Source organism: Pinus tabuliformis, chromosome 2_1, assembly GCF_031772625.1.
Source record: "Pinus tabuliformis cultivar Carrire ecotype Pingquan chromosome 2_1, CPIR1, whole genome shotgun sequence".
Taxonomy (NCBI): domain Eukaryota; kingdom Viridiplantae; phylum Streptophyta; class Pinopsida; order Pinales; family Pinaceae; genus Pinus; species Pinus tabuliformis.
The window spans coordinates 570,314,895-570,603,252 of record NC_142299.1 but is presented as its reverse complement, the minus strand read 5'-3'; the positions used below and the strand labels follow the sequence as shown (position 1 = coordinate 570,603,252).

At 38.7% G+C, this 288,358-nt stretch overlaps 1 protein-coding gene across 3 annotated transcripts; it reads left to right on the top strand.

The window, feature by feature from the left end:
- The first annotated feature begins 63,378 nt into the window (after positions 1-63,378).
- Positions 63,379-232,975, top strand: LOC149201725 (uncharacterized). 3 transcript variants are annotated; one of them, XM_089402993.1, is made up of 7 exons: positions 63,379-63,636; positions 63,769-63,892; positions 77,648-77,789; positions 121,821-121,875; positions 122,257-122,367; positions 232,061-232,296; positions 232,427-232,975. In XM_089402993.1, exons 2-7 carry the CDS (start codon positions 63,829-63,831, stop codon positions 232,542-232,544), a joined length of 726 nt encoding a protein of 241 aa, XP_089259119.1. In that variant the 5' UTR covers positions 63,379-63,636; positions 63,769-63,828; the 3' UTR covers positions 232,545-232,975. The 3 variants fall into 3 exon arrangements, with proteins under 3 accessions (XP_089259119.1, XP_089259117.1, XP_089259118.1); XM_089402991.1 differs by having other exon boundaries at positions 63,384-63,636; positions 121,821-122,367; XM_089402992.1 differs by having other exon boundaries at positions 63,386-63,636; positions 121,821-122,367; positions 232,430-232,975.
- Positions 232,976-288,358: the final 55,383 nt, after the last annotated feature.

The following is a 288,358-nucleotide window of genomic DNA, read 5'->3' as shown; positions in this document are numbered from 1 at the left end:
ATAAGAATAATATCATGCTAAGATAATTGAAAAAGTGCATCACAAATTGTTATCAAGTAGTGAAGAATCCTAACAAAGACCATTGACCTTGATTCTTCAACATTATGTCTAGAACTCATCTTGTTCGCCCCTTTCCTTATCATTGAGACTTAGACATATTTCGGTTGCAAAACAAGCTCATTAAGGCTAAGAGTGCATGAGCGCACTTTGAAGCCCTGATGGGAGACCCTTCGTTGTTCGGAAGTGTGCCCTATTCCCTCATTGATATATGAGTACACTCCCAAAGCATGAATCCACTTCCTTGTTCTGAAATGTGCCCTCCTTGGGAGCACTCCTTCAACCCAAAGGAAAGCACCCTCCTTGGGAGCACTCCTTTGACTCAAAGGAATGCACCCTCCTTGAGCTCATGAGCTCACCTCGAAGGCCTTAAGCTCCACTCTTCAACCTTCCACAATGCGGCATGCATCCTCTTGACCCTTTGAGAGCATGAGCACATTTCGAAGGAACAAAGACTCATCCTTCAACCTTCGAACTTGTGCCATACGCTCTCTTTGGTCTCTTGAGTAAACTTAGAAGGCATGAAGCTTCATCCTTCAGCGTTCGAACTTGTGCCATGTGCACTTGTTGTTTTCTCTGAGCGCACTTCTTCGACCTAAATCGATGCGCCCTCCTGTTTTTTTGAGCTTATTATGAACGCACGAAGCCTCATCATTCAGCCTTCAAGAGTGCGCCCTGCACCCTCTTTCTCTCCCTTAAGTGCACAGTGCACTTGGGAAGCCCGAAGCCTTCCCATTTGTCCTTTGGACTCATTCCATATGCCCTACCTTAACTGTCTCTCTCTCTTTGGTGAATGAGCGCATGCTGAAGCCATGAAGCCTAACCATTTCATTCCTTTAGCCTTTCAAACTGTGCCCATGCATCTAGAAGCACCTTTGACCCTTTTGAGCGCACCAAAAAGGCATAAACAGAAAATATGCGTAAGACATGGTAGAATAGGATATTTTCATGTTGATCGTTGCTTGTCAAGAGTGATTACAGACACAGGTATTCCAGGGACCTCATGCAAGCACACACAAGGAAGATCGGGCAAAGAGGATAAACAAAGGAAGCATGAAAAGAACCAATAACACACTTGGAACTTGATGATAAAAGCACCCAAAAGACTCAAAGATTGAAGACCCTTTGGAGAGTGAAAGCACCATGATAGGAATATAAACAAAGAGGAAAGACAGTGTGGCAACCGTGTCACCACTGGAGAAAGTCCATGTCATCAGTCACTATCAGTCATAGTCATCAAAGATAGTGACATGTTAAGTCTCATCATATGATGATGTGGAAGTCATGATGTAGTATTATAATCATTGTAAAAGGAAAAATGTAATGTGTGGAAGTCCAAGAGGCATATGTGGAATGTGGAAAGTCACCTAGTTATATATGGACAAAATGTCTTTAGGAGAAGTGAAAAAGTCATAAAGAGAAGTCCAAAAGACATTGGAAGTTCAAGAGTTGTTTAGAAGTCCAAAGGACACAATAGAATTCCAAGAGTCATGAGTGTAATTCAAGAGTCATGGGGATATGAAAGGTCATTCCCCTTATTATAAAAGCAACCTCATAACTCAAGCAAAGGGATTTTGGAGGCTTAAGCTTTAGAGAGCTAGTCTTGGCTTCTCTACTTGGCATAGGAGAGAAAATTATTCTTTGGAGAAGAAAAGAGTGACTTAATGTTCCAATATTGGAACTAGTGTTTGCCATTGTAATTGATGTACTTGATCTTTCACCTTATAATTGAAGCTCTATGAGCCAAAACATTTTCATGCATGTATCACAAATGGTTTAGGACTATTCTTAGGATGTTTATGATATATGTTGTGTTCATATGTACTGGAGAAATTGAACTATTTCGGTGGCTTTGGTACTCATCTTGTTAAATCTTTGTTGTATCTGCTTTAATATCGTTGTGTGAACTATTTCGCTAATGAATCTTTCCATGCTATCATGTGCCTCTTCTAGGATAATATTATTACTTTCCTCTTAGAGACTCACTTCTTGTCTCCCATCGTGAAGGTTTCCTTTTACATCCTGCAACTCGGGCTTCACAATTTCAACTTACTTGCTTATTCAAGGTTTACGTATATAATCTCTTATATTATCTGTTGAAACCAAGATGAGCCTTTGTGTTATGGTGGTCATCCTGACACTCTGGATGAGGCTCATACTGCAAACGGTGTGAGGTATAATTGGGAATTCACATCGGGCAGACCCCTTGCATATTGGTGGTATCCAACACCGTCAACAAGGACCCACTAAGGTTAATTGGTACATCAATTTCCTAAGGTTAGAACTTTTGCATACAATATTAATTTGACACACTTGTTAGCTCAGTGGAAAGGTTTAATTGAAAACTACACATTTCGACCAACCCAAGGCACACTTGTAGTCACAATGTGGGTCATTTCCATATCGAAAAAACATAATTTAGGGCCTCAAAATGACCTTGAAAGTTTAGGACCTAAAAAAACTGTAGAAAAACTGCCAAGATGGAGAAATGTGCTTTGAGCCAATGGAGTAGGTGGATGGCCACCAATATCCACCTAGATCACATGTCAAATGATGCTCTTAGGGTTGTCACAACCAAGCGGATGGAAAGCATATCAGACATGGTGACATATCTGACATAACAAAGTGTTTGGTTACGTCACAAAAACTATCAAATAGGTGTTGGCATTATCATGTAGATTCTTAGTCATTGTTGGGAAAACATGACAAGGTATTCAGGGACATTCCATTAAGGAGACCTTTTGATAGGGGCTCTGAGCATGCCACTGAGTTAGAAGAGGGGCCGAAACTAGTAATAATTTCTCCATGCAAGGACCCGAAGGAGTTCAAGGATGAAATAGAAAATGCGGTCGAGGAGTTATTAGAGATGGGGCATATCAAACATAGTTCTAGTCCATTCATTTCTTTAGTTGTGTTAGTTAGCAAGAAGGGTGGAATTATGAGGATGTGCATTTACTAATGAGCTATAAATAAGAAGAGAACTAAAAACATGTATTTGATTCCTAGGATCAATGAATTGTTGGATGATTTGCATGGGGTTGTCTACTTTTTGAAGATTGATATTTTATCAAGATATAATCAAATGAGGGTCAGTGAATAGGATGCACATGAGACTACCTTCCAGTGTCACTATGGGTAGTATGGGTTCTTATTCATGCAACTTGGGTTAATCAACGCACTTGCTGCTTTCCATTCTTGTATGAATCACATTTTCAACAAGGAGTTATATAAATTTCTATAGGTGTTCTTTGATGATCTTGCTATATACAGTTGGACATGGGTGGATCACTTGAGACATTTGGATGAGATATTATGTTTCATGGAGAGGTATTTGCTATATGCCAGTGAGTCAAAATGTGAATTTGGCATGAAAAATATATATATTGGCCCACGTGTTTAGTGTGCAGGGTGTACATTTGAATCAAGAAAAATCTAAGCTATAGTATATTGGCCAACATTGAAGACCCTTCTAGGTTTATGGGGATTTATGATTTTATGCAAAATGCTACAGGCACTTCATTAAGGGGTTTTCATGATTGGTGCACCCTTAACAAATTTAACAAAGAAAGGGGCTTTTAGGTGGATAAAGGGAGCTCAACAAGCATTTGACAAGCTCAAGGAGGTGAGGAGCACTTGTCTATTTTTGGCACTTCCTGATTTCGCTCGTCCCTTTGTGCTTGAGTGTGTTGCTCACAGGGGCTTCACTTGGGGAGCAATACCATACCAAGTGGGTTCATATTGGGGGATATTTATTGAAGAAAAAATGACATAATATATTGGGGGATATATAGAGGGGAGAGGGTTTTTATATTAGCAAGTATAAAAAATCGAGTCCAAAGTTAATGAAAAAATATAAACGGGTATAAATAATGTTAATGAAAAAATATAAATGGGTATAAACAATGTTAATGAAAAAATGGATACCTACAATATCTAGTGAAAGTAGGGGTTTTTAAACTGGGAAGGTGTATTGGGTTTGTATTGGTAGGGGGTTTAATAATGTAATGTTTAGAGGTATTTTCCAATATGTAGTCAAATTAAGGGTATTGTTTAATATGCCACGAACGCACGTGATACGTCAGAGGTTCATTGAGTGAAGCCCCCATGGTGTTTCTTCAAGAGAAGGTATAAGGGTTGTTTCGATGAAAACGAAACATCCAATATAATTTGAGAGTTGGAATCTCTACTCCATCCATGACAAGGAGATGTTCACCATTATGCATGCCTAGATGAAGTTTAGGCAGTATTTGGTAGGTGGCATATTTATGGATAGGATTGACCACAACAATTTATGGTATTTCTTGGAGTACAATGACTTAAACAAGAGGCAACAAAGGTGGATAAGCAAGACAAGTTTATGATTTTGACATTAATTATATGAAGGGAAAGAAGAATATCGTTGTAGATGCCCTTTCCAAGAGGCCAGAAGCATGCTCTATTATGGAGATTTTAGCTTATTGGGAATCACACTTGTTGGTGGAATATTCCAAAAGTAAGTTTTCTTGTGGGTTGATTGATGGGAACATAATCTACCTAGACCCTTATTCGACACTCAAGGAGAGAATTATGAGAGCTATTCAAGACTCACCATTTGCAAGGCAACCTAGGTATTTCAAAACTTACAAACATATTAGAGAGAGGTTATCTTGGAAGGGTCTTGAGGATGATGTATTGAGATATGTAAGGAAGTGTATGACCAGTTAGAAGTCAGAGCATACTCATCCCACATGTTTGTTGCAACCTTTTCCCATTCTAGAGCAGAAGTGAGAGAGTGTGTCTATGGACTTCATCACAGGTCTTTAAAGGTGTAGGGAAGAGATTAGATCTACAGAATTGTTGATCAATTGACCAAGTTCATGCATTTATGTACAATTTCATTAGATTACAAGGCAACACAAGTGACAAAGTTATTTTTCAGGATGGTATTTTGACCCTGTGGGTTGCCTAAATACATTATCAGTTATTGGGACAACAACTTTCTAAGTGAATTTCGAGAAGATTTGTTTAGGTTAATTGGTGCAGTTGATTCCTAACAGAAGCTATCACCCTCAGACAAATGGAAAAATAGAGACTGTGAACAAATGGGTTGAAGTGTATCTGCATAACTATGTGTCAAGGCAACATAAGGCTTGCATTAAGTGGTTGCATTTAAGAGAACATTGCTATAACACCACTTATCATATGTCCATTGGTGTGACCTTATTTCAAGCATTGTATGGCTATGATGCTCCTTCATTTGTGTAGTTGGATTTTGGCAGCAATAGAGATTCAAGGGCCAAAGATTGGAAACATGAGAGCCAAGATGTCCTCAAGACTCTTAAGTAAAACTTACAAGTTGCCCAAAATTAGTAGAATAAATATGTAGAGAAACACAGGGTTGAGTGCAACTTATAGGTAGAAGACTTGGTTTTTCTAAGGTTATGGGCATACAAATAATCTTCACTAAAGAAAAGTAGTGCAGAAAAATTGAATATGCATATTTTTGGTCCCTACAAGGTAATAAGGAGAGTTGGGGAAGTGGCTTTTGAGCTTGAGCTTCTTGAGGGGGGCAAGATGCATAATGTTTTCCATGTATCCAGCCTCAAGAAGGCATTGGGATAACAAGCAGTTATTTCACAGAGCCACCCCCATTGGATGGGGGGGCAGTTGGTTTTCATCTCGAAAGAGGTTTTAGACATCAAGGAAAGGAAGCTAAGAAGCATGATGATTGGAGAATATCTTATCAGGTTGGAAGACTTGCTAGTAGAGGATGCCACATGGGAGGGAGATCAAATTTGGCAGCATCCTAGTTTGTCGTTGCTTGAAGGAAAGCAATATTGGGAAGGGAGGATTGTCGTGTCCCTTTCAAAGTAATGACTATAGGACGTCGAATTAATGGCTTATTCAATTTTTGTAGGCTATAGTCGAAATAATCTGATAAATTATTTTAATTATTTAATGTCATTTAGGTGAAAAGCAACATTTCTAAGGTGTTTTTGAGTAATTTTTGTTCTTAAGAAGACATTATTAAGTGACTATCGGGAGAAAAGGAAGAAACTTTATAATTCACTTTAAATTATTTAATTGAGAGGGAAATAGCTATGAAAAGAGAGTTGGAGCTCACTTTTGGGTATGCATTTATTATTTTTTAAATTGATTTTCGTGAGCTCTTGGACCTTTGAGAAAGGGGTGAAAATCGTAGTGAGGATTGGTTTTAGTGGTGAGACACATCCACCCTAGTTGGTCAAGGAGGAATAATCCATGTTCTTCACAAGTGCTCATATTGAAGGAGAAGTTACATTTTAATTGAGATTGTGGGAGGTTGAAGAATAATTGATTCATCTATTTTGTAACAACTCAAGTTTCTTTTCAGGCCAAATTTTAGTGAGGGCACTCAGTTCATCTTGGAAACCCGATTTTTATTAAAGAAATTGTATTGTTTTTGGGGATGCCCGATTGCTTGGAGAGCCACATTTATTTTGTGAGGAGTGAATTTATTGTGAAGGTCAACTTTAATCTTGAGAGGCCGAGTTTATTCACTACAACTCACTTGTTTTTGTGGAGGCCAATTTAATTGCATTGACCAAGTTCATATTTGTGTAGAACACATTTTTCGCTTAGGAGTTTGAATTTAATTAAAGAGGTCATATTAATTTTGTTGAGGTCAAAATTCCTTAACAAGGTAGCGTTCGTTCTATGGAAGCCAAGTTCTTTTCTGAAGGCCAAACTAATTGCTGAGGTCGACTCATTTGGAGAAGCCCATACCATTTTGTGAGAGCTATTCACATGTTCCAAAAATTTAACTTTGCATGTGATTTCATGATCAAATATAAAAAAAATTGGCTAGGTTATTGCTAATCATTTGGGAATTTTGTTGAGTAAGGTTTTCATATGCACTTGCATGCAAAATGTTTGAATAAATGTCTCTAGTATAAATGCTTCATGTTATTCACATACGAGTTGCTTGAAGAAATCTTTACATGCAAAATGTTTATCAAAATGAATGAATTACAAAATTAAATTTGTTTGCAAGTCAATTTGGAATATTTGAGCATGGGACATTAAAAAGTCTTTGTGGTTAGCCTCTAGGGGACTTGATACCCATGCAAAATATTTTGTAGCATTATAAAAACTACTAAAACTACTATCCCTTACTTTGTAAATTTTTTTTGTTACATTATTTGACTATATTGGTCAAGAATCATAAGACTTTGTTCTAGGCCATGGTTAAGAAAAATGAAATGTGTCTTGGTGGAAAATTAAAATTGACGCAAAATGAAACTAAGTGGTGAAATCAAGGAGCGTTCGTGTAGAATTGTGATCCACAAGTAGGGATGTGTCACACAATTTCTTATTCAATGCTAATCTTTAAATAGTAGTAGAATTAAATTCTTCCTAAGGTTGCATTTTTTAAATATTATTAGAAGCTTCCATGTGAAAGGGGCCCCATTAAAACTATTAGTAGTGGTTGCACTCTTTGGAAAAAGAAATCACATGAAGAAGGAAACTTAAGATCAACATCTAAAGGGATGCCCTAGGAGCTAAACCTAGAAAGCACATCAAGGATTACATAAACCAAGTCAAATTTTACTTCCAAGGCATACTCTTAGCCTGTTTGTAGGAACCACTATTGTAAAAGTCTGCTATCTTCATAGGAGCAACTTCCAAGATTACAAACATTAAATACCAAGCATATACATGTTGTAATTCATACTTCACATGTAATAATGGCCTTTGCACAAATTCCAATAAAAGGTTCAACATATCATACGTCAAAAGAAGAGGTTGAGAGTTCCATGCGAGTAATTTATTGCTAGCCATAAGCAATCCTTAAAACAATAATAGATGAGTCAAGTTTAAGATCTATGGTGCCCCCATGCACACTCTCACTTCTATGATTGCCGTCCCTTATGCATTGATCAGTGTGCAGTCATGAATGTAATCTAACCCAAAAATGGAACCATTATGCCAAGGTGGAGTGAGATCCCAAATTTCAAACTTATATATATATATATATATATATATATATATATATATATATATATATATATATGTATATATGTATATATGTATGTATGTATGTATGTATGTATGTATGTATGTATGTCTGTATGTATGTATGTATGTGTATGTGTCTGTGCGTGTGGTGTAATCCAGGTACATAAGACAATTTGTTATTAGACTATAGACATGTGTTTGAGTTTATAATTGCCATGGCAAATTCCTCTTCATGTTCAATATTTGCGATGCAACCTTAGGATCGTGATTCTCATCCTCGTCCTTTTTCTTCAAAGGACACTGAAATGCATAGTGGCCCATCTCGCCACATATGAAGCACTTCACCTTGGAAATATCCTTATTTCATCTCTGTTGCCCTTGTTGTCCCTTCGATGCAAGGGTTGCGTTATCCTCCTCCTCTACTTTGGGCTTCGACCCACTGCTACTGCTACTCCCATCAAGTTTGACCTTGAGTAGGTCTCTCCTCAACTCTTCTTGTTTCAGAGCTGCCCACATCTCATCCCAATTTGGCAATGATGCTCTACCCAGGATACTCTAGACAAAGATTTGCCAATCATTCGAGACAGAATTTAGAGCCAGTCTCACTAAGTCCCGCAGGTGATATCTCATCACAGGTTTCCTTCAATTTCATGAGGAACGGATCCACATGTTCTCCCTTCTGCATCTGAGTAGATCTCAGCTTCTACTCTAAGTACATCTTCCACTGCTCGGAAAATCCCTGATAAATGTGTCCAAGGCATCCCACATCTCGTTATCAGTCCCTTTGCTAGCAACGTGGCACACCAGGTGATCCTTGACTCCATCCAAGATCATCCTCTTCACCTTAGCCATCTCAGCTTTGTACTTCTTCAATGGATTTGCATCCGACAGGACAACTACCACATTATCAACATAAGTCTTGAGGGCATGCTCATCTAGAAGGAAGGTAATTCTAGCTTTCCGGGTAACATAGTTGGAAGCCCCGTCCAACCTGTCCTAATCCCGTAGGCCACCGGTTGCCATATCCTCCAAAGAATGTCAAACAACTCCCTCTTTCTCCCTACTATGTAGCTCCTAGGCTAACTTACGCACTCCCTGATGGAGCCGGTACGTTGTTTCTCCTCAACTGCTCAACAAATGAGAAATATTGATACCTTCGGCAATAAATCACTGACCAAGTTTTCCTTCACTAGGCGATCTACTTCTTTCCTCTAATGAATTTTCTACCTAGCACTCAGCTTGCAGAAAATTGCGTCCCTCTAGCTCTATGTGTGGCTCTGCGTAGCTCCCTTTGCCTTGGAAGGATTTCAATCTGGCAGTCTTACCTCTCTGCCGGCTCACTCAGAGAGAGACACCCACAAAAATATAGCCCTCTTAGCTAGAACTACGTAGTCCCTTAGGGGATTCGAACTACTGCTTACTGCAGCAAGTTAGCCCTTGCTTCAGTGCTAGATCTTCTCTTCACATCAACAACTCTGATACCATGTGAAAATTCCTAGATCTAACAGTCTCAGGAATCCTACTGCAACCAGCTGAATCTACTTCACCTAGATTGTAAATTTGATTACGAGCTTATTTCATATTTCTTCATGAAACATTGAAGTAAATTACTGAAGAAACCTACATCAATTAAATATGATTTTGAACCATAGAAATTGAGCAAGGAAAATAGAAGCATAGGACACAGTTATTTTTTGACAAAATTCCTTGGAAAAACCCAATGTCAGAAAACTGGTGAAGCAGCTCTGAGGGTTTATTATATTAAGTAGTAGAAAAATCTGAATACATCACTGAATACCTCACAGGGTTATTCAGTTACAAAGAGAAATATTGGCAGAAGATTTGTGAGTTTACCTCACATAATCATGAGAAAAAGTCCCAATTGTTTCGATTGTTGGATGAGGTGCCCCTGGTAGGCACTGGACTGCCTCTACGTTGTCCCAGCATCAACCCTTTCAGGCACTACGTCACCCAACTGGGGAATCGGTTAGTAGCCCAAAGTCACTACTCTTAGCCTTTCGGTCTCACACCCCAGTTTTCGGCGGCTGAAACTGACCCTATGCTCTAACTTTCGACTTTCTCTCTCTCCTTCAACGTCACTTCTGCGTGGCCCTTCTAGCCTCTACGTCAAGGCTTCTAGATCACTTATTGCCTCTCTCTGCTGATGTATCTCTGGCTGAGAATCTCTCTCTTCAGAAGCTACTATCCCTGCCTCTCAACTGCAAGAGATTTCCTTAATCGATTTTTCTTCCTCAAAACTTCTCACTTCATAAAATCGATTTTCTCTATCTTTCTATGTGTTTTCCAAATGACCCTCAAGCCCCTTCTTATATCTTCTTGTTGGACAACCAACGACCTAAATTAAAACATAATCAAAGGCTTAGATCATTTTGACTTGAGCCATGACTTTCTAAAAGTTTCATCCCTGATTAGATTAATACCCATTAATATTTTAATTTTCCTAAGCTTATACTTAGGAACCCCATTAAAAATATTAATTATTTTAATAAAATCACTTCTAGGTGGAATTTCCCAAAACGCTTTCTAGGTTCTTTGGAATACCTGTGCCCAATCCTCCCTGCAAAATTTGAGGCTTAGAGCACATCCGATGCTACCCCAAATCAACATAAACATCTCCCACAAAATGGTTAGGGTTCTAACATAGGTCACGTGGGAAACACAAAATTGTGCTAGAATAACTCACATAACAAGTTCATTTCTTCATTAGTGCATGCAGAATAGGCTCCCGGGAATGTGCTTGGGGGGATGATCTCATATGGTTTGCAAGTCATGATGGATTTCCTTGAAACATGAAGTATTTATCCTATGAGTACATGTTGTGCATAAGGGAAGGAGCCTTACAGTTAGATGCAAATTCTACCAACAACCCAAGTCAAATATTTTTTATTTCTACCTTGTCCACTTGTTTCTAGAGTTTGATGGTTTTCTTGATCTCCTCGTTCATTGCCTCCTAAATTGATCCCATTTGGGTCAGTGGGCTTCTAAGTATTCCTCCTATCTATCCATGAGGTTTCTAACAATTTGTTGATGCTCCTTGATATGAATTATTCATGCTTTATAGGCAATCACTCCTTTCCACCTCTCTTCCTTGCGCTTCTCATATTTATCTTGAAGGTTTACATGAATAACTTGTTCCTTCAGTAAAATAGGATATGTTAGAGTGGCAGTTTCTAAGAATTTAGGTTCTTCATACTCCATTTGAACAACCCTCTCTTAGGTTTCTCTTCTCTGTGTTTATGTTTGCATTGTGTCCCCTATTTTAGGAAGAGATTCCTCCTTATCGTCTATGTCAAGGAAGCTTGCTACCTAATTAAGGCAACCTAGTCCCTCAAAGGATTGATTTTCTCTAAGTTTATCTTCTAAAAAGTTGATTTTATTTTGCAATTCTATATTATTTCTCTCCAAAGTTCTGTTTTTCCCAATAATAGATGAATACAAGGGTGTGAGAGAAAATACACCTACCAATTTCTCCTTCATGGGCTTATAAACTTTCTTTAGTCTCTGAGTGGAAACCCTAATCTACTAACTTACAACATTTTCTTGCACTTGTGTTTCAACATATTCTTTGTTGAAAATAACAACAATAAATGTTAAAAAATAGCATCAAGAAATATCCTAATTTAATTTGTCCTTGAATTAAATTGTAATTATAATTCACATAGTAACTTGTAACAGTTAACCAAGTTAAGTTGACTTACTTGGCTAAGTTAATTCGAGTTGGAAGTATATCTAAAGTCATGTAGAGTGGTTCATAAATTTTAGGGGGCCAAGTTAAGTTCTTTTGAGTTGTAATTATTTAATTCAGTTTCACTGAGTTAAATTCAGTTAAACTAGTTCCAACTAATGGAGGAGTTAGTGGGAGATCCAGTAGTGGGGTGTAACTAGCACTGCTCAACTAGTAAACTGAAGATTCACTCATAATTAACTCATGCATGTCAGATCAGAGAAAGACCCAGTTGATATTGGAGTTTAGGGACAATGTACTATCAGTTGTAAAATCATATAAATTAAACAAATGGTACATGCAATCAAAAGAAGGTTTATCAATGGATTGTGCAATTATGAGTGAGGAATTTCCCAATTAAATATGGGCTAATTCCCAAGGGAATAACGCAAGGAAGTAGGAGCTTGGCAAAAAGAAAATTTCGCTAAGTATTGACTTGAGCTGGTTTGTGAAGCAAGGAGTGAGATTGTACTTGTGCAGAGATTGTTCGAGTTGAACAAGCATTGTATTTTCTTCTCAGATCTTTTGTTTAATGCAATATACAAATAACAGGGGTTTTTAGCTTAGGCTTTCCCCAATAAAAATATTGTATTATGTGTGATTGAAAATCTTCCTTTTTTTTCTTTGTGATTTCATCGATCAAATTTGGTTTCCGCTAATGAGTACAGTAGATTCAAGTCAATTGTTTTAGCATATCACAATCTACAGTTTGAATCTACAAGGAGTTCCTACATGGTATCAAAGCTGAAATGATAATATAAGAGAATAATTTGAAGTTGTCCTTGTAGATTGATGGAGCTCGAGTTCAGGGTAGATCTAGAAGATCCTATGTGCAAACTTCTTAATGGAGCTAGAAGGTTACTATTGGGCGGATCAATGAGCCAATGTTTAGTCACACAAAAGGGAGTTGTAATCATTGATATTGGTAGATTAAGGAGCATAGAGATTTCCCACAAGGAGATCGAGACTTAGAGGGAGCAGCCCTGTGGAAGCTAGTACTTCAGGATCTGGGGAGATCAGACTCATTATTGCAGTAGTTACAGCAGCAATGCGGAAGCAGAAATAGAGCAGTAGCAACAACAATATGAGTAGATCAAATTTAGCTCATGCATGCAAAGCCTCGAGGAGAAAGGAAAAGGTTAGAGACTCGGTGGTTGAGAGGGAGCATGGATTACCTATCAACATGCAGCCTCATAAGCAACCTCAACAAGTTGTGGAGTAGCCACAATTGGAGAATCATAAAGGAGACCGGATGGAGACATCCACTCAAGCAGAGACCTCCACTAAGGGGGAATTTCGATCCAAGTGGGAAAAGGGAGCAGATGCAGCCATACCTCTAGGTGTGAGGTGGGGTGATATGAAACCTTAGTCTAAGAGTTTCAGAAATTGGGCAGGATCTGTTCAGGTGTTTTTTGTCTCATGGATCATTACCTTGCTACGAGGGCCCATAATATTCAGTAGAAGGAGGATCAATGTCAGTCAAATACTAAGGAGTGCATAGTAGTGTTGACGGCATAGCAGGATGCTTAGTAGCAGAGTCAACGACAACACAGTTTTTCCAATAGACAGTTGTTGACACAGTTGATTTAGTTTATTTTGTTTGGATGTTTTTTTTGGGTTGTAGATGTTGCAGTAGCAACAACAACAATGACAAGTGTTGCATGCAGAACATTCCAAAGGTACGAGATCGAGATAGATTTGAATTCCTTTCTTGTTGAGAGGGAGTGTTGAAAATAACAACAAGAATTATTAAAAAATAACATCAAGAAAAATCCTAATTTAATTTGTCCTTGAATTAAATTAGGAATTAAATTGTAATTGTAATTTTCGTAGCAACTTGTAAGAGTTAAATAAGTTAGGTTGACTTAGTTGGCTTAGTTAATTCGAGTTGGGAGTTTATCTAGATTCATGTAGAGTGGTTCCTAAATTTTAGGTGCCTAGGTTAAGTTATTTTGAGTTATAATTATTTACTTTAGTTTAACCGAGTTAAATTCAGTTAAACTAGTTCCAGTTGATGGAGGAATTAGTGGGAGATCCAGTAGTGGGGTGTAACTAGCACTGATCAACCAGTAAATTGAAGATTCACTCATAATTAACTCATGCATGTTAGATTAGATAAAGACACAATTGAGATTGGACTTCAAGGACAAAGTATTATTAGTGGTAAACTCATCTAAATTAAATAGATGGTGCATGCAATAAGAAGAAGGCCTATGGATAGATTGCGCAGTTATGATTGAGGAATTTCCCAATTAAATATGGGCTAATTCCCAAGGCAATAATGTAAGGAAGTAGGAGCTTAGTAAGCAACAGATTTGGCTAAGTATTGGCTTGAGCTGGTTTGTGAAGTAGGGAGTGAGATTTTACTTGTGCAGAGATTGTTCGAGTTGAACAAGCATTGTATTTTATTCTCAGATCTTTTGTTTATATATATATATATATATAACATGGGTTTTTAGTTGAGGCTTTCCCCATAAGATTATTGTGTTATGTGTGATTGAAATTCTTCCTTTTCTGCTTCGTGATTTCATTGATCAATTTTTGTTTCTGCTGATGAGTAGAGTAGATTCAAGTCAATTGTTTTAGCATATCATAATCTACGGTTTGAATCTATAATACAAATCTACATTCTTCATCTATTGGTTCCTCCTTAGTTGCAACACAACAATTTCTCAAGTTTTCCCTTGCTAGTTCTTGTGGTTCAACTAATTCCTATTCTTCCTCAATTATGCTTGTTGGTTCTTGTGGTTCAAAAGGTCCCTATTCTTCCTTATTACCCTTGTTGGTTTTTGTGTGGCAACGGGATATCTCACCTTTTCTTCACTTTGTGCTACAATATACGCCTCCTCTACAATTAGAGTTGTAGAAGGTGTTTCAATTTCAATCTCCACCCCTATTGGTTTCTATGTTGTAGGATGGATTTTAATTTCCTCTTCAATCTCCACCCTGCTAGTTTCCATGTCGCAGGAGGGGTTGCATTTTCCTCTTCAATATGTGTTGTAGCATGAGAAATTTTCCCTTTCCTTGAAGGTCTATTGCTTGTAATTTCTAATTTGATGTCATGGCTTCCTCCTTCCTTTGTCTCCTATGGTTGCATGTCAATCTTTGCCCCTACTTCATGCCCTCTGGGAGTTGAACAAAGGATTCTCTTGATGTTGCAGTAACAACAATAACTTGTGGAGTTGCAAAAGGTGGTTCTCCAACTAGTAATACAACTAGTATCTCTATTCCAACCCTTGGTGCTCTCACTACTCCATCTCAGGTGCAAGCCTCTTGCTGGACGACATGCTCTATTTAAACTTTGATCAAGTTGTGGTGTGATAGGGAATCCTTGGGCCTACTAGAATTTCACACATTGATTGTCACCTATTGAAGTGCCCTCCACAAAAAAACATGGAATATTAATTAAACTCTGATGCCTTAGGTAATAAAATATCCTTAGATGATGCTAATACACTACTCCATAGTGCCTCTCATAGGTGAAGTACCTCTAGACAATAAGAGTTACGTTTATCCATGGTGTTGACAAAGATTTTTTGTCAAAATCACTTCCATTTCTCATCAGAGCCTCCCCTAGTTCAAGGAATTGTTTCATTAGTCTTTGCTTGGGTTTCCTCCTGAAATACCATCTTCCCCAATTTGCTATAGTCTAGACACTGTTGCAAATGCATCTTCATCCACTTATACCACTATCCCTCTTACCACATTCTGATCATCTTAACAGTTGAGTACAAATTATAATGCCACATCATCATCATAATCTTGTAGTAACTCAACATAGTTGATCCAACCTTTGGCTTCAAAATATGCCCATATGCTCTCATAATCCTGCAACATAAGGGTTTATGTGGTGTCTTTGTGATTTAGTGAACCTCTTATTTTCTCTGCTCAATGTTTAGGCAAACTATCAATTTCACAATTCACACACATGGTTCATTGGGTGTCAGTTTTTATTAAAGGAAAGGTAATGATGGGGTAATGGCATAAGTCATTTTCATTGGTTATGGCAGGGAGGTGGAATGCAATCTTTTTTATGTAAATCTGGTAAGTTTATTTAATGATATTCATTACATAAATGGAAACACGTACCTTTATGCTTACTGTGAGTTATCCTCCAAGATGACAGCGGTAGGTTGTCACATCCAACGTTCCCTGATGATGTCACCTCATACACAAACACAATTGTCATCCTCACTAGTAGGCATGTTGCAACACTTGTGCTAGGTTGGTTCTCCAACAATGATCATCACATTGATCTAGAGGGTTTTGTCAATTTGTTGGGAAATCTACTCATTTGAGGGTGTTGCAACATCCTCATTGGTTGTATCTCAAGGTGTTGTAACACTTCATTGCATGGGTGTTGCAGTGACCAATAATTGGAGTTGCAACAAACAATGTTCTAGCCATACCCTACTAGTGTTGCAACAAGGGTGTCATACATTTCCTTGCAAAACAATATTTTATAATGTTTTATTGGCAACTCAATAGATATAAAAAATCTACATGTTTCATGAGCAGGAGCTTCCTACCATAACCATCACAAAACCATGAGGTACCCTTCTATTCATGAAGCATTTAGGTTATTATTTTTAACATCTCATGTGCCATATGACCTAGTTTTCACATGGCATGTGCCCAAGTGTGCCCTTTTAGGGGTCTTCACGAGTAGTTTTATTTATTTATTTATTTATTTATTATTATTATTATTATTATTTTACTTTTATTTTTTTTAATATAGAAATGGGATTTAGGAATGATTCATTTGGCAAGGATTCCACCCATCTGGATAATCTCCATGTTACTATTTGAGCATCAATCACTAACCTTCTTGGAGAAGGCTTCCTTTGAAAAGGGTTTGTGGTATAACTGAAGCCTATGTTCATTCACCATTAGTGGAGTTATTTATTTTTTGATGGTGCGAAGCTTGATGGACCCATTGTCATACACAATATTAATCTCATAATATCCAAGCCATTGGGTACACAATTCTCCTATGAAATCTTTGAACTTTGAATCAAACAACAAGGCCCAATCTCTAGCTTTGAGATTCTTCTCTTTTGTGAATTTGTCAAGCCACTAAGTTCTTTAATACTATATCATCATTTTCTGGTGTAGGGAATATTGACAAACTTCATCTAATTCATTAATCTAGAGGAGTATTTGTTTCTATGCTCCAAACAAGTCCATCCTAAGTTATAATATTGTTCTTGGGGTTTGTATCTATGTCTCTATCAATAAAAGTACTCTCCTTTCATATACCAATTCATATGGAGTAGAGCCATAAGTTTCTCTCCATCTTTTCTGGTAGCCCAATAAAGCTTCAGGAAGTAAGTTTGTCCAGTCCTTGAGGTGCAATCTAACAGTCTTCATTATTATTGCCTCAAAGATCTTGTTTGTCCTTTCTACCTATCCTTTGGCCTATGAATGGTATGATGTTGTAACAGTGTGCTTGATCTTATATGTGTCCATTAAGTCCCCGATTAGGATTGAAGTAAGTTGTGTTCCTCTTTCGGTGACGACTTTCTGTTGTATCATGATCTCAGTGAAGATCTATTTGTGGAGAAAATTGCTATTGCTTACTCAATTGCAGCCAAGAATGCGTTGGTTTTCATTCATTTTGTGACACAATCTATACATATTAAGATGTAAGAGTTACAATGAGGAGGATTAGTTAATCCAACAAATTCAAGGGTGCATTTGTTGAAGGGTTATAGTACTACTTGTGGTTGCAATGGCATTTCATTTTATAGTACCAGTCTTCCCATGCACTAACAATTGTTGCATCTCTTTGCATACTCCTTGGCATTACGAAAGATGGCAGACTAGTATTACCATTGATGGATTATTTTGTATGTTGTCCTCCTATCTACAAAGTGGCCTTCACAAACGATATCATGGCAAGCTTTCAATATGTCATAGATCTCATCCTCTTATACACATCATTGAATGATAAGATTCAACCTTATGTAGAAGAGACATCAGTCAATCCACGAGAATCTCTAGCTTTGCCTAATGATCTTTTGTCGTTTCTTTGGAGATAGGTGATGGGGATTTTTTTTTGTAACCAATTATTTAACAATATCCATAAACCAAGGTCAGTTAGTAAATACTACAAAAAGATGCTCATCTGGAAAAAGATCTTCTATAGGTGACTCATTATCATTCGTTGTAAGTATAGAAAGAAAGTTTGCCACTACATTATCTTTCCCTAGTTTGTTTAAGATGGTTTTGTCAAATTCCTATAGGAATAACAACGATCTAGTTACCCTACAATTTTTTATTGATGTATTCATTAAGTATTTAATGGCAACATGGTTAGTGTGTAAAATCACGAAATAACCTACTATGTAATGCTGAAATTTATTGATAATATGTATAATAGAAAGAAACTACTTTTATGTCAGTGTATAGATTAGTTTTACGGAAGATATATTTGTACTGATAAAGTATATTGTTTATGGGTTATTTTCTTCTTTTTGCCCCAAGACAACTCTAATGGCAATTTCAATGAATTCGTAGATATGTGAAATGGGAGGGGCCAATTGGGCCCTGTCATAATAGAAGCCTTGGATACTTTGGATTTCAAAGCTTCAAAGGCATGTTTACAACCTGTGGGAATTGTAGTAGCATAGGGGTGTTGTAGCTCTTTGCATTGTAGTGATATGAAGTTGTCGTTGCAACAACACTATAAGTATCGCAACAATTGTGCTTGCACAACTTGTCTAAAGTATTTTCTTATAAGTTTCCACAACTTAACACAAGGAGGCAAATTCTTCCCTAAATAGACAATAATATACATTAAAATGGCATAATCAAAAGGTAACTATACCTTAATCAATAATTCATTCTTGCAGGCAAAAATGGTGATGAAATGGCATGGAACTGGAAAAGGGTGTGCTCAAAGGTATTGGATGGGTGCTAAAAATATGCTAATTTGGATACCCATCACATGAAAAGCAAGAGGTGGGGAAATCATCGAGGGATTGTAAAACAAGGAAGCGCTTTCGTTATTTGCTTTGCTAACTATATAGGAGGCATCTAGAGATCGTGGAGTCCTAGGTTAAGTTGGGAAAGGAGATACTTAACTTTATCATATGTGTGAAGGTGTGTTGCTTTCACCTAGCCCAATACTAGTGAGTTATTAGATTACCCCTCCTTGTACCATGGCCTACATAGGGGGTGGCTTGTTGTAGAGAGCATGGGTTCAACAGAGCCTACGTTTGGGTGGAAAAGACTCCTTCTTAGATTAAGTTCCGGCTTGAAATTTCCAACAAGTGTTGCTTCCGATTCTCATCATTAATGTTCTTTTTCTCTTCGAATTTTATTGGCAAAATTAGAGATGAAAAATGTATGCATTTTCTTGTATGGGATTTAGAATGTGGCACATATGTTAAATTGTCACATATCTCTTGTTGTGGCGTTTGTTGTTAGTTCTCAAGAGGATTCTCCTGTTGAATATTGTTATATGAGGTTGCATAATTAATGCAATGGACATGTGTCCTATGATCTAAAGATCATTGTAATAGTGACTTCAATGGTTGTATGCAATTCTCCTAAGTGGGAGCTAAGCTTAAAACTCCTTTACTCAGAGCCATAGTTCTTACCTTGATTGAATCCTTGAACTTACGAGAAATATGAAATATTTTGCGTTTTCATAAGGCATTGGAAGAAAATATATTATAATCCTCGTTAATGACTGGTTGTTTTTTAAATGTTAGTATGTGTAGGTCAACTTTTAACCCTTGGTTAGCCTCATTGTTAAGCAAGATTTTGAGGCCTTCTTGTTGTAAATGTAGAGTTGTTGGATACTAATATAATCAAATCCAATTGGTTTCTAAATATTGCTATAGTTTGAAGGCATTGTAAGTCTGTCTCTTGTAAAAGATTTGGGCCAAGACTTAAGACAATGGCAATCGGTGGACTTGCCAGAACTCCCTCAGGAACGCCTTATCTTAAATGCCTGGAACATGGAATTTTCCACTCCGGTCCAAATCAACCCCTGTTCCCCGTCCAGCTCTGCCTCTCCTCTATTCTGGTCTCCCCCTGCTCCCAATTCGTTCAAATTAAACTTTGATGGCGCGGCTAAGGGAAACCCAGGACCCGCTGGTTACGGAGGAGTCTTCAGAGATGAAATAGGCACAATTAGACACATTTATCACGGCAATATCGGCATCGACACCAACAATGCAGCGGAGCTGGAAGGAATCTGGAAAGGTATCTGCATAGCAGAGCAAGAAAACATGTATCCTCTTGAGGTTGAAGGAGACTCCCTCATAATAATAGAAGCGGTCATCAGAATCCAGGCAGGCTCCTCAGCTTCCAAAACAGCCACAAGTTGGAGATTACTCAGCAGATTGGAACAGATGGAGGAAAGACTGAGGATGCCCCGAAGCATCATTTTCAGGCACGTAAGACGCACAGCCAACAAAGTGGCAGACAGAATGGCCAACCAGGGGGTCAGTCAGCAGACTCACAACTTCTCAGGCCCTCTCAGTGATATAAATGATGAACAGCTCCAGAAGGAATGCATCGCTCTGGCGCAACAGGACTTTTCAATCCAGGCACAGAGGCGCTGATCGGAAAGCTTGCAGGATATGGTCGAAAATGTCAGGCAATGGGTTACATACAGGGGCCATGGCAATGGCTAGGAACGGGCCACGCAAGTCAATGAAGGCGGTCCTCTTCTGTTCACTCAGGCCCACCTCTGAGCTGGAGAACGCCCTTTGCTGGCAGCGTAATGTTGGTAAGGAGGACAGACTGAAACACTTCCTTTCACCGAATGGACAGTGCAAGCGTCAGGCGCATACAGGTTTTAGCCACGACATGCGCAAACCGGATTGTCATTTCCAAACGCATCCTGATCTAATGCATCCTGATCCAACGCATCTCTGTCATGATGATCTAACGCATCTCTGTCATATGCGTATGCGTATTGACTTGATCTTTCCAGGCTGCGGCCTGTTGTAAAATACTCTGTTTTTTTTTCTTTTTAATATAGATTTAGTCCAATTTAGAAAAGAAAAAAAGATTTGGGCCAAGACTTGGCTTTTGAGGCAAATTTGTAATGGTCTTTTGAAAAGCCTTGTGTTATCCTGTTTGAGCTAGAGTGATGATTCTCAACTTATGATGTGTTAACTAAGGATAGAATTGACCTTATGCCTTACCTAAATTCACTCGTTACAAATCTGGCATGGTCATTTGTAGGTGGACAAGTCCTTCACCTAATGTCTCCTTTATTTCCACAATTACACAGGTAATATCGGGGTCTAGTGTAATCTGAAACATTGAGCTTGTATGAGGAGTAAACCTCACTTCTCATAAATCTCAATAAAACCCATATAAATGTAAGTACATAGCTAGAGTGAAGAAATATTAATACATGACCCAAATATCTACTTATATACCAAGGGCTAGAATAATTAATGGAGGCACAGTGAATTTGGTTATTAAGAAAGAGTGTAAATTTGTAGCGTTTAATTTTTTGATAATGAAAATTTGTTTATATGTTATGGCATATATACATATTCATGCAAACATCTAAAGCTATGTTTGAGTTTAATATATCTTATCAAGAATGTATATCAATCCAAGTTATAAAAAAAAAAAAAAAAGGAGCTTTTTGAGAGTAGTTTGATGTCTGAAGTGGACAAATTAATTACATAATCCTCTTCCCCATTCACTTTTAAGGATTTGCATAAAATTTGGAGAGTATTAATCTTTGGTAAATCTGTATATTTACATGTTTATTCATACCTAAAATTGAGTAGAAAATTGCATAAATTAATGTGGGTAGTAACTCTTGGTAAATTTGTTTATTTACATGCATAACAAAATATGTCTTGATTTTTGTTATTCCCGTAGTTGAATTTGGAACTTTAAATATATAAGTTCATATATATGTCAAGCAAGACTTATATAAATACTCATAAGAATTTTTGTTTACTTAATTGAGCGTGACAAATTCTAGTAATAATCCATTCCATGAGTGAAATTTTCCTAGATACATCATGTATAAAAGAATATTCCTATAAATATAATCATTTGCATTTATTGATTTATTATACATGGAGAAGATGAAAATTTAGGGCAAGAATTTTTACCCAAACCATGGTTATTTGGAGCTCGATGCCAAGAACGTTCTTCGTAAATTTGACTATCCCTCAATAGAGATTATACTATCTAATGTTTAATGCAAATTCTCTTAACTTTTATGTAGCTTGTGAAAGCTTTACTATTGACAATTCAATGGAATGTCCAAAGTTTTCAAAGGTAAAATCCTTGATTTTACTGACCATTGGCAAGTGATAAGATTTATGGAATTCACTAATTGTATTGACAATTAAGAAATGGCTTAAGGATAAAAAATGTAAAGATATCAAATTTTACCGATGGTTGATAGGATCATTGACACCTTGGAAATTTGCACATGGGTTTTTACTCACATGTGGGAAATGCTTTGTAATTCATTAGCCTCAAGCTGTTTGGAATTAATTGACCATCAATGATCGACGATTAGCTCAAAGGTTTCACAATTGGGTAACTCCATGAATTTCATTAATGATCGATGGGAACCGTCAGTGATCAATGTAAGGGACAAAAGTTTTCAAATGTTAATCATTTTGATTTTCACTGATTGTCAACAGTTTTGAATTATGTGTATGAATTATTTGTGCATATGGGTAGATTTTAATTTAATCTTGGTTTGTTAATTGACTATATTTATATTATTAAATACATTAAGTTAACAATTAAATATTTATTTAATTAAACATAAGGTAATTAACCTTGGGTCAATTAATGAGATGGAAGGCTTAAATGACCCTACTGCTATTATGGCATCACCTCCAAGGTGACATGTGGACCTGGTGTGCCATGTCATCAACCACATGGCAGTTGCATAGTAACACCGACATGAAGCTAAGAGTGAGAATATTCAAATTATCACCTCTTGATGATTTGGACTCAAATTTTTAATCTTGGTTTTACCACTGAAATCCTTTGACGAGCATAAGGCGATGATGATATCAGAAAATAGTTTTACTTTGGATAAGAACAATTAAAATTTGGTAAGCTGTATCCATAATTTGGAATCAAGGGAATAGGCAATGTTAAAATCAAGATTGAAAAAAGACCATAGTTGGATCCCGTGTCCACATTTCACTAGGATGGATGGATGCTTCTAATATTAGTTTACTACATTGCTTAGTAGGTAATATTACATGGTTTTTCTATGTTTCAAGGATGAAACATGACAAGGGGGTGGAAGGTAATGTATCTAAGGAGGACAATACAAAACACCCTGAGGAGATAATGAATATAATGTGGCCATAATAGGAATATAATAACATGAGACATTTGACATAGACCCCCAAGAATATTAAGGAGAGAGTATAAATACACATAAATATCATTATATTGGATAAATGTTGGATGTATTGTTTTCTAATGAGCATGGTTTGTGTAGTGATTACTTCCATAACGAGTAATTGATGGTGTTACCCTAACTTAAGGGTTCTCTTTTGTAATACCCTCGTCCCACTTTTACCCAAGTTAATTGGTCCGCTGGGGTAAACATGTGATGAGAGGCTACTATGACATGATTCAAATCCCCATGTATAGTTAAGGAAGTGGAACCGATAAAACAAAACCATTATGACCTTCCACACATGCTACAGAACCTTCAGGAGCCAACCAACCCTTCCAGGTGACCAACCCCTGAGACAACTTGACATTTCACTGATCTGGACCCCCAACTACTCCCATGACAAGCCATGCATGTGACAGAGGCCTTCTAGTCACTCCCACAACAAAGCATGCTAGTGATTGTGGACTTTTTTAGCTAGTTCTGAGCTAACGACCCCAGATTATGTGCCACTTTTTCAGGGCCAAGACTTAGGCCACTACCCAAAACTTCATGAAAGCTTCATAAATAATAAATAACATTGAAACAATATTACTAATGCAAACATTTGATTAATGAATTGACTGGACCCCTACTAGCCATGATAAACATTTCGTCAAACATATCACAAATATGTAATCTACAGGTCATAACAACATATCTGAGCATAAGGGTCTCATACTTATCTGAGATTCATAAGGAAGCATTGATGCCTTATCACAATAGTTACATTGTCATCTATTAAGTCGTATTTTCATTGTTCATTCATTTGCTAATCAAAACATGATGAGAGCTATACATCAAGATTATCATAAAACATCCTCTTAACCAACATATAGTCATTAGAAATAACAAAGATATAACTTCCATAAAAACCACACTTGAACAAGTATATTTACCCATCAAATACAAGAGGAAAGGAACTCTTATTAACATATGAAAACGCGACCAGATTTGTGGCTTCCACGTACCACTCAATCATAGGTCGACTTAACCAAATCTTTCTTTCAAACAATCAACCTCATGCCATATTCCAAGCATGAATGTGGGATCTCATGGAACAAATCAAACAAAACCAAACCAGGGCTTCTAGAAGCCAAACCACCTCGGCCCTTAACTAGTGATTCCACCTCACAGTCAAACATTACTAACCATTACCAAATTGGTCTCTACCTAAGTTGTCTAGGGCTCCAGAGCATTTGTTCCAACGAGGGCTTCTAGGACTAGTAACTCAACCTACAACTGTTGTCGGGTTTCTAGAGCGTTTGCCCAACTAGGGCTTCTAGTACTAGTAACTCAACTGATCCACGTGGATCTTTAGACACCATGGCATGAATGCTTGAAAATCAAAGTGATCATAATGATGTTGAATCAAGACCAAATCGAAGAGCTCATCTTCCTGATTAGGGAGGTGCAAATGGTTTGTCAATCCGAGTCTGGATGACGAAGTTATCACAAAAAGAAGGTCAGCTGAATCCTTAAGAAAATAAGATTTTTCCATAAAAATTGGACTTTAAGCCTTAAGAGGAAAATCACAATCGACATAGTCCAAAGGGCGGACTTAAGGCGGGCCTTTAGGAGCCCCGATCGGTGATCTCCAATATCGGAGTCGGAGGCAGACAATCGACGATGTCGGAGAGTTTTCTATGCGATCAGCAATCGACGTCGGTGAAACCCAAAGGCCGAGGATTGGGACCCCTGCGATTAGCGGTTGCTGATATCGGTGATCGGAGCGATCGACGTTAACACATGCCAATATATCGGTGAAGGACCCCGGGCCGATGCGATAGTGATATGTGATTTAATCTCAGCCATCAGATCAGGAAGTCAATCAACGACCATGATTAAATTGGTGATCAGAACGATCAACGTCAGCAATTGGTGATCCCGACTTGCGATTAGGCACAAACTCGATGGAATAATAGATCTGGTTTTATAAAATTTGAGATCCAGGAATTCATACTTTTTAGTGTATTCCCGGTTTCGGCCAAATCAGTTATGCGATGCAATAAGCGATTAAAGCGGACCCGATAAGGTTTGTAGGGCCGATTTCAATTGTTTTGAAGTCCAGCTTTAAAGGGATTTGTCTAATTTGTCAGTTTTTTGTGTATTTATATTTTAAAATAGAAAGAAGGCTATTTTCAAAGTTTTGTTGCAATGGTCGATGCTTCTAAGCAAATGACTTCTATTCTGAACAGAAATGACTATGATTTAAATGCGGCCTTGCCCCAAACGTGTATAAAACACGATGGGTGATACAAAGACAAAGGGAGAGCACAGAAGGTTATGTAGCAATGGTATGACAGAAAGCCCGAGGGCGACGTGCCAGAGGAAGATAGTTTGTACCAGAGAGCCCGAGAGCCTGTGTTAGGGAATGCTAGAGAGGCTGAGTGCTAGAGACCTTAATGAGGAGGTTGCACCGATGGAGAGCCGCAAAACAAGAGGGCCAGGCATTGCACAGAGATAGCTAGAGTGCTGCAGAGAGCTACAACGAAGCATGATAGCCCGAGAGTGCTTGAAATTCTGGCATATTCGCAAAGCGGGAGACAAACCCGAGCGTTATATGGCCAAATAGCCATAGAGCTACTGAGCGAGAAGACCCGAATGATTCTTCTCTTTATGATTGGTTATATTTCTTTGTGATCGATTCTTCTTGTATGATCAATGCTTCTTTGAGATCGATTATTTTTCTTCAATCGCTTATTATTCTTGCATATTGATGCTGTGAGATCAGTGTTTCAGCAAGCTTCAACACTTTGACAGTTGCTTCATAGCAGTGCTTCTTCATATGGCCATTCATAGTGATGTCGTGATAGATTGGGAGCGGACTGTGCCTGCGCATTGATGATGTGAACAAATGTTCACTGTGGATCGTTTTATCCACTTCTTCATTCATATCTTCAGATGGCCTGTGGTTGGTGTGAGGTATATGATTTATTCATATATTTCTTCTTTTACATTATGCTGCAAATCCTTGATTGATATTGATGCAGGATCTTCTTTATTTTCATGTTGTCATGATTCCTTGCTTCGTGTTATGCGGAATCTTCATATGATGTACTTTATGCTTTGAGATCCCTTATTGTATGTTGCTGGGATACTCTTGTTGTCATTGTGCATGTGTTTTTCTTTGACATCCCTTTTGTGCCTTGTTGGCGGGATGCACACCATGCATGTTTTGTGTCATAGTGATAGGAGTTTTGATTGAGAGCTCTAGTTGGGGAATATCTCTTAGAGCCACTCCTGCATGAGGGCCTTCTTCCTTACATGATCGTGACAACAAAATCTTGTGTATGTGACTTTTACTGATAGCACCTAATGCAGCGGCCTACACCACCTTGATTGGGTCCTGGAGACGTAGTCCCTCCTTGACGAACTCCGTTAAGAATGGCTTGTGATTTCATGTGCTAATGATTGTTATGTTCCTCTTCCTTACAGTCTACAGCTGTATTTGTTAATGTTCTTGTAAGATGCAATTTTAACACATCGTGAAAGTAAAAGGTCTTGGAAAGGTCCTTCTTCACTCCCGGACCTGGATCAAGTGGTATTAGAGCAGGTCTTAATGTTGATGTGAATTGTAGTGCGAACAATGACAAAGGACGAAAGAGAAATGTACGACACCATGCTTAACATTTCCAAGAAAGTGGAAATTATGTATGAAACTTTACATAAAGAAACAGAGGAAAAGGAGAGGTTACAGCTTCAGTTGAAAGCCACATATGAGGCCATGAAAGAACTGAAGCAAAACAAACATAATGTTCAAATAGAGAATGATGAATTGAAGATGCACCTACATGAAGAGAAAGAGGAGACACAAAATTTTCTACTGCAGCTGCAAGCAAAGGACGAGGCATTGGAAAAGCTGCAGCATAACCCATGTGAGGTAAAAATTAGTTCTCCATCTTCATGTATATCTCCTGATGATGATTTCGTTGTGTTTGAAAATCATACCACAGGAATTGGCTCCAAATTGTTGAAGAGAATGGGATATGAAGGAAAAGGCTTGGGCATTAATGGCCAAGGCATTGTCAATTCCATCCAAGTAGAGCAATTACCGTGTCGAGCAGGACTTGGGTATGTCAGGAAAGAAGTTGGGGAATGCGATCCACCAACAACAAATGATGAGCAACCCTCATCAATTCTTTCCAAATCGAAAGAGAAGGTAAAAGATGTTGATTTCCTTTCGATTTCATCTTCTGATAGTATGATCTGTATTGGAGATTTGGGGATCCCGATTACAAGGACAAACATGAGGCTCCTTATAAAGACAGGGCACAAGGATAAATAACTTGGTTCTATTAACCAAGGCATCACTCAACCTTTGGAGGTTATGCATGAACCTCTATTTGCAAGCTCGAGGTACACCAAAGGAGAGTGCTCAAAGGTGTCAGAGTTGTCTGAGACTTCATCGAGGAAAGAGAATGATGGGAAAACATCCCCATCATCACATGGCAGTTTCCATTGCAGGGAGAGAGCTGAGGCAAGCTCTCATCGCCATACTGACATCAAAGATAGCAAAAGGAGGTATAACCACTTTCGATCTTCGAATTTTCATTATGATCATATTTTTAATAATGAACGAAGACAAGGGCATCGAAAAACATGCACTTTTTGTGGTTTACCTAACCATACCTTTTCCAACTGTTAGAAAAGAATGCGAGCACTCATGAGGCATGAAAGACCCTCTCAACTGCATAAAAAGAAACAGGTTAAGCAGGTATGGAGGAAGAAAACATATTGCAATCATTGCGACAGAAATGGCCATCAGAGAGCCACTTGCTGGAAGCTCCATCCAAAGCAGTACCTTAAAGACAAAGCGTCAGTGCGTGAACCATGAAGAGCAGTTGTGCGACAAGCAAAACCACCTCAAGGAGGTGATCCATTCACATTGATAAGTTAAAAATGGTTCTTTTGACTTGTTGTCTTTTCATGGTAATTCTTTGTAAAACATTTCTTGCATTTTTTAAGTGTAAAAGTGATGATGTGTTTCCATCACTTGGTCAGCAAAAATGATGTCTGGTCATGTTTTGAGTCGTCTTTTGAGTCGCATGTTAAAACTTTGAAAGTGATGTCGTGTTTCCATCATGTGTCGAAACAATAGTGTTGGCCCTATGTATGTAAATCATGCGTTGCAATGATGATGTGTTTCCCATCACTTTTTGAAGCAACCATGATGAGTTGGCCTTATTGTCATATCTGGAGTGTTACATCCATCTTATTGTAAAGTTGACCACCGAGTATGAGTTATAAAATTGTGGCAAGTATGGGACGTTTGGGTCTTTTGTTTGGTCATGTTATTCAAAGCATGTGATTTGCAAATAGTGTACTACAAGTTGTAGAAGTTGCATGTGTCGATTCGTCGCTTAAGGATCCAAAGAACAAAGGTGAAGGAGATGGAAGCGAGACCTTTCGGGACATTTGTGATGCAGATAGGTACAGAGAAAGATGCAGATTACTTTTTATGCTTTTGGAGGGCCAAAAGCTCCTTAGAGGGGAGGATAGATCCAGGTGGATCTTCAGACACCATGGCATGAACACTTGAAAATAAAAGTGATCAGAATGATATCAAATTGGGACCAGATCGAATAGCTCATCTTCCTGATCATGGAGGTGCAAACGGTGTGTCAATCCGAGTCCGGATGATGAAGTTATTGCGAAAAGAAGGTCAGCTTGATCCTTAAGAAAATAAGGTTTTTCCATAAAAATTGGACTTTAAGCCTTAAGAGGCAAATCACAATTGGCATAGTCCAAAGGGCAGACTTAAGGCGGGCCTTTAGGACCCCCAATCAGCGATCTCCGATATCGGAGTCGGGGGCAGGAAATCGGCGATGTCGGAGAGTTGTCTATGCAATCGACGATCGGCGTAGGCAAAACCCAAAGGCCAAGGATCGGGACCCCTGCGATTAGCGATCACCGATATTGGCGATTGGAGTGATCAGCAATCGGCGTCGGCACATGCCAATATATCGGCGAAGGACCCCGGGTCGATGCGATAGTGATATGCGATTTAATCTCAGCCGTCGGATCAGGAAGCCGATCAATAGTCACAATTAAATCAAGGATTGGAACGATCGGCATCGGCGACCCCAACTTGTGATTAGGCACAGACCCGATGGAATAATAGATCTGGTTTTATAAAATTTGAGATCCGGGAATTCAATCTTTTTAGTGTATTCCCTATTTCAGCCAAATCAGTTATGTGATGCAATTAGCAATTAAAGCGGACCCAATAAGGTTTTTAGGGCCGATTTCAACTGTTTTGAAGTCCAGCTTTAAAGGGATTTGTTGGATTTGTTAGTTTTCAATGTATTTTTGTTTTAAAACAGAAAGAAGGCTTTTTTCAAAGTTTTGTTGCAACGGTCAATGATTCTAAGCAAACAGCTTCTATTTTGAACAGAAACGACTCCGATTTAGATGTGGCCTTGTCCCAAACGTGTATAAAACACGATGGGTGATACAGAGCCGAAGGGAGAGCGTCTATTCTGAACAGAAAGCCCGAGGGCAGCATGCCAGAGGAAGAGAGTCTGTACCAGAGAGCCCAAGAGCCTGTGTTGGGGAATGCTAGAAAGCCTGAGTGCCAGAGACCTCAATGAGGAGGTTGCGTCGATGGAGAGTTGCAGAACGAGAGGGTCAAGCATTGCACAGAGATAGCTAGAGCACTGTAGAGAGCTACAATGAAGCATGATAGCCCGAGAGTGCTTGAAATTCTAGCAGATTCGCAGAGCAGGAGACAAACCCGAGCGCTATATGGCCAAATAGCCATAGAGCTACTGAGCGAGAAGACCCGAATGATTCTTCTCTTTATGATTGGTTATATTTCTTTGTGATCGATTCTTCTTGTATGATCAATGCTTCTTTGAGATCGATTCTTTTTCTTCGATCGCTTATTCTTCTTGCATATTGATGTTGTGAGATTAGTGTTTCAGCAAGCTTCAACACTTTGACAGTTGCTTCAGAGCAACGCTTCTTCATATGGCCATTCATAGTGATGTCATGACCGATTGGGAGCGGACTGTGCCTGTGCATTGATGATGTGAACAGATGTTCACTGTGGATCATTTTATCCACTTCTTCTTTCATATCTTCAGATGGCCCGTGGTTGGTGTGAGGTATATGAGTTATTCATATATTTCTTCTTTTACATTATGCTGAAGATCCTTGATTGATATTGATGCAGGATCTTCTTTATTTTCATGTTGTCATGGTTCCTTGTTTCATGTTATGCAGAATATTCATATGATGTACTTTATGCTTTGAGATCCCTTATTGTATGTTGCTGGTATACTCTTGTTGTCGTTGTGCGTGTGTTTTGCTTTAACATCCCTTTTGTGCCTTGTTGGTGGGATGCGCACCATGCATGTTTTGTGTCATACTGATAGGAGTTTTGATTGAGAGTTCTAGTTGGGGAATATCTCTTAGAGCCACTCCTACGTGAGGGCCTTCTTCCTTGTATGATCAAGACAACAAAATCTTGTGTACGTCACTTTTATTGACAACACCTAATGCAACGGCCTACACCACCTTGATTGGGGCCCAGAGACGTAGTCCCTCTTGGACGAACTCCGTTAACAACGGCTTGTGTTTTCATGTGCTGATGATTGTTATGTTCCTCTTCCTTACAATCTGCAACTGTATTTGTTAATGTTCTTTTAAGATACAATTTTAACACATCACGAAAGTAAAAGGTCTTGGAAAGGTCCTTCTTCACACCTGGACCTAGATCATCAACCCACCAAGGGCATCTAGGACTAGTAATTCAACCCAAGTTGCTATAGGGCTTCCAGAGCGTTTGTCCAACCAAGGCTTCCAGGAACTAGTAACTCAACCCACAACCATAAGGAACATGAGAAACAACCAGAAAACAAAAGGAAAGACACCTAAAACACCATGGCTATCTAGGAAATGCCAAGGCTAGGCAAATCCACCGTCAATCTAGGTAATCATCCATGCCAATGACAGATCATAACCAAGAAACCACATGCATGCCAAAAATAGCAAGGAAATCATACATGCAACTCGATACCTGCAAGAAAAAGTCGTTATAACTATTGATCTTGATGTCCTTTTGCGCTTTCTTGCTCTTCCTTTTCCTTCTTGCTCCAAATCCCAAGTATGCCACACTCCTCCAAGAGTGCTCCAAGAAGTGTCCAAGAGTATGAGAGAGAGTAGAAAATGAGAGCTCCAAAATTGAACTGACAAAAAGCTACAAAATGATCCTCATAAGCCTTTTTATTAATGAGGCCTCTATTTTCTTAATTTTCCATTATTTTCCTTTATTTTCCTCCTTGCATGCAACCTGTGACTTTTCACCTCCCTTTTCTCCTAGTTTCCATTACTTTCATAAATAAAATGCCAATTAATGCCACTTTGCCTTTCCAAAACCTTTGTCATTTCGTTTGTCAATTTCCATAGCCATTAATTAATCACAAGTGATCCATCACTATGTTTTTTCCCAACATTCAACTTGGAATACGTGTCCCATGACCATGGTTATTATTTTTTCCTTTATCAATTTTATTACACAGATTTTTTACTAGGGTTGTCACTGTAAGAACACATGGTTAAAAGTTCATGTAATAAAAGTTAATAAAGTCAAAATAAGACCATGGGTAAGGGACACTTATTCCAAGCTAAATGTTGGGAAAATATATCCTAGTGGGCATCACTAAATGTGTTTATGGCTAAGGGGAATTGACAAAGGCAATGGCTAAGACATTAAAAAGGAAAAAAGGTATTTTTGGCACATTTATTTATGAAAATAAAGGAAAATAGGAGAAAAGGGATGTGAAAGGTCATAGGTTGCATGTGAGGAAGAAATTGAAGGAAAATAATGGAAAATGAATAGAATAGAGGCCTCATTGATAAAAGGCCTTTTGAGGATCACTGTGTAACCTTTTGGTCAATTTATTTTGGAGCTCTCTCATTATTTTCTCCCTCTCTTACACTCTTGGACACTTACAGTTTTCTTGGAGCATTTTAGCTTTGGAGCAAGGAAAGGAAAATCAAGCAAAGGAAAAGAAGGAAGCCAAAGATCAAGCAAGGAAGAGAAGGATCAAGCAACTTCAGTAGGAATACTTGTAGGTAACATATTGCATGTGTGATTTCCTAGCTGGTTTTGACATGCATGGCTTTGCATGTTGGTATATGGTTCTCTTGTTGTTGATGGCATGGTTTTGTCGGGTTATGACAATGGTTTTCAGCATAGCCTTGCATTTTTCCAGATTGCCATAGTGTGATGGGATTGTTTTTTTGGTTTTGAGCTTTTGAATTGCCGAATGGTTTCAAAATTCCGGGCGGAGGTGGTCTTAAGAAAAATCCAAAGGCCTAGGAATCCCTTGACCGATTTTGGCAATATACACAGTAAAGCTTGAGGGTGGATTCTCGGTTTAGGGGCTAGTGACTCGGTGTGGATTGCGATAAATCTTGAGAGATGAGGAGCGGGAAAATTCCTCAAGGATAGTGATGGAGTCCAGAGGCATTCCTAGCTCGGTTTGGTTTTTTGATCTTCGTGTCAGTTTTGGTGAGATCACGGTTTGGTGAGGGTGGAGGTGGTTTAACCTGTGGATTCCCTTGGTTTTTTTTTGGATTGGTTTATCCATAAGATCCCACATTCATGCTTGGAATATGGCACGAGGATGATCGGCTGAAAGAAATATTTGGTTTAGCCATGTCTACGGTTTGGTGGTACGTAGAAGTCCCAAACCTGGTCGGCTTTATCTATGTTTAATAAAAGTTAATTTCTCTTACTTTTGTACTTGTTAATATGTGGCTTTAATAATTGTTATCTCATTGTTATTTACATGGTTTAACGCTGGTTATAGGCATGGTTATACGACTGGTTATTTCATGTATTTACTTATAACTGAAAGGATAATGGATGCAAGACCTAATTGATGTCAAAACAATTAAGGAAAGATGGTGGCGATCCTTCTTGTCAAGTCTCATATGAGTTATCAGTCTTTTATGCTATGTCTTGGATTCAATTCCTAAACATTGCATTAATGCCAAGTGTTTGACAGAATGTCAGTCCCGCTTGGAGATGGTCAGGCCTAGTCCTAGAGTCAATTTTTTATTTGAAATACTTGTGGTCATGTAATTTATGAATTTTGAAAGTGGCATTGAGTTCTAGGAAGTGACCTGGGCTCTCGGCCTGAAAAAAGTGGCTCAAATATCCGAGATGCAAGCACAACATAGGGCAAAAAAGTCCCTAGACGCAAGCATACCCATGTTGTGGGAGCGTTTGGAGCCTTTTGGACACATGTTTTTCCATATCAAGGGAGCGTCCGGGGGTTTAATGGTAAAAAAACTCAATGGGACCCAGGGGTTGGTTACTTGAGTGGTGGGATGGTTCCTGGGAGTCCTATTGCTGATGTGGAAGGTCTGTATGGTGTGTTTCAATTGGTTCCACTTCCTTAAGGTGACTTAGGAGGTTGTTAGGTCCTTATAATACTAGTGATTTCCCCATTACTATTATTGTTGTATCCCTTATTGTTATTGTTGTGCCCCTATTGTCTCCATATTGTTATTATTGTGCCCCATAGAATCCCTCTATTGTTATTTTTGTGTCTTTATATTATTATTGTTAGGTCGACTTGGTTATATTGTGACCCCTTAGACTCCTATATATAGAAAGGAGGTTTTTTCATTTGAATCATCGAAGAATTGTTCATTTGTGTAATGTAAAGGAGGTTGCCCCCTCAAAGAGGATAAATTCTAAGACATCGATCTATATTTTCTATCTTTTTGTGAGCTAGTTTCATAACATTTGGTATCAGAGCTTTGGATTCTAGGGTTTTGCTGCTCCAAGCAGGTCATCATGGAATTGTTGCTATAATTTATTTTATTTATTATTTATTTTTTTTTCGACATTTCAAAAGCTAAAAAAAACCCATTTGAGATAAATATCGCTGAACCTACGGTCCAAATTTCAGATTTTGTCTCGCTACTTTATCGGAGATATGATATGAGGAAGTTAGGGTTTTTGCAAGCTCCAGAATTTCATCTAAAACATGTCATCGTGGAATTTTCGCTATCTCTTTCGCTACAAATTTCAGAAGCTAAAAAAAAACCTTTTGAGAAGAAATTGGTCTGAACCTCGACTCCAAATTTCAGATCCTGTCTCGCTATTTTTTCGGAGATATAATCTGAGGCAGTTAGGTTTTTGCAGACCCCCGAATTACATTTTGAACAGGTCACCTTGGGAAAATCGTCATAACTTTCCCTCTGAGCATCAAATTCAATTTTCGTAAGAAGTTACAGAAAGAGGACGGACTGTAGTTGTTTTGGGTTTAATTTTCATAACCTAAGGTTGAAATAGTGACCCGCGGCATGTCGTACAAATTCGCACTACTGAACCAGTCTATACTCAATTTATCATGGGAGATTTGGCATAACTACTTCATTGGAGAATCCAATCTTGATCAGACTTGTGGGGTTAAAAATATTACTCAGAGGGTTATCGTAGGAAGAAATTTCAGACCTGGGAGATCCAAAGTTACAGAGATACATAAGATTCAATATCGAGCTCCTACAAAGTGAAAAAAGGTGTGTAGTTTTTATTTTTTATTTTTGCATAAGCTTGGTTTGAAAAATTAGTTTGAAGGAATTCAAAGGGCATAGTGAAGCATTATTATCGGTAATTGATGCCCCGAAGAAAGAAAATGGAAACACCTAGTAAGCAACTTGAAAGCTCTAGCATGACTCATGAAGAAGAGGAAGAAATGCAACATGATATATCAAAATTACGAGACCAAGTGCAACAAATTTCACTCACACAAAATGTAATAGAAAATAAGATGGATGGTTTAAAGAAAGGCGTGGAAGCTAAGATGGATGGTTTAAAGAAAGGCGTAGAAGCTAAGATGAATGACGTGGAAGCTAGGATGGATGACGTGGAAGCTAAGATGGACGGCATGGAAGCTAAAATGGATGATTTATAGAAAAGCATGGAAGATTTGAAGACAAAATTGACAAAGTTTCTACAAGAAATGCTTACTAGTGGCGAAAGGGTAGTAAAGGAAACCACCATAGATTCTAACTTTGGATCGAAGAACCACCATGCTCCAAAGATCGATATGAGGAAGTTTGATCTCAAGGATCACAAAACATGGATACTACAGATGGAGCAATTTTTCGATCTCCATAATGTGCAAAACACACAAAAGGTACGCATTGCAACTTTATATTTGGAACCAAATCAGTTTGTATGGTATCGATGGCTTTGTTCTCGTAAACAAATTGTCACTTGGGCCATTTTTACATATGAAATGATAGCACATTATGAGGATACAAAAAGCAACACTTTTTTTAGCCAATTGATAAATCTCAAACAAAAGGGTTCAATAATGGAACACATTGAGGACTTCCAAAAATTGAATATAAGGGTAAAAGATATTTGAGAGGAGCATAGGATTGATGTGTTCATATGTACTTTAAAAGATAACATCCAACATGAGGTTCGCCCTGGGGAACCAGATTCATTGGAGAAGGCATTCAGGTTGGCAAGAAAAATGGAAAGCAAAATTATGGCAACAAGGAAGCCTAACACTCACAATCATAAAGATGGAAGTGTTACTGCCCCTAGCCATCCACAACCTACAAGGTTGACACCACAACAATTAGAAGAAAAAAGAGCAAAAGGGCTTTGTTACAGTTGTGATAACAAATACACTAAAGGTCATAAGTGTGCAGAGAAGAAATCATTTTACATATATTGTGAAGAGGAGTTAGAAAAGGAACAAGAAACGTCAAAAGAAGAGGATATACACCAGTAACAAACCTTAGAAAAAGAAGAAATGAATACGACCATATCTTGTAATGCATTGGCTGGAATTACCATTCCTCAAACTATCAGGATAGAATGGCATATCAAGGAGAAAAAGGTAATAATGTTGATTGATTCGAGAAGTACCCATAATTTTATTCATTGTAAGATAGCCAAGGAATTGAATTGCTTCCTATATCCAACACTAGAATGTCAAGTGATGGTTGCAAGTGGAGGAACCATAAATTGCTCAGGAAAGTGCCAAAATATCAAGCTATCCATGGGAGAATATGCATTGAATAGCCCAATGCTTTCCATTCCAATGGGTGGTGCTGATGTTGTACTAGGAGTCCAATGGCTACAATCCTTAGGTACAATAGCTTTTAATTTTCAAGAAATTTTCATGAAATTCTCTTCAGAAGGAAAGGAAGTTGAATTAAGGGGTATCGTAGGGAAACCGAGAAAGATAATCAGCTCTAACAGAATGACAAAGCTTCTAAATAAAGAACAACGAGGCATAATTGCACAATTATGTTCACTAGAGATTCCCACATTGAAATCATCCATTTCTCCAGATCTCCAAAAAGTCTTGGACAATCATTCCAAGGTATTTGAGACTCCCAAAGGACTCCCACCTATTCATGATCATGATCATGTTATTAATTTGATTCCAGGAAGTGTTCCTCCAAACATCAGGCCTTACAGATATCCCTATGTCCAAAAGAGTGAAATTGAACATATGGTTGCAGAAATGCTAGAGGCTGGTATAATTCAACTTAGTCAAAGTTCTTTCTCTACTCCAATAGTATTGGTTCACAAGAAGGATGGATCATGGCGCATGTGTCCAGATTATAGGGAGCTCAACAAGCTCACTATTAAAGATAAATTTCCCATTCCTGTCATTGATGAATTATTGGATGAATTACATGGATCAATTTACTTCATCAAGTTGGATCTTCGTTCAGGATATCATCAAATCAGAATGAAGACAGAAGGCATTCCAAAAACAACATTTAGAACTCGTGAGGGTCATTATGAATTTCTGGTCATGCCTTTTGGCCTTACTAATGCACCTTCTACATTTCAAGGTTTGATGAATTCCATTTTCAAACCCTTCCTTAGAAAATTTGTGTTAGTATTTTTTGATGATATACTAATATACAACAAGTCTTGTAAGGATCATGTCCAACATCTTGACATAGTGCTCAAACTATTGGAGGAGAAACAATTATATGCAAAAATCTCCAGAAGTTTCTTTGGAGTACAAGAGGTGGAATATCTGGGTCATTGTATCTCATGAAGGTGTTAAGGTAGACCCTAGCAAAATTAAAACCATTAAGGAATGGAAAATCCCCACATCCATAAAGCATCTACGAGGATTTCTCAGGTTGACATGGTATTATCACAAGTTTGTTAAGAATTATGAGAGAATAACAACACCTCTAACAACATTATTGAAGAAAGATGCATTTTCATGGACTCCAGAAGCAACGAAGGCCTTTGAAAATCTTAAAGAGGCAATGTGCCAAGCACCAGTCTTAGCTACACCAGACTTCACAAAAATCTTTATTGTGGAATGTGATGCCTCACGAAATGGAATTGATGTTGTTTTAATGCAAGATGAAAGACCCATTGCTTTCGAAAGTCGTCCAATCAAAGGAAAGTATTTACACAAAGCTATTTATGAGAAGGAAATGTTGGCAATACTACATGCACTTAAGAAATGACGACCTTACCTAATGGAAGACACTTCAAGGTAAAAACAAATCATGATAGTCTTAAATACTTTTTAGAACAAATATTATCTTCATAAGAACAACAAAAATGGGTCACAAAGATGTTGGGTTGTGATTTTGAAATCATCTACAAAAAAGGGAAGCAAAATGTTGTGGCAGATGCACTCTCAAGAAAGGATGAGGATGTGGAAGCATTTCTTTGCGCCATTTCTATTTTCTAACCAGATTGGATAAACGAAGCAAGGGATGAATGGAAGAATGACGAGGAAGTGTGGGAACTCATTCAAAAGATACAACAAGATCCCAATACATCTGATACATTTAGCTGGAAAAACGATTCGTTATGGTACAAGGATCGGCTATACCTATGTAAGAATTCCCAACTCAAACAAAAGATTCATAGGGAATTCCACACCTCTCCCTTAGGAGGGCACTCAGGATTTCTAAAAACCTACCACAGGGTTAAGAAGGATTCTTTTTGGGATGGCCTTAAATCGGATATTCAAAAGTTTGTGGCAGAATGTTTGGTTTGCTAACAAAATAAATTTGAAACAATTAAGACCCCATCACTATTACAACCTTTATCCATTCCAAGCCAACGTTGGGAGGAGGTTTCAATGGATTTTATCACAGGTTTACCCAAGTCCGAAGGAAAGAGTGTTATCATGGTGGTTACCAAGTATGCACATTTTTGTGCATTATCTCATCCATTTGAAGCAAGTACAATTTCTACCGCATTTATGGAAACAATTCAAAAGCTACATGGAAACCCAAAGATTATTGTAAGTGACAGAGATCCCATTTTCACTGGAAATTTTTTGACAAAATTATTTTATTGTCTTAATACTCAGTTAGCTCATAGCTCATTTTATCATCCTTGATCTGATGGGAAAACTGAGATAGTAAACACATGTTTAAAAGGATATCTTCGTTGCTTTGTATCTGATAAACAAACATAATGGGTCAAATGGTTGCCTCTGGCTGAATGGTGGTATAATACTTCCTTCCACACTACAACAAAAAGGACTCCATTTATGACACTTTATGGATATCATCCACCATCCATCACATCATATTTAAGAGAAAATTCTAAGGTTCAAGCAGTGGAAGATCACATCGAGCATCAGCAACAAGTTCTCCAACTCTTAAAGGATAACCTCACCTTGGCGCATAATAGAATGAAACAGCAGGCGGATCAACATCGCAGTGAAAGAAGTTTTGATGTAGGTGATTGGGTACTCCTACGGCTACAACCATATAAACAAATGTCCCTCAAGCAAACTAAGAAGAATAATAAATTATCACCAAAGTATTATGGTCCGTACAAGGTGTTGCAAAAGATAAGTACTATGGCATACAAATTGGAGCTTCTTGCAGCTTCCCGAGTGCACCCAGTTTTCCATGTTTCATGCTTAAAGAAGGTTATAGGTGACAAGCTTCCAGTTCAAACAATATTTCCAGAACTTGATGAGGAAGGAAAAATATATTGGAACCTGAAGTAGTCAAAGAAACAAGAACCCGACAGCTACGAAATCGATCAATTTCAGATTATCTCATCAAGTGGAAGAACTTACCCGTTGAAGATTCCACATGGGAGGATGACCATTTTATACCGAAGCATCCATAACTACTCAAGCATTGAGGACAATTTTTTTTTGAAGGAGAGGGGCATGTTAGGTCCCTATAATAATTGTGATTCCCCCATTACTATTGTCGTTGTATCCCTTATTGTTATTGTTGTGCCCCTATTTTACCCATATTGTTATTATTGTGCCCCATAGAATCCCTCTATTGTTATTTTTGTGCCTTTATATTATTATTGTTAGGTCGGATTGGTTATATTGTGACCCCTTAGACTCCTATATATAGAAAGGAGGTTTTGTCATTTGAATCATCGAAGAATTGTTCATTTGTGTAATGTAAAGGAGGTTGCCCCCTCGAAGAGGCTGAATTCTAAGGCATTGATCTATCTTTTCTATATTTTTGTGAGCTGGTTTCATAACAAAGGTCGAATCGTCTCACAGTAACTTCTCATCACATGTTTACCCGAGTTGGCCGGTTACTTAGGTAGATGTGGGAGGAGGGAGTTAAAGAGTGGTATCATAGCATGGTTCACTCAAACTGGATGGGTTATGTGTTGGTCATGCATTCATGTTGGTTGCACGTGTGTTAATCATCCTTGTGGTCTATATGCCTTTTGCATATGCCTAGTGTTGGTCATGGTTCTAGTGATGTCGCCATGTGAAGGAGGATGTTGTTGTTGTGAAGTTTGTCATCATGAGAGTATGATTGTTTACATGTTTTTTATGCATGTTAGTGTTCACATGTGGTGAAGTGTACAGTGATGTGGTGGTTGTTGTTAGGCATGAGGTCATAGTATGTGTAGTTGATATGGGCATGCATTGATGACTGGACTCTAGTTAGAATGATGGATATATGGTTACATGCTTATGTTGTATATTTGTATATGATGTCATGATTATGTTATACATGTATCATGTTGATTTGTTGATCTTGCAAACAAGGTATCCTCCCTGAATTATGCTAAAGTGCGTTGGTTTATTGTGATTTGGCTTAGCTAACATGATATACCTTACAAGAAGAATATCAAAGACGACTAAAAAGATGGTAGACTACAATTCCCGAGACTCTCCCTATGGATCAGATGAGTAGCTTGGTGTTGGGCACTCTTATGATTTGGTAGAGACACTAAGAAGCTTAAAGGAAAAAATAAGGAGTTGTAAGGCAGACAATGACAGAATCATGCAGGCAAAGGAGAAACAAGAAGAGGTAAATGCTGCAATACTTTAGAGTTTGTCAAAATTGCAGCGACAGGGACCACTTCAGATCAACCATGAGCAGGAGGACAAAACTAATGGGGCATATGGCAGCAGGTCTCATGGTGAGTATAGGTTGGATGGAGAGGACACGATCAGAGATGGTAGGTCCTTGGATACTCCAGATAGGAGGGGTGATAGACACAGGTATTATTCTAGTTCTAGTTCTGACAGGCATTATGATCGTCATCGTTATCATCCTTACAGGAGGAGTGATAAGGGGTATTTTCTGGATGAGTTTAAGAAAGAAAAGCCACCTACATTCGATGGAGATATGAAGAAATCACAGGATGCAGAGGCATGGTTGCTTGGTATGAGGAAGTTCTTTAGATTGCATAATTATTCAGAGAACATGAAAGTAAGGATAACCACTTTGAGTCTCAAAGGTAAAGCAGATATTTGGTTGGTAGATGTGAAGAATTTTAAAGGTATTCACAGAGACAACTTGACTTGGAACGAGTTTGAGAGGCTCTTCAAGAAGAAATATTTGTCAAAAAGGTATTATGATGACAAAGTTATGGAGTTTTACGAGTTACAGATGGGTTCCATGACAAATTATGAATATACTAGTAGGTTCTTGGAGTTGTTGAGATATGTGCCTTACCTTAAGGAGGAGAAGGCCAAGGTTCAAAGATTCATCAGTGGACTAATAGTAGCATACAAAGATCAGATTGAGTTCGATGAGCCTAGATCGTTGGAGGAGGCCATCCGAAAGCTGAAACATTTTTATGAGTAGTCGAAGCATGAAGTTGAGCATAAACGTGACTTGAAAGGAAACGAGAAAGTTAAAGGAAAATGGCCACCAAAGTGAGGAAGACCTCAAGATGCAGGCGAGAAAGAAAATGTAGTCCCCTACAAGAAGTTCAGTACAGTTGAGAAGGGACATTGAGAGCAACAAATTAGAGGCGATGGTAGATCACTGTTGCAGTGTTGGATATGTGGCAAGGATCATCGTAAGAGGGATTGTCCGCAGCACTGACCGGAGCTTCCCATAACTGGAGCTTATTTCTATAAATGACAAGAGTTCTAGCAATGACTACAGACAAGAGCTTATGTCTACGACTGACTAGCTACGGCTATGCCCCTGGCTATTTTTCTGTATGGATGCCTTTGGCTAAGACTGGTTGCTCGGCGGATCTTCAAATAGTGAATCAACGTATGTAAACCCCAAATCTATAGTGCTCATGAGGCACATACAGTTGGGGATGTTGGTCATAACATTCCTCATATTTATGTAGTTGTGGACAATAAGCAGGCATATCACAAGGCATCTGTCATTGAGATGGATGCTAAGCTTTGTGATCAAGTTGTTTATATTTTGATTGATCCTGGATCTAATTATAATTATATTAATCTTGACTTGGTGGATAAGTGTGGTTTGAGAAAATAAGTGCATGCAGAACATTGGTTGGTACAGTTGGCTATAGATACAAAGAAGAGAGTTCACCATCGGGTAAGATCTTGTGCATTTGAGTTAAATGGTATGCCTACAACAACACATTCGAATGTACTTCCATTGGGATTGTATAACATGATTTTGGGTATGGATTGTTTGTACCTTCACAGGACCAACGTGGATTGCTTCAACAAGGCCGTTGAGTGTATGGATGATAATGGGGAAAATAAAATTTTGCAGGGAAAGAAGAAGCCTACATCAGTGACGATGGTTACCACTATGCAGGTTAAGCATAGTTGCAGAAAAGGTTGTGTGATGTTTGCAGTGCATATATCTAGTGACAAGGGCAAGGATGTTGAGGATGCAAAAATATTCAAGAGGTACCCTATATTGCAGCAGTATCAAAATGTGTTTCCAGCAAAGATTCCAGAGTTACCTCCTCATAAGGAATAGATTTCTCTATTGTGTTGGTTCTAGGGGCAGCACCAACATCGAAGGCACCTTACAGGATGAGTACTCCAAATCTAGTAGAGTTGAAATTGCAGTTAAAGGAGATGCTTGACAAGGGATACATTACGCCAAGTGTATCACCTTGGCGTGCAATGGTGTTTTACATAAAGAAGAAAGATGGTACTCTGAGAATGTACATTGATTACAGACAGTTGAACAAGGTAACGATCAAGAACAGGTACCCATTGTCGAGGATTGATGGTTTGGTTGATCATTTAAAGGGAGCAACAATATTCTCTAAGATCGATTTGAGATCTGGATACCATCAGGTACGTATCAAGGAAGAGGATATCTGCAAGACTGCGTTCAGGACCAGGTATGGGTATTATGAGTTTGTTGTAGTTCGATTTGGTTTGACTAATGCCCCAACTACATTTACGTGTTTGATGAATAGTGTGTTGTGTCCTTATCTGGACAAGTTTGTTATTGTATTCATTGATGAAATCTTGATATACTCCAAGAATGAAAAAGAGCATGGTGAACATTTAACAACACTGTTGAGATTACTAAGAGAGCATCAGTTGTATGCCAAGCTTAACAAGCGCAACTTCTTTCAGACATAGGTGAATTACTTGAGACATGTTGTTTCCAAGGAAGGCATAACAATATATCCAAAAAAATTAAGGGCCATCATGGAGTGGGCAGCTCCTGAGAATGTGGATGAAGTGACATCATTCATGGGATTGGCAGGTTACTACAAAAGGTTCATCAAAAACTTCTCACACATTGCATATCCTATGATATCTTTGCAGAGGAAAGGTAAGAAATTCGAATGGAGAGAAGAATGTGCAACTAGTTTTGAGCATTTGAAGCAATTGTTGACCAATTCTCCAGTGTTAAAGATTGCAGATCAGGACAAAGAGTTTGTAGTATGTATAGATGCTAGTAAAAGAAGACTTGGTGGAGTCCTTATGCAGGAGGGACAGGTAGTGTGATATGAGTTTGGGAAGTTGAATGAGCATGAGCATAACTACGTGACTCATGATCTTGAGTTGGAAACTATTATTCACGCCTTAAAGATGTGGAGGCATTATCTTATGGGTAGGAGATTTGTATTGATGAGCGATCACAGTGGGTTGAGATACTTGTTGACCAACCGAATCTAAATGCCAGACAAGCTAGATGGTTGGCTACCTTTAGTGATTATGACTTCAAAATCAAATGCATTAAATGAAAGAAGAACCGGGTTGTAGATGCTCTTAGCAGGAAGGTACATGTGAATCATATAGCAACTACGAGCTCTTATGGGACAGAGTTACAGGATAGGATCTTGGAGGCAAGACAACGAGATGACATGTATATGGAGATTATGCATAGGTTACAACAGAGTATAGGTACAGGTGATGAAGATATAGACTATCGTCTCATGGAAGATGGTTTGGTGAGATTCAGGGACAAGATATATGTGTCAGATTGCAATGAGCTCAAGAAGCTTATCTTGAGGGAGTTTCATGTAAATCCATACTAGGGTCCACTAGGATATCAAAAGATGTTGATGACGGTGAAGAAGTTCTACTATTGGCTGAATCTGAAGAAGAAAGTGGCAGAGTTCGTGGCTAGGTGGTTAGATTGTCGGCAGGTAAAGGCAGAATGTAAGCATCCAGGTGGTCTACTACAACCTATTCTGATTCTGGAATGGAAATGGGAGGTAATTTCCATGGATTTCATTACAGGTATTCCGAGGATAGTGAGACAACATGATTCTATTATGGTCGTGGTCGAAAAGTTGAGAAAGGTAGCTCACTTCATTCCAGTGAAGACTACATATTCAACTAGTGAGGTGGAACAAGTTTTTATCAGGGAGATCATAATATTACATGGTGTTCCAAGGAAGATTGTGTCAGACAGGGATGCGAAGTTCACTTCCAAGTTTTGGAAGGAGCTGTTTGTAGGTTTTGGTACAGAGTTGGCCTTCAATACAACTTATCATCCATTGATAAATTGAAAAACAAGAATGTCAACATGATCTTGGAGGATATGTTGAGGATGTATGTGATGCACCAACAGAGAGGATGGGAGCAATATATTCCATTGGTTGAGTTTGCATACAACAACGATTATCAGGAGTCACTGAGGATGAATCCTTTCGAGACACTGTATGGGCGGAGTTGTGATACTCCCATGAGCTGGAGTGATCCAGTGAACATGGTACTTATTGGACGGGATATGTTGGCAGACCTGGAACATGAAATGTAGGTTATAAAGAAGAATTTAAAGGCAACACAGGATAGATAGAAGAGTTATGCGGACCAACACAGGGAATTCAAGGAGTTTTAGGTTGGGGAGCATGTGTATTTGCTCATCAAGCGTAAGAAGAGCTCATTGAGGATTGGATCATGTGCCAAGTTGGAACCATAGTATTGCAGGCCTTTTAAGATCCTTGAGAGGATTGGACCGGTGGCCTATTGACTTGCACTGCCTCCAATAGTGAAAGTCCATGATGTTTTCCATGTTTCATTGCTTAAAAGGTATATAAAGGATCTTGATCATGTTATTGATTGTTCTGTATTGCAGGTGGAGCAAGAAGGAGAATTCTAGTCGGAGCCTCGGTGCGTATTGCAGCCGAAGCAACTCATGCTCAGGATTAGAACCGTAGAGCAAGTTAAAGTGCACTTGAAGCACTTTGGGCCCAAAGAAGCTACATGGGAGATGGTAGATCAAATGTGAGCCATGTATCCTTCTTTGTTTGCTTGATGGAGGTAAAGCAATTTTGGTATGATGTTTGGTATATGTTTGGCATATGTTTTGCTGATGTTTTGGTATATGTACATATGCATATGGATGTAAATACCGCCATGAGCTAAGTAATAAAGCTCCAATAAGCGGCATGTCTGTTATCTTGTCATGTTGCCATGATGTTTTGCTTTTGAGTAGGTCATTCATTGTAAATAATGCAATGAACTAAGTTATAACGCTCCATGGGCAGTATGTTTGCTTTTCAACGGTTTTGCTGAAGTCTTGGTGTGGTTTAACATTGAGGACAGTGTTCCCCAAGGGGGAGGGGTCCATAACATCCCCTAGTTAAAAGTTCATGTAATAAAAGTTAATAAAGGCAAAATATAGCCACAGTTAAGGGACGCTTATTCCAAGCTGAATGTTGGGCAAATATATCCTAGCGGGCATCACTGGATGTGTTTATGGCTAAGGGAAATTGGCAAAGGCAAGGGCTAAGGCATTAAAAAGGGAAAAAAAAGAAAGTATTTTTGGTACATTTATCTATGAAAATAAAGGAAAATAGGAGAAAAGGGAGGTGAAAGGTCATAGGTTGCATGTGAGGAGGAAATTGAAGGAAAATAATGGAAAATGAAGAAAATAGAGGCCTCATTGATAAAAAGGATTATGAGGATCAATGTGTAACCTTTTGCTCAGTCCAGTTTGGAGCTCTCTCATTATTCTCTCTCTCACTCTTGGACACATAGTTTTCTTGGAACATTTTAGCTTTGGAGTAAGGAGAGGAATATAAAGCAAAGGAAAGGAAAATAAAGCAAAGGAAAGGAAGGAAATAAAAGATCAAGCAAGGAAGAGCAGGATCAAGCAACTTTAGCATGAATACTTGCAAGTAACATATTGCATGTGTGATTTCCTAGCTAGTTTTGACATGCAGGGCTTTGCATGTTGGTATATGGTTCTCTTGCTCTCGGTGGCATGGTTTTGTTGGGTTATGAAAGTGGTTTTTAGCCTAGCCTTGCCTTTTTTCAGATAGCCATGGTGTGATGGGATTGTTTTTGGAATTATTGGCTGGTTTCGAAATCTGGGTGGAGGTGGTCTCAAGTAAAACCCAAAGGCCTAGGAATCCCTTGAACGGTTTTTGCGGGATACACGATAAAGCTCAAGGGTGGAGTCTCGGTTTAGGGCCTAGTGATCCGGTGTGGATTGCGGCAAAGCCTAAGAGATAGGTGTCTAGATTTAGGGCCTGGTGATTCGGTGTGGATTGCGGTAAAGTCTAAGAGACATTCCTCAAGGATAGTGATGGAGTCCGGAGGCATTCCTAGCTCGGTTTGGTTTTGTGATCTCGGTGCCGGTTTTGGTGATATCATGGTTTGGTGAGGGTGGAGGTGGTTTAACCTCTAGATTCCCACATTCATGCTTGGAATATGGCACGAGGGTGACTGGTTGAAAGAAAGATTTGGTTCAGCCATGTCTACGATTGGGTGGTACGTGGAAGTCTCGAACCTGTTCGACTTTGCCTATGTTTAATAAAAGTTAAGTTCTCTTGCTTTTGTACTTGTTAATATGTGGCTTTAATAACTGTTATCTCATTGTTATTTACATGGTTTAATGCTGGTTATAAGCATGGCTATATGCCTGGTTATTGTCATGGTTATTTCATGCATTTACTTGTAACTGAAAGGATAATGGATGCAATACCTAATTGAAGTAAAAAAAGTTAAAGGGAAGAGGGTGGTGATCCTTCTTGCCAAGTCTCATATGAGTTATCAATCTTTTGTGCTCTATCTTGTATTCATTTCCTGTACATTTCATTGATGCCAAGTGTTTGGCAGAATATCAATCCCGGTTGGGGATGGTCAGGCCTAGTCCTGGAGTTAATTTTTGACTTTAAATTCTTATGGTCATGTAATTTATGAATTCTGAAAGTGTCATTGAGTTCTAGGCAATGACCTAGGCTCTGGGGCTGAAAAAGTGGCACAAATCTTGGAGACGCAGGCACAAAACTAGGCAGAATAGTCCCTGGACGCATGCATACCCATGTTGTGGGAGCATCTGGATCCTTCTAGACGCATGCTTATCCATATCAAGGGAGCGTCCAAGGGTTTAATGGTCAAAAAACTCAGTGGGACCCAGGGGCTGGTTACTTGAGTGGTTGGGCTTGTTCTTGGGAGTTCAGTTGCTGATGTGGAAGTTTTGTATGGTGTGTTTCCATTGGTTCCACTTCCTCAAGGTGACTTAGGGGGTCGAATCATATCATAGTAACTTCTCATCACATGTTTACTCCGATTGATCGGTTACTTGGGTAGATGCAGGAGGAGGGAGTTACAATTACATCTTTATATTTTTTAATGTTTTTTTTTGACAGAAACGGGTAGGTTGATGTATTAATTCTTGGCTGGAAAGCCATAATTCAAATTACAAAGAGGTGCACAGAGATCAGATTTCTCTTCTATCAGGATCCAATTGACTTCCCCTCCACTAAGCCTGCGATTTTTACTAGCTGTAGTTCTTGTAACTTTATCTATCTTTCCTAAATTGCTGATACAAACAAACTGCTTCATTAAAAGGCAGTAAAACATTTTAAACAGGCTATTTAAGGGATGGGGTCCCAGCTTTCGTCTCCATCTCTTAGGAGCGCTCCAGGGGGGAGAAGCACCGCTTTGTTGGCTTCAGCATCGGCTTCTTTATTGTTTTCTCTCTTAACATGAAGGAACTCCAAACTCTGGAAAGTGTTTGTCAGGACTCTAATTCTGCTTAGGAGTCTTGATAATCTTAAATCTGAGGGAGAGGATTTATCCACCATGTCCTTAATTATGGACTGGGAGTCCCCAAAAATAATTGCATCTTTGATGCCCAGAGAGATGAGCATCTTGAGTCCCTGGAGGAGAGCCAAGGCTTCAGCTTGAATGCTGGAGTTGAAGCCCACTCCCCAAGCATATCTAGATTCGATTCTGCCATCTGCATTTTTAATGACACCACCTGCTCCAGAACTGTCGGGATTGCCCTTTGCGGCTCCGTTAAAGAAAAGAGTTTTTCTTACCTTCTTTTTGCATAACTCAACGAGTTCTTCAGTCTTGAGACGGGTTTGACAATGCTTTAGGGGAGGAGGAAGCCTGACTTTGTCAACGAACTGGAGGCCCAGAGAATCTCCCCAATCTGCGTCTTGATCGCTAAGATCTTACCTGTCCAACTGATCTCCCACACAGTCCTTCAGGTGACTTTTAATTTTAATCCAGATTATTTTAGGATCGCTCTTTTTATCATTAAAAATCCTTTTGTTTCGTTCCAACCAAATGTGCCAGCAGGTAATTTTAGGTAGGGCGAGCCAGGCGGTTTTGATATGAAGGTTCTGAGTGCCACCAGGATACATGCGCATCCAATTTGCAAACAGGTCTGAGCAATGATTAGGAGTAGTGAAGTCAGTGTTCAGGGGACTTAACGCCTCCTTCCAAAGAGCAGCTGCGAATTTGCAGGAGAGCATCAAATGAGCAGTTGTTTCTTCATGGTCTTCGCACAGCGAGCAGCGTGAGGGACCGTTAACGCCTCTTTTGCGAAGTCTGTCTTCAGTCAATATCCTGTGATGGCAAAGAAGCCAACAAAAGATATCTATCTTGGGGATCGTTGAATGGGACCAGATCCCCTGCCAAGGCCTTGGATCAGGCGGCACGTTCAGATGTTGAGTGAGTTGTTTGTAGCCCTGCGAGACTGTGTACTTACCCGGGATCGATCCCCATCCTTGTGCATCTGCTTTGCTGATGTTTAATGGAGCTTTCCCTTTTAAGTGGATGAGGAGGTTGGAGTATTCTTTGGACAGATGCGATGGCACCTCCGGATTTCCCCAGCTCTGCCAATTGTTGTTTTCCCATTGAGATAAGTCCCACAACATTTTGACGCCAGCTCTATCCATCCATTCTTTTAACAGGATCAGAGAACGATCATCAACGATGGGGTCGCTGCCCATAATGCGGTCCTCCCAAATGTTAATACGCTTCCCATTTCCATGGATCCAGTTCATGTGTTGTTTGATTAAGGCAGAGGCTCTGTCACACAACTTATGAATCATAGTTCCAGGGGTGGTGATAGGATTGTCAAGGCAGCGGGCTCTCTGCCCACGGAAGTACTTTTTCCATAACACAAGCTAAGCCCAGCCCGGATTTGGAGCAATTATCCTCCATAACAGCTTTGCGCCCAAAGCAATATTTTGCTTGTTGATATTCTTGAATTGCAGTCCCCCTTCCATTCTGGGCAAGGAGATTGTGTCCCAGCTTACTAATGGAATTCTCTTCTCATTAGCTTTCCCACCTTTCCAAAAAAAATTCCTGATATACTCCTCAATTTTCCTTATGATGCCAAGAGGAGCCATAACCATTGCAGCCTGATAGATGGGAAGGCTATTTAGAATAGCTTTTATTAGCACAGTCTTACCTGCTAGGTTGAGCTAGTTGTATCCCCAGGAACAGATTTTAGACTTGATTTTTTCCAGCAGAGGCAACCAGTCTTTACTGAGGGCTCTTTTTTGGAAGACAGGGAGACCCAGATATTTGAAGGATGACCAAGCAGAGGAGGCTGCAAAACCAAAGCAGTTAGAAATGGCTTGGATCATTCTGGCCTTTATATTCCAGCAGAAAATGTGACATTTGCCTTTATTGAGGTTACTTCCTGAGTCCTCACAATAGACATCCAACACTTCCTTGAATTTTTTAGCCGAAGGAAGGGAGGCAGCGCCCAGGAGAAGAGTGTCATCCACGAACAGTGCATGGTTTATGCTTTTGACGCCTCTTACGATGCTTATTCCCATTATTTCTTGATCAGCCTGCTTTTTATTCAAAAGGAAACTAAGGACGGAGGCTTGGAGGACGAAGAGCAAGGGTGATAGAGGGCACCCTTGCCTCAGCCCTCTAGAGGCTTTGAAAAAGTCTGTGGCCCTCCCGTTCACCAAAGGGGCGATCCAAGGCTCACTGATACATGCCTTGATCCAGGTGGTGAATTTGGGGCCAAACCCAAATTTGTGCAAGACATCCAGCAGAAATCTGTGCCTTACCCTATCAAAGGCGCTTTCAAGATCCAGTTTGACAACCATACCTTTCTCTTTCCGGGTCAAGCTTGAGTGGATCGCCTCTTGGACCAGGATAAAGTTGTCCACTATCTGTCTTCCTTGAATGAAACCTCCCCGATTCTCTGGAATAATGGAAAGAAGAATCGATTTCAACTTGTTGGCAGTCATTTTTGTTATCAGTTTGTAACCTATGTTACAAAGGGAGATAGGGCGAAATCTGGAGAAAGTGTTGGCTCCTTTTTCCTTAGGGATAAGGGCTAAGAAAGCCGAGTTGGTACTTCCTCCTATTTTCTCACAAGCTTGAGATTTTCGAATCATTCTGCCTAAATCTTTTTCCACAATCTGCCAGCAAGTCTGCAAGAATCTAGTAGTGAAGCCATCAGGGCCCGGAGCCTTGTCAGGCACCATGGCGAATAGAGCGGATTTAATTCATCATTAGTGACATCTGCTTCCAAGAATTGGTTCTTTATGGCTGAGATCAGAGTGGGTACCTCATTCACTAAGGATGAGGTCTGCCCCTGGCCCTCTTTTTCACTATACAGACTTTTGAAATGAAGGAACGCAGCATCTTTTATGCTTTGGATATCTCTGTGGGTGTTGTTCTCTTCCTTGATTTCAGAGATGGAGTTGAATTTTTTTCGAGCTTGGGATTGCTTGTGAAGAAAGCAGAGTTCCTATCTCCTCCCTTGAGCCAAAGCCTACGAGATTTGACCCTCCAATACTCTTCCTCAGCCAAGCTTGCTTTTAGAAGCTTTTGCTGGAGCTCAGCCTCCTTATCAAGGACTTCTTTTGTGAACACTTCATTTTCCGCATTCAAATGGTGGTTCTCGAGGCATTCTTGAATCTTTTTCTTTCCATTGCTGGATTAGGAAGGGATTTAGCCCAAGTTTTCAATGCAGCCTTCACTCTCCTAAATTTTTCTTCCCAAACGAAGAAGGCAGAGCCGTTGACAGGCTGCTTCCATGTGTTTTTTACTAGATGCATAAAGGTCTGCTCCTTGACCCATAGGGGGCTGAATTTAAAAGGAATAGGGCCTTGATCCATATGGGCCACGAGATCAAGTTTGATGGGTATGTGATTAGATACACTACAAGGGAGAATATGCATTCTAGATTCTAAACCAAGAAGAAGAAAAGAACTTTGAACAAGAAATCTGTCTAACCTTGTAGCAATGTGACCCGGGCCGAGCCTTCTGTTGGACCAGGTGTATTTGCCCGATGAGGGTTTGATGTCGATCATATCCCAATCCTGAAGCAGATCCTCCACCCATTCGCGCGCCGGGTCCCTTACTATGCTTCCTCCGCGTTTTTCAGCCAAGGATAAGGTGAGGTTTAGATCCCCGGCAATGATGATGTTTGCCAGGTCTTCAGAATCTGCCAATCCTCTAATGGATTCCCAGCAGATCTTTTTCTCTCCAGCGCTAACTGGAGCATACACATTAATAAGGCAAAGGGTCTCATCTGAGTCCACATGTTTCAGCTTTGTGAACAGCCAGTGAGAGTTGGCAACCTCTAGAACCTTTGAGAATTTGTTTGTGTTCCATAGAGTGCCCAGGCCTCCTGAGGCACCCCGGGCTGAGACTGCTTGTCCTTCACTTCTTTTCCATAAATTTTTGCCTATGTGGAGGAAGGCCTTATCCTCCATTTTAGTCTCCTGGATGAGGAGTATGTCAGGAGAATCAGATCTTATCAGACTTTTGATGGCTTCTTCTTTTATTTTGCTCCCCATACCCCTACAGTTCCAGGAGACGATCTATGTCAGGAGAATCAGATCTTATCAGACTTTTGATGGCTTCTTCTTTTATTTTGCTCCCCATACCCCTACAGTTCCAGGAGACGATCTTCATCACTTGCTTTTGGAGTGGGGAGCTCCTTTGGAGCTTTGGATCTGATTTCTCGTCATCTTCGGTGTTTTAGCCAAGAGTTTCTCGAGGGTAGGCTGGCTACCTTGCACTTTGTCTTGGTATGTCTCCTGCTCTCTCTTTTCTCGGGCAGATTTTCGGCCTCTCATTTATACTCTGGTCGAAGATTGTGCACCTGCTATTTCTCTTTCTTCTTCTGAATCCTCCAAACTTTGCACATGCTCAGCCTCTTCTGAGGGTATCTCTTCCATTATGACTGCATTGTTCTCGACTTGCTTTGGCTCCGGCGGGGGCTCATTGTGAGATGGTCCTTCATTATGTATCTCTACTCCTTGAGAATCCTCTATTGCTGAACTTAATTGAATAAATTTATTTCCTTGTTCTTCCATGTGAGGGGTTTGGAGCCCAGAGCCAGTCTGTGGGACTTTGGCATTGTTATTTCCAGATCTTGGTACTTTGTTTTTGGATCTTTTAACCTGAGTCCATCCTTCCTCCTTACCCTTCTCTGCTTCACTGTTTTTTGGACAGCCTCTAGCAAAATGGCCGTAGACATGGAATTTCCTGCACTTAAACGGGAGCTGCTCATAATCCAGTTTTTGAACATGCGACCAGCTTCCCACCTTAATCTTTATTGCCTCAGGTAGACCGACCTCTAGGTCAACTTCAACACAGATTCTAGCGCAATCAAATTGATCTTTGTTGTTGGCACGATCGATGAATTTACCTAAGGTATTTCCGATGTGCATGAGGGATTCCCAGTTCCAGCAATGCATTGGCAGATTGGGCAAACGAACCCACACAGGGACGGCTGAGGGGACGTCAACTGCTGGATCGAAATCAGGCGTCCATTTGTTAAGATACAACCCTTGAGGGCCCATGAAATAGGGGCCATTGCGGAATATCAGCTCCTTGTCTTCTTTTTCAGCAAATTCAAACAGGAAGAAACCCTTCCCCAGAAAATACGAAGTAACTCTACTTTTAATGAGCGGTGCCCAGTTCCTTGCGACCCAGCTCTCTGTAGATTTGGGGGAGGGCCAGAGCCCAGTGAACTGCCCAACCAAAGCACGCTCAGCAAGAGAGAGGGCGACCTGGATCGGCTTCTCGGGAGGAAGCGAGATCTCAGGGATGTCATCCAAGCGTTTTACAAATTTCGCAGCCTCGGACGTTTTCTTTTTAGGAAGAGATCTCAGCAGGTTAACAAAAGCCTCGGCTTCAGAAGGGGCCGAAGGAGGCTCCATTGGAGCAACTTTAGCTCGATCCAGTCGATCTCACCCTAGAACAGTGGGCATAGCCCCCAAATCAGCTCAGGGTAGAACGATCAGGGGAACATAGTCCGGATCGCCAAGGAGGAAGGAGCAGCGTCGCGCGGAGGGCCAAGGCGGCGGCTTCAGGCGCAGGAGCAGTTGCTCTTACCCTAAATTACTTTTAAAAAATCTTTATATTTTTTAATGTTATTCACGATAAATATTATGAATATTTTTAATATTGAAGAGTTTTTCCAAAGGAAATCATCCTCTCTCTCAGTTGGAGGGCAAGAGTGAGGCTCAATACAACAATCTTCATAGGCACATAGCCATTACAACAATATTTCTCTTCATCATGTCACTCATAGGGAATTTAACTTGGGTAAGGGAGATAACAATAATCCTACCCAACCACCTATGATAATCCCAATTGATAAATTAATATTGCAAACTATCTCTCTCTCTCTCTCTCTCATATATATATACTTGGAATGAAAGCATTGGAAGGGAATCAAAGGGAGTCGAACTCATGATCATCAGACTAACAACAATACAAAAAACTCCACTTTAGACCACCTGAACTAACCCTTGAAACTATTATTTCTCTCTCTCTCTCACACACACACATGTTTATTCCTTTCTACTCATTTTTCAAAAGGTAAAAATGAGGATAAACACATACACCTACACTTTCATTTCAAAAAAGATGAGCACAAGTAAAAATAAAAATGAGTACATCATTGTTACTGAACCTGGCAAGTATCATCAATTTTGGTGGGAAGGTGGTACCGGTTCCAATAACAGGGGGGAAATCATCGCATTATGGGGGTTGTTATTTACTGCTCGCTCTCTCAACATCAACACTCTGCAATTTTTTGGGGATTCTAAAGGTTGCATAGATTGGATCAAGGGACTGTCATGCTTTCAACCTCCTCTTTTGGCATATTGGATGAAGCGCATCCGCATCTTGATAAGATCATTCCAGCACATTGATTTTAATCATATCTATAGGGAGCATAATATCATCGTTGATTTACGCTAAAAAATAGGCATTTCATTGACTCCTGGGGTCATTCACTATGCTGCATTCAACCAAGATTTCAGATCTGCTGTTAGGGTCCCACCCTAACCCCCTTATTTATGTCATGGGATCATGTCATAGTCAAGAGTCAATAAAGCCCATATTAATATTTGTAAGTGGTTAACCCGCAATTAATGACGGGACCACAGTTAGTTGCAAATGGGTGGTAGTATTAGATAGATGGTATTAATAAAACCCACGGTATTGGCCCGTGGTATTGCATGTATGAGTCATATATAAAGGATAGAGACTCCCTGCGAGGAGTATCGTGTCTTGTTTTTGTAATCGAGCTCTGCTCTATTGGAGGTTGCCCCCTCGAAGAGGCTTGTGAACATTTCTCTCTGAATAATAAAATCATTGCTATTCTGTGTTCTGGGTATCTTTTCTTCGCATATTCTATGTTCTGGGTATCTTTTCTTCGCATATTCTGTGTTTGGGTATTACTTTGCAGGTTAAGAGCATAACAAGTGGTATCAGAGCACTTTCCAGGGCTCAGTGGGATCTCCAATTTTTAGCAATTTTTTTTTTTGGCTAGAGACGTGTTCCGGCGTCTTTAAACCACGGGATCTGTCGTTAAGCGCATAAACCTGCGGATTTGGGGAGGCATGCACACAGGAAATACAAGAGGTGGTCACGTCTGTTGGACTCCCTTGTAACCCCTGTGGGTACCCCTTCGAGTAGTAGTGCATTAGACAGAACCGCGCACGGACTGTCTTCCACGTACCCTCTGGGTATGTAGGAAGCCCCCTAGCTCCCTTGAAACCTCGCTATAGATAAACCTTCGGCCGTCTTGTGGCTACAGTACACCGAGAACAACACTCGGAGAGATTACTCGCCTGTACGATAGGGTAGTCGGGTTGTACGGCTAAGGGTACGGTCGATCCTCCTTAGTTAGAACCCTGAAACATTGGGCCGAGTACTACTGTCAGACCCTTATGTATATTGCGATCTGTAGCACCTGACACTCCTCAAGACCATAGTTCCCTTTCTATCGGGGATCACACATCATCTATTCCAGATCAGCAAGTGCAGCAGCAACAAACATCAGTCCCGCAGCTCCATCAGATCAGCAACAACAGTTGTCCCACCATTCAGATCTCTTAGATCCACCAGATCGGAGTAGTTGTGAAGGGTTCCTGTACCTAGATATAATTTTCGCAAGACTTTTGGCGGCATTGACATTTTGAGGATTTGGCGACTGCAGTATTGATCAGGAAGGAGTAAAACTCCGTTAGGAGTTTTCCAAAAAAAAAAAAAAAAGAGTCTGAGATCTTCTGGGGCGCTTATTGGTGACCTAGCCCATCAGAATCAGGACGACGAGCTGAGCAAGGTGGTACCATTCAATTTCTTAGTAAAAAAATTTTGGCGGTCCCAAATTTTCATCAGGTTGGTGTATGGTAGAAACTCGCGCTCAAGCGATGGCCAATGAAAGGATGGACAAAATTGAAAACCAGGTGAACTCCATCCAATTTTCGGTGAACGAAATACAACATGAGATTAAAGGAATAAGTATCCAGATACAGAACGCACTGAAGGGCAAGGAGCCAGCCCACGAGGAGGAGAATAATGGCCATGAATACCATGAGGGTGAGTCTAGCCACTCTCCCCACGTTTGGCACACCCACCCACCACCCAGTCAGCGACCTCCCAAGTTGGATATGCATAAATTTGACGGTTCTCACACGTCCGCATGGCTAGCACAAATGGAGCAGTATTTCCAATTGAATCATATCATAGATGAGGGGACTAAGCTTATGGTGGGCACCATGTACTTGGACAATGAACGATGGCAATGGAAGGAATGGCATCAGCGTTGCAATGGACATTTTCAAAATTGGGCCCAATTTGCCAAAGCTCTACGAAATCGCTTTGAACAGGAAGACTCTTTTTTGGGGCGTCTCACTAAGCTCCGACAGACAGGTACAGTGGATGAATATATTACCGCTTTTGAAGCCTTAGCCTTCTGCACTAAGGGTCTCACAGATGAGTTCTACATGGAATGCTTTATCGGCGGTCTGAAAGAAGCCATCAAAGCTCAGGTTCTACTCCACCACCCTCCCACGTGGACAGAGGCTTGCCAGGTAGCTCGTAAGGTGGAACGTGCATTAACAACCCAATCCAACCGCCTCAATTTCCCCGCTAAAGGTCGTCCCCCACAGGCTCCCAACACGACTCAGACACTTAAGATTCAAAAGGTGTCACCCGCGGAAATGGCCGAAAGAAGGAAGCAAGGACTATGTTACTACTGTGATGAAAAATATTCCCCGGGTCATAAATGCAAGGAGCCCAAGTTTTTTCAAATAGATGCCACTGACTACAGCTCCACCGAGGAAGATCCACCACTTGAGGAACCAGAGGCGATCGAAGAAGATAACCAAAAGGAGATTGTATGTGACGACCCAATTATTTCGCTAAATGCATTGGCAGGAATTTCTTCCCCTCAAACTCTCAAAATCAGGGGTTTTCTTAAACATCGCCCAGTAGTAGTCTTGATTGATAGTGGAAGTACCCATAATTTCATCCATCAAAAGATCGCTGAAGCAACGCATTGTTTTGTCCGGGCAGTTTCTAACTTCCAAGTCCAAATTGCAGATGGGGGCACAATGAAATGAGAAGGCCGCTGTGAAAATGTCAAACTTCAAATGGGGGATTATCAGTTCAAAACCCACATGTTTGCAATACACATGGGGGGTTGCAACATTGTCCTAGGCGCGGAATGGCTCCGCACTCTGGGGCCAATCACAATGGATTTCCAGGAGTTATATATGAGTTTTAAGCAGAACCACTCCACACATACCCTCCGTGGACTATAGGCGGGAGCCCCCTCTATCATCAGCTCGCATAGGATGGAAAAATTGTTAAAAAAGGGCCATCATGGCGTGGTAGCTCAATTTAATGCCATCCAAGTAGTCGAAACCATGTCTCTGCCAATTCATCCTGAGATGCAACAGATTTTAAATAAACATCAGACCGTCTTTGATAAGCCTCATGAGCTTCCACCCTCGCGAGGGGAACATGATCATAGCATCACATTGGTTCCAGGGGCCCAACCCCCAAATGTGCGGCCATACAGATATCCATTCACCCAAAAGAATGAAATAGAAAAAATCATCAAGGAATTGTTGGAAGCAGGTGTCATTCGTCTCAGCATTAGTCCTTATTCATCCCCAGTGGTCATGGTCCTCAAGAAAGATGGGGAGTGGCGGATGTGTCCCGACTTCAGGGCCCTCAATAAGTTGACAGTCAAAGATAAATTTCCCATCCCAGTGGTTGACGATTTGCTGGACGAACTCAATGGGGCTCAATTCTTCACTAAGTTGGATCTTCGCTCAGGCTACCACCAAATTCGCATGAAGGAAGTCGACATTCCCAAGACGGCTTTCAGAACTCATGAAGGCCATTATGAGTTCCTGGTCATGCCATTTGGTCTCTGTAATGCCCCCTCTACTTTTCAGAGCCTTATGAATCACCTCCTCAAACCATATCTCAGAAAATTTGTCCTTGTCTTCTTCGATGACATCCTCATCTATAGTGGCACTTGGGCGGCACATCTTCAGCATGTAGATCTACTCTTGCAACTGCTCCGCCAGCATAAATTATTTGTCAAGATGTCTAAGTGTTCGTTTGGCATGGAAGAAGTTGAGTATTTGGGCCACATTGTGGGGCGTGAAGGTGTCAAGGTGGACCCCAAAAAGATCCAGGCAATGCAAGAATGGCCTCAACCTAAGACCTTGAAGAGCTTGAGAGGATTTTTGGGTCTAACAGGCTATTATCGTAAATTTGTCCGCAATTATGGCCGCATAGCAAAGCCCCTCACTCAACTCCTAAAGAAAAATTCCTTCTTCTGGAACGAGGAAGCACAACAGGCATTTACCGCTCTCAAAAACGCCATGTGTTCCACTCCCATCTTAGCACTACCTGACTTCACCAAATCCTTTGTCATTGAATGTGATGCTTCGGGTACAGGTATTGGAGCGGTCTTAATGCAGGAAGGGCGACCATTGGCCTTCACCAGCCAACAACTCAGTGGGAGGAATCTGGGCCAATCTACCTACGAGAAGGAAATGATGGCCATCTTACATGCAGTCGAGACCTGGCGACCTTACTTATTGGGGCGACGTTTCCAAATCCGCACAGATCATCACAGTCTTAAATATTTTTTGGAGCAACGCCTATCCTCCCCACAACAAAATAAATGGTTAGCCAAAATGCTGGGATATGATTATGAGATCATTTACAAGAAAGGGAAAGACAACAGTGTAGCAGATGCATTGTCGCGCCAATTTGAGGAGGAAAGTACTCTGCTCGCAATTTCCCTCCCCATTCCAGACTGGATTGAAGAGGCTCGCAGGGAATGGTTTTCACACACAGGGCTCTCCCAACTCATTTCTCAATTGCAGGAAGATCCTAATTCCCGCAAGGGCTACTCGTGGCAGAATGATATTCTTCGCTACAAGGACAGAGTCGTAATATCACCAACATCTACCCTCAAAAGTCGCCTTTTGGCAGAATTGCACTCATCTCCCATTGCAGGACATTCAGGTTTTCAGAAGACGTATGCTCGCACCAGAAGATCATTCTTTTGGACAGGCATGAAAAAGGATGTCCTTACTTTCGTAGCCGAATGTGATGTCTGTCAACGCCACAAAGGGGAAACTGTCAACACACCAGGCACCTTACAACCATTGCCCATTCCGGCCTCAATTTGGACGGAGGTTTCTATGGATTTCATTACAGGTCTTCCAAAGTCAGGGAACAAGTCAGTCGTCATGGTGGTTGTGGATCAACTGTCGAAGTATGCTCATTTCTACGCCCTACCCCACCCGTTTACACCTACCTTGGTTGCTCAAACTTTCATGGATCAGATCTTCAAATTACATGGCATGCCCACTTCTATAGTGTCCGACCGTGACCTGATCTTCACCAGCAATTTTTGGCAGGAACTCTTCAAAATACAAGGCACTCAACTCAAACTCAGTACTTCATATCATCCGCAAACAGATGGTCAAACCGAAGCCGTCAACAAATGTCTAGAAACCTACCTTAGGTGTTTCACTTCAGAAAAGCAACACCTTTGGGCACAGTGGTTACCTCTGGCTGAATGGTGGTATAACACCAACTATCATGCCACCACCAAAATGACTCCCTATGAAGCAGTCTATGGTCAATGTCTGCCTTCCCCTACTTCTTATCTCAAGGGATGCTCCAAAGTACAAGCAGTGGATCAACTCCTACAACACCGCGCAACCATGCTCGTCCATCTTCGCGAGAATCTTCATCAAGCTCAGAACCACATGAAGCAACAGGCCGACCAATATCGCTCAGAGCGCCAATTTCAAGAAGGGGATCAGGTCTTTTTGAGGCTGCAACCATATAAGCAAACATCACTCAAAGATAAGGGTTGTCAAAAGCTCGCTCCAAAATTCTATGGACCATACCAAGTACTTCAGCGCATTGGAGAAGTGGCTTACAAGTTGGCTTTGCCCCCTACGGCAAAAATCCATCCAGTTTTCCATGTATCGTGCCTCAAGAAAGTGATTGGGAACAATTGCCGAGTTCAAACCAGTCTACCTGAATTAGACGAAGAAGGGTCAATCTGGCTTCAACCCGAACAGGTTCTAGACACACGAGACAAGCACCTGCGCGGCTGCATGACTAAGGAGGTCCTCGTCAAATGGAAAGACACCTCTCCAGAAGATGCAACTTGGGAACCGGCCACTATTCTTGAGCAGTTTCCGCAGCTTCAGCCTTGAGGACAAGGCTAGTCTTAAGGGGGAGGGCATGTTAGGGTCCCACCCTAACCCCCTTATTTATGTCATGGGATCACGTCATAGTCAAGAGTCAATAAAGCCCATATTAATATTTGTAAGTGGTTAACCCGCAATTAATGACGGGACCACAGTTAGTTGCAAATGGGCGGTAGTATTAGATAGATGGTATTAATAAAACCCACGGTATTGGCCCGTGGTATTGCATGTATGAGTCATATATAAAGGATAGAGACTCCCTGCGAGGAGTATCGTGTCTTGTTTTTGTAATCGAGCTCTGCTCTATTGGAGGTTGCCCCCTCGAAGAGGCCTGTGAACATTTCTCTCTGAATAATAAAATCATTGCTATTCTGTGTTCTGGGTATCTTTTCTTCGCATATTCTATGTTCTGGGTATCTTTTCTTCGCATATTCTGTGATTGGGTATTACTTTGCAGGTTAAGAGCATAACATCTGCTACTAGCACTATTCCTACATCACAGATATATCTATAATATGATATTTTGCTATATTTTTATTTTATCTTTTGTATTTGAGCATATGCTGAACAGTAGGTGGTCGTACAAGGGATGATAGTATTTCAGTTGTAGACCTTAGTCAATTTCTGTTTGGGTTTTTTTTGTAAAGAATGGATGAATATATTGTGAGAGAACTATGTAAATGTACTTTCTTTTCTTAATATAAAAGAAGACGTTTTTTTCGACTGAAAAAGAAGAAGAAAAGAGAGTAAAAATAAAAATAAACACATACACATATACTTTCAATCTTCTTTGTCTTTACTCCATAATACACACACACACACACACACAAACTAGCACACACTAGCATAACCACATTAGTAATTGTGGTTGATATACGCCAAAGGCGTCATTTTCTATCTAGCACAACAAAACCACAATATAGATATACCTTACGAGGGAAAACAATACTCTTAATGAATGCAAACTTTAATGGTTTTGAAATCTTCTATTGTCTTGCTGCAATGCGCCTGAGTCCACTACATTTTAATTCCAACATGAACATGTTACACTTTATGTTATGCAACGAGCTCACAAAATAAAATAAAAGATAGATCAATGACTTCAAAATCAGTCTCTTCGAGGGGGCAACCTCCTCTACATTACACAAATGAACAATTCTTTGATGATACAGATGACAAGACCTCCTTTCTATATAAAAGAGTCTAAAGGGTCACAACATAATCAGAGCCGACATAACAATGATAATGTAAGGGCACAACAATAACAATAGCGGCCTTCTATGGGGCATAATAATAACAATGAGGGACAACATGGGCACAACAATAAAAATAAGGGGTTACAATGACAATAATAATAAGGGAATACATTAGTAATATAGGGACCTAACACTTTAATTTTAACATGAACATATTAGGGTTTTAAATATTCAATAATCATTTGTCCCAACTATACTGTAGGGTCTTAAATATTAAATCAACCCATCCATAACAGTGTCAACCATCTTCCAAGCATAACATACTCATGAGATTAAAACACTGCAAACAAGCGGAAAGTTCATGCTCTTGAATTTAACTCCCATTAAAAAAAACCGCAGTTATGGAGCATACCCATATATGTGTATTCTAGTTTCGGGAGGGGAGCAACTTCGCTTTGAGGTCTGAAATATCGATCTCGCCAAAGTGGTTGTCGATAGTGCTGTTTCAACCTCTTTAACATTCCCTTCCCTGGAGCAGAATAATCATTGCTAGAATTATTTTAAGATATTATCATGGTGATCTACCACCACACTGACTGTAATGCCAATCAAGCAGAAGAGAATGGAAGCATGATGAAAATCACGGAGCCAAAAGAGAATTGAAGTGACGACTCCAATCTGAGTGACAACTATGAATACATTATATACATTTTTAATAAAGTATAACACCACGTTTCATTAATTATTTTTAATAAATTAAAGATAGTAGCCGAACAAAGAAACATAAAATTATTCACATACTTTTTATATTATCCATTGGATCATGTATTAGATGAAGGATATTCCTAGATTATCAAATCTTAACCATTCATAATTTAAAAATTTAAAATTCCTCAAACTCAATTCCAATATAGACCACGCCTTTGACATAATAACACAAATTTTAATTTATAAAATCATTGTATAAATAAAATTCATGATTTAAATTAAAACAAAACAAAATAAATAAATTATGTATATATAGTCTAACTTATAGATGAAATGATATTTTCATGATGTTTTTTCCTGGTTACTTTTCATCAAAATTTGACAGAGAATTTTTAAAGCTTCAGTTTAAATTGTTTAATCTGCATAATTTGAGTTCTCTAGGAGTTTTTTCAGGGTGGTGAATCTATTTATGCATTCAAAAATGTATTTTAAACAACAAAAAATCTTGCAATTGTATTGCCGACTTTTGGTGAATTATGATGAAAACAACTATTTTGTCATAAGCTTTTTAAAAAAAATTGAGCAAATGGAAGATGGTAGATGGCCTACGGTTGTCTTTAATGATAGATTGTGCAAGAGCAAAAAAACTTGGATGCAACAAAATAACAAATGGTTTAGTAAATGAGGTATTTGCTTGAACGCGTGTCCCATAAACAACAAAGAGATAAAAGCTTTTGTTATGGAAAAGTTCCACAAGTGTACTTGGGATAAGGAGCTAGGAAGAAAGAAAAGATATTATATTGAAGTGTTTAATCCCACTCATATTCATCAACCAAAAGCACACATAGAGACCAATATCTCTTGGAGAGCCAAAATTCTTATTGCTCACTAATTCTCATCAACTCTGTTGTGAAACAGGGCGTTGGAAAAGGCCAAAGGAAGTGTGGGATGAAAGAGTATGCTTTTTTTGTTCTTCCGGAAAAGTGAAAATAGAAAAACATTTCATTTTAGAATGTGAGGCCTTCAAAGACAACAAGGAAAGTTATGCAGATACGCTGGCAGCGAGCTCTTGGGATAATCTATTTAACGAGGGGTTTGTCGAGAAACTGTGAGCATTTATTTTGATGCTTCACAGAAAAAGGGCCGAATACATCAAGTAGATGAAGAAACAATCTGTACCATAAGCTATCTTTAACCTCGTGGACATTAAAATATTTTCTTCATTTCCTTCTAAATTAAACTACGTCTATATATATATAAATAAAATTTACTCATAAAAATGAAAATCATCCCAAAAATTAAATTAAGACAATTGCGTATAAATTTATATAAGAAATAAGATTATCACATCTCCATATAAATTTGGAAAAGGAAGGAATTTGAATTTTAGAGGAATAGGGTGTTTACAAGGGAGTCTCTATCATATGGATAATAAATTCGAAATCAAAACGACTCTATGTTGCTAGGGTACTAATCGAACCCAATGTTGAATGCTGGATGGACCTCGAAAATTGTCATTATGCCGTGTGTGCAAATGGATCAATGCCAGTTTCGACGGATTAATTCCAGTTGCTTGAGGGGTTATACAACATGCATTTCGTTCACCATTCATAAATCTTGAAACTGCTTTCTCCATACAACAGTCGGTGAGGTAAGTTTCCCGCTGACCCAGCGGTTCAAGTGTACGGGAAATATATACTAATTTGGTTTGCGTTTTGTGAGATTAATAAACCTCTAAATGATCAGTTTTCTATGAAAATCACATCGTATGAATAATGTACAGGGTCCCATTGTCCATCACCTGCCTTTATATGAAGAATCTGGACATTTGATCGCCTTCAGAATGCAGGTCGGAAGAAGCACTGTACGTTTCAGAGGCTCGATCAGCTGCTTTGCTCTTGAAAAAGGTACGCTTCCAACACACCATCGTCTGCTTACCTTTAGACTAATGGTAAGCCATATGATATCATATAGTTAATCATGTAAAAGCTCAACATTAATGTTGATTCTAGCTCTTCTACTTCTATGAATGGTCTGCGTTCAAACCTGGATTTATATTTTTATTACCCAAGTACTCATGTGGGACCAGGTTCCTGCAATCAGCCCTGCGCTTCAACTGTTTTGTAACCTAGAAGTTTTAAAATGCGCCCTATGGGTTTTGAACTATTTGCAGCTCGGTTGAAGCCACCAGTCTTTATCAATTTTGCATTTTCTACTTAAATTTCGCCCATGCTCTAATTTTCTATGTGATAAAATGATTTACCCATTTCTATACTTTAAAAGCTGTCAAAATTTCATAAAACTGATATAAAATATTTAGAAATTTAAATATTTTTATAAAAATGTGGTGAAACATTTTACAACTTGGATACTGTAAAATTCAGCAAGGTTATAAATTCTAATCCTTAAAATTATCCTTGCTCCATGCATATTCTTCCCATTTATTCTTTTAGGTTTATGGTGCTTATTCTTGCATTCCCTCTTGTGGGTTTATGGTGCTTTTGGTCTTTCCTAGTATAGAGGTAAAAGAAGAATAACACATCTGGATTGTGGTGAGATAGTCATTAGTGTGGAGCTAAATCCTCAACCTGGGACATGGCACCTCGTCTTTTTAGTAATCTTGCTATGAAGAAGGCATTATAGTATAATAACAAGGAAAGGGACCTACAAAGCACAAAGACATCTCTAAATAATATTGGTAGTAGTACCAGAGTGAAGGAGGATGTTGTTGGCTGCTTGCATTTCAAAGCCAGCTTGATAATTGGCAGGTTTTTGGCCAATGAGTGAGCAACTCCTCGATTCATAGTCTAGCAGCAAATTTTTCCTTTTTGAATGCATGCAGTGACCTAGACGAAGAGAAAGAACTACAGTCAAAATCACGAAATCTGAAAGACAATGTTTATGTTTGACGAACAAAGAAAAGTTGTTTGAGAAGTTTCATCACTGCAGAAAAACATTCTGTGCACTTTATTTTGCTTTTGAGCTTGCGTAGCTCGCGGCTTAAATATAACTCTGCTTAGTAGGTACCCATGTTTTCACTGTGTCTTGGGAAGTCCACACTGTCTGCTTACAATTTTTCAATGATCATCATTTGTTGGCTATCTATTTACTGAAAAGGACATTGCATGTATAAACTCGTGATTGTTTTGGAAAAGGAACTAAATATGAACTAGAGCCAACCCAGTACAATTTTGAGTATTGCAGAGTCTTGCATGAGCCTTTGGGTCTGTCTTTTGACATTTCTTCATTTTTTAGAGCAGTAAGAGAGCTATAGGCGAGGTCTGCTTAAAAGCTGTGTTTTTAAACCTGGCCGGCTCGGAACCGACTTGGCCAAAAAAATTTCAACTCGGTGGTTGAACCGGTTTGGCTGGCCGAGTTAATACCGAGCCGGCCGAGTCATGCAAACCGGCCGAGTTAATACCAAGCCGGCATGACTCGGCCGGCTTGGTTGAGTCCGTATCAACCCGGCCGGGTCAAGGAAAGCGGCTAGTGAACCCCCAAAAACGCAATTTTTTTGATTTTTTTATGTTTTTTCTGAGTGTGGGGGACTCCAAATGGTTTTATTAATTGGTTTTTTGGTCTCTGGTGTCCATTCCCCTCTCCTAGTATTGATATGCTATTCAAATTTCACTGTAATGTTAAATTCTTAAAGTAACAAGGAGAATGTCACTTAAAACTTTTACTTAAATTTTTAACATTTCCATGAAATGACTCAGGATGTTTGAGAGTGGTTCCGGCCTCATTGAATTTCATATGGAGAAAGTAGAATTTTAGATTTCATTCAAAATCCAGCAGGCTTATTAGTTTTTCAGGATTCAGGATTGGGGGATTGCAATGTTTCCATTGAATTTTGTCATGTATTAGGGTATGGAACTCGTATTTAATCAAGAGCACCAATCCCTCTATGTACCTTGATGTTAGTGACATTGGTTGTCAAACTCCTCTGGGATTCACTCCCAAATCGGGAGCTTCTGAAAATGTCGCTCCCGCTCCCGTTTTCGCTCTCGCTCCCTGCTTTCGCTCCCGCTCCCAAGTAACACTGAGCCAGATGATGTTGGCAACTCTAGCAGTAGCCAGTATTACTGGTCACAGAGTTTTGTGGTAGAGGCCATTTATAGCCTCCTTGGTTATGTGTTTTTGTTTTGATCTCTATATCATCATCGTGTATGTATTGGACAGTGCACTAGGTGCCATTTTAATATAATGAATATATTCATGAGCCTACTTTGATCATATGTTGTCTTCTATCTATATTCTAATGCTGTGTGTTTGGAAACATGAATGAAAATCTTTAAAATTATGTGTTTTTATAAAAAATAAATATTTAATGTATTTTTTACGACGACTGAGTCATTGAAATCGAGCTGGCCGAGTCGATACCGAGTCGGAGTCGGGGTCGGAGTCGACCCTCGGCCGAGTCGGAGTTTTAAAACATTGCTTAAAAGTAGGAAGACCAGATCATCAATGCACTTTACACTGCTAAACTGATTTGAAAGGGCACGCTACTTGTATTATCCCTTTGGGAAAATTACCCGTAGGGCACAATTCTGATCTAAGGTTTATAATGAATATAAGAAATAACTGTATTTCATCACAGCATTACAATACACATTAATCTATGAAATAGTGATGCTCTTTAATGGGATATACAGCAGCACAATAAAGAGTTTAGCAGCCAGACGATTCCACAAACAATTATTTATAATCTAACGCAGATTCAACAAATGATTACAGACTTACTCCTCATAACAGAGTTTACATCACCAATCAGAGGCCTATCTCAGTCCCACTAGCCAATCTCGCTGGTTGCTCCACTCTGTTGATAACACTAGCTGACCCAGACTTGAATCAGCTGGTACCTTTAAACTCTTGCAGCCTTCTGTCTGTTCCCCTTTCTGCTGTCCGTGCCCCAAGAATTAGTTTCCTGCTGTCATAGGGACTTGACTCTACCTCAGACAGGCTCTAGATGCACCCTACCTCCGCAGCTCTAGATGCACCCTCTGCTGTCTCAGAACGGGGGTTCCGAACCTCACTGCCACAGAGAGGGGATCCCTCACTTCCTTACTGCCTCTTCAGAAGGGTAATTCCAGCCCTGCTGCCACAATAAATTCAACAACAGCCTCATTAGAAATAGTTTGCTGCCACAACCATGCCTCAGAGATGCCCTAGATATTATTCGCTACCGCAGTCAAGGCCTCAGAGATGATTTGCTGCCACAAACAGTACGTTGGAGATGACCCACTGCCACAGACAAGGCCTCAGAAATGATCTGCTGCCACAGACAAGACCTCAGAATTGATCCGCTTGCACAGACAAGGCCTTAGTAGTCTGCTGCCATAGAGTGATCCACTCAACCCATGCTACCTCAGAAAAGGCGATTGATTTGCTGCCACAAACAGTACCTTGGAGATGACCCACTGCCACAGACAAGGCCTTAGTAGTCTGCTGTCATAGAGTGATCCACTCAACCCATGCTACCTCAGAAAAGGAGATTCCAAACTTGGTTTTGTTGAAAATGTAGTGAGTAAAGGTTTTCTAGCTTGTGCCTTAGCTAGTGAAGACCTTGATTTGTCTTTCTCTCAGTATGAGTGCGAGCTCATGAGTTAGACTTCAGTTAGGATGAGTTTATTTCCAGTTTACTGGAATAATCATCAAGATGGCATGCGTAGAGTTGGAGCTTCAGTTAAGTGGAGTCTTCATCAGTTTGACTACAGAACGAGGTGGTAGTTACAAGTTCAGTTAGAGTGAGTTAGTCTTTAGTCTTGATTGAAGGGAGAACGAGTTAATACTCCAAGTGTTGATTGGAGAGAGAATCAGTTGGACTCTCAGTTAACTCGTCAATCAGAACTCGAGTTTCTAAATTGAGCTAGGCCCTTGCATGCTCAAATTGGGTCTATAAAGAGGAGGACGAAGGCACAAGAAATCATAAGTTTTGTACACAAGGTTTGTGAGACAAGACAATTCACGAGTTTGTGAGATCATCCTTGATTGTGGAGAGTGCAGAGAGCTTGTTCCTAAGAAATAAGAGATCACAAGTGTGCAAAGATTTAGGAGATTGATTATGTGCAGATTTGAGGAAGCTTGTGTCCTAAGAAATAGGAGCTACAAGTGCGCTAAGAAATAAGAGACTTGTGGAGATTTGTGCGATAGAATAAGAGCCACAAGTGCACTAGGAAATAGGGACTTGTGCTCTAGAAAATAGGAGCTCCTTGTGTGCAAGGAAATAGGAGAAGTGCACAAGGAAATAGGGACTCCAACATGTAAGGAAGGAGGAGCAAGATCAAGCAAGAGGCAGCACAAGTCAAGGAGGCGGCAGGATAACAATTGCGTGCTAGAGGGCCGAGATCAAGCAATGATCAAGGCAAGCTGAGATCAATTGTATCAACTGAGATTAGTGAGAAGAAGCATAATGCTTTCTTAGAGACAGATTGCTTTGTAATAGATCCAATTGCTCAAGAACAATCAATAAAATACCACAACAAAAATAACAGGTTTTCCCTTTTGGGTTTCTTAGGTAAACAAACATGTCAATTTGTGTGATTGTGTGTTTATCTCTAGTGTTTGTTCCGTTGCTTATAAGTTGTTAAGAAACTCTGTATCTTGGTGAAAGTAAATTTGGTTTCAGTATTTAGTTTCTTTGTTTTTAGTTATTCATCTAAGTAGTTGTAGAGTTTCAAGGAAATTTAACATGGTATCAGAGCAAAGATCAACATAAAGAACAACACCAAATTGATCAGTTAGGGAGGAGCGCAAATTAGGCAGAAGCCTTGCACTGTAGTTTTAAAGAGCAATATCTTTGGATAATAGTATGGCATTCCAAAGACTAAGGGCAAATCATAGTTTGGAGGGAGCCTTGAACTTCTGCTTATGAAAGAAGGCATCTCAGTGGTGTTGGAAGATAACGGGGTGCTAGAGTTTGTGTTGAATCAAATAAATCCACCTCAAGATGTCCAACAGTTAATCCAACATAACAAGAATGCCACCAAGGCGAGGAAGATCGTTTTTGAGGGGGTTAGAGATCATTTTATCCCTCATCTCCATGGAAAGAAGACAACATATGAGATGTGGAAAGCCATCTTAGATTTGTATCAGGGTTCCGGTGATGTCAAGAAGCTTGCCTTAAAGGAGAAGCTAAGAAGTATTTGGATGAGCAAGGGACAACCCATCATTACATATCTTTCCAAGTTCACCCAGGTTTGGGACTGTTGAGAAATCTAGGGGCAACAAGTGTAGGTGATTTCTCTTACTTTGATAACTGCTTGTGATATATTTTTACTTAATTTGATAAGCTTCTTCTTTCACTTGATTATTATTAGTGTTCTTCTATCATCAAACAACTACCAAACAATAAAATCAATGAGACAATAGGACACAAGATGTAGGCGATTAGCTAGGGCCAAAACCTCTCCAACTTGAGAGGAAAACCCACCAGAATTCTTTCTCTTCTTATAGACCTTCAATTGACAAATTCCAAGACCTTTGACCCTTGACCAAGACCCTCCAAGACCAAGTCACACCTTACCTTCAACAACTTCTGCAAATTTGACTTTTAGGAGCTTTTTCTGCAACTTCGACCTGCCCAACAACTACATTTGTTATTTCGACTTGTCCAGCTGATTCTTGTGTAGAAACCCTAGCCCTTGCACATGTGAGAAACAATGGTAGATTCCTGCTCCTCTCTTCTTTGTTTGGATATATTCTCTCTCCTAGAGAATTCGATTCGTAGAATAGCTCTTCTCTATGACCTATCTTCACTTTTGCAACTCGGCTTTATTGTTAGTTTTTGTAGCATCAGATGTTCTAGCCTTGAAATTTTGTGGAGAGGCTAGAATGCATGGGATCTCCAAAACCTAGAAATTGCTTCTGGAAATTCCGGCTAGAAATGACTTAATTAGATGATTAATCAATTTTTAAATATTTCCCAAGTCTAAACTTAGGGAATATGGTTAATTAATCAGAATTACTTAAGTCAAGGTGTGAATGTTCTAGAAACTCACACAAATCGACTTCAAGTTAATCCTAGCCATTGATTAAGATCTAATCTTGGCAGTTGGAATCCCAACAGAGGACTATAAGAAGAAGTCAATGGGCACTTGGAGAATATACATGAGAAGTTCGATTTCATGAGCAAATATATTTCTAGAGTAGCAGCAGTCAGTTGCAAGAGAGAGAGCCAGTGAGATCGAAGTAGTGAGAGAGGGGCAGGGACAGTGAAGCTGGAGGAAGGATTCCAGTTTTGGTGAGTACATTTGTAGAGAGGCAAGTGAGCCACAGTGAGGCTGACGCAGAGTAGTGCAGTAGCCTCTAGAGGCAATTTTAAATATGCTGGGGAAAAGCAGAGTTTCAGTGCCAAAAGCTAGGTAGAAGTTCTAGAGGCCAGGAGAGACATTTTCCTAAACAATAGTAGACCAGGCGGCTTGAGGAGAAGCTGGTTCGAACTAAGTGCAGAAGTGATTGTGCTAGGGTGATGCAGCTGCTGCGCAGAGCCAGTTTGGACAACCCAATTTGAATTAAGGTCGGAGCCTGGATTTGCTTGTGGAGTGAGGAAATTTCCTCACTAGATTTTTCTCGCCAGTTTTTCTCCGTAGGATTGCCAGTTTCGGCATCCAATTGTACTCAGATTATTTCATTGTTGCTTAATATTAAAACCCTTAGCTGCTGCACCGATTTTCCCAAGTTGGGATTTTTTGGGGACATTTGTCCAAAAATAACAATGTTATTTTATATGTGCGTGCTAGCTTTTCTTCTAGCGTTTATTCTTCCTTAATTTTATTTGTGTAGGTTACAGTGTGAGTTATTTAGTATTTGCTGTAGGAAACAATAAATAAATTGTTAAATTAAATTAACAATTAGGAGAAGAATTTGCAATTGCTGCAATAGGATTCGAGTTTCCGAATTTTCACATTTATCGCAACAATATGTGCCCTAATTCCTTCGCACATGTGGAGAGAAGTAGCCCAAAACAAATCCAAAACAACTCAACTTTTCTTCCTTCCTTCTTCTTCCTCTTCGTTGCACGTTTTCTTCTCCTTGTGATCGAACTTGAGTGAGTGAAGTGTGTGTCTCCAAGTGAGGTCAAAGTCTCCTTTATATAGGCTTCTCATAGGGTCGAGTTGCTTCTTTTAGGCTGACTTATCTCTTCATGTAGGCCGACTTGATCATTTATTCATTTAACAAATATATAATTATTAACCTTTATGAATTTCAACTATTTGTCATTTCTATATCGAATATTGTTGTGGATATGAACTATTGTTCATTACAATGTCCAATGTTAGATAATTTTTGATGGTCAAACAATAAGTCCATCAATAACTTGTAAGTACCAAGAAATGCTTTGCAAACAAGGCTAGATCAGGGCTAAGAGGTTGAAAGGAAGAAACCAAGTAACTTGGATGTACTGATACTAGGTGTCTTCCTTGAGCATGCTATTAACCTCTCCTTCTATAGAGAGAAGGTGAAGAGGAGCATCCAAAGAGTACTTGAAGTCGGGAAGACAATCAATATGGATACATAATACAAGGTTGGAAAACCCCTAGAAGAAGACACATGAGACAATCTTGTCAGAAAATAAAGAACTTTGTAGGGACATCTTTTTTGTCTTGAGATGGAGGCTCTGGGAGAATGAATTTTGTGTAGCTAAGAAATAATGCTGAAAGATGCTCTAGATCCAAAATGGGTGGTCTCCAAGCTTGGCTTGGACAACATTTTGAAGAAAAACAATTTCACATTGAATATGCCAAAGGATAAGGCTGAAACTCTCTTTACATGTACTCTATCAATAGGTGTCAGCCTGGGCTCCCAAATATTTAGGATTCTAGGCATAGATAACAATGGATTTATTAAAGATGTTATAATGATGCATCTTTGAATGGTTCACTTTAAAATGAATTTGGAAGCACTAGTGCTCAACCACAAAGAACAATCACAATTTATAGCCATTTGGAATACAAGATACTAGATTATGTTGCTTGGACATCATAAAAGAAAACTAAGAAATTAGTTTGTTCCATCAACTTTATATGCTACCTATGAGAAGTCATCTCATTCATGATTCAACAGTTATTGATTTGGTGCAAGAAAACATCTTACTGCGTCAAAAAGCACATGGTTGTTGAAAATATTTGGCAAGAGCATTCACCATGGTGGTTTCTTTGAAATTTGAAGTGTACATTTACAAAATTTAACAAATTAATTTTGGCATGAGAATGCTTTCCATTCTATTTTGATCCAAAAACTAGCTCTAGAGTTGCTTTTTTAAAGCTTGGTCCAAATTAATTCTTGATCGCTTTAGCTTCAATAATGTTCTTCCAAATCTTCGTTTTATTGTTTCTGAAATGCTATTTGTGCAGTCTCCAACTATTGCTGAGAGAATTTAAATTGTAGGTCCTGTTCCGTATAGTTGCAGTATTTTAGATAATAAAAATGTTTGATGAGGCATAGGTCATGACATGGCTATAATATGAAATGTCTGAAAATGAAAAAGATTTGATGCGAACGTTGGTGGTAATGAGCTACCATTCAAGCATATGAGTGCTAATATGGAGACGGTGGTCAAAGGAGGAATCTTGAAAGTTTAGTTGTAAAGACAAGTGGACAGATACATTGCCATGCACTGTTGAAATAGGGCAATGAAAAGAGAGGAGACAGAGTAGCCAATCCATGCAAGGATTTTTATGGAATATTATGATCAGTTGAGTCATCCTATCCCTTTGGAGGTAGAGTTCAACGTTTCATTAATTGCCCCTAACCTTCTTCATTTGTGTTTAGTTTACTGACTATGAAAAATGTTGGCTAGGAGGAGCAATTGAGAATTGTAGTATCATTGTTTTTATTCGTTCAATTTTGATGGACCTATATCTGGAAAAACGCTTGATTACATGGCCCCTTAGCAGTATCTATCTGTCTTCTACCTCAGTAGATTAATACATTTGACTGCAACTGTAACTGTTAAATTATGGTATGTTCTATGCTTAAGAGCAATTTACTTCAAATCTTCTTATTAGCCCAATGTCAATTTCCAATATTGCGATTACATCAACATGATAGTAAAATGCAGATAGAACATAAATGTAAACAACAGAAGACAAAGCCAAGACAAGAGACACAAGATGTGGCACCAGAGAGGGACAAACCCCAATGCTGGGAAACCCTTTGATCAATTCTTCTATATTCTTCAATAATTCAGCAGAGAGAGAGAGAGATAGTACAATATCATGAATCTGTGATTTACAACAGCAGCAATGTAATTCTGATCAATAAGGTCAAAGCTGGTCAAACAGCTCCCAAAAGACCTCAAGACAACCTAGGAGAACTCGACCTCCAACAGCAATAGATGCAGCCCAAAACAGTCAATGCAAGGAGGTCAAAACAGCAGTCAATGCTACAACAATACTGCAGTCAGCCCTAACCAGTCAATGCTGTCCCAAACATGTCCTCCAACAGGTCAATGCAGGCTGTCCAGCAATGCGGCTAGCCTAGGAGAGGCTGCCCAACCCAAGAACGCAGTCAACTTCCTCTTAGCTGGTCAAACGCATGCATAATATACCCCTGCTGCTCCACAGTCAGCCCTAGGTCAACGCTGTCCCAAAACTGGCCTGCGTCCTTCCTTCTCCCATGTGAGAGTGTCTTCCTCCTCCTACACATACCCAAGAGACTAGGAGAGAGAGGAATGAGATGGTGAGATGAGTGTGCTAATGCCTCAAGGTCTCCTCTTCTTATATGCCACGTTGAGGTTTAGCTGGGGGTGTGAAACACAATTTTACTTGCTGGCCAACCTTGACAAATTGTCAAGAAATACAAATAAATTCATATCTCCATGAATACATGTCGGAATTGGATGATCGTTAGATCAGTCCTACACCTCTCGACGAGAGGAATCCAAGAAAAATATCAGCTGCCATAAATGAGGTGGCCCACATGGAGTTTGGCCCTAGTTGCCAATTTTAACAGTAATGCTATGTTAGTGTTAGATTCATTTATTGGTTTTAACAATTGCTTTCGAACGTTCAGCACATTGGGAAAGAGCTGTAAGCTATATTCGTTGAAGAACTACAATAATACTTTTGCTGTCACATTGAAGACTAAATCTACTAGCACACTTAATTTCTTAAATGACGTCTAGTAGACAATGCTAGAATTTTATAACACATCCAATACTGCATTTATTTTTAAGAAAAATGGTGAGCTTTTCCGCCTTGTTTGGCTACATATAGCAGACTTTTATTTGTGCCAAATTGGCTACCTATGCAATATAGTGGGATTTAAGCAAGGGGGGGTGTTGGATTTTCCTTACACCCTATGTCAGGTCTATGACTTACCAAGCACACAAGCACACTAGGATTGTACAGCCAAAACTCACTAGGATTGTAGCAGCCGGTGCATTTGATGGAGGCTCCGTAATTCTACCCCTCACATGGTCCAACACTTCCCGCTCTTCCAATGTCAGATCAAGGGACATCTTCCATCCATGATAGTCAGACTTCTCACGGAGCTTGTCTTCGGTGGGGAAGTGTGATGAGGAACCCATGAAGCCTTTTGAATTTTTCCAACTGTCTTTCGGTGATTGCTCTTGCTCTTGTTTGGGCTTTGTCTTCACCTTAGCTTTGATACCATGTTAAATTATGGTATGTTCTATGCTAAAGAGCAATTTACTTCAAATCTTCTTATTAGCCCAATGCCAATTTCCAATATTGCAATCACATCAACATAGATAGGACATAAATGTAAACAACAGAAGACAAGCCAAGACAAGAGACACAAGATGTGGCACCAGCCAGGGACAAACCCCAATGCGGGGAAACCCTTTGATCAATTCTTCTATATTCTTCAATAATTCAGCAGAGAGAGAGAGAGATAGTACAATATCACAAATCTGTGATTTACAACAGCAGCAATGTAATTCTGATCAATAAGGTCAAAGCTGGTCAAACAGCTCCCAAAAGACCTCAAGACAACCTAGGAGAACTCGACCTCCAACAGCAATAGATGGCAAAGCCCAAAACAGTCAATGCAAGGAGGTCAAAACAGCAGTCAATGCTATAACAATACTGCAGTCAGCCCCAACCAGTCAATGCTGTCCCAAACATGTCCTCCAACAGGTCAATGCAGGCTGTCCAGCAATGCGGCTAGCCTAGGAGAGGCTGCCCAACCCAAGAACGCAGTCAACTTCCTCTTTACTGGTCAAACGCATGCATAATATACCCCTGCTGCTCCACAGTCAGCCCTAGGTCAACGCTGTCCCAAAACTGGCCCACGTCCTTCTCCCATGTGAGAGTGTCTTCCTCCTCCTACACATACCCAAGAGACTAGGAGAGAGAGGAATGAGATGGTGAGATGAGTGTGCTAATGCCTCAAGGTCACCTCTTCGTATATGCCACGTTGAGGTTTAGCTGGGGGTGTGAAACACACTTTTACTTGCTGGCCAACCTTGAGAAATTGTCAAGAAATACAAATAAATTCATATCTCCATGAATACATGTCGGAATTGGATGATCGTTAGATCAGTCCTACACCTCTCGACGAGAGGAATCCAAGAAAAATATCAGCTGCCATAAATGAGGTGGCCCACATGGAGTTTGGCCCTAGTTGCCAATTTTAACAGTAATGCTATGTTAGTGTTAGATTCATTTATTGGTTTTAACAATTGCTTTCGAACGTTCAGCACATTGGGAAAGAGCTGTAAGCTATATTCGTTGAAGAACTACAATAATACTTTTGCTGTCACATTGAAGACTAAATCTACTAGCACACTTAATTTCTTAAATGACATCTAGTAGACAATGCTAGAATTATATAACACATCCAATACTGCATTTATTTTTAAGAAAAATGGTGAGCTTTTCCACCTTGTTTGGCTACATATAGCAGACTTTAATTTGTGCCAAATTGGCTACCTATGCAATATAGTGGGATTGAAGCAAGGGGGGATGTCGGATTTTCCTTACACCCTATGTCAGGTCTATGACTTACCAAGCACACAAGCACACTAGGATTGTACAGCAGTGAATCAATGAAAGTACACGAGACAAATAGATATGGCCCAAAACTTGTTTTTATTAGTCCATCAATAAAACATAGGGCTCCCGTACCAGGGATCATGGCCCTTACAAAACCCTGATACTGGACTACTAGGGTTTTAGGTCAACACCCTTTGACCTTCAATCTTCCCAAAAGAACAATGATGAAAATAGGCAACTTAATCACTGATTTTTACAACAGTCCTTTCAGTCCTCTTTTGTCACTGACACCTGGCTGTCCTTTGCCTCCTCTTGCAGAGAAATGGCTTCTTTAATGTCTCTGACAAGTCAGCTGCTCACAGTGGCTTTTATCCTTCAAGGTTACTGTATAACTCAGCCCCAAATCAACAGCTACACACAGTCAACTTTGTCCCTCAAGATCACTGCATTCTAGCCCTCAAATCCTGCTGTTCATGCTGTCCTTCGATGAACAGACTTCACAAAAACTAGTCAGCAATCTCTCTTCCACAGAATAACAGTCTCACTGGCCTTTTTGCTCAACCTGAGGTAGCTCGGCCCCTTCTCCTAGGGCTCCTGAGGCCTCTCGGCCTGCTCTGTGACAGACTGAGGCCCTCTGCAGCCTCTGTGGCTCTCTGCGGTTGGCTCTGCGGCCTTTGCAGTTGCCTCTGCGGCCTGACTGAGTCCCTCTCAGCCCAGTCTGAGACGGACAGAATTCTCAGCCTGCTCTTGAACCTTCTTCTTGAACAGAAAGCCACTTGTCCTCTTCCTTTAGATATCTGCGGCCCCTCTTTGATTGCTATGCTTCACAAGAGATGAATTGCTATGTGGTGAAATGTCCTCGCATTTGCCTCCAAGGCTCCAATATATAGGTGTTCATGGGGTGTCTAATTAGCCGCAAGGGTCATGTCCATAGCACCCAGCCAACCTGAGCCTACATGCTCAAACACAAATATTTTGACAAATAAAATTCATTTTCTTGTCTTAAACTCACTCCTTTGGGTTCAAAACCCACTGCTTGGGTACTTTTTCCAACCAAGTCCTTTTGGTGGGTCAAATTTTCACAAGTCAAGTAGCCTAGACTTGTGGCCCGTGGGAGTACCTCCCAAGCTACATTTTTCAACAGAAGATACTGGAGTTACATTTCTCACAAGGGATTTGAGTTGGTCAATTGCAAGTAATTTGATGTCAGAATAGCTTGAAATAGTGTGCATCTATCTTGTTTGTCTTTTTTGTTCTATTGGGATTTAAGAATATCTTTATTTTGTCATATAGGTATTTTGAATATCAAAGTAGTTTTAATTTGGGCATGCTATGTGAGTTGTGCTTGATATCTTTTTACCTGGTCATGATGATTATACATCTCTTTACTAAAATACTGTTTTTCCATTTAATGATTCGACATATTGGATCGCTTCCTTGAACAATTTTGATATCTTTTTACCAGGTCATGATGATTATACATCTCTTTACTAAAATACATTTTTTTTGCATTTAATGATTCTACATATTGGATCGCTTCCTTGAACAATTTTGATTGGACATTAAATGAGGCGGTCAGGAAACTGGAAAAGATGTCTTCTTATAATATTATTTTTATTTTTAAACAGTGTTTCTTGTAAATATTCTTTACATCTTACTGTTTTAATTAATGTGCCCATTTTTCTTCGTTTGTTGGCCTATCAGAAAGTATGCAAGGCATAAAGATTGGGTGGATAGGAAGGTCCTTTGCAATGGCAATGCCAGTGGATGGGACTGGAAGTCAAAAGGATGGCAAGAAAAGAAGGAAGGAGGAGCGGCGCATTATGGTTGAGTCTTTTGTACAAAAGTAATTTCTTCTCTGGCATCTATCTTCTTTTCTTAGCTAGATGAGTTCTAAGTTTGCAGTCAATCTCAGTTTGGATCTTCTGTGGAGTTCATGAATGAGCAAAAGAGACAGTATTTGGAATTTTTTAAGTATATGTTTACATGTTTAACTTCAAATGTATGAAAGTATTATAATCTGAATTGAACTTTTATATACTTGTGTTCAGCAATTTCTTTTTGGGCTGTCTACTGGGTATTTTACTCATTATAATAAACTACCTAAGGTGAATGCAAACTGAATTATATCAAAGTAATAAGGAGACATGCTTTTTGGAAGAGAAAAGTCATATATATACTGGAATTGAATTGTAACATTATTGCAATCAACAAGTTCCTTGTTGGTGTGTTTGAATTGCATTCAATGTCCACAAGATACTAAATGCAATTTGAAGCATGACTATACTGGGAGTGCAATATGCCTTTAAGTTGAAGTCGCATTTCAAAAATGGTTTTAGGATCTTCTTTGGGATCTTTGCTTCTAATCCTACCTAGCATAAGAGAGCAACAATAGAAGATCCTGGTGTTGCTTCAAGCAACTCACAGTTAGTCTGCTAGCCTCAAACTATGTTCATTAAGGAGCAAAGGCTGACACATTTTCATTGTCATCCGAGAAATTCCTTCATGTTTGGGTTTGGGAGCATTATGTTGTTTTACATGTACAGAAATGATGAAGGTATAGTTCTTCTGTAAGTCACTACAACCTGAAAGATTTGGTAAATGCCAATAGCTTCCAAGTTCCAACACATGCAATGTAAAGTGAAATTAAGCCACTGATAACGTTTAGGCCACATGCCTTTCTAGACAGTACCATTGTTTTGTGGATTATAAAATTGCTTTAATTTATTTCAATCTTATTCAGTGAAATGAATTTGGGATTAGTTAAATTGTGTTTCTTATCATTGAACTCATGTTTTTGTTGAATGTGAATTTCTTTTCTTTCAACTATCTTTCTGGCTTACTTACTGACTAAACTTTTGTGGCAAGTATACTTCTACTGCAAAATATTATACTGAAAAGAGGTAACTCTCACAACTGGAGGTCTTGAAGTAATAAAGCCTTGGGTATCTTGTTCTGGGTACACTCAGACATGGGGTATTCACTATTGTGTTACTCCAAAAAAAATATATGATCTCTATTAGGAAAACACCACTGAATCTCAATTTTTCACATTTCAAATGCTTAAAAGATTTGAGATGGGATGACATTTGTTTTTTGTGTATGTTTCTCATTTTCTGTAAGGTGGGGAATTTAAAGAAAAGAGAACTTTATCTTTCTATTTGTTATCGCCTTTTTTACCCTGATTTTTGTTGTTGTTCAGATGGAGGGTGTCCATGTGCAATGAATTTGAAATTTGATGTTAATGGGTGTGATTCTTTCGTTGATCTCAACTTTGGAGTGTGTTTGAAGCCTAATGTTGGCAATTAATTTCTTAAAATAATTTTGGCTCTCATTTCTTCCTGATGGCTTCTTTCTTTCCTTTCTTATTTCTCAATAGGAATAAAGCACTTTATTGAAGGAGTGGGCTAGACCTTCACTAAGGAACTCTATTGAAGGAGTCGGCTCCACCTTCACTTTCGTATCATTGTTCAGTATATTGCTTTCTTAAGATGTCACAACTGACGACTATCTATTCTGCTCTCAATACCCAGGATTTGCACAAGACCTGGTTCACTTAATCATGTTAACAAAGGAAGCATACTTGCCAGAACTTAAAGTTGGGCCACCTTTGTTGTAAGCACTTGAACTTGATAGATTGCGACCCATTGAGCTAAATTTTTCAAAGGAGAACATTCCATTATACCACACCTTTAGGTCTTACAGAGCCAACTTGTTGGGATGATCTAGTCACTTTCCTTGCATGGACATGGTTTTTTGGAGGATGTTGAGCTTTCTTCAACACTTGATTGAGGTTTTTCCACCTTGCTTGGACAGTGGTGGACTATTTGATGACTCACCCTTTTTGAAACGTCCTACCACTCATGGGAGTTGAGATGCTGCATCTTGGAGCAATGTTATCAGAAGCAGACTGGTTATCGAATCGGTTGATCAGAAATACACAAATTATTAAAGATTTGTAAAAAAACATATACATTCATGTCCATCCATATGAATCCAAACCATTATGGACATATGCAAAGTTTCTAGTGTATATAGCAAGTAAAGGTGCATATAATCAAAATAGCACTGAGTGCAATCCATCTCTAGACCAAAAATACAGCAACAAAGAGGCTCTAAAATTTAAATAGCCTCTAGAGTCCAAAAAAATCGTGCTACAACAAGTAACTATATATCATCAAAATCTTGCCTATGTTGGGATCCTCATGATCAGTATCACATGCTAAGCATTAAAATATGTAATGTCCCCTCTCAAATGATTGGAAAAGGGATGAAGTTAAGTTGAGACCTTTGATGAATCATTTTGACAAATCAGACGTAAAGACATTTCATTTCCCTCAGTCAAAATCTGAGCCAACCCCTGGCCCTTAACAAGCTTAGTGGGTCTGATCTCCAAATCATACACTTGAATCGTAGTGACCCATCTAGCTCTAGTACCTAAGCAATCAATCTGAGTTAATATATCATTGACTACGGAATGTGGGACAAAAGCAATCACTTTAGAATATCCCACACAAGTCCTAAAATGCTTAAGAGATTTTATCAAGGCATATGCTTGCTTCTCGATGGTACTATACTTCAATTTGGAAACTTGAAACAAACTACTCATAAAAGCAATCGGCTGCTCATATCCTTCCTTTTTTTTTGATTGTTTGTTTTCTGGAGCAACACACGCGCAATAGTATTCTTCGAAGCGAAAGAAAAGATCATAAACTCCTTCGAATAATCCGGGTTAACAAGAACATAAGCCTTCACAAAAGGACTCTTAATTTCTTGAAAAGCCTTCCTACCCTCATCTCCCCTATCAAATTTAGCATCTTTCTTCAAAAGACTTTGGATAGGCTTGACAATCTCCGCATAGTTTGGAATAAACCTCCTAAGAAAACTTATCTTTCCTAGGAAGGACTAGAGGGACTTAATATTACGAGGCAATGGAATCTTTTAGATTGCCTCAACTCTTTCAAGATCAATCTTGATCCCATCCTTAGAAATGATGTGACCATGTAACTTGCCCTCAGTTACTCCAAACACAAATTTAGCAGGATCCAAAGAAATCCCATACTCTCTGCACTTGCCAAAAATTTGCCGTAGATGATCAATATGAGAAATTCCATTCTTAAAAAACACCATAAGATCATCCTGATATATCTCCATAATTTTTCCAATTAAGCCCTTAAAGGCATAATCCATAGCCCTTTGAAAAGTTGCTCCAACATTGGTCAACTCAAAACATAGCCTTATATACTCAAAAGTTCACCATGGTTTGGTGAAAGTTGTCCATTGTTTGTCTTCTTGCCTAACCTAGACTAGGTTGTAAATAGAGAAACCATCTAATAATGACATCATGCCTGTTCCAGTTACACTTTGTAACAAAGTTTCCATATTAGGCGAAGGATAGTTATCTTTCTTGCAGGCTAAGTTAAGGTTTCTAAAGTGAACACAAAGTTTAATTGATCCATTCTTTTTCCTAACAATCACCAAATTCAAACACCATGTGGAATGATGAGTATGCGCAATAATCCTAGTTGCGAGCATCTTTTGAAACTCTTTTTGAACCAATGGGGCCAACTTAGGATTAATTTGCTTAAGTTTCTAACGAAAAGGTTTAGCATTTTCATCCTTCAAAGGGATAATATGATCCATAACATCCTCCCTATATCCTTTTAACTCATCATATGAAAATGCTAACACATCTTTATATTCACGAAGTAAATTAACTAATCTCTTTCTTTCTTCTTCAGTAGTACCTTTACCAATCTTTGGATCATTAGAGGTACCATTATTTACTTCTATGAATTCCCTTGGATCAATCTTCTTTTCTTCTTTCCTCTTTGTGACATCATGCCTAGCAAAGAGTTGCTCCAAGTCTACAAGACCCTTGGGAGTGGGATTTGTCACATCTTCCTACTTTGTATAATTAGATCCTTCTTCTTTGTAGCCAATTTTAAAATCCTTGAATTCCTCCATATTATTCAAGAAATGGATCACCTGACTTTCATTGCTAAAAAATTCCCAATGCTCTACATTATCAACAACTGAAGGCCTAAAGATGACTTCCATTTTAACTTTATCTTCCACGAAGTTCTTTGCAAGGTGTAAGGTAGATGCTACTACTGTAAGCTCATCAACTTGACTATTCTTCTCTCTAGGGACAATCTCAATATTAAGTGCATCAAAAATTTCCATATTGTCGCAAACTGCATTTCGATATTTCCTAAGCCTGTCATTCTTACAAGCAAATTTGTTTTGACTTGTAGAATGACAAGATCAGAATCCCCCTTGATATTAAGCAACTTAACACTCAAATTCTTTGCCAACTCAAGACCCAACAGAAGGGCTTCATACTCCACCACATTGTTGGTTGCTTCATATTCCAATCTATGGGAAAATATAAAAATATGACCACAGGGAGACTTAAGCACAACCCCAACACCCTTACCATGCCTAGACTATGCACCATTGAAATACATTGCCATATTCCATTCATCAAACCATCAACCTTTTCATCTATAGGAATTACAAAATTAGACAAGATAGAATAGTTCTCAATAATTTCATATATAATTTCATTGTTGGGCATCTTGGGGTCCTCCACATGAAATCTCCCCTCAAGCTTTCTATCAGGTCTAACAAAACCACTATTTCTAGGTGAGGGAATTGTAGCATAAGGCAGATCCATTTGAATACTCCCTCCTAGGGATGCAACCCATTTTCTTGATAACAACATTCCCCAAGCATCAGGTACATCAATCACAATAGTGTCCATAACAATCATAAAGTTTGGGTAAGCAGATAAATGAACTTATAAATTCTTAATCAAGCCACGAACCTTTGTTCTCTTGGAATCCATGGCACAAATGTTGTGATATGGCCTAGATATTCTAAAGTTAGGTTGTTCCATGACCCTCTTGGTCATGACAGTAGCTAATGCACTTGAATCCAACATGCAATTATATATGCAAAAACCATTGACAAGCAGGGTAATGAAAAATAGCTGATGATATTTATTTCTTTTACCTCGATCCAGACTTTGAAGATTCACCAGAGCATCTTGATGAGGATCTTAAGGATTCCTTCCTATAGGAGCATCAATAGCCTTCAATAACTTCGAAGCATTATCATATTTGGAGCTAGTTTCTAGGGATAGAAGGGTACCCAAAGCCAAGGATTGGATTTAGGAGAATCAAGATATCCTAAGAAGTCTCAAAGAGAATTTACAAGTGGCTCAAAATCACTAGAAGAAATTTACAGACAAGCATAGGAAAAAATGCAACTTTGAAGGGGAACACCTAGTATTCTTGAGATTACATCCATATCGACAGTACTCGCTTAAGAAGAGTGGAGCCAAAAAATTGAAGCCTTGTTACTTTGGTTCATACTAGATATGTAGGAGAGTGGGGTATATGGCATATGAGCTAGAGTTACTAGATGGGAGCAAAATTGATAACATATTTCATGTCTCATGCCTCAAGAAAGCTTTGGGACAATAAGTTAGCTCTTCCACAGAGCTTCTTCCATTGGACGAGGAAGGGTAGTTGATTTTGGATCCTGAGGAGATTGTGGAAGTAAAAGAGAGAAAAATGAGGAACAAGACTATTTGGGAGTATCTCATCAGGTGGAGAGGATTCCCCTTAGGAGATGCTACAAGGGAAGGAGAAGACGTTTTGCATCACCCCAACCTAAAGTTGCTTGAGGACAAGCAAATTCGGGAAGGGAGGACTGTAATGTCCCCTCTCGAATGATTGACAAAGGGACGAATCACTAGCTCATTTTTTACGCTCGTGGGCTAGAGTCACAATGGGTAATTAATAAAAGGGGTCACTTAATAAATAAACGTCAACTTTATAAAGTGACGTTATAAAGTGACAATAATAAAAGTGGTGGGAGAAGACATTAGAAAAGAAAATAAAGATTAAAATGAGAGGGAATAAATGCAAATTTGAGGGAAGAAGGGAAATTGAGTACAAAGGAAATTAAAAGAGGAAAAGGGGATTTTCCTCTCATCATTATGCATTTGTCTTTTTGGAGATTGGATTGGAGAATGTAGCATCTCATCACTTCCTCAGACGAAAACCCTTGGAGGAAAATCTAATTTCGGTGGATGATCATCCAACCTAGCTGGATTGGAGGAGAGATCACTTAGATCTCTTTATATGCATTTACATTGAAGGAGATTATAATTTGTCAAGAAATAGGGGGCTGTTTTTTGCTTGCTGAAGGCACTTGTCTCCTTCGTGCGGGTTTGTTAGGTTGCTGCTCTTGGAGAATCTCAAGCTGCTCGTTGTGGTTCGATTGAGTTCCCAGGAGACAAATCGTTCACTGTTTATAATTTCCCATGGCTTTTGGAGGAGCAATGACCCACTATACGGTCGATCCATTGGTGTCATGATTGCCAGCGAGTTGAAGAGAGCTACATTAGTTGTCAGTGAAGGAAGGAAAAACGATCTACATCTTGAGGCTACCTGTGAGTATTGAAGGAAGCACGTATTGATATTGTGGATGACTTTGCAACTTCTTTGGATTTTTAATGGTTAGAGTTTATGGATGCAAATGGTTTCTTGAGGAAGTGGCATCTCTAAATCTTTTTGGTTTTGTTTGAATGGTTATTAAGTCTTATGTGCTTTTCTAGCAGTGAGGTTACATCATCTTCTAATTTTTCTTGGATAGATCCTTTCTCCTAAACCCTAGGAGAATTTCTAGTGGAGAATCTTCCCTATAATTTATCTTGAAGCTTGTAGGGGGTCTTGAGACCTATCCACTGTTGTTTGATGGATATTTTATGTGTTTTTGCCTTATCTCAAAGGTTTCTAAGAGGTAAATGCCTTACTTTATTTTTTAGGGCTTCTATTGGATGAGGAAATGCTAGATCTCTCATAAAAATAAAAACAACACTCTATGTAAATCTTTGTTACCTGTGGAGATATATCACTACTTGTTTACCTTTACATACTTCTTGGCTATGGATGGATAACTAATATGCCTCATTGGGGAGATGATCTTGTGGATGACTTTGCAACTTGTATGGATTTTTCATGGCTGGGGTTTATGGATGCAAATGATTTCTTGAGTTAGTGGGTTCTCTAAATCTTGTTAGATTTGTTTATTAGTGATTATTAAGTGTAATGTGCTTTTCTAGCAGTGAGGGTACATTCTCTTCTTATTTTTCTTGGATAGATCCTTTCTCTTAAACCATAGGCGGATTTCTAGTGGAGAATCTTCCATTGAATTAATCTTGAAGCTTGTATGGTGTCTTGAGACTTATCGACTCTTGTGTCATGGATAATTTATGTGTTTATAACAAACATAATAATAAATAATAATTAATGAAGAGGTGCAAAGGTGTGTCTTATCAAAGAGACAAATCTCTTCATATGAAAGGGGACGACGCCTAGTATTTATAATGGGGCTCCTCATTTGTAACATCATTATTCTATCAATATATATTTTTAGAATACATTTTGCTACTGCAATTTAAATGCAAATAGGGACTGTTTGTTTACTATAGTGGTATCAGAGATGTGCTTTTTGATCACCCGGTTAGAGTCACGTTTTTTGATCACTTGGACCAAAATCATGGAAACATATTTCAAAGCAATATTGGAATACCATAAAGTTGAACGAAAATTATTATTGGAAATAAATGAAATAATTATAAAATCGCCGAAGGATTTTGAAACACTAGATTTAACACCTACAGTAGAAGTTGACATTGACATGAAAGAAACTAGCAATGATGAATGTTCTAACTAGGAAAAGGATGCACAAAGGATGCAATTTGAACCAATGCATGCAAAAACTGCATAGAAAAATAGAGAGTTGAAGGAAAACCACAAGGGATCGTTGAACTAGAAAGAAGAAATTGTCCCCTTCTCTACTTTGGTAGAAAAACATCATGATATAGCTACCATAGAAATTGCCATCGAAGAAAAGGAAAAAATATTGGAAGGAGAATTTGGTATAAAAGAAAATGAAGATCAAAAGATTGAATTCATCAATGACCCAATAGAGGTTTTTGTTATCTAGAGCCTCACTGGAAGAAACGACGAAACAAAGTGGCAGTGTCAATGGCAATGTCAACTGGATGTGACTCAACAAGCGCACATGTATTTGAGTCATGTATTTGAGACAGAGGAGGATTATGAAATAAGCTTATACAAGGTTCAATTGTGTAATGATAATAGTACATGGATTGATTCATTTGAGGAATTTTGTCGTCCTTGGATACCTTTTATTAACCCACACATAGAAAGTACCGTGGTAAATTTTTTATCAACAAGACTTTCGCAATGGAACAAAAGGTCATTCACTTTTTCTGAGATAGTGGATGTGAATACCATCAACCTGGTGCTGAAGGGCGTGCTCTACGTGTTTCCTCTTACGACGATTGTGAATTAAGGAATGTTGGATGTGAATTTGGCTGACAATGAGGGCCCCGAAATTTCACAGTTGAGTGATAAGTGGTTGTAGAATTTAGGGAATGGACAGTTAAAGTGGTTGAAATTTTAGGATCTCTTGCCATTCATAGGATCACATGAGAAGAAATATATACTTTTAAAGTGTTGCGGTAAATGCAAGTTAGAGATTTCGATCAAGAAAGATCCTTGTGTTTTGGTGGTTCCACGGATGGCTTAGGTAAGAGTAAATTGTGGCCAACTATGTTAAAATTGGAAGGTAGGGAAGAATTTCCCTAGCCCTCCTTCTTATGTTGATGTTGTAAAGGAAATAGTATGAAGGATTTTGCTGATGATGCTTTGAGGACAAGGCATTCCTTAAGAGGGTGTTGGAAAATGTAACTAGGTTCGGTCTTCATTATTATACTTGAGTCAAATGTAATATATTTGTCAAAAGAAAAGCAAAAAGAATTTTATTATTATTTTTATTTGACTTGTAAAAGCATGGGTTTCATGCTTGGGTCAATTGTTATAGGTCAAGCCTCTGTTGTAGGCTTTAAGATTATTTATTTGGGTCAAAGTCAATTTGTGTATTGGTCAAATACTCCTCCATTAATGTCTCCTTGATCATCATCAACCTCCTCAAAAGCATCCTTGATGCTAGCCTCAAACAAGTCTTCATCAAGTCGGCCTACCAGTTGGCCTACATGTCGGCCTAACCTTAAATGGAGACACAACCTTTCATAATGACATGTCGGCTCATTTGTGATGGTCGAACTACTATATATACCAACATAAGGACTTTGCATAAACTTAGAAAATGTTAGGATTTCAGAGTGGTAATTTCGGTGCTCTAACAGAGAAGAACAAGTTCAGATATTATAGGAGTAAGTCTCGGTGTAATCACAGTAAGGGAGTTTCGGTATCATTACAGGAAGCTCAGATCATCTCTGAGTTTGAAGTTCGGATATCATAGCAAGGGAATAACACAGTCTCGGTGTCACAACAGTGAGATGGTTTCGGTATCATTGCAGGAAGGAGCTCGGATAAGTGACCTCAGTTTGATGCTATAGTAGATGCATTTCGGTGATAGGACAGTGGACAAGTCTCGGTTGAATTGTAGAAGACAAGCTCATGTAGATTACAATGGAGACTTTCTGTGATACATCACAGTGAAGGATTCAGTGTTACCACAGTGTGAAGGATTCACCACAATCAAGGTCTCGGTGCTATCACAGTTTCAAGGATGACTTGATGGAGGATGTCTTGGGTCTAGATTGTAAGGGTCTTGGTCATCTCATCTTTTGAATCTACTGAAGGAAGAATTTGTGACTGGGTTTTCCCCTCGAGGGGGGTTTTGCCCTGGCAGTGTGCCTACATCTTGTGTACTCTTTTATTTGTTGCTTGGCATTAGTCTTGATGATAAGAAAAGATAAATCGAAAGAACTAATAATAAAAAAACATCACAAGATAATGTCATTAATAAGGGAAATCATTTAACTGCCAACTCCTTGGATTTCCCAACAGAGGGTGACAATGTAACAAAGATAATAATAATTAATAATTAATAAAAGGTGTGTCTTATCAAAGAGACACATCTCTTCCTATGAAGGGGAAACCTACCTAATATTTATAATGGCCCCCCTCATTTGTATGATCATCATTCTATCAATATATATGTTTACAATAAATTTGTCTACAATACATTTTAAATACAAAAAGGGACTGTTTGTTTACTACAATTTTTGTTGCTTATATCTATGGTTTCTAAGTGTTGAAATTTTGATGTTCTATGTTGTTACAATCTCTTAAATTCATATTTTCTTTATGCTGCAAAATATGTTAAGTAATTGTAGATAGAACATAAACCATATAAACCATATGCACAATGGAAGATAGTCAAGAACTCAATGAGACACAGAGAACTTAGGTCAATGACTATGCCAAAACCCACAAGGGGAAAACCCAACCAATTGATTTCTAATGACTAGGTCTATTAGAAATCAATTGTTCAATAGAGATACAAAGTACAATGAGAGAATGACTAAGTTCACCCAAATCTGAAGAAGATCACTGATAGTAGTGGCTGATAAAACACTGAATCACCTTGGTTCTCCAAGATCTGCTCTTGCTCTTCAAGACTCCCTCTCTCTCTCTCAATCTTCCTCTAGACTCTCAAACTCTCTCTTTCTCAAGTTTGAATTCTCCTTTCACAAGCACAAGTAAGTGTGTCAAGTGAGGATGAGAGGCACAAATATATAGGAAGAGCAAGGAGGTTGAATTCATGAGGGAGTAACTCCTATGCCTTGAGGAGGAGTTACATATGCCAAAATAGGAGTGTAACTTATGCCATAAAGGAGAGGAGTGTAACTTATGCATTTAGGAGAGAAGTGTAACTTATGCATTAAAGAGGTGTAAGAGGAATCTTTTTATGACGAGTCATTAAATTGTGTAAGAGAGTGTAAGAGGTGCATAAGAGCATTAAAGAGAGAGAGAGGAATGAATCCATTAAGAGAGAGAGAGAGAGTAACATATGTATTAATTGAGGGGAGTTACATATGACATGATTGAGTCTAAGTGAACGAGAGACTTGAATTTCTTTTTAATAATAATATAATAATATCATAAAGAGGATAATAGTAATATTGATGATTAAGTTAAAATTAAACAATTCAGATTGATTAAGGACAAGTTAAGTCATTTTCCATCGTATATATATGATTATGAATTGATGGAGAGTGATTTACTAGTTTTGGAAAGTCATGGTTGCAAAGATAGACATGACATTCTATTTTTAGAAAGTCACTTTAGGAAGGTCGGAAATGAAATTTTATTCAAGGAAATTCATCCCATAGCTGTCAATTTTCAATACTAAGAGTTAAAGGCCTTATTTTATTTTTTAGTGCTTCTACTGGATGAGGAAGTGCTAGATCCATCATATAAATAAAAGCACTCTCTTGTAAATCATAGCTACTTGTGGAGATATATCACTACTTGTCTACTTTTACATACTTCTTCTTGGCTATGGATGGATAACTAACATGCCTCATTGAGGAGATGATCTTGTGGATGACTTCTGCAACTTGTATGAATTTTTCATGGCTAGTGTTTATGGATGCAAATGATTTCTTGAGTAAGTGGCCTCTTTAAATCTTGTTGGATTTTTTTTTTGAATGATTGTTAAGTGTAATGTGTTTTTCTAGTGGTAAAGGTACATTCTCTTCTAATTGTTCTTGGGTAGATCATTCTTCTTAAACCCTAGGAAGATTTCTAGTGGAGAAAATTCTGTTGAATTTATCTTGAAGCTCGTAAAAGTGCTAGGAGGATCTTCTAGGGTCTGTAGTTGACAATCCTAGTCATCACCCTAGATCTACTTACATGTCTTCAAGGTAGTCTTAGTTGACTCCATATACCGCAAAAAATAGTAGGCACTACCCTTCTCTCAATAGTCAATCATAAAACTCAAAATTCAACTTTTATTTTATTGTTATAGGGTTAGATTAGGGTTTACAACATCCTTACATAAATTTTTCACCATAAGTAAGCTAGACATTTTGGGTATTTGTGCATCCAGATGACCTAGAATTAATTGTATGACAATATTTTGTCTTGCTGATATCATTTACATCCCTATTAGAGCTAATTGTGTTGTTATTTAGGGGTGTTATATGCATCTCAACTTTCATATTTTCTTAATTTGGTAAAACGGTAAGTTAGTTCAGTGTTTTAGCGCTATTTTCAGTTGTTGGTTATATGTTCAAGGGCTAAATTCTTTACTACTATTATAACTTGTTCTATTTCTTTGTTTTATCATCTTTCTTTAGAGATTCCCCTTAGAAGATGCTACATGGGAAGGAGAAGACATTTTGCAGCACCCCAACTTATAGTGGCTCGAGGACAAGCAAATCCGGGAAGGGGGCATTGTAATGCCCCCTCTTGAATGATCGACATAGGGCCGACTCACTAGCTCATTTTTTACTCCTGTGGGCTAGAGTCGCAATGGGTAATAAATAAAAAGGGGTCACTTAATAAATAAACGTCAATTTTATAAAGTGACAATAATAAAAGTGCTGGGAGAAAACATTAGAAAAGAAAATAAAAATTAAAATGAGAGGGAAATAAATTCAAATTGGAGGAAAGGAGAGAAATTGAGTAAAAAGGAAATTAAAAGAGGGAAAGGGGATTTTCCTCTCATCATTATGCATGTCTTTTTGGAGATTGGATTGGAGAGTGTAGCATCTCATCTCTTCCTCGGACAAAAACCCTTGGAGAAAAATTTAGTTTCAGTGGACGATCATCCACATAGTTGGATTGGAGGATAGATCACTCAAATCTCTCATTTGCATTTATCATTGAAGGAGATTATCATTTGTCAAGAACTAGGGGACTGTTTTTTCCTTGCTGAAGACACTTGTCTCCCTCATGCGGGTCTGGTAGGTCACTGCTCGTGGAGAATTTTGAGCAACTGGTTGTGGTTCGATTGAGTGCCCAGGAGACAAATTGTTCACTATTTATGGTTTCCCATGGTTCTTGCAGGAGCAACGACCCACTATAAGGTCGATCCATTGGTGTCATGACTGCCAACGAGTTGAAGGGAGATGCATTAGATGCGAGTGAAGGAAGGAGAAATGATCCACATCTTGAGGCTACCCATGAGTATTGAAGGAAGCACGTATTGATATTGTGGATGACTTTGCAACCTCTATGGATTTTTCATTTTTAAGGTTTATGGATGCAAATGGTTTCTTGAGTAAGTGGCCTATCTAAATCTTGTTGGTTTTGTTTTGAATGGTTATTAAGTATTATGTGCTTTTCTAGCAGTGAGGTTACATCATCTTCTCATTTTTCTTGGATAGATCCTTTCTCCTAAACCTTAGGAAGATTTCTAGTGGAGAATCTTCCCTAGAATTTATCTTGAAGCTTGTAGGGGTTTTGAGACCTATCCATCACTAACTTCGGCCTTTGGAGTTTTGGTGTTTGGAATCAATTTGCAAGTAATCCCACCCGTGTTCAAATCTCAGAAGGCGTCACCCATATGCCCGTAGTGTAGGAGCATACAAGCAATATGAAAGCAAGTCCCATCACCAACTTCGGCCTCTGGAGTTTTGGTGTTTGGAAACGATTTGCAAGTAATCCCACCCAAGTTCAAATCTTTGGAGGCGTCACCCATACACCTGTAGTGTAGGAGGATACAAGCAATATGAAAGCAAGTCCCATCACCAACTCCGACCTTTGGATTTTTGGTGTTTGGAATCGATTTGCAAGTAGTTCCACCCGTGTTCAAATCTCTAAAGGCATCACCCATATGCCAGTAGCGTAGGAGGATACAAGCAATATGAAAGCAAGTCCCATCACCAACTTCGACCTTTGGCGTTTTGGTTTTTGGAATCGATTTGCAAGTAATCCCACTCGTGTTGTTGTTTAATGGATATTTTATGTGTTTTTGCCTTATCTCAAAGGTTTATAAGAGGTAAATGCCTTATTTTATATTTTAGGGCTTCAATTGGATGAGGAAATGCTAAATCTCTCATAAAAATAAAAACAATACTCTTTGTAAATCATTGCTACTTGTGGAGACATATCACTACTTGTTTACCTTTACATACTTCTTGGCTATGGATGGATAACTAATATGCCTAATTGGGGAGATGATCTTGTGGATGACTTTGCAACTTGTATGGATTTTTCATGGCCAGTGTTTGTGGATGCAAATGATTTCTTGAGTTAGTGGGATCTCTAAATCTTGTTGGATTTGTTTATCAATGATTATTAAGTGTAATGTGCTTTTCTAGTGGTGAGGGTACATTCTCTTCTTATTGTTCTTGGATAGATCCTTTCTCTTAAACCCTAGGAATATTTCTAGTGGAGACTCTTCCATTGAATTAATATTGAAGCATGTATGGTGTCTTAAGACCTATCCACTCTTGTGTCATGGATATTTTATGTGTTTGTAACAAACATAATAATAAATAATAATTAATGAAGAGTTGTAAAGGTGTGTCATATCAAAGAGACATATCTCTTCATATGAAAGGGAACGACGCCTAGTATTTATAATGGGTCCCCTCATTTGTAACATCATCATTCTATCATTCTATCGATATATTTTTAGAATACATTTCTCTACTACATTTTAAATACAAATATGGTCTGTTTGTTTACTATAGTGGTATCAGAGCTACGTTTTTTGATCACCTGGTCAGAGTCATGTTTTCTGATCACTTGGACCAAAATCATGGAAAATTATTTCAAAGCAATATTGGAATACCATAAAGTTGAACGGAAATTATTACTGGAAATAATTGAAATAATTATAAAATTGCTGAAGGATTTTGAAACACTAGATCTAGCACCTACAATAGAAGTTGACATTGACATGAAAGAAACTAGCAATGAAGAATGTTCTAACTAGGAAAAGGATGCATAGAGGATGGAATTTGAATCAATGCATGCAAAAATTGCAAAGGAAAATAGAGAGTCGAAGGAAAATCACAAGGGATCGTTGAACTATAAAGAATAAATTATCCCACTCTCTAGTTTGGTAGAAAAACATCATGATATAATTACAATAGAAATTGCCATGAAAGAAAAGGAAAAAATATTGGAAGGAGTATTTGATATAAAGGAAAACGAAGATCAAGAGATTGAATTTATCAATGACCCAATAGAGGTTTTTGCTATCTAGAGCGTCATTGGAAGAAACGACGGAACAAAGTGGCATTCTCAATGGCAATGTCAATTAGATGTGAGTCCTAAACTAATCGATAAAGTAATTGGCTTTGATTCAGACGAAAAGCAACCCATATACCTTGAGTTTACCCTATCCAAAGATTCTACAAATCCTTTGAAGTGTCTTTATGAGATGTGTGAAGACGATGAATATTCTACAGATTATAGCAATGCTTTGACATCACCTCACCATTTGTTGATGCAGTTTTAGGACAATGGAGTCATTCACGATGGACAACTAATTGCACTTTGCATATGTTATGGTTTTTGAGAAGGAGGAGGATTTTGAAATAAGCTTATACAAGGTTCTGCTGGGTGATGATAACAACACATGGATTGATTCATTTGAGGAATTTTGGCGGCCTTGGATGCCTTTTCTTTACCCACACATAGATGTTGATTTTGGGTAGCATCGGATGTGCTCTAGCCATGAAAATTGGTGGAGAGGCTAAAGCACATGAGATCTCCAAGACCCAGAAATGGTTTGGGGAAATTCTGCTCGGTGAAGGAGATATTAAAATAATTAATATTTTTAATGGGTTCCTAAGTCTAAACTTAGGAAAATAAAAATATTAATGGGTATTAATATAAAACTGGGTTAGAAGGTTCTAAATGACATGGATCAAGCCAAATCTAATCTTAGCCGTTGATTAGAGATTTAATCTCGGTCGTTGAAGACTCAACAGAAAAAGTATAAGAGGAGGCTTGAGGGTTAGTTGGAGATACACCAGAGTGATCAGTTAGTTTGATTTTCTAGAGCGGGGTTTGCTAAGAGAAATCGAACTAGTGATCAGAGTTGCAGCGAGGGGCAATGAGTGCAAGGTAGAGAGGCAGAGATAGTGCCGGAAGACCAGCGCAGAGGCAGACGCAGAGCCAGCAGGTGCCACACAAAGGCTAGCAGTGACTGCGTAGAGGCCAGATGGGCCTGCATGAGTAACACAGAGGCTGCAAAAGTGACGCTGAGGGCCAGAGAGGCCGCATAGAGCCACAGAGGGCTGACGCAGAGGGTTTCAGGATGACGCAGAGGCCAGGAGGGCTGACGCAATGCCTTAGAGAGGTGCTGGAGAGGGTTTCGTGGAGCAGAGTTTCAAAAAATCTTCTTCCAAAGAGAGGTATTACTGCCAGATTATTTTCTCTATCGGGTGAGCCAGTTTGGTATCCAGTTGTACTCAAGAAAAGCTGCTTAATAATAAAACCCTCAGAACTGCTGCATCGGTTTTGCCAAGTTGGGTTTTTCTGGCGACGATTGTCCAAAAATAACGGTGTCCCTTGTGTGTTTGTCTATTTCTTTCGGTTGATGATCTGTAGATGGTTGAGACCGCATTGTGTTTATTTAAGTATTTATATGGTTAAATAACTTATTTAGTAATTAAACAAGTAGGAGAAATAAACCAGATAGTGCAGGAAAATTTCTAATGGGTTAGACTTAGAAATTTCAACAATAGAAAGTACCGCGGTAAAAATTTTGTTGATAAGGATTTCATAATGGAATGAAAGGTTATTCACTTTTTTCGAGACAATGGATGTCAATACCATCAACCTGGTGCTGAAGGGCACACTCTATGTGTTTCCTCTTGCGACGGTTATGAATTAAGGAATGTTGGATGTGAATCTGACTGATGATTAAGTCCCCGGATTTTCATAGTTGAGTGATAAGTGGTAAGTGGTTGTAGAAGTTAGGGAATGACCAATTTAAGTGGCTAAAATTTTAGGATCTCTTGCCATTCATAGGATCACAGGAGAAGAAATATACACTTTCAAAGTGTTGTAGTAAATGCAAGTTAGAGATTTCGATCGAGAAATATTCTCACGTTTTGGTGGTTGCATGGATGGCTAAGTTAAGAGTAAATCGTGGCCAACTCTGTGAAGGATATTTAATTAAGTAAATGGAATCTTATTATAATTGAACATGTATAATAAGAAGGAATTAAGTATGGGTAAAGTTGGCTTCAAATTTATTGGAGGGATAAATTCAAAAAATTGAAATTCAAAAGTTCTATAAGTCAACCCTCAAAATAGTTGTGACCCTTTAGATCTTTAAAATCAACTATAAATAGACACCAAAGTTCATTTGCCAAAAACAATGATTGGGTAATTCTTCTGAGAGCAATGTGAGCTATTGTTTGAGGTTATGTGAAGTTTCTATGGTGCATTCAGGACTACAATTTGAGCTAATGTGGGAGATTTCCATGGTTTGTGTTTTTCGTTTGAAATCTAAGCTATGTATCTGCCTCAGGATTACTCTATATCTCTCGCTTTGCTAAGGACTACTCTGCCTCAGGATTTCTCTATAGACTATACCCTCACTTTGCGTCAGATACGTTCACAGGACCTTCGCTCAAGCTTCATGATCTCTCTCACATTGGATATAATCTTACACTCCCTCACAATTTCTATAGGATAATGGCTCGCACTTATTACAGGAGTAGGGCTTGCATATTCCATAGTGTGTATGGCTATTGGCATCAATTATATTCTATAGCGCATATGGCTGTAGGCATCAATTATATTCTACAGTGCGTACGACTATTGGCATCAATTATTTTCTACAGTGCGTATGGTTATTGGCAACAATTATATTCTACAATGTGTATGGCTATTGGCATCAATTGTATTCTACAGTGCGTAGGGCTATTGGCATCAATTATATTCTACAGTGCGTACAACTATTGGCATCAATTATATTCTATAGTGTGTATGGCTATTGACCAATGTGGAAAAAGTCGAAGTCGAGATTAAATCGGCAAGGGTTTAAAAGTTGAAAAACTCGTTAAAGTCGGGAGTTTTTGAAAAAGTCAGCAAAAAGTCGGCGAAATTAAAAAAACACAAAAATATTCATTTATTTTTATTTTTCAACATCTAGAGTATCCACAGTCCATTAGGGCTTGTAGTCTGCAACATCAGATCTGCAATCTAACCAATGAGAAATAGACAAGAACAAACATATAGCTTACTTGTTGAAGTAGCCCATCTAGATCAACCCTTTCTGCATTTTTTGTCCTTGACACCTGGCAGGTCCTTTGCCTCATTTGCCATCAATTGCTCACTGAGTATTTGCTGCTCCAAAATACACAATATACTTAGCCCTAACCAGATCTACTTTTTAAGTGGATTTGACCACCAAATCACTATACAATCAACATCAAAGTATATCATCAACTCACAATGGTTTGACCCTTCTAAGACACTGAATACTAGTTGTCCAAAAACCTTATTGTTCAACCTCCTCACAGCAAATTTGCCTTGTTAAATTCATTGTATAAAAGCTCTAAGAGTAGTGGCAACTCAGTAATTTTGCTTATCAAATCACTATATGATAGCCCTTAAACACCACTGTCATATCCCACATTTAGCAGAGATGGCCGACTTTTTCGGTCGATTCCCAATAAAATCGGGCATATAACGAATAAATCACGATTTTTTCATTTATGAAAAAGTCTATAAAAAATCGGAGGATTAAATCGTTTTGTTGAAAAAATTGCAATTTTAGGATTTAATCCCGATTTTTTGTAGATTTTTTCCACACTGCTATTGACATCAATTATATTCTACAATGCATATGGCTATTGGCATCAATTATATTCTATAGTGTGTATGGCTATTGGCTTCAATTATATATACAATGTGTATGACTTTTGGCACCAATTATACGGTACGTATGGCTTAGCGATGGAGGTTTATACACAATCCTGGCATCGATTATATATACAAAACGTATGATATACAAATGATAGAAATATTCTTGACAGTCTCTTCTACGACACATATGATATGGTGATAACTTTGAAGGACATTTGAACAGTGCCCCCGAGGAACCCTATCCCAGTGATCTTCGATTTAGCAACGGGCAATATTCTTGACATAATTTAGTGATCATCAAGAAAGGAAGAAAGCAATCTATGTCACTGTCATCATGATAGTGACATAGACAATCATTCCTATAACAGTGGCTTTAATGCAGTGATCCTTATGTACTTTAGTGACTTGGCACACCTATGACTCTGAGGAATTCTACGATACATGATGACAGTGAGCATTATGTTAGTGACCTTGTTGCAACAGGGATCTCAATATGTCAATTTGACGGAGGCAGGGATGTATGACAACTAATATTTTTGCCTGGCCTTAGGAGGCCTAATATGTTTAATTGTACTTTTTATCTAGTTGAACAGTTGATGAACCTCTAATAGAAGAAGAAGAATTGAATTTTGAGCATTCCCCCTTGTGAGGTTTTGCCCTTGTCTCTGACCAAATTCTGGTGTGCCCTTTTGTGCATTCTTTTCTTCTTGTGTTCCTTTTATTATTTCGTTGCATTGTTGGCGATGTTGTTCTTTCTACATAATTGCTAATGATGTTATGATGTTATGGGCTGAATGCATATGTAAATAATGAAAAATATATAAATTCAATTATCAAAAGCAAAGAACAATACAGTGCAATGTTGCACGAAGTGGGGGCGAAGTGGAAGCGTTTTTTGGAAGCGGGGACGCGGAAGCGTCATTTTCCAAAAATCTAGGAAGCGAAGCGTTCGCGGAAGCGTCTGCTATATATATATATATTTATATTTTTTTGCATTTATACTCAAAACAAACATCCCAAATAACAAATTAATTGTAGAAGACATGAAAACATGCATATTTTTGCATAAATCAAGATAGATATAACATCCATTGTACATTAATGATTAATTATTCGAGCATCAACCATTTAGATGCATCAACCATCTAGAATATAGATTCTTCTCCTCTTGTCTAGCCTTTGCCTCTACCTCGATTGTCTAGGGATATTAGTCAACATTGCCCAATTTTGATAAAACTACCTAATTCAAGACTTAAAATATGGTAGAAAAAGCTTAACATGCTTGATCGATGATTTTGACTTGATTGAAAGGTAATTTTTTGCTAAGGGCGTGCCGCGTGACAAAGGAGTTCAACAATTAACACCACCAACACTAGGGTACATATAGGGCTTGGTGCTCTTGATTAAATGCTAATCGCATACCTTCATACTTGATATAATCTAATGAAATGCCACAATCCCATTGATTATGAATTCCTGAAAACTGTTAAGTCTGCTGAATTTTGAATAGGATATGAAATTCTATTTTCTCCATATGAAGTCCAATGAGGCTGGAACCACTCTCAAACATCCTGAGTCATTTCATGGTAATGTTAAAAATTTAAGTAAAATGATGAAAATGAAAAATAAAGGAGAATGTCACTTTTACTTTAAGAATTTAACATTACCATGAGGGAGCATCTGCTATATTTATATTTTTTTTTGGCCTTCATTCGTCACCCTAACCCAAGGTGGACCCACCCCCAACAATTAAAAAAAAAATTGAAAAAAAAATGATTTTCTAAATGCTTTTCTGGAAGCGTATGCTTCCTCCTCCGAAGCGTCGTACGAAGTGCGCTTCGGCGCTTCGGAAGCGGCGCTTCCGTACCACGCTTCCGAATTTCCAGGAAGCGGCAAAAATTTCGGAAGCGTGTTTCCGGCCAAGCTTCCTAGGCGCTTCCGTACGGGACGTGCTTCGGGGCTTGGAACCGTGGGGGGGGGGGGGCGCTTTGTGCAACATTGATACAGTGTTTAGAAAAATTGTTAATTTTAGATAACAATGGTATGTTCTATGCCGTAGCACAATTTACTTCAATGTTTCTTTTCAGCCCAATCAATAATTTCCAGTAGCAATCACATTAACTTAATCACATTGACAGTAAATGCGGATAGAACATAAAAACATGTGTAGAAGACAAGCCAAGACAAGAGGACACAAGATTTGGCGGATGTCAGGGAAAAAAACCCCAATGTGGGGAAAATCCTTCGATCAAATCTTCTTATTATTCTTCAATAGTTCAGCAGAGAGAGAGAGAGTACATAGATCAAATTCACTTGCCCAATACATAGGCAAAACAACCCTGTAAAAATCAACAGTCAAAAATAGTCAACTGTAGCCCTAATCAGAAAGTCAACGCTGGTCATATCAGCATCAAAATGTCCTCCAAGCAACTCGGTCAATAATAGTCCAATTCAGACTTCCAGGAGAGTCAAAGCCCAAAACAGTTCGGTCAAACCCAATCAAAGGAAAGAGAAACACCGCTGTAATTTCTGTGGTCAAATCTGAAGTCAATGCTGGTCAAATTGTCCCAAACTCCTCGATTTATGTGCCAATAAATGTGGCGTCCAAAGATCGAAATTCTGCCCTGAAAACCGAAGTTAACGAAGGTCAAATAAGCCCTGGTCAATGTTGGTCTGTTCCTTTGAAATTTAGCTTGTTCTGTCTTAGAAAAATTCAGCCTTCTGCCACACGTGCAAAGTAGAGAGAGGCTGTCCCCAAGTTGTACGAACCAATCAAGAGAGGAGAGAGAGATGTATAATGTGATGAGTGATGTTCAAATGAGGAGAGAGGTCACTCCTATTTATACAATTCATTGAGGGTGTGGAGACACATCTATTGGGCTTCTTGAGCCTACATTTAACTGAGGTCGACTTTGACAATTTGTGCATGAGAGAGAATAAATTCAAAATTCCCCTTTTTCTTGTCAGAATGAAATGATCTTTATATCAAAATTGGACCTCTCGAAAAGAGGAATCCAACGCAATAATCATCTCCATCATATGAGCTGTCCTAAGGTGGAATTTGGCCTTAGTTGTCAATTTTAACAAAAACTAACAAACTCGACCATTTGAGCAAAAATATTGAATTTGAAAAATAACTTGCTCTCAGTAAGTGTGCATCCAAAACCCTATTGAGGCCTGATGATTATTATAAAGACACTCATTGTAGTGGCTGAATTCCAAGGCCCTGATGAAATTGATCCAACAAACCCAGTTGTTGTATGTCATGTGTGTATATACAGTGTAGAAATTTTATCTATCACAGCAACTGGAAATTATTTTTCTAATTGTTAATTGATTTAACAATTTGTCTGCTGTCTGCTACAACAAGTACCAAACCAAATAATTCACCCTGTGATTTTCACAAATAAACCGTGGAAGAAAATAGCGTTGGGAACTGAGAAAATCTAGCACACATAAATTCTACACAATTATTTTTGGACAATTGTCCTTGGAAAAACCCAACTTGGGAAAACTAGTGCAACTACTGACGGTTTTTATTATTAAGCAACAGTGAAATTTTGAGTACAATTTGGATGCCGAAAGCTAGCAATCCATAGCAAGAAAATCTGGCAAAGATATTCCCTAAGCAACCCCAACACTTGCATTCCTGAACTCGCGTGTTCCTGTGCTCCTGCATTCCTGCACTCGCGTTGCCCGCTGTTAAATTTGGACAACTAGGTCCAAACTCCATGTTCTGATGCTCAGATTAAGAGGCTAATATTTTTGTTGGATTCCTCTTTCTGAGAGGTGTAAAATCCATATAAAAATAGTCTTAATCCGATGAGCGGAACTTATATTTTGAATTTATTATTCTTAATAAATTATATGTGCTAGGTCAGCCAGTTTTGTAATGTAGGCTCACATGCCCAACAGATGTGTCACACACCCTCATTGATGGATATATATACAGGTAAAGTTGGAGAGAATTTGATGATAACACAACTCACATGCTAGGGTTTCTGCTGCTAGGGTTTCGCAGAAGTTTGACCAGCATTGAGGGTTGTTGTGACACATGCTGGTTAGAGGGTTGTTGTGACACATGCTGGGCTGGCTGACCAAAGGAGACTTTGCTGGTTGAAGCATCCTGCTGACCGCCGAAACGAACACATACATTTTTCTTGTTTCTGATTTGTCTTCTATAAGATCTGCTTATATGTTCTATCTGCATTTTGCTTATCTACTTGTATGATTGCTGTGAGAAAAGTGAAATTGCTCTTAGCATAGAACATCTACAAAACTTTACATGGTATCAGAGCTTAGGTGAAGACAAACTCTATCTATAGCAATCATCATCGAAGGAAATGGATTCCTCTAAGCTTAAGAGGAGGAGATTCTGTGCGCAGGTTGAGCACGCTCCTACCTTGAAGAAGTCAGCGTATGCTTTGTAAAAGACTGCGCATATTTCAGTTCGACCTGGGTGTTATATGTTCTCGGTTGTGAGCTGCTTATGGACTCGGTTGAGGACGGTTGCGGACAGTGTATAGTCTCGTTTGTGGACTGATATTTGCCACGGTCGGAGACTATCGAGGACTGTTCCATAAGCCTCGGTTGAGGGCTGTTTTAAGGCCACGATTGGGACAGTTTATGAACACGGTTGACAGAGATTATAAACGCAGGTTGAATATACATCTGCTGGGACGTCGAAGCGGGAAGCAACGCGTGGACAGATATGTATGGACGCGGGCTTGAATATATATAGACCGGTGCGTTAAAGGAGTGACGCAGGACGTATACGTGGACAGTAAGCTATAATTGGCATATCGGATGACTGTGAGACTGTCACGTGGACGGCAGTAAATAAAACAATACAGGTTTATGTATGAAACAACGCGCGGACAAGGGTCGGTGATATTCGCGGATTGTTGACAGGCAGACGCGTGGACAGAAATATATACATACAGGTATATATATATACCGAAGCGTTGAAGAAATAGCGCAGGTATACGTGGGCAATAAAATACGCAGGCTTATATAGGCGGCACGTGGTCAGTCACGGGGTTACGTATATGTAAGCTGGTGCGTAAAGGTTAGCAGCAAAGAAAGTGCAGGTCTGTTAGAAGACTGACACTTGGATAGTTGCGAAGAATCATTGCGCAGGTGTTATGAGGACGTGGAATGTCTGAAGTAACGGAGCGAGGTTTATACAGATTGTTGTGGAACGGCCACGCGGACAGAGGTCTGTAATACAGTGCAGAAGACTGTCATGTGGACGGAGGTTACAATACAGCGCGGGTCTACCAAGAATGCACGTAGACGGGGATTTATATGGTGAAGTTCGCATAAGTGCTGGGCACTTAGATCAGTAACATATAAAAGCGAACGACGTGGCAGATCTGTTGAAGGATCCGACAGTAGTAAGCATACGGTAGGGCAGCGTGCAAAGCTCTGGAGGTGTGACAACTGTTGGGTTCAATGTAACAGTTCAGCGGTGGACGCGTGGACCAGAATAACTACAGAACCAGCGATAGACACGTGGGCAGTGATATATATATATGCTGGGTTATATATATATGTGACAAGACGTTTGGAGCAAACAGCGAAGGAGATAACGCGGGTTTGCTGAGATAACACGTGGACAGGTTATAGCCTTGGTTGTAGACTGGTTTATGACAGTCTTATACACAGTTTGGTGCAGGTTTATGTAAGCGTCTCGGTGGGTACCCGCTTACATAGAAAGCTGCAGTTTTGATGTATTATTATTAAGGCCTCTCGTGCCTTGTTGTATTGGTTATGAGTATGGCCGTGTGTTAGCCGGCATACTCATGTACATGTATTATTGAAAAGAAGTTTGAAGGCTGTATAGTAGGGCTGTCGTAGCAGCCACAGAAAGCCCTAACCAGGGCCGAAATTTCAGGGTCCTGTGCATTGGTCGAAATGTATTTGTGGACAGAAATATGACGTCTATCACAGGTATGTGCTTGTCTTTTATAATGATGAATTTGCCAGATATTATGGTCCAGATTAGACAGTTTGCAATTCTGGTATAATGGGCTGTAAGAAGATGCTTGGTAAAGCTCCAAGTATAGTCCCTTGAGAAGGACAACAAGGGCTGTTAGAAGGCAGATGCTTTGGAGTCTTAAAAATGGATATATGGAAGAGCTTAAGGGTAGTCAAGTGGGCTTATTATCAGACCCTATCTTCTGTAGTGAAATATGACAATATGACATAGTTTTCTGACAGTGATCTTCTGCACTTATTGTAGTGTCACTTACTCTTATGACAGTTATGCATAGCAGTGATATTGTTCTCTTGACAAGTGAAGAATGGAGATGATATATGGAAGAGATATTTGTTCCTATGACAATAATGTTTGGGCAGCGACTTTAGTGATATTTGGACAATGTTTCTTGATGTAAGGAAGTGATTCTTGTATGACAGTGATTTATATGGCTGTGACATGACAATGATATATAGGGCAGCATGATGATAATCACAACTATTGCAGCATGGCGTCATATGCAGTGATGCAGCAAGTGGACCTAGATGTAGTACTATGATAGGTGAAGCCGTCACTTTGGAGAATCAGTTGAAGCAGAATGTCTTCAACTGATCTCATCGTTATAGAAGATCATCTATGCTCAGATCTAGACAAGTCAAAGTGTTGACTTATGTTGTAAATGTACTCTCTCTCTCTTTCTCTGCTGAACCTTGAAGATAAAAGAAGAATTGATCAAGGGTTTCCCCACACATGAAACAAGGATGAAGGAATTTGATAATGAAAGAAATACTGCTGTGTACATTCAAAACCGATGCCCTCATTCCGCTTTGGACTCCAAAACTCCCGAAGAGGTTTTCTCTGGTAAGAAACCTGATGTCTCACATTTTAGAATTTTTGGATGTCCTGTCTATTTTCATGTGCCGAAAGAAAAGAGAAGTAAGCTGGATGCTACTGGGAAGAAAGGAATGTTTGTGGGCTACAGTGAGACTTCTAAGGCATATAGAGTCTATGTACCTGGTCAAAGGGAAGTAGAGATAAGCCATGATGTCACTTTTGACGAAGATGCTTCCCTGAAGAAAGTAGTAGATCTTCCTAGATCTGATGAAAACCATGAAGAAAGACCTGGAAGTCTGGAAGGATGCTATGCATGAAGAATATGAGGCTATTATGAAGAATGATGTCTGGGATGTGGTCCCGAGACCGAAGGACAAATCTGTTGTCACCGCTAAATGGCTCTACAAGATTAAACATGGATCTGATGGGAGTGCTGAAAAGTTTAAGGCAAGATTTGTTGCCCGTAGCTTCTCTCAAAAGGAAGGAATTGACTATGACGATATATTTGCACCTGTGGCTCGATATACCACCATCCGATCCATCATAGCCCTTGCTGCTACGCAAGGATGGAGTCTTCATCAGATGGATGTCAAGACCGCTTTTCTGCATGGTGCAATAAAGGAAGAGGTGTATGTAGAACAACCTCTGGGATTTGAAGTTCAAGATCGAGACACTTATGTCTGCAGGTTGAAGAAAGCCCTCTATGGGTTAAAGCAAGCACCCAGAGCTTGGTATGAGAGGATGGATAGTTACTTGATGAAGCTGGGCTTCACTCGAAGCAATGCTGATCCAAACCTTTACTTTAAGGTTGTGGAAGGAAAGCCTCTCATTCTAGTACTGTATGTGGACGACCTCTTCCTGACAGGTGATGACCCTCTCATTCATCAATGAAAGAGGGAGCTTGCTGCTGAGTTCGAGATGAAAGACCTAGGACTGATGCTCTATTTCCTAGGCCTGGAGGTCTGGCAGAGACCTGGAGAGATTTTCCTTTCTCAAGGAAAGTATATTGTGAAGCTTCTGGAAAGATTTGGGATGGTGGACTGTAAGTCCGTGTCGACACCAATGGAACTCAACTTTAAGAAGTTGAGTGGCAGCGCTGCAGGGCCTATCTTGGCCAATCCTATTGAGTATCGTCAACTCATAGGAGCTTTGATGTTCTTAGTGAACACCCGTCCGGACATATGTTTTGCAGTGAATACTTTGAGTCAACAGATGGTTGAGCCTCATCATTTTCACTGGGTTGGTGCCAAGAATCTTTTGAGATATCTTCGGGGCACGATAAACCATGGGCTGAGATACACTGCCGGGAGTGTGATACTCCGGGGATATACTGATGCCGATTGGGCTCCGGCTGGCAGTGTAGTGGATCGTAAGAGCACATCTGGATGCTGTTTCAATCTTGGTTTTGCTTCGATCTCATGGATGAGCAGGAAGCAGAAGTCGGTGGCTTTGAGCACCGCGGAGGCCGAATACATTGCTGCTAGTATGGCCTGTTGTGAAGCAGTTCGGTTGAGGAAGCTCTTTAGTGAGCTGTTCCAACATGTGCTAGATACCACTGTAATACTCTGTGATAATCAGAGTGGGATTCGTATGACTGAGAATCCTGTGTTCCACGACCGATCCAAGCATATTGATATCAAGTACCACTTTATCCGGGATATGGTACAGCGAGGCGCCGTAAGGCTCGATCATATAGGAACTGATGAGCAGGTCGCGGATATTCTCACTAAGCCTCTGGGGAAGGTCAAGTTCCTAACCTTCTGTGAGAGTCTTGGTGTCGTGGAAAGACCCTATGATGTGGGTCCTGTTGGACGATGAGCTCTGGGAAGCTCTGGGGGGCTTTGGGGATAGCTTCTCGGAGCTATTAGCACTCATAATGCTTCTGCCCCACCCTTGTGATTATTGAGCTGGTTCGCCACTCATTTAATCTGTGCCCCGTATGCATCCTACCCATTGAGTTCAGGGCTCATGGGAAGTACCTCTCATTTGGCCAATGAGGTGTGGAAAAGCTAGAGACTATTAGCAAAGACTGATGGACGCATCAGAGATTGCCGTACTCTCTATCTAGGATGGCATGGTCCAACCACTTGATCTGGGATCAAGATTTGTGAGGTCTGGGACCTCTAGACTGATTATGTCAGTCAGGGAATGATGTCTTTGTGACTGACCCACTTCTGTTCTGAAATAAAGAAGCCAGCAAAGCAAGTTTCGGCGGGATGACTCACGATGTTAATTGCACTAATAGATGGAGTTCTCCCTAGTTGAGAGGGAGTGTTAAATTTGGACAACTAGGTCCAAACTCCATGTTCTGATGCTCAGATTAAGAGGCTAAAATAGTCTTAATCCGATGAGCGGAACTTATATTTTGAATTTATTATTCTTAATAAATTATATGTGCTAGGTCAGCCAGTTTTGTAATGTAGGCTCACATGTCCAACAGATGTGTCACACACCCTCATTGATGGATATATATACAGGTAAAGTTGGAGAGAATTTGATGATAACACAACTCACATGCTAGGGTTTCTGCTGCTAGGGTTTCGCAGAAGTTTGACCAGCGTTGAGGGTTGTTGTGACACATGCTGGTTAGAGGGTTGTTGTGACACATGCTGGGCTGGCTGACCAAAGGAGACTTTGCTGGTTGAAGCATCCTGCTGACCGCCGAAACGAACACATACATTTTTCTTGTTTCTGATTTGTCTTCTATAAGATCTGCTTATATGTTCTATCTGCATTTTGCTTATCTACTTGTATGATTGCTGTGAGAAAAGTGAAATTGCTCTTAGCATAGAACATCTACAAAACTTTACACCCGCACTGGGAATAACTCTGCCTCTTTTTGCTCCATCTTCGGATTTGGAACTCTTCCTCTGGATATGGAAATCTTCTTCCGGATCACTGTCCTTGCCCCTCACTAACATTGCGTCCCTCTCTGGCTCGAACTCTACTGCTGCTAGCTCGATCTGCACAAGGAACTGCTACTCTAGTGTCACTTCTCCATCACCACATCAATCCCTTATTATATTTTATTGTTGGGACTCCAACGTCCAAGATTAAATCTTAATCGATGGCTCAGATCATTTTTGGATCGATCTGTGTGAGTTTCCAGAGAATTCTCACCTCGACTTAATTAAGATGATTAATTAATCAATTTTCCTAAGTTTAGAGTTAGGAAACATTAACAAATAGGTTAATGATCTAATTAAACCATCTCTAGGTGGAATTTCCAGAAACAATTTATGGGTTATGAAGATCTCATGTATTATAGCCTCTCCACCAAGTTTCGTGACTAGAACACATCTGATGCTACAAAAATTAACACTCCTTAGCGAGGCCTGTGTTCTAGTGCTGCACATCCGGCCACAACACACTGTCTCTGTACTATCCCCTGTCATGCTACTAATGTCTGGCCATACTGCCCACCAACCACTACGCAACTCCGACACTGCATTTGTGTTGCTGCCGACATTGCCATACTGCTGCCAACTCTGCATCTGTACTGCAACTCCCTCTCATCTGTTGCTGCTGCAACTACTGCAACTGAGAAGCATCCCAAATAATTAATCAACTGTGTTCAGTATGATGTATCTGTCTCCCGAGTCTTTGACTACTACTAGCTACTGCACTGTCTACTAAAGAATCTGCGCTGTTGTTGACTATGCCACTGTGCCACTCAACACTGCTGCCAACACTGTATTGCACTCCTCTACACCTGACTGCTACTAGTGTGCAACTGTCACTTTGGAATCTGACTGTGTAGAAATTTCTCATTTCCCACCCCGGTTTTCAGTTTCTCATTCTTTCTCCCATATAGTTAAATGCCCTTTCCCATAACCATACATTTAACAAGCCGGAAAAAAATAAATTTGTTGAAAACACAAATTCTGGAAATTTCTACATGGTATCAGAGCTTGAGTGTTGAAGGGCAGTTTGGGACAGCAAAAGGAAAAATTACAGCTGCTGATTTTTCACTCAGAAAATTTCAGCAAGCTGATTTTTTCATAAACAACAGTTTTATCTTTACTACAACAATGCTATTTTTCAGTTTTAGGACAGCAGGATGTCATTGGGATTGAGGGTGGAGGATAGGCTGGATGGGCATACAAATTACAACGTTTGGAAGGAGAGAATGTAGAGTATCTTTGAGGAGGCAGAAGTTTGGGATATCATGGTGCATACTACACAGAACCCTGTTGTTGTGCTTACTGATGCTATTCAGTTGGCTGAGTATAATAAGAAGAACAATAAGGGTAAGAGGCTGATTCTAGACGGAATCAAAGACCATTGCATTCCTCATGTGAGAGGAAAGAGCAATGCCCATGAGATGTGGACAACATTGTCCAATCTCTACCAGAGTACCAATGAGAACCGGAAGATGGTCCTGAAGGAGAAGCTGAAGAACATTAAGATGGGTAATGACAGTGCAGCTGGATATCTCACAAAGATTACTAATGTGAGAGATGAGTTGGCAGCGATTGGAGAGGCCATTCCACCCACTGAGTTGGTGCGGATTGCAGTGAATGGCCTCCCTCGTTCATGGTTGAACTTTGCTGATGGGGTTTGTGCACGTGAGACCCTTCCCACATGGGAGAGGTTTTGGGATGATTGCATTTAGACAGAGATCAGGAAAGGTCAGCTTGGGGCAGCCAAGCCAGTTGAGCAGGATGAGGATGTAGCACTGGTGGCAGGAGGCAAGAAGGGCAAAGGGAAGAAGCAGGCTTCCACAAGCAGTGGTGGGGGCAAAGGCAAAGGTAAAGGTAAACAGGGGAACACACAGAAGGACTATTCCAAGGTGAAGTGTTGGAATTGTCAAAAGATGGGACACTATGCAGTTGTGTGTCCGGAGAAGAAGAAGAAGAAGGGGAAGAACCAGGACGTGGCAGTTTCAACAGAGATTGAGGACTTTGCAGGTCGTTTTGACCGGGAGTTTGCGTTCACTACGTGTGAGTCCTCTAGTGCAGGATCACCTGCCACACAGGTTCAGAGGGAGCATGCTTTTCCCTCGATTAGCGGAGCATCTTCAGGTATCTGGTATGTGGACAGTGGGGCTTCACGTCAGGTGTCCGTGAGTACTTCTCAGAGCTTTCAAAGAGTGGCACTGATATTGAGGTAGTACTCGGTGATGACAGAGTTGTTAGAGCAGTCGGGGTGGGGACACTAACATTTCAGAGGGAGTCCAAACCTCCCTTGAAAGTGTGAGATGTTCTTTATGTGTCAGGGATGAGGAAGAACCTCATATCCGTCTCAGCTTTGGAGGACAGAGGATATGAGGTACTGTTCAGGGGAGGACAGGTGTTGATGTATCCCAGGGGCACTCCAGCTGATTCAGCTAGAGTGATAGGTGTACGCCATGCAAAGGTGTACAAGTTTGCATTCCAGCCCCTTTTGGCATTGAGCAGTGGTACCGACAGCAGAGCTAGCAGTTTTGAGCTGTGTGAGATTTGGCACCGTAGGATGGGACATATGTATCATGGAGCCTCGAGGACATTGCGGGAGATCACTACAGGTGTGCTAGATTTCAGTACTGATCACTTTGATACTTGCAGAGGTTGTGCGATGGGCAAGTTTGCCAAATTCCCTTTTCCCAGCAATGACAGCAGAGCGACTGGGATACTTGATTTGATTCATTTTGATGTGAGCGGTCGGATGTCTCATGTTTCCTTGAGTGGATATGAGTACTATGTTTTATTCATTGATGATCACTCCAGGAGGACCTGGATTTATTTCTTGAAGACCAAGAGTGAGGTCTTCAAGCGGTTTCAGGAGTTCAGAGCTCTTGTGGAGACATAGACAGGTCAGAAGATCAAGTCCCTGAGGTCGGACAATGGAGGAGAGTACACCCTTGGAGAGTTTGTTGATTATTCTGCGGAGGCAGGCATTAGGAGGGAGTTCACTGTTCCTTACAACCCCCAGCAGAATGGGGTTGCGGAGAGGAAGAACAGATCCATCATAGGGGCTGCCAAAGTCATGTTACATGATTAGGGGTTGCCATTGTTCTTGTGGGCAGAGGCCTGCAACACAACTGTTTACTTGCAGAACAGGAGTCTGCATCGTGCCTTGGGGCACATGACTCCGGAGGAGGCTTTCTCTGGGAAGAAGCCTGATATTGGTCATCTTCATATCTTTGGATGCATTACATACTCCTATATACCCAAGGAGAAGTGGACCAAACTAGAGCCCACCGCATAGAAGGGTATCTTTGTGGGCTACAGTGAGACCTCAAAGGCCTTTCGGATTTACATTCCTGCACAGAGGAGAGTTGTTGTTAGACGGGATGTGAAGTTCGAGGAGGATAGGGCCTTTAGGAGGTCACGAAGTTAGAGTATTTGGATCAGCCAGACCCTCAGCAGCAGTTGAGTCAGTCGCAGGGATCCAGTGGGCAGGGATCAAGAGGATCTGGAGGTACATCTATGAGGATGTCAGGTTCATCAGTGAGCAGTGGCTCGCCGAACGAGAGGGGTGGTGCTCCGAGCAGCATGCAGAGCAGTTCACTAGGGAGTTCACTGATGGACAGTTCACACGGTACCTCAGCTTCTACAAGTTCAGGTGCAGGTAGGAGGACAACAGACAGACAGTCAGGAGTTCAGGCTACTGATGGTGATGAGGAGGAGTTTCATTCTCCTATGGGAGAAGCATGCTCAGGGAAGAGAAAGCCCAAGTGGCTTCAGGACACCTTGAGAGATGCCACATCTGTTGCTGAGCCGAAGAGGCCGGTCAGAGAGAGTAGACCACCTGAGAGGTTTTGTAGCTATATGGCGATGGTTACCAACATCCTTGACTCTGAGCCTTCTAGCTATGAGGAGCAGCTAGCCAACAGGTCTGGAGAGAGGCCATGCAGGAGGAGTATTCTTCTATCATGAAGAATGATGTTTGGGAGGTGGTGCCGAGGCCTGAGGGCAAATCCGTGGTTACTTCCAGATGGCTTTACAAGGTAAAGCATGCTGCAGATGGCAGCATTGAGAAATTCAAAGCAAGGTTTGTGGCTAGAGGGTTCTCCCAGGTAGAGGGAGTTGATTATGAGGAGACCTTCGCTCCCGTGGCTTGATATACTTCGATCCGCTCCATTATATCGATAGCAGTAGAGATGGGTTGGAAGATCCACCAGATGGATGTGAAGATCGCATTTCTCAATGGCTTCATACAGGAGGAGGTGTACATTGAGCAGCCACAGGGCTTTGAGGTGCATGTGAAGGAGTCCCATGTGTGCAGACTGAAGAAGGCCCTTTATGGCCTGAAGCAAGCTCCCAGAGCTTGGTACTCCAGGATAGATACATATTTGCAGGGGATGGGTTTCACAAAGAGTGAGGCAGATCCGAACCTTTACTTTATTGTGATTGGTGTGGAGCCTCTCATTCTGGTGCTATATGTGGATGACTTGGTCATTACAGGTGTAGAGAGACTCATAGAGCACTGCAAGAGAGATCTTGCGACAGAGTTTGAGATGAAGGACATCGGCTTGATGCATTACTTTTTGGGCTTGGAGGTGTGGCAGGAGGAGGGGCAGTTCTTCCTGGGGCAGGGGAAGTATATTGTGGACATCCTTAGCAGATTCCACATGGAGGATTGTAGACCCATGTCGACACCGATGATCACCAACTGGAGGAAGCTTCATGCTTCGGATTCCGAGTTGGTGGATCCCACATTGTATAGGCAGCTGATTGGTTCCTTGATGTATTTGGTCAACACTAGACCAGATATCTGTTTTGCAGTCAACACGATGAGTCAGTTTATGTGTGAGCCTAGGAAGGTTCACTGGGTGGCTGCAAAACACATTTTGCGATACTTGCAGGGGACAATGGATTATGGTCTGGACTACAGGCAGGGAGATGGAGTGAGATTGGCAGGATACACTGATTCTGATTGGGTAGGTTGTGCTTCTGATAGGAAGAGCACTTCAGGGTGTTGTTTTGGGTTTGGTTCAGCAGTAGTGTCATGGTTCAGCCGGAAGCAGTTGTCAGTAGCACTGAGTTCAGCGGAAGCAGAGTATATGGCAGCCAGTCTAGCTAGTTGTGAGGCTATCTGGCTTCGCAAGATGTTGTTTGGCTTATTTGGTCAGCCGTTGAGACCTTCAGTGATTTACTGTGATAATCAGAGTTGCATTAAACTCATGGAGAATCCAGTTTTTCATGACAGGTCAAAGCATATCGGGATTAGATATCATTTCATCAGAGACTATGTTCAGAAGGGAGCTGTGAAGCTTGAGTATATTTCCACTGATGAGTAGGTTGCAGATCTTCTTACCAAAGCCTTACCACAGGGCATGCATGTCTATTTCAGAGGCAAGATGGGTGTGGTGAGGAACACCTTCCTCGGTAAGAGGGAGTGTTGAAATTTGGTACCGGAGGACAGGTGGTTCCTTAAGGCTTTGATCTCTGGCCTAGGGAAAAGTGTCCAAAAGAATTTAATTTTTCTCCTAAAGTAACTTTATAATTTTTATAAAGTTAAATCTAATTTAAAAGTGACTTTAAGTGATAAAGTTATTAAGTCTAATTTTAAAGTGACTTTTATAAAGTCAATGAAAAAATTAGAAAGGAAAAGTGACTTTGGAAATAAATGACTAAGTGGGTCTTTATTAAAGTGAGGTGAATTAAAAAATAAAAAGTGAGATTTAAATGAGCATTTAATCTCAGCCTTAGATCTCAATCTATTTCAGCCATTGGATTTAGGGATCACCCAAAAGTCACTTGGATCACCCAAAAGTCACTTGGGGTTAGTTTAAAGGAGGAAAATGAGGAAAAGGTCATTCATTCTTTCATGAGCAGATTGGGAGAAGGAGAGCAAGAGAGCAAGAGAGATTTATGAGCAGGGAGGAGAAGGAGACAGCAGCTTGGCACACATTCCAAGGCATCAATTGAGCAGATTTGTACAACTGATTCAACACAGTGAAAGGCAGATTTTGGCACGATTTTCGAGTAGTGGTTTGCACAAAAATCGAGGAACAGTTTGTTGATTTTTCTGCACGCAAAACGAGGGCCGTACAATGCATTTATTGCAGTCCGTACAACGCATTTAATGCTGGCAGTACAGCAACATTTAATGTTGAAAGTGGGCACGAAAATCGAGAAGGCCGTACATCATTTATTGCTGCCCTGTTTGCTGTAATTTCTAGTTTGCTGTGAGGCATGGGAAAAGAGATAAGTTGGAAATTTGCTTGCTGATTTTTTGCTGAATATTTCTCATTGTAAAAAGGCAATTTTCAGAAATAAAGAAGAGCTCTCAAACTGGTTTTCCTCAAGAGTTGTAGGGGGTTTTTCCAGGGTCAAGTTGACCAAAAATCTCAGTGTTTAAATGTGTTTTAATGGCTGTTTATTACTGCTGATTTTTATTTCTGCAATTTCCAGCATTCTGTAAATTTCCAGAATTTGTGTTTTCAGCAATATTTATTTTTTCAGCTTGTTAAATGTATGGTTATGGGAAAGGGCATTTAATTACATGGGAGAAATAAGGTGAAACTGAAAACCAGGGTGGGAAAACAGAAATTTCTACAGACTACATCACTGAGACTGATCCATCCTGCTACTGAATACTGTGGGTCCACATAGCCAGGTAATGATCCATGAGGTGGACTTCTCAATGGACCCTACCCATTTCTGCAACTCTCTGGGGCTATAAATCCACGTTGCCCCACCTCTCTCTTGGAGGTATAACTGCAAACATAGCAAAATATGATCTACTCATACTATTGCTTCTATTGCTTTGCTAATGCTTCCATACTGCTGCTGCAACTCTTGCAATAATGAGTCTGATCTCCCTAGATCTTGAAGCGCTAGCTTCCATAGGGTTGCTCCCTCTGAAGCTACACTCCCTCTGAGTCTTGATTTCCCTATGGGAAATCTCTCTGCTCCCTCCTGGAAACTTGCACTGTCCTCCTGCACTAGAAATTGGATTGCGAAGCTCTGCATTGGGAATCTTCTGGCTGGTACTGCACCTATATACTGCAACTGGGCAATTCACACAGCCTGTGTCACTGCAACTAGCTCTGCAACTGTCTCCCAGGTACTGACTGCAACTAGCTATGCAACTGTCATTTGAATGACCAACTGTGTCTGTTGACACTGAATCTGCTACTGTGGTACTGTGGGCCCTTGTAGCAAAGGGGATGGTCCCGTTGCAACAATCCGGGATTGATCTGACTGATCTCCTTGTTGCAACTGCACTGGACCCTGTGTATTCGACACGCTGGAGTTTCAAACTCCTCTTGGATCTGGTGCCTCACTATCTTCTTTTGAGCCAAGTCCTTGGCTGGGACCCTTCTTCATTCTGCAACTCGTACTATACAACTCGTACTTCCTTCGGCACCTATCTCTAGTAATGGGAAGTCAATCCGCTGCCCAGATCTGCATTCTAGCTAGCTCACATGGCCTCTTCTGGCAAACCTCATATGACCATCTCTAGAAAGTTGCAAAAAACTGCGAAACTCAAATAACCAAAGAACTAAGTAGGAATCTCCTCCCTTTCCTGCTCGGCTACCAGCTCTGAAACTCGAACTCCCTCCTGGAATGCACAGAACTGCTACTATCTGGCTAGCTCTGCCTTAAGCTGCTCTCCAAGACTACACGCTCAGCCTTTCCGAATGTCCTCCGGAAAATGGCATGCGCACTGCAATCCCAACAACTTGAACTGGCTGCTTTGGAAAACATGCACTGCTTGCTACAACTAGAAATCTAGGATCTCCTCCAGAAAACTGGATCTAGAAACCCTCTGATAAATTTGGAAAGTCCTCTGTGTGTGTGTTTTTCTCTTCCACTTGGCGTTGATTCTGCTGCTGCAAAACTTGTTTGCATCCAACTAGAAATTTGCTCAGCGAAAATCTGAGCTGCTGTTGCTCCCTCTGACTGCTGGAATCATTGGCCTGTGTAAATCGAATTTTTCTGCCAACCTGCACTGAAAAATTGAACTCTTACCCCAACAATTCGAACTGCCAATTTGGGTACTGCGCAACCTCTAAGAATTTTGGCTTGCTGCTCCCTCTGAATAGCGAAATTCTCTCCTCCACTTCTAAGCTTCTCGGCTGATCACTCGCACTCTAATATCATGTGAAAATTTCATCTATTGCAACAACTGGAAATTGTTTTTCTAATTTATAATTTATTTAACAATTTATCCGCTGTCTGCTACAACAATACCAAATAACTCACGGTGTGATTTTCACAAATAAGCTGTGGAAGATAATAGCACTGGAAACTGAGAAAATCTAGCACACACACATAAATTTTACAAAGTTTTTTTTTGTAGAAATGTCCTTGGAAAAATCCAACTTGGGAAAACCGGTGCAGCAGGTGAGGGTTTTTATTATTAAGCAACAATGAAATTCTGAGTACAATTTAGATGCCAAAAACTAGCAATCAACAACAAGAAAATCTGGCAAAGATATTCCCTAAGCAACCCCGACACTTGCATTCCTGCACTCGCGTTCACTGTGCTCGAGCTTCTCGCGCTGGGAAAAACTCAACCTCTTTCTGCTGCCTCTCTGGATCTAGAAATCTTCCTTCGGATCACTGACCTTGCCCCTCACTGACACTGCGTTCCAATCTGGCTCGAACGCTACTGCTGCTAGCTCAGTCTACACAAGGAACTGCTACTCTAGTGTCACTTCTCCATCACCACATCGACCCCTTCTTATATGTTCGGATTGGGACTCCGACGACCAAGATTAAATCTTAATCGATGGCTCAGATAATTTCTTGATCGATCCATGTGAGTTTCTAGAGAATTTGATTAATTAACCAATTTTCCTAAGTTTAGACTTAGGAAACATTAAAAAATAGGTTAATAATCTAATTAAGTCATCTCTAGGTGGAATTTTCAGAAATGATTTCTAGGTTATGGAAATCTCATGTATTCTAGCCTCTCCACCAAGCTTCGTGACTAGAACACATCCGATTCTACAAAAACTAACATACAGTAGAATGTTGATGATGCTTATTTCGGTCCTATTTTGTGGAGGTGTATATTGTTATTGACTAGTGGCACGAACAAACTATATGGACATGACAGTACAACTTACTTCTCAAAAACAATAAAAAACAATTTGATTATGTTAAGTAAAATAAAGTTAAATAAAAAATAAAATGAAAAAAGGAATAAGATTAATAAATATTAATTAACACAAAGTTACTTTATTAATATGTAATTAAAATAATAATAATAATAAAATATATAAGAAAATAAATAAATAAAAGGAGTAGTGGGGTCTGCAAGGAAAAAAAACTAACTCCATGTTGGAAATGTAACTAGTTTCGGTCTTCATAATTGTCATTGTACTTATATCAATATGTATTGTACTATTTCATGTGAAAGCAAAAGGAAAAAGAAGAAAAAACATTTTATTATTTTTCTAGTCCAAGCATGTTCTTCATGCTTGTTAAGGTTTATTGTGTCAAAAGAAAATTTGTCACGAGTCAAAGCCCCATTTGGACTATTTGTAAAATAAAGAAAAAATTGTTTTGAGTCAAAAGAGTCAATTTTGTTACCATAAGACCCAGTCGGCCCTCCTGATGGACAAATCAACCAACCCATACATGCTAGGAAGGAAACAAGAGTGAAGGAAATCAACAAAATGTCTGTAAGATATGATGAGGAGGATGAGGTATCGAATGCATCATTAATCACTGACGAGGAGCCAATACAGGGTCTGATGATGACATCTAGAGAGTTAGTTCCTAGGGCTAAGAGGACCATGATGGGTGATCCTGGTAGGTCCACGAGAACCATGAGTATATTTTCTTGTGACATTTAAGGCAGAAGAAAAGAAACTTATTATATGACTCTGACTTGGGTTGGGTTATCGACATGGTCTGTGCTGAGAACAAGTATTCCTGATCCCTATGGGGAAGACTTGCTCACTCTATATCTTAGATTATGTACATGGTCTCACTAACGTTTTGCCTATTGTTTGAACCATCGAATGATTTGTTTCTTTCGTAGTGCTTTTGATTGCTGAAATGGGATTAAAAAAATATGCAATCAATCTGACAGGGTGGGGTCTGGAGGAAACCTATAATGTCTTTCATTTGAGAGTCACCACGTCTTGCATGTAATGAGCTAGACATCTGTGGTCAGGGTATTGGATGAAAGTGGATAAGATCTCCTTGCATCTTGTAAAAAGCAGGGATATTGCCCATTACTCTCATAGTTGTTGGGGTATCTTAATAATGTTCCTCAACTTTCATTTCTTGAAACACAATGCCTCATTTGCTGGCCAACCCTCTTCTCAGAAGAACAACATAAGGCTGAGATGGTAATGAACAAGTTGGGAAAAATCTGCTAGAAATTTGTCTTGTAAAGAACGAAAGTAACAATTTTTGCAGAATTGAAATATATAAGTGAAGGAGCATCAGATGATGACAAGTCAGTGAAGCAAACAAAGTTCGTTCTTCAGATCAAATACTCTAGAAGACTTGGAATATAAAGATCTCCATTGAGATACAAGAATATATATTAGAAATTATGAATAAGATGATGATACAGATGAGAGTGAGAGGTCTGCTTATATACTAGGCAGGTGTCTCTTCATGGAGAGTCATGTCTCATTTCGACATGCCTCTTCAAGCTAATTACTAATAAACTAATCGTTATTTATAATTATAATCATTTACATTATTTCTTATATATTTTATTCATATCATTGCCTTCCTCCTCAAAAAGCTTTGTCCTTAAAGCTTACTGATGAAAGGCCTGATCTCTCTCTTTTTATTTAATCGGATGTCTTCTTGTCTCAGAATTTGTCATCTTCGTTGATACAAGTTTATATGATCCTTTAAGTAACAAACAAAATTGTCGCACTGAGAATGGATCTGACCATCCTAAATTAATCTTTTGTGGAATCTTGCGGTGACTGGAAACTTGTGATGAATTGTTATCACATGAATGGATTGCACTGACATTAGTATTCTTCGGAACATCAGTTTGTTGTTTCTGTTCTAAATACATGGCTTGATTGAGTTGTCTACTCTCGTGATTCGGATGTCGATAAGGAATTCTAGTGATTTGATTTTCCTTTATCTTGTTTGTGTCGTTTTCCTGATTTATTTGAAGTACCTGACTTCCTTTAGTTATGGAAGTTAAATGGTTAATTTCTGGATCTTCCCTTAAAACTTTTGTTGGTGGAACTGCAACTTTTGAGTACATCTTTATTTCAACTAGTTTATCCTCTTCTTGAGTTGTCATATTCACTGTATCGATGTTCGTTTTTTCTTCAACTTGAATTTCTATATTTGAAGATTTCAACGCTTCCTTTTCAACAAGTTGTTGCCCCCTGTTTTCCAACAACTCCTTATCCTTCTTAAGCTTATTAATTTGCGTTAATAATTTTTCACTATGGTCTTTAAGTCGAGAAACTTCCTCATTCTTGTCAGCAGTGATTTTGTCAACTTCCTTTTGCATATTTTGTATCGCTTTTTTACTTTCTTGAAGAATTACTTTTGAGATTTCTTGTATGTCTTTTGGTGTCACTGAATCTGGCTTCAAAGTAAGATCTCATAGTGTTATTTTTTTGCTTTTTGTGGGAAAATGTCAAAAACTTCTTTTTTTGTATTTAGAATAAAGGAACCAAGGGTTTCCATCCAGGGTGAACCTAAAATAATGTCACCTTGATCGCTCCATAGTGTTTGAACTGAGAATTGTGATACGAATGTATAATCTCCAACGTTTAATTGTAAATTGGTTATGTCATATATTTTGCTGTTAAAACAGTCAATTTTTTCAATTATATTTGACTCGAGAATCACTAATTGGTTTGCGATTTTAGGTTTTATATAATTTTTATTTTCAGCTGAAGAGATAGCAATAGTAACATCTTTTTCTGCTATAGACCCTTTGATTCTAAATGGCATTGAGGCATAGTTATATTTAGTTTATGGGAATCTTTCGGTTTTCATCTCTGATCTAGGTTCCATTTTTCTCGACCTTAGAGTTTTAAAAATACCCCTTTTTAATCTTTAGAATAACACTTTATACTTTTTATTTTATTTTTTATTTTTTTAATCTTCAAAAACTTTTAATTATTTCTTCCCTGCCCCTCCCCCCATCCGCCCCCCATTTTTTTTAATGTCTCTCCCTCTTAGTGATATAATAATATGTCTCAAAGTATCCCTTTGATTGATATATAGTTAGCAATTATACTTTTATCTCTATTTATATACTTTTAATAATTTTTCTTTAATAAAAATGCTTCCTTTGTTTATATTATACGATTGAGAATAAAATTTGTTCACTAAAGGTGGAGATCAATATGGGTGTATGGACGCGATGGATAGGTCGATGTGGATACAACGTTTGAGTGGAGATGTCTGGTGGAAATATAATACAATGTGTGGTTGTGGAATATGATGCAGGTTTTAGACAAGGTTTGGACGATAATGGCAGTCCACAAATAGGTACAATGGGGATCGAGCAGGGATGTCCTAGGGTGGTATGCAATGGCTTGTGTGATGTGCAGCGAATGTATGAACGGAGGCACTGGCTGAAGAGATTAAGTGACGATCTATGGTGTTTTGAAATAGAATGGGTTGATACAACAGAAAACGAGAAACACAATGGTACGGGTTGATACAACAGAAAACAGGAAACACAATTGTTTGATACAGTGGGAGATTTGGTCTAAGACGTTTTTGACAAGGGCGAATTTGATGGAAAAATGTTGTGATTACTAAAATAATAATCAACGTAGATGAGTGGACTTCGGTCGCTTGTAGGCAATCTGTTGGAGATTGCTGTGACGAGATGGAATGACGATGTCGATTTTGGTGACTGTTCTAGGTTGCGATGTGATTGACCGCGATGGTTATGGAAGAGATTTTAGCGGCAAAGTATTGAGGCTAACGACAATGATGGGTAGGGGCTCGCGACATGGTGAGAAAGTCGACAGAGGTTGTTGCTATGGCGATGGCAACTACAGTGCTTGGTTGTGTCGATTGTTGCAACTTCCCTTTGTCCGTTGTGGAGAGTTGGGCCTAGTTGTAGGGCGATATGCGCTTATGGTTGCCCGACCGCTGTAGTTTCGACACCGGTTTCGATGAGGTTGGCGGCTAACTCTATGTAGTGGAATCAAGGTTATGTTTCGCTGACCGATATATAGCCTCCAGTTTGGACGGTGACAACGACTGGGGCAACTCTAGATCATTGGTACCATCGACTGTGTGCCCATCGAGCAGTGGTGGTAGCTCTGTCTGCGGCACCACGACTGCGGCTAGACGAAACTATTTTTATTTTTATTTTTAATTTATTTTTTATATTTTCTTTGATTTTTAATAATCTTATTTTTATTTGTTTTTTTTTCCTAGTAATTTTTTTTTTAGTATATATACTATTTTTGTTTCTTCATATATATATGTATGCATGGAGAAACAAAAATAGTATATATACTTTAAAAATAGTATATATATACTTGATGCAAAGTTGATGGCCAAAGACCTGGAACAGAGAGCGTGGCTCTGTGCAGCGGTGGAGCGGCCCGAGGATTGAACTGCGTTGATACCAAATGAAGCGAACAAAGTTCGTTCTTCAGATCAAATACTCCAGAAGACTTGGAATGTAAAGATCTCCGTTGAGATACAAGAATATATATTAGAAAGTATGAATAAGATGACGATACAAATGAGAGTGAGAGGTCTGCTTATATACTAGGCAGGTGCCTCTCCATGGAGAGTCATGTCTCATTTAGACATGCCTCTTCAACCTAATTACTAATTAACTAATCATTATTTACAATTATTATCATTTATATTATTTCCTATATATTTTATTCATATCAGTCAGGAGTAAAGCTAATTGAAGAGGAGCTAGGATCAATAATTATGGAGCAGCAACTCACCAAATTTGTGGACATTAAATCCCCAAAAGGATCAAGAGAATCAAATATTGATGTGAGTGAAGTAGTGTAGAAACACATAATCACAATTGAATTGAGGGAACTTCTATGCCAGCAAAAAGGAAAGATGCCATTAGAAGCACCACAATTTCCTGTTGCTGCTTGCTTTCTGGAAGTGTGCAGGAGTGGCAGGAGATCCTGTAATTTGTTCATTGGCAGAAGGAAGGGGGAATTCAATTCCTATGAAAAGCAATAAAATGGAGTGATGGCAGTTCTTGTGTGTCACTCCCATAATGTCACTAGCAGTAGAAGGTGATTTGTTTTGGAACTTGATAGCATTGATGACAAGGATCCAATCAGCATTCTTTGGACCTCATATCTACGTCAAACATGTTCTGTATCCTTCTAGTAAATGTTCAGGCAAGGGGAAGGGATATCATGCTTGACTTTGTGAGGTACATACTTCCTTTAAATGCCCAGGTCCATGAAGTAAAGAAGGTTGTAAAGGACGTGAAGCTGCTAGCAGCAGACTAACTGATTGGAGAGGACCTGTTAAGAAATTTGGGCAAAACTAGTGAATTTATATGTTTCCAAAATTCAGATGGAGGTTGCTATCTTTAATTTCTTGATAAATTGTGTATGAAAATCAGTGAAGATTGAGGAGTGCTTAGTGAAAGACAACCTGGAAGAGTTTACTCAACACTTTGATATTGATCAGATATGCATTTTAGCCAATTCTTTCGTATTCTGGTTTTGGTTTAGGACCTATTACTGTTCCATGTATGTGATCTTTGTTAAAATTAGTCTATGTTTAGGGCTGTCAAATCTAGTATGTTAAAGCGATATGATGATGTGTTTTGGGATTTTCTCTAAACTGTTTTCCATAAGATGTGTAAGAAATGTTTGGTTGACACACAGGTGAGCCTCTATATTGGAGAATACTCTGAATAAATGGATTTTTTCTTTTGTTTTTATTGAAATTTCTTCAACTGGGAAAAAGGAAGTGACCCTTGAAATAAATGAATTATTTATATCCCTCTATATATATTACTAGTATACTATTTTCTATCATCCTCTGTGTGCAACAAAAGGCAGTGGAAAGTGATGTTCTGTGCATTTTCCATAGAATGTGTAAGAAATGTTTGGTTGACACATGGGTGAGCGTCTATATTGGAGAATACTTGGAATAACTGTATTTTTTGTTTTTTGTTTTAATTGAACTCTCTTGAACTGGGGAAAAAGGAAACGATGCTTGAAATCGATGAATTAGTTGTATGCCTCTATATATGACTAGATTATCCTTTAAAAATTGTTGATGCTTGATTCTAGGGCATTGCATTTTTTTCCAAACCAGGTTAAATCTTTGGTTTATGGTCTGATTCATTACATAGATTGGAAGGTATACTATTTTCTTTCATCCACAGTGTGCACCAAAAGAGAGTGGAAAGTGAAGTTCTGTGCATTTACATTTCATTGTTCAGTGCCTGTGAAGAAATACAAGTGCTCACAGAACTGATTTATGTTTTATCTTGATCATGCAACACTTGTCTGAAGGTACCGGTTGGCAAATGAAGGGAAATTTCCTGGTCCTGATTTCACATGTAAGCAGGTGGGAGGCTCTTACTACATAATAAGAGAGATAATGCAGGAAATGATACACCAACATAAAGCATCAGGAAATTTAGATAGAGTGGAATTATCAGATAAACAAACAAGCGTACATGATCTGAAACCAATATCTGTTTCAACAGAAATGTCTGTGGCCATGTTGAAAGAAACTGGTGAAGATGTAGAGAAAAATCACACTTTAGCATCAGAAGTGGATAATAATCAGGAAGTTTTACTAGACAGAGGACATCAGAATGCCCATAGCACTGATGTTAGATTAACGTGTGATTCAAATGATCAAACTGTAATATTGCAAGAGAATCACTTAGCTGAAGAGCCAATGGGGGCATCCACAAAATTTGATTCAGTGGAGCCCATGCAGGCAATGCCAGAAAAAGTATTACATGAGAAAGGACACGATAATAATGTTGTGGGTGAACAACAGCTACCCAGCATGGATGCCAATAAACAACAGAAGCTGATGGAGATTGAGGTGAGTGCAATTTACTGGCATGTTTAATTGTCATATATTCAAATTCCTGCTAAATATTTATTAGGTTCTCTATACAAAGTTTTGTTGCAAGTTTTGATTCATACAATAGGAAAAATAGAGACCTTTAATGGCCATTTTGCTGAAGCTTTCAGCCTTGTCAACGTCCACAAACTTGGATACTGGCTAAATGTATTCAGGGAAGAGTTCTAATTTTCAGAGGAATATATCCAAAATCAACAACTATTCAGCATGAAGTTACAGATTCAACATGGCAGCCATCTTGGTAATGCAAAAGAGAGTTTGTCAAAAACTCAAGAAAAACTCACAAAAAAAATAGTAAATTCTGGAAAAGTAAAAAGTATTCATTCACATGAAAGTTTACAATGTATGTATGTTGAATATTTTGGGAAGTATCTCATTTGAAAGTACATAGATGATAGTACATGCCACAAAATGCCATGGATTCTGGATGATGGGCTATGAAGGCAAATCTGATGACTCAGGAGTCATGTGAATCAGAAGTTCCAACTGTGGCAGTTGATGCCTCAGCATTGAGCCATTTGGAGACCTCCTCTGAACAGTGGTTCCTCTTGCTTAGTGATGCAGTATGAAGGATACACCTCGTCCAACTCGATAGCTTCATTAACAATGCTTCCTGCAATGTTAATAATAAAATGTTTGAATTAAAAAATTGAAATAATAAATAGTCAACATTACACAGCTTAAAGTTGCATTCTAATTTTAGATGCTTCAATAGCTTAATTTGACATGGAGATTATACTGGAAAATGAAAAAAAACAAATTGTTTAGGCTCTTTTGGGCTGATCAGTTGAGTACTAAGTTGCATGAAACGCCGCAATGTCTGGAAGTTTTTGAAACGAGTACAGCTGGAAACATGACCCATGGAAAATGGAAACATTGGCAGAAATGTTGGGTGAAACGTCATATACATATATATATTTTTACAAATAATTTAATTACATATTATATTCCAAGAAAGGAAAGAATGAGACGTATAACTGACATTTTAGAAGGAAAACCAACTCTATATTTATTATTAACACTGATGGATGATTACAGGATGCAAAAATTCAAAATTAGACATTATAGATGATGCTGTACATCGAAGTTTCCAAAATCAGCCTTTATACATGACGCTATTGTTGAAAAATCACCTACAAGCTGATTTTCCCTTGTAGGACTTTTGTCCAACACTTAAGTCAACCTCTGATTTCTGTCTCCAATAAAAACTTCTCCCAAATAATGCATTTAAACAAAACACATACAATCTAATTTTTATGAGCAGAAATACGAATGACTAAAATCTGATCTTTAGCAATGAAAATAAACAGTAAGCATCACACATTTGACACAAGTATTTTGGGTCAAGCCCCTGGAAAATCCCCGAAGGGAAAACCAGTGAGAAGAAGAATTTTTATTAGTAAGCTCACAGAGAAATTCTGAGTTTACAGTGGATTAAACTTTCTCGCAAATAATAGACAAACTTATCTTGATTTTCATGCCCAAAACAGAAAATTAGCTTGCTTCCTGCTGTACGACCTGCCCCTAATTTATTGCTGCACAGCCCCTCAAAAATCATGCCCACACGCAGCTGTAAGGACCCTTGATTTGCGTGTTGAACAGAAGCATTAAATTCAGTACAGCCCAGTCATTTAACCCTGGAAAATTGCGTTCTGTATGGCCTTCTTAACTGCTGTACCTTTTCCTCGATTTCTGTGTGCATTAATTACTGTATTTCCTGCTGCAGTATGTTAGTTTTTGGAGTGGCAGTGGACAAGTGTTTTAGTCTCTATGATGTCTAAGAGGCTAAAGAACACGAGATTTCCAAACCCCATAAAAGGTTTCGTGAGATAACACTCAGAAACACCTTAATTAAATTAATCAGCCAATAATTTAATTATTTCCCAAGTCTAACTTAGGGAAGTTGGTTAGTTAAAGTTAATAAATTAAGGTAATTCAATTTTTCCCTAGAGACTTCTATTGATGGAGTCAAAGTAATATAAGCCATTGATCGGGATTAGATCTTGGCCGGTGGTTGCGCAACGGAAGATTATAAGAGCAAGTCGAGGGCTTGGAGAAAAGGCATCAGCTAAATTGAATATCATTTGAGCAGTTCAAGAATCCAGTTTGCAGCATTCAGCAAGGACGCAGTTGAAGCTAGGGAAGCATCAAAAGGAGAGGGAGCAGTACATATTTGGGAGCAGAGATTCCGGAGGAAGATTTCCTCAGTATTTCCAGTGTCCAGGGAGGCAGGAAAGTGGAGGTCGAATTATCTGTAGAGGATGCCATACAAAGCAGTGCAAATAGCGAGAAACCCTAGTGTGAGTTGCTGAAAGAGACTGATTTCAGTTTTCAATAGCCGGATCAAGGTCCAAAAGACAGGGTGAGTTTGTTCCAAAGGCAGAGGGAGGCCAGATGTCTCACCTGGAGGCTGATCTAGGGCTGTACAAATTTCCAGAAGCCAGAGTTGCACATTTCCAGTGCAACAGTGTGAGTAGCTGGGAAGTTTGAGTGGCTGAAGAAGCCAAGTTGGATTACAGAGGGAGATACTTTATCTCCACTATATTTTGCCAGGTGTGATCAGTGTTTGTTGGAGAATTTCCAGTGAAAGGCATCAATTTGATTGTACTCTCAAATTGTTGCATAATAATAAAACCCTTATCTGCTGCACTGGTTTTCCCTTCAGGGTTTTTCCAGGAAGTATTTTTTTTTTGAAGGATCGGTTATATTTCTATTAAACAATTTGGATTTTGGCCAGAACCATTACATTCAAAAGCAACAAAAGTTGCACATCCCTCGAAAAGTGCTTTGACCAGAGTCTACAAGATTTCAGAATTGTCCTCTCTAGATTTTCTACAACATTTTCCTTATAACTTCGCCAAAAAACGCCATTAATATTTACATACTTGCATAACATAAAAAGCTACTTCTATATACTAACTATTTAGTTTCTTCTGACTTGTGCATCCCGATTTCTTCCTTATCTTCCGCTGCTGCTTCCCCCTGTCGGCCTGGTTCCTCAACATCATGCTACTCAACCTCTTGCTAGATCTCCAGTTGGACAATGAACTTCAGAGGAAGAGCTCCCTGCTCTCCGTGCACAAGATCATTGTCACCTCCCTCCCCTATGCTAAACACTTCTTTCAGAACCGACACAACCGCAATCTCCACCCTCTCCATCGAGTTCTCCACCTTTTAGTCGAGATTTGCTATCTTTGACATGATCACCTATGTTGCCGCCTGAACATTCTCCACGTCCTTCCTCAAGCCTTCCAGCTGACTCGATATGAGGGTAAAGTAAGACCTGGCCTCAGAGATAATTTTCCCTCCAATCCGAGATATCATGTCCTCCACCTCCTACCTGAATGCACCAAAAGAATTCTTAGAGGAGCCTCTGACACTATTGCCAGATGGAGAAGCCATTTTTTCAGCACAACGAGTTTGTGAGGCAATCCACATTGCATATGCCCTCCATAGCCACCTTCTTATAGCCAAGATCAACTCTAGATTGACGGCGCGAGAGGTCCCTTCATTTTTAATGCTCTTCGGAATTGCACTCCCTGCAACCAAATTAATTTTCATTGCTTCTTGCTCCGAGATGTATTCCCACACGATCGACCTGAGACTATCCTCCTCGAGCTCAAAGAATGCAATTCCTTCACAGTTGCTCTGCCTTAAATCTCGGATTATGGACTCCCAACTGTCCTTATTCCTGTCTTTATTCCTCATAATTAACCATCTGTAAATTGAAAGATCCAACATATCGCCAGGACTCCCACTGCGCAACAAACAGGCCAAGGTATAAAGGCAGTTAACCCTCCTGTTTGATGATTCACCCTTCTCAATATTCTTCTTGCACTTAGAGAATTTCAATTTGTTAGTGTTCATGGGATGTGACATATGGATGATGCGTCCTCGTTGTCCTTGAGTTCACTTTTCTCCCTTAGTTAACGATGTGATTGGCTTGTTCGTCGGCTGACACATTATTTTCCCTCTTGATATAATAGAATTCTATGTTTTCAAACTTATCTAACATCAAATAAATTCTTTGCATAGTTGGGTTTGGGTCAAGGTCCTTATTTTGAGACCATTTAACACATTTTTGAATGGTGATAAGAGAGTCTCCAAAAATAGATAATTGCGAGATTCCTTCTTCTGCTGCCAACCTGAGCCCTTACCAAAGTCCATATTCTTCCACCTGATTATTTGTGGCTACTCCCAGACCCTAGGCAGACTTTTTTTCAACTTTTCGATCAGGGCGAAAAATAACCCCTCTCAGTCCAGCCTCCCCTGTTTTTCTAGGGACTATTGTCCAAAAATAACGGTGTCTATTTTATTGTGTGTGCATCTATTTCTCAGTTCCATATTTTTATTTGTGCAACATTTTTGTGGTGAAGAATGCATTGGTGATTTAATTGTTATTTGCCGTTAATAATTAACAAGAGACAAATAAACTGCTAAGAGTTAGAAGATTAAACTCCAGTTGTTGCATTTGAGGAATTTTAATATGGTATTAGAGTAGAAAATGTTTGATTAGAGGCTTTAGGCGAAAGGAAACAAAGTTGTGTAGTTTTAGAGGGAGATCTGAAGCACAAAATTTTAGATCTGCAGAGGCTAGCCAGGCAGTGCAAATTGTTAGAGGCAGAAAATCGATTTCTAGTTGAGGGTGAAGAAGAAGTTTGATTTGCCTTAGGAGCTATAGCAGCAGGTAGTAGGATTGCCAGAGAGGGTTTCCAGTGAGTTTCGAGAGCAAATCTAGCGCATAAGATTTGCAGCAAGGGTTTTACAGTTGTAGATCAGCGTTGGGCAGAAAAGCACATGAAGAATTATACCCAGGACTTCTCCAGTGTATTTGAGTTTCTCTGATTTTTCGTTATCGCTGCAAAGAGATTCAAAATTCATGATGCTACAGATTTGTCTTCCATATTTGGAGATGAATTCGCTCAGATAGCTTGCCTCTAGCTCGACTTCATAGGGTGTCTGGTATATAGATAGTGGAGAGTCAACACACATGATAGAAGTTAGAGAATACATCTCTAGCTATAGGGAGGAGAAGATGGACTTCCAGATCCAGATGGGAAACAAAAGTAAGTGTACTCTAGTTGGGAGAGGTACCATTGAGATTCAGAGGGAGTCAGGGGCAAGCACCAGTGTTATAGATGTGTTTCACATGCTAGGATTGGGAAAGAACCTAATTTCAGTCTCAGAACTTTAGGAGAAGGGATGCGATGTTCACTTTGTTGGGAAGAAGGTGTTCATAAAACACTAGAGTTGGAAGAAGGTGAAGCGGATTGGGGTCAAAAGCAACAAATTGTATAAGTTGCAACTTGATTCTCTAAAGGCACTAGTCAACAACACATGTAGCAGAGGGAGAGACCTGAATGAATTGTAGCATAGGAGAATGGGATATTTACACCATGGAGCACTTAGGATGCTCAAGGAGACAGTGACAGGTGTTTGAGAATTGAGCACAGAACACGATGATGTGTGTAGGGGGTGCATACCTAGAAAATATGCTAAGGTAGCATTCTCAAGAAGTGACAGTAGATCATATGGCGTGTTACAACCTATACATTCAGACATTTGCGGCCCAATGTCCACCGGATCTCTCAAAGGGTTTGATTACTTTGTCACCTTCTTATATGACTACTTCACGAAGACCTGGATCTATTTTTTTAAGACCAAGGATGAGGTCTTCAATTGTTTCCAAGAGTTTAAGGCTCTAGTGGAAAACATGACAGGGAAGAAGATGAAGGTGCTTCACACGAATAATAGAGGAGAGTACACAAATAGTGACTGCATGGGATTCTGTGCAAAGGAGGGCATCAGGAGGGAGTGGACAACTCCATACAATCCACTATAAAATGTAGTGGAGCGGAAAAACAGGTCTATAGTTGGGGAAACAAAAGATATGTTATATGATCTTGATATGCCCAAGATTCTCTGGGCAAAGGCATGTAGCACAACAGTGTATTTACAAAACAGGGTTCCTCACAGTGCTTTGGGGAAAATAACACCAAAGGAGGTTTTCTCAGGGAAGAAACTGGAGGTTAGTCACTTCAGAATCTTTGGCAGTATAACTTACTGTCATGTACCAGATGAGGAATGCACTAAGCTAGATTAGACTGCAGAGAAGGGGTTCTTTGTTGGGTATAGTAAAACCTCAAAGGCATACATGATCTATATTCCTAGCAACATAAAGATTATCGTGAGACAAGATGTGAAGTTCATGGAGGATAAAGCCTTTAGAAGGTCTTGTGAGATGCCGACAGGTGATCAGAGTGGGCTAGTAGAAGCTCCTTTAGTCCAACAACAGGGATAGCTGCAGGAACAACTGCAGGGTTCTAGTACAGTTACCAGTATCAACATTAGTTCAAAAGCAAGATCTAGCGAGTTCACAACAGATAGAGTAGGAAAGGCAGGATGAGGAGCTAGTCAAACCACCCACCACTAGCGATTGCACTAGCGGAGAAGTTCGTTAGACGCGGAGGGATGCGTAGGAGTTTTATGGGGACTTCCAGAGTGATCTAGAGAGAACACATACAACAAGACAAGTACCAAGCATTAGTGGCATAGGTTGTTGAACCTTCCAACTATTAGAAGGTTGCACATCATCAAGTGTGGCGGGATGCCATGGTGGAGGAGTATAGCTCCATCATGACAAACAATGTTTGGGAGGTAGTGCCGAGACCTTTGGATAGGTCGATTGTGGGATCCCAATGGATCTATAGGATCAAGTACATTGTAGACGACAACATGGAGAAGTACAAGGCTAGGTTCATGGGAAAGGGGTATAGGTAGAAGGAAGGTATAGACTATGAGGAGACCTTCGCCCTAGTTGCCAGATCTACTTCCATTCGGTCAATGATATCTCTAGCAGCATGAATGGGATGGTAGATTCACCAGATGGACGTCAAGGCAACATTCTTGAATAGGGTGATAAAGGAGGAGGTATACATTGAACAACCAGAGGGCTTCAACACACATGAGAGGGGCATGTATGTGTGCAGACTGAGGAGAGTGCTATATAGGCTCGAACAAGTTTCGAGGGCATGGTATGGTTGGATTGACAACTACTTGCAATAGATAGTATTCGTCAAGAGTGATGCGAATCCCAACCTTTATTATCTGATGGTAGAGGGTGAGCCTCTCATCCTAGTGTTGTATGTGAATGACCTCTTTTTGACAGGGTCATGAGGGTTCATAGAGGATTGCAAGAGGAACCTGGCAGCAAAATTCGACATGAAGGATTTGGGTCTGATGCATTACTTCCTAGGCCTAGACGTATGGCAGAGGGATGGGGAGATCTTCCTTAGTCAAGGGAGATATACTACCGAGACCTTGAAGAAGTTTAGGATGTAAGATTATAGGCCTATGTCCATGCCTATGATTACTAACAGGAGGAAGATCAATGCATCAAAGGACAAGGACGTTGGCCCAACCTTATATAGATAACTCATTGGTTCACTCATGTATCTAGTCAACACCAGGCCAAATATCTGCTTTGCGGTCAACACTCTCAATCAGTTTATGGTGGAACATAAGAGAGTAAACTAGATAGTAGTGGGGCATATACTTAGGTGCTTACATGGCACAGTCGAGTATGGGTTGATGTATACTCTAGGTGATGGTATTAGGTTGTGTGGTTTTATAGATGCAGATTGGGCAGACAGTTCAATAAATACAAATGACACCTCTAGGTGCTGCTTTAGTGTTGGATTATGGGTTGTATCTTGGTGCAACAAGAAGTAGAAGTCTATGGCTCTAAGCTTTGCAGAGGCAGAGTACATGGTAGCAAGCATGGCTACATGTGAAGCTAATTGGATTCGGAAACTACTAGTGAGTTTTTTCGGTCAGAGCATGGTGGCGACCAATATCTACCACAATAATTAGAGTTGCATTACGCTCTCTGAGAATCCAGTGTTACATGATAGGTCGAAACATATAGACATATAGTACCACTTCATCAGGGATTGTGTGCAATGTGGATCGGTTCAACTACAACATGTTCCCATAGACCAGCAGGTGGCCGATATACTCATGAAGGCTCTAGGGAGAGCCAAGTTCGTCTATTTCAGAGAACAAATGGGTATAGTGGATAACACCTTCCTTGCTAAGAGGGAGTGTTAGCTTTTAGAGTAGCAGCGAACCAGTGTTCTAGTCTCTATGGTGTCTAAGAGGCTAAGGGACACGAGGTATCCAAACCCAGAAAATGTTTCATGAGATAACACTCAAAAACACCTTAATTAAATTAAGTAGCCAATAATTTAATTATTTCCTAAGTCTAACTTAGGGAAGTTGGTTAATTAAAATTAATTAATTAAGGTAATTTGATATTGCTTTAGAGACTTTTATTGATGGATTCCAAGTGATCTAAGCCATCGATCGAGATTAGATATTGGCCTTTGGTTGCCCAATAAAAGATTATAAGAGCAAGTCGATGGCTTGGAGAAAAGGCATCAGTTAGATTGAATATCATTTGAGCAATTTGATTACCTAGTTTGCAGTATTGAACAAGGGCACAGTTGAAGCTAGGGAAGAATTAAAGAGAGAAGGAGCAACAAAGATTTGGGAGTAGAGATTCCAGAGGAAGATTTCCTCCCTATTTCCGGTGTCCGGGAGGCAGGAAAGAGGAGGTCGAATTATCTATAGAGGAGGCCATACAGAGCAGTGCGAATGGCCAGAAACTCCAGTGCGAGTTGTCAAAAGAGACTCATTTCAGTTTTCAGTAGCCATATTAGGGTTTAGAAGGTAGAGCGAGTTTGTTCTAAAGGCAGAGGGAGGCTAGATGTCTCACCTGGAGGCGATCCAAGGCTGTATAAATTTCCACTCCAACAATGTGAGTAGCTGGGAAGTGCGAGTGGCTGGAGAGAAGCAGAGTTGGATTACAAAGGGAGATATTTTATCTATAGTATATTTTTCTAGTTGCGATTAGTATTTGCCGGAGGATTGTCAGTAAAAGGCATTGAGTTGATTGTACTCTCAAATCGCTACATAATAATAAAACCCTCATCTGTTGCACTGGTTTTCCCTTTGGGGTTTTTCTAGGGACTAATGTCCAAAAATAACGATGTCTATTTTATTGTGTGCATATATTTCTCAGTTTCGTATTTTTATTTCCACAACGTTTTTATGGTGAAGAATACATCAATGATTCAATCGTTATTTCCATTAATAATTAACAAAAGACAAATAAACTGCTAAGAGTTAGAAGATTAAACTCCAGTTGTTGCATTCAAGGAATTTCACATTGTATGGCCTCTTGTACCTGCAATAAATGATAATTTTTTTCCTTGGAATGCATGCCCAATTTCTAGCTGCAAAATGCCTTGGTATTTGTGCCCTTCCCAAGCTCTTCTTCTCCTTTTTACTCAACTCTTCTTTTCCTCTCTTCTCAAAAAGTGTGCCTCTTCCACTCTCTTTTCTCCTTTTATTTCTCTTTAATGACTGAAATCCCTAAGCTTAGATATCAATGGCTAAGATTAAATCTCTTCATCTCATGACCAATGGTCATGACTTAATTCATATTTGGGCCCACTTAAATCACTTAAGTGACCCAACCTTGTGAAGTTAAATTGACTTTACAAAAAGTCATTTTTTAGTCATTAAATATAAAAAGTCACTTCCTAACTTTATAAGATCACTGTATAAATTAAGTGTTAAATTATGGTATGTTCCAGTGTTGCGGGGGAGCGCCCCCCCCCCCCCCCCCCTCGCTCCCGCTCCCAATCCGCGCTCCGGGCGGGAGCGACTCGGGAGCGCGCTCCCTAAAAAAAATTTCGCGTTTTGCCTTTTTTGCATTTTTTTTTTTTTGTAGTAATGTTCGAAATGCAATTTTTTTTGAAAGAAACAAATAGTTTTTGAGTGGGGCAGCTTAATGATCAAGTCTAGGCCCTAGTATTGATATGCTATTCATGGTAATGTTAAATTCTTAAAGTAAAAGTGACATTTTCTTTAATTTTCATTTTCATCCTTTTACTTGAATTTTTAACATTACCATGAAATGACTCAGGATGTTTGAGAGTGGTTTCGTCCTCATTGGATTTCATATGGAGAAAGTAGAATTTTAGATTTCATTCAAAATCCAGCAGACTTATCAGTTTTTCAGGATTTCAGGATTGGGGGATTGCAATGTTTCCATTGAATTTTGTCATGTATTAGGGTATGGAACTCGTATTTAATCAAGAGTACCAATCCCTCTATGTACTTTGATGTTAGTGACATTGGTTGTCGAACTCCTCTATCATGACCCTTCTAAAAATGTACGCATCACTCAAACAAAATCTTGACTTGACATGTTATGCTTTTTCCATCTTATGTTAATGCTTAGAGGGTGATATTAATGACAAAGATCCCTATACAAATACAAAGGTAATGACAAAGATACCTCTGGATATTAATGCTTGGAGAGTGATATTAATGACAAAGATCCTGATTTTGCAACAAGACTAAAAAATTAGACATTTCTCGTGGTGGCAAGAGGCCCAAGCATAAGAAATAGATAATAGATTTACTTCTCTTTTCTAGTTTCTAGTAGCTTTTATAACTATTGACTCTTTCATATTTATTATGATATTGTTTTAAACAATATATGACAATTTAAGTTTGAAGTTGGCAATTATAACTCATTAGTAATGAATTATGAATATGATGCTTCATGAAAGTTGAAAGTTGTTTCATTTCATTTCATGTTAGATATTATTTGTTGTAAGGGTTACACTTAGCTTACAAGTACAACTTTGGTGATCAATGATGATAAATGTTATATATTGAATTTGGAAAGCTTGAAACTTTAAGATTGATGAATCATGAGACTCAATATGTTGTATGTTACTATGTTACTAACTTGCGGACGTGGTTGATGAAGATTATAACTTCTAGATGATTGTTGTTATATGGTTCAATCTATGCTTTTTTATGTTTTTTATATCTAATTCATCATTCTACATGTTTTTGTTGACATATATGTATCAAAAATTAAAAAATATAAAATATATATATATTTTTAAAAAATCTCTCCGGGATTCGCTCCCAAACCGGGAGCTTCTGAAAATGGTCGCTCCCGCTCCCAAGTAACATGGGTATGTTCTATGCTTAGAGTAGTTTACTTCTTTTCTTCTTATTAGCCACTAATTAGCAATCACATATACATTAAGTAAAGTGTAGATAGAACATTAAATGATCGACAGAAAACAAGCCAAGACAAGAGACACAAAATGTGGCGGCTAGCTAGGGACAAACCCTAATGCAGGGAAACCCTTTGATCAAATCTTTTTTTATCTTCAATAGTTCAGCAGAGAGAAATAGTACAAAATCAAAATTCTGTAATTTTATATTAGTAGCAGCAAACCCTAGATCAGCAAAGTCAAACTTAGTCAAACGAGATGAAATTGACCTCCAGTATGCTTGGTCAATTTCCCGGTCAACTAGTCCTTGAATAACCTGAAGAAGCAACCCATAAACAGCCCCAAAAACATAGTCAAACTACTGTTGACTGAAGTCAACCTGCTGCCCCAAATTGGGGAAGTCAACACTGGTAAAACTAGAGGTTAGATTGCCTCAGTTTGCGTGCAAAAAACTACGACCTACCTAGGAGAGGTAGTCACACCAAAACTACGCTCTTCTAAGGTCAATGCTTGGTCAACGCTGGTCAAAGAGACCTTCAGCGGCTTCTGCATCCTCCTTTCTGCGTCTTCCTTCCCCTTTTGCGTCCTCCTTCTTCCCACGTGTGAGCTGCTCCTTGCGTAACCCAAAACTAAAGGACTGATTAGAGAGAGTTTGAGTCCTTGTGCAGTGCCAACAGTGTTGAGTCCAAAGAAAGATGGAGGCTGGAGAATGTGCACTGATTCAAGAGCAATCAACAAAATAACAATCAGGTACATATTTCCTTTACCTAGAATTGAAGATTTGATGGATTGTTTAAGTGGAGCAAGATATTTTACAAAGCTAGATTTAAAAAGTGGTTATCATCAAATAAGGATTAGAGAAGGAGATGAATGGAAAACTGCTTTTAAAACAAATGAAGGATTGTATGAATGGATGGTAATGCCTTTTGGGTTATCAAATGCTCCTAGTACATTTATGAGGCTTATGAATGAAGTGCTGAAAGAATTTATTGGTAAATTTGTAATAGTATATTTGGATGATATATTAGTTTACAGCAGATCTAAAGAGGAACATATGAGACATCTGAATTATGTCTTACAGAAGCTGCAACAAGAAAAGTTACTGCTAAATTTAAATAAATGTTCATTCATGAAGGAAGAGTTGGTATATTTGGGCTTTGTTGTTTCTGCTGATGGATTAAAGATGGATCCAGAGAAGATAAAGGCAATCATAGAGTGGCCTTCACCGAAAAGTGTTTTTGAGGTAAGAAGTTTTCATGGTCTTGCTAGTTTTTATAGAAAATTCATAAGGAATTTTAGTAAGATCAATGCTTCTATTATTGACACTATAAAGAAGGATAAACAACCATTTAAATGGACTGTTGACGCAGAAAAGAACTTCCAACTGTTGAAAAGAAAGATCACTGAAAAACTTATTTTAATTTTGCCTGATTTTAATAAACCTTTTTGAGTGAAATGTGATCCTCGTGGAGAAGCTATTGGGAATGTTTTAAGTTAGGAGGACAGGCCTGTAGCTTATTTCAGTGAAAAACTGAATGAATCGAAGAAGAAATATTCTTCTTATGATAAGGAATTTTATGCAGTTTTGTATTCATTGAAAAAGTGGAGACATTACTTGATGTCTAAGGAGTTTATACTTTATGCAGACAATCATGCATTGCAGTACATCATGCAACAACCAAAGCTTAGTCAGAAACATGCAAAATGGGTAGAATATCTTCAAAGTTTTAATTTTGTATTGAAGCATATAAATGGCCAATCAAACAAAGTAGTATATGCTTTAAGCAGAAAAAGTATCCTAGTTCAGGAAAATCAAATTCAAGTGTTGGGTTTTGATTTTCTTATAGAATTATATGAGAAAGATTTAGATTTTAAAGAGGCATTTGAAGCTTGTAAAAATCTTGTTTGTTAGACAGAAGTAAGTGGCTGGATTTTTTCTTGCAAGAAGGATTGTTGTTTAAAAGAAATCAGCTATGCATACCAAATTGCTATATGAGGGAAAATTTAATCAAGGAAAAACATAGTGGTGGACTTGGAGGACATTTTGGTGCAGACAAGACTTATGAGCAGTTGAATTGGTTTTATTTCTGGCTGAAGATGAGATCTGAAGTGGAAAAGTATGTAAAAAATTGTAAAGTTTGTCAGTATGTAAAGGGAAGGATCCAAAACATAGGTTTGTATGTTCCATTACCTATTCCAGATAGACCTTGGGATATGGTAAGTATGGATTTTGTTTTGGGTTTACCAAAAACTCAAAGAGGAAATGATTCAATTTATGTTGTGGTTGACAGATTTTCTAAAATGGCACATTTTATTCCATGTTATAAAACCAGTGATGCTACTCACATTGCTAATCTGTTTTTTAAGGAGATTGTAAGGTTGCATGGGTTACCTAAGAGCATTGTTTCAGACAGAGACACCAGATTTGTTGGTCATTTCTGGAGGACCTTATGGAAGAAACTTGATACTAAACTGAGTTTCAGTTCATCTTATCATCCTTAGACCGGTGGACAGCCTGAAGTTGTAAACAAAAGCTTAGGTAATCTTCTGAAATGTCTGACAGGTGAACGTCCAAAACAGTGGGATCAAATTTTGGCACAGGCTGAATATACTTATAATGATTCTCCTAACAGGAGTATAGGGCAGAGTCCATTCCATAGAGTTTATGGAATGCACCCAAGAGGAGTGTCTGAATTAAGAGACTTGGGAAAAGCTGAAATGAGAAGTGCTAAAGGAGAAGATTTTACTTCAAAGATTCAAACAATACATGAACAGGTAAAACAACAGTGACAGGATAGCAATAAAGTACAAGAGCAAAGCAGATTTGAAGAAGAGAGAAGTTAATTTTGAGGTTGGAGATTTGGTTTTAGCACACCTGAGACAAGAAAGATTTCCAAAAAGGGAGTATAACAAGTTAAAATTTAAGAAAATTGGACCATGCAGAGTCTTGAGGATATTTTCTGCAAATGCATATGAAATTGAACTACCCCCTGACATTGGAATATCTCCAATTTTCAATGTTGCTGATTTGTACAGGTATGAAAATAGAAATGCATATGATACAACAAAAGATAAAGAAGAACAAGAGCTTGATTGGGTAAAATAGTTACCTACAAGAAAGGCATTGCAGCCAGAAAAGATTTTAGATAAGAGATTGTTTAAAAAGACAAGAGGACAAGAGTATTTTCAGTATTTGATCAAGTGGAAGGATCAACCAATTGTTGATGCTGCTTGGATGACAGATGACATGCTACAGAAGTTGGGTAGTTCTGTAGAAGAGCTCATGGACAGGAGCCCATGAAGAATTTTGTCCTCAGGAGTTTGATGCAGGAGCATGAGGCTTGAAGACAAAAGACTCGAATTTTATTCCAGAAACACAAAAAAAGGTTTACAAGCAAAGGAGTGGGATCCTTTAGCTGTCACTTTACAAAGCTTTCTAGATAGGATTTGAGCTAGAATTCAGTGATTTGAATGATCTTGTAATTAATTCAAGTATTTGGGCTTAGTTGAGATTCTTGAGGAGAATATCAAGCAGATTAGATGTTATCTAGGATTAGGCAGATTCGATCCATTGATTTAGGATCTGATTGTTGTATGTACAGGTATTTATGTAAATTTTGAATTAGTATAATAGGATTTTGACAGATTTTGATGGATTTTTGCTGAGGAGGATTGGAATGTAAAATTTGGAATTTCTCTGTATCTCTGTGAACACTGTGCATGAATGGTCAAATCTCGGAGGTTTTAATTTCCTTAGAAATATTTCTGAGTTTTGTTGATTTCCACTTTGAGCCCTCTAGAATTAGAGTTTTGTATAATCTTGTGTTGTCGCGTCTAAATCTTCACTCATTGTGTATTCAAATAAACTTGATGGAAGTACTAAGTCTGGCGAGGAAACTTGATAAATTTCGCGAGAAACCCAGGAGAAGATCTGAATCGTTCGATCGGACAGATCCAATAGATTTAATGGTCATCATGTGCCAACAAGCATAGACGTTAATCAGAATAGTAAAGCGGACTTCGTAGGTGTAAGCAGTATCTCACGTAGTGAAAAGGTGGTAAGTGGTATTCTACAATTTCACGCAATTACCCTTAGCGGGTGACACGTAGCACGAGAAAACTACTTTTTTCTTGCGTGCCCTCGACTTGATATCAGTCGTGCAAGAATCCATGCGAGAATACGCGATAGCCATTGGATCAAGCGGGATTGATCGACGGTGGGGATCAACCAAGCTAGTTGGCAAGCGGGTGATGCGATAACCATCGGATTGGGGAATGAGATCGACAACGGAGAATTAGTGCGCTAAAGGTTTGTGGAATGGCGGACACGATAAGGTTATGAACTGGGGTTTTAATTCCTTTGGTTCCGTAGTAATTTTGAAGTTTTGGCCATATATGAGGTAAATTAAACAGTTCTGCTGTTTTAGCAGAATAGCTAAATTTGGAGGTTGATGACTGATACTCCAAAGAAAACCCGAGAAGAAGTTCCACCCGAACTTGAAGAAATCATTTCTAGTTTTGAATGATTATCCTTAACATCTGCAACCTACCCACCATTAGTGGTATCAGAGCAGCCTATTGACACAGAGCATGATCTCAAATATCAGAAAAAGAAATCCAACATGGCTTTCAGAGTTGGAGGAAGACGTGGTGGTGGTCAAAGAAGAGGAAGACCAATTGCAAATGCTGAAGTGTTGGAAGCTATGCAACAGATGCAAGCTAGATTAGAAGCAATGGAAATGGGAAATCAAAGAGACGCAGGTGCTGGAGATGTCAGTGAGCCTGAAGTTGAAGCTGTAGAAGAAGAAGAGGAACCTGCAGAAGTTACTCCTGAGATGAGATTCTTTAAATCAGTGTTGGAATCCACATCTAAACCTAGATTTGAGGTTTCAGTTTATATAGGAGGTTTAAACCCTGAGGAGTTGATAGACTGGATTAATGACATGGATAAATTCTTTGATTATGAAGAAATGGAAGAAGGAAAGAGAGTGAAATTTGCTGTCACAAAATTGAAAGGACATGCAGCACTTTGGTGGGATGGAGTGCAGGCAGAAAGAAGGAGACTTGGTAAGCAACCAATTAAAAATTGGAATAGGATGGTGGCAAAGTTGAGAGGTAAGTTTTTTCCAAGTGATTATCAACTTTCATTATTTAGACAGATGCAAAATCTTAGACAGAGGTCTTTGACAGTGAAAGAATACATAGAGGAATTTTACAAAGTGAGCATAAGAGCTGGACAAATTCAAGATACAGACGAGAAGGTTGCAAGATATATAAATGGTCTCAGAATGGAGATCCAAGATGAGATAAGTGTGTTGTTTCCTAAAACAATAGAAGAGGCTTATCAGATGGTATTGAAGGCTGAAGAAAAACTCATGAGGAAGCAATCTGCTAGAAGTAGAGGTACTTTCCGAGGAAGAGGAAGTCAAGGTGGTAGAGGAAGATCTACAACACCTAGAGATGGAGCTAGCAGCAGCTCGAGTCAGCATACACCCATAGAAGGTGATGCAAGTGGCAGAAGGAGTTTTTCCAGAGGAAGAGGAGGCAGAGGCAGAGGAAGAGAAATCAGATGTTACAGATGTAACAAGCTGGGACACAGAGCCTATGAGTGCCCAGAAAACGTAGGGACAAATCAGAGAAATGTAATTGTTGCTCAGACTGAAGAGGAAGTAGCAAAGGTGCCAGAAGAAGAAAATGTACCAGAGAAAGGGGAATCTTTGGTAGTTAACAAAGTTTTGTTAAAGCCAGCAAAGTAAGTTGTCGAACCAACGCAGAGGAAGACTGTGTTCAGGACTGTGTGCAAGGTTCAAGGAAAATGCTGTCAAATGGTAATTGATAGTGATAGCACCGATAATTTGGTCTCTATAGAAGTGGTGGAAAAGTTGAAATTAAAGACAAAGAAACATCCAACACCTTACAAAGTGTCATGGCTTCAAAAAGGACATCAATTGTTAGTGAAGGAACAATGTGAAGTGGAGTTGCAGTTGGGCAGATACAAAGACAAAATTCTGTGTGATGTGATGCCTATGGATGTGTGTCACATATTGTTGGGAAGACCTTGGTAGTATGACAGAGGAGCTATGCATGATGGGAAAAAGAACACATACAAATTTGGTAAAGATGGTATCAATCGTACATTGCTGCCTATGGAAGAAGAGGATGCATCAAAAAAATCTGATCTAAAGACTCTATTGCTGAGTGGAAAAGAATACTTGCAGCAGATTGAAGAGAATGAGGTAAATTTTGCATTGATTTGCAAACCCAAGGTAATAATTACTTCCACTAAAATTTCTGATTTGCCAATTGAAATTCAAGAGACGCTGGAAAATTATGTGGTATCATTGTACATGATTTGCCTAATGAGTTACCACCCATTAGAAAAATCAGTCATCATATAGATTTGATTCCAGGGGCAAATCTGCCAAATAAAGCAGCTTATAGGATGACTCCCACAGAAAATGAAGAAATCAGAAAACAGGTTCAGGAATTGTTAGATAAAGGACTGATTAGAGAGAGTTTGAGTCCTTGTGCAGTGCCAACAGTGTTGAGTCCAAAGAAAGATGGAGGCTGGAGAATGTGCACTGATTCAAGAGCAATCAACAAAATAACAATCAGGTACATATTTCCTTTACCTAGAATTGAAGATTTGATGGATTGTTTAAGTGGAGCAAGATATTTTACAAAGCTAGATTTAAAAAGTGGTTATCATCAAATAAGGATTAGAGAAGGAGATGAATGGAAAACTGCTTTTAAAACAAATGAAGGATTGTATGAATGGATGGTAATGCCTTTTGGGTTATCAAATGCTCCTAGTACATTTATGAGGCTTATGAATGAAGTGCTGAAAGAATTTATTGGTAAATTTGTAATAGTATATTTGGATGATATATTAGTTTACAGCAGATCTAAAAAGGAACATATGAGACATCTGAATTATGTCTTACAAAAGCTGCAACAAGAAAGGTTACTACTAAATTTAAAGAAATGTTCATTCATGAAGGAAGAGTTGGTATATTTGGCTTTGTTGTTTCCGCTGATGGATTAAAGATGGATCCAAAGAAGATAAAGGCAATCATAGAGTGGCATTCACCGAAAAGTGTTTTTGAGGTAAGAAGTTTTCATGGTCTTGCTAGTTTTTATAGAAAATTCATAAAGAATTTTAGTAAGATCAATGCTTCTATTATTGACACTATAAAGAAGGATAAACAACCATTTAAATGGACTGTAATCGCAGGAAAGAACTTCAAGCTGTTGAAAAGAAAGATCACTAAAAAACCTATTTTAATTTTGCCTGATTTTAATAAACCTTTTCAAGTGAAATGTGATGCTAGTGGAGCAGCTATTAGCGCTGTTTTAAGTAAGGAGGACAGGCCTGTCGCTTATTTAAGTGAAAAATTGAATGAATCGAAGAAGAAATATTCTTCTTATGATAAGGAATTTTATGCAGTTGTGCAGTCATTGAAAAAGTGGAGACATTACTTGATGTCTAAGGAGTTTATACTTTATTCAGACAATCATGCATTGCAGTACATTATGCAACAACCAAAGCTTAGTCAGAAACATGCAAAATGGGTAGAATATCTTCAAAGTTTTAATTTTGTATTGAAGCATATAAATGGCAAATCAAACAAAGTAGTAGATGCTTTAAGCAAAAAAGTATCCTAGTTGAGGAAAGTCAAATTCAAGTGTTGGGTTTTGATTTTCTTAAAGAATTATATGAGAAATATTTAGATTTTAAAGAGGCATTCGAAGCTTGTAAAAATTCTGTTTTGTTAGACAGAAGTAAGTGGCTGGATTTTTTCTTGCAAGAAGGATTGTTGTTTAAAATAAATCAGGTGTGCATACAAAATTGCTCTATGAGGGAAAATTTAATCAAGGAAAAACATAGTGGTGGACTTGGAAGACATTTTGGTGCAGACAAGACTTATGAGCAGTTGAATCGGTTTTATTTCTGGCCGAAAATGAGATCGGAAGTGGAAAGGTATGTAAAAATTGTAAATTCTGTCAGTATGCAAAGGGAAGGAGCCAAAACACAGGTTTGTATGTTCCATTACTTATTTCATATAGACCTTGGGATATGGTAAGTATGGATTTTGTTTTGGGTTTACCAAAAACTCAAAGAGGAAATGATTCAATTTATGTTTTGGTTGACAGATTTTCTAAAATTGCATATTTTATTCCATGTTATAAAACCAGTGATGCTACTCACATTGCTAATCTGTTATTTTAAGGGGATTGTAAGGTTGCATGGGTTACCTAAAAGCATTGTTTCAGACAGAGATATCAGATTTGTCGGTCATTTCTGGAGGACCTTATGGAAGAAACTTGATACTAAACTGAGTTTCAGTTCAGCTTATCATCCTTAGACTGATGGACAGATTGAAGTTGTTAACAGAAGCTTGGGTAATCTTTTGAGAACTCTTACAGGTGAACATCCAAAACAGTGGGATCAAATTTTTGTATAGGCTGAATATGTTTATAATGATTCTCCTAACAGGAGTACAGGGCAGAGTCCATTCCATATAGTTTATGGAATGCACCCAAGAGGAGTGTCTGAATTAAGAGACTTGGGAAAAGCTTAAATGAGAAGTGCTAAAGGAGAAGATTTTGCTTCAGAGATTCAAGCAATACATGAACAGGTAAAACAACAGTTACAGGATAGAAACATAAAGTACAAGAGCAGAGCAGATTTGAAGAAGAGAGAAGTTAATTTTGAGGTTGGAGATTTGGTTTTAGCACACTTGAGGAAGGAAAGATTTCCAAAAAGGGAGTATAACAAGTTAAAATTTAAGAAAATTGGACCATGCAGAGTCTTGAGGAAATTTTCTGCAAATGCATATGAAATTGAATTACCCCCTGACATTGGAATATCTCCAATTTTCAATGTTGCTGATTTGTACAGGTATGAAAATAGAAATGCAGATGATACAACAGAAGATAAAGAAGAACAAGAGGTTGATTGGGTAAAACAGTTACCTACAACAAAGGCATTGCAGCTAGAAAAGATTTTAGATAAGAGATTGTTTAAAAAGACAAGAGGACAAGAGTATTTTCAGTATTTGATCAAGTGGAAGGATCAACCAATTGCTGATGCTACTTGGATGACAGATGCCATGCTACAAAAGTTGGGTAGTTCTGTAGAAGAGCTCATGGACAGGAGCCCATGAAGAATTTTGTCCTCAGGAGTCTGATGCAGGAGCATGAGTTTTGAAGACAAAAGACTCGAATTTTATTCCAAAAATACAAAAAAAGTTTACAAGCAAAGGAGTGGGATCCTTTAGCTGTCACTTTACAAAGCTTTCTAGATAGGATTTGAGCTAGAATTTAGGGATTTGAATGATCTTGTAATTAATTCAAGTATTTGGGCTTAGTTGAGATTCTTGAGGAGAATATCATGCAGATTAGATGTTATCTAGGATTAGGTGGATTCTATCCATTGATTTAGGATTTGATTGTTGTATGTACGAGTATTTACGTAAGTTTTGAATTAGTATAATAGGATTTTGACAGATTTTGACGGATTTTGGCTAAGGAGGATTGGAATGTAAAATTTGGAATTTCTTTGTATCTCTGTGAATACTGTGCATGAATGGTCAAATCCTGGAGGTTTTAATTTCCTTCGAAATATTTCTGAGTTTTGTTGATTTCCAGTTTGAGCCCTCTAGAATTAGAGTTTTGTATAATCTTGTGTTGTCACATCTAAATCTTCACTCACTGTGTATTTAAATAAACTTGGCGGAAGTGCTAAGTCTGGCGAGGAAACCTGATAAATTCGCGAGAAACCCAGGAGAAGATCTGAATCGTCCGATCGGACAAATCCAATAGATCTAATGGTCATCGCGTGCCAACAAGCACAGACGTTAATCAGAATAGTAGAGCAGTCTTCGTAGGTGTAAGCAGTATCTCGTGCAGTCAAAAGGTGGTAAGTGGTATTCTACAATTTCACGCGATTACCCTTAGTGGGTGACACGTAGCACGAGAAAACTACTTTTCTCGCGCACCCTTGACCTGATATCGGTCGTGCAAGAATCCACGCGAGATTACGTGATAGTCGTTGGATCAAGCGAGATTGATCGACGGTGGGGATCGACCAAGCTAGTTGGCAAGCGGGTGACACGATAATCGTCGGATTGAGGAATGAGTTCGACAACGGAGAATTAATGCGCTAAAGGTTTGTGGAATGGCGGACACAATAAGGTTATGAACTGGGGTTTTAATTCCTTTGGTTCCTTAGTAATTTTGAAGTTTTGGCCATATATCGGGTAAATTAAACAGTTCTGCTATTTTAGCAGAATAGCTAAATTTGGAGGTTGATGGCTGATACTCCAAAGGAAACCCGAGAAGAAGTTCCACCTGAACTTGAAGAAATCGTTTCTAGTTTTTAATGATTATCCTTAACACCTGCAACCAATCCACCACAAAACATATATCCAGACGGGAGTTCACCAAGAACATCAATGATCCGATGAGTTGACGATACTTGGCAGCATTTTGTGAAACAAGTCCGGCAACACTACTGCTTAACTTCTTGAAGTCAAGCTCCATCGGGGTGGTCTCGGGCTTGCAGTCCACCATACCAAACCTTTCCAATATCTTCACCACATATTTTCCTTGAGATAGGAAAATCTCCCTTGGTTTTTGCCAAACTTCCAGTCCTAGGAAATAGTGCATCAGTCCTAGGTCCTTCATTTCAAACTCAGATGCCAACTCCCTCTTACATTTGTGAATGAGAGGGTTTGCACCTGTTAGAAAGAGGTCGTCAACGTACAACGCCAGTATGAGAGGTTTGTTATCTTCAACCTTAAAGTAAAGGTTAGGGTTGACTTCACTCCTAGTGAATCCTAGCTTCCTCAAGTAGCTATCGATCCTCTCATACCACGCTCGGGGTGCCTGCTTCAGTGCATCGAGGGCTTTCTTCAACTTGCACACGTCAGATTCCCGATCATGAATCTCAAATCCTTTGGGGTTTTCCACATAGGCTTCCTCTTTGATCGAACCATGCAAGAACGCAGTCTTGACATCCATTTGATGTAGGTTCCATCCTTGCGAAGCAGCAAGGGCTATGATCGAGCGGATGGTGGTATATCGGGCAACAGGTGCAAATATCTCGTCATTGTCTATTCCTTCCTTCTGAGAGAAGCCACGAGCGACAAAACGAGCCTTATTCTTTTTAGCAATTCCATCAACTGCATGCTTTATCTTGTAAAGCCATTTTGAAGTGACAATTGCTTTGTCTTCGGTTTGATTCTTGATCAAGGCTTTGAAGTGATGAAACGAAGTGAACACTTCATCCTTCTTTTTCAAGAAGTATTTCCAAGTCTTGCTTTGGCTTGAGGGGAATGGTCCTCTTTTGAGCTTCCCTTCGGCACATCTAGGACATACACCTTCTTGCTCTATTCGGAACTCGGGCATCCCTGTCACCATTTGTCTTGCATTGGGTAGAGCTTTATAATGAAGGTGAGCAAACCTCCGATGCCATAGTTCGGACTGAAGTGATGTGTCACAAGACATGACACCCAGTGGACTTCCTCCGACCTGATATAATGAATCGAATCGAAACCTAAGAGTGAAAGCTTCTTTAAAATTCGTTTTCCGTACACGTACCTTGCCATCGATGAAGGTCACCTTATAGCCTTTGCCTTCCATTGCTGAAACGGACTCCAGGTTCTTTTTGAGATCAGGTACATATAGGACTTTTTGCAAATGAATTGTATTACCCCGATTCAATTTAAGAGTGACATTCCCTACGCCTTTCACGAGATATTTTGTGTTGCCCCCAAGAACAATTTCTAGGTTGGTCTCCTTCTCTATCAGATTAGAGAGAGCTTCTTTGTAACCAATGAAGTGCCTTGAGGCACCACTATCAATAAGCCAATTTCTCAGCGAGTTCGGGGGAGCAGTAGTAGAGAGGGCCGTTGGTAGACAATATTCATCTTGCTTATTGTTAACAATGTTAGATTCATACCTAGAGTTTCTTGCCTTCTTGAAGGGTTGTCCTCTTCCTTGATTTTCGACATTTCTTTTACCTGTGCCATTTGACCTGCCATTCCTTTGATTGCCTTGAGAGTAATTTTGGTCATCGTCATGGTGTGAGTCCCTTTTATCAGGGCACTCCCTTGCATAGTGGCCCATTTTGTTGCAATTATAACATCATCCTTTTCTTCCACCCTTCGGTCCAACCTTTCCTTTGGAATTAGCCCCAGAATTGTTTCTTCTTTTAGCATGAGAAGAAAAGGCAGAGGGATTGCCTTTAAGTGCGGACATTTCTTGCTCTTCCATCCTTGTTTCTTCTTGAATACATCTAGTCATCAATTCCTCAAATCCTGGGATGACATTATTGTTGAGAAGAGTAGTCCTGAGTATATACCATTCAGGTGGCAGTCCTCCAAGAGTTGTGATAGTCATTTCCCTGTCAGGAACTACTTCCCTAATAGATAGGAGATCATTCTTGATCTCGGTGATCCTTAAGAAATATGCTTGCATACTCTCATCTTTGCCCTTCTTAATTTCCTTCAGCTTATTTCTAAGGAACAAAACTTGATTTGCATCATTAACTTTAAATAAACTCAGCAGTCTATCATAGATAGAGTCCCGGATGATCTTCTTTGCTTTGACTTCTCCCTTGGTCCACTTTCTTTTAGCAGCAGCAGATGCATTTGATGGAGGCACAACAATATTGTCTCTCACATGGTCCAACACTTCCTGATCTTCTAAAGTCAGATCGAGAGACATCTTCCATCCGTGATAGTCAGACTTCTTACGGAGCTTGTCTTTGGTGGGGAAGAGTGTTGAGGACCCCATGAAGTTTTTAGGATAGCCTTGCCAACCTTTGGCGATTGCTCTTGCTCTTGCTTGGTCTTTGTCTTCACCTCACCTCTGATACCATGTTAAATTATGGTATGTTCTATGCTTAGAGTAGTTTACTTCTTTTCTTCTTATTAGCCACTAATTAGCAATCACATATATATTAAGTAAAGTGCAGATAGAACATAAATGATCGACAGAAAACAAGCCAAGACAAGAGACACAAGATGTGGCGGCTAGCCAAGGACAAACCCCAATGCGGGGAAACCCTTAGATCAAATCTTCTTTTATCTTCAATAGTTCAGCAGAGAGAAATAGTACAAAATCAGAATTCTATAATTTTATATCAGCAACAACAAACCCTAGATCAACAAAGTCAAACTTAGTCAAACGAGATGAAATTGACCTCCAATATGCTTGGTCAATTTCCCGGTCAACTAGTCCTCGAACAGCCTGAAGAAGCAACCCATAAACAACCCCAAAAACACAGTCAAATTGCTGCCCCAAACCAGGGAAGTCAACGCTGGTCAAACCAGAGGTTTGATTGCATCGGTTTGCGTGCCAAAATTTGTGCCCTGCCTAGGAGAGGCAGTCACACGGAAATGACACTCTTCTAAGGTCAACGCTTGGTCAAAGCTAGTCAAACAGCGTCTGCGTCTTCCTTGTCCTTCTGCGTCCTCCTCCTTCCCACGTGTGAGCTGCGCCTTGTGTAACCCAAAGCAAAGGAGAGAGAGAGAAGAATGAGTGAGATGAGATGAGTTGATAATGAATCAACCTCACTTGTACTTATATGATTTGTTGGGCATGTGTGCCACACATTCAGCTGCTGGTCGGCCTTGATAATTTGTCAAGTAAATACAAATAAATTCATATCTCCATAAATACTTGTCGGAATTGGATGATCTTTAGATCAATCCTACACCTATTGAGAAGAGGAATCTAGGAAAAATATTAGCTGCCGTAAATAAGATGACCCACATGGAGTTTGGCCTTAGTTGCCAATTTTAACAATAAAGTGCCTAGAGAGTGAAATATGCTTGGTCACTTTTGCATGCTAGACATCACTAATGCATAATTACTTCTCGAGTGACAAAAATCTAACACTCCGTCTTAGTGAGAGAGCTACTTCTATCACCTTCGCCACTTGGATCTATCTCCAAGCCCATCTCACCACCTATAGCAACTCCCTTTGAAATTGAAGTCTGTCCGACTACTTGCCTTGAAACCTGAGTTGTGAACCTGCCAAAATCAACCATGCTCCAAGGAGTCCCTTCACACTCCTGAGCATCTATCAATGTCATATCATACCAACTGAGTGTACTGATAGTACTAGAAGAATCACTCTTCCTCGCCACTTGTCCCCTCTCAGCCACTAACACTAATCCCTAGTCCAAGATCCCCTCAGATCCACCCATGGGTTGTCCTAGTAACTTGTATTACTGACCCTGTTTGATGCCAAGTACTATTGTTGCATCCAAGTTCACTCCCTCTAAACATAGAAGCACTTGTCCATCCTGAAACAAAACTCTATATCCATCCTCCTCCATGGTTGACACTGAGAGCAAGGCTACTGTCAATCTTGGAACAAACAATATCCCTATCACCTCTAGGAATCCTCTTGACTGTAGTTGGAATCCGATGCATCCAACCCCCTTCACTTTATGCGTGGTGCTAACTCCACAACTCATATGGCAATTTGGGTCTGTCTGTGAAACACTGTGGAACACTGACCTCGTCCTCATCATATGATTGGATGCTCTACTGTCCACTAGTTACAACTCATTCTCGTCATACACAACAATACCACTGCCCCAAATACAAGCAATAAGAGAAAACCCTTTCTCAAATTTCTTAGCAAAGTCATCAATCTTAGTTGATGCTACTATTGCTAGTACCTGTTCCTCTTTCTTCTTCTTCTTCTTGTGTGGACACTGGTTGCATAATGACCATTACTATGACATGCAAATCATTTCACTTTGCTCATGTCCTTCACAAAACCAGATCCCCCATTTCCCTTTACTTTACCTTTGCCCTTGCCATTAGCTGTAAGAGCAACATTCTGCTCATCATTCCCACCATCATGTTGGCCCGCATTTTTGGAACGTCTCCTTGTCTCTTCTTATCAATGTTGATCATATTAGCATCGACAAAATATCGTCGAGGGTCCTGAAAACATCTTTTCAACAATATTGGCAAAAATGTCGGCAAAATATCCTTAAACATTAAAAAATGCGTAATATTTTCATTTTTTTTTTCATATTTGTAAACATATAAAGCAACAACAACATGAAATAAACACATTGACACATAAATATGAAGAAAAAACTAATATATACGATGTAGTGGAGGTCAAATTAAAATGATTCATCGAAGGTGATACCAAATCCTGCTGATCCCTGATAAATGTCTAATCAAGGACTCAAATGTGGAGAACCAAGGTCCAATTCAAAATAACATCACATATATAAAAGTATTTGATGATCATGAGTTATATGTAACAAAACAAACTAAACTAGCAGCCTAAGTCACCAGGTTCGTGTTCGTGTTCGAGTTCGACGACCTTGAAATTCGAATAAAGTTCGGCAACTAAAATTTTGCCGATAAAGTTCGACATAAAATTCGACATATAGAAATTCGAAAAAAAATATATATATATATATATATATATATATATAATCAATTTAAAGTCAAATTCAAAGTCCATAATGCACATTGCAAAGACATAAGATTATTGCTCAAACATTTAAATCATTTCCACATAATTTTATAAACCATGAAAGCGAGTGCCAAATTCCAATAAAGAACCAACTTCCATACATAGTAAACAAGGTGAGAAATTCATCAAAGACATTGGCACCCGTTGTCGCAGTTTTTGGTTTTGATTAAGATAGAATATTTCAAAAAAATGTTAAGGTAGGATACAGACATAACAATAGTGAATAAAATGTTAGTTTAAAAAATATCTTGATGATGATGTCCATATCAAAGAAAATGTTAGGTTAGTTGCTCTAAAAAAATTAAGGCAAAAAGAAAATGTTAGGTTAGAAAGAAAACAAATAAATTCGGAAAGTGAGCAAGTCGAAATGCCACTACTTTTTCTACAAAATAATGGTTGTGTGCAGCTTGTCTAAATGCCACAACCCATGACAGTCAAACAATTTAATCTTGACTGCTTCATGCTTTAAATTTGATGTTATAGTTAGAGAATAAAGATCTGGCCAAACTATTTAATCTTGGCAGATCAGTGGTTAGGTAGAGAATAATAAGGTGCTCATCAGTTTAATCTGAGCCCTTGGATTGATAAAAGGGTATATTTAGATAGTTTGTTTTTGCTAAATAAAAAGAAGGGATAAGGGTTTGCTAGCTTAAATGCACCCATTAAGTGAAGAAAAATGATAGGTTAAGCAAAGGGTAAGTAGAGAAAGGTTGCAGTGGTTTGATGGTTGATTGGACAAAATGAATATTTATCATGCTTCTATGCTCATGAAGCAATTATACAAGGCAAATGAAGGTCTACTTGATCAAGTAATTAACTCTCCATTCATCGCCATTCATTCATATATTTACTAATTTCCTCCTTCTTACCTTCATTCAATTCATAATCATTCATTTCCATAAAAATCCCTTTTTCTATGGTAAAAACCCTTTTTACCTAGGAAAAGTAAAAATACCATGAAAAATCCCTTTTTACCAAGTAAATTCCCTTTTTATCCAAAAAAAACCAACAAATGATGTTTTCCCTAAGTATTAATGCATATATGAAAAGCAAGAACTCATAAAAAGCATTATACTTAGTGTTATTCCTTTTCCGCTATATTTCATATTAACACTAACATATATTATTAAATTCTTAAGCTTTCCTCTCTCCCGTATATATTAGCTCCTTAAAAAAATACCCCGGAAACCCTTAATTTTATTAATAAAACTATGTATTAACATATCGCATCGCAATATCGGCGGATTCAAAGCTTTTCCACGTGAATACATTCCCCTTCGATTGCGATATGCGATGGGAAGCCTCAGACCTGATGCATATATATATATATATATATCGCATCCGCTTCCCTCGCAGTCTCACTAATAATGCATTCCCCTCCGCCATTGCGAAATGCGATGCGCGATAAAGTTTGGACCCGACGCTGTATATATTACAACTCATTATCATATCGCATCCGCCCCTCCATCGCAGTCCCGCTTATAGCATAACCCTCCATGTATTGTGATCCTCGACTGCGATATGAAAGCCTGGACCCGACGCATATATATATATATATATATATAATATTTTAATGCCACATTGCATCCTCCTCTTGTCGCAAGTCTCGACCAAAACCATTAATCCCTGCGATACTGCGATTGCGATATGCGAATAAGACCTGGACCCGATATCATTATCTGCTCCAATTCATACATTTTCAAGTCCGCATATTGCGTTTTGCGAAGATTTTCTGTGTTAAATCGTTTTTTGATTTAAATGAAGAAATGATTCGAAAAGCTTTCATTTAACGCTAATCTCTGTTTTAACCCATAATTAAGCTATTCCCGCCATGATTAATCCCTTTGTATTCCTTTTTTCACTCCACTACTATTCATCTTCCCCCGATAGTTAAAAAGTTAACTATTTTTCCATTTAACCCATAAAAAGCCACTTTTGCTCTGTTTTGCTTGTTTTACATAGCACAACTTCCTAATGCCTCTGCGTCCATTAAACCATGGTTTCACCCTCCAATATGCCCCAGACTCCTTTCGATAAGCCTTTCGAAGCCATTGAAGACCTCCTCTGTCACTTTGTTTTTCTTAATGATTTCTGTGTTTTGTAGGTGAAGACTACTGTTCTAGGTTTATAAACACAAGCCTGCATACTAGTTTTAAGACAAACATGAGCGATTTACTGTTGAAAAGCACAGTAAAAACCTGAATGCATAGTAAGCAGGGTGAATGATATTAAACAGAGTTTAAACAATATCAGATAAGAGGTTAAATGAAGCAATTTGGCAGCGTGAAGAACATAAACAACCAAGCAGCTTAAAGGGCGAAAATATCATACAAAAGCTAGCACAGCCTAAATAAAGGGGACAACAAGAAGCAGTTCAAACAACTGCCCCTCTCTTCTTGCCATGAAGATCTTTCATTTCCTAAAAATCTTAATTAGTTTTAGGAGTATTTTCCTAGTTTCATTATTGTATAAATAACTCTCTTCTCGAGTTGTAAATGGTTCGAAGTTCATGGTTTGTTGCTCACTGCTTGTTAAGTTGTGACTGTTCATTCCATTTTGAACTTGGTTGCACCTTTGAAGGAAGTTTTTGTAGACACTTGATGTACTCAGTTTTTCTGGAACTTTAATACAAAGCAGAGGATTCCGCATCTGGTTTTACACAATTTTGTGTTATCCTGTACGTTTTTCCAGTTTTCAATCTTCATGTTTTTCTTCATATGCTTATGACTTATAGAGATATCTAGGTAGGAACAATTAGAGTTTCATTTGATTCCTATAAGCTCCTGAAGTGATCATCTATTAAGAGAATGGATTAATGCAACTGTCTGTGTAGCTAATCCCCTCTAATCAATAAATCATCAACATCTTGTGTAAGCATTAAGTATACTGCCTTGAACCTTTGGAACGTAGTTTAGAAGGTTTTCCAACTTATGATTGTTCTGTTTTACCCTTTGGAAACTGTGATAATCATATTTTTTGCTGTCTTCTACTCACCACTATTTTTGATCTATATCGCTGTGTAATGCTTTATAGCAGCCTTTTGTTGAAGTATTAATATAACCCAAAGGATTATTTACTTCAATTCTACATCTGTTTTCATTCATTGGTCTTCCAACATTAAAACTAAAAACCCCCAAAACAATTATTTTAGATGCTCTGGCATTGGTAGCCTGACCTACTACTATCTCAGAGGTACAACATCAGACTGGCTTCGTTGCCGAGGATTCGAATTTCATTTAAGTTTCCCTTGGAACAACGATATTCATTCATTCTTATCCTTTAAAGGTGATTAAAGGGTTTAGAAAGGTTAAAATCATTCACCTAGGCGACTCCACACTCCCAAGCTGGCACCATATAAACATACCACATCTCGTTCAGAAGCTGACATAGTTAAACCTCTATTCGATCGTGAAAGGCTTCTGAGAAAAGCCAGTTCTAAAAGGGGACACTGACCATCTTCTTCTTCCTCTTCAGTCCTACAATCTAAAGAATTAGAATCATTTGACGCCTATAATAATATCCTAGCCGATCCTGATTACTCCCATTTATCACCTAGGGTTGCTGAACTTCTAGATAAAGGAGTTGATTTTAAGTCAGCCTACCTTATCCATTCATTAGAATCTCATCCAATACCCACACTACCATCAGGATCACCTAAAACTGAATCTGATTTGGGTGTCAATCTACCAGAATATAAACCCACAGATTTCATATCCCCTACCACCTATCATTTTCCTTCCATTTTTGACCGACCTGAAGCTTCTTCTTCCAAACGAGGAGACCTTTTCTATATATTCCAATCCTCTCTTTGAAACAAAAGAAGGTATTCCTTTACAGGTCCCAAAGTTAGTTCTTAGGACTCCTTTGAAGTCTTTCAGGAGATCTCCTCCTTCATCTCCTCCTTCACCTCCAACTAGTTCATCAACTCCTAAATCACCATCTTCTTCCTCTACTTCTTCTTCATCCTCTACATCCACACAAACACCTCATACTCCACCTGGACAACCTCATACACCTCAAGCACCTCATACACCACCTGCTGTCATGGCTTTCCGACCTATTGTACAGGCTAGATATGCTGCCTTAGTCTTACCTAATAACCTTGATGCATTCCCACCTGGATACTTAAAATACCTTCCCAAGTACAATGGAGAAACTGGTCCCTCAGCTGAGGACCATCTTCAAGCTTTCCTTGACTTTGCAGACAACATGAATATTGAACAAGAAAATGTTTATATGAGATTGTTTGTATAGTCACTTGAAGGAAATGTGAGGATTTGGTTTAGGTAGTTACCAGCAGCTACCATTAGAAATTGGGAAGAGCTTACTACCATATTTAAAAATCAATGGGGTGTTAAAAAGGACCCTCTTTATTTCCTCACAGAATTTGAAGAGCTTAAAAAGAACTTAGGTGAACTAGTATCAGATTTTATCAAAATATTCAACAAACTCTATCACAAAATGCCTGCTGATTGTAAGCCTCTTGTAGTAGCAACTAAGTCTAGATTTTCCAAAGCTTTCTATGATGAATTTGCTGTTATGCTACGAGAGAGAACTTCAAGAACTCTTGAAGATATGCAAACAAACGCTATAGAAGTAGAAGCAAATAGGGCAACCTCAACTTCTTTGAAACTTAAGGAAGAAAAGGCCTAAAGAAAACTTAAATCTGTTCAAGAAGCCTCTAGTTCCTCTAAGACTAAATCAGATGACTCAAAAATAGATGAAATAACATCTCTTCTTAGAAACCTATCAAATAGGATTTCAAAGATTGAGACTCAACCTAGAACAATACAACAAATAGTGACTAGGCCCCAAAACCAAAATCAAGGTCAGTATAAAAGAAACCAACCACTACAAATTCTTCAGAGACCTACCAATGATCAACAGGTTCCTACTCCTCTACTAATAGATGACCGACAACCTGATGATAATACTATGACAATTACTGAAGATACTAATAGTATGGATTCTTCTTCTTCCAATCAAACGACCATCATTCCTCTCTCACAACAGAATCAAGGTCAAGAATAACATGAAGCTGCATAGGTATCTAAATATCATGCTTTTTCTGAATTTTTAATTGCAGAATTAAACAAAAGGTATGATCTTAGGCCTAGGTTTGGTCTTGGGAGACCTCCAAAGGAAGCTCCAGCGATTGAACCACATACCAAAACTGTTGAAGCTCAAACTACTCTTATTCAGCCATTAGATCAGTCAATTGATACTACCCAAACTGGTAAAAACATTTTGACTGCATTTAATCTTGAAAAAGAATTAGAGAGGGTTAAGATCCCAATTCCACTGTCAGAACTTTCTAAAAACCCTGGTTACAAAAGCCAAGTGACAAAATGGATTCAAAATACCTCGACTGATGTAGAAGGTGATGTCATAAGTCTACAAGATGAAAAACCAATAGTAGTTTTTGGCCCTAGTTCAGACATGATCGATGAGATAGTGCCTCCTTTTTATGTAACTCTTAAAACAAATGATTCCATGTTGTATAATTGTATGCTTGATTCAGGAGCATCACACAACCTTATGCCAAAATCCATCCTGGACCATTTGAAGCTCGACATCACTAAATCTTACCATGACCTGTACACCTTTGATTCTAAAAGAGTGCCATATCAGATTTCATATATTGAAAAAAATCTGATAAAAAAGTATTCAAAATATATAAACTCGAAAGTTTAAAGTAGCTTGGCAGTTTTAGAAAATTGTTCATGCAAAAAGTAAACTAGAAATCTAAAATAGGAATACAAGTTTTAATCTTGATGTTCATGTGGCCCACTTGTTATATCAAAAAGTTCTATATCATCAAGAGCAATAGGAGCTGTGAATCCGCTAGATGCTTTAGCATCAGATTTATCAGTCAATTCCCTGTCAATGTCACTATCAATGTACAAATCAGCGTCATCCATTGATGCATTTGGAACAGGGTCGATCCACGGAGTAGAGGAATTGGATGACTCTTTAGCCACATTTTTCAATGCCAACTACGTTACTACAAACATAAACAAGATCTTCTAATCTTGCAGATAACAATCTATTTCTTTTCTTGGAATGAATGTGGTCAAAGGAACTCCAATTCCTTTCACATGCTGATGCACTTGATCCTTGGATTATGATACGAATTGCAAAATTTTGCAATTCTGGTGCCCCTGAACCATAAAATTCCCACCATACTGTTGGATCACTTCTGCTCCTATCATACTTCGCTGATTGTGTTCTAAATAACCCTTCTTCTAACCTGTATGCCCTGAACTGACTTCTTACCCAACCTGCAATTTTTGGATCTGGATTTAGCTTCTCAATAGCCTGGATAAGTCCATTCATGACTTCATCATCCCTATGTCTTGGTAACTCAAACAATCTAGGGTCCAAATAGCATGCTGCTGCATGTAATGGACTATGCATCATCTTCCATCTTTGATAAATTAAATCTCATATCTCCTGGTAATCAGCTTCCACATTATTAAAAACAGTTGCAATGGTCTCTTTGCAACGATCAATGCTTTCATAAACAAAACCCATACAAGGTTTGTCACCATCAACCATGCAGAGCACATTAACAATTGGGCCACATATTTTTAAAACCTTGTTTGCATTTTCCCAAAAACCATTATTGAGCACTATTTGTTCAACATTTTTCCCCTTAGTTTTTTTTGAAAGGGTAGGTCTCTCCCACTCAGTGTTGCAAAAAACAGCTCTTGGGCTCGCTTTTTCCTCAACAACTCTTTTCAGAGTAATATAAAAAGTGGCAAACCTTGTATCACAAGGCCTCAACAACTCTTTTGTTGCATTCTTCCTGTATATGCTCAAAGTGAGATGATGGTTGATGATGAAGTTTGCAATTGTTTTGGCTCTTCGGATTGTCTCATTGACCCAAGGAAATTTGGCTAAGTCATGCAACATTAAATCCAAGCAGTGAGCTGCACAAGGGGTCCAATAAATGTGATTATACTTTTCCATAATTAGCTTCCCTGCACCAACACAATTTGATGCATTATTTGTAATAACATGGACAACATTTTCCTCCCCAACCTCTTGAATCGCTTCATCCAAAATTCCAAAAATAAATTATGATGTCTTCACTCGATCCATTGCATTTATTGCCTTCAAGAAAAGTACCCCTTGAGGACTATAAACAAGCACATTGATCAATGGGCGATGACACAAATCTGACCAACCATCACTCAAAATTGTGCATTCTGTAAGCTTCCAAGACTCTTTAATCTGAGCCAACTTTCTTGTCACTCTGTCTTTTGTTTTCTTTAGCAAAGTTGTCCTTAGAACTTCAGATCCGGGAGGAACATAGCCCTTCCCAAAATCAATGGCCTTTTTAATTACATTTTTTAAAATATGGACTCCTTGCCACAATAAAGGGAATTGCACATGCATAAAAGAATTCTGCAACAACATCATCAACTTCTTGTTTCTCAACAGGTTTCTAGAATTGATTTAATGTTTTGGCTGCACCTGTTTTTTCTTGAGTAAAACTTGATCCACCAATGTTTGAGATTGAATTAATGGTGTTGGAGGAAGACATGGCAATCTCCCTCTCAATTCGTTGCCTCTTATTTACCCTTTTTTCCTTTCGCATCTTTGAAGTGAAATGGTCTTTCTCCACTATGGCTTTTTGTTCATCAGAGATCTTAGTGCAACATTCAACACCACCTCCACTTCCATTGCTAATACCGAGAAGGTGATCCACTGCTCTAGTTAAAGTGCCAGTGAAATCATGTCCACACAGCTGACATGAAAGATTATTCCCATCTTTTTTGACAAAATTCCAAGCTACAACAGTTGATTTTGGGGGTGCCATTGAAATTTGAAGGTTCTGAACCTCTGATTGTTGAAGACTGAGGTGAAGGCTTGAAGCCTGAAATGTCTGCAATTTTTTTTCAATTTACATTTTAATTAGTTTTATTTTTTTTGCAGAATGAAATTATGAAAATTTGAAACTATAATTTATAAAAAAAAATTATCAGTTCAAAATTCAGCCTGAGCCTCTTTAAATACTGATAAATTGTATTTAATTTTAACTGATAAAAACTAGTAAATTTTATTGAACTGATAAAAAAAAGTGTATTTAAATTTTGACTTACCTGGAGGCTAGAACTTGGAAGCTGGAGTCTGGACAGTGCACTGTGCAGCTCGCTGGAGGGCCGACGCTGCTTGAGGGCTTGCTTGAAGGCTCACTGCTCTCAGGCTCTGTCAACTTTTAAGGGCAGAGTCCAAGTCTCAGGCCTGTTGATGAGGCCAAGTTGCAGCCTATACATGAGAACTTAAGTCCTTTAATGAAAACTGTGTGATCCTCATCCAAGTGGACCTCAATTTTGGCAAGACATATTATAAATTTATAACTTAATCTTTTATTTCTTAGTTATTGTATCGATATCAGTGATCACGTCCAATAGGAGATGAATTGAATAATGCAAAAACAGACAAAAAAAATTTACAGCAAAAAAAAACAACAATACACAGCCTACAGGAGTTTGAAAGTGTGCACTATGCAGTACCTTTGATCACTCACTGGTCAGCGTTTGGGCGAGTATTCAGGCGAGAGGGTGAGTTCTGGTCAGCACTGTCAGCCTTCAGGACGCTGCCACAAGCTTGAAACCATGGTCCACAGCCTGAGATGAGGTCGACTCTGAGACTTGGTGCCGAACGGTGTCTTACAATTCGTGGATTCGAGCTCGAATTCAAACACTAATCCGAGCGGTGCAGTAGCCAGCTTCGAATTGGAATGTTAGCGAAGGGATTGGCAACTCCCAGGTTACGGCCATAACTTAGAAGTTTGGAATCCGTTGAGACTAAGCTGAGGCTTGAGAGTTGAGCCCTGTGTATGAGCTAAGCTCAAGCCTCACGCTATTGAGAGTCGAGGTCAATGGTACTGGTTGCCACCGGTCGGTCGCTGCGAAGTTTAATGAAACAGAAACCTAACTTATAACCCACTCGCTGCGGCAAACAATGAAACCAAAAAAAAAACCACGGGCCCGCATTCATGTTTCATTTTTATTTCTTTATTTATTAAACTGAAAAATCGAATTTCAAAACGAATTTGAATGATTTTCAACGATTAAATTCGCCTTTAAATTCGAATTTGTTTCAAGTTCGAGTTCGCCATTTTGTTTGGCGAACTTGAACGAATAAATTCGAATTCATTTAGAGTTCGGCGAATTTCGATTTTTTTCGTTCAAATTCGTCGAATCCGGTGACTTATGTTGTACATCCCCTAATTTTGAGTTGGGGTCCCAAAAGTTCATGTTTGTGAGGATTATGTTGTGCATATAGAATTCAACCAATTTGGCCCTATCCTCAATGCTCACCCGCTGGCAAAAGTTAATGAACCTCCTATAATCCTGAAATGGTAGAGAGCCATATTGTGCTAATGTCTTGATTTTGAATTGCAGCCATTGTTCCTTGAGAATAATGGCATATGATTTGAATGGTTACCTGCATTGGATGGCCTCCATGGACAAACTTGCCATGGTGGCAATTTGTGCCTCTTTTTCCTGTAGTTGCTCGCTCAACCTCTTGTTTTATAATTGCACCTGCTCCTTCATGACTGATTCTTGTAGCCTTAAGTCAACCATTTCCTTACCTATTTGTTGCACCTTTTCCTCCATGAGGCTCACATCCTCTACTTTCTTGGGTTTTGCAATTTGCATCCATGAGTGAGTTCTTGATCTCTCTTTCTCTAATTCAAAGAAGAGGGGAGCTTCCAATTTTGTAGGTATAATTCTTCCTCCCTCAATAAATTTGTAATAGGACCCAAGGTCAGGCTGTGGATTAGGTTTTTGGAGTCCTTGGGGACCTACTCTTTCCTCTTGTGATGTTGCTGTCACTTCCTGTAGCACTTTTTGTTGATCTTGTAGCAAATTTGTCCCTTGCTGTAGCAACTCTGTCTTCTCCTATAGCAACTCTGTTTTCTCCTGTAGCAATTCTGTTTTATCCTGTAGCAGGGTAGCTTGTGCTTTAAGTTGCTTCACTGTGACTGCTCTAATGGTGGGCCTTCCTATGGGTGTCAAAGGCTATTTACCCTTGGCTTGAAGGGTGGTGACCTCCTCAATTTTTCCTTCACCAAGTCCCAATTCTCTCTTGGTGGCTAGCTGATTCATCAATTTTGATTGGGACTATTGAGGGAGGTTTGTTGAAATTTGGTACCGGAGGACAGGTGGTTCCCTTAGGCTTTGATCTTTGGCCCAGGCAAAAGTGTCCAAAAGAATTTAATTTTTCTCCTAAAGTGACTTTGTAATTTTTTTTATAAAGTTAAATCTAATTTAAAAGTGACTTTAAGTGATAAAGTTACTAAGTCTAATTTTAAAGTGACTTTTATAAAGTCATTGAAAAATTAGAAAAGAAAAGTGACTTTGGAAATAAATGACTAAGTGGGTCTTTATTAAAGTGAGGTGAATTAAAAAATAAAAAGTGAGATTTAAATGAGCATTTAATCTCAACCTTAGATTTCAATTTATTTCAGCCATTGGATTTAGGGATCACCCAGAAGTCACTTGGATCACCCAAAAGTCACTTGGGGTTAGATTAAAGGAGGAAAAGGTCATTAATTCTTTCATGAGCAGATTGGGAGAAGGAGAGCAAGAGAGCAAGAGAGATTTCTGAGCAGGGAGGAGAAGGAGACAACAGCTTGGCACACATTCCAAGGCAGCAGTTGAGCAGATTTGTACAGCTGGTTCAGCACACAGTGAAAGGCCAATTTTGGCATGATTTTGGAGGAGTAGTTTGCACAAAAATCAAGCAGTTTGCTGATTTTTCTGCACGCAAAACGAGGGCCGTACAACGCATTTATTGCAGTCCGTACATCGCATTTAATGCTGGCCGTACAACAACATTTAGTGCTAAAAGTGGGCACGAAAATCGAGGAGGCTGTACAACATTTATTGCTGTCCTGTTTGCTGTAATTTCCAGTTTGCTGTGAGGCATGGGAAAAGAGATAAGTTGTAAATTTGCTTGCTGATTTTTTTCTGAATATTTCTCACTGTGAAAACGGCATTTTCAGAAATAAAGAAGAGTTCTCGAACTGGTTTTCCCCGGGAGTTGTAGGGGGTTTTCCCAGGGTCAAGTTGACCAAAAATCTCAGTGTTTAAATGTGTTTTAATGGCTGTTTATCACTGCTGATTTTTATTTCTGCAATTTTCAGCATTTTGTAAAATTTCCAAAATTTGTGTTTTCAGCAATATTTATTTTTTCAGCTTGTTAAATGTATGGTTATGGGAAAGGGCATTTAAATACATGGGAGAAATAAGGTGAAACTGAAAACCGGGGTGGGAAAACAGAAATTTCTACATGGTATCGGAGCTTGAGTGCTGAAGGGCAGTTGGGACAGCAAAAGGAAAAATTACAACTGCTGATTTTTCACTCAGAAAATTCTAGCAAGCTGATTTTTTCATAAATAGCAGTTTTATCTTTACTACAACAGTGCTATTTTTCAGTTTTAGGACAACATGATGTCATTGGGATTGAGGGTGGAGGATAGGCTGGATGGGCATATAAATTACAGCGTTTGGAAGGAGAGAATGCAGAGTATCTTTGAGGAGGCAGAAGTCTGGGATATCATGGTGCATACCACACAGAACCCTGTTGTTGTGCCTACTGATGCTACTCAGTTGACAGCTTATAATAAAAAGAACAACAAGGGTGAGAGGTTGATTCTAGACGGAATCAAAGACCATTGCATTCCTCATGTGAGAGGAAAGAGCAATGCCCATGAGATGTGGACAACATTGTCCAATCTCTACCAGAGTACCAATGAGAACCGGAAGATGGTCCTGAAGGAGAAGCTGAAGAACATTAAGATGGGTAATGATAGTGCAGATGGATATCTCACAAATATTACTAATGTGAGAGATGAGTTGGCAGCGATTGGAGAGGCCATTCCACCCACTGAGTTGGTGCGGATTGCAGTGAATGACCTCCCCCGTTCATGGTTGAACTTTGCTGATGGGGTTTGTGCACGTGAGACCCTTCCCACATGGGAGAGGTTTTGGGATGATTGCATTCAGACAGAGATCAGGAAAGGTCAGCTTGGGGCAGCCAAGCCAGTTGAGTAGGATGTGGATGTAGCACTGGTGGCAGGAGGCAAGAAAGGCAAAGGGAAGAAGCAGGCTTCCACAAGCAGTGGTGGGGGCAAAGGCAAAGGTAAAGGTAAACAGGGGAACACACAGAAGGACTATTCCAAGGTGAAGTGTTGGAATTGTCAAAAGATGGGACACTATGCAGTTGTGTGTCCGGAGAAGAAGAAGAAGAAAGGGAAGAACCAGGACGTGGCAGCTTCAACAGAGATTGAGGACTTTGTAGGTCGTTTTGACCGGGAGTTTGCGTTTACTACGTGTGAGTCTTCTAATGCAGAATCACCTGCCACACAGGTTCAGAGGCAGCATGCTTTTCCCTCGATTAGCGGAGCATCTTCAGGTATTTGGTATGTGGACAGTGGGGCTTCACGTCACATGACAGGAGTCTGTGAGTACTTCTCAGAGCTTTCAGAGTGTGGCACTGATATAGAGGTAGTACTCGGTGATGACAGAGTTGTTAGAGCAGTCGGGGTGGGGACACTAACATTTCAGAGGGAGTCCAAACCTCCCTTGAAAGTGTCAGATGTTCTTTATGTGCCAGGGATGAGGAAGAACCTCATATCCGTCTCAGCTTTGGAGGATAGAGGATATGAGGTACTGTTCAGGGGAGGACAGGTGTTGATGTATCCCAGGGGCACTCCAGCTGATTCAGCTAGAGTGATAGGTGTACGCCATGCAAAGGTGTACAAGTTTGCATTCCAGCCCCTTTTGGCATTGAGCAGTAGTAACGACAGCAGAGCTAGCAGTTCTGAGCTGTGTGAGATTTGGCACCGCAGGATGGGACATATGTATCATGGAGCCTTGAGGACATTGCGGGAGATCACTACAGGTGTGCCAGATTTCAGTACTGATCACTTTGATACTTGCAGAGGTTGTGCGATGGGCAAGTTTGCCAAATCCCCTTTTCCTAGCAGTGACAGCAGAGCGACTGGGATACTTGATTTGATTCTTTTCGATGTGAGCGGTCGGATGTCTCATGTTTCTTTGAGTGGATATGAGTACTATGTTTTATTCATTGATGATCACTCCAGGAGGACCTGGATTTATTTTTTGAAGACCAAGAGTGAGGTCTTCAAGCGGTTTCAGGAGTTCAGAGCTCTTGTGGAGACACAGACAGGTCAGAAGATCAAGTCCCTGAGGTCGGACAATGGAGGAGAGTACACCCTTGGAGAGTTTGTTGATTCTTGTGCGGAGGCAGGCATTAGGAGGGAGTTCACTGTTCCTTACAACCCCCAACAGAACGGGGTTGCAGAGAGGAAGAACAGATCCATCATAGGGGCTGCCAAAGCCATGTTACATGATCAGGGGTTGCCATTGTTCTTGTGGGCAGAGGCCTGCAACATAGCTGTTTACTTGCAGAACAAGAGTTCGCATCGTGCCTTGGGGCACATGACTCTGGAGGAGGCTTTCTCTGGGAAGAAGCCTGATATTGGTCATCTTCATATCTTTGGATGCATTACATACTCCTATATACCCAAGGAGAAGAGGACAACTAGGTCCAAACTCCATGTTCTGATGCTCAGATTAAGATCTGATGCTCAGATTAAGAGGCTAATATTTTTGTTGGATTCCTCTTTCTGAGAGGTGTAAAATCCATATAAAAATAGTCTTAATCCGATGAGCAGAACTTATATTTTGAATTTATTATTCTTAATAAATTATATGTGCAAGGTCAGCCAGTTTTGTAATGTAGGCTCACATGCCCAACAGATGTGTCACACACCCTCATTGATGGATATATATACAGGAAAAGTTGGAGAGAATAAAAAGACAACTCAACTCACATTTTCCTCTCTCATCCTAAAAGTACGAGCTACCAGGAGGGTTGTTGTGACACATGCTGGGCTGGCTGACCAAAGGAGACTTTGCTGGTTGAAGCATCCTGTTGACCGCCGAAACGAACACATTCATTTTTCTTGTTTCTGATTTGTCTTCTGTAAGATCTGCTTATATGTTCTATCTGCATTTCGCTTATCTACTTGTATGATTGCTGTGAGAAAAGTGAAATCGCTCTTAGCATAGAACATCTACAAAACTTTACATGGTATCGGAGCTGAGGTGAAGACAAACTCTATCTATAGCAATCATCATCGAAGAACAGGTATTCTTGAGGTGATCTCCTCTCCACGTCTGGGTTTTTGGAAGGAGAGAACCAACAGATACGCTGGCCCAAGGGTGATGACCTAACCGCAGGAAGCCGCAGTCATATAAGGAAAAACCGCAGTAAGGTTAAAGGTTAACGTGTGTTCACATAAGGGACAACCGCAGTAAGGCTAACGTAGCTGCAGTCAAGCCGCAGTCATGTCTTACAAGGAGGTCTGGACGCAGTGCAAAAGGAGACCTGTAGCTGTCAAGAGGAGTACTAATACGCAGTTGAAGAAATAATGAAGCCGCATATAAGTAAACATAGGACATAAAGAACAGTTATGATACGCTGTTCATATACCCAATATTGTTTATGTTGTATACGCAATATGGAACCACTTTATACGCTGGGAATGGTTATACATATATACGCTGGAATAATGAAGCCGCAGTCCATACAATATATACGCTGGAATAATGAAGCCGCAGTCTATATATATATACGCACAATTAATGAAGCCGCAATCTTTGGAATGAAGACGCAGTCCATACATATATAGGCACAGTTAATGAAGCCGCAGTGAAAACCTATGTGCAGTCACGGAGACAGTCATATGAACTCCGATACTTCTGATATTTTGAAGAACAGTTACATGATAAATGTCGGAACTCTGTCCACTATAATAATCATACTATTAAGGGAATGAAGCAGTAGTGGAGCCGCAGTCTAGAACGCAGAAATCACACATGCTAGATCTCGCATGGAGAAGCTGGATCTGGCTGCACCTCGGTTAGGGTATGAGGTGCATTCATGACCAGCACTCGAAGGTATGATGAGGACGCAGAATTGATCCATGAACTGGGCTAAATATTCTCTCGGCATACCTATGAATTAAAGGCACAAAACTCGGATGGATAAGGAAATGAAGATCTCGGATAAGGACACTGCAATGAGGTCTGAGCTATATAGATTCTCAACAGAGACCTAATCCTTATAATGAAAGTCTCTGCATTACATGAATAGATTGATATGACAATCTCAGCATAAAGATATCTCCGCTCTTTCAGAGATATTCCTGTATCAGTCTCGGCATATAATCTCGTTGAAGAGAATTTCAATAATGACTGTGTCTACTGCAATCTGAGCAGTGACAATCAAATCAAGAGCTGCAGTCTCGAAGGGAGCAGTGATGGATCTACTCTCTCGGATCAACGAAGGTCATTTTGAATATTATCTCTATTTCATATATATTACTGTCTCAGCATAACCAGATTAATGAAGTATGTTTCGGTGATGACATTGATTCTTGGCATCCCTGAAAAAGGAGATATACCATATCAATTGTCTCCATTGTATTCGGATCTAGTGATCTCGACATGAATATGATCTCAGAAGCAGTCACAATGACAAGGATCACAAGAAGTAATAACATGATTATTACAATTTAAGTATAATGAAAGAAGCAGTACAGCGAAGTGTTGTCGTAATCTTTATGGTGCAGAGATCCTAAGGGCAACCATAGCGTAACAATGATACACTAAAAGATATTGCGACAACAATGAAGTTCTTGGTGATGCAATGATGTTAGAGGAGCAGCAAGATGGTGATCTCAGCAGTGCTCAAGAAAGAGACTCATAATCCGCAGCTTCAGAAGGCCTGAATCCGCAGTCTGTTGACCCTATACACAGTATAAGGAGGTCTAGAAGGACAGTGTTTCGATTGCTATAAATAAAAGAAGCATGGTGACAGCACATTGATAAGCGCTGTTCCTTAGGACTGTTTCAAGGTTGATAAGTCACTGTCATCAGATCAGCATATGTTATTAGTTGCTGACTGTTTGAGGATCATAGGCCTATCTTGCTGCTGGTCTAGGCCGCAGGCCATAGCAAGCAGCATAGGTTGTTCTATCAGTCTTGGACTGCGTGGCCTACTGCAGACTTGAAGGCCTTCATTATTGATGAAAAGGATAACTGCTGAAGCAGTGTCAGTTAGTACAGCAAGAAGATCACAGTGTTCTGGAAATTATATTGAGTCAAGGTTTGACTATGTTCGACACAGTTTGATGAGCTTCCTATTGATGCCACCTGAATGGACATCAAATGAGTTCAAAGACTTTTGCAGAGAAGCTGGCATTAAGAGGGAGACTACCACTGCATATACTCCTGAGCAGAATGGTGTTGCTGAACGCAAAAATAGGACTATTGTGGAAGCTGCCCGTGCCATGCTATGTGACCAGGGTCTTCCAAAGTTTCTGTGGGGAGAAGCTGCAAATACTGCTGTGTACATTCAAAACCGATGCCCTCATTCCGCTTTGGACTCCAAAACTCCCAAAGAGTTTTTCTCTGGTAAGAAACCTGATGTCTCACATTTTAGAATTTTTGGATGTCCTGTCTATTTTCATGTGCCGAAAGAAAAGAGAAGTAAGCTGGATGCTACTGGGAAGAAAGGAATGTTTGTGGGCTACAGTGAGACTTCTAAGGCATATAGAGTCTATGTACCTGATCAAAGGGAAGTAGAGATAAGCCATGATGTCACTTTTGACGAAAATGCTTCCCTGAAGAAAGTAGTAGATCTTCCTAGATCTGAAGAAAACCATGAAGAAAGACCTGGAAATCTGGAAGAACCCCAGGCTGAGACTATGCCTGATGTTGAAGGGCCAATGGACCCTATTGATCCTTCCCCTTCTCTAGGAAAGAGGCCATCATGGCTCAGGGACACCCTCGAAGATGCTGAGGGTCATGCTGCCCCAAGGGGAACATTCCGAGAAAGCAAGAAGCCGTGTAGATACCAAGGGTATCTAGCTGCCATGAGTACTATTATACAATCTGAACCTGGATCTTTTGAGGAAGCCATCAAGCATCAAGTCTGGAAGGATGCTATGAGGCTATTATGAAGAATGATGTCTGGGATGTGGTCCCGAGACCGAAGGACAAATCTGTTGTCACCGCTAAATGGCTCTACAAGATTAAACATGGATCTGATGGGAGTGCTGAAGAGTTTAAGGCAAGATTTGTTGCCCGTGGCTTCTCTCAAAAGGAAGGAATTGACTATGACAATATATTTGCACCTATGGCTCGATATACCACCATCCGATCCATCATAGCCCTTGCTGCTACGCAAGGATGGAGTCTTCATCAGATGGATGTCAAGACCGCTTTTCTGCATGGTGCAATAAAGGAAGAGGTGTATGTAGAACAACCTCTGGGATTTGAAGTTCAAGATCAAGACACTTATGTCTGCAGGTTGAAGAAAGCCCTCTATGGGTTAAAGCAAGCACCCAGAGCTTGGTATGAGAGGATGGATAGTTACTTGATGAAGCTGGGCTTCACTCGAAGCAATGCTGATCCAAACCTTTACTTTAAGGTTGAGGAAGGAAAGCCTCTCATTCTAGTGCTGTATGTGGACGACCTCTTCCTGACAGATGATGACCCTCTCATTCATCAATGTAAAAGGGAGCTTGCTGCTGAGTTCGAGATGAAAGACCTAGGATTGATGCACTATTTCCTAGGCCTGGAGGTCTGGCAGAGACCTGGAGAGATTCTCCTTTCTCAAGGAAAGTATATTGTGAAGCTTCTGGAAATATTTGGGATGGTGGACTGTAAGTCCATGTCGACACCAATGGAACTCAACTTTAAGAAGTTGAGTGGCAGCGCTGCAGGGCCTATCTTGGCCAATCCTACTGAGTATCGTCAACTCATAGGAGCTTTGATGTTCTTAGTGAACACCCGTCCAGACATATGTTTTGCAGTGAATACTTTGAGTCAACAGATGGTTGAGCCTCATCATTTTCACTGGGTTGGTGCCAAGAATCTTTTGAGATATCTTCAGGGCACGATAAACCATGGGCTGAGATACACTGCCGGGAGTGTGATACTCCGGGGATACACTGATGCCGATTGGGCTGGCAGTGTGGTGGATCGTAAGAGCACATCTGGATGCTGTTTCAATCTTGGTTCTGCTTCGATCTCATGGATGAGTAGGAAGCAGAAGTCGGTGGCTTTGAGCACCGCGGAGGCCGAATACATTGCTGCTAGTATGGCCTGTTGTGAAGCAGTTTGGTTGAGGAAGCTCTTTAGTGAGCTGTTCCAACATGTACTAGATACCACTGTAATACTCTGTGATAATCAGATTGGGATTCGTATGACTGAGAATCCTGTGTTCCGCGATCGATCCAAGCATATTGATATCAGGTACCACTTTATCCAGGATATGGTACAGCGAGGCGCCGTAAGACTCGATCATATAGGAACTGATGAGCAGGTCGCGGATACTCTCACTAAGCCCCTGGGGAAGGTCAAGTTCCTAACCTTCCGTGAGAGTCTTGGTGTCGTGGAAAGACCCTATGATATGGGTCCTGTTGGACGATGAGCTCTGGGAGCTCTGGGGGGCTTTGGGGATAGCTTCTCGGAGCTATAAGCACTCATAATGCTTCTGCCCCACCCTTGTGATTATTGAGCTGGTTCGCCACTCATTTAATCTGTGCCCCGTATGCATCCTACCCATTGAGTTCAGGGCTCATGGGAAGTACCTCTCATTTGGCCAATGAGGTGTGGAAAAGCTAGAGACTATTAGCAAAGACTGATGGACGCATCAGAGATTGCCGTACTCTCTATCTAGGATGGCATGGTCCAACCACTTGATCTGGGATCAAGATTTGTGAGGTCTGGGACCTCTAGACTGATTATGTCAGTCGGGGAATGATGTCTTTGTGACTGACCCACTTCTGTTCTGAAATAAAGAAGCCAGCAAAGCAAGTTTCGGCGGGATGACTCACGATGTTAATTGCACTAATAGATGGAGTTCTCCCTAGTTGAGAGGGAGTGTTAAAATTGGACAACTAGGTCCAAACTCCATGTTCTGATGCTCAGATTAAGAGGCTAATATTTTTGTTGGATTCCTCTTTCTGAGAGGTGTAAAATCCATATAAAAATAGTCTTAATCCGATGAGCAGAACTTATATTTTGAATTTATTATTCTTAATAAATTATATGTGCAAGGTCAGCCAGTTTTGTAATGTAGGCTCACATGCCCAACAGATGTGTCACACACCCTCATTGATGGATATATATACAGGAAAAGTTGGAGAGAATAAAAAGACAACTCAACTCACATCTTCCTCTCTCATCCTAAAAGTACGAGCTACCAGGAGGGTTGTTGTGACACATGCTGGGCTGGCTGACCAAAGGAGACTTTGCTGGTTGAAGCATCCTGTTGACCGCCGAAACGAACACATTCATTTTTCTTGTTTCTGATTTGTCTTTTGTAAGATCTGCTTATATGTTCTATCTGCATTTCGCTTATCTACTTGTATGATTGCTGTGAGAAAAGTGAAATCGCTCTTAGCATAGAACATCTACAAAACTTTACAATATGAGTACTATGTTTTATTCATTGATGATCACTCCAGGAGGACCTGGATTTATTTTTTGAAGACCAAGAGTGAGGTCTTCAAGCGGTTTCAGGAGTTCAGAGCTCTTGTGGAGACACAGACAGGTCGGAAGATCAAGTCCCTGAGGTCGGACAATGGAGGAGAGTACACCCTTGGAGAGTTTGTTGATTCTTGTGCGGAGGCAGGCATTAGGAGGGAGTTCACTGTTCCTTACAACCCCCAGCAGAACGGGGTTGCAGAGAGGAAGAACAGATCCATCATAGGGGCTGCCAAAGCCATGTTACATGATCAGGGGTTGCCATTGTTCTTGTGGGCAGAGGCCTGCAACATAGCTGTTTACTTGCAGAACAAGAGTTCGCATCGTGCCTTGGGGCACATGACTCTGGAGGAGGCTTTCTCTGGGAAGAAGCCTGATATTGGTCATCTTCATATCTTTGGATGCATTACATACTCCTATATACCCAAGGAGAAGAGGACCAAACTAGAGCCCACCGCAGAGAAGGGTATCTTTGTGGGCTACAGTGAGACCTCAAAGGCCTTTCGGATTTACATTCCTGCACAGAGGAGAGTTGTTGTCAGACGGGATGTGAAGTTCGAGGAGGACAGGGCCTTTAGGAGGTCACGGGAGTTAGAGTATCTGGATCAGCCAGACCCTGAGCAGCAGTTGAGTCAGTCGCAGGGATTCAGTGGGCAGGGATCAGGAGGATCAGGAGGTACATCTATGAGGATGTCAGGTCCGTCAGTGAGTAGTGGCTCACCGAGCCAGAGGGGTGGTGCTCTGGGCAGCATGCTGAGCAGTTCACAGAGCAGCTCACTAGGGAGTCCACTGATGGACAGTTCACACGGTACCTCAGCTTCTATAGGTTCAGGTGCAGGCAGGAGGACAGCAGACAGACAGTCAGGAGTTCAGGCTCCTGATGATGATGATGAGGAGTTTCATTCTCCGGTGGGAGAAGTGCGCTCAGGGAAGAGGAAGCCCAAGTGGCTTTAGGACACCTTGAGAGATGCCACATCTGTTGCTGAGCCGAAGAGGCTGGTCAGAGAGAGTAGACCACCTGAGAGGTTTTGTAGCTATATGGCGATGGTTACCAGCATCCTTGACTCTGAGCCTTCTAGCTATGAGGAGGCTGCTAGCCAGCAGGTCTGGAGAGAGGCCATGCAGGAGGAGTATTCTTCTATCATGAAGAATGATGTTTGGGAGGTGGTGCCGAGGCCTGAGGGCAAATCCGTGGTTACTTCCAGATGGCTTTACAAGTTAAAGCATGCTGTAGATGGTAGCATTGAGAAATTCAAAGCGAGGTTTGTGGCTAGAGGGTTCTCCCAGGTAGAGGGAGTTGATTATGAGACCTTCGCTCCCGTGGTTCGATATACTTCGATCCGCTCCATTATATCGATAGTAGCAGAGATGGGTTGGAAGATCCACCAGATGGATGTGAAGACTGCATTTCTCAATGGCTTCATACAGGAGGAGGTGTACATTGAGCAGCCACGGGGCTTTGAGGTGCATGGAAAGGAGTCCCATGTGTGCAGATTGAAGAAGGCCCTTTATGGCCTGAAGCAAGCTCCCAGAGCTTGGTACTCCAGGATAGATACATATTTGCAGGGGATGGGTTTCACAAAGAGTGAGGCAGTTCCGAACCTTTATTTTATTGTGATAGGTGAGGAGCCTCTCATTCTGGTGCTGTATGTGGATGACTTGGTCATTACAGGTGCAGAGAGACTCATAGAGCACTGCAAGAGAGATCTTGCGACGGAGTTTGAGATGAAGGACATCGGCTTGATGCATTACTTTTTGGGTTTGGAGGTGTGGCAGGAGGAGGGGCATTTCTTCCTGGGGCAGGGGAAGTATATTGTGGACATCTTTAGCAGATTCCACATGGAGGATTGTAGACCCATGTCGACATCGATGATCACCAACTGGAAGAAGCTTCATGCTTCGGATTCCGAGTTGGTGGATCCCACATTGTACAGGCAGCTGATTGGTTCTTTGATGTATTTGGTCAACACTAGACCAGATATCTGTTTTGCAGTCAACACGATGAGTCAGTGTATGTGTGAGCCTAGGAAGGTTCACTCGGTGGCTGCAAAACACATTTTGCGGTACTTGCAGGGGACAATGGATTATGGTCTGGACTATAGGCAGGGAGATGGAGTGAGATTGGCAGGATACACTGATTCTGATTGGGTAGGTTGTGCTTCTGATAGGAAGAGCACTTCAGGGTGCTGTTTTGGGTTGGGTTCAGCAGTAGTGTCATGGTTCAGGCGGAAGCAGTAGTTAGTAGCACTGAGTTCAGCGGAAGCAGAGTATATGGCAGCGAGTCTAGCTAGTTGTGAAGCTATCTGGCTTCGCAAGATGTTGTTTGGCTTATTTGGTCAGCCATTGAGACCTTCAGTGATTTAATGTGATAATCAGAGTTGCATTAAACTCACGGAGAATCCAGTATTTCATGACAGGTCAAAGCATATCGGTATCAGATTTCATTTCATCAGAGACTATGTTCAGAAGGGAGCTGTGAAGCTTGAGTATATTTCCACTGATGAGCAGGTTGCAGATATTCTTACCAAAGCCTTACCACGGGGCAAGCATGTCTACTTCAGAGACAAGATGGGTGTGATGAGGAACACCTTCCTCGGTAAGAGGGAGTGTTGAAATTTGGTACCGGAGGACAGGTGGTTCCCTTAGGCTTTTATCTTTGGCCTAGGGAAAAGTGTCCAAAAGAATTTAATTTTTCTCCTAAAGTGACTTTGTAATTTTTTTTTATAAAGTTAAATCTAATTTAAAAGTGACTTTAAGTGATAAAGTTACTAAGTCTAATTTTAAAGTGACTTTTATAAAGTCAATGAAAAATTAGAAAAGAAAAGTGACTTTGGAAATAAATGACTAAGTGGGTCTTTATTAAAGTGAGGTGAATTAAAAAATAAAAAGTGAGATTTAAATGAGCATTTAATCTCAGCCTTAGATCTTAATCTATTTCAGCCATTGGATTTAGGGATCACCCAAAAGTCTCTTGGATCACCCAAAAGTCACTTGGGGTTAGATTAAAGGAGGAAAATGAGGAAAAGGTCATTAATTCTTTCATGAGTAGATTGGGAGAAGGAGAGCAAGAGAGCAAGAGAGATTTCTGAGCAGGGAGGAGAAGGAGACAGCAACTTGGCACACATTGCAAGGCAGCACTTGAGCATATTTGTACAGCTGGTCCAGCACACAGTGAAAGGCAGATTTTGGCACAATTTTCGAGGAGTGGTTTGCACAAAAATCGAGCAGTTTCCTGATTTTTCTGCACGCAAAACGAGGGCCATACAACGCATTTATTGCAGTCCGTATAGCGCATTTAATGCTGGCTGTACAACAGCATTTAATACTGAAAGTGGGCACGGAAATCGAGGAGGCCGTACAACATTTATTGTTGTCCTGTTTGCTGTGAGGCATGGGAAAAGAGATAAGTTGTAAATTTGCTTGCTGATTTTTTTTTTTTTTTTTATATTTGTTTATTTTTTTTTTAGTTGTTTTTTTTTTGTTTTTATTTTTATTATTTATTTTTTTTATTTTTCCGAATATTTCTCACTGAGAAAAAGGCATTTTCAGAAATAAAGAAGAGCTCTCGAACTGGTTTTTCCCAAGAGTTGTAGGGGGTTTTTCCAGGGTCAAGTTGACCAAAAATCTCAGTGTTTAAATGTGTTTAATGGCTGTTTATTACCGCTGATTTTTATTTCTGCAATTTCTAACATTCTGTAAAATTTCCAGAATTTGTGTTTTCAGCAATATTTATTTTTTCAGCTTGTTAAATGTATGGTTATGGGAAAGGGCATTTAACTACATGGGAGAAATAAGGTGAAACTGAAAACCGGGGTGGGAAATCAGAAATTTCTACAAGGTTGAGGCTTCCCTTGCTTGATTTTGGTGCTCTTTCTTGTTTCGAAGTATAAGGGGGCCTGCTTGGGCTTTCTTTTCTTGGGCTTGACAGGTGTGCTAAGTGTAGCCAAGGTAACAACCACCTCTTGTTATGTGTTTCCTGGTGAGAGGCTTAGCTGCTGCTTCTGCTTTCTTTTCTTTCTAGGCCTAGAAGGTTCTTCATGGGTGTCCTCTTTTGCCTTTTGCTTCCCTTTTTCTTCTCTCCTTTCTTCTCTAGCTCTTCCTCCAACCTCTTCTATCTTTTCCTCAACTTCTTCCTCTTCCTCTTCTATCTCTTCTTCTTCTTTTTCTTGCCTACCTCCAACAACATATTTTGGTGTCTCTTCTTGCTGTGTTGTGGCAAGGGCTTGTGTTTCAGTGAAGGCCACCCTGTCTATGTTCACAAAGTTAGTCCACAACACAAGGCTCTTGACCTGGCGCAAGGCATTCATGACAATGAGCCTAATGAGGCCATGATGGGCAATGTACTGGTGCTTCCCTTCCCTCACTCTCTGGCTCATTTCAATTATGGATTGAAGGAGAAAATGTGGAACACTGAGCCTGCTTGGAATTGGTAACTCTGCTTGGAACCTCAGCTCATAGAGTAGCCTAAATTGATAGGCATACACAACACTCAACCTCCCTTCACAGGAGATGTATTTAAGGATGTTGTGTAGGCCATTTCATCCCGAGGGTAGGGGAGGCTTTCCCTTCGTACTCCAGTTTTGTCTTCAATAGACCTCTTTTTAGGGAGGAAGAAGTTTTTCTTGGCTGTGATGGAGGACCATGGCAAATTCATGTGTTACCTCATCATCATACCCCTTCAATTTTTCAAAGAACCCCATCCACTGGTGTCTTAGGAAAATGTCTCTAACAAGAGGATGCTGATGGATTCTATTGGGGTCTGTGGGCTCTCTTCGATTGAAATCTCCCCCGATGGCTTCTACTGTTGCCTTCTTAAGTTATATCAAGGGTAATTTTTTTGAAGATATTGCCCTGAGCAGTTTAGGGTGTGAAGGTAGGGTAGGGAGGTTGATGTCTCTTTTTAGTTAGAGAGAGAGAAGAATTATATCCCCTACTTCAAGAAGACTACCTCTGCTCCCACTTTGCCTTTCTTATGTAAGAATATAAAATTTTCAAAGAAATTTAACTCTACAGGGGTTTGCTACAGGATGTCCGTAGAAGGCAGAATTCACTCAACAATTGCATGGAAAATGAGGATAAAAGATGCCACTTACCCCTTGTCACTGCTCAAACTAGCAGGGGGCCAAAAAGGGACTGCTAAAGGGCAACTGCTAGATCAAAGGGCAACGATGGAGGCTTAGCTCACTGTCATCTCAGTTAAGACCCTAATTTTTACGGACTTTCACTAATGGGAGGAGACTCGATATATAGAAGGTCACTTGTAAAGGATGAATCAACCAATGGATGTGAAGTGACCCTAATAATCCTTTTCCTAGAAGGGTTTTAAGAATAGAGCTTACTTGCTTGTTAAGCAAGGTACAAAGATTTCTAGGATGAGGAGGTGAGGATTTGAGGGTTAGGTTAGAGGAATATACCTTATGAAGGAGTTTCCCAATCCTAAAATCCTTATTGGACTTGACTTCCCGAATGGTTCTTGAAGATTTGACTTTTCAAAATTGTGGGACCACATGGGACCAAGTGGACCCAACTTAGGTCAAGGGGGAAGATTCTGCCAACCAATGATGTTCTTAACCTAGACAAGGAGGGGGAAAGGATCAAAACAAGAATTTTCACTTGAAGGTGTCAAATTGATCCTATGAGGCACTAGCCTTGGGAGCACTAGGGCAAAGTTTGATCTTGGAGCTAGGGCTTGGGTTATCTCACAACTCCATCGTCGGAATAGCTTCAAAATTGGAGGAGGCCTTAAAAACACACCATTGTAGGAGAGGCTAGGAGATCGAACTTTTTCTTGGGCTACTTTGTCGGGAAAATGATGCCCTAGGTGACCCAACTTGGCTAGACCTAGAAGAGAGAGGGAAAGGTGAAGAAATATATTCTTTGAGTGACCACCTATTGGAGGATCAGTGCCTTAATCCTTGGGGAGAATGGAGTCCAGGATAATGATGAGAAAGGACCTTGTATTTTGGTCAAGGAGGCCTTAAGGACTTCTTCACTCAACCTTTAGGGCAAGAGGAAGACATCTCAAAACTTTTATGCTTCGCTTGGGAAAGGAGATGGCTTCTCAAGATCAATTCCCTGATGGAATTATGCCTAGGAGATTTCATTCACATACATGGGCCATACATTGAGAGATTCTATAAAGAAACAATAATTCCACAAATTTGCAATTATGCAATGCAACAATTAGCCCTATTATGGCAAAAATCCCATTCAATGCATTTAACAAAAGTAAAACAAGAATAGCATTAAAAGTGTGTGCTTACATGTAATAGAACATATACAACCATCAACATTTGATAATAAAGAAGCTCCAAGATAAAAATACTCCAATCCAAACATGAAAATTCCTCCAAGCTCCAATTCTTCATCCCAAAAAAAGTGCGAAATTCCCTAAAGAGAAGAGATCCAAGCCAAAGTGATGATGAGAAAATGAACTCATCTCACTTGTATTTATACACTAATTAGGAGTTCGAATTAGTTTATTAGGCCTACATAAGCCCAAAAAAGAAAATAATGTGCTAATAACTTAATTTTTGGTGACCAGCTCACCAAAATAGCTCATAAATGAAGTAATATGCCTCTTAAGAGGTCAAATGATCAACAATACACGTCGTAGGGCCCTCCAAGGGGCCTAATGAGGTCCATAGGTGCCATAATGAAGAATAAGGCCCTCAAAAGTGATGGACAAAGGGGTGGCCCCTTGCTTTCCAAACAATAAACCTGTGGTGCTCCCAGTGGGTGTGGGGACGCAATAATAACCTCATGGGTCTCCAAATGAGTCCAAGATGCCTGTAGACCATCTATAAGGGCTCTAATGATGGTGTGGGTGATGCCATATCATCCTACAAGTCTTGGGTCAGTTGCCAAGTGCATGGTACATTTGTGGTGTTGGTGTCAGTTCCCTTCGTACTCCAGTTTTGTCTTCAATAGACCTCTTTTTAGGGAGGAAGAAGTTTTTCTTGGCTGTGATGGAGGACCATGGCAAATTCATGTGTTACCTCATCATCATACCCCTTCAATTTTTCAAAGAACCCCATCCACTGGTGTCTTAGGAAAATGTCTCTAACAAGAGGATGCTGATGGATTCTATTGGGGTCTGTGGGCTCTCTTCGATTGAAATCTCCCCCGATGGCTTCTACTGTTGCCTTCTTAAGTTATATCAAGGGTAATTTTTTTGAAGATATTGCCCTGAGCAGTTTAGGGTGTGAAGGTAGGGTGGGCTACTTTGTCGGGAAAATGATGCCCTAGGTGACCCAACTTGGCTAGACCTAGAAGGGAGAGGGAAAGTTGAAGAAACATATTCTTTGAGTGACCACCTATTGGAGGATCAGTGCCTTAATCCTTGGGGAGAATGGAGTCCAGAATAATGATGCGAAAGGACCTTGTATTTTGGTCAAGGAGGCCTTAAGGACTTCTTCACTCAACCTTTAGGGCAAGAGGAAGACGTCTCAAAACTTTTATGCTTCGCTTGGGAAAGGAGATGGCTTCTCAAGATCAATTCCCCGATGGAATTATGCCTAGGAGATTTCATTCACATACATGGGCCATACATTGAGAGATTCTATAAAGAAACAATAATTCCACAAATTTGCAATTATGCAATGCAACAATTAGCCCTATTATGGCAAAAATCCCATTCAATGCATTTAACAAAAGTAAAACAAGAATAGCATTAAAAGTGTGTGCTTACATGTAATAGAACATATACAACCATCAACATTTGATAATAAAGAAGCTCCAAGATAAAAATACTCCAATCCAAACATGAAAATTCCTCCAAGCTCCAATTCTTCATCCCAAAAAAGTGCGAAATTCCCTAAAGAGAAGAGATCCAAGCCAAAGTGATGATGAGAAAATGAATTCATCTCACTTGTATTTATACACTAATTAGGAGTTCGAATTAGTCTATTAGGCCTACATAAGCCCAAAAAATAAAATAATGTGCTAATAACTTAATTTTTGGTGACCAGCTCACCAAAATAGCTCATAAATGAAGTAATATGCCTCTTAAGAGGTCAAATGATCAACAATACACGTCGTAGGGCCCTCCAAGGGGCCTAATGAGGTCCATAGGTGCCATAATGAAGAATAAGGCCCTCAAAAGTGATGGACAAAGGGGTGGCCCCTTGCTTTCCAAACAATAAACCTGTGGTGCTCCCAGTGGGTGTGGGGACGCAATAATAACCTCATGGGTCTCCAAATGAGTCCAAGATGCCCGTAGACCATCTATAAGGGCTCTAATGATGGTGTGGGTGATGCCATATCATCCTACAAGTCTTGGGTCAGTTGCCAAGTGCATGGTACATCTGTGGTGCTGGTGTCAGTTCCCTTCGTACTCCAGTTTTGTCTTCAATAGACCTCTTTTTAGGGAGGAAGAAGTTTTTCTTGGCTGTGATGGAGGACCATGGCAAATTCATGTGTTACCTCATCATCATACCCCTTCAATTTTTCAAAGAACCCCATCCACTGGTGTCTTAGGAAAATGTCTCTAACAAGAGGATGCTGATGGATTCTATTGGGGTCTGTGGGCTCTCTTCGATTGAAATCTCCCCCGATGGCTTCTACTGTTGCCTTCTTAAGTTATATCAAGGGTAATTTTTTTGAAGATATTGCCCTGAGCAGTTTAGGGTGTGAAGGTAGGGTGGGCTACTTTGTCGGGAAAATGATGCCCTAGGTGACCCAACTTGGCTAGACCTAGAAGAGAGAGGGAAAGGTGAAGAAATATATTCTTTGAGTGACCACCTATTGGAGGATCAGTGCCTTAATCCTTGGGGAGAATGGAGTCCAGGATAATGATGAGAAAGGACCTTGTATTTTGGTCAAGGAGGCCTTAAGGACTTCTTCACTCAACCTTTAGGGCAAGAGGAAGAGACCTCAAAACTTTTATACTTCGCTTGGCAAAGGAGATGGCTTATCAAGATCAATTCCCCGATGGAATTATCCCTAGGAGATTTCATTCACATACATGGCCCAAACATTGAGAGATGCTATAAAGAAACAATAATTCCACAAATTTGCAATTATGCAATGCAACAATTAGCCCTATTATAGCAAAAATCCCATTCAATGCATGTAACAAAAGTAAAACAAGAATAGCATTAAAAGTGTGTACTTACATGTAATAGAACATATTCAACCATCAACATTTGATAATAAAGAAGCTCCAAGATAAAAATACTCCAATCCAAACATGAAAATTCCTCCAAGCTCCAATTCTTCATCCCAAAAAAAGTGCGAAATTCCCTAAAGAGAAGAGATCCAAGCCAAAGTGATGATGAGAAAATGAACTCATCTCACTTGTATTTATACACTAATTAGGAGTTCGAATTAGTCTATTAGGCCTACATAAGCCCAAAAAATAAAATAATGTGCTAATAACTTAATTTTTGGTGACCAGCTCACCAAAATAGCTCATAAATGAAGTAATATGCCTCTTAAGAGGTCAAATGATCAACAATACACGTCGTAGGGCCCTCCAAGGGGCCTAATGAGGTCCATAGGTGCCATAATGAAGAATAAGGCCCTCAAAAGTGATGGACAAAGGGGTGGCCCCTTGCTTTCCAAACAATAAACCTGTGGTGCTCCCAGTGGGTGTGGGGACGCAATAATAACCTCATGGGTCTCCAAATGAGTCCAAGATCCCTGTAGACCATCTATAAGGGCTCTAATGATGGTGTGGGTGATGCCATATCATCCTACAAGTCTTGGGTCAGTTGCCAAGTGCATGGTACATCTGTGGGGCTGGTTGGGAAAAGGTGAACCAGGTGCATCTTCCTCATCCAATAGGTGAATTTCGAGCAATCTCTGAACATCCTTGGGGATCCATGGAGTGTTGTCTACTGCTGTGGAGGCCCATGGCTCTCAACACACACCCTACATGTGCCAATGTATCCCTCTGGAGGGTTAGGACCCTGTATAGGGAGACCAAACCCAAGATGGAGACTATCTGTAGTCCTGCATAAGATCCAACACGTTTCCTAGCCTTCTAGTACAACAAATCATCAAAGAAATCGAGTAAAAGAGCTTACAAACCATGGACCATAGGTGGGGACTTCATAATGACCTGCCCTTCCATAATGGGCTTTGGGATGTGCTAATGTCTCCAAACTCCAAATGGGGTTAACCAAGTATCCTATTAGGTGGTTTCTACTTCTAAAGGGGATAATGTGTCCAAGGTACATCCTTTAAAAGGTGGTGGTATGTGATAAAGAGGTGAATGGAGTAGGGATGAGAAGGGGCAGCCCTAGGCCACATGCTGGGGTACAAGGGTAGCTAATAAAAGGGAAGCCCACACTTGGGTATATAATGTATAGGAGGGAGCAATCGTGGTACATGAGGTGCCCTGAACTTGATTTTTCCACCCTTCTTATATGACTTTTGCCTTTTATGATTTTTCTTTAGTTCACTGCTTGGGGTTCAAGGAGTAAGAGCATGATGTGTGATATGTAGCAGTGGATACCTCCTTTTAAGGTAGGGTGGTTCATTGCCCACTAGGGGTTGGGACAATCATGGGTTCCTATATGATGAAGGAGGCTCATAGAACCCCCAAGAACCAGGTTGATGGCCATGATGATGGGGTAGAGCTTATGTATTTGCTTTTTCCCACATGCTAAATGTGTTTGTCTTGGCCATCTTTTGCATTTTGTGGTACATTTTCCTATTGAGTGTGGCCAAGTATGCTTTTACCTTTCTTTTTAGCTGCATCAATGGTGATCAACCTCCGGGGCATCATTCCAGGCCTGACCCAAGGTGTGGGCAAGGGTAAGGGGAGAGCTTACCCTATGTGGACCCAGTGGAGGAATGTCGACCCAGGTGGGAGAAATGATGAATGAGGTAATAATGAGTGGAAATGGGGTAATACATGCGGATGTGGGAGCGGGACCACACAGAGAAAATCAGGGTTTCCTGTGAAATACCATTCCTAAAGCCAAATGGTCAGTAAAGAGATCCCACGGAACTGGTATCCAAGGTTAACATCCAAAAGGGGTCTAAGGGACAAGAGTACAGATCTAGTCCACTCCTTCCGCCGAGTACCCCCATTAATCCATGCCTAGAAGTGTCCATGATAAGCAAACTACAATACTCAATTACCAAATGACAAGGCATACCTTTAGGTTCAGGAGGCCCACCTTCAAACATACGATCATGGTAGATGGGCAAGGAACCACATGGCGGAGAAATGGTACAATGAGCTAGTTGGTGGCTGCAAGGGGCTATTGGCTGCTGTCTAAGAACCATTCTAGAGAAAAAATTTCTCCTAGGGATATCACCCACAAAATGGTGTGTAACACCCCTATTGGGTGATTTCTTTATGTTTGTGGGGGTTTGGAGGAAGGTTCTTGTCGGTTTGGACCCTTTTTCACTTCTTGGCCCGATCTTGTAAAACCTCCTCTGCAATCTTGTAGCAATTCTGGTATTCTTGTAGCAATTGTGCCCAATCCTGTAGCACCTGCAAATCAACTCTGTAGCTCCTCCGTAGAACCCTAGGCAGCCCTTGGTAACATTGAGCTCGACCTTCGATGCCTTAATGAGCCTCTCTAACTGTTTTTGGGAATGAGCATCGGTACAACTGAAGTCGAGCCTTGTCCTTTATTTTCTTTTTGTGGTAGTGGGATCGATGCGCTTGGTGATCTAGTCTTTACATGTATTTCCTTTTTTAGCCGTTTTCCCCGCTCGTAATTATCACCTTCCCCACTTTGACTTTGTCACGTTGCATGGGTGGTTGAGTAGACTGTAGTTTTATTATTTGAAGGTGGCCAAGTTTATTGGCCACCTCCAACCCATAAAACTCTATCCTCGCTCATTAAAAACATTTTTTAACCACTATGCACATAGGAGAAGTGGTGATGGGTGTCATCCCTGAGCCTATATGTGATGTTAGGTTGCTGTAGATGTATGCATGTTGCTGCTGAACCAATGGTCGATCAACTGCTCTCTGAAGGTGCTGTCTTCAATACTTTTGCTTGTGCACAAGTCCTCATTTGAACAAAACAATTTGATGATGTTGTTTCATATGTCTTTGATTGATGAAGTTTCTCTTTCATACAGGGTCTTCTAGTGTTCGATCTATTGTTGCTGGAGTGGGTTGGTGACCTTGCAGCTGCCTCTCAAGGATGGTCTCTTGATGCTTCAGGGTGGCCAAATATTCATTCTGGAGGTTGCAACAGTCCTTTGCCTTTGGTTTTGTTGGATCTATGCAGGCTGGTACAGGATTGGCCCCCTTTGTGTAGCAGTCACATAGTGCCTTCCAAAACCTCATATTGCTTCATGATTTGCATTCAATGACTTGGATAAATCATGGTGAGCCTAGGGACAAGAACAAGAGCTCTGATGGTGGTGAAAGCTTGTGAAGAAGGGGTGAAGGCAAAGCTTTGTTTTCTTTTTGTTTTTATGAACAAAGGTGGAATTTTGGGAAGGAAATTGGTTAAATGGTGTTCGTGAGGAGTGAAGGAGGCTTGATGAACCTCTTCTTACATTTCCCAGAGGAAAACATGAGTTTTGACCCCCTTCCCTAAGAAGATCTCAATCCTATAGCTCTTCTGGTCGATCTTGTAGAAGTTGAGGACAATCCTGTACCACTGCATGATTGAAGCATAATCAAGTGTAGTTGCTTGCTAGGTGATGAAGGGGTGTAGTGAGATGGGTGACATGACGGAGGAAATGCAATGGCTAGATTGGCAAAATGGAAAAATGGGATGTGAACTTTGTTCCTTCAACTGCTGTCCCTTTGTCTGCCTAGAATCTTGCAAAAGAAAAGTGTTATCAAAACTGATGTAAGGACTCCTTGACCTCTGTGTGCTTCCTCCTTTTGTTTCATTTTTCGCCTTTATTTTTTGAGACATGCAGACTGCCTTTGAAGGGGTTTTCAATCTGCAGGCTTGCCCTAGATGCCTCAGAGGAGGTTTTCACCTGAGGATGTTTTCATCTTATTTTCCTTATTTTTGCTCTTAGGCTGCTTCATGGAGGTTTGCAACCCTAGAGTTGGCCTTAGTTGCCTCATGGAGGTTTTCAACTAGGCCCCTTATTTTCCTTATTTTTTATATTTTTTCTTTCTTCTTTTGCTAGTCAGAGGTTGGGTGAATTGAGGGTTGTGATACCCCCAATTACATTCATCTCCTTGCTTATTGAACTAGTAAACTCCACTTTTGACAGAGGTCTTTTGTATAACTTCAACGTGTAAGAATTAACAAGCAATGGAATACCTTCCTCGTTGATTGTCTGATTTGGACAAACCCATTTCATAACATTTTTCCACTAGATAGGGGCCCAACTACCTTGTTATCAATTTCACTTTGAAATCCTTGAATCCTGAAAATCATACAGAAGGGCCCAATCACCATCTTGGAAGGATCTCTGCTTGTTGTGTTTGTCATGCCAAACCTTCCTTTGTAGTTGGACTACCTCAGTGTGCATGAGAGCCTGCAATTTGAGCTCATCCAATCTATTGAGCTGGAACAACCTTTCTTGCTATGCTGCAGGAAGGTCTAAGTTTAACTGAGCTGCCACCCTTAGGGTATTATATTCAAACTCAATGGAAAATAGGGCCTTCTTTCCATAGACTAATTCAAATGGGGTAAATCCAGTGGTGGTCTTCCAAGTGGTATTGTAGGTCCAAGTGGCTTCTATAAATCGGTTTGCACAATCTTTTCTGCTATTGCTAACAACCTTGGTCAAAATGTTCTTGAAGGCCTTGTTTGTGAGCTCCACTTGCCCATTTTCCTGAGGGTAGTAGGCAGTGGATTTCTTGTGCTTGATGTGGTGCTGCTCCATGATGCCTTTAATCAAATTTGATGTGAAATGTGTCTCTTGAGCAGTGACCAACTCCCTAAGAAAGCCAAACTTGTAAAAGATGTTTTCCTTTAGGAATTCGACCACTTTCTGCTCAATTGCTGCTTTCACTGCCTTTGCTTCAGCCCCTTTAGTCAAGTAATTAGTGCACACAATGATGTACTTCCTCTGTCTTGAAGGTGGACCAATGGACCCAATGAAGTCCATGCTCCACTTCTCAAATGGCTCCAGAGTAATTTTAGGTTGCAGGGGCATCTCATCCTTGGGTGTAGGCTTGCCCATCCTTTGGCACTGATCACACCTGGTAGTGTACCTTGTTGCATCTTGATGTAGAGTAGGTCAGGACTCAGTGGTAACCAACTTGTAGCACCTTTAAGGCTGTCCTCTTAGCAGCAAAGTGCCCCCACAAGGTTCATCATGGCATGTTGAGTGGATGTCAAAGACCTCTTCCCTCACACATCTTCTCAAAATCTTGTCTGGCCCCAACTTGAAAATATTTTCCCCAATCCAGGTGAAATGGGCACTCTTTCTAACAATCTTGCTCTTCTCCTTGGAGGATAGATTAGGAGGGAACCTCACAACAACCAAGTAATTTGTTATATTAGCAAACCAAGGAGATAACACTGAGATAGCAAAGAGGTGTTCATTTGGAAGCTGATAATCTACCATCTCTTCATTTCCTGCAGGTAAGGTCAGTCTTGACAAAAAATTTGCAACCACATTCTCTTTCCCTGGCTTGTCAACAATAGTTAAATCAAATTGTTGCAATAGTAACAACCATCTAATGATTCTGGCATTGACATCGGGTTTATTCACTAAATACTTAATGGCTGCATGATCAACGTGAAAAAAGGTTTGATATCCAGTGATATATTTCCTAAAATTATTCAAGAGTGTACCACAACTAGTTCTTTTTCAGTGACTCTATAGTTAAGTTCAGTCTTAGAAATTTTCTAACTGATGAAATATATAACATAGAGCAGTTTGTCTTCCACTTGTCCGGAGGCTGCTCCTACAAATATAATCTAATGCATCTGTGTGGATATGGAAGTTCAATGCCCAATTGGGATCCCAAGGATGGGTGCGGTGGTCAACTTTTCCTTCAGTACTTCAAAGGCCTCTTGACATCTATTTGTCCAACAAAAATCCAAGTCTTTAGTTAGTGATCCCAACGAAGGTGAAGCCAATTTACTAAAGTCCTTAATGAACCTTCTATAATATCCTGCCAATCCAAGGAAGCTTTTGACATCCCTTTGTTTTTGAGGGGTAGGGACCCTTTTAATGATATCAACTTTGTTGGGGTCAACCTGTACCCCTTCCTTAGATATGGAATGGCCCAAGATAGTGTAGCAACAAAAATTATAGCTTATTGACTTTAATGTAAAAATACACAAAATGTATTTGTAATAATAATTTATTATATATAAAAATGTACAAGTGATGTTGAATGTTACAGTGAGGCCCTGCTTATATACCTAGGAAGGTGTCCTTTCATGATTGGGCATGTCTGTTAGACATGCCTTTTCACTTAACTAATGACTATTTAAGATAATCATCATTTGATTAATTATTATTAATATTTATTAATATTCATTTTATTTATATAATTTATATTCGTAACATTGCCCTTTTCTTCAAAAGCTTTGTTCTCAAAGCTATATTGCTGACAATTTTCTTCATTTGCGTTTGTCATCTCAGCGTATGTAACTCGACGTCACTGGTACCTCCGCTTGTATAATTTGCTGGTGACACTGTCTCGAATCCAGGGTTATAGATTTTTATTTTTTATTTTTAATAATAATAGTATTATAATTATTATGATTATAAATTTTTTATTTTTATTTTTAATATTAAATTAAATTAAGTTAACTTAATTTGACTGCGTAATTGTTTATTATATTGTAACTATATGGTCAAACCAATGTATGAAATCATATATAGTTATCGAGCCAATGTTTATTAATGTTTGATGTCCCGCCCTTTGGAAGGGGGACACGACAGATCAATACACCGACCAACCTGAATTTACGCTGCAAACGTTCACTGGGTGTCAGAACGACAATGTGGACGAGAGGAATGGAGTCCAGTTAGCGGTTAGTGAACTGTTGAGAATATGAAACGGACTTAAATCAACGGATAAACGACGCGGACGGGGATCGATGTGGTATCGGTGCTATTAGGTTTGGTTGAGAGGAATTGTCGGGGAGCAGAAGGCCAACAAAAGACCAACGGTTTAGATGGTGGTTGAAGCGACAGGGTTTCCTGTTGGGACTACGGACCACGGGTGTCGATTTGGTGGCAAACTGATGACTGTATGCAGGATGACGGTGTGGGCAACATGACGCACGTAAACAGGTGGAATGGGATGGTGGCTAGTGGACTCTGATCAGTGTTGCGGAAGGATGTATGGATGAGAGGAAGCGGTCGGATCGGGTCAACGAGGGATGTGTGATGGTGGGGAGATGTAAATTCCAGTGGGAGAATGAAGGATGGAACCAACGAGAGGGAATGAATGTGGAAAACGAGGATGCGACAGGGAAATATTGCAGGTCGGGTAGCACCGATAATGTGGTTGAAATTGAATTCCCACAGGAGGTTGTGACTGGTTGATTCTAGGAATGTTATTGTTATCACTGTCCAATATGTCTTCTAGGTCGATATGATCGAACAAGGCTTCGTTTGGATGCAAACGGACTGGATCATACACAATATCCGATTCTGATACTTCGCGGAGTCCCTTTTAATTGAACAAGATTTAGATTTGCTGAGAAAAATATGTATGACTCTGCTGACAAACACTAGATGTTGCGTTCAAATATTGGGTAGAACTTGACGGTAACATTTCCTGCAAGTTTTTGTGCTTCGAAGCTGCCAGAATCCTTCTCCCCCTTACCACTGTTAGCATTATTTTCACTGTTTAGAAGGATCCTTTGCAACACCATTGCTTTCATTACCCCAAGGTTTTGTCCAATCCGTTCTATTCCAAGTAGAATCCATGTTCTGTGTAGACTTAGTTGAACCAATAACAACATTGGCCTGTAAGGATGTTATGCCGCTTGATTTCCATGCAAAACTTTTTGAAGGTGATTGAAATGGCCCTTTCAAGGGAACCAAATGCTGAGAGCCACCAACCTTTAATATACTATTAACTCCTCCCTTCAATGCCTGCTCATTATTCTTTAACCCAGAGTCAATGCCAAACACTTTAAGGTTTTTGGCACCCTTTTTGTCTACAAAATTGTGTATTTTCGGTGACTCCTCTTTGTGAATATGATCTTCATGGCTACTATTGGTGAAGGTGACTTGATCTTTCTTTTTCTCCAATTCTTAATCGCTACTCTTAATTTTTTGTGTGATCTGAGAGATTGATTCTTTCAACTTGAGGAGTTCTGGTTGCTTCTTATCAAATTCAACATTTTTCCTTGCTGTCTTCTTTTCATAAAGCAAGATCTCCTTGAGGTATGCAGTGTGCTCTTTTTTCTTTTCCTTGATTTGAAGTTCAAAGTTCTTTAGCGATTTTGACACATTGTCAGGGTTTTCTTTCGCCACTTCAAGCTCTCTTTCATTTCTCTCGATATCATTCTCAATGTTAAAAGTTTGCCACAAAAGATACTCAGTTTTCAAAGATTTTAGTTGTTCCTTCAAACGAAGATGTTTCTTTGCTTCTTCTCTTTGTTCTTCCACATTTTCCTCTTCATCATCATCAATGTCTTCTTCAACATCTTTCTCAAGGTAGTCCTCATCCACATCATATTTATCTGGATCATCTTCTTGATCTACATAATCTTCTTCAACATCATTTTCATCTGGATCATTATCTATTACATCTTTATTTTCATTATCATCATTCTGATCAAAATCTACTTCCCCTGCTTCACCTTGTTTAGTTTCTTCACCATCGCTATCATCTTTCTTATTATGGATTTTTGCATAACTCTTGTTTAGACATGCTATAACTTCTGCACATGATTTTTCTAATCGCTGAAATACTTCTTGACTTTTACTAAACTGCTCAATGAATTCAAGGCGAAAACTTAACAAAATATTGTGCGGCGAACAATGTTTAAGGATTCACATGGTTATATTGTACGGCATGGATCTGATACCACTGTAGCAACAAAACTAATAGCTTGTTGAATTTAATGTAAAAATACACAAAAGGTATTTGTAATAATAATTTATTATATATATAAATGTACAAGTGATGTTGAATGTTACAATGAGGCCCTGCTTATATACCTAGGCAGGTGTGTTTTCATGATTGGGCATGTCTTTTAGACATGTCTTTTCACTTAACTAATGACTATTTAAGATAATCATCATTTGATTATTTATTATTTATATTAATTAATATTCATTCTATTTTATATAATTTATATTCGTAACAGACAATCCTTGCATTCATAAAAAATTCACATTTCTCGAGACTTAATGAAAGATTCATCTCAATGCATTTCTTTAAGACTTTACATAGATTAGAAAGAGCTTCCTGGAAGTCACATCCATAAGGAGTGAAGTCATCCATGTATATCTCAACAGTGTCATGAACAAGGTCAACAAAGATACTCAGAACTGCCCTTTGGAAGGTAGCAAGAGCATTACACAACCCAAATGGAAGGACTTTATAGGCAAAGGTACCCTAAGGACATGTGAATGTGGTTTTATCTTGATCCTCAAGGCTGATTTGTATTTGGTTGTACCCACTAAATCCATCTAGGAAGGAAAAGAATCTCTTCCCTGCAAGGCCATCTAGGACTTGGTCAATGAAAGGCAGAGGGAAATGGTCCTTCTTTGTAGCCTTGTTAAGCTCTCTATAATCAACACAAATCCTCCACTTCCCATTCTTCTTGGGGACTATGACAAGAGGGGACACCCACTCACTGTCTGAGATGGGGTATATGAACCCTACATCCAACAGTTTTTGCAGTTCTTCTTTTACAATGTCCTTAAGGGCGGGATTCATCCTCCTCTGGGGTTGGCGCACAGATTTTCATCCTTCCTTGATGTAAATATGGCAAGTACAAATTGAGGGATGCAAACCTTTCATTTCCTTATAGTCCCAAACAAAATCAAGCTGTTGCCTCAACACAGTGCATAATTGCTTTTCTTGCTTGACTGAGAGAGAGGGGTTGATCTTTAGAGTTATGGATGGGCTAATTTCCACAATCTTGGCATGATCTAGATCAGGTTCGACAGAGCATAGATCAATCCATGGATTGCCCTCAGATTGTTCCAAAGATTCTTCCACCAGTTCATCAATTGGCATGGCAGTGGGAGGTTGATTCTGTAAGATATGGTCAATAAGGTCATCTTCATCAAGTTGCCTACCTCCTACAATAGTGTCTAGAGTACAAACTGGGTAGAGGGATGTCTGATAAAAGTCTTCTTCTTCCTCGTCCTCTATCCACAAGGGCAAGTCATGCTCATTAGAAGGTTGAGTAGGGGGATACAATATGAGCTGCTTTGAGAGATGCCCATTCTTGATGGTCATGTTCCCAACCCTGCAACTAATGTAGGCATCAGCAGTGGCCAACCAAGGTCTTCCTAGGATAAGAGGGTAACCATTAAACTTGGTTTTGGGTTGGAGGACAAGGAAATATATGGGATACTCCCAAGAGTCGATGGATACCATCACATCCTCAATAACTCCTTTAGGGGATATTGTGGACCTGTCTGCAAGCTACAATACTGTGGTGGTTTTTCTCAAAGCTCCTTGGAGGTTGAGCTTGAGCATGGTTTCTTTGGTCATAACATTGATTGTAGCCCCAAGGTCAATCAAGGTATTAGGGACCATAATGCTATCAATGTGCACATCCACTACTGGGCTACTAGGATCCAATTACTTTGGGGAGATCACCCTCCCAAGCATTAGATCAGACAGTTGCCCAACAACATTGATGGTGGGGGTGTCTCTTCTTCTTCTCCCAGGCCTCTTGAAGCATTATTCTGTAATAGGCTTGTTATAGATGGGGACATACTTGATGGCCTAGAGAAGGGGTATTTTGACACACAAATTCTTCAGTTCTCCTAGAAGTTCAAGCTCTTCCGGGGTGTGCTGTTTAGGTTGGACCAACCTTTCAGGATAGGGAGGTGCATTGGCTTGAGGGGTACTATCTTCCTTCTCTTCTTCAAGTTCTTCAGGTGGAGAAGGTGGGTGAGCATTTGGAAGTACCTTCCCATATTGAAGGTTGATCTCTTGGATTTCCACAGCATGAGTAAGGATGGGATGTCTCCCCACTGTAAACTTGCTGCGCCTGCTTATTTTTCAAGTTCAAATTGGGTTGGGCAAGCATTTGAGGTTGCTTAGGTGGGTTGTTGTGAGGTAACTGTGGTTGAGGTGGAGGAGGAGGCATTAAGGCAGGAGTTTGGGCTGCCTGTGGCCTCCATCCTTGTGAAGGGTTACCCCATTGAGGAGGTTGAGGTGGATATGGCTGGAAATGGGGGTTGATAGGCTGAGGAGTGTGGAGCATGTTAGCGTTTGAAATTTCACCTCAGGCTGAGAAGGCAAATCTCAAAGCTACATCAAACCATTTCACCTCGTAGCTAGCCCTACGGGGTATGAGAAGGCTCTCTCCGGTCTATCTCGGCAAATTTTCAATGGGATGAGATGACCAATCAAAGGTAACACTGATATTAGGCTAGTAAACTGATAAGGAGGGTTGATTTAAAGTTTTTGGAGTTTTTGGTGGCAACTGGAGGGAGTGCAATTCAGGGTGCGGGGATTTGACACAGTTTCTGCAGGTGGGTCTTTGGGGCAAGGTAGGAGTTTGTGCTGATGCCTTTAGCTGAGATGGATGATCAAGGAAGAAAAAAGAGAAGCTAAAGAGGGCAAACAATGACTTTGAATCCTCTCTAGACAGTGGAAAACATAAACATTAAACAAATTTGAAAGCTGAGCATGGCAAGCATGAATTCAAACTTTATCACTTCATTTATTTAATAAGCTGCAGTAAAGAAAGAGATGGAACACATAAACACACTTACAATTACAATAAGAGAACACACCATCAACACAAGAGTCCACAAGAATCCCAATGATGTCTGCAAAACCCTGGTCTTCCTTTTCCTCAAATTGCAGAGATACAAGCAAAATATACAATGATAGTTCCTCCCTCAAGAGTCCAACCATGAAAATGATCAAGAGAAGGCATAATATAGATGATCTAACTCCTTTCCCCACCTCTAGGGGTCGAGCTCAGCTTCCTAGGAGCTGTTTCAACTAATTCTAAACTGAGCACTAGATAATAGGCAGTCAAAACAACTTGCCTCTAAAACTTAGGAAACCTATCCATGCATTAAATATTTACCATTTACATCAAAGAATCTTCTAGAAGTGTTGAAGGAGAGTAAAAGTATCTAAGTGCCATGAAAATTACACAAAAATCCATCATTTACATGCCTCAAAAGTCAACCAAGATGAAAACAGTGTTTTGCTGGCCGAACTGGTCAAAACAGGCAAATTTCCCTGACAGGTCGCGCACATCACTTTGACTGGTCGCGCACATCACTTTGACTGGTCGCGCACATTCACAGCTCTGTTTGAGGGCCTTCCCGGTGTCCAAATTAGGGGCAAGATAGCTCGTTGGAAAGGTCTGCGAGTCTACTTTCCAACCCCACCGGAATTTTTGAATTTGGAGTTGATTTGACCCCTCAAAAGTCATTTCTCCCAAGACAGCTTTTTGCAACTCAAAATAGGGGCAGAAAATCAAAATTTGCATGTGTTTTGAGCTTTTGGAAGCCCAAATCTCCATAAAATCTGAAACCCATCCATAGGCAAGTGTATTTTTGCATGACAATTCCAAAAATGCAAAGTTTTCCCCGTTCTGAGTTGCCCCCATGTATGGTCGCGCGCGGGGTGAGACCAGTCAAATGGCCAAAACCTGTAAAATTCCCAAAAATGCCAAAAATGCTTCAAAACTCTCAAAATTTCTTGAGTTTGCTGCTAGGAGGATGCTAATGAGTATCATGGTGAGTGAGAGAGGCCTCAGCCAAGATACAGAGCGGGTTGGTCTTCTTCTTCCGTTTTTGTGCCTTGGCCAAACTCCTTGGATCCGGCGATTATAATTTTGGTATTTCTCTAAAACGATGACACCTGTGCAAAAAGTGAAGGAGGTTTTTCTTCTTTAGCATGTTATGGACAAAAACCTCTCTCAGATTTCCAAAATTCATCTTTTATTGCTCTGAAAAATCATTTGAGTGCAACTTGTCCCGATGTGTGAAACAAGGGATTTTGTCGAAATGGAGCGAAATGAAGGGGATAGGGGGCTTCTAAATTCTTGGGGAAATTTTTGGAAGTAGGGAGGGATGTTAGGAAGCAGGGGAAAGTGGAATCTCAGCGATTGAGTGAGGGGAAGGGGTCCAAAAGGGCAAAACACAGGCCCAACCTAGAAAATTGCCAGGTTGTAGCTAGAAACTAGGGTTTGTGGAAAAATGAGGAATTTGGCGGATCTAAGGGATGGGAAGTGTTTTATAAGGTACTTTAAGGATAGGGGAAGGTGTATGAACATCAGGAAACAAGTTTTGCCGGTGATTTGACTGTCCAAGAGAAATTGGCTTTCAAAACCCTAGGAGAGGGAAATGAGCTTGCCTAGGCACAACTGAAGCATGAATAAGGTGTACAACGACTCATTAGACACTGAGATGATAATGACAACCCTCTGAATGATTATAGGCTCAGCTGAATGATGACATGGACTGACATTTGGGCAAACCCTAGGCGTAATGCCTAGTGACCAAATTTTGCTTGAAAACTCACTGAAATGACAAAATTTGACCTTGACACTCTGAGACCACTTTGTAAGAGCACATTTGATCACTGGAGGAAGGCTGGAAAGACTGACACTAACAGAGCATATGACAAAGGAGAGGGTATGGACCATGATGGATGAGTTGAAAGGTACCAAGGCTGGAAAGGTACATTCTGATTTGCATTATAAGGAGGATATTGTGCACCTTGCATGCCTTGTTGATATGGCCTAGGGTCTAGGGCCTCCTCTCGTTGATGAAGTAGAGTTGCTCCAACCCATTTTTTGCCCCTTGGTATACGACTTTTAGGCATGGCAGAGAGGGACATTTGTCTGTTGCATGGTTTTCCTCGCAGAGAGAGCAAACTTCTATGGCGTTTAGTGGGCGTTCATTTCTGGGATGCCTCTTAGTGCATCTAGGGCAAAAGATAGCTAGTTCCCTTTCTGCTTCCTCTTGCTTCCTTTTAATCTGCATAGTGTCCATCTGTAGGGCAAAAATATGCAACATTTCACTTTTGAAGTCCTCCAACATGCTCCTTATCTCATGTTTGATGGTTGAGGTTGAGGAAGAGGAGTTAGTCAAGCTTTGGCTGGACCTTCCCTTTTTCCTAGCAACCCTAGAATGGTTCTTGAACACTGTCTTGATGTCATCATAGGTCAACTAGTAAATGTCTCCTCTAGACAACATATTGAGGGTCTCCATTATGTCCTCCCTGATCCCTCAGAGAAGTACTAGTTTGAGTGACTCAGGGTCAAGGGTACAGTTAGCCCTCCTATAGTTGAGTTGGAATCTTTCCTCATAGTCCTCTAAGGATTCATCTGGTCCTAGGGTCATCCTAAAGATTTCCTCTTTTGTCTCTTTAGACCTACAGTAATCCCTATACTTCTCATTAAAGGCTTGTTGCATTTGTGCCCAGGTAGTGATGCTGCCTCCAGGTAAGCCCATAAACCAACGCAAGGCTGCATCTTTGAGGGTGGATGGAAACAACTTTAGCTTCTGTTCATCAGAGGTATAGTCATAGGTCCTACAAACAACAACAAACTCAAACATGAACGTGTCAGGGTCCTCAGAATTTAGGCCATGGAAGTGTGGAAGGGAAGTAGGGCTGATATTCTTCATCCTGGCCTCCCCATTAGTCTCTCGGATGGGAAAGAACTCATTTTGTCTATTTTCAGCCATGTCTTGGATAGGTGATATAGGCTCCTCCTCCCCTAGGGGTTTTTCAAAGGTTTCAGGTTGCTCACCCAAAGGAAGTTCACAACTACCAAAGAAGAATGATGGTTGGCTGCTTGAAGGGGTGGGAGTTTTTGGTAGGAATTTCCCTTGATTATCCCTACTCCTACGAGGCATGAAAGAACTAGCTCTTGTTTTTTTTTTGGATTTTTTCCTTTTTTTAAAGTTTTCAAATCAATAGTACTGATGCAAAACATATAAAAGATAAACAACTTCTAAGTAGAAACAACACCTACTTGGCCACCTCTTCGGCAATGACGCCAAAAAGTGATGAGCCCTAGTATTGCAACAAGAATGCTGCAACTCCCAAGGTTACCGACTTAAATTATCAACCCAAGGTTCGTAAAAACTTAGAGGTGACAATGCCTTATGCACAGTAGGTCAAACTCTACACATATTACCTTCAACCATTGAATCAGATCAAGGTATCAAAGACCACTCCAACTAGCTTACAAAGAGAACTTGCATGAAAAGACAAGAGTTTACTCTAATTACAGGTTGGTAAATATCATCCTAATTGTAGAAATGAAAGTGTCATTCATCCAATGTAAAGGCCAGCTACGATTGTAGGAAGGGAAAGACTGTACTAATTGCAGATTTGAACCATGCTATTCTACTTGCAAAAATTAAATTAATATTCTACTTGCAAAATGTAAATCATTACTCTTCTTGCAGAATGTAAAAAATTGCTTGAAAAAGGAAACATGATCTAAAGAGTATGACTAGAAAATCTAAGGACATAACTTCGAAAAAACTAGGTCTAATCTAGTTGCATTGAAGAGTTTCCATTCTTATCATTGAGTTCAAGATAATCTAGCTTCAGCAAGAGAGTCTTTACACATTGCATAAAAGAACAATCTTTGTGATTCAAACGTGGGAATCTGTCTACTACATCTAATTGCTGTTTTGTACTTGCAGTGAAGGAAGGATGGGTCTAAAGTGGTCCTTGGTCTTCCCCAATCCTAACATGCAAAAGTCAAGGCCTTAAAGCAAATCTTGCCATGCTTAGACAATGTTACAAGATTACTACAAGATTTTGCCTTGTTTTGTTACAAGATTGGATCCAAGAGCATCTTGAGGGTAGGAAAGGTGTTCTGAAGGTGGGAGAAGGTAGATGAGGGTGTATGAAGAATGTGTGAGGCCTTTTTCCAAGATTAGCACCCCTCAGAGGCCCATCTTGCACAAAAGTACATGCTCACGATGTTCCCCAATAACCCTGAAAAGATGATCTTGGTGGTAATTTGAGAGCAGTATGAGGTGTCAAGAAGGAGGATGGTGATGACAAAATGGATGTAGGATGAGTGTACCAATCCTTGCAAGTCACTAGTAGTACCTGTAGACTAACAATCAACCCCTTTTTACTCTTGGAAAGAACATAAATCTAGTGATCAAATTGCAACAAATCAATATGGAAAGGATGAGTTGAATTTTATTTCATCAAGAGCTACTCTATCCTACAACATGCATCTAATCCATGTGCAAAGGCATGATCTTAACTTCTAGGATGCAGAAACATAGTATGCAAGAGAACTATAAACCAAAGCCTAGCAACTTTCAAAGGAAAACAAAAAAATATTTTTGGCTTATTGTTGTAGACCCCTCACCCACACTTCCCAAAAGAGGTGGTAATCAGGCCTGCAACCACAATTTTTGAAATCTAACTTCTGTTTAAATAAGGAAAGAAGTGCCACTACTCAAACAATGACAAAATAAAATACATAAGAGAGACTAGAGCCTCTGGTTGGGCCCTAACCTAAGGGTGTCAACCCTCCAAAGTTAACTCAGATGTAGACCAACAATGAATCTTTCATTAATAGAAAATGGAGTTCAAATACATCATATCAAAATGGAAATAACAGTCTCAAGCACTTGGATCTCAATAGCTCTTCCTAGCTCCAAAAGTTTGTATCCTAATTGTCAGGCCAGGAGGTAACTCCACAATGCGAATTGTATTTACTATTTTTGCATTAAGATTACTCATGGATATATACATGGAGGGAGAGACTCTTGGGCTTCACCTCCCAGTGTCTTCATATTTTTAATCTCCTTATTTTCTATTTACATTATTTACATGAATTTCCTAATCCCAAAGATTAGGTGTCAACATTCTCCCCCTTAATCTGAAGGGATGTTGGTGAGTCCAAGCATCATTCTGAATCTTTCGAACTTTTCTCTTCCAAGCGCTTAGGTGAAGATGGCGGCAATTTGCTCATTTGTGGAACAATGGCGTAGATGGATTGTCTTGGCCTCAACATGATGTCGAATCAGATGGTATTTTGTATTGATGTGTTTCATTCGATCATGGAACTTTGGGTTCTTGGCCAACTTTATTGCAGAAGTGTTGTCAATCATGAGAGGAGTTGAATGCATTTGTTTTTCCTGCAAATCTTCTAGAATTTTCTTGAGCCACACAATTTCCTTTGTTGCTTCAGCTGCTGCCACATATTCTGCCTCAGTTGTGGAATTTACTGGGGTTGATTGTTTGTGTGATCTCTAGGAGACGACGCCCGATCCAAGGTTCATAGCATAACTTGAAGTAGATACCCCAGTTTCTTTGTCTCCATCGAAGTTTGAATCAGAGTATCCAATCAAGCTGAAGTCGCCCACCTATGTATACTTGAGTCCAAAGTCTTGAGTTCCCTTCAAGTACTTTAGAGCTCTTTTTGTAGCAGATCAATGTTCCTCACAAGGCTTTTGCATAAACCTGGAGAGGGTTCCAACAACAAATGAAAAGTCCGATTTGGTAGTAGTCAGGTAGTTGAGACTTCCTACAAATTGTCTATACTTTTTTTCATCCTCAATTCTTTTCCTTCAATGGATGTGAGCTTCAAGTTCTGTTCCATTGGATTATTCAAAGGATTGCACTCAGCCATGCCAAACTTGTTCAACAGATCTCCAATGTACTTCTTCTGAGAGAGGAATATAAACTTTGGATGTTGAGTTACTTCAATACTAAGATAGTAGTGAACATAGCCCAAGTCAGGCATTTCAAAACCTTTCCTCAATTCCTTCTTCATGGATGCAATGTAGCTCTCATTGTTCCATGTCATCAAAAGATCATCTACATACACCACAAGATATATAACTGTTTTGCCAACTTTCTTGACAAGCAAAGTTGCATCATCAAGATCATAATGTTTGAAGTTGAGTTTCAGAAGATGCTCAGTTAACTTTTCATACCAGGCTCGCGGTGCTTGTTTGAGGCCATACAAGGATTTCACAGCTTGCATATTTTGTGTTCTTGGCCCTTCACAACAAATCCTTTTAGCTGGGACATAAAAACATTCTCTTTCAGATCTCCATTCAGGAAAGCATTTTTTACATCCATTTGATGGACTTTCCAACTGTTCTAAGCTGCCAAGGCAAAGAGTGTCTGAATGGTAGCCCATTTTGCTGTGGGGGCAAAATTCTGCTCATAATCGACCCCTTCCTTCTGTGCAAAACCTTTTGCCACAAGCTTGGCTTTGTGCTTGTCAAGTGAGCCAACAACTTTATACTTGTTCTTGTAGACCCACTTCCAGCCAATTGGTTTGGTTCCCAATGGAGGATCAACCAACTCCCAAGTGCCATTCTTTATCAAGGCATCGTATTCTTTCTGCTTCACTTCTTTCCATTCATCATGAGAAGCGACTTCATGGAGGAAGTTGGTTCAAAATCTATAGACAAATTCAGTTCACAATCATAAGAAACATCCATATCAACAAGTGAATCATAATCGTCTACATCACTACAATTTTGCCTGGTTAAATTTCTTGTTCTTGTCTTTCCAACCTCATAAGGACGAACACTTTCAAGTGTCTTTGTCACCCATTTTGGAGGACCTTTCTAAGATGGCCCAGGCTGCTCAGTTGACGGAGTTGGGGCTGAATCAAGATTTAGTCTCCCAATTCTGTCAATCACCTCACTCAAAGTGTCATCGGTGGATGGAGCTTCATGTGGGGGAGAGAGTGCTTCCCAAGAACATTCTACAGATTGATCTAATATAAGAATCCCCCCTTCAAGATATGGAATCTATTTATCAAATTCTTGAAACGACTTTGCATGTTCGAATCTATCCAAGCGATTAAGCTACCGCTCAACAACATTTTCAACCTTGGAAGATTCAAGAAAGATCACATCTCTAGATACAACAAACTTCTTATTAACTTCATCATAGAGACGGTATGCTTTGGAGGTATTTGAATACCCCAAGAAGATACACTTACGACTCCTTGCACCAAGTTTGTTTCTTTGTTCCTTAGGTATCAAGGCATAACAGGTGGAACCAAAGACCCTGAGATGCTTTACCGAAGGAATGTGGCCATACCACATTTCATAAGGAGTCTTGTTTCTAATAGCATTAGATGGACACCTATTCTTTACATACACAACACATAGAACTGCATCAACCCAAAACATCAATTTTACATTCTTGAAAAACATCATGGAACGTACCATATTTAAGATTGTCCTGTTCATTCTTTTAGCTACTCCATTCTGTTGGGGATTATAAGGCACAGTTGTTTGATGTTTGATCCCATGCTGGCGAAGATAGTTTTCAAATTCATTTGAAGTGTATTCTTTTCCATTATCAGTGCGAATAGAGCCAATATGAGATTGTGCATCATTTTCAATCCATGCATGAAAGTTCTTGAATGTTTGAAAAGTATCAGATTTGTTCTTCAATAAATAAACCCAAAACATTCTAGTGTAGTCATCAATAAATAACATCATATATTTATTTCCATTTGCAGAAGGAACAAGCATTGGGCCACATAAGTTTGAATGAATAAGTTCAAGTTTTCTATGTGCTATGGAATGTGAATCATGAAAACACTGTTCGCTGTGCTTTCCTAAGATACAAGCATCACATTGCTTAAGTTTCCTAGGAATTGTAGGCAAACTAGTAACACCACTTTTCTTCAACATACAAAGGCTATCATAATTCAAATTTCCAAATTTAGCATGCCATAAAAGACTTGATGGAAATGTACCTTCATCATAATGAGAACTCACGAGCAGAGTTACTTTGCAGGTTCAGAGGTCTTTCTTCTTCTTTTTCCGTCATGACAAGTGAGTGATCTGATGCTTTTCTGACCTCGACCTTGCCATCAAATATATGAATGGAGTGTCCTTGTTGGCAGATGTGGACCAAAGACAACAAGTTTCTCCTCAACTCCGGGAGGTATAGAACATCATGTAGAAGAAAGTCTGGAAGACCAGGCAATTTGAGCCTGATGATGCCAAGCCCTGATGGCTTGAGTTTTGACTTATCTACAAAATAAACTGCTCCATCAACATTATTAGTGAATTCTTCAAAAAAAATGTCTCCTAAAAGTCATGTGGAAAGTTGCTCCTGAATCAAGCAACCAATCATCTTTCCATGAAGCAAGTGAAGCATTGAACAAGTCTTCATTTACTCAATATTGCAATGGGCCACAACATAATGAGTGGATTCGGGTGGTTTATCTTTCTCTTTGTCATGGGTTTACCTTTGGCTTCATTTCTTTTTTGCTCAATTCTGTCCCAAGGCAACTTACATGTGGATGCATCATGTCCATCTTTATTGCAACATATGCAATGAAGATCAGGGTTTTCTCCTTGGAATTGTCTGTCCCCCTTGCCTCTAAAATTCCTTCTTCCTCTACCTCTTCGACCACCTCTTCCTCTAGAAGAATCTTGTGCACGATTCTTCTCTTTACGTACAAAACACACAACTTCTTCAGAAGAATGAGGAGCTATCTTCTTCCCAACAACCTTCTCTCTCTGAACAAACTTCTTCTCAAGGGAGTCAAAGGTAATTTCTTTGAGGTTTCCACTTGCTTGCAATGACTCAAGATAATTTGAATAAGTGGGATATAATGCCTTGACATAAGCTATGAGAGGAATGTCTATTGGAACACCAGTGATTTTGATATCATGGATAATAGATATTACTTCTGATGCTAAAGCAAGAGGGTCATCATTTTTGAATTCAAGGCTGAACAATTTAATCATCAATTGGACAACTTGAAGTTCAGAGTGTGAGTCATAGAGTTCCTTCAACTTTTGTAAGGCTTCAAAAGCATTTGAAAATGGTGAAATATGATGACTCACCTTTTCATTTACAGATGCTGCAATCAAGGCATAGTCCTTGTTGTTCTTGTTTTCCCAGATGGCGATCTCCTTATATAAGGTGGGCTTTGCAGGTTCATTATTTCCTTCTCTTACACAAACTCCTTTCCACAACTCATTGAAAATGAGAGCGTGTTTTAATTTTCTTGACCTTTTAGGATAGTTCTCTTTTCTCGAGAGAACTACTCCAACAATAGATATCATTGAATGCGTTAAAAATATGTGCACTGCAAAAAAAATGTACTTTTGGTGGCAAAAAATGCAGTTCTGGTGGCAAAAAATGCACATATGGTGTAAAAATTGCAATCTGATATGTATAGAACAGAAGTATTATTAGGGGAGGGAGCATATGGGGAGGGGGAGGGTTGTATCGGTGTATATTAATGGTACGTGTGGCAACCAGTGTGATATGTTAACAAGGGAGGTAACATATGTTTTGACTGTGGACGAGGAGTGATATGTATTGACAGTGCGTATTGACAACACAACGTATATATGTATTGACCAGAGTTGCGGGGGAGCGCTCCCCCCCCTCCGAACCCGCTCCCAATTCGCGCTCCGGGCGGGAGGGGCTCGAGAGTGCGCTCCCGATAAAAAATTTACACTCCCTTCCAAAATCGGTAGTGAGTTCAGGAGCGTCGCTCCTGTTCCTCCTGGAGCGAAAATTACAGCTCGGGAGCAATCAGGGGGCGATTGCTCCCGATCGCTCTTGAGCGTTTAATTTTCGCTCCGGGAGCGACGCGCGCGATGCTAGGAGTGATTCACGCGAAAAAAATTTCATTTAAAAAAAAATTTAGTTTGAAAATGACTTGGGGGCAAAAAAAATTCATTGCCACTTAAATGAGTTGAGGAGAAGCTGGAGAGCGAAGGAGATTGAGCAAAGGAGCGAGGAGCAAGCGCCGAGGAGCAACCTGCAAAGAGGTTAGTTACGTTAGTAACTTAGTAATTTACTATTTTAAACCTTAGTTAGGTAGTAATTTAGTATAGTATAGTTAGTTTAGTTTAATTTATTTAGTAAAAAAATCATGAATCTAAATAAAATTAATAAATAAAATTAATTAATCTAAATAAATTAAATTAATTTTCTCATTCATATTCCCATTCCCATTCCCATTAAATTTTGCAGATTCAAAAGCCTACAAATATCAAACATCATGGACCTGGCTATATTTCTTGGCATTTTCCTCTTCTTGGTCCCTTTTCTGGTTATTATGGTGCTAGAGAGTAGGAAACGGAGGGGCCAAATTGAAGAGGGGGATGAAGAAGCTGGAGAAAGTGGATTTGATGAAAACCCCGGTGAGGAGGAGCTGGAGGAGGGTGAACATGACTCTCAAAAAACTAAACAAGACCAAATCCCATTGTGGAAATATGTTAACAGGCTTGAAGCAGGGAAAGGGGGTGGAACCACTAAATTTCATTGCCCCCATTGCAACAATAATTACACAGGTTCATACACCTGTGCCAGAAAACACTTCTGCGGGAAAAGGCCATGGGATGGAGATAAACAAATAGGAATCAAAACTTGTGCAGCTGTGTCAGCAACAGATAGAGCCAAATACATAAGGGAAGAGGAGGAAGCCCAATACAAATCTAAAAAATCAAGGGGTTTCTATGAACCAAGCTCACAATCACAAGCACAAAGAATTCCTTCAGCATCCTCCCAAGGCAGTGGATATGGAGGCACGGGGTCACCAGCTTTAAGGCGTAGAACCATATCAGATTTCCTTGATGAGGGGTGTAGGAATGATGTGGATTCAAAGGTTTACAAGTTTCTCTATGCATGTGGGATACCATTCAATGTTCTTCGCTCACCTTATTGGCATGAAATGGTTTCTGCCATAAATGATGCCCCTAAAGGATACAAAAGCCCTGGGTATGACAAGGCAAGAACCGTTGGACTTGATCATGAAAAAGCAAAAATATCACATTCTTTGAATAGAATGACAAGTTCTTGCACTGACCATGGGGTGTCCATTGTATCTGATGGATGGACAAATATAAAAGGCAAGCCATTGATAAGTGTTCTTGCTGTGTCTGTTAGTGGTGCCATCTTTCTAACTGCATATAATTACTCAAACAAGTTCAAGACCAACATCAACATTGCAGAAGCATTACTTGAAACAATTGATCCTATTGGGCCATACAATGTCATCCAAGTCATCACTGATAATGCTCCTAATTGTAAGGCAGCGGGAGCAATTATTGAGGATAAATACCCCAACATATTTTGGTCTAGATGTTTGGTTCACACATTGAACCTTCTGATGCATGATGTTGTCAAGAACAAAAATGCACAATACAAATGGATTGGTGATTTGTACAAGAAAGGCGAACAAATGATAAAATTTATTACAAATCATAGCAATACCCATGGCCTTTTCCGCAGTCACTCAAGATTGGAGTTGTTGAAGATTGCGAAGACCAGATTTGGTAGCTATTACCTCACCTTCAGGTGCCTTTTGAAGGTAAGAGAGTCATTGGCTAGTATGGTATCAAGTCCACATTGGCAGGTATTAAAGGAAAGGGCTACAAATGCAGCTGACAGGCAAGGTTTTGAACTGGTGGAGGAGGCCGCTCTTGATGGTCAGTTTTGGACAAGTGTGAGGCAAGTATTGGATTTCACCAAGCCCATTTATCACATGATTCGGTTTGCAGATATCGATAAACCAGTGATTGGTGAGGTGTATGAGCAGATGGATACCATGTTGGGGCAAATAAAAGATAGTGTTCATAACAGAGATCTCGACTTGTACAAACTGATTCACGATTGTGTGTGTACGGTGGAATAAACTTAATATTCCACTACATTGCTTGGCGTATATCCTTACACCAAAATACTACTCTACATCTTGGTTGGGCCAACCTACACCAGGGTGTGGGATTAGGACCAAACCCCATTTAGATGCAGAGGTAACTAGTGGATATTTGCAAGCATTAGAAAAGTTGATATCTGACAGGGATGAATGTGCAGCTGTGCGCCTTGAAATAGGCAAATACTTCAGTGGCACTAGTTTGTTTGGTAACTTCCATGCAATGGAAGACAGAGACAGATTTCATTCTCTCACATGGTGGGAAACATATGGCGGCCAGGGCCAAAATTGGCAAAAAAAGTTCTATCACAGCTTGTAAATACTTTTTCTGTAGATAGGTGTTGGAGCACCTACAACTTCATACATAATGTGAAAAGAAACAGACTCAATGAAAACCAGGCAGAAAGCTTGGTTTATGTGCACTACAACTTGAGGTTGTTGAGTCATTACTGTGATCGGGCTTATGAGGATCCCACATATAAAATTTGGGACAACCACCCAGACGAAGACAATTTGGAGGATGACACTATACATCTTGAAGAACTGGAAGAGGAACTTATAAGGGATGAAGATGAAGCAGCTACAACAGCCATGCCACCTCCACCATCCAGTAGCAGTGCTCGAGTTCTGAGTCTTGTCCCTTTGCTGTCGCCACCTCTATCTACACCCTCACGTGGAGGGCATGTGCCTTCTAGTTCTGGTCGTCGGTTTGTGCGGGAGACTCCTAGAAGACCACCACGACCTGCTTATACTCCTGGAGACTCTCGTGGCAAGGGCCACATGTAGATTTACAATTTACTTGTCTTTTCTAGTTTCTATTAGTTTTCATAACTGTTGAGTCTTGAGTCCTTGACTCTTGACTCTTTCATATCATAATGATATTTTTTGTAAACAATATATGACTGTGACAATGAAAAGTTGAAGTTTGAAGTTGGCAATTATAACTCATTGGTAGTGATTGTGAATTATGAATATGATGCTTTGTGAAAGACTAAAGTTGTTTCATTTCATTTCATTATTCATGTTTCATTTTATAACATTTCATTTCATGTTAACAGTTAGAAGTTAGAAGTTAGAAATATCTAAGATATTATTTCTTGTAATGGTTAAACTTAGCTTACAAGTACAACTTTGGTGATCAATGATGATAAATGTTATGTATTGAATTTTCAATTTTGAAAGCTTGAAGTTGAAACTTTAAGATTGAATTTGATGAATCATGATTCACGAGACTCAATATGTTGCAGTTGTAATATGTATGTTACTAACTTGTGGACATGGTTGATGAAGATTATAACTTCTAGATGATTGATGTGATATGGTTCAGTGATCAATCTATGTTTTTTTATGTTTTTATATCTAATTCATCATTCCACATGTTTTTGTTGACATATATGTATCAAAAATTAAAAAACATAAAAAATATATATATTTTTAAAAAATCGCTCCAGGATTCGCTCCCAAACTGGGAGCTTCTAAAAATGTCACTCCCGCTCCCGTTTTCACTCCCGCTCCCAAGTAACATTGGTATTGACAGTGCGCATTGACAAGTTGACTGTGAGTATGAATGTGGTGGTAGCACTGGGAGGAGGTCCAGAGAGCCACGAGCAACCATTGGATCGGGAGCTCGGTGTTAATTAGGAGTGGTATGTGGAGTAGTGGTATTACACGGGACCAGAGCGAAGGAGTGTAACACAAAGTCAGAGATGATAGTCGAGATACCACCGGAGGCCAATAGTGCATGTGAGGCCGAGGTGCGTAGGTCGACTGTGAGGTGAGAGCGACGAGGGGAGGGGGTATATCTGGCGGTCGACTGTAAGTATGGACTGGCCACGCTTCCACTGTGGAGCAACCGGGGTGGATGGGTTGATTGGAGTATGGGCTGACTATGAATATGGGCAAGATGGTGAGGTCGATAGTGCAGAAGTATGGGCCGAGGGAGAGTGCAGTAGCACTAGTCTCCAAGCAAGGAATAGCACGATACAACATAAGCCAAAATATAAACTGTATAAAATACAAAACCTCGGTCTTCACAAAAAAACACTCCGTGGATATTTGCTGCAGCCTCGAGGAATATGAATGCCCAAAACCTTGCAAAGAATATGGAAGGGAATATAGGAACAAAATATGGCAAAGAAATGACAGGAGTTACAACACAAACTAATTTGGACGCTGGGTCTGATACCATGTTAGGCCAAGAGGTAGCTCCACAATGCGAATTGTATTTTTGCATTAAGATTGCTCATGGATATATACATGGAGGGAGAGACTCTTGGGCTTCACCTCCTAATGTCTCTTCATATTCCTAATCTCCTTATTTTCTAATTACATTATTTACATGAATTTCCGAATCCCAAAGATTAGGTGTCAACACTAATGAGCTCTTAGGCTTGTTTATTTATACAAAGGACGACTGAGGGGCAACTCCCTTGGAAGGAGTACTGCTTCCCTTCAAAACCTCGAAAATAGTGGATCTAGTTCCCTTAGATCCTCTCGTGCACTTGATCAAACCCAAGATGTGGGTGAGTGCAAATGAGTGATTCTAGGGATCACTTCGAGTCAAAGGAGAGTAAATGTAGGGGACAAGCCTCCTACACTTCCTCTAGCTGCCTCCAATGTGCCTTTACATCATGAATGTACTAAAAAATGTTCTCTTGCCTGCACATAAACCACATTAGGCCACAAAGTATGACAATCACCCTTTAGTCTTCCTACTAAGCACATTATAACCAAAAATGTAAATTAATGTGAGGAAAGAAAGAATTTATGGGTTGGAGGATAGCAATATGGGCCTTAAAATATACCTATTAATGGGACCTATAAACTAGGGCATTGAGGCGTCCTCCCAGTTGCAGTTGGTAAACAGGGCAGTTTAATGCCGTGTTATCTTTATGTTATTTAATTAGTCAATGGCGGAGAGCTACATGCCTTGACTATTTGACTTAACCAAAGAGAAATTGCCACATGATTACCCTTTGGGGTTTTTGCCCACGAGTGGAGGTAGTCAACCTCAAACTGGCGTAACTCACAAACGGTGAGGCCTCTCGTGGCGTGCCACATACCACCGGAAACAACTCGATGAGGAGAATCAATCAAGGGTGATTTCTAAGGCAAATACATTGATATGCTTATTCAAAAACTTTGGACAAGTGCGGGGTATGTCCATCGTCTAGGGAATCCAAGCCCTAGGGCTAGGGTTTCCATCCATCCTTCAATTGGAGCATCACTAATGCAATCCAGACAAATATTAGGAGCATTCAATAACAGATGTTGATATCAATGACAACACCATTCAACAATATATGCATAGAGTTTGTTTGAAGAATCAATTCCAGGGCATCGTTGAGGATGTATTCCAGTGCAGAAGATAATTAAAGATCAGTCCAGAAGTTGCTCTAGATAGAAGGCTGAAGCGACCAAACAAACTTCACAAATTACTTCATTGCTTTGTAAGATTGAATCAAGTGCTGCAAAGTTTAAGGCTTAGAGATTTATTGCTTTAGAAATTTCGATCAAAGTTCTTGATGTCATCTGGATGGAGTTTTAATCCTTCAAACAAAGCTCAGATCTTTCATTGAAATGAGCCCTAGATAGTGTCGAAATTGATATCCTCACAGGCTCAGATTCTTCCACTCTATTCCAGGGCCGAATGTATGAAAGTGATCTCCAAGATAACCCAGAAAACCAAAGATTTTGTCAAAATACCTTTAGAAAACCAAAGATTTTGTCCTTAGAAAGGAGCAACTTCCCCCTACAATAGAGACAGAGCCTTGTGTATACTCATGGTGAAAGAATAAACCCTAACCCCCCAACAATTGACCACTTCAGGATTTGCTTTGACTACTCTTGGCTGCAGGTCATTTCAGAATATTAGATCAACATTAGATGCATACTCATGGTGAGAGAGATAAGCCATGAAATATTGCAGAGAGGTCTTTGAATCAAGGATCATATCTGTCCCTAATAGTGCTGCCAATTCCTCTGACGGAAAACCTTAGCCCCAAAACAATCAAGAAAAGAACCCACAAACTCTTATGCAATATCGACTTTCATAGATACCCTAGTCGCAAATATATTTAAGAGAAATACATCCAACGAAAACTTGATTGATACACAAGAGGGCTAGAAATGCCTCCTTTATATAGGAACCATAGTTGCAGGAATCGCCCCCCCCCCCGGATCCTAAGCTGGAATCGCGACCTGTACGGAATCGTTCCGGAATCTCCAGGCGAAGCGCGATTCCAAATTTTAGGTTGCGCGATTCCGTTTTTTAAAAACGATTCCTGGTTTTTAGGTGGCGTTGCCCCGGATCCACGCTTCGGAGGGCGATTCGGGCATTCGGTTGCGCCACGCAACCCGCCCGGAAGCGCACGCAACCCGGACGCAACCCCACGCAACCCGGACGCAACCCGCGGGCAGCAAAAATTAACTTAATTTTTTTTTAATTTCTTTTAAAAGTTAACTTAACTTATCTTGAGGGGGTGGGTTAGGGTGAGTTTAGGGTGAGTTTAGGGTGAGTTTAGAAAAGAATAAAGCCCCCATTCTCTTTTCATTTTCTCACTTTGAGTTTATGAGAGTTGGAGAAGAGAAGAGAGGAGAGGAGAAGAGAAGAGAGGAAAGGAGAGGAGAAGAGAGGAGAGCTTGGAGGAGTGAAGAAGGAGGAGCTAGGAGAAGGAGGAGGAGCTTGGAGGACTTCATCTACAAGAGCTAAAGAGGTAAGTTCAAACCCCAAACTCCCTTGTTTTTTTGAAAAAAAAATTGTATTTTTCTCCTCCCTCTCCTACTCTTTCCCATTGTTTCTACTTGCTCCTTTATTTACAGGTTGTCCACCACCTATATCCATATTCCAAGATGGTGTTCTTTTGGCTTCTATGTATCATTCCACTCTTGGTTTTAATGATGGCAAGGGTGAGGAATAGAGGGGAAGAGGAAGGGGATGAACTTGGTCCTAATAGTAGTGACCCAATGTATGATGAGGAGGAAGGGTTTGAAGAGGAAGGGGATGAACTTGAAGGGGACACTGAAGCACAAGATGGGAAAGGTACATCAAATCCCTTGTGGAACTATGTGACCAAACTTGATGGGGGAAAGGGTGGTGGATCTTACAAATTTGTGTGCCCTCATGGTTGTCATGGAGGAAAACCATATACGGGTTCATATACCCGTCTGAGGAGGCATCTTTGTGGGGTGCTGGACAGTGATGAAAAAAAGGGTTCTGTGGGGGTACAAATTTGCCCAAACATTTCAACTGAAGAAAGAAGAAAATACATCCAAATAGAGATGGCTGCACAACGAAAAAACAAGAAACAAAAAACTCATTCTGAATCAAGTGCAACCTCTAAATTTGGTAGTTGCCCATCTCCTCATGGTACTTCTGCAACCTCTGGAGGTAGAAAAACAATAGGGGATTTCCTTAATGTTTCTGGGAGGGATGATGTGGATGGAAAGATAGTCCGTTTTCTTTGTGCTTGCGGTGTACCATTCAATGTGCTTCGCTCTCCCTATTGGCATGACATGGTAAAGGCCATCAATGAAGCCCCAAAAGGATACAAGGCCCCCAACTATGAGAAAGCTAGAACAGTGTTATTAGAAAGAGAAAAAGCTAAGGTTCAAAGAGCTTTGACACGTTTTACACATGAGTGGGTGGATTCTAGGGTATCCATTGTATCAGATGGGTGGACAAATATTAGAAACCAACATTTGATAAATGTTCTTGGTGTTTCTTCTAGTGGTGCAGTATTTATTGCATGTCATGACTCCTCCTCCATCAGTGCAACTGCACAAAACATTGCAGATCTCCTATTGAAATCAATCAAAGATGTTGGTCCGAATAATGTGGTTCAAGTGATCACAGATAATGCAGCAAATTGTAAGGCAGCAGGAAAAATTATTGAGCGTACTCATCCACGCATCTTTTGGTCTGGGTGCCTGGTTCACACATTGAACCTTTTGATGCATGATATTGTGAAACACAAAGATTGTGGGTGGATTGTTGAGGTTTACAGGAAAGGGAAGCAGCTCATTAAATTCATCACAGGGCATACAAGGGTAAACTACTTCTATGGCACTTACTCCAAGTTGCAATTGCTTAAAATTGCAAAGACAAGATTTGCTAGTTATTACCTCACCTTTAGGCGGCTAGTGAGGGTGAGACAAGCTTTAACTAATCTGGTGTGTGCTGATGAAATTAACACTGACACAGATGGTGCTAATGTAGTCAAGGACACTGTTCTTGACAGTTACTTTTGGTCACAGGTTAAATATGTTTTGCAATTCACCAAACCAATTTATTACATGATCAAGTTTGCAGATTCAGATCGACCAGTAATTGGGGAGGTGTATGAGCAAATGGATAGCATGTTGGGGCAGATTAAAGACATTGTTGAGCCTAGAGATACCACCTTGTACAATTATATTCGTGTAGAGGTGCAAAACCGATGGGAAATGCTAAATATTCCATTGCATGCATTAGCATATGTTTTGACACCTAAATACTATCATCCATCATGGCTTTCAACACCAGCACCTGGGGGGGAAGCAGGAAAAAACCACACCAAGATAGAGAGGTTCACGAAAAATATATGGCTGCATTGAGTAGATTAATCCCTGATAATGAGGAGGCTGCATTGGTACGGAGACAGGTGAGCAACTATACGCTCAACACTGGTCCATTTGGGAGCATGCATGCAATTCAAGATCGAGAGCATTTTTCTGCTCTTGAGTGGTGGAACATGCATGGAGGGGCTACTCCACTTCTACAAAGTTTGGCATTGCGGGTGCTATCACAGGTGGTAAACACTTCTTCTGCAGAGAGGTGTTGGAGCTCTTATTCTTTCATCCACAGTGTTAAAAGGAACAGGTTGAATTTAGACCGGGCAGAGAGCTTGGTTTATGTTCATTACAACTTGCGATTGTTGTCCCATTACTGTGAAGATGCAAAGTCTAATAAAGACTTGTTGACTTGGGACAAGAATCCAGAGGAGCCCAATTTGGAGGATGGAGTGTTGCGACTAGAGCAATTAGAGGATGCTCTTATCCAGGTATGTCCATTGTGGTATGAATTTTCCAATTTTCCCTTATAAAGCATTTCTCTAATTCATGTTTTTAATTTTTTTGTTAACTAGTGTTTTTTTTTTTTGCATGAATTTTTTGAGCGATTCTAGGATGATGATGACCGTGTTGATATGCCACCACCCCCACCCCCATCTGGTCCCTTGGTTCCTAGGTTCCATGGTTCAACACCAACAGCAGGGGGTTCTTCTTCATCAGTTCCAGTGCCACGACTTACACAGGGACCATCTTCTTCATTGCCACCACGTGGAGGCCCGCCATCACGTTCTATTCGTGGTGGAAGGAGGAGAGATTAGTAGATATATTCACAATCTACTTCTTTTTGTCATAGATTACTCATTAGACTTGTAGACTTGTGAATTTGAATTTTGAACCTTTTTGGCTTGGCGGTGACCAAGTGACATATTTTGTAAACATTATTATTTGAATTTTGGACATGAAAAATGTTGACAGTTGCTCACTTGCTAGATAAATCATAATATGCTCTATGTTTTATGTTTTATAATATGCTTAAATGTTTTATGTTTTATAATATGCTTAAAAATTTGATGTATGTTTGTAATAGCTAGAATATAGATGATTGTTGTACTAGTAAGTAACTACAATGGAATCATGGATGCCATATCTATCTTGATTTATGCAAAAATATGCATGTTTTCATGTCTTCTACAATTAATTTGGTATTTGGGATGTTTGTTTTGAGTATAAATGCAAAAAAATATAAAAAAATATATATATATAGCAGACGCTTCCGCGGACGCTTCGCTTCCTAGATTTTTGGAAAATGACGCTTCCGCGCTCCGCGCTTCCGCTTCGCTCCCGCTTCGTGCAACATTGATAGGAACCGAGGTGCCTTCTAGAGAGGCAACCAACCTACCTTTGGATGGAAAATTAAATTTTGAAGATTCAAACTTTGGAGCCAAAACCTAATTTAATATGAGGCCGACTTGCACCCTTGGCATAATTTGAATTTTGAAATATGAATAAAATTCCTTTTTACATCAATTTACCCTTTTATTAAGACATCCTCCTTTGCTACATCATCTAACCAATAATGTGATTCCACATCATCACCCTTTGGGACCTTTAATCACAAGATGGGGTTAGCATCTTTGATTGGACATATCTCTCAAACCGTGAGGGCCCACGAAGTGCTTCACATATCAACAAAATCAACATGATGAGGAGAATCGAATGATGATGGTTGCGAAAACAAATTCATTGATCTGCTTCTTCAAAATCTTCAACTAGTGCGGGGTATGATCATCTTCTTAGGGATTGAAACCCTAGAGCCAGGGTTTCATCAATGCATCATCTCATCCATGCATGCCAACATACTGAGGACATCAATGATGTTGTCCTGCACCCGCTTTGACATCAATGGCAACATACTCAACATCCCATTTTCTTACAACGTTGAAGGAGGTCGTGTGAATAGAAGTGCTGAAGAAGAGGCTAGGGTTAAGCTTGAGGTTTTTTATGAACAAAGTTTAATCATGGCAACTCGTCCTTGAGAGAACAAGCATCTTAGAGAACTGTAGAGAACTAGACTAGATTTCTTCTAGACAAGGATGAGAGGGCCGAAAAGGTTTTTAGTCTGCTACTCGCTGGAATTTTTGTGGTAGTAGGTTGAGTGTATCTGTTGTGTAAGGGCTGAAGTTCTGAGAGGGCTGTAGCCCTAGATCCAAGTCCAAAAGAGGGTCGAGACCCCATGCTCGACCAAGAAGTAGAGAATGAGAACTTCAACTATTATAGAGGTCGAGTATAGTAAGAAATGGGAGTCAGGAGGGCCTCAGGCCAGGTGCAGGGGGAGGTTGAGAAAGGTATTAGGGGACTGCAGGCAGAAACTAGAATCCATGGAAAGGCTGAAGCCAATAGGGTTGCTATTCATTGAAGGAATTGTTGATCATTTTATCTTGAATTCTGTTTGCACACGAAGTTGTGAACAAACATGTCTTGAAGGCTGATTGTACAGTCACTTTGTAGGATCCAAGGCACTGTGAGTAGATGTGGTTTAGAGCTGATGTATTGTGGGTTAACTGGCAGATTCACTGTGATTGTTGAAGTGGATTTGGGAGCTGATTGTACAATGAAATGAAGGGTTGATCACTGTGAGAAGCAGAGCTGATATATACAATGCATCTGAAGGAGAAAATACACTGTGAGCAATTAGTGGATAGAGGGGTATTTCAATGGTCTAAGGAGGCAAAGGGCCTGCTAGGTGACAAGACAAAAGTGTACTAAAAGTGCTGATCTAGAAGGGCTATATTAGGAAGTTAGGCTTTTGCTCTTGTCTCTTCTTATTGGGCAGATTGGAGATTTGAAGGAGCAGTTCACAAGCCCTAATTTGTATGCTATGTATACTAGTTGTACTAGTGATCGAGGGCCATGATCCTTGGTACAAGAGCCCCATGATAATTTTATTGATTGACTAATAAAATAATCGAGTTTTGGGCTCAAATTTGTGTACTAAATTGATTTCATTGCTGAATATTTCTGCTGTGTAAAGTGCTAGATTGTTGGGGGTTCTAGTGTGTCTGTGTGTGCTTAACCTCATAGCAAATTATGTCCTAAGGAAAATTCAACAAGGTATTAGAGCTACTTTGAAAGCAAGTGGATTAGAGTGTGCGCAGTAAGCAGTGTGAGCCAGTGGAGGTTGTGTAGACTCAGAGGGAATCTAGCTTTAGAGGGAAACTGCGAAGGATTGCTAGTTGCCCTTTGGAAGTTTGAATCTTCATGTTTTAACGAGATAGAGGATTTTTTAGCCCATGCAAGGATTGTCACGAACCATGCGAGAACATTCATGGTGGTGCACGGAAATTCATAGATTCTACAAGGACAATCATGGATCATGCTGGGAAATTCATGCTGCATGCAAGGATAGTCATGTACCATGCAAGACAAAGCTAGGTGTAGTACAAAAAAGGTGTGGCACATATAAGGACATATATGGCTATGCAAGGAAAGTCATGGAGCTGGAAGTGTGATGGAAATGCCTTCCTCACTAAGAGGGAGTGTTGGAATTTTGGGTAGCTTGAAAAGTATTTCCGAGAAAAGGATACCCACCAAAAGTGTGATGGTTGGGCAATTTACCCAAAAGTGGGGTTTTGGACCCAAGGTAGTGGGTTTAGGACCTAAAAGGAATAATTGATTATTCTAAAGGGTCAAGAGGCTAAAATCCTAAGTCTAGATTCTTCCTAAGTGACCCAAGGAAAAGGAGAAACAAAGGAGATCTAAGGTGAGGTCTCACATCTCTTGTGCTAAGCATGCCTTAGGAGGGCTAAGTTTTGCTCATGAGGTTGAAATTATCCTTGGAGAAGGCTGCAACTCCTAGATCAACAAGGGGATCGAGGGTTTGGAAGGCTGAGATCTGGTCGAGTTTGTTTAGGGCTTGATCTAGGCCAAGAAGCAGTTTCGGCCATCTTTTTTGAGGAGTCTGAGTAAAGGGTTAAAGGAGAAGCATGGGTGTAGAAGAACATGAGGGATGGAGAGCAAGGCCGAGGGTTTAGGGCCTAATCTAAGGCCAACGTAGAAGGTCTGTTCCATGTTCCTGCGATGTTGAAGGAGGTTGTGTGAACAAAAGTGCTAAATAAGAGGCCTGTTGAAGAATGTAACTAGGTTCGGTCTTCATAATTTTATTTGAGTCATAATGAAATGTATTTATCAAAGGAAAGAAAAATCATTTTTTATTATTATTTTGACTTGTTAAAGCATGGGTTTCATGCTTGGGTCATCATGTTTTAGGTCAAAGTCCCCATTGAGGACTTCTAGGTTCTGTCTTGAGTCATTAGAGCCACTGTCCATTTAATGAGACCCTTCTTGGGCTTTTGAATAATGTAAAAAGAATTAATATTGAGTAAAATATGTCATTTGTCACCTCCACACCAAGTCAACCCTTACCTGATCAAGTTGACCTACATGAGGGTAATTCAACCCCCTCGGGTATATATACAAGCAATTCGATTCATTTGGAAGACAGATCGCACACAAGTTCGATATCCAAAAAGAGGCAGAAAAAGTGCGAAATTCCAAGAGGAGATTTGTTGGAGAAGGAAAATCAAAGTTTTTGGGTTCTCTCTCTCTCTCTCTCTCTCACACACGTGTGGATTTAATGGGCTATTTGCTGGAAGGTCCAAATTATTGCTGAGTCGAAATTTTGCTGGGCTACTGCTAGATAGAAGTTTTTACTGGGTCGAAGATTTTGCTGGATCGAAGTTTTTGCTGGGTCGAAGTTTTTGCTGGGCTACTGCTGGGTCAAAGTTTTTCTAGGCTACTGCTAGGTCGAAGTCCTGTTGCTGCATCTAGGTTGAAGTTGTTATTGGAAGGTTATCATTTGCAGAAGAAGGAAAGGGATGAATTGGTGGTTGGCGGAAGTCTGTGTCTAGGTCAAGGAGTCTTGGATAATCTCGTGAAATTATCAAGGAAGAGTTGTTGATTGGGTTTTCCCCTAGATAGGGGTTTTGCCTTGGCTATCTACCTACACTGGTGTCTTTGATCTTCGTGTTATTGTTATTGGTAATTACTTGATGAACTAAGATAAAAGAAGATCTCAAGAAAGTTAATAAGAACATTAGAATATCACAGGTGATTATCAACATAAAGAAAGTCTTTTTGCCTTTCGGATTTTCTAACATGGAATCAGAGCTAAGGTGAAGAAGAAGGAAAAAGGTAGCTTGAAATTCTATTAAAAGGAGAATAAGGAGTTTTAAGAAGCTTGAATAAAGGGTCATTAAGGAAAAGGTTCATATAAGAAGTTAAGCCTATCATCTTCAAGAACAATGTCTAACTCAATGAAGGGAGAAAACAAATTAGGAGCATCCAATTACAGGGCATGGGAAAAGATGATAGATCTCATCCCCAAGAAGAATAAAGTCTTGGATTTAGTCAAAGGAAAAGTAAAGAAACCTACAAATGAGTCAAGTGACGCAGAAAAGGCAAAGTTCAGAGAAACAAAGATATTGGCCATGACAGTAATGGTGGATGGAATAAAGGATAACCTCATCTCATATATATCCAACATAGATTCTGCTCAAGAGATGTATGAGGCATTATAAAAAGTATTCACAATCAACAATCTTGGTCAAATAACAAGTCTTAAGAATGAATTGAGATCTATAAAGATGACAAAGGAAGACACTGTGGCATCCTTCTTTGTGAGAATAACTAGAATTAGAGAACTCCAGGCAATTGATGAGATAGTACCTAAAAAGGAGCTTGTAATCACTGCACTTCTAGGATTACCAACATCTTGGAGTGCCTTTTCATTAGGTCTCAATAGTTGGAATGAAACTCCTACATTCAAACAATTATGGAATGCATGCAACCAAGAAGAAGTCATAATTTCATTAGTGAGAAACAAAGAGAATGAAGGGGAGAAAGTTTGAAATGCCTATTCCGCTTATCACAAGAACAAAAGAACCTTCAAGAAGTCTATAAAGGGCCTAGAAGGAAGATAGACCTATCCAAAATCGAATGCTACAATTGTCACAAGATGGGTCACTATAGAAGCGATTGTCCTGAGAATCCGAGGAATAGAAAGAGAAATAGGGATCAAGCAAATGTTGTCGAAGAAGGATCTCCAAAGAAGAACAAAACCGAAGAATCGGAAATAAAGGACTTATACTACTAAATCCCTCTACTCTAAGTTTTTGAATTGTTTTATATTTTGATTTTTAGTACTTATAGGTTTAACATGCTTTGGAAAAACATTGTTGAATTGTTTTGTTAAAGGTATCCCTCGAGATTGGATTAAGAGGGAGCCCTCACCACTTTTCCAAAGATAAGTATCTTACTCCTTGTATTATCTTTTATATCTGGTTTACCTTTTCCTATCTAAATGTATTTGTAATAGATGCTAATAACATTTCTTTTCATATTTTCCCTGGTTGGAGAATATCTCACAAGACAAAGCATTGGAATTGATGTCCTATAAGGTTTGTCTAGAAAACAACTCAAAGGTATGTTTTAAATCATAAGTTTTGTTCTCTTCATGATAAAGGTATATTCATTCATTCTAAATGAATTTGCTTTACATTACTAACAAGTGCTATGTCTAGGACCTTTGAATCTTAAAGATTCTTGTTTGGGTGATTAATCATTAGATTAAATCTACCCTCATTAAAATCATTGTGTGTGGAACCCTAAAAGGTTCTCTGTAAAACCCTAAGAGTATGCTAATGTGAAAAACCCTAGTCTACTTAGAGGTATTGATGAAATCTAAAAAATAATATTCTTTTGATGTTTGGGGTTTTGATGGTTTTGTCATTATCATGGAAACCATAGTCCTTTAGGGTTGGATGGTAATGTGTTCCTAGACCTTGAGGTTTTGGTAAATTAGGGTTTATGAGTAAAACCCTTATGTATCGAGAGTAAGCTCCTAGGAATGAAACCCTAGGTGTATGTTTGTCCGTCTGATCAAAACCCTAGCCTAATCGAGATCATTATATGTATGACTTTAAATGTATTGATATTTGTGTCTTGGGTTTGTCCTATATATGTTATGATATGCTTGTGCATGATTATCCTATATATGTATATGTGCTAACCAAATTGTTGATGCTTATAGTGTGCAAAATCTAGGGTTTGCAACTAAGCCCTAGTAGAAGTTTGATATTCTAGGATATGATGTGATGATATTGTTTCCATTATGATGATAAAATCTAGGGATTACAACAAACACTAGTAGAAGTTGGTCATTTAGTTGAGAACTTTGATTGTGTTGTAGCAATGTTGCACGAAGCGGGGGCGAAGCGGAAGCGTTTTTTGGAAGCGGGGACGCGGAAGTGTCATTTTCCAAAAATCTAGGAAGCGAAGCGTCCGCTGAAGCGTCTGCTATATATATATATATATTTTAATATTTTTTTGCATTTATACTCAAAACAAACATCCCAAATACCAAATTAATTGTAGAAGACATGAAAACATGCATATTTTTGCATAAATCAAGATAGATATAACATCCATTGTACAATAATGATTAATTATTCGAGCATCAACCATTTAGATGCATTCCATCTAGAATCTAGATTCTTGTCCTCTTGTCTAGCCTTTGCCTCTACCTCGATTGTCTAGGGATATTAGTCAACATTGCCCAATTTTGATCAAACTACCTAATTCAAGACTTAAAATATGGTAGAAAAAGCTTAACATGCTTGATCGATGATTTTGACTTGATTGAAAGGTAATTTTTTGCTAAGGGCGTGCTGCGTGACAAAGGAGTTCAACAATTAACACCACCAACACTAGGGTACATATACATATAGGGCTTGGTGCTCTTGATTAAATGCTAATCGCATACCTTCATACTTAATATAATCTAATGAAATGCCACAATCCCATTGATCCTGAATTCCTGAAAATTGTTAAGTCTACTGAATTTTGAATAGGATATGAAATTCTATTTTCTCCATATGAAGTCCAGTGAGGCTGGAACCACTCTCAAACATCTTGAGTCATTTCATGGTAATGTTAAAAATTTAAGTAAAAGGATGAAAATGAAACTGCTATATTTATATTTTTTTTTCCCTTCATTCGTCACCCTAACCCAAGGTGGACCCACCCCCAACAAGCAAACTCACCTAAAAAAAAAAAAAAAAACGATTTTCTAATCGCTTTTCCGGAAGCATACGCTTCCTCCTTCGAAGCGCCACGCTTCCGACGCCCGAAGCACCGTACGAAGCGCGCTTCGGTGCTTCCGTACCACGCTTCCGAATTTCCAGGAAGCGGCAAAAAATTCTGAAGTGGTGCTTCCGAATTTCGGAAGCACGCTTCCGGCCAAGCTTCCTAGGCGCTTCCGTAAGGGACGCGCTTCGGGGCTTGGAACCATGGGGGGGGGGGGGCGCTTCGTGCAACATTGTGTTGTAGTATTTCGAAGATGAAATCTAGGGTTTGCATTAAATCCTAGTATATGTCTAACATATGAATTCTAAAGTTGTTAGATGCACTGTAGAACTGTACTTGTTTGAATTGCTTCTAGGGTTTGCAATATATTATAGTAGAGTGTCATATCTCTGAAAGAAATATTGAGACCCTAGATATAATGAACTGTTATCTTGATTGAGTTGCTCAAAGTTTTGATGTAGGCCTAGGCCTAATGACAAAACCATAGCAAGAAGTTGAAGTATAAAAGCATGTCTTGTTATTGCTCAAACTAGGAGGTGACCTAAAGGGGGACTCCTAAAGGGCAAATGCTAGGGCAAGGGCAACAAATGGAGACTTAGTCCATTGTCACCTTAGCTAAGGCTCCCTTCTATTTATGGACTTTCACTGATGGGAGGAGACTCGGTATATTATGGAGTCGCTGATGAAGGATAAAACAATGAATGGATATGACTCATGAGTGACCCAAATAATTCTTTTCCTGGAAGGGCTTGAAGGATGGAGCTTGCTTGCTTTCTAAGTAAGGTACAATGTCTTCTAGGGAAAGGAAGGGATGATTTGAGGGTTAGGTTAATGGAATATGACCCGTGAAGGAGTTTCCCAATCCCTAAAATCCTTATTGAAATTGGTACCCCAGATGGTTCTTGAAGAATTGCCTTTTTAGAAGAATGGGACCACACGGTACCGAATGGACCTGGTCTAGGATAGGGGAATAAGTATAGCAACCAACGATGCTCTTACTCTTAACAAGTTGGGGAAAGGATCAAAGAAAGAACCTTTGAGGTACTAGCCTTGGGGATGATAAGGCAAGTTTTGATCTCGGAGCTAGGGCTTTTCCCCCAACTCCACTGTCGGAATGGCTTCAAAATTGGAGGAGAGCTTGAGGAAAGGCCAATGCAGGGCACCCTAGGAGATCGAACGTTTTGGCGGACTAGCTTGTCGGGAAATTTGTCAGGCCAGGGTAACTCCAGAATGAGCGGAGGAAAGAACTGATGATTTTATTCATTAGCTAACATATTATTTATATACATACATATGATGGATCAGTTCATCTTCTAGATGACTGTCCAGTTCACCCATCCGTTTCGGATTAGGTGTCAACATTCCCCCCCTTAATCTGAAGGGATGTTGGTGAGTCCAAGCATCATTCTAAATCTTTCAAGCTTTTCTCTTCCAAGCGCTTTGGTGAAGATGTCTGCAATTTGCTCGTTTGTGGAACAATGACGGAGATGGATTGTTTTGGCCTCAACATGATGTCGGATCAGATGATATTTAGTATTGATGTGCTTAGTACGATCATGGAACTTTGGGTTCTTGGCCAACTTTATTGCAGATGTGTTATCAATCATGAGTGGAGTTGATTGTATTTGTTTTACCTGCAAATCTTCAAGAATTTTCCTGAGCCACACAATTTCTTTCGTTGCTTCAGCTGCTGCCACATATTCTGCTTCTGTTGTGGAATCTGCTGGTACTGATTGTTTGCGTGATCTCCAGGAGACAGCTCCTGATCCAAGACTCATAGCATATCCTGAAGTAGATACCCCAGTTTCTTTGTCTCCATCGAAGTCTGAATCAGAGTATCCAATCAAGTTGAAGTCGTCCACCTGTGTATACTTGATTCCAAGGTCTTGAGTTCCCTTCAAGTACCTTAGAACTCTTTTTGCAGCAGACCAATGTCCCTCACAAGGCTTTTGCATAAACCTGGAGAGGATTCCAACAGCAAATGAAATGTCTGGTCTGGTAGTAGTGAGGTAGATGAGACTTCCTAGAAGCTGTCTATACTTTGTTGCATCCTCAAATTCCTTTCCTTCAATAGATGTGAGCTTCAAGTTTTGTTCAATTGGAGTACAAAGGGGATTGCACTTTGTCATGCCAAATCTGTTTAACAAATCTCCAATGTATTTCTTTTGAGAAAGAAATATGGACTTTGGATGTTGGGTTACTTCAATGCCAAGATAGTAATGAACATAGCCCAAATCAGTCATTTCAAAATTTTTTCCTAATTCTTTCTTTATGGATGCAATATAGCTTTCATTGTTCCCTGTCATTAAAAGATCATCTACATATACCACTAGATATACAACTGTTTTGCCAACTTTCTTGACAAATAAAGTTGCATCATCAAGATCAAAATGATTGAAGTTGAGTTTCAGAAGATGCTCAGTTAGTTTTTCATACCAGGCTCGTGGTGCTTGTTTGAGGCCATACAAGGACTTCACAAGTTTGCATACTTTGTGTTCATGTCCTTTCATAGCAAATCCTTCAGGCTGGGACATAAAAACATTATCTTTTAGATCTCCATTCAAGAATGCAGTTTTTACATCTATTTGATGGACTTTCCAACCGTTCTGAGCAGCTAGTGCAAAGAGTGTCCGGATGGTTGCCCATTTTGCTGTGGGGGCAAAAGTTTCCTCATAATCGACCCCTTCCTTCTGTGCAAAACCTTTTGCCACAAGCCTAGCTTTGTGCTTGTCAAGTGAGCCATCAGCTTTGTACTTGTTCTTGTAGACCCACTTGCAGCCAATTGGTTTGGTTCCAAATGGAAGATCAACCAGCTTCCAAGTGCCATTCTTTATGAGGGCATCATACTCCTTCTGCATCGCTTCTTTCCATTCATCATGAGAAGCAGCTTCTTTGAAGGAAGTTGGTTCAAAATCTGTAGACAAGTTCAATTCACAATCATAAGTAACATCCATATCAACAGGTGAATCAGAGTTATCTACATCACCTCCATCTTGTCGATTTGTATTTCTGGTTCCTGTTTTTCCAATTTCATCAGGATGAACACTTTCAAGTGTCTTTGTCAGCCACTTTGGGGGACCTTTCTGAGATGGTCCAGGCTGTTCTGTTGATTGAGTTGGGACTGAATCAAGATTAAGTCTCCCAATTCTATCAATTACATCACTTAAAGCATCATCCGTTGTTGGAGTGTCATGCAGGGGAGATTGTTCTTCAGAAGGAGATTCCACATGTTGATCTAGTATAGGAATCCCCCCTTCAAGATGTGGAATCTGATTATCAAACTCTTGGAATGATTTCGGTTTTGTGAATCTATCCAAGCGATCAAGTTGCCGCTCAACAACACTGTCAGATTTGGATGATTCAAGAAAAATGACATCTCTAGATAAAACAAACTTTTTATTTACTTCATCATAGAGGCGGTATGCTTTAGATGTGTTTGAATACCCCAGGAAGATACACTTACGACTTCTAGCACCAAGTTTGTTTCTATGTACCTTTGGTATTAAAGCATAACAGGTGGAACCAAATATCCTGAGATGTTTTACCGAAGGAACATGTCCATACCACAATTCATAAGGAGTCTTGTTTCTTATAGCACTAGATGGACATCTATTCTTTATATATGCAGCACATAGAACAGCATCAGCCCAAAACATTGTCTTTACATTTTTGAAGAAAAGCATGGATCGTACCATATTCAAAATTGTTCTGTTCATTCTTTCAGCTACACCATTCTGTTGAGGATTATAAGGCACAATTGTTTGATGTTTAATCCCATGTTGGCGAAGATAGTGTTCAAATTCATTTGATGTATATTCTTTTCCATTATCAGTGCGAATAGACCCAATATGAGATTGTGCATCATTTTCAATCCACTTATGAAAATTCTTGAATGTTTGAAAAGCATCAGATTTGTTCTTCAATAAGTAAACCCAACACATTCTGGTGTAATCATCAATAAATGTCATGATATATTTATTTCCATTTGCAGAAGGAATAGGCATTGGACCACATAAATCTGAATGAATAAGTTCAAGCTTCCTATGTGCTCTTGAATGTGAATCATGAAAAGACTGTTTTCTATGCTTTCCTAGAATGCAAGCATCACATTGTTTATGTTTTCTAGGAATTGTAGGCAAACCAGCAACACCATTTTTCTTCAACAAGCGGAGACTATCATAGTTTAAATGTCCAAATCTAGCATGCCATAATAAACTTGATGGAAGTGTACCTTCTTCATGATGAGAAATATATGAAAAATGTTGTGCATGAGCAGAGGTTCCTTGTAGTTTAAGAAGTCTTTCTTCTTCTATACCCCTCATGACAAGTGAGTGGTCAGATGCCTTTCTTACCTCAAGCTTGCCATCAAACATATGAATGGAGTGACCTTGCTGGCGGATGTGGACCAGGGACAACAAGTTTCTTTTGAGCTGTGGGAGATATAGAACATGATCCAGAAGAAAGTCTGGAAGACCAGGCAGTTTAAGCCTGATTGTGCCAAGCCCTGATGGCTTGATTTTTGACTGATCTACAAAGTATACTGCTCCATCAACATTGTCAGTGAAATCTTCAAAAAAATCTTTCCTATGAGTCATATGACAGGTTGCTCCTGAATCAAGCAACCAGTCATTTTTCGAAGAAGCAAGTGAAGCATTAAACAAGTCTTCATTTACTCCAATGTTACATTGTGCCTCAATATAGTGGGCGGATTCAGGTGCTTTACCTTTGTCTGTGTCATCAGTTTTACCTTTCTGCTGATTTCTTCTCTGCTCAATCTTGTCCCATGGTAGCTTGCATGTAGAAGCATCATGTGATCCATTTCGTTTGCAGAGAATGCAATGCAGATCTGCCTTTTCTGCTTGAGAATGTCTGCACCCCCTGCCTCTGAAGTATCTTCCTCTTCCTCTTCGTCCACCTCTTCCTCTTGTAGAATCTTGAGCAGGATGCTTTTCTTTATGAGCAAGGCAAACAGTCTCTTCAGAAGATTCAGGGACTGTTTTCTTTCCAAAGGCTTTCTCTCTTTCAGCAAACTTTTTCACAAGAGAGTCAAAGGTTATATCTTTAAGATTTCCATTTGCTTTTAAAGACTCAAGATAATTGGAGTAGGTAGGATAGAGTGCTTTGAGAAAGGCAATAAGAGAGATATCCAGCTCAACCTTAGTGGATTTAATATCATGCATTATAGACTTTATTTCAGATGCAAGAGCAAGAGGATCATTATTTTTCAGTTCAAGAGTGAAGAGTTTAATCATGAGCTGAACAACTTCAAGTGCATAATGTGTATCATAGAGTTCTTTCAGCTTTTGTAGAGCTTCAAAGGCAGTGGAATAGGATGAAATATGACGACTTACTTCTTCGTTTACAGATGTTGCGATCAATGCATAGGCTTTGCTGTTCTTGTTTTCCCAAATGGCGAGTTCTTTGTCTGATGTAGGCTGCACAGGGTCTTTGTCTTCTTCTCCGACACACACTCCCTTCCACAACTCATTGTAGATGAGGGTGTGTTTTACCATCCGAGACCATTCAGAATAGTTCTCCTTGCCAGTGAGAACTATTCCTACCATAGAAATGATTGAATGCATTCTGTAAAAATATCTCTGCTAAAAAGCTTCTGTTGATAGAAAAAATTTCTGCTGAAAAAAATTCCTTATGCCACAGCGTTATGCATTAGCATCAGCATTTCTTATATCAGAAATATTACTATGTTTTGAGAGAGAAAAAAAATCTCAAGGATCACTTCAATATATATCATGCAATACTACAGATGCTTTGATATAAAACACTCTGACTGATATAAATACTCTGACTGATATATAAACACTCTGACTGCTTTGAAAACTGCTTACCATACAATACTCAAAACTGCTATCATAAATACATATCAGCAGCACAACATTATACCGCCATTAAACTCATCTTTCTTGTCATTCTCAAACTTTTTGAGATGAATCAGGTTTAAAGTTATATGGTTATATGCATAAATAAACTACGCAATACAGCCTTATAAAAAACATATCCTCCTGTCGCGCGGTTATTGATACCATGAATGCAGTTTTATGCATCAAAACAGCGCATACCCTGCTGTCGATACCATGAATGCAGTTTTTATGCATCAAAACAGCGCATATTCGAACTTACTACTTTCTATGTCAGCAGGTTTTACCATCAAAACAGCGCATACCCTGCTGTCGACACCATCCCATCAATAACAAAAAGCTTTATACTTGCAACAACAATATATAATCGACCTCAGAAAAAAACAACGTATTCAAAAAAATATTCAAGCAGCTCATAACCAGGACAGTGCGCATTTAATCGAGAAGCAGTCGATGGATATTGAGGGAAATGACTGGGAAATCCGGTTGCTTGTGATGTAGACGTAGCATTATCTTCTTTCCATTAGCGCATCAACGCTTCAGGCTTTATATCTTCTCCAGATGGGCCACATGCCTCCATGCGCTCGCTGTTCCTGGAGATACCATGTCAGGGCAGTTTCGACGGAGGCCGTGGCGACTCAGAAAACATCCGACGGGACCATGAGGGGACCGGTGCTGCGAGCAGAGTGTATATGGGAGAGCAGCGTACTCAAGGTGTATTCGGATGGGCATATAAATCTCTTCGCACCCTTATCGAGAATAGAGCGAAAAATTGATACCATCCGAGAGCAAGCTAAAGGACTTAGGGAATCGATTAACGACCCGGAAGCGCTAGAAGAGAAGCGTGAGGTATTAACTGTGATATCAATGGAGGCACAATTTATATGCGTATGGGAGAGCGCATGGAGGACTGTTGAAGGGTGCGACTGTAATCCGCTACCAATGGAAAATCCAGGCCAGCGCTTGGATAGAAGGAATCACTGCACAGGTTTGTGCTACACGGCATCTATGCCCTCAATATTCAATATCAAAAACGCATCAACGCTCAGGTGTATTGAATATCAAGAACGCACATTCAGCAGCGCAGAGGCACGCAGTCTCAGGTGTAACTGAAACGCACATTCAACAGGGCAGAGGGCGCAGTGTCAGGACAGAGGGCTCAGTCTTAGGACAGAGGCAGGAGTTACAACTATTTTAGGCACTGGGACCTGTGCTCTGATACCATGTCAGGCCAGGGTAACTCCAGAATGAGCGGAGGAAAGAACTGATGATTTTATTCATTAGCTAACATATTATTTATATACATACATATGATGGATCAGTTCATCTTCTAGATGACTGTCCAGTTCACCCATCCGTTTCGGATTAGGTGTCAACAAAATTGATGCCTTAGGTACCCCAACTTGGCTAGACCTAGAAGGAGGTGAAATAAAGTGTTTTTGGTGACCACCTCTTGGTACATCAGTGCCTTAATCTTTGGGAGAATGTAATCTATGATGAATATGCGTAGGATTTCTTGGTTCCCAGTCAAGGAGGCCTCAAGACCACTTCGCTAGCCTTCTAGGTCGAGGAGAAGCAATCTTGCAGCTTTTATACTTCGATGCACAAAGGGAATGGCTTTTCAAGGTGAAATTCTTTGATAGAATTACGCTTGGGAGATTTCGTTCATATTACATGGCCCATACATTGAGAGATCTTATAATAGAGACAAAATTCGACAATTTTAAGTAGTAAATGCATGCAACAAGTAGCCCTAGAACAACGAAAATCCCAGTCCAATGTATATGACAAAGTAAAACAAGAATAACATTAAAAGCATGTACTTACATGTAATAGAATATATCCAACCCTTCACAATTGACAAGGGAGAAGATCCAAGAGAAGATAGACCAATATCCACACATCAAAATTCATCCATAAAGCTCCAATTCATCCTCTAGAAAAAGTGTGAAACTCTCAAGAGAGAAAAGATCTAATTCAAAGAGGTGATGAGAAAATGAGCTCATCTCACTTGTATTTATACACAAATTAGGAGTTCGAATTAGCCTCCTTAGCCTACATAAGCCCCAAAAATAAAATAATGTTCTAATAATTCACTTTTAGGTGGCAAGCCCACCAAACTAGCTCATAAGTGAAAGAGTAAGCCTCTCAAGTGGTTAAATAATAATCTATACATGTTGTTGACCCTCTAAGAGGCCTAATGAGGTCCATGGGTGCCACAATGAAGAATAGGACCCTCAAAAGCAGTGGACAAGGGGGTGGCCCCTTGTAATAACCTGTGGTGCTCCAAATGACATGTGGGGGCACACAAATGTTCTCATGGGTCTCCAAACAAATCAAAGATGCTTGTAGATTCTCTGCAAGAGCTAAGATGATGGTGTAGGTGATGCCACATCATCCTGGATCATCTTCCAAGTGTATGGTGCAAATCTGGGGCTAACTAGGCATGATGGATCAGGTGCATCTTCCTCGTCCAATAAGTGAACCACGAGCAATCTCTGAATGGTTGTAGGGATCCATGGAGTGCTATCTGTTGCTGTGGAGGCCCATGGCTCTCAACGCACACCCTACATGTGCCAATGTAGCCCTCTGAAGGATTAAGACCTTGTATATGGAGACCAAACCCAAGATGGAGACCATTTGCAATCTTGCATAAGATCCAATGCATTCCCTAGCCTTCCAGTACAACAAGTCATTAGAGAAATCGAGTAAATAGCTTGCCAATCATGGGCCACAGGTGGGGACTTCATAATAGCTTGCCCTTCCATAATGGGCTTCGGGATGTGCCAATGTCTCCTAAACTCCGAATGGGGTTAACCAATGATCCTATTAGGTGGTTTCTACTTATAAAGGGGATAATATAGTCAAGGTACATCTTTCAAAAGGTGGTGGCATGTGACAAGTGGGTTTGAAAAGGGGCAACCCTGGGTCACATGCTGGGGTACAAGGGTAGCTAATAAAAGGGGAGCCCACACTTGGGTTTATAATGTATAGGAGGGAGTAATCGTGGTACATGAGGTGCCCCAACCCCGACCTTGATTTTTCCACCCTTCTTTATTTGCCTTTTGCCTTTTTATGATTTTCTCTGGTTAACTGCTTGGGGCTCAAGGGGTAAGAGCATGATGTATAAGATATAGTAGTGAATATCCCCCTTTTAAGGTGGGGCAGTTCATTGCCCACCAGGGGTTGGGACAATCATGGGTTCCTATATGATGAAGGAGGCTCATAGAACCTGTAGGAACCAGGGTGATGGCCATGATGATGGGGTAGAGCTCATGTATTGGCTTTTGCCGACATGTTAAATGTGTTTGTCGCGACCATCTTTTACATTTTTTGGTACATTTTCCTGTTTTGTGGCCAAATATGCTTTTATCTTTCTTTTTGGCTGCATCAACCCTCGAGTTTCATTCCAGGCCATGACCCAAGGTGTGGGCAAGGGGAAGGGGCATGCTAACCCTATGTGGACCCAGGTGGGAGAAATGATGAATGGGGTAATAATGAATGGAAAGAGGGTAATATAAGCGGATGATGGGGTGGGACCACGCAACCAAAATCGGTGTTTCCCATGAAATACCATCCCTAGAACCAAATGGTTAGTAAAAGAGATCCCATGGGACTAGAATCCAAGGTTAATACCTAAAAGGGGTCTAGGGGACAAGAGCACATACCTAGCTCATTCTTTTCGCCAAATTCCCCCATTAATGCATGCCCATAAGTGTCCATTATAAGCGAACTTTACTACTTAATTTCCAAATGACAAGGCATACCTTTAGGTTCGGGAGGCCCACCTTCAAACATACGATCATGGCAGATGGGCGAGGGACCACATGGTTAGCTCAAGTGGCAGAGAAATGGCACAATGAGCTAGTTGGTGGCTGCAAGGGGCTGCTGGCTGAGGACCATCTTGGAATTTTTCTTTTTCCTAGGCATGTCACCCACAAAATGGTGGGTAACATGTCTCTTGTTGATTATGAACCTAAGTTCTAAGTAAGTTTAGGTATTTGATGTCTAAAGTCTAATGCTTCCATGATTATGATATAGTTAAGTTCGTCCTTCTATATATGTATCTAGTTGTACTCGCTAAGTTGTGCATGTACATAATCTTCAAGATGCTGAAGATATTCGTAAGGAAAGTTGATTTGGTTGATAAGCATGAGGACGAAAGTTATATGAATAATGATGATCAATATGACTTTGATACGAAGGATGGAAGCCATGAAAGATTCTCCGATGTCATAGAAAGAAGTTGATCTACCTAAGTTAAGAGGGACCCTGGATAAAGGGAAGAGTATAACTCCCAAAGTTGAGAGGGAGGGCATATTATAGTCATGATGGATACCTTGAAGAAAATGGAGAATGCAAATTGAGGCGCTGCTAAAAGAAGGAAAGCAGGATTTGGTTGCTGCATGTGAAGTAGGAAAGGAAGTTGAATGATTGAGGAAACAACATCAAGATGTTTGAAGACCTTGAAGGTTTGTGTTTACTCATGAGTATTTGAAAGGTTGTTACGGATTGGGGTTGTGATTGTTTAGGTAAATCTCTCGAAGTTTCTGAAAAGTATGCTTGAGGTTATCGATCTGTTTGATCAAGAGAGATTTGATGTATTGAGGCAGTGTGTGTAAAATGCCTGGAGGACATCTGGCTGACATGTGTTGACGTCTAGTTCCCGAAGTGGTAGGGAGGGTGGCATTGGTCATAGAGCTCTGACCTTGCATTACACACCTAGTTCCCTGGGTTGATGGTTAGCAAGTAAGCCTGATGGTACCTAGAGAGGCTGAAAGCTTTAGTCCATCTTAGTCCCACCCGGATAGATTGCCCTGGTTAGGAATCTAGTCCGTGGCATTGTAAGTGCCTAAACTCTTCATGGTTCATGTGTTTTGAGATCTTCCATGTACTTGTATATGTATGTATGAATACCTCCCTAGTTAAGAGGGAGTGTTGAAGAATGTAACTAGGTGCGGTCTTCATAATTGTGTCAGAGTTATAATGAAACGTATTTATCAAAAGAAAGAAAAATGATTTTTTATTATTTTTATGACTTTTTAAAGTATGGGTTTCATGCTTGGGTCATCATGTTTTAGGTCAAAGTCCCCATTGAGGACTTCTAGGTTTTGTCTTGAGTCATTAGAGTCACTGTCCATTTAATGAGACTGTTCGTAGGCTTTTGAATCATGTAAAAAGAATTAATATTGAGTAAAATAAGTCTTTTGTCACCTCCACACCAAGTCAACCCTTACCTGATCAAGTCGGCCTACATGAGGGTAATTCGACCTCTAGAAAAGGGTATATATAGTATATACAAGCAGTTTGATTCATTTGGAGGACACATTACACACATGTTCGATATCCAAATGGAGGCAGAAAAAGTGCGAAATTCCAATAGGAGGAGATTTTCTGGAGAAGAAAAACAAGGTTTTTGGGTTCTCTCTCTCTCACACGTGGATTCACTGGGCTATTTGCTGGAAGGTCGAAGTTACTGCTGGGTCAAAATTTTGCTGGGCTACTGCTGGGTCGAAGTTTCTACTGGGTCGAAGATTCTACTGGGTTGAAGATTCTACTGGGTCAAAAATTCTTCTGGATCAAAGTTTCTATTGGGTCGAAGTTTTTGCTGGGCTACTACTAGGTTGTAGTTTTGCTAGGCTACTGTTGGATCGAAGTCTTGTTGCTGCATCTAGGTCAAAGTTGTTGCTGGAGGGTTATCATCTGTAGAAGAAGGGAAGGGCTGACTTGGTGGTCGGAGGAAGTCTGCGTCTAGGTCAAGAAGTCTTGGATCATCTCGTGAAATTATTAAGGAAGATTTGTTGATTGGGTTTTCCCCTAGATAGGGGTTTTGCCTTGGCTGTCCGCCTACATCTGGTGTCTTTGATCTTCGTGTTATTGTTATTGGTAATTGCTTGATGAACTAAGATAAAAGAACTCAAGAAAGTTAATAAGAACATAAGAATATCACAAGTGATTATCAACATAAAGAAAATCTTTCTGCCTTTTTGATTTTCTAACAAGGCCGAGGGTAATCTTAAGGTTTTTATGAACAAAGTTTAATCATGGCAACTAGTTCTTGAGAGAACAAGTATCCAAGAGAACTACAGAGAAATAGAGAAAATTACTTTTAGACAAGGAGAGGGCCAAAAGTGTTTTTATCTGTTGCTGGCCGAAATTTCTATGGTAGTAGGCTGAGTGTATTTGCTGTGTAAGGGCTGAAGTTCTGAGAGGGCTAAAGCCCTATATCCAAGTCCAAAAGAGGGCTGAGACCTTACGCTAGACTAGGAAGCATAGGCCGAGAAATTCAGTTGTTACAAAGGCCGAGTGCAAGAAGAAAAGGGTGTCGAGAGGGCCTCAGGCTAAGCATAGTGGGAGGTTGAGAAAGTTCTTAAGTGACCGCAGGCAGAAACTAGAATTTGTGGAAGGGCTAAAGTCAATAGGGTTACTATTCATTGAACGAAGTTGCTGAGCATTTTATCTTGAAGTCTGTTCACAATCGAAGTTGTGAATAATGTGTCTTGAAGGCTGATTGTACAGTCACCTTGTAGGATCTAAGGGTCTGCGAATCACTGTGTTTTAGAGCTGCTGTATAGTGGGTTAAAAGTCCGATTCACTATGAGTGCTGAAGTGGATTTGAGAGCTGATTATAAAATGATTTGAAGGGTGGGTCACTGGGAGAAGCAAAGTTGACATATACAATGCATTTGAAGGAGCAAATACACTGTAAGCAGCTGGTGGACAAAGGGGTATTTCTCTGTGGTCTAAGGAGGCGAAGGACCTGCTAGGTGTTGGAACAAAAGTGTACTAAAGAGGCTGATCTAGAAGGGATACATCAACAAGTAAGTTAAGTTTTTGTTCTTGTCTCTTCGTATTGGGCAAATTGGAGATCTGAAGGAGCAAATCACAAGCCCTAATTTGTATATTATATAAACTAGCTGTATTAGTGATCGAGGGCCATGATCCTTTGTATGGGAGCCCCATGATTCTTTTATTGATTGACTAATAAAATAATTGAGCTTTGGGGTCAAATCTTTGTGTACTAAATTGATTTCATTGCTGAAGATTCCGCTATGCAAAGTGCTTGGTAGTTGGGGGGGGGTCTAGTGTTCCTATGTGTGTGATTAACCTCAAACCAGATCTAGGGCCTAAGGAAAATTCAACAAAGAACTCCTTACCCCCCCTGAGATGAATAAATGGAAGAATTTGAGTACCAGTGTATTTTGAGCATTGTCATTAACAATCTTGCTCCATGTGGTAGGCCAAACTACTGGTACATCATCCAAAGTATCTTGTTTAATATTATGTTGTGTTAAAATATGCTGTCATTGATGTCAAATGTGTTGATGTTAAAGGTATTGATGTCAAAGGTGTTGTATGATGTCAAGGATGCCAATAGTAGTATCACGGAGATTGTTATTAGATGAGAAGCATGTCAAATGTGTGGCAAAGCTCAGTTGTTTCCAATCATATAGGGGAACAAGTGTGTTTCAAGGAGCAGAGAGTTTGCAGCCATTTTCAGTTCTGATGATCAACTCAATTGCACTTGGAAACTGCTCAGATGGATAGTGCTAGGAAAGAGATTTCCGATGGTATATTGAAGTCCGAAAAATACTTCTTGGATCAAAAGATATGGCCAGTCAAAGTTCTAAGGTAAAAGTCAAAATTTTGGTGTTCTAGGCCATAGGCCCTGTAACACAGTCAACATGTAGATGTGGAAAGACCAACCACGTGGGCGCACACCTGATCGAGGGCACAAAAGGTCTAGTGCGGTGAGTAATCCCCTTGAAGCTTAGTGCAAGGGCCCCAACAAACAGTGATACGTGAAGGTTTTATGTGTTGTAGTGTTAGGCCTTCGGGCTTGAACAAAGCACCTTTGGGCGTAAGTTCAAATGCTTGAACGAGTCGACAACATATGGTAAAATTGGTGTTATGGACCAAATTTGGTGGATTGGTACCGAACTAGTAGTGCGCTAACACTGTGAAACATGGCATGAACAAGTTGGTAGCAAAGTTGGTGGCATGGACAGACTTAGCAACTTATTTGGTAGTTCAGCCAAATTTAGCACTTAGCTGAAGTTAGAACAATAGCTAAAGTCACTGGTAAATCCTGTAACATACCAAAATTGTAAAAATCAACAGAATAACTTAGAGATTGAGATCAGGTCAGCGGAGCAGAGATTGAAGACCATTAGTATACATCAAGAGGACATACGAAAAGTAGAAAAGCAAGAGGAAATCAAGATCAAACCTCTTTTAAGTATAAGTTATGAGCTAAAGATAAGTAAAGTTAAAAACTAAAAATATCAGCTCAATTCCTTTATAAGTAGAATTGTATCAGCGAAGAAGATGATGAGAGAAGCACTAGGGTGTGAATGCATCAGATTTTAGGTGAATCTCAGAGGGGATTCAATGGTGAATTAGAGGTCAATGCTAAAGGCATTGAAGGTGTTTTAATGGCGATATTGGTGATTTGAGGTGGATGAGGTATGCAAGCTGCACGATGTTTTACGAGAGCAAGAAAAGATTTTATCTATACAAGCAACAAGGAAGGCATTGAGGTATAACAATATGGAATTTATGTTTGAAGCAAGGAAATCTTGTTGATCTGAGTTTGAAAATAGTATGAAAGATAGATCAACAAGGCCAGCAAGTTGGAGCTTGCATTTCCGGGGTTGTAGCTCCTTCCGGTAGTTACTCTAAACAACCAGGGTTAGTAGCTCCTTCCGGTAGTGACTGGTAAACAATCAGGGTTAGTAGCTCGTTTCAGTGGTAGCTGATAAATTGACGACTAGGAACTTCCTTTCAGTCGTAGCTGATAAATTGGGGAGTGGTAGCTTCTTTTTGGTGGCAGCCTGAGAAACCTACAAGTAGAAGCTTGCAAGGCAGTGATGAAATAACAAGTTGTAGCTTGTCTTTGCAAAAGGAATAAAGATGAATATTGATGTCTTTATATTTGCATGTGTTCTAATGTTTATGTCGTTTCACATGATTGATTTATGGTGCCGCTTACATGAGTGGTTGTCAAATAGATTGAAAAGTTTAATTTGTCAATAGTTGTATAATTTGGTCACACTACTAATTCACCCCACCTTCAGTAGTGTCTTGGTTTCTAACATCTTGTTTATTGTACTTGGTTTTCACCTTTCTCATTGAGAATCTACCCCATTCTAATAGTGTGAACTTTGAATGTTATATGTGCGTTAATAGTAAATACTTGGCACTTGAAGTTACTTTTTGGGATTTAGCTATTATATCTTGAGGTGCTTGTGTATTCTAAGAACTCCTCACCCCCTAAAATGAATAAATTGAAGAATTTGAGTACCTATGCATTTCTAGCATTGTCATTAACAGTCTTGCTCGATGTGGTACGCCAAACTATGGTTACATAATCTAAATTATCTTGTTTAATATTATATTGTTTATTGTACTTGGTTTTGGCCTTTCTCGTTGAGAACCTATCCCATTCTAATAGTGTGAACTTTGAATGTTACTTGTCGGTTAATACTTGGTACTTGAAGTTACCTTTCAGGATTTAGGTATTTAATTTAACGTGTAATTAATTTTATTGCCATTCATACTTTTCTGGGACATAGTAAATATTGTAGCCGTGACATTATTTGGGCCCAAAGCAAGTATGATCCATTTCTTTACGATTTTCAGTGGACTTGGTCTCAGTTTTGTAATGCCTGAGATTAAAGTGGATAAGTGAAATCTTATTGTCTACTGTTTGGTATTGATCCATCATTTTAAGATTTTGAAGTATCATTTTCTTCTGAGTTTGAAATCTTCTTATCGGTGTTGACATTTAGAAGGGAACACTGCTAAATGGGACTCTATTATCTGTTCTCATAGATTATTTGTGCATCGACAATCACTGTCAAAAGGCAGGCTTCTAGTTAAAAAATTATATTAGATAAAATTGTGTTATGCTAGAACTTGTATGGTTTTCTTTTGAATCAGTCATTTGTCTTGGCTCTTGTCCAGACCTTGTTACTTGTTTTTGTTTATTTTATTGAATAATAACCGACTTTGAGCTGTTTTGGAAATGATATTTCCCTATACCCTTCTGAATATAACATTAAAAGATGGTGCTGGGAAAGGCTTGTACTAGAGATAGAGATTAGGTCAGTTGGTGTATTTCTTTTAGAAGTATCACTTGCTCTTCTTTCTGTTAAAACCCAAATTCTTGGTATTGATACAGATACAGATACAGACGCCAGACATTTCTGAAAATATTTCGATTGAATCACAATCTGTAACTTCAAAGAAGCTTACATCTTCCGTTGGGACTGAAGATTCAGACAGCAAAACAAGACATGCACCATCCTTTTCTGTTCCTGAACGAAGTCAAGGTGAGAGGGTTGGGTATAAGATAGAAATCACAGGAGATAACCGCGATACTGTGAAATTGGAAGGTGATACAGATGAAAGTCATAGGTAAGCATTTTCAAGTTGAAAATGATTCTATCTAGTTTAAATAAATATGGGTATCTCTACTATCTTCTTTATTTTATTTATTTTTCAGCTGCATGAACTTTGATTACGATTGCCTCTTTAATTTCACTAGCAGAGCATCTGAGAACTTTAAGGGGTCAGAAAGCTCACAGCAGTTGCAAGAAAACACACTCTGGGGTAATGTCAAGGCATTTACAAAGGAGTTTTTTAGTTTCTGGAAGAAGATCTAAATGCTGGATATTTGGCAGCAACAATTTTCTAACACAGAAAGAAATCAATACGAAGCTCTTTGTGAATTGTTTTCGTTCTGGGGCATACTGATCCTGCCCTGGTCCATATGGCTTTGTTCCAATGGGAACTTTGGTATGGCCGTATGGCCATAACATCCAAGTTCACATTGGAGCAGGAGTTTTGAAATTCGATATGGAACAATTCGCATAATTTTACATATTGGTGATTTGAATTCCTACGTCGAATAGAAGGTGATGATTTGCACAGCATGAAAATCTTCAATGTAATATTAAGGTCACTGTAGGTGTGACTTGCCAAGTGTCTTATACCTAATTTCAAAGGTTGAAGACTATTCATTTCCTTGCTAGGCATTTGTTTATGTCTCGCAGCTATTTAATGATAGAAATGAGTCATGATTTAATTTTCTAAAGTTTATGCACATGGTGTTGTTCCAGTTTTAGTATAACCGTTGTAATATTGCTATAGAATCATGATAGGTCTAGGTATGTTGGATGCAAGTGCTTCCAACGGGTACAGAATTGCTATACCGCAGGTGCATAGGTGTCTTAAATCCTATGAAGAATTCAGCTGCATGAACTTTGATTACTATTGCCTCTTTAATTTCACTAGCAGAGCATCTGAGAACTTTAAGGGTTCAGAAATCTCACAGCAGTTGCAAGAAAACACACTCTGGGGTAATGTCAAGGCGTTTACAAAGGAGATTTTTAGTTTCTGGAAGAAGATCTAAATGCTGGATATTTGGCAGCAACAATTTTCTAACACAGAAAGAAATCAATACGAAGCTCTTTGTGAATTGTTTTCGTTCTGGGGCATACTGATCCTGCTCTGGTCCATATGGCTTTGTTCCAGTGGGAACTTTGGTATGGCCATATGGCCGTAACTTCTAAGTTCACATTGGAGGAGGAGTTTTGAAATTCGATATGGAACAATTGGCATAATTTTATGTATAGGTGATTTGAATTCCTACATCGAATAGGAGGTGATGATTTGCACAGCATGAAAATCTTCAATGTAATATTAAGGTCACTGTAGGTGTGACTTGCCAAGTGTCTTATCCCTAATTTCAAAGGTTGAAGACTATTCATTTCCTTGCTAGGCATTTGTTTATGTCTCACAGCTATTTAATGATAGAAACGAGTCATGATTTAATTTTCTAAACTTTATGTACATGGTGTTGTTCCAGTTTTGTATAACCATTGTAATATTGCTATAGAATCATGATTAGTCTAGGTATGTTGGATGCAAGTGCACCCAACGGGTACATAATTGCTATACTGCAGGTGCATAGGTGTCTTAAATCCTTTGAAGAATTTAGACAGTACACAAATACGGGTGTGGTTGGTAACTTCGTGTGGGTGTGCATGGCGTAAAATCCAATCAAAGTCACATGGTTGGCTAAAGGAATATTTCCAGTGCCAGACAATGTAGTGTCTAGAATATCACCAAACAGGCTCTTATTACTGATTTTGTACTAATAATCTTCTAATAAATTTGAATGTGATAGCCAGATTTATTCTACTGAACCACTGTTAATTGATTAGTGTTGCGGGGAAGAGAGGCAATGTTTGGTAATGGTCTATAATCCTTTGTTAAATGCTGTCGAGTTTTGTGTGTAGGTTAAACCTTGTTCCGTAGGAGTTACTGCTTTTCAAAATACGGCATAAACTTTTTGCGTTTGTTCATTTCTGTGGGGGGTAAATATGACTTTTCTCAATTGTCAGATCTGTTGACATTTTGAGATTGGAACCTGGATGCAAATATTAGGTGGTACATTTTTTTGGTTCAAAAGAAGGGCAGCGAAGTGCTCCTGGTTGAGTTGTTGGTTACAATAAAAAAGAAAAGAGACGAGACCATAGTTATGAAGACTGATAGAAGCGGTCTGAAACTGGCTGCTTCAGACTGATTGGTTGAAAACTGGTATGATTTTGGTAAATAATTGAACTGAGATCAGTTTGGACCCTGAACTGGGACTGATTTGGATCGAATCAGAGCATTTAGACAAGAACTGGCTGAACCAGTCTGTGTGGTTCTGGTGCAATCTGCAGCAGAAGAAAAAACATAAAACAGGTGCCCCTTTATAAACCCAAAACCAACCCTATATTATGATGCTCCTCATCTATCTGGAGTCTATAATTCATTTTTTTTCTATATAAACTTTTTCTTCCAGGGAAAACCCCATGGGTAAACCCAAGGAATGCTTCCCTACATTTGTGGATGACATCCCTGGTAACCTGTCGCCATTGACTAGGGTGCCTAACCTAGGTGAATTCAAATCGAGTACTTGTTGGCATGGAACTAGCCAAATGCCCAACAACATTGGCAACTGTTGGAAATACTGAGAGCGGTGTGAATCAGTATTTCCTAATTTTTTCACAATTGGTTAGTTTATTTCCTTGAACATTCAGAGCATAAACCAAAACAACATCGCATCAATGACAATACACATAATATGTCATCTAAACAAGCTTTGTTGTGTATGGTTACATACACATTTACCAATTGAACTAGAAGGAAGTACAAGACTCCCCAAGGGGTTTTACCTGCAAGGCTGGAAGGAAGCAAATGGTCCCTGAAGGTTTTGGGTTCCCATGCCAGGGATAGTGACTCAACTACAATCTCATCAAGCTGCAACCTTTGCTGTTGTGCTTCACTACCACTGCTGTCCATTGCTACCACTGTTGCCCACTACTACCACTACTGCCACTCACATCTGCTGCTACTCCAAACCTTCCTGCGGTCACAACTATCTGCTGCTACTCCAAACCTTCCTGCGGTCACAACTATCTGCTGCTACCACTACTGCCACTTACTGCTGTCAGAATTCAGATTGCTGCCACACGCTGTCAATCATGCTTCCACTGCCACTGTCACTCCTGCTTCAGTTGTTCATAATACTCTGATTAAAAGAACACAAATACCACTGCCATACATCATCACATCAGTTTAGCCACACCTCTGCATATGTAAAAGGGTCCTTTGCATTTGGTTATATCTGCTATACTGTCTAGACATGTCAAGGTTACTGTTAGTAAGATCAATGTCTATATCTTATGCAACAGAGTCTCTGTTATGTCACACCAAATGTTAGCACAGTCACCAGGTCACTAGGTCAAGATCACTGCTGTCATGTTGAGGTCACTGCATCTATGTCACTGATTCTGTCATTCAAGGTCTATCAGTCTTCTAGATTACTGCCTCACTATTGTATGGATCATCACTGCTGAGTCATACATCATCATATATTCACTTATCAACAAAACTCTGTTAATGATACTTTACTTTTGCAACAACTTCAAGAGACATACAGGACTGTCTCTTAACAAGAGACACCAAGCACATGTACTAAAGGTGACAGACAAAAACCCATGCTTTAGAATCGTTAATGCAACAACGATAGAAAAGCCCTTACAAAGGACAATACCCTTACAACAATACTACTAATAAGACCTTAAGAGAAATAACTCTTCCTTCTGATGATAATGAAATGTTGAGCATATGTGCCTATACCAAATTTGATGCCTGGAGATATCCGAGAATGATGAGATAGCTGTGCAACATAAATGCTGATATCCCTTCAGCTGTAAGACTCTACAATGAACAACTTCGTTTATAATATCAGGGTTTCTTTTGAAGTCTGTCAAGTCTATGACCTTACTACTACAAGTGGAGACTTGTTAACTTGTGGTGTAGTTATAACAGGTTCTGGAGCCCATAGTCTGGAGATGAGGCATATAAATTACAAGATTGAACTTGCTCAGGTCTGCAATGTAAAACTTCAAATGCTGCTAAAATTCTTCAACCCTCAGGCACAAATGCATAGAGTACGAAGATTGGCTTGATTCTTGTAGGCTCGTGTATAAACATGTGTATCTAGACAGTGCCATAAGATTTGTCAATAGAATTGCAAAAGTAGAACTAGCATATATGCCAAGAAGTTGGCTGCTTTAAGTCCATAGGCCAAACAATTGAATGTTGTGAGGATTGATGTCATAAACTTTGTTTTGGAAGCCAAAAAAAATATCTAATCAATAGCTCTGAGTGAAAATGAAAGGGACCCAAGCTTTGCACAGAACATTGCCCTAACAGAGGGCTGAATTAACTGCTTCAGGCTTTTGCACAAGGATTCACCTCCTCGCCGTTCTAGAAACTTACGCCCAACCAACATTCATGCCTCAGAAAATTCCTTGACTGTGTAGCAAAATCCTTCTGCAATCATAGAATAATTAGACCGTTGTCATAGAATGCTTGACTTGGTCACAGAGGATGTGAATGTACCTGCAAAAATAAAACAAGGACGGAACCCAAAACCCTAACAAAACGGAAACCCTACCTGGCTGCAAGGCTATTTCAAAGCTTCAATTCTTGAGATTTGCTTCATCAACCAAGCTGCAAAGCATATATCGAATTAGGCATTAAATCTCTCTACTCCATTACAGAAGATTTTAGCTGCCTTATATAGAGATAAGGGAGGAAATTCAATTTGAATTTGATTAGGACTTGGGAAATCAACTTAGTATTTTATAGAAGAAAATTTAAATTTCAAAATTTGAAAAATGGAGCCAAAACCCACTTTTGAAAATTTACATTTTCTTTCAAATTCATGACCATAATTTTTTTTTCTTAATTCAAGGTTGATATCCTTTCATGAATTATAATAGCCACAGTTGTTTAAGTTGATACAAATAAGAAGGCTTCTTGACCCCATGATTTACCAACCAATAACAAGATGCCACATCATCTCCCTTTCGACCTTTGAGCTACAAATTGGGTCTTCAATTTTAAACCGTTGTATCTCTCAAACCGTGAAGGCCCATGTGGTGCTCCACATGCCAACATAATCAACATGACAAGTAGAATCTGTTGAAGAATGTAACTAGTGTTGGTCTTCATAATTGTATTGAGTCATGATGTAATGTATTTGTTAAAAGAAATATTTATTATTATTAAAGAAATTAACTTATTAAAGCATGAGTTTCATGCTTGGGTCAATGGTTTATAGGTCAAAACCTCAATTGTAGGCTTCTAGGGCTTATGTCAAGTGTCTTAGTCCATGTCATGATGTAATAGACCCTTCTAGGGCTTATGTCAAGTGTCCTAGTCCATGTCATGATGTAATAGACCCTTCATGGGCTTTGTCAATCAAGAAACAAATTTATTTTGATAAAAATTAGGCCTTTTAGGCCTCGTCCACCAAGTGAGCCTCAAATTGGACAAGTCGATCTAATTTGAGGGGCAAGATCTCCTATATAAAGGTAGAAACTTGACCTCATTTGGAGCACTCACTCAACAAGTTTGATTTGCAGTTGTCGGGACAAGAAAAAGTGCGAAATTCAAGGAACAAGGACGAAAGGGCTAGCAAAAAAGGACTTTGTCAAGCACAAGAAGTCAAAATTTTCTCTCTTTCTCACGTTTGAAGCTGGTTGAAGGACCGAAACCGCAGTCTTGAAGTTGGGCCGAAATTTTGAAGATGGGGTCGAAGTTTTGAAGCTGGTAAGTCAAAATTTTGAGTTGACGCTGCATTTGAGAAATTGACACTTACTGACTTTGGGAGAGATCATCTAATGGAAGGAAGGGTTGACGTGGTGGAGGTGGAAGGTCTTTTGGTCTAGGGTCTTGGTCTATCTCAACTGAAATTTGCTAGTGGAAGAGTTTGATTGGGTTTTCCCTATAGAGGGGATTTAGACCTGTTAGGTTTTTATACTACTAGTGTAACCCCTTATTGTTATTAGTACACCCCTCTTATTATATTGTTGTGCCCATGTAGTCCCCATAATGTTATTATTGTGCCCCATAGAAGCCTACTATTGTTATTATTGTGCCCTTACATTATTATTGTTATGTCAACTCTGACTATATTATGACCCTTTAGACTCCTATATAGAAAGAAGTTCTTGTCATTTGTATCATTTAAGAATTGTTCATTTGTGTAATGTAAAGGAGGTTGCCTCCTCGAAGAGGCTTATTTCTAAGGCGTTGATCCATTTTTTCTATCTTTTTGTGAGTTGGTTTCATATCATTTGGTATCAGAGCTTTGGATTCTAGGGTTTCACTACTCCAAACAGGTTATTGTGGAATTTTCGCTATATATATATATATATATATATATATATATATATTTATTTATTTATTTTTATTTTTATTTTATTTTATTTTTTTGTTTATTTTATTTATTTTTTATTTTATTTTATTTTTTATTTTTTATTTTTTTATTTTATTTTATTTTTATTTTTTGTTTTTTATTTTTATTTTTAATTTTTATTTTTATTTTTTAATTTTAATTTTAATTAATTAATTAATTAATTTTTTTTTTTTTTTTTTTTCTGCGATGTTTCAGAAGTGAAAAAAAAATCCATTTGAGACGAAATCGCGCTGAACTTCGGGTCCGAATTTCAGATCCTGTCTCGCTATATTTTCAGAGATATGATTTGAGGAAGTTAGGGTTTTTCCAAGCTCTAGAATTTCATCTAAAACAAGTCATCGTGGATTTTTCGCTATAACGTTTTCACTAGGACGTTTTAGAAGCTAAGAAAAAAACCCATTTGAGAAGAAATCGCTCTGAACCTCGGGTCTGAATTTCAGATCTTGTCTCGCTATATTTTCAGAGATATGACCTGAGGAAGTTAGGGTTTTTGCAAGCTCTAGAATTTCATCTCAAATAGGTCATCGTGGAATTTTCGCTATAATATTGTGTCTATGAAGATTCAGACTCTGAAATTAAAACCCATTTGAACTGAAATCTTGGTGAATCTTGGGTCCGAATTTCAGATCATGTCTTGCTATATTTTCAGAGATATAATTTGAGGAAGTTAGGGTTTTTGCAGACTCCCGAATTAAATTTTAAACAGGTGACCTTAGGAAAATTGTCATAACTTTCTCTCTGAGCATTAGATTGACATTTAGGCAATTGATAAATCTCAAACAAAAGTTTTCAATGGCAAAGCACATTAAGGACTTTCAAAAATTGAATATAAGGGAAAATGATATTCTAGAGAAGTAGAGGATTGATGTCTCCATAGGGAGTTTAAAGGATAGCATTCAACATGAGGTTCATCTTTGGGAACCTGATTCATTGGAGAAGGCATTCAGGTTGGAAAAAAAAGTGGAAAGCAAAATTAAGGCAACAAGGAAGTCTACCCCTCACAACTATAAAGATGGAAGTTATGTTTCTCCTAGCCTTCCACAACCTACAAGGCTGACACCACAACAATTGGAAGAAAAAAGAGCAAAACGACTTTGTTACAATTCTGATAACAAATACATTAATGGTCATAAGTGTGCTGAAAAGAAATTATTTCACATAGATTGTGAAGAGGAGGAAGAAAATGATCAAGAAACATCAAAAGAAGAGGATATATATACTAGGAACCAACCCCAGAGAAAGAAGAAATGAATCTGACCATATCTTGTAAAGCATCGGAAAGAATTACCACTCCTCAAACTCTCAAGATAGAAGGACATATCAAGAAGAAAAATGTTCAAGAAGTGAAAGATCACATTGGGATAGAAGAAATGAATTCGACCATATCTTGTAATGCATTGGCAAGAATAACCACTCCTCAAACTATAAAGATAGGACACATCAAGAAGAAAAATGTTCAAGAAGTGAAACATCACATCAAGCATCAAGAAATGAATCCGACCATATATTGTAATGCATTGGAAGACATTACCACTTCTCGAACTCTCAATATAGAAGAACATATCAAGAAGAAAAAAATTCAAGCAGTGAAAGATCACATCGAGCATCAACAACAAGTTCTCCAACTTTTAAAGGATAACGCCACCTTGGTGCAGAATCAAATGAAACAACAGGTAGATCAACATCGCAGTGAAATAAGTTTTGATGTAGGTGATTGGGTATTTTTACGGCTACATCTCAAACAAGCTATTTATGAGAAGGAAATGTTGGAAATGCTACATGCACTTAAGAAATGGCGACCTTACCTAACGAGAAGACACTTCAAGGTAAAAATGGATCATGATAGTCTTAAATACTTTTTAGAACAAAGATTATCTTTAGAAGAACAGAAAAGATGGGTCACAAATATGTTGGGTTATGACTTTGAAATCATCTACAAAAATGGTAGCAAAATGTTGTAGACACTCTCAAAAAATGATGAGGATGTGGAAGCATTGTTTTATGCTATTTCTATTATACAACTAGATTGGATAAATGAAGCAAGAGATGAATGGAAGAAGGACGAAGAAGTGTGGCCACTCATTCAAAAGTTGTAGAAGATCCAAGTTCAAACAATATTGCTAGAACTTGATGAAGAAGGAAAAATCATATTTGAACCTGGAGCAATCACAGAAATAAGAACCCGACAGCTACGAAATCGATCAATTCCAGAGTATCTCATCAAGTGGAAGAACTTACCCGCTGAAGATTCCACATGGGAGGACAATAATTTTATACAGAAGCATCAAGAACTACTCAAGTGTTGAGGACAACACTTTTTGAAGGAGGGGCATGTTAGGTCCCTATACTACTAGTGTAACCCCTTATTGTTATTAGTACAAACCCCTTATTATATTGTTGTGCCCATGTAGTCCCCATATTGTTATTATTGTGCCCCATAGAAGCCCACTATTGTTATTATTGTACCTTTACATTATTATTGTTTTGTCGGATCTGATTATATTATGACCCTTTAGACTCCTATATATAAGAAGGAGGTCTTGTCATTTGTATAATCTAAGAATTGTTCATTTGTGTAATGTAAATGAGGTTGCCCCCTCGAAGAGGCTTATTTCTAAGGCGTTGATCTATCTTTTTTATCTTCGCTGGTTTCATAACAAACCCTGGCTGAGTGCCTACATTTGGTGTCATTGATATTCGTGTTTTTTTTTTTGATGATTACTTGATGAAACAAAGATAAAGGAAGAACATAAGAAAGTTAAATAAGAACACAAGGATATCACAAGTAATTATCAACAAGAAAATATTTTTGCTTTTCTGATTTTCTAACATGGTATCAGAGCTATAAGATAAAGAAGGAAGAAAAAGGCAGCTTGAAGATCTATTGAAGAAAAGGGGATCAAAGGAAGATCATTAAGGAAAAGTGACTATACAAGGAGACTACTATCTATAGGAACTATGTCAACTACAATGAAGGGAGAAAACAAGCTAGAAGGAGCCTCCAACTATAGGGCATGGAAAAAGAGGATAGATCTTATCCTCGCTAAGCAGAAAGTTTTGGACGTTGTTCGAGGAAAAGTCAAGAAGCCTACAAATGACGCAGAGAAGGAGAAGTATAAAGAAATCAAAATCTTGGCCATGAATCTGATAGTAGATGGAGTGAAGGACAACCTAATTCCATACATATTCAATGTAGACTTTCCTCAAGAAATGTATGAAGCTCTTTCCAAGTTATTCACTGTCGAGAATATTGGTCAGATCGCTAGCCTCAAGAATGAACTAAAGACAATAAGGATGACAAGAGATGATACTGTGTCATCATATTTTGTAACAATATCTAGAATAAGGGATGAACTCCAAGCAATAGATGGGTTTGTACCAAAAAAAGAACTCGTAATTGTCTCTCTTTTACGTCTACCAAAACCTTGGAGTGCTTTGCATCAGGGATTAACGGTTGGGAGGATACTTCAACCTTCAAACAAATGTGGAATGCATGCAATCAAGAAGAAACCCAAATATCATTAGTGAACAACAAGGAGGAGGATGAAGAAGACAACACCTCAAATGCCTATTTTGTTCATCACAAGAAGAAGGGACCCTTTAAGAAGTTCAAAGGACCAAAAAAGAAAGCTAAACTATCCAAGATTGAATGTTACCACTGTCATAAGATGGGTCATTACAAAAATCAATTTCTCGAGAATCCAAGGAATAAGAAGAGAGATAGGTAACAAGCAAATATTACTAATGAAGCTCCACCTATGAAGAATAGACTGAAGATTCAAAAGTCAAAAACTTATATTACTAAGTCCTCCCTTACACATCCTTCTTAGTTTTCTATTGTTTTCCTTTATGTTTTGATTTCTAGAGCGTGTAGGTCTAACATGTCATGTTAGAACATTTTGAATTATTTTGATAAGATGTAGGTGTCCCTAAAAAATATTGAATTAAGAGGGAGCCTCCACCATTTTACCAAAACATAAGTATTTTGTTCTTTATTTCATCTTTTCATGTTTGGTTTCCTCACATCAATATTTGTTTATATTGTATGCTAATAACCTTTTCTTTATATTTTCCTTGGTATGAAAGATTGCAGAATACAAAAAAAGACTTGAAGCATGGAATAAGTTTTGTTGCAAAGGAAGCCCTTCAAGAATTGATATGCCACAAGCTTTGTTAAAGAATAATTCAAGGCATGCCTTAAACTACAAGTTTTGTTACAAAGTTCTCTTCATAGAAAATGTATGGTCATTCTCTTTTGATTATTTTTTTCCATTACTCACATCGTTATGTCTAGGGTTTTGAATCTTAAAGATTCTTGTTAGGGTGATTAATGATTAGATTGAATCTATCCTCGTTATACTATCATTTGATCATTCTTATGAAACCATAACCTTTAGGGTTCACTGTAAAACCCTAGCCTCTTGATGAAGGGTATGCCAATGTTGATTATGAAACCATAGTCTTCTTAAGGGTTTATTGATAAAATCTATAACAATTGATGAAATCCTATTCTTTTGAAGTTTAGGGTTTTAATAACGTTATGATAAAAAAACCCTAGTCCTATAGGGTTTGTGAACAAAACCCTTGCCATAGCTAAAGTAAGTTCCTAGGAATGAAACCTTAGGTGCATATTTGTCCGTATGATCGAAACCCTAGCCTGGTGAAAATTGTTGTATATCTAACTTTGATGTATTGATGTTTGTATTGGTGAGAAATGCTAGTGCATTAAATCCCATATATGTATACGCAGGTATGCTAACTTAATTGTTGATACTTATGTTTTAGTTTGTGAAATCTAGGGTTTTTAACAAAACATTAGTAGAGATTGATATTGTAGGACATGATGATGATTGTTTTCAATTATTGATATGATTTAGCTAAAATCTAGGGTTTGCAACAAACTCTAGTGGAGTTTGACATGTAATTCTAAAAGCATATTGTTGAAATCTTAGATGTATAGTAATGTGATTGGATTGTTATTTGATTGAATCTAAGGCTTTGTGTCTCAAAGATGGAGTCTAGGGTTTATGACAAAATCCTAGCAAGAAGTTAAAGTCTAGTATGTAAAAAGATGTGACCCTTGCTAAATATGAACCTAACTAGGTTTAGGTATTTAATGTCTAAAGCATGAATGATTTGATGCTTCCATTGTAATGGCATGATTTTGATATAGTTAAATTCATGCTTCGATTTGTATTTGGTTGTACTTTCTATTGAAGTTATGCAGGTACATGATCTTTGATATTGAAGATGTTCATAATGACAAGCATGATAAAGGAAGCTATAAGAATGATGATGATTAAGATGACCTCGATGACATGAGAAAGAATGAAGTATATCCGATGTTGTTGTTCTCTCTAAGTTGAGAGGGAGATTGGATAAAAGAAAAGGGTATATCTTCCTAGTTGAGAGGGAGGGCATAATATGACAATCGTAGTAAATACCTTGAAGAAAGAATGAAGCTAGAGAATGAATGAAATAAGTATAGTTGGATGTTTGTGAAGTTATAAAAGACTTGAGAAATACTGAGGCTATATTTGTTGCTATTGAAGAAGTGAAAGAAGAAAGAAATCTTTCTATAAGTTGTATTCAGATGACTTGATGATGATATAAGTAGCATCATGATGATTAAGGACTCCGAAGGTTTGTATTTACTTTTATATATGTATGAAGGTTTATTGCTAATTGAGGTTATGAATGTACAAGATCTCTTCGTAAAAAGGTTAAACGTTTGGAGCATGCTTAGAGTGGTGAATATATATCTAATTTAGTTAACAAGGAAAGATGAAGCGTCTTATGGCAACAAGATGCTTGGGAGGACATTTGACTAACCTATGTGTTGATGTCTAAATCCAAAAGTAGGGAGAGTGGCGTTGGTCATGGAGCTTTGACCTTGGATACACACCTAGATCCCTGGGTTGGTGATAGAGCTTAAAATCTTGATGGTACCTAGAGTGGCTAAAGCCCGAGTTTGCCTTTTGTCCCACCCGATTAGAGTACGCTGGTAAGGTATCTAATCTGTAGCATTGTGTGGGCTAGAACTCTTCATAATTCATATCATTTTGAGATCTTCCATGTACTTATATATATATATATATATATATGAATACCTCCCTAGTTAAGAGGGAGTGTTGAAGAATGTAACTAGTGTCAATATTCATAATTGTATTTGAGTCATGATGTAATGTATTTGTCAAAAGAAAAAAAAATAATTTTATTATTAAAGAAATTGACTTATTAAAGCATGAGTTTCATGTTTGGGTCAATGGTTTATAGGTCAAAGCCTCCATTGTAGGCTTCTAGGGTTTATGTCAAGTGTCCTTGTCCATGTCATGATGTAATAGACCCTTCTTGGGCTTTGTCAATCAAGAAACAAATTTATTTTGATGTAAATTAGGTCTTCTAGGCCTCCTCCACCAAGTCGGCCTCAAACTAGACAAGTTGGCCTAATTGAGGGGCAAAATCTCCTATATAAAGGCAACAACTTGACCTCATTTGGAGCACTCACTCAACAAGTTTGATCTGCAATTTCTGGGACAAGAAAAAGTGCGAAATTCAAGGAACAAGGAGGAAAGGGCTAGCGAAAAAGGAGGACTTTGTCAAGCACAAGAAGTTGAAATTTTATCTTTTTCTCTCACACATGTGAAGCTGTTGAGCTGCTGAAAGGGCCGAATCTGCAATCCTAAAGCTAAGACGAAATTCTGATGCTGGGGTCAAAGTTCTGAAGCTAGGAAGTCAAAATTGAGTTGAAGCTACATTTGAGAAGTTGACACTTGGTGACTTTGGGAGAGATCATCTATTGGAAGGAAGGGCTGACTTGGTGGAGGAGGAAGGTCTTTTGGTCTAGGGTCTTGGTCTATCTCAACTTGAATTTGTTAGTGGAAGAGTTTGACTAGGTGTTCCCCTATAGAGGGGTTTTAGCCATGGATGAGTGCTGACATCTGGTGTCATTGATCTTCTTGTTTGTTTGTTTGTTATGATTTCTTTATGAAACAAAGATAAAAGAAAAACATAAGAAAGTTAAATAAAAACACAAAAATATCACAAGTAATTATCAACATAAGAAATTTTTTACGCCTTCTCGATTTTATAACATAATCCACTAGTGAGGGTCTCCTAGACGAACTTAGAGATTTGCGTCATCAAAAACTTCAACAAATGCTGGGTATATCCATCAACTAGTAGACCAAACCCTAGAGCTAGGGTTTGATCACTGCATCATCAAGTTGCATCATCCTATGGACACCGTCACATCAATGGCCTCCAAACCTTGACATCAATGATGATTTTTTCACTCTATATCCTGCACCTTCTTGCTTCTGCACTCACTTTGACATCAATGACAATATACTCAACAAACAACAAGTCAGGTAACAACAAGTTGAGCTAACCCCTCATGTTAATTTCTATTTCTAACTTTTACTATAATTTTTTAGAGTTAATGTTTATAATTACTTTATAATTTACTTGCATTAGCTTTAAGTATAAATATAAAATAAAGATCTCTATTAACTTAAAAAGGTTAGAAATGTGGTCCTATTTAAAGACGTTTGGTAATGCTTCGATTCATAGTACCTCACATGGGGAAAGTAGAAATTGAAGTTTTTATCCAGTTTCAACAAAGTTTATGGTTTTTCATTGTTTCGACATTTTAGATCTATATAAAATAGGGCAATGCAACCTTGGTCATCTACATGTCTCATGGAATTTGGGATTGTAGAATGTAAATCCCTATGATTGCTTTGTGAAGATTATAATCTTGGTCTAATGAATGATTTTGATGATGTGTTGTAGTATGATTATTTTTTTTTGGTTCTAGAGGTCATTTAGAATCTCAACATTGATGTATTTTGGTATATATATATATATTAAAATTTGAATATTTTATGCATTTTATATTAGACAGATTTTTCTCCCACTTTTAGTGTGGTTCCTGGCTTGGTTTGAGATTTTGGCTTTTCTTGCGCTGGTTCTGATAACTTTACACCTGACATGAGATGCTAGTTTATATGTTCAAAGGTTGATATGGTGTTCAATATATAATTGTTATGCCCATTGTTCATTGTTTGAACTCAGGAAAAAGTGGAAAATATACTTCTAACACTTGAACTTGGCTTCATATTGTGTGGATACGAACATGAACTATATTGGAGTGTTATGATTTGTTGTATTTCAGGGAAGAATACATAAACCCGTTACATAGATATGGAAGTTGAATCTATGATCTATGATTATTTGTTCCAAAAGTGCAGAATATATTTAAAATACTTGAACTTGGCTATATATTATATGGATACAAACATGAACATGATCAACTATATTGGAATGTATTGGGTTCTTGTATTTCATGGAAGAATACATAAACCTATCACATAGGTACGGGAGTAAAAATCTATAATCTAGGATTATTTGTTTGTTTTAAAAGTTTGAAGACAAATTGTGTTTTAGATATATGTTCTTTTTTTAGTGATTTGTTAAAGATAATTAAATCTCATGCCTTCAATTTGATGAAAGCACATTGTATATAAATTAATAAATGAAATATAAATTAGTTTCTTATGAGTTATTTGATCAATTGCTTATTAATTGTATTTCTACTTATGGAAGAAATATTTTTTATTAACATAAAGTATCTACAAAGATATGTAGAGATAGCACAATAAATATGCACAAAGAATATAAAGAAATCAAAGCATTACCTCAATGATACCAAAATTGAGACCAGATCTAAGTCAGTTAAAACATGACAAGATTGAAATTTCTAATCAAAAGATAACCATTAGCATAGAGTTGAATGAATACCTTCCCACCAAATCTAGTGGAATGAGCGCAGAATGCTTGCTCCATTGTCACCGAGATACTTCATAGTTTTCAGAAAAAAAATAGTACAAAGAGACTCAAGCAATTCCAAAGGCCTGTGAAAACAAAAAGAACTAATTTTGTCGAGTAACTCGACAAACCCACCCTCTACATATATTCCATTGGAAGATCGAAGGAGCTTGCACTTGAACTTCTTGTTAACAACCTTGAGTAATCAAGTAATCATAGGGGATTAGCTATATATCATACAACCAAGAGTTTGTTAGTAGTCCAACTAGCAAAAAATCACAACTTATAAGATAAATGAAAATGGTATACACAATGAAGTCTTTGAATTCATCTAACCTCTAGCATTAATGAGGAACCCCTAGTGTTCAAAGTTGGACTGAAATGATGTTTTTATCCAACAAAGAATATGATTTCGCTGAAGCCTAACTTTAATTAGGCGTACCAAAATACCAACACCAATTCTTTTAAATTTGGCTTTGCATCGAAATATTCATCTTGAACTTCTCCTTAGAATGGATGAGCCTTTGAATCTCTTGAAAAGACTTGACGAAGGAAAGAAAAGATTTTTAATGTGATAATATCCTTCAATCTAATGATGGTATAGGATTGGAGCCTTGTAGATCTTTAAAAAAAAAATCTTCTTCCTATTAATCATTTGGTATTAATGAAATTCAACAATACACCAATATTGAATAATCCAACTCCAAATGGGGTGAAAGGCTAAGCTCCAACCACATCTACTACTAGAGAAGTTCCAATGAATGAATTTGGCTGAAATCTTCTATGTGGTCCATATTTTCTTAGCATTTAAGGTATCTCGTAAATGTGAGATGTGGGTCCTCTAAGATTACAAATGGCAGCTTGAGGGTCCTTTCAAAGTCATGCAAATGATGTTTATGGCTTGCAAATGAAATCTATCATTCCTTTGAGCTTACAGTTCCATTTTGAATCCTAAAGAGAAGGGCAGTATAACCTTTTAGAGTCTCATGCATGAAAGTTACAAATCCTTTGGCTCTACAAATGCAATGGATTGGTCCTTCAATTTTGAAAATAGGGTTTGTGGGACCTTTATGACTTCCACAAATGAAGGTTGCAGGGGCCTTGCAAGTCTCACAATTGAAAGTCATGTTCCCTTTTAGTCCCCTTATGGAAAACTATAGGTGCTTTGGGTCCTATGCCAAGCTTCTGCAATGTTCTCATATAAGCCTTACTTTATTTTCAACCAGGGGTTGTTTTATTTTACAAAATACTCAACAAAATATATGCATTTTGGCCTTCATGCATTCCCTAGCTAGAGACTCTGACAAAACTAGTTACAATTATTTACAAATAATTACAAGAAATATTTTATAAATATTTATAGATGAAATTCCAAATTATTTCCCATCTAAGCACAAAAGTAAAACAAAACAAAATTAACTACAACAATGCTACCTAATTAGCAAAGGAAATTAACTATCAACAAAACTAACAACAAGAAAACTAAATATCAACAAAACTAACTAACAACAAATAAAACTATCAACAAAACTAACTATCTATTGCGTTGAAGGAAAATAAAAACAAAATTGCTACGATAATAAAAGGAGTTGTCTATAATGCGACTTTTGGAATCTGGCGGAAAAAATTGAGGTTAAATCTTGATTTGTATTATTTAAAATGGTTTTTTAACTGCATATTTGGATTCAACGCCCTGAAAAACCCCTGGGATGCTTTGATTGTGCAGAAACTAGCTATCAAACTTGCGATTCCAATAAATTGCTGCCGATTTTGACCGGACCACCGGAAAAGCTTCCAAAAAATCGCATTATAGACAATTGCATAATAAAATACAACTACAACTGATTAAGAGTAAAAATGTAAAGAAAAAAAAGCAGCATGTTGTTAAAAAATAAATGATGTGAAACATATATAGAAATGATTTCTTGCACCAAGAAAATGGACAAAATATGTTTGAAAACAAAATTGCTATGATAATAAAATGCAACTACAACTGATTAAGAGTAAACATGTAAAGAAAAAAAGGTAGTATGTTGTTAAAAAATAAATGCCGTGAAACATATATAGAAATGATTTTTTGCATTAAGAGTAAAAATGTAAAGAAAAAAAATATTGTTGTTAAAAAAATGATTTTTTACATTAAGAGTAAAAATGTAAAGAAAAAAAATATTGTTGTTGAAAAAATAAATGCCGTGAAACATATATAAAAATGATTTCTATATAAAATAAGTAAATATATGCAGTAAAAGAAATTATTATAAGAAAATGTAAAAATATATACCAACAAAACAACCCCTACTACTCTACTATAGAGTGACCCTTGCTCCATAGTTTGCTGATGAATTGCATGTCTTATACACTCATAGGACAAAAAAACAATTGAAAACATGATTGCACGTCTTACACACTCGTAAGAACAAAGAATAAAGAGGCCACTGTTTTCGGTTATAGCAGTTAGATATCTCAAAACTTATCCAAAGCAAAAACCAACTTAACTACTTTTCCTAAATTGCCATTCTTCAATCTATTTTCAAATCTCGTGGGATGAATGGCCTGAAGGGTTGAGACAAAATTGTAAAGTTGAGTGGACAACAAAAGTAGTAAAAATAATAAAAAGTAGATATTTACAAAAGGAAAGCTGCATTGATGTTGAAAAAAGTTTTTACAACAATGGTTTCGTTTTTTTGAAAATGATTTTGGCTACAAAGAATCCTTGTAATATGGTTGTACATATTGATACAAATTTTAATGAATCGCTGTAATATGGTTGTACATATTGATACAAATTTTAATGTTGTAGATAAAATCCTTAGCATTGGTGCCATTCAAGAGATTTGCTTAGCTTTATGACCGTTGATGAAGATTTTTATGGTTGTTTTTTCCACAATTGAAATCATAAAATGGCGTACTTCTCTTGATACTTACAAACTCATAACAAACGAACATTCACTAGAGCACACAAAATTGTGAACTTATTATGAAAAAACTTGTTCATTACCACTAAATCCAATCACTCTAATTATGATGAATAAGTGGAATAAGAATGAATGAAAATGAACGAAACAAGTGTTTTTTATAAGAAAAATGGTGATAAAAGGGTAATTAGAAGTTACAAATTTGTTCCTCATCCTTATCTCCCCACTTAATCCTTTGCACATTCCCCGTGTAACTAATCAAAATTGAATGAGATGACTTGAGTATGTTGTTCTTCACAGACAATCCTGAAGTCAAAAGGAAGTACACATGTGTTGGTTTCTAATGCATAGAATCTTGCGAGTATCTCATTCATTTCCTATTTTCTCCTTTCTCTTTCTTTGTTCGCTGTCAAATTTTCTCGATAATCTAGAATGGGATACATGTATTAGAGGATGTTAAATTTAAGACCAATCACATGAATATTTGAAAGTGAATGAGTTCTTCGCCTTAAGCTTGCATCCAATTTTTTCCATCTTTTTGGCATGTTGATAAGACTACAAATTTGTAGTTGTTTATGAAATTTGTAAAGTCTTCAATTATTTCATTTTGAAATATTTGTATCTCTTTTGATTTGAAGATCATATATTATTCTCTTATGTTCCTTGGGAATTTCTTTAATATAGTTTGGCTCTGAATGCAATAAATTCCTATTTTTATACAACTCTTAACTCATAAGATCTTTTTAATTCATTTTCCATTAGGGGAATTTTGAGGTCTAAAATGGGCCTCCTAAGAAAAATGCACAACCAAAATAAATTTTATAAGAACCAATAGGATTCAAGATGATGATGTCAACCATGGGGGATGATTCACCATTTTTAGAGTAAAAAAGTCAAAAGATTAAAAAATAATAAAACTATTTTTTCAACTCATATTTTCAACTTATCTCCCTAAGGTTTTCCTCAGATTTCGAGTAGGAGTACTCGTTGGATGCAAAATTTAATTCCTCATCCAAGAAGTACCCATGTTGCATACTTTCGATGGACCCTGCTACATGAAAAATGAGAAATACATGAAAAAGTGTGATTGCAATCACGCTTTTCATGTATTTCTCATTTTTCATGTAGCAAGGTCCATGGAAAGTATGCAACGTGGATACTCCTTAATGAAGATTCAAATTATGCATCCAAGAGTGTTGCCTCTCGAAATTTGAGTAAACCCATAGTGAGATAAGTTAAAAATAGGAGTTGACAAATTTTTTTTATTTTTTATTTTTTCCTTTTAAAATTTGATGATGTAATCTAATCTTATTTTATTATTTCCACTACTATTTTATAATTTCCTTAGGAAGCCCATTTTAGATCTCAAAATTCCCCTAATGTAACCATGATTGAAATGCTCTCAAATTGGTATCCCCAAATTAATACCTTCAAACTCGTAACCAACCAACATTCATGAGTATGCGAATTTTTTAACTTATTATAAAAAAAACTTGTTCATTATTAGTAAATCCAATCACTCAAAATATGATGAATACATGGAATATGAATGGATGAAACAAGCGATTTTTATAAGAAAAATGGTGATAAAAGGGTGATTAGGAGTGACAAATTCAACTCTCATCAATGGGAATTGTATATGAAATTTCCAAATTGTTTAAGTTTGCAACAAAAAAATTAGCACATACATCTTTTTCAATCACCACATTAAATATTTTGCAATGCCTGGCATTCACGAAGTTATTAGGTTTATAATTATCAATAAAATAAATAAAATATGATATGTTGTTGGCAAGTATAAAATCTCTTATGTTCTAAGTGACTAATTTCAATTTATATTTAATAGTTTAAACACCTTCCTTGTTGTAAGTAATTGGCATCTCTATCTTAATGGTTTGTAGCTTTGCGCTACATATGTATTTTTGCTACCCAATGATTTCCAAATCAAATATCTGAATATTAGAATTTTATATTTACTTTTTTATTTAGAAAGATTCAATATATGAAATGCTTCAACACGAGATTCAATAATCCAACAAAGTTATCATTAAATGTACATTATATTCTGCAAAATTGTTAATCCTATGCCAACACTTGAATTATGTTTAAGAAATAAAATTCACGTTAAAAGATCTCTAAAAGGCATTTACTTGTCATGTTAGTTCTACTACATGAAGGGAGCCAAACCAATGCACATCAAAGAATCTAAGGATGCTGGAAGCTCAATGACTTCCTCTTCTTTGCAAAATTAAAGAGAAAGTAAACTATCATCAATTTAAATGTACTTTACTAAATACAAATGTGGTAGTACAAAAACATCCAATTTTAGAAAGAAAATGACCAAATGCTTAGAATTCACGCAGTCTTTTAATATGACATCAATATCAAATGATGGAGTCCATTTTCAAGCTCATTTGTGTTAGGATTCACCCTATTTAAATGGTTGATAATGATTTTCAAATTTGGAATATGAGTTATTTCCCAATGAGGTATTAGATAAAATGCGAGGTTTATCACATTTGGGTTCTATTTTCATACAATTAGAATGGTTCAAATAATTTGAAACAATGTCAAATTGACATGCATGTAAGTCCCATAAATGGCTTCTAATCCAACTTCAAATACTTTTCTCCGACTTTCTCTCATATTTTAACAAGACCACATTTAATAGGATTAAGCTATTTTATGGGCTTTTAAACCTTTATTTGGATAAACATAGTGGCATTGAGTCTCCAACATTAAATGTCTATTAAATACTATTTTGATCATGCCTTGCAATTTTTTATTGCATTTTCTCATGACTTTGTTTTAATATCTTTATAAAACTCACACCTCAAACTTTATCTTTGTTTCCGTCTCATCTCCTTCCTACGGATTTAAAAGGTCAAACCAAATGGGATTGTAGGAGAATGCCAAAAAATATTTCGAAGTGATACATTTATATTGAATCATGTATTACTCAATCATAACTAAGCGTATTATAGGAAAAATATTCATTTTATTGGACTTTGATGAGTACACATGCTCAGTAGTTGCATCAATTTTAAATGTGCCTTCCCAAAATGCTGACTCATACAAGTAAGGACAACTTGGTTTCCTCTCATTTTGAGTCATAAAAATAGTGAAACCAAGGTTTTTGTTGAGCACACACTTATAATGAGCGGGGAGGGGTTGTAGTTGAATAAGACAATTTTTACTTATTTAAACATTCATCAATCGTATTCAAAAATCACATATGAGATCTATCAGCTATAAAACATGGAACACAAGATTAACATGTAAATCTTTTTGGGAGAAAATCACAAAACTTCTTTTACAAATAGTTGTAGGTATCGACCTACTAGAAACACCAATAACATAATCTCAACATATAAAGAAGTTATAATGCTCAATGATTTTACTAAACAATGTATTCTTGTAATGCATTGCAAGTATTTTTCACATTTGATATTTGATATGTATATTATTGCAAAGCTATTTATTAATACAACATGGGTTTTAAATGTCATTTTGATAAAATGCAAGTCGTTTAATTTTCGATAGTGTGAATGTATTCTTCTAGTGCATTGAAAGTATTTTTCACATTTCATTCTTAATATTTTACTATGCATATTATTGCAAAACTATCATTTATAAAATAATACAATATGAAATGTGTATGCCATTTTAATGAGAAGATGTAAATATTTTAATCTAGAGCATTAATTGCATACTCTTTGCTTCGTGACTTTATATTGCAGTCCTTGTTATCAAGTTAATGACTTTATATAGTAGGGTTGACTTACTTTCACATATTTTCCCTATTTGTAACTTTTGTGTTCTTAAACAATTATTGCTTTTGTTCTTTCACAAATCCTCAACCATATTTTGATTTCTTATACAAGGGTTTTGTGGTTCTTAAAAACCAACAATTTCCATTTAATCATATAGGAAAGTGGGTTATAGGTTATCTTAAATTGACAAAGGTTCTTATGACATTATTGGCTATGTGCTAATATGACATTTTTAAGATGAAGGGTGTGTGGTTCTTAAAAATCCACAATTTCCATTTAATCATATAGGAGAGGGGGTTATAGGTCATCTTAAATTGACAAAGGTTCTTATGACATTACTAGCTATGTGCTAGTGCAACATTTTTGAGATGAAGGATGTGTGGTTCATCTCAACCTTCCTGATGCCATAATAAAAGTTGTACATCCTCTTCATTGTATAAAAATGAATTTGAATACTTTTCTCACATTTGTATGTTTTTATAATTTTACATTTTTTTTTTTTCAAAATACTTTTTTCATCATCATTACTTATAATCAACATTGAGTGCCAAATTAATCTCATAATATATTTGAAATCCATCATAGACAGAAAATATGTAATTCTTCTTAATTATTAATTATTGGCTTCCCATAATAAGACTTACAATTAATCACCAATATACAATTATCACATGGAATATTTTTCAACTTTTACATATCTTTACAATATGGCAAGTAAAATTTCTTAATTTCTTAATTTACTTTTATTAGAAAGAAAGAAAGAAAGAAAGAAAGAAAGAAATTATTTTAACGTCCACGAGGCTAAAGATAGCCTATGGGACATATTGCTTCTTCATCTGCTTGATGTATTCGGCCCTTTTTGTGAAGCTTCAAAATAAATGCTCCCAGCTTGACAAACCCCTCGCTAAATAGATTATCCCAAGAGATCGTTGGCCGCATATCTGCATAACTTCCCTGTTGTCTTTGAAGGCCTCACATTCTAAAATGAAGTGTTTTTCTGTTTTCACTTTTTTGGAAGAACAAAAAATGCATACTCTTTCCTTCGACACTTCTTTGGCGTTTTTCAGTGCCCTGTTTCACAATGGAGTTAATGAGAATTAGTCTTTAACTGAGCAATAAGAATTTTGGCTCTCATATGAAAAAAAAATAACAATAAAATTAAGAATTATAACCATACAACTCATAAAAAAATATTATTATTTAAAAATAATTAAATTTTAATAAAACAAATATTATTATTTTAATTTTATTAATTAATTATATATCATTGTAATAAATTTTCTTTTAATAAAAATGACTTTTAAATACATTATAGGACATCTATAATGTGTTCATATAATGTGTTCATGGATACAATTAAATCAATATTATGACTTTAACTCATCGGAAAAGGAATCCTCGTGCCGATTTATAAACAAAACTAAAAATTTAAAACTTGTTCATGTATATTGTGTTGTCCTCTTCGTTCTGTCCTTGAGACGGATTCTAATTCCGAACAATATATTTATGGATATGTTTTTTAATTAATTTATTATTATTACTTAATGTGAAATATAAAAATGTAAATTATAATGTATAATTATGTTGGTAGGTATGTTTATTTAATTTGTTTATAATATTTTAAAATATTTATAATAATATATAAAAATTAAAGATTGAAATTTATCTTTAAAGTAATTAGGTTTTTTGTTTTTGTTTTTTTGTTTTTTTAATTAATTAATAATAAAAAAGTGTCATATAAATAATTTCCATGTGAAATAAATTATGAATTTTTTGGATATATGATATTGATAAATCATGATATTGTGACAAATTCTATTTACATATTATGAATATTTTGGTAAAATAGGGATGCATATCATACAACCCACAAAATTTTAACAAAATAAGTTTATTTTGAGGTAAATGTTTTATATGATTGTGCTAATTTAAATATAAATTAAAAAGTTTTAGTGTATGTCTTGAAATATATTTTATGTGTAAAAAATATATTTCTTTTTTATAAAAATAAATATTTTATATTTTTTTTTTCCAAAAAAATATATATTTATATTTCAAATGAGTATATATTTATGACCAAAAAATTCTAAATTATTACAAAGATAGATTTATTTTGACTTTAACCTATTAACAACATTTTTTCCGACCATTATAATTACATTCATTTTAACATAAATTTTGTAATCTTATTTAACATAAATTTTGTAATCTTATTTAAGTATTAAAATTATTTTTATCTTTCTCATATAAATATTTAAAATATAAATTATAATATAAAATTTAAATTTATGTATTATAATGTTTTATTATCTTTTTGTGTGAGGAGAGACTCTTTAGAATCTTGTATGAAGGATATGTTATGTTCTTTGTAATAATAATAAAACATAATGTTGAGCTCAATTAAAAAGTAATAAAAATAATAAATCAATTAAATTCATATTAGAATGGGAGACTTTCAAAGACAACAATATATTTTGGCAGTTACCTCTTGGGATAAGTTTGTCTAGTTATTGTGAGACTTCACAAGAAAAGTGTTGTAGATGAGACGGTGAAGCAATCTACCCCTATACTATCTTTAGCCTCTTGAACATTAAAATAATTTCTTCTTCTATTATAATTTTATTTTTATTACTAAAATTTTAAACAGTTTTTCTTAATAAAAAATCACATATATATATATATATATATATGACATCAAAATAAATTTAAATAATAACAATTCATATTGTAATCAGGATATTTCAGATCAATAAAAATATAAAAACTTGATAAATTTAATCAACAAACATATAATTAAACATAAAATATAAAAGTTCAATAAATTTATTCAACAAACATATAATTAAAAAGAAGAATATTTCTATAAATAGAAATGTGAAATATATAAAAATATAAGTAATAGTTATAAATTAAAAATAATTTTAGTATATAAATTAAAATAAAAGTTGTAAACATATAAAAGTTATATATATATATATATATTCTTTAGCCATATAAAATTAATGCTATATATATCATATTAAAAAATTATATTAAAAAAATTATATATATATATATATATATATATATATATATATATTCTAAAAAATGTTATACATATCACATTAAAAAATTATATTTTATATATATATAATTCCAAGAAATTTTACATTTTAAAAAATTTAATTTTTTTATAAATCTAAAATTAAAATATATCTTTTTAATTAAATGCAAAGTTATTTTGTATTTCAAATATATTTTTTTTAATTTTTATTTCTGTGTGAGATACTCAAAAATAAAAAGAGATTAGATTAGGAAGGGTGATCATAAGAATATAGTGTAGCATTTCTCACCATTTGGCCAAATCCACAGACATGCGTGAATGAAAATTTTATTTTATTTTTGTTTTCATTTTAAACGAGAGCATCATGGGTGGTAAGATAGGTCAACCTAACTGATAACATTTTATTATTAACTATTTTTAATAATATTAATTGAAATTAATATTATAAAAAATATTTATAATATTAAATAATAATATTATTAAATATATTTAGAATTAAGTGTTGGTGATCCATTCCAATGAAGGTAAGAAGAGTTTTAAACTTATATTGGATCAAGAAAGTCATCTTTGGGTGCCAATCTGATTTTGCAATTTCAATATACATGTTGTGTTTTGGAGAGAGGTCTTGGTTGCAAGGGAACCCATACCTAGGACATTCATAACTTTAATAAATATTTCAAAGAAAATGTTTGCAGTGAGAAAGAATACCCTTGAGTGCATTGTCAGCTTGATCTTGAAGATGAACTCAATTGACTAGAAAAGATTTTATTTTAATCGCTGTAGATTGTAAATTTATAACTGAAAGAGGAAATAGTTTGGAACAAAGTTTATCACATTGGGCCAAAAAGAATCCAATGTTTATACCTTGAAGGCAATGGCAATGGAGCACTCGTTAAAGCTCTCTAAAGAAAATGCAGGTATTGTCCGCCATCTATGATAACATAAATAAATCTGGGTTTCTCTTAAAAAAATGCAAATGTAGGGATTTTTTGCCATCTATGATAACATAAATAAATTTGGCTTTCTCTAGAAAAAATGTAGGTATTGTCCCACATCTATAATGACATAAATAAATCTGCATATTCTTCAAAATAACCCTCCTGCATTTTACATTAACCTTATAGGAAGAGTAACATAATCGAAATGAAATACATAAGAAAGAGTGTTGAAGAAAGTGTAACTAGGTTCGGTCTTCATAAATGTAATTTTGATCTTTGTACTTGTAAAAGAAAAGAAATAATATTTTTGTCAATTATAAAATGAGTTTCTTGTTCATCAGAGAGTCAAAGAAAATGTTAATGAGCTCTTCTTGAGCATATATGTAATGTAACTGAGTCAACTTAGTGTCTAGATCAACCCTCCAAGACAAGCACAATCCTCTTGAAGAAGGCAGAAAGCAAAACAATGTAAAACACAATCATGTCAACGAAGTCATGTCGTCTTGTAAAAGGAGACACAAAACTTCACACTGACACATCGGCTAATTATGGAGGACAAAAAACTATAAATACCCTGCTAGGGTCACCACAGAAAGACATAAAATTCAGTCTCTCTGTAATTTTGTATGGGTGCAGGAAGCTCTGAAATTTCGGATGGAACAGTAAGGTACATGATCTCGGTGATGAGTACAATGCCTCAATGCAAGCAAATTATAGTGAAAAGCGTGTCTCGACTTCCTCATAATCACAGTCTCGAAATGTTGAACGCAGTCATGACACATACAAAAGCGCAATCACTATCTTAGTGATCTCTTAGTAATATATTCTCGGTCTAATTATGATGAAAGAGGATCACGATGATCCCACAACAATATACACAGTCTCGACATTCTTGTTTTGAAGAAGATCATACACTCTCGGTATAACAGTAATGATACAAATCTTGGTGATCCTATAGGAATACTCTTAATATACATACATATCTCAGTATGGACCTCATTGTTATGATGGTGATCTCGATGAATGTGCAGAGATGATCTCAGTAAAGGCATAGTGGTGATCTCAAGGAGTAGTCATGGTGCAGTAATGATGATCTTAGCAATAAGAAGAGGATTGGTGTTTTGGTCTTCGAGTAGCTTGATAGGTGAAGGGTCATGGTCTTGGTATTCGTCAATTGGAATCTCTATAAGAAGAATTTTGAGCAAATTTTTCCTCTCCAAGAGGGAGAGGTTTTGGCACTGGTAGAAAGCCAACATCTTGTTTTCTTGTCTCTTGTATTTTGGTAACCGTTTGATGAAGTAAGAAATACACACACTAATGATATCAAGAGAAGATTGTGCTAATAAGCAAATGTTAAATACCTCACAAATAGTTATCATGCTAAGAAGAATCACATTAACTCTAATTTCCCTAGATTCTTCAACATGGTTTCAGAGCTAAGGTGCTAAAGTCAAAGGAAGGGTATCAAATAGAGACATTCAAGGATCAACTTCAAGAAGGGAAGCAAAGCAAGGACAATCTTGGCATTTCTCTACACATCATAGTCTCAGAGTTGACAATAGTCTCGAATCTTCAGTGCAAATGCTCTGAGATTTTCGTATCAAGGAACAATTTCAAATATCATAGTCTTGATGGCAATCACAGTCTAGGTGTCTGCACAGTTCCAGTTCATACTACAAACTCAATCATGATCATAGTGACTTGACAATTCTCAATGTTATAATAATGTTCCTTGCTCAGTATTCCAGTAATGTTTGATGGTGCAACTCAGAGTTAAAAATATGATGCACAGTAATGCACATGAACCTCAATTTGGTGCTAAGAATAATCAGTGGAAAGTTTCAGTATCTCAGTGCTACTCACAGTTCAAAGGCATACCTTTATGAATAAATGACATACCACGGAATGTCACAAGGATGTGTCAACACAGTACTGCACGATATCAAGAATAATCACATCATACATTGTAGTGATATCACTTAAGAAGAAGAACACAATGCCAAATCTCGGATGAGAATTATGACAATACTCTCAAAGTTATTGATCTCAATATCATACCCTCATAGTCAAGGGATCAAGTAATCTCAACATATTATAAAAACAACAGTGCTTAGTTCTGAACAGCGAAATAAAGTCTCAAGGGAAGTCTTGGAACTCAGTTGTACTAGGAAGCTCAAACAATAATCTCATTGAAGGAGATCATTCAAGAAAACATCAAGGTGAAGGTTTCATCTTCATGTGCCAAGTAAGTATCTTTCATAAATACAATTTTGATTAAACGAATTCATGTTTGCAACAAGATCAATATACTGGTTGGGTCATAGATATCCCTTGCATAAGAAAGGAGGATAGATATAGTCCCCGAAAAAGAAGTCATATGAAATTAGTCCTAGGTCCTCTCATCCCTATGTAGCAGGAGAGGGGACATAAAAGGGAGATGTGAAATGCTAGAAAATATACTCTCTAAAATACAATACAAAAGGTCATATCACTTAGACCTGATTAAAGGTATCAAAGAATGAAGGGATATCTTTATAAGATCTCAATTAAGAGATCTGGGAAAGACAATAATAAAATAATCATCATTGTTCTAACTGATAGGAAAGGTAATAAATGTCCATGAACAAGAAGGTTACCTCATTCAACAATTTGTGCTAGAGAAAGACAAGTTGATGGCTAAAGTATTGAAGGATAAAAGACTCAAACATGTGTAGAAAGAGAGAAAAGTCTGACAAGACAAAATAATATAGCTAAATATTATGGAAGCTCATATCACCAGATAGATGGAGGAAGCTGAAGAAAAGGGCCAAGGAAAGAGGGAGTAACAAATCTCTACTATGATTGGGATGATATCCCTCACAAAAGGGTCTTATCATAAGCTCCTTAATATTTTGATATGACCATGATAGTAAGATGCATTGTGGCATCATGGAAGCATTAGAAACAAGATCTCATGACATCACCATGGGAATTATGAAGGAAAAAATCCATGGTAGTCAAACATGAATGATATAACTCTTGGTAACCTCATTGAACATTGAAGGAAAGGATGAAGTCATCTAGGACAAGGCTCATCATACATCAAGGAAACATCTGCCAGATGAGGATATGAAAGATCCTCAAGATTCTCTGATGGAATGCTCATCAGAGGGTTCACTAACCTAGAGAGGAAGCAAGTGTTTCATCAAAAACTCTAACTTGTGGAGTTCATGGGATGATGGTATGATGACATGAGAGATGAAGAAAGTCAAGCAGTTAAAGATATTTTCAATCAAGGAAGCTACTGAAAGAAGCCTATATGACCCAAAGGTAAAATGAGGTATGTATGCTTGTATTTAATATTATGAAGTCATGTCATATGGTTGCAGGTAACATGGATCATTACTTCTATCTTAAGAAGCATGATCAAGATAAAAATGATCTCCTCCTCTAAAAGGATGCAGGAAGGCATAATTCACACTAGATGAAATCAACATAATATGTCCTCATATGAAGTATGAGGTGGTTGAATACAATTAAGAAACTTTGATTGAAAGCTCCTGGGAATGGAATGTGTTAGGAAGGAAGAGATCGTGAGATATGAAACCATGATAAAGGAAATCAACATCCGAAAGACCAAGAATATTTTACTAGGAAATCTCCCGGAAAGATATGAAGACTCTTATGGAAGTTTGAAAAAGATGGAGACCCTTGAAAATGGATATCTTTGGGAGATGTGTCAACATGTATGCATGATGATGATACCTACAGAAATATGTCATGATGAAGAGACATATCATAAGGTACTATTTGATTTAATGTTATGTTTTTATTTCTTGAATAATATCTTGATGAGTTCATGCGGGGCTACTTAAACAAGATTTGTAAGTACAGGTACAAATAGCATTCATGTGGTGGATGGAAATCCCTGAAGGAAACATGATAAGGAAGAAGTAGCCATATGACGAAGGTTCCAAATATGTATCAAGAAGGCCACTTTCCATGAAGAAAGGAATGACATGGCGAACCAAAAGGAAAGTGATCGATGAATAATGTCCTACAAGGAAGAAGCTTGATTGAATTTCATGACATCAATGAAATAAATTGATCAAGTAGCTAAAGGACCCATGAATAAGATGTTGTTGATGAAAAGGAGAGTCCCTAGCTAAGAGGGAACTCTAACAAGTCCCTAATTGAGAGGGGTCTTCGGCAAGTTCCTGGTCAGAGGGAACTTGGGTACATTCTTTTACAGGAATGGGCATATCTTCCCTAGTTGAGAGGGAGAGATAGACGCAACATTTTTGTCTTCACTTGGGAAGAAAGAATGGAGGATTGGGTAATCATCTAGCATCTGATGATCTTTGAGGATGTGTAGGGCATCCAATATAAGAGTAGGCAAGAGGACCAATATTCTTTGAGGGATGAGAACCCAAGATAAGAATAGTCCTAGAAGGTCATACTTAGTTAACACCTGAGTTGGTATGTACCTTGAGAGATGATGAAGGTGTCTATAATCATTGGTCTCACCAACATTGTCCTATGATCTGATGAGAGATAGCGCTGTCAGTTAATGCCTTTCTGTGGAAATAATGTTGGTTACTATGATGCTATACAGATGGGTTACCAATCCGATTCTTCTTATGAGAAATTCTTCATATTGAGAATGACCAAGTAACATTATGAATACCTCCCTAGTTAAGAGGGAGTGTTGAAGAATGTGTAACTAGGTTCGGTCTTCATCAATGTAATTTTGATCTTTTTACTTGTAAAAGAAAATAAATATTATTTTTGTAAATTATAAAATGAGTTTCTTGCTCATAACATAGTTATGGAATTATATATATAATATTTAACATTCTTTTAACAAAATAATAACCTCCAAGTATGTTTCAGTTTACAATTTATGAGGTTACATTTAAATAGATAAAACCCCACCCTATTGTATATAAATATATTGTCATCAACCAAAAGTATACATAGAGGCCAATATCTCTTGGAGAGCAAAAATTCTTATTGCTCAGTTAAGGACTAATTCTCATCAACTTCGTTGTGAAATAGGGCGCTGGAAAAGGCCAAAAGAAATATGGGAGGAAAGAGTATGCATTTTTTGTTCTTCTGGAAAAGTGGAAACAGAAAAGCATTTCATTCTAGAATGTGAGGCCTTCAAAGACAACATGGAAAGTTATGTAGATATGCTGGCAGCTAGCTCTTGGGATAATCTATTTAGTGAGGGTTTTGTTGAGAAGATGGGGGAATTTATTGTGAGGCTTCATAGAAAAAGGGTTGAATACATCAAGCAGATGAAGAAGAAATTGTCCCATAGGCTATTTTTAGCCTCGTGGATTTTAAAATAATTTTCTTTTCTTTCTTTCTTTCTATAGAGTTTGAATTAAATAATCGAACATAAAATCCTTCCTATAAAATAACTCCTGGAGTATATTATTGTGCAGGCTCCAGTTTTTGTTATAAGTATGTCAACAAATCACTTGTGGTTTGGGGAAACCACAAACCCCCTCCTGGGGTTACATTGGTAGTTTGTAGAGATGTGCAAGGTACCCTCAAGATTAACACAAGTCGTAAATCTCGAGATGGGTGGTTTGGTAAACCCACTTCTCGACAATTCCCCTCAGCATATCTTTTGTGTCCTTCATTGATCTAAGCATGAAATAATATGAGCCATTGATCACTCTGGCATCTGCAATAAGTATAAATTTGTAACTTTATTGACCTCTACTTCATATGTGCCGATTCCAAGTTTTTGAGCTTTGAAAAGATTGTCAACGTTGCCATCATGTACAATTCTTGTGAGGATAGCATATCAAATTCATCACCATAATTTTTTTCCATAAATGTTGGCTCCTCAATTCACCATGAGAAGTTGGAATCAGTAGGTGGGACAAGGCGAAATTCAAGAGATTGCATGGTATCGATATGGACAACTCAAGCTCCTCTGAAGATTATATATGCCACCCTACAAAGAAAAAATAGATATATGTTGCTTCAAATACCATCTTTTAAGAACTAGCCATTTAGCAATTTAAATGGAGTCCTTCATAGATACCATTAAACCAAAATTCACACCCACTCATGTTAAGAACGGAAAAGTTGTTTTGGAGTAGGTATAAGATCTTATTGAACATAATACACTAGTATAAATCCATTTGAAATATGTATCTAACATAAGTCGAGAGAGATCCAATCCAATTTCTTTACGTGCAATTTTTTTATGAGAAAACATTATTTAAATATTTTGTATAGTTATTTAATTTTTATTTTTCAGATTTTTTTTAGATTTTTATTTTAGCGGACATGAGAAAAATTTCAACTTTGATGATAGACAGACACCCTTACACATAATACTAGGCTGTAAAATAAACCCCGGCTTAACCAAACCACAACAAACAAATAATTTATCTCAATCACAAGGCAAAACAACCTGTCCTAGTTGCAATAAACATTACTTTATTCCTTAGGTCGTTAAACATCCTCAGTCATATCATCAAAGTTCCATTCCTCGAATATATCTCTTTTGACTGCATGACAACGAACCAAACAAGGTGTACTAGAATGGTCTTGACTGGTCAAAATAGCATGTGGAGATGCCTATGAAATCCTGCATTGTAGCACATGGAGATTCCTATGAACTCCTGCATTGTTTGCAATATCTGTAGGAGCCTTCCTTATTATTATTATCCAATATTCGTAGGAGCTTTCATTATTATTATTATCCAATTTTAAGGTCACCGCTAAGCTAGAGACTAAATTGGTGTATGAGACCCTCTTGTTTGTGGGACACGGGACCCACCTTCATGCAACGATTTGACTGCTAAGTCTATGAAGGCATACATACTCTACCCATCTGGTTTTGAACCTGTGAACTCCCATGCTCTTAACCATTAGGCCCACTCAAACTATATCCTCCACCAACAATTCATTGTTGCTCCACATCTTCCTTCACCATCTGAATATAAAACTATCTATAACTCTAATCGACTATTTACACCATGGAAAGTGAGACATGAAAGACTTATGGCTTCTCAACATAAACTAGAAAATGGCAGCTTGCAGCTCATCCTCGATAAACCAAATTTAACACACGACAATGGTATGGAAGATAACTAAAACTTGCGGTAACACTGGATGCAAGTGGATCTCACTCCCTTCTTTACCAAATCTCTGGAAATACTTTTCCATCGAAATTGTTGTGTTTGCCAATCAAAATGGTTCTACCAATGAATTTTAAGATCACCAACCATTTCATACATATATAACCCATCGTTTTTATAGGTGGAAATCGTGGTCCCACATGCAACCTGTAGAAATTGAACTCATTGTATATATATTTCACTCAACATCCAATATGTTTAATGTTTAAAGTCTATCTGTCCTAATCACTTTCTTAAGGTGCTTGTGTGAGGGATAGGCATGCTATGTGATTTGGTGGGCTTGGAGGCTTTAAGCTCTTTTTATGAACATAGAGGCCCGAGAGCGTGGTATAAAGAAAAGGATAGGAGGGCCATGGAATGTGTTTTTTTTGGGAACTTAATTATAAAAGTTAAGACTTGAATAAGGGCACTTCAATGGCTCAGAAGATAGTAGTGAAATTACAATTCTTCATTAATTGAATATGATTATGATAACTTCATCTACTCTCTCAAACTTAAGAATCACCCATTTGTATTTAAGCGCTCTGTTGAAATTTTTAATGTTGCAAGTAACAATAGAAAACTTTGTCTTTGGGCCAAAATTTCACTCAACAAATTTTGGCTATAACACCTGGCTCCATCTAAGGACAATGTTTTGCTTGCTAGACACTGAGAAAAGTAGACCAAGTGCTTTGTTGAGCATGGAGTAAAAACTGTAAACCTTCATGTGAACATATTTAAAAGCTATGAAGTTTTGAAATCTCCTCAAATACTTTATTTTCTGGACATCAAATTCTTATTGATAAACTGCAAAACTGAAATAAAAAACTTTGGAAACTGAGAACCAAATTCTCACCACTGAGCTTATTTATGTACAAACTCTCTTATAAACTAGTCAAATAATTTCCTTCAAGTAAGATCAAACTTCCAATGGCACCAATTTAGCATCTGGGTACTTGCTCTTATTTCAGCTCCTTGTTGAGATTTTGAAATGATTAAGACAACTTCATTAATAGGATTTAATGTGTACCTAGAAAGAGACACCAACTGAAAAATATGGATCATTTTTGGGCTGCCAATACATTTCATATATTCTGCTTCGGGATCATAGGAAGCATGAGTGAAAATATCTTCTCGTTTAGCAACTTCAATCCTCTCTTTGAGCTACATATCAAATGGTTTCTTTTCACTATCTAATAAAAGGGCTTTTACTTCAAAGATATAGCTGCATAACTCTTGTCCAATTTATCACATATTTATGCTGAAGTCAAATTAGTCTCAAATAAAATTTTTGGAAAATATGGCACATGTTTCTTTTTAATAAATTGGTGATGTGAAAATTTAATATCAAAGTTTAGAGCATTTTCACCATTGTCATTAAAATGATTTGTACAATATGAGCATGTATAACTAATCTCAGCAACATGATCTTCAAGAAATCCCATGTCAAAACCATTCATCGTTTTATGAAAGGAACAATCATCTACTACACATGTAAAAATATCTTGTTCGAAAACATTGTTTGGCTTGTTGGAAAAATATGATCTGCAAAATATGAAATTAGAAGAAGGGGAAAAGTACGAAGATGATGCATCTTCATTTTCAAACATATACAGACTCAAATATGATGGCTGCCATTTAAATTCCTTCTCTTGTTGGTTTGCTTCCATATTTGCAACTTTTGACCTGGAAACTTCCCACAAGCCCATAGGTTATCTTCAATTTCTTGGGAATCAATAAACATTTATTCTAAAGTGCAAGACCTCCTCTACCTGAGGTAAAATGTAAGATTAGGATGAAGGGATGTTGAATAATATACCGCGACAATAGCTTCAAAGGGTTTAATTTATTTGGGCATGCTAGAACAAAAGCTTTGAAATCTTTTGTTGAATCTAGTAACCGTTTCATTTCTTTTCCTCCACATTGCATATAATTCTGAAAGATATTGCTCATGAGATTTGGGTTCAACCCAATACCTAAGTGAGATGTATTGAAATTCTTGCCACACATTAATTGAATCTACTTTTAAATACTGAAACCACATTTGAGCATCTCCCTTTAAAGAATGATAAAATATTCTCAAAACTACATCCTCATGAATAATGTCTAGTCTATCCACGAAACATTCAAAGGCCAACACATGTTGCTGTATTGTAATACATCCTTCTCCACAAAAATGAGACAGATATTTGAAACATTTCGGAGCGTAATCATGAAGAACATGTGGCAACCTCAAGGGTTTAAAAATTTCCCTGATTTTGGATTGAATGTCAGTGGGTTATTTAGGAGATGCAACAGTGACTGTGAAAGGAGATGATGAACGAGAATTTTTAAGTTCAAGTTGACAATATTAGGGATTTTCAGGAGGGATAGTAATAATATGGACTTTATTTTCTTGTTTGGGATCAGGGTATAAATTCAACCCAATATCAATAATACAGGAAGGGGGGGAATCTTTTTTAAATGAAGAATGTACATTTTGGGTTTTATGACTATCTCAGAATACAAAGCAGGAAATTATATTTTTAATGTGTAGTGGAAAATAAATAAAGCTATGATAAGAAAGAATAAGAATTCTTTGAGAAACCTCAACATCTGATACTTGGTCTTTCCATGCCGCTTCTTCATTTTTATTTGCAAGATTTATTTTCCAATGAGAGTCTTTGCCAGTGTGAACGCCAAATGAATAATTCAAAACTAATACTCTAAATCTTGTTCTCCTTCAAGATGTATATTTTGAATACCTAGGGAAAAAATTACTATGTTTCTCCATTCCCCGACAATGACACCATTGATATTCTCTCCCTGGAGACAATTCCTGGTTGCAAGAGAATCAATGCCTAGGACATCCACAAATTTAATAAATATTTTCAAGAAAATATTTTCCTGGAGACATAACACCCTTGAGTGCAATGTCAACTTGATCTTGAAGACAAACTCAATTGAACAGAAAGGCCTTTGCTTTAATAACTGTAAATTCTAAATTTATAACTGGAAGAGGAAATAGTTTGGAATAGACTTTATCACATTGGGCCAAAAGGAATCCAATTTTTACACCCTGTCAAGGCGATGTCAAATGAAACAATGAGAACAAAGGAGATGAAAGTGGGGAGGCAATAGAGTGCTCTTTAAGGCTTTATCTAGAAATAATGAAGGTATTATATGCCATCTATGATAACATAAATAAATATGCACATTCTTCAAAATAAGCCTTCTGCGTCTTACATTAACCGAGTCATAAGAAGAGTAACATAAATGAAATCAAATACATCAGAAGAGAACATCACATACTACAATATATCAAAGAAAATGAATCATTTTGTTTTTTTTTTCATTTGATCTCCAAGGAATATTTAATATTACACTTTTGGCCCCAAAATTTTATATCTGTGAACCCCTACAAACTGTTGATTTTTTATTTTTATCCTCTCCCTAAACCTAATTTTTTTTTATTAGTTTCGAAACTGATTTTGAAATCATTATTAAACTATCAATTTGAAAATATTTACAATAAAATTCTAAAATTTTAAATATTATATAATAACATTTGATTTTTTTACCAAAATAATAACCTCGAAGTATGTTGCATTTTACAATTTATGAGGTTACATTTAAATAGATAAATTCCCACCATATTGTATATAAATATAATAGAGTTCAAATTAAATAATCGAACACAAAATTTGTCCTATAAAACAACTTTTGGCGTATATTATTGTGTGTGCTCCAACTTTCGTTATAGTATGTCAACAAATGACTTTTGGTTTGGGAAAACCACAAACTACCTTTGGGGGGTTCTGTTAGAAAATTAGAAAGGCAGAAATATTTTATTATTCTTGACAATTACTTGTGATGTTTCTTTTTATTACGATTCTTTATATCTTCTTTCTTTTAGTTAATCAAGTAATTACCAAAGCAGCAACACATAAAACTATAGACACGCATGTAGGCACTATGCCAGGGAAAAACCCCCCTCGAGGGGAAAAACCAGTCAAGAAATTCTTCCTTTCAATAGCATTCTTTGAGAATCTTCGCCCTAGACAAAGACCAGACCTTCGCTCCACACCAAGTTAGCCTCTTAGAAGTTCGACCTCTTTTCCAACAACTTCGACTAGGCAGCAACTCCCAGCATCAGGCATGTTTCGGCATGAAACTTGGAATACTTCAATCTTCGAATCTAGGGCACAAAACAAAGAGAGAGAGAGAGGCACCAAAATTTCGATTTTTTTCTTCTCCTTAGACTTCCCAAAATTCGCACTTACTTTGGCTTTCGGGAAACATACTTCACACTTTTCCCAACTACAAGAGATATCGAACTTCTTGTGAGAGAGTGTGTTCCAACTTAATTCGATGTGCTTGTGTTTATAGGTTCCATGTGAGGTCGAATTAGTGCCCTTAGGCCGACTTGGTGTGGAGGATACATAAATTATATTTGACTTAATACTTAACCTTTTTACACGATTCAAAAGCCTAACAAGGGTCTCTTTAAAATTACAATGACTTTATTGACTCATAATAAATCGTAGAAGTCCTCAATGGGGACTTTGATCTAAAACATGGTGACCCAAGCATGAAACCCATGCTTTAATATGTCATAATAATAATAATAATAATTATTTTCTTTATTCTTTTGATAGGTATATTACAAGATGACTCAAATACATTAAATTAAGAATGAACCTAGTTACATTTTCCAACACTCCCTCTTAACTAGGGTGGTATTCATCATATACAAATACAATGGAAGATCTCAAATTATATGAACCATGAAGAACTTTTAGACACTGTAATGCCATGGACTAGATTCCTGACTAGGGCAATCCATCCATTGGTCTCTCAAAAATTTAGGCACCACAATGCTACAAACTAGATTCTTGACCAGGGAAATCTATCCATTAGTCTCTCAACAATTTAGGCACCACAATGCCATAGACTAGATTCTTGACCAGTGAAATCTATCCAAGTGGGAATAAGATGGATTCAAGATTTCAGCGCCTCTAGGTAGCATCAATCTTACTTGCTAACCACCAACCCAAAGATTCAGGTGTGTATCCAAAAGAAGGCTCTATAATCAACACCACCTTTCCAACTTTGGGACCTAGACATCAACACAATGTGTTGACTACATGTCCTCCCAAGAAATGCTTCACTCATAAGGCCTCAACACTCCTAGATCCAACATATCAAGGAAAACCAATATCTCCCAATCAAATTGATTGGTAACCAAAATTCTATCAACACCTTCGAGAGATTCCCTTGTAAAATCACAACCCTAATCAATAACATAATTTCATATGTACATAATCAAATACAAACCTCTGGGTTCTTGATGTTGCTTCTTAACTTTACAGAGAGGACTATCAACCAAATATCTGACATAATATTCCTTAATCATACAATTTTCTTTCCTACTTCTCATGCAACAACATATCCTCCGAAATTCATTAATCAAAACCAAGTTATGCCTCCCTCTCAACCAAGGAGCAAATATTCATCCAGAATCCCTCATAATCTTAGGGAGATCTCTTCTATTCAGGATTCCTCAGGGAGATTAGCTTCTTATTTTTCATCATCGGAGAATATTTCTTGGCTTCCAACCATTTCATCAGAGTTATCATTATCCTCATCATGCTTATCACATCGACAAACATCTTCACCATATTTGAAGATTGTGTACCTCCACAACTTAGATAGCAAGTACAACCAAAACTATAGAAGCATGAAGTTAGCCCTATCAGAATCATGGAAGCATTTCAACTTTACACATATAAGATACCCTTAATTATAAACAAGAGACATATACTCTTCAACATGTTGCTAGGGACTTTGCCATAATCCCTAGACTACTTCATTACAATTTTCATTCCATCTAGGGTTTCAATGTTTCTTCCAAAGGTATGACATATCTTACTACGACATATATAAAACCCTAGAAACAATTCAAACAAATATAACACATCTAACAACTTTTCAAAATTCATATGTTAGATTTTCCACTGGGTTTCATACAAATCTTAGATTTCATACAAAGGAATCAATCAAAACCAATCACAGCTTAGTCATTAACATGACCAACTTCCACTAGGGTTAGTTGCAATCCCTAGATTTTAAATCAACCATCAATCAAAACTAAAACTCAGATTTCAATGATCTTTTAAAAATCTCAAATTATTATCATTGCAGAGGTTTTACTTCTGCTAAGGTTTAACTCCAAATCCCTAGAATTTCATTTTTCACAATCTCAAGAATCATTATATACATAGATCTCAGATTGTTCTATCACACATACTAGAGAATTTAATTCCTAGAAGGGTTTAGTTGTTGCAAAACCCTATATTTCCAAATATCACCATCCTAGAATATCAGACAAGGACTTATATTAAATCCTAAGACTTATGACCATTAATAACTAGGTCAACACATATATCTAGGAATTCATTAGTATGTCATAAGAACATCATATGTCAGACATCATTAATACATTAGACATATACTTGACCTAGACCAAGCTAGGGTTTTGACCAAATGGACACATCTATATATACCTAGGGTTTCATCATCATGCAAAGGCATTTCGTTTAATGTGATAGTAAACCCAAATTCACAAATATCAATATAAGCTAGACATATAACAAACTTGATTAGACTAGGGTTTGATCAGATAAACACACATATACCAAGCAAATCATTTCTAAGACATTATAAGGGTCTTTCTTACACATTCCACCAAACCCTAATGAGTTAGGGTTTCAACATAAGAACATAGAAAACCCAAAATTACCAATATTTCAAAGGTTCAGGATTTTATACTTTATCATTCAACCTTAACAAGTTAGTTTTTCCCGATCATACCAAAATCCCAAACATGACATCATCAATAAAAATTCAAATAACATTTCATAATATCCTTAAGCCATTTAGGGCTTTAGGCATTCACATTAGCATACCCTTAGGTTAGGGTTTTCCGAGAACCCGTTTATGGTTCTATAAAATCAGTTAAGAGTAGGAGTGGGGTGGGTAGATTTATCAAGCGATGAATCACCCAAAACAAGAATCATTATGATTCAATATAGCTAGACATAACAATGTTAGTAATAGATTGTCAAATGACTAAATATTTAATATAAATAAATCAATGTATTATAGTTTAAGGCATACCTTTTTTTCTTGACTAACCTTTCCTTGGGTGGATTTCTTCCATACTTCTTGAGGATATAGAAGATGTCTTCCTGATCAAGGCAATAGAGGGAGAATGGTGATTACTATTAATATAATACAAACTTAAACAAGTACATGAAACCAAAAACTGAAAGGGGATGAGATACTTATATTTGAGAGTTGTTTGGGGCTCCCTTCAAAGATTGAGGGATACTTATAAGCTTATAAAAAAAAACAAAAGTATTTTCCAAAAACATTTTAAAACCTATAAATTCTAAACATACAAAAAAAAATATCTAAAAGCAAAGGAATTAATAGTGTAAGTCCCTTATATCAAATTATTTTGGTTTTGCTTTCTTTGAGTCTCCTTCCTTAGCAATGTTAGCATGATCTCCATCTCTTTTCTTATTCTTTGGATTGTTGGGACAACCACTCTTGTAGTGACCCTTCTTGTGGCATTGATAGAATTCTATCTTAGACATGTCAAATTTCTTCCTTGGTCCTTTCGATTTCTTTCCTTTATATTGAGAAATGCACGTATTTGATACTCCTTCAGGATTGGCAGCTAAGGAGATCCTTAATTCTTCATGACTACAGGAAGTCCATAGTTCTTCAAATTTGGGAGCTACCTTCCGTCTGTTAAGTCCTGCAGAAAATGCACCCCAAGTAGGTGGTAATCCTAATAGGGAAGTGATCATGAGTTCTTTGTCTAGAACAATTTCATCAATGGCCAAAATATCATCTTTGATTCTTTCTATTTTCACAAAGAAGGATGCCATTGTGTCTTCTTTAGCCATTTTCGTGGTCCATAGCTCATTCTTTAAACTTGCTACTTGACCAATGTTTTTAATGGTAAATACCTTTGACAAGGCTTCATATATTTCCTGAGAATGATCGATGTTAGCTATGAATGGGACAAGGTTGTCCTTTATTCCTTCTACCATTAGAGTCATGGCCACCAAATCTAGTTCCTTGAATTTCACTTTTTCAGCATCACTGGAATCCTCTGTAGGCTTCTTTACTTTTTCTTTGACCAAGTCTAGTTCCTTGTTATTTTCAAGGATGAGGTTAATCCTCTTCTTCCAGGACCTGTAGTTTGAGGCCCCTTCAAGTTTGTTCTCTTCCTTGATCGTGTTAGACATATTCCTTGTATATAGTAGATTCCTTCCCTGAGATAATCCATTTGAATAATTCCTTAATCAAGTGCTTGAGACTGCCTTTTTCTTCCTTCTTCATCAAACCTCTGATATCATGTTAGAAAACCAGAAAGGCATAAATATTTTCTTATTCTTGATAATTATTTGTGATTTTTCTTGTTATTACGATTCTTTATATCTTCTTTCTTTTAGTTCATCAAGCAATTACAAAAGTAGCAACACATAAAACAATAGACACCAGATGTATAGGCACTATGCCAGGGAAAAACCCCCCATCGAGGGGAAAACCCAGTCAAGAAATTATTCCTTTCAATAGTATTATTTGAGACTCTTCACCTTAGACAAAGATCAGACCTCCCTCCACACCAAGTCACCCTCTCAGAATTTCGACCTCATTTCCAACAACGTCGACTAGGCAGTAGCTTCCGGCATCAAGAAACTTCCGATATCAGTGAAACTTGGAAGACTTCGATCTCCCAATCTAGGAAACACAATAGAGAGAGAGAGGCACCGAAATTTCGATTCTTTTCTTCTCTTTATACTTACCCAAACTTGCACTTACTTTGGCTTCCAGGCAACAGACTTCGAACTTTTCCTAGCTACAAGAGATATCAAACTTCTTGGGAGAGAGTGTGTTCCAAATGAATTCAATGTACTTGTATTTGTTCAAGAATAAATGGCACTGGTGTTTGTTAGGATTCTTCACTTCTTGATAACAATTTGTGACGCACTTATACAATTATATTAGCTTGATCTTCTTCTTATTATTATAGTCTATGTTTCATCAAACTGCTATCAAAATAAAAAAGACAAGAACACAAATGTTGGCTCTCTTCCAGGGCTAAAACACTCTCCCTTAGAGAGGAAAACCCTTCGGTAAGTTTCTCTTATTGAAGCTTCTTATTGATAAATTCCAAACCCTAGACCCTTGACTAGGATGTCCTCCAAACAAAAGTCAAGTCCTTCCTCTTTTCTGCACTGTGTTCCCCGACACATGGACTTCCTCCTTCCGACACTTTTCTCTCCAACACTTCGTCCTTTTCTTCACTGCTTTGTCTAGATATAGACCTTGGCTATGTTAGATTCTTGATGAGATATTATTCTTCCTTTATTCAAGATGTTCTTCACTTAAGGAGACACCCTTCTCTTGATCCAACGATATTCTTCTTGTTGGCAATATGATACAAGTATTTTCCTTGATGGCAACTCACTCATAGGTCAGTTCAATTTTTATGAAATGCAACCCACAGTGTAACATATCCATTCAGATGTAACAAGGCATTGGTACAAAAGAACAGGAAGATGGAACTAAAGTCTACTAAACAGAATGAAGAAGTTTAAGGTAAAGGATGGTGAAAAGCAGTTTAAGATGTATACGCGGGTCCACTTAGTCAAAACATCAAACAAAAAAAGTGTATACGTATACACACATTCTCGCAAGAGGAAAAGCGCGTATAGGTTGGAAAATAAAGGAATTTCAAGAGTAGAGAATACCAGGGGTCAATACCATGGTATTATCCCACAATATTGAGTAGAGTAATGACTATTTGATCCCTCCCAAGAATATGATGGGTCCTCAGTGGTTTTGGTCCGAGGTATTGAGAAAAAACTAAAACTATATAAGGAGGAGAAGATCATAAGGCCAGGGTGTGCAAGTGAAAAGGGTTTCTAAGGAATACTTCGATTTGAATTATATTTTATGTTGCAGGGGCTATGTTGGTGATTTGATCTGAAATATTTTGTGCACCTTGAATTCATTGTTGGATTAGGATCATGAGACTTGAAATGACTTATCATTGAATGATTTGATATTGGTTGGGCCAAATGTAATTGTGTACACTTGTTTTATTCTTTGAATGTCATGATCTAGGTTTGTCTGAAGTCTGGAATAGCAGCGAAGTTATGAGTTAATATTTGCAAATCTGTACGCTGGTTCGCTGTGGTGAAGTATCGTATACACGCCGGTTCGGCTCATCCAAGTAGCGTATGCAAAAGAAAAGTATTTTGTTAAGAGATGACTGATCTATTTGGTCAGTACTGTTGTTTTACTGTTGTTTGTCAATGAAGTCTTCTTAGATCTGAATGTAAAACTGAATGCTTGAGGAGTTTGATATCTGATTGATTGATTGTATAAGTGAGAAGGGTAATCTTTGCTACTGCCAGTGTAAGGCTCTATAAATTGACAGCAGATGTTCAGTATATTACTTGTTGGTACAAACTTGATTCAAAAGTTTTATGTTTCAGTAGTTTTAAAGGTGTACACAAGTTTAATTAAAGGAAGTAGTGTATACATGCAGGTTGGGTTCAATAAAGTAGCGTATACATTCTGATGCATGATTTTTGAGGTTACAGCTAGTTCTGAATGATGATACAGGTTTTTAGGTTCAATGCAGTGTTTTTGGTACATTGATCTGATTATTCAGATTAACTGATTGTTGGTTGATGCAGTTTGAGTTTCAAAGTTTCTGATGGGTCTAGTATGAAAATTTGATGAAATGAGGCCTTCATGTGTATTGTTGTGTACTAGGAGCATCTAGTCTAAAAATTTATGAAACATGGTCCTTGAAGGAAGATAGAAGGTCTTAGCCTTTTGTAGGCCGACGCGTACATACTAGTAAACACATTGGCTAGTACAAGAGCTAGGGGGTTGTAGCTCCCTTCAAGTAGAAGATGGAAAATGAGAGAAGGTTGTAGCCTTTTGCACGTGGGTGTCTGCGTAGTGGTATGAGTCTGCACCAATACAAGATTGTAAACATATTTTCTTATTATTAAAAGAAGACAGAGATGACATTAGTAGGTGGTTTTAACCCACATTGGGTTTCCACCTTAAATATTGGTGTTCATGTGTGTTACTTATGTGTGATGGTTATTCTGTTTTTTACTACACTGTTTAAAAAGTTACTGATGCACTGGTTATAGTTCAACACATGATAAGTTAACTAAATCACAATTTCTCTAGGTATACACTGGTTTCACTAATCACAGTAGTGTGTACACGCTAGTTTACTTCACAGGAGTAGCGTCTATAAATCTGTTTGGGAATGAAAATTTATTGATCTGATAATACTGATTCACCCCCCTCTTAGTATTATTTCCAACAATTGGTATCAGAGCAGGTCCTTCAGAAGAAGCTTGATCGCTTGAAGGAAGATATTTCAAGATGAATAATCACGAAGGCATGGGATCCATCAGACCACCAATCTTCAATGGGAGCAACTTAGTATATTGGAAAATAAGAACCAGAGCCTATCTACAATTGCTTGGAGCCAATGTTTGGGAAATTGTGGAAGGAGGATATCAATTTCCAGTAGCAATTCCTACAAACTCTGCAGGTAAGAAGTTATACGAAACCAATGCCAAAGATGTCAATACGCTATTGGGAAGTCCGTCAGAATCATAATTTGTCAAATTCATGCAGCTCAAGACGACCAAAGAAGTATGGGACAAAATCATTTAGAGCTACGAAGGAGACTCTCAAGTAAAATGTGCTAAGCTTCAAACTCTCAGAATTCGGTATGAAACACTTAAGATGCATAGTGAAGAGAGTGTTGCTAGTTACTTTTTACGTATACATGAGGTTGTTAATTATATGAAGAATCTGGGTGAAGAGATAAAGGAATCTACTTTAGTTGAGAAAATTTTGAGATCTTTGTCTTCTAAATTTGAGTCAAAAGTGTCTGCCATACAAGAAAAACTGGATCTTCAAACTATTACTGTGACTCAACTCCATGGAATCCTAACTGCCTTTGAAATGAGAAAAGGAGGTCCATCAGATATGAGAAAAGTTGCTTTTAAAGCATTAGAAAATGGAAAAGAAAAGGAAGAGCATAATGAATTAGAACACATTTCAGAAGAAGAATATGAGGTAAATTTTGTCAAGAAGCTTCAACAGGGTTCCAGAAGATTCAGAGGTAAGCTACCTTTCAAATTCTTTGCTTGTGGTAGAGTCGGCCATTACGCTGCCAAATGTCCTCATAAAGAAAACTATGAAAAAGGAAAGGAATTTGCAAAAGGAAATAGAAAACAGGTTGTGAATAGAAGGAGTTATTATACGCATGGAGATAGTGATGGCTTATCCAATAGTGATGAAGATGAAACTGACCAAGATTATAGACTACTCATGGCTTATGACAATGACGATTTCTTGGATGCCTTAGAAGAGGAAGACTTTCTTGAAGAAATTACTAAACTCAAAATCTATTTAGAAGAAAAGAATATGATCCTTGATATGTTGACTCACCAACTCATTGAAAGAGAAAAACACAATGAAAATCTCGAATGTGAAATTGTGGGACTAAGAAAAGAACTTGAGAAGACAAAATCTCTTAACCTTATATTTGGTAAAGGATATGAAACTTTAAATGAAATCATCAAAGTTCAACGTTCTCCTTTGATAAATATAGGTCTTGGATATACTGAAGAATCATTTCAATCACAGAAGCGGTCAGCCTCCACCAGAAGCTATCTTGATGCGGCAAAGAGTAGTGAACAGTATGTCAATCGTCAGAAAAGACCTAAAATTACTCATCAGGTAAATCATACCCAATTCACTCCAAGGATGAATATCAATAGAAGCTTCAACCAACACGTAAACAATGCCAAAAGATTCTATGATCACAAAAACTTCTTTAATGGGCAATGTTTTTATGTCATAACTTTAGGCATAAGGCTACTCAATGTGTTGCTTACAAAACCATCATGACTAGAGAAACACAAAATCAAAAGAGTGTAACAGGAATCAAGAAAAGTTCCCATAATAACTTTTCTCCTCTTAAAAGTGAAGTAGAATGTTCGATTTGTAACAACTTTGGTCATGAAGAATCTGAATGCAGGAGAAAATTTCGGCCATCACTTCAAAAGGAGAAAACATCATTAAATCCCAAGATATGGAGAAAGAAGGAATATCAATTAGAAAGATGTGGCATTTATTTGTATGTAGAAGGACAAGAAAATTAGTGGTACATCAATAGTGGATGCTCCAAACACATGACAGGTGATAAAGAGAAACTTCATTCATATAATGCTTCAGAAAAAGAAAAGAATGTCTCATTTGGAAATGACACTCCAGCTGTCATTAAAGGTAAAGGTTATGTCTTCTTGAAAGAAAAGTTTAAATCTAGAAATGTCATGTATGTAGATGGTTTAAAGCATAACCTGTTGAGTGCCAGTCAAATGTGTGATCAAGGAAATGAAGTTGTGTTTCAATCAAACGGATGTGTGGTTTGTGATATTGATATAGGAAAGACCATGATCAAAGGAACAAGAAATCCAAACAACGTATACATACTCAAAGGAGGACAACAACAATGCTATCTAAGAAAAACCGATGAAAACTGGCTATGGCATAGAAGATTAGGACATCTAAGATTTTCTCAAATAAGAAAAGCATGCAGGTTCAAGGCAGTTCGTGATCTTCTAGATATCAACATCCCAGAAAATGCCATATGCAAACCATGTCAAGTCGGTAAGCAAACCAGAGTTCACTTCAATGAAAAAGAAGGATCAACAATTAAGCCTCTTGAACTCATCCATATTGATTTATATGGACCAACAAGGAAAAAGTCACCTCGTGGAGAAGAATACTTTATTTTATTTATTAATGATTTTTCCAGGATGTGTTGAATATGTCTAATAAAGCATAAAGATGAAGCATTTGAAAAGTTTAAAGCCTTCAAAACTTTAGTTGAAACTGAATCAGATTGAAAAATAAAATGTCTCAGATCTGATCGAGGGGGAGAATTCATATCAAATGAATTCTTTGATTTTTGTGAACAACATGGAATAAAGAGGCAATTCTCTGTTACAAGAACTCCTCAACAAAATGGCATGGTGGAAAGAACTGTAAGAAAATTATATATTACAGAGCAATGGAACACATAGAATATTGCATAAATATAAACACAAAAAATGCATAAAACTAGTGAGACATAGATATACGTGGTTCACCCAGTTTGGGCTACGTCCACCCCGAACAGCTAGTCCTTCCTTTCTATTATCCAACAAAATGAAGAGACACAACCTATAGCAGATCCGCTGTAATATCCTCTGTTTTCTCTCACAGTCTCACCTCTTTGTTTCTCGCTTGGAGAATACACATCTATTACACAGCCTCAATACAACGCCCTCATACAAAGAGAGGGGTTTCCTTCTAGGGAAAAAAACCCTAAACTAAACATAATTTCTACCGTCAGATCATTCGCCTAATGAATGGCCCAGATTGACTAGAAATTACTATACTTTTACAAGGCAATTTTACATCTGTTTTTAGCTTTGGGGGCGCTGCCCCCGAACCCCCGCCGCGGGACTGCTGGCCCCCAGACCCCCCAGTCGGGGGGGATTTACCCCCTCAGACCCCTGCAGGGGGGACAAGTTCCCCCTGCACCCCCCCGCGTGGAGGGGTGTACGGTATTCCTGGGGTATACATCCAGCTGAAACCTTTGAATACAAAAGATAATCAGGCTCCACACCCAACAAGAATGAACATAATAGTTCAACAAATGAATTGAGCAAGGCTTGATGAATCTGGAACTCCTGCAACCTTCTGGGGTGAAGCTGCATTTGCTGCCATGACAATTCTCAACAAAAAAAATGTTCGGATAAATAGAAATCAAACTCCATATGATCTTTGGTATGGTAAGCCTCCTACTGTAAAACAATTTAGAGTGTTTGGAAGAAAATGTTTCATCAAAAGGATTTATGAAAAACTTGGTATGTTCGAACCCAGAGCAGACGAAGGAATTCTTCTTGGTTATTCATCCAGAAGTAAAGGATACAAATGTTATAATAAAAGACTTCAGAAAATTGTTGAAAGAATTGATGTTATAATTGAGGAAGCATGCAAAAAACGGGAACAAATGAAATCAACAGAGGAATATGACAGTGAGGAAGTTGGGAAATGATTTCCTGTATGTTATATGGAATTTATACCTATGGATAAGTACATTTTCCCTAAGTGGGTAGTTACACTTAGAACAACAGAAATAAAGTGGTTCAACCTTTTCCTATAATAGATAAATGAGATGAAGGAACTTACTTGTGATCTTTCACTTCCTTTGATCTCCTTTGAATTGCTCCCGTCACTCCCACTCGAACTGAATCCGCTCAATTAGTACCTGTCAATAGAAACAGAAGACGACAACGATCAAAGTACATGATATATCTACTATAAACAAATGGAATTGAAAACACTTAAACATATATGCATCATAGATATGAACACAAATATGGGAAAAGGAACAAGCAACTTTATTGAAGTAGAAGGAAGAGTTACACCCAATGCGTTTCGATCTCGTGTCACTCATCCAACTTCAGTCCAAACCCTCGTCACACCAAAAACACATCAATCCAACAACATAACATTACTTGACATGAACTCAAATCTCAAACCAACAATATTTCTCTACAATCTTCAAATTCCAGCCCCTGATCACTATGATGAGTGGTCAATTTATAGGGAAATGCAAGTGGTTATGTCATAAATTGGGCATTGAATGGTTTTCCAAAATTGGAGTTAGTTTCCATGGAGAAAGGGATGAGAGGATAGAGGGATAATTGATCCATATCCTATCCAAAGTCGACCTCATAGGATGAGATAAGAGCTAGGCATCCTTCTAGAATGCTCTAGAATCCAAGAATATTCCTAGAATCCTATGTCAATTTCACTCGTTCTCACCTAGCGTAGGTCAAAGTGGGCCTAAGTGCACTGCAGTGCAGGCCTGAATGGGCCTACTTACTCTGCAACGCAGTTACCCCTGACCAAGGCTGTGCTGGTGTCCCAAGGAGGCATTTCAGCAGGGTTTCAAGCTAGGAAACTTTCATGGATGGAAGAATTCAATTTGATGACTTGTTTAGGGCATGTAACAACTAAATTAGGGTTTGATGAGCCCTAATTGTATTGATCTGATCGTCGGGAGTGATGTGCCCAAATAGATCTGTAATAGTTGCCCCCTAAAGCATGAAGTCGAAAATGATAATGTCAAGTGATATGCTTTATGATGTGATGAGGAGGATCTGAAGCGGACATGACCTGCATCGATTACAATGCATAATATCATGATATCTTTGAATTTTTCATGAATTGTTGAGAGAATGCATACCCATACTCAACATATAAACTTTTCGTTACATGTACATAAATAAGATAGTGATCTATAAATATAGACCCATGATAGGATGACCATCTGTGTAAAGCCATCATATAGATAATTTAGTACTCTCCTGAAATCACAGCTTGGATTGATGAAACTAGATTCGGGGTCTTCTATCTCATCCAATCGTTTGCTCAAGTATGAGTCTAACCATGTGAAAATGTAACTTGAAGTCGAACATGGGAACACACCATCTGATTACCAGCCAATGATGTAAGCTGTTAACAGATGCGAGAGAGATCACCGATAATGATAATGATTCTCAAGGTACTACAGTACATTCTGCATGGTGTGAATAGATGTTTTCATGTCGAACACCATACAAAGTCTTTCGGTTGAAGGCTTGTGATTTCAACCTATCGCCAGAAGTGAGAAGCTTTCCATTGATGTATGCAAGCCTCAAGGTACTGGAAGGATGTTTCTAAGTCAACTTCTTGGATAATGTGCTAATGTCGACAAGAATCGACTCATTGCAGGAGGGCCTTGATGTATCCCCCATCAATGACATGAAACGAGTGTAATGATTTTGAAGATAGAATGTGACTGACGACACAATGTTTAGGAATTGTGGTCATGAAAATGAAGGTTTATGAGTATTGCAAAGGATGAAGTTTACTGAGTGACTTCTCTTGAACATATCGGCGACACTGAATGAATTGGTGGCATTGACCCAAAACCAAATTTATGGATGGTGTGATATACCATAGGTATGATAACCATCAAGCAGATAACCCAACCCAAATAGTCACAAAGATGAAGTGAAAGTGTCATGTTCAAGAGTGACTTGCTACCATAAAGTGATTTATCCCTTTTCCCATTTTCCCCAGTCATTGCTGACCAATACCTCTTTATTTTTTTAAACAAGCTTGAGGAGGATAACATATGCTTGTAGTATAATTCCACCCTTCAGGTGAATCCATTGCTATGTGATGTTTTAATGAGTCTAGCGAAGGTGAAACTTGGTCTTGTCATGATGGACAAGTTTGTCGCTATTTGATGTTTTAACGAGTTTAATGACAATGAGAACTCAATCCTTTTCATGTTTAGAGAGTTTGAAAAGGGACAAAAAGAAAACTCCACAAGTTCTTTTTCGTAAATTTGTCTCTCAAGTTCGAAAAAGCATAAAATAATACAAGAGAGAACCTATTGACCATGTTCGATCAACGTATTCCTTTTTTGTAAGTAATCTATCTCAGTTCGGAAAAGGGTTAAACTTATACTGAGTAGATGTCGTTTCCAATCCATTTACAAGTGGAAAAGGACAAGCACTCGACATTCTTTTCATATTTCAAGACTCTAAAAAGAGCTTAAAGAGGACTCCATGAGGGTTCCTTTTTCAATGTTTAACAGAGCTCAAAAAAGAGATAAAAATATGCTTTGTGGTCAAAAGTACAATTTATGATCATGCATGTCAAATTCACTATGTCAACTGTAAATCTGCTCAAAGAACCACCAAATGGATTAAACATACCTATTTCATTGGTAAAAATAGGTAAAGGCTATAGTTTATTCATTTAATGAACATGAAATAACCATAAAACAAGAATTTACCAAGTCATTTTCACCATTTGAAATTTACCATTCAGTGTTTGTGCTCTGAACTAGATTTTACCTCGAACTTCAGCAACTGATTGCGAGAGATTTTATGGATCATTCTTCGTGCCATCAGGATCAAGTAGGAGATATACCTCTTCGCTTGCATTTAAGGTCATTCTTTTTCAATTTCAGGCAATTTTTTTAGGGTTTTGGGGTCCCTAGGGAAAATATACCTCGCCCTGGGATTAGTGTAGCCTAATACATTGAAAACTGCGCTGCAGTGCAGTCAAGCAGAAGGGTACCTGCTCTGCAGTGCACTGTCTCAAGGCCAGGGTTGCGTTGGGCACAATTTAGAATTTTTTTCATCTGTTTTACCCAAACTCTCTTCATTTTTTTGCATCTAGTGGATCCTAACCAAACTTATGGTTTGATTTCAGACTTTGATTGGATCAGAATGGCTATTACTGGGCGTGAAAGAGAACATGAAGAACAGGATATGGTTGCCCTAAATGATCTTGGTATTGTTGAGGCCCTCAGAGATTGTGGGTTACTAAAATATTTTAGATTGTCTGGGATGAGGAAAAAATTAGAACTATTGCAATTCTTAGTTCATTCATGGGATCCAACGGAACAAGATTTTCACATAGGGGGAAAGTGCTCCCTATATTGATCGATGATATTTACTTCCTTACAGGATTGTCGAGATGTGGTGCCCCCATTTCTCTTTCAGGTTCTGCTCGTGGGGTGAATCAGTGAGGGACTACATTTGACAATTCTGTCAGCCAGGTACATAGCCTAGCAAAGATGGGAAGATAAACATCAAGGATGTTCATGATTTTCCCTTGTGAACAATCCTCTTCACTATCACAAAGTTGGTGGGTAGTGCGACACTTCATCTGGCGAATAGATCATACATGCAATATGCACTCGAGTGTCTTGAGCCAACTACATTCAACTGGTGTGAGGCAATACTTTCTTCGATGAAAGAACAACTGACCAAAGTAAAGAGCGGTAAGATGAATTTTTTTGGCTATGGTTCGATCTTGATTGCTTTCACTTTAGAGAGAATTCCATTGATGCAACCTCAGCATGTGTCACTGCGTTTAACTGGTCCTAGAGATCCACGAATGCAGAGATGAATTGAGTTGATGGCTAGACATGCTGGTCAATCATTAATCTCATTTCCTCTTGCATTCTTCAGTTGGCTCCGTTGACAACACATTGTCATCGAGGAGCATCCATATGCAGGGATGGATTTTCGTGGAGATCAAGATTTGCGATTACCAGTGGGTGCTCAATGGGGTGCTATGGGTAAACAATTTTGACCATGTGTTTTGATTTTTTAAGTTTTTACATGTTTTTTGTGTTTTTGATGTTTCCAAGACTAAAATAAAAATGTTCTCATGCATACAGATGTTGGCACTGTTCAACTAATGGGTCATCAACAGGAGGTGGGTGAACTAACGTGGAGAAATGTCGGAAGAGCAGTTCTCTAGGATTTGGATCTGACCAAGACACTAGTGGAGTTGCAGGATCATATAGAGGGGTTAACCCTCGGTATACCGGATGTCCAGATCGAGGAGTTACCGATGAGGCTACAACGCCATACTATTGGTGTACCTACACATGATAGCTCAGGTAGTGACTTGTTATCATGAGCATCATTAGATCTACTTAGGATGATTTACTGTATGCATTTGAGTTTTGAGGTCAGATGACCAACATGTCTTGCACACAAATTTTTGTAAAAACTTTAAACATCTATCTATTTTACTTTCAGTGTTTTTATATGGTTATGTGTAATCCTATTCAACTATTGATGTGAATTGAAAATTTACTTTTTACATATGTCGTAAATGTTTGTTTAACACATAGTTTGCTAAAGAATCAGTCAATGTGTTAAAGTTCCTGGAAATGTGTTGATATTGAATGTAATCAAAATGTCTTTCCAAGAGACAAACTCTAAGGAACATACAATAAATAGTTGGATTTCAGACGGTATAAACATTTGTAAGTTGCAGTATGACAAGTTGTGAGTCCAGCCTAATGATGATTCGGTGAATGCTAAGAAAAATGGCATTAGAGAGGAGTTCGATCAATGTGCTATACTCAATGATATTGTTCGTAGAACGAACGAAACAAATACCTTGAAAACTCACTAACTCGCCACTTGGAGTGAATATGGCCCATGTTACAGAAGATAGGTTCTGCGTACTACGACTAGCACCATTGGCATAACCAACAAATGGTTCCAAAGATTCCGACATTTGCAACAAATGCAAAGCGGATTACTTAACCACATAAAAACTCTAAAAGTCACACTGTGACACACACACACAATCAAAGCATATATACAATGTTTTTTACTACACACAATCAGGCATAGTAACATTTAAGAACAGCCCATTTCGGGGTTGTGACAATGCAATTCCATCGTAATCAACCAACTCGTAAGCACCTTTTGCCAAAATACGCTTGACAATATAGGGGCCCATCCATAATGGTTCAAATTTCCCTGCTCCTAATTTATCGGCTTCTTGATCATAAAGCAAGACTGGGTCTCCTTCTGAGAATATGCGAGGCTTGACATTGCGGTCATATTGCGCCTTAATTCGTTTCTTATGTGCTTCGTTGGTCAATGTGGCTTCATAACATGTTTCATCTAGATGGATGAGTTCTAAGAAACGTACTTCCTCATCAGAAGTGTCAGGTAACAAGTCAATTGCAAATTTTAATGATGAAATTTCACATTGCGTTGGCAAGATTTCCTCCAGACCATACACCAATTGAAAAGGTGTGAATCTATTTGCATTTTTTACCGAGGTTTGGTAAGCCCACAATGCTAAGTACATGATCAAATTCCAGTTTTGTTTGTGAACTCCTATCATTCGTTGAAGCATTCGCTTAATTATTTTGTTGATGGATTCAACTTGTCCATTAGCCTGTGGATAATAAGCAGTAGAACTATCATGTGAAAGTCCTAAATTGGAAGTTAATTCAGTCATCATATGGTTGCGAAAATGCGAACCATGATCTGTAACTATAGCCTCTGGTACACCAAATTGTGCAACCACATGGTTGAAGAAAAACAGTGCAACCATCTCAGCACTATTGTTTAATGTAGGCATCGCCTCGAACATTTTGTAAAATAGTCCACTACGACAATTTTATATCTATGCCCCCCGACCGAGGGAGGGTTACATGTAATGAAATCAATGCCCCATTTTGCAAATGGTCCAAAAACGATGACAGGATGCAGTGGTGTAGGTGGTAATCGAGTTTTACGATAAAAAATCTGGCATGCATGACAACTTCTGACAACAATAATGCAATCGTTAAATGCGGTAGGCCAGAAGTAACCAGCACGAAGAATCTTTTGTGAGGTAGCATAGCTAGATAAATGTCCACCACAAGCACTAGAATGGAAATCGTTTAGGACTTTCTTGGCTTCCTCATGTGTGAGGCACCTCCATAAAATCGTATCAATACCGCGATGGTAAAGGGTGTCACTAATGATCAGATAATCTTTAGCTTGATATCAAATACGTTGTTGTTGCGTGCGAGAGGTATCACACTGGAAAGTTTGGGTTTGGAGATAGATTAGTATATCTCCATACCAAGGGTCAGATGACGAGATCAGAAATAGAGTCTCATTTGGAATTGATGGTTCCGTTGTTGAGTCGATGGCGGTAGAGGTAAGGTCGAAAAGAAGCTCAACAAAAACTAGATATTCTTTGACTTGGATTTGATGAATTCCAAATCAAATTCCTGCAAAATGACGATCCATTTCGAATATTTGGCCCCCAGCAATTGACGTGACAAGATGTATGTCATAGGATTGCAATCCAAAATGAAAGTGGTCTTTTGGAGCAGGATATAATGACGAAATCTCTGTACAGCTTGAACAGTAGCCAAAGCTATTTTTTCAACGTAAGAATACTTAACTTCCGTATCATTGAGATTGCGACTCAAATAATAGATCGGATGTTCAATCCCATCTTCTTCTTGGACCAAAACCATAGCAATGGTTGTATCTGCTGTAGGTTTTAACCCCGTACAGAAATTACCTGCATACGAATTCTAAAAACACAAAAAATAAACAATGCGAGAGCATAACACATAAAACACATATACACAGAGATTTTCCCTTGGATCCCAAAATCGGGACTACCAACTTGAGTTTTCATTATTTTCCTTTAAATGTTATAATACATATTTATACATGCCGAAGAATCCAATACCATGGATCGAAACCATCGCGTCCAATACCATGGACCAAAAACCATCGTGTCCAATACCATGGACCGAAAGCCATCGCGTCCAAAAAAATGTACGAAAATCATGCACAAAACCATAGGTGGGTCCGCCCATCCTAACATAGGGTCCAAAACCAAAATTTTCCGGGGCGCTGCCTCGGACCCCATAAAGTGGGGTTATAGGTACGCCTCAAACCCTCTGTGACCCCCCCCACTACACAATCGGCGCAATGAAGGGGGGCTCTGTTAGTGTCAGTCTTTCCAACCTTCCTCCAGTGATCAAACGTGCTCTTACAAAGTGATTTAGAAGTGTTAAGGTCAAATTTTGTCATTTCAGTGAGTCTTCAAGCAAAATTTGGTCACTAGGCATTAGATCTAGGGTTTGATTTCACTCCTTCTAAAGTTGTCCAAATGTCGGTCCATGTCATCATTCAGCTGAGTTTATCATCATTCATAGGGTTGTCATTATCATGTCAATGTCTAATGAGTCATTTTACATCTTGTTCATGCTTCAGTTGCGCCTAGGCAAGGTCATTTCCCTCTCCTAGGGTTTTGAAGGCAATTTCTCTTGAATGGTCAAATCATTAGCAAAACTTGTATCCAGATGTTTATACACCTTCCCCTATCCTTCATGTACCTTATCAAACACTTTCCATCACTGAGATCCCCCAAATTCCTCATTTTTGCACAAACCCTAGTTTCTAGCTACAACTTGGCAATTTTCTAGGTTTGGCCTGTGTTTTGCCCTTTTGGACCCCTTCCCCTCGCTCAATCTCT

Excerpts from the sequence above, each read along its gene's own strand:
- LOC149201725 (XM_089402991.1), top strand. The coding sequence starts at position 63,829 with ATGCAGGTCGGAAGAAGCACTGTACGTTTCAGAGGCTCGATCAGCTGC. Across the intron at positions 63,893-77,647 it reads CTGCTTTGCTCTTGAAAAAG|AAAGTATGCAAGGCATAAAG; the intron begins GTACGCTTCCAA and ends TTGGCCTATCAG. Across the intron at positions 77,790-121,820 it reads GTTGAGTCTTTTGTACAAAA|GTACCGGTTGGCAAATGAAG; the intron begins GTAATTTCTTCT and ends ACTTGTCTGAAG.